Source organism: Manis pentadactyla, chromosome 7 (assembly GCF_030020395.1).
Source record: "Manis pentadactyla isolate mManPen7 chromosome 7, mManPen7.hap1, whole genome shotgun sequence".
NCBI lineage: Eukaryota > Metazoa > Chordata > Mammalia > Pholidota > Manidae > Manis > Manis pentadactyla.
Window position 1 is genome coordinate 105,250,505 of NC_080025.1, and position 266,847 is coordinate 105,517,351.

The following is a 266,847-nucleotide window of genomic DNA, read 5'->3' on the forward strand; positions in this document are numbered from 1 at the left end:
TCTCACTCTTCTTCTCAGTAACGTGTCTCAATTCCATCTCTTTCTAGCCTCACTTAAATCATTTCCAGTATACTGTGTCTGGCCTAAACTGGTTTCCTTATTTCCGGTCCACCCTACCCACCACACCTAGACTAACTCCCTAAAACACGAGGGTATTCTCCGTTGTCACTTCACTGCATGGTAACCCCCTGTGTCTGCTTATTGCCTATGGAATGAAGTTGATTCCTAAGTCAGAACTCAGGGCCCACCACCCAGCAATTCATGCCCCTTTAGCTTCTCCACTGATGCCCTGACCTCCACAAGACCCTGGCCAGCTTAAACCTTTGCTATGGCTGTCACTTTCCCACATCTCTAGTTGGAGAAGCTTTATTAAGACAAACTGCAATCAAACGAAGACCCAGCTCCAGCCTATCTTCTGCCTTAAAGTCTCCTCTGGGGCCACTCTTGAGTCCTTCTGAAAATAACTCAGTGAATACTGTATATAGGTGCTTCCCTGTCTTGGAGATTTGCAGTTATTTTAAGAAAGGGACAGACAACTTAAGTGTGAAATACACATACAAAAAAGAGCAGGAAATACATATATTACATTAAGGAGAAAGCAACCATTCATGCAACCACGACTCAGGTAAGAAATAGGATGTTGCCAGCACAGAGCAAGTCCCACCTCTGTTGTTCCCAGATCACAACTTTTCCTATGGTACTCTGATTTTCATCAGTCCTTTATAATTTTACCTCCTTCCTCCTATATATGTGTCCCAAACAGCAAAGTTTATTTTTTGTCTGGTTTTGAATTTCTGTAAATGGAATCACACCATTTGTATTTTGTCTTTTTCTGCCTAATTTTGGTTTTTAGGAGATGATTCTCTTTGCTTTATAATACTATTCCATTTTATGGCTCTTTTATCCAGTCCACTGTAAATGGACATTGGCTGTTTCTGGTTGGGAGCAAATGTGAACAGCAGGGCTGCTGACCATCCTAGTATGCATACCCCAGTACCCCTATGCACGTTTCTCTACGGTGTAAATGTGGGGATGAAAGGGGGTGTCCTGGGAATATGTACATCTTCAACCTTTTTACTTAATGCCCCCCTTGTTTTTCCAAGTGGTGCTGCCATTTTACCCTCACACTAGGAGGGCATGAGAATGTCAATGTCATTATTCAACATTGTCTCCAGTGCTTTGTTATCACCAGGAATTTTATTTTAATATTTGGTCATCTGGTAGGTGTGAAATGGGATCTCATTGTGAGTTTTAACTTAAATTTTCTTAACTACTAATAGGTTGAGTACTTTTTCTTTTATTTATTGACCATTTGGATTTCCAGTTTCAGGAATGCCTGTTCAATTCTTTTCCCCATACTTCTTTTTTTTTTTTTCAGTTTTTTATTAAGTTATGATTGATATACACTCTTATGAAGGTTTCACATGAAAAAACAATGTGGTTACTACATTCACCCATATTATCAAGTCCCCACCCATACCCCAATGCAGTCACTGTCCATCAGTGCAGCAAGATGCCACAGATCCACTATGTGCCTTCTCTGTGCTATACTGTTCTCCCCGTGATCCCCCACTCCATGTGTACTAAACATAATACCCCTCAGTCCCCTTGTCCCTCCCTCCCCACCCGCCCTCCCACACCCCTCCCCTTTGGTAATCACTAGTTCATTCTTGGAGTCTCTGAGTCTGCTGCCATTTTGTTCCTTCAGTTTTGCTTCATTGTTATACTCCACAAATGAGGGAAATCACTTGGCACTTGTCTTTCTCCACCTGGCTTATTTCACTGAGCATAATGTCCTCCAGCTCCATTCATGTTGTTGCAAATGTTTCTTATGGCTGAATAGTATTCCATTGTGTACTTCTTCTTTATCCATTCATCTATTGATGGACACTTAAGTTGCTTCCATATCTTGGCTATTATAAAAAGTGCTACGATAAACATAGGGGTGCACATGTCTTTTTGGATCTGAGAAGTTGTATTCTTTGGGTAAATTCCAAGGAGTGGGATTCCGGGGTCAAATGGTATTTCTATTTTTAGTGTTTTGAGGAACCTCCATACTGCTTTCCACAATGGTCGAACTAGTTTACATTCCCACCAGCAGTGTAGGAGGGTTCCCCTTTCTCCGCATCCTCGCCAGCATTTGTTGTTCTTAAGTCTTTTTGATGCTGGCCATCCCCATACTTCTATTAGATTGTCTGTTTCTTACTTGCTTGGGTTTTTATTTTAATTTGGTATATGTGTGTGTATGTATTCTGGATACTATTTCTTTGTTAGTTTTGTGTATTGCAGATGTCTCATCCTGTGACTTACCTTCATTCTTTGTGGTATCTTTTGATGAATGGAGTTCTTAATGTCGTGGAATTTATCTTTCCTCTTAGAGTAGAGGAAATCCTATCTTTTTGTATCTTTAAATTAAACCTTTCTACCTCCAGGTCATTGAAATATTCTCTGTAATCTTCTAGATGTTTTTCAGTTTTGCCTTTAACACTTAAGATCTTATCCACCTGGAATTTCCTCTTTAGAATGGTTTAGAGTGGGAGTCGAATTGCCTGCCTCACGGGGCCCCCGCTGCCATGGCTAGGAAGTTTCAGCACTTCTGATTTTGCCAAGTAAGGACTCTAAGTTCTTAAACTACCTTCTGTTTCACTGTCACTTCATACAAAGATGTTTTAATACCAAAATAATGGGAGGAGGATAGGGTAAAGGAAAATCCTTTAAATCAAATGATTAACTGTCGGAGTTATACTAGTTTAATTTGTTCTTATTTTTCTCATTTTATTACAGGTCCTGCCAAAGCTTTGCCCCAGCACCAGCTCATGGAGATGGATGAAGGAGCCTCATGTTTTACTCTGAAGGGTTGACCTTCCCCAAGTACTTACCATCACATAAGACATCGGGTATTTAACAGAACTATCCTGAGCAGCCACAAACCCAAGACATTTAACACGGTACCAGAGACTCACACGGCACCAGGGACCCAGGATTTGCATCTTTGGCTACTTGCACTGGGAAGTCACTCCAGACTAACCAAAATCCCTCGTGTTCTATTTTTAAGCACTGCATTCTATTTGTCAAGTATTTGAGTGCCCACTATGTACACCATAGTACATGCCACACACACACACTTCCTGGCCCCCTTAGAGTTCTTGCCGTTCGGCAGGGGAGGTGGGTAGTTACCACAGAGGGTAGACGATGGAGTTGAGGGTAAGCCAGGCTGTGCTCAGGTGCATCACTGTGACCACCTGCTTTCCGACAGGGACGAGTTCAAGGCGCTTCCCCTGAGAGCCTCAGCCAAGACCTGAAGGCTAAATGACCACTTTGGGGGTGAGGTGGGGAGTGGGGAAAGAGGTGGTAGAATATGAAGGCTCTAAGGCCTAGCGGTATGGCACAGGCACAGGCACGGGAGCAGCAGACATTCTGTGATGCAGCTGGAGCCTAAATGGCAAAGGGGGACAGGCAAGAGATGAGGCTGGAAACCCAGCGAGGACAGGGTGGGGAGAGCGCCGTCAGCCGGGCAGGAGAGTGGGGACTTGATCTAAAAGGCCATAGGAGAGCTGAGAAGGGCTTCCCTGGGGGCAAGTAGCGGGTTGGGTGTTGCATTTTGGAAACAGTTCATTCAGAAGGAAGTTCCCATCCCCCCACATTCATGCTGCCCCTGCTATAAATTTCCTGATGTTTCTCTGAACACCAAGACCACCCTTTTCCCTTCCTCAGTGGCCCAGTCTCACAACTTTCCTCTGATTTTAAGTCACATTTGCCCCAAATGATAGGCCCAGGGGCAAAACTCCTATGACAGGGCCCTCAGTCAGAAAGAAGTCACTGTGAGAGCATGTGTTTTCCTCTGATTTCACGAGAGACTAGATTAATGGGGTTTGTCAATAAAAAGCAGCTATAAAGTGACTGGACGGGGCAGGGATAGCATGGAGGACCCTTGAGCATCTGTTTAAGTTACTCTTTTTGGCAAAGTAGAGACCCAGGAGACAGATGCCACCAGTGCTATGCTGTTTAAACTTGGGTGAAACTTACTTTTTCTTAATGTAGGTCACAAGCAGGAAGGAAGTACTCTGTATATTCAGAAAGTCCATCTTCAGTTAACATCTGGATTTTCATTTATACTCAATCCAATCCATGGATTATTATTATTATTATTTTTGCTAAGCCATATGAACCATTTGCTTGCTTGGGGGGATAATGAGGTCAGAGTAGGACAATGGAGAATTTGAGAAGTATCCACCTGTCCCTCCTGGCTTTGCCCTAGGAGCCCTTCCTAGAAACCACTGAGGCAGAAGTTAGCCTACACCGTTCTCAGCTACAGTAATCCTGAATTGGTTCTTTGTACAAGACCATCCATTCGACACCAAAGCTTCCATATCCTCACTAGGTCATTCACTCCCCACTAATGCCTTGAAAATGGAATTCCCAGGTAGTTTTAACAGATGAAGATGAATATTTTTTGAAGATGAATATTTTGGTCATTTAAAAGCATAAGGCAAGGCCAGCAGGACTGGAATTTTTTAATCTTGCCTATTTTACAGTCTTAAAGTGTGTTTTCCTATTAAGTGATAGAGCCCTCATTTTGAGACTTGAAGTTTAAAACATTTTTATTTTGAGTGCCATTAATTCCACTCTTTTGAGCACCTGGGCCTAATAAATTCTTAGAATTTTTCTGTTGGGGCCTTGGAAATGAAGGATACTAGTGATTACTGGCTGGAAAACATGTTTGTTGTTTCCTTTTAAGTTATCAGGTTAAATCCTGTGACTGTTCTCCCTTGAAGACCAGGCTTATGTTCCCAAAGTTTCTAATACAATTCTTAGGCAACAGGGAATGGGTTTCTTACTTGGACAGCATTGTTTAAAGTGCATAGAAGTCTGCACGTCAGCCAGAGTATATGCCGAAGTCTAGTATAAAAGTGTTAAAGAACTGAAATGGTCTGTACATCAGACAGAAAAATGTGTTAACCTACAACTGACAGCTGGAAACATAGCTCCCCTCTGCTGCAGCCCAGCAGGACTAAGTAAAGATTTACTCAGCACAAGACCACTTACGATGGGGTGAGGTGTTGTCTGAGGTCCCGGAGACAAGAGACCTACTCGGAAAATTGATGTAAAGAATGTGATGAGTGTCTTGAGAGGTCAAGTAATGTGCTGTGGCAGTCCTTTCAGCCGGGGCAATCAGAGAAGACTTCCTGGAGGAAGTGGCATTCACACTGCTCCTTGAGTGAGGATGGTAAGATTGTGAAGGAGCAGATTTTCAGCCCACCCTAGGGGCACCCATGGCCTGTGTTGCAGGAGAGGAGCAGGTCAGAGTGTGTAAAGCTGTAGGAGTGGGTAAGGAATGGTGATAAAGGAGAACTAGGGAAGAAAATAGTCTGGGGATGCATAAACCAGAAGGAACCGGAGTATAGAAATCACTCCCAAGATTACTCTTGGTGAGAATACAAGGATTAAACAGAAAAGAATGAGGAGGGGGAAAACTCCTAATAGCAGATACAGGAAGGAAAAGAACTGCTGTTGGGGTCATCTGTATGTTGAGGACTTGTGTTAGATGAGGTGACTGCCTTTCCAGGGTCAGGAGTACAAAATATCTTCCATCAAGAAAGCTGGAAAGTTTTGGAAAATGCAGTTATTTTACATAATCTTCCCAAACAAAAACATTTTGAAAATAAACAGTTTATTTTCTTTAGGGACCAAAAGAAGTTTTATCCACTTTCAAGCTGAGACCGATTTCAAAGCCAAACATAGTGTTGATTAAAATCAACTATTTCACTTGATCTAGGTAGTTACATAGGTATACACGTAGTTAAAGTGAAGTTGTACACATAAGATATATTAAATTTTTTAAAACTATAAGCCCAGCCATTTCAAAATGTAATTTAGGTAGGCATGGTCAATAGAAGGAATATGGTTTGCATTTCTCAGGCACATATTTCAAGAAAACTGCAAACCCAAAAAGGCTGGATCTGTGACAAGCGAAAATTACAAAAATGTACCTGCATTTTCCATTTGGTAGACTTTGGCAACAGTAATTAGCATCACCTTTTGTAGTTGCTCAGGGCTTTATAATTTATAAGTTAGAGCTCCACAAATTGGAGGTGGATGGGCTTGGGTTTGAGGTAGGTTTAGATATGAACATGTTGTAGATGCATTTCTTTGTGTTTATATTTATTGTCCATCTTCCCCTAGAGAATGTGAAGAGGGATGTTTTGATTTATTCTTTGCTGTGTTATCAGAGACTAGACCAGTGCCTGGCAGGTAGTAAGCACTTAGTAAACATTGGATGAATGAATGGACAGACAGTTCTGATTTGTAACTGGGGGACAAGGGAGAAGTTTTATGTAATTGAAAGACCAAGAGTCACAATACACAGACAGAACAGAGGAGAATGAAGAGAATGGTGAGGGTCTGGGGTTTGAGGAGGGGGGGACCAGAAATGAGTAACAAAATGGGTTATAAAAAGGAAGCGTGAACTTAATGCATATTCAAAGTAGTATTGTATCTGATACATGGTTAGCTCAGAACACACATTTGCTATTACCCTTATTTTTTATTATATTAACAATTGAAGAGATTTGAATGAATTTTTAATGAATGTGTAAGGTATAAAGTATAACAATAAAATGAACACTCCACCGTCAAACTTAGGATGATGTTTCTCTTCCCTCTGAGCCAGTAAAGAGATGGGCAGAGGCAAGCTGAAATGCCGAGGAGGCGTGTTGAACTCCTCCCACATGGACCTCCTCCCGTGGGCTTCCAGTCCAATCACTACCTCCCTTTCACTTATTTACTAGGAGAGGATTTCTGTATACAGAGAACCCCAAAAGGTGAAGGGAGAATACAGTCCCTACATCCTTGTGTGACCTTGGGCAAGTTAAAAAAAAAAAACTTCTCTGGGCCTATGTTCTAAAATGAAGGAGTTGGATTAGTGGTTTTCAAATACTCTCTTAGTTGGGAAACTGCTCAAACAAAAATCTTACCCCAGAAGAAAGAGTAAAACTGCTCTGACTGAAGTGGACACATTTCCCGGCACCTGGCCATTTATTCCTTCCTTTCTTAGGTCTCCATGACTCAGTGCTCCCAGTACTATGCCGAGCTCCCACACTCCCACACGGTTCTTCTTTGTATGTGTTTGAATGTTAAGCTAACACTTGTTTCATTGCTTTAAAAGATGCACTTTTAAGAAGTATGGCCCATGAAGCAGGAGGGAATATTTTTTGTTCCTGCACCCTGATTAGAAGAGCATCTAATGCATTTTAAATGGACATGATCCCATCCTAAGTTTGACTAGCATTCCATTCCTAAGAGTTAATACCAAGGAAATAATCCAAAAGGAAGCAAGAGTTATGTGCATAGAATTCTTTGTCATAGCATTTTTCATCAGAACAAGTAAAACCTGGGAACAACTGACACAGAATGACTGAGTTATGATACTTAAAGGTTGATACTACGAAGTACAATGCTCACTGTAATCTTAGCTGTTCAAACTATCACTGTGAAAAGTGGGGTAATATGGAGAAGAAGAAAATGCAGAAACAAAATTGTACAAAAGAAGGCAGTGCACAGGGGGAGCAGTAATCCAACTTTCTTCCCTCTGCATTTCTTCCTCCTTCCTGGGCCTTGTCTTGGTTTCTCACACAGTGCTATGAGAACATGGAAAAACAAGTGCATTTATGAGGTCAGTGACCCTACGGTGATTTTCTTCTGCTTCTGAACTGTTACTCTGTTGGAGGGAGGGGCAGAATCCAAGCACAAATAGAGGCAAAGAAGACACAGCATATGAGTAAAAGCCTCTCAGCCTTTCATATAAGCCAGTGCCTTTTTTCTCCGTTGGGCCCTGAATACATCTCCCTCACCATCCTTGCTGTTCTGGGGTAACTCTGGTTGTGTAATGAACTAAGAGGATAGGAGCCTAGCACAGTAGGAGGCACTTGATGAGTACTGTAACATGAAGAGAACCTTCCCTTACTAAAGCAAGGCTTTGTGGTTATGGCTTACCAAGAAGCACAATGTAACAGATGTACTCAAACAGCAAAAGGAACTAAGAAAGCAGCGCTTCCAACTATTTCTGTTTTAGAAAGTGTTTGGCAAAACTGTAAAAGGATATTTAGTACCAAAAAAAGTAGGCCAAGGGTAAGAACTCTTCATACCCAGGAGAATTCAGCTGACCAAATGAAGTCTGATCCAGAATAAACAGTTCTCATCTGGAAATCTAGCAGTTCCAGAAAGTACTGTCCAAGAGGAAAAAGGCCCACGACGCTGCTTTGCCTAATTATGTAACGCTTTAGGGAAGACGGAGGAGGTGCCGTCGTCTCAGTGTGCATGGGTGAGATCAAGTGTGAGACAAAAGATTTCTCAGGCTTCAGAGAAGACTGTTTGAAGGGAAACTGCACTCACGTGCCCTTTCCCATGAACTCGACCAACCTCAGCCAGTTTCCCCCTGTTCACCCAGCGTCCGAAGCCTAAAACAAGGTTTCTATTATCAAATCCCTCCAATAGAAATAACTATCAAATAGTCACATGAGTGGCACTGCAAATGAAGGAACTCGTTGAAAATGAAACTGAAGTTAGCTACTGCAAACAGGTCAAGACCATTCATGTTTGTGTTTTATCAGGAAAAGCTTTATATTGAAGTCACTTAAAAATACCAGACAAATTAAATTCCAGATGGTAAGAAGAAACTAAAGTATAACTTACTTTCTCCAACAGATTGTAAAAATCCAGGCTTCAAATTGAGAGCAGACACCTTAAAGAGATATATGTACACCATGTTCATAGCAGCACTTTTCACAAAAGGGGTGGGAGCTTAATGCACTGAACTGTACACTTAAAAATGGTTAAGATGGTAAATTTTATGTGTATTTTACCACAGCTTTTTAATATGCATGCAGGCTTGATTCCACAGATCCTTTAATGATGGGAAAGTGCCTCATTTTATGTTTTCTACTTTTACTGGAGTTGCTATGCAAATTATTCTCTATATATGTTATTTTTGCTAAATAGAGGATTCTGTTACATCCTGTAAAAAAGTTAATCTATATTACTTAATACATAGAAGTCAGCCTAATTAATTGTAAGGACATTATTCTTTCTACAACAGTCCCAGTGAACCCTTTCCAAGGCCTCATACCAACAAACTCCGTGGGACAATACTCCATCTTTTAACAATCAAATGGAAATTAATCATTTTTTGTTTCACGTATTCATCCAATAATAACACTTATTACCAAATATTAAATAATTGCTGCATGCCAGAAAATATGCTGACCACTTTAACATGGAATATATATTTAATAATTATATTAGTAGAAATTATCCCCAATTTTGAGAGGAAAAACTTGAACTGAGGTGGAACTCAAATTCAGATAATATATAATCCACTACACCCAAAAAGACCACAGAGCTGTACAACTGGAAGAGACAGTTGGGATCTTCAGGTTCAACCCCTTCATTGTTGTTTACCTTATCATGGAAAATTTCAAGTATGTGCAAAAGTAATCAAAAGAATATATAAAAATCTCTTTATGCAGTATATAGTAAGCCATTCAGCTTCAGTACCACCCAGCTTCAGTAGTGACCAATTTATAGTCATTCTTATTTCATCTTTATCCTCACTTAGTTTCCTGCCTCCCCAAGAATTCGTTTTAAACTTTTTATTTGGAAAGTATTTCGAGTATACATGTATGTTGCAAAAGTGAAAACAGTAAAAACAAAAACACTCATTACCCTTTACTCAGATTCACCTATTATTAAAATTTTATACCACTTGCTTTATTTATATGTCTTTCTCTCTCTTTTGCATGCATGCACACACACACACACACCCTCCCTGACACACACTTTTTTCTGAGCCATTTTAGGGTAGGTTACAGACATCATGGTCCTTTACCCCTACATACTTCATTGTGGGTTTTGTAAGAATAAGGATATTCTCTTACAGACCATAGTACAGTTATAAACTTCAGCAAATTTAACACTGGTTCAATAATTTTATCTACTGTATAAATTTATATTCCGATTTTGTCAATTGCATTCTTTATAGTGTTTCTTTCCCAATTTTGTCTATTTTCCTGCTAGCACAGAATCCAGTTTGGGCTCGCATGTTGCATTTAGTTGTCAGCCTCTATTTCCAGAACCTTTGTCTTTTATGACATTGACAATATGTAAAAAACACAAACCCCTCGTTCTTTTTTTAATAAGATGTTCCTCTTTTGGGGTTTGTCATTTCCTTATGATTAGATTCAAGATATGCATTCTTGACCAGAATACTACCTAGGTGATGTGTCCCTTTCAGGGTATCATCTGGAAGCATATGATGTCCCTCTGCCCTTTATTAGTGATGTTAATCTTGATCACTGGTCAAGGTTGTTGCCTAATTGCATCACTGTACAATATTCTTCCCCTCCCTCACAAATGATAAACAGTTTGTGGGGAGACACATTAAGATCATGCCAAGATTCTGCTTATCATAAAAATTTCCCCTAGATTTAGCATCTGTGTTTAGTTACCTAATGCATAACAGATTGTGCCAAAACTTAGTGGCTTAAAACAATAAATATTTATGATCTCAGGCAGTTTATGTGGGTCAGGAAATTGGCAGTGGCTTGCCTGGATGGTTCTGCGTCAGGGTCTCTTGTGAGATTACATTTCAGCAATTGGCCAGAAACTGCCATCATCTGAAGGCTTGCCTAGGAGAATCCACTTCCAAGATGGTTCATTTACACCCCTGGCAAATTTGTGCTGGACTTGAGGAGGCCTCAGTTCTTTGTCACATGGACCCCTCCCTAGGCTTGTCTGCGCGCCCTCATGACATGACACTGGCTTCCTCTAGAGCAAGTGATTCCTAAGAGAGCACGGTGAGAGCATTGCCTTTTGTGACCTAGTCCTGGAAGTCACATGCTGTCACTTCCACTACAGTCTACTCATTATAAGTGAGTGACTAAGTCCAGCCCACATTCTACAGGAAGGGAATTAAGCTCCAACTTTTTTTTTTTTTTTAAAAGCTCCAGCTCTTGAAGGGAGAGTGTCACAGAATTTGTGGACATATATTAAGACCGTCACAGCAACCACTGATTCTTGCCTGATTCAGTCCTTAGCTGCACAATGGTTTTCCAGCTATCCTGTATTATTTTTGAAGTAAATCCGAGCAGTATAATTCATCTGTAAATATTTAAGAATATGTCTCTAAAAGATAAATTTTTTAATCTTATAAACTAATAACTGAATATTATCAAGTAGCAAGTCGGTACTTCAATTTCCATTTGTCTCAGAAATGCCATATCTTGTGAGATACAATTCACATGCCATAAAATTCACCCTTTTAAAATGTTCAGTTCAGTGGTTTATAGTACTTTCACAAAGCTGTACAATCATCACCATTGTTTAAATCCAGCACCCCAAAAACAAGTCCTGTATCCATTAAAATCACTTCCCATTTCTCACTCAGCCTCTGGCAACCACTAAGATGCTTTCTATGGATTAATCTATTCTAGATAATTTGTATAATGGAATAGTAGAATGTGTGGCGTTTTTTGTCTGGCTTCTTTCACTTAGCATAAAGATTTCAAGGTTTATCCATATTGTAGCATGAATAAGTACCTCAGTCCTTTTAATGGCCGATTAATACTCCATTGTGTGGATATACTCCATTTGTGTACCCACTTTTTGGCTATTACAAGTAATGCTGCTATGAACAGTTGTGTACACATTTTTGTGTGAAGCCACATTTATTTTTAGCTTGTTTGTTTGAATCAGGACCAAAATTAAGTCCACATATGCCATTAGTTGATGAATCTTTTAAGTCTCTGAAGTTCCTTCGCCACAACTATACTTTTTCCCCAGTTTGTTGAAGAAACTGGGTCATTTGTCCTGTACAGTTTTCCAAAATTTGTATTTTGCTAATTGTATCCTCTTGGTGTAATTTAACATGTTCTTATAACTTCATAAATTGGTAGCTGGGTATAGAGGCTTGGTGAGATTCAGACTTGAGGGAGGTGGGGGGCAAGATTGCATTACAGGTTGGCTGCTTTACTGCTACAATAATGTCTAGGTGTCTCTCTCGCTTTGATATTAGCAGTCATTGACAATCAATGCCCAGATCCATTATGGAATGAGAAACAGTGATAGCCATTATGTTTTATTTGTTAGCTGGAATATGGTATATAAAATAAGCTATTTTATTACTGCAGGATTCAGTTTTTATATAAAAGGGCAGTGTTTGAGTTTTTCCCTTTATTTACAATTTTCAAAATGAATTGGTTCATTATCATCTTTTAATAATGATCAACCATGTGGTTTTTAAAAATGAGTTCATATTACAGATTCAATGAAATCCCCATCAAAATACCAATGACATTTTTCAATGAAATAGAGCTAACAATCCTAAAATTTATATGGAACTAAAAAGATGCTGAATACCAAAGCAATCTTGAGAAAGAAAAATGTGGGAGTATCATACTCCCTAGCTTCAAGCTATAATGCAAATCTACAGTAATCAAAAGAGTATGATACTGGCACAGGATCAGACCCATAGATCAATGGAACATAATAGAAAGCCCAGGAATAAGCCCATGCATATATGGTCAATTAATATATGACAAAGGAGGCAAGAATATACAGTGTGGAAAAATGTTTCAATAACTAGTATTGGGAAAACTGGGCACATAAATGCAAAAAAATTAAACTGGACTACTAACACCATACACAAAAGTAAACTTGAAATGTATTAAAGGCCTAAATATAAGACATGAAATGATAGAACTCTTGGAAGAAAACAGGCAAATCTCTTAAACCATAAGCCTGAGTAATTTTTTTCTGAATAAGTCTCCCTGGAAAAGGGAAACAAAAGCAAAATTAAACAAGTGGACTAAATCAAACTAAAAAGCTTCTGTACAGCAAAGGAAACCAACAAAACAAAAAAGCAACCTATGGTATGGGATAATATATTCATAAATGAAGTATCCTATAAGGAGCTAACATTCAAAGTGACTAAAGAACTCATACAACTCAACACCAAAACAACAACCCAATTCAAAAATGGGCAGAGGACCTGCACATTTTCCAAAGACATACAGATGGCCAACAGACACATGAAAAGGTGCTCCACATCACTAATCATCAGGGAAATGCAAGTCAAAACCACAGTGAGTATCATCTCACACTGTCAGAATGGCCACTGTCCAAAAGACAAAAAAATAACAAGTGTAGGTGAGGATGTGGAGGAAAGGAAGCCCCTCCTACACTGTTGGTGGGAATGTAAATTGGTGCAACCTCTATGGAGATTTCTCAGAAAACTATAAATAGATACACCATATGACCTAGTAATTCCACTTCTAGGAATTTACCCAAAGAAAACAAAAATCTCTGATTTGAAAAGATATATGCACCCCTATTTTTTTTCTTTTATTTTTTTCTTAAGGTATCATTGATACACAATCTTATGAAGGTTTCACAAGAAAAACAATGTGATTACTACATTCACCCTTATTATCAAGTCCCCCCCCCATATCCCATTGTAGTCACTGTCCATCAGAGTACTAAGATGCCACAGAGTCACTACTTGTCTTCTCTGTGCTACACTGTCTTCCGGGTGACCCCACACACACCATGTGCACTAATCATGATAACCTTCAATCCCCTTCTCCCTCCCTTTCCATCCTCCCTCCCTCACCCCTCCCCTTTGGTAACCACTAGTTCCTTCTTGGGAGTCTGTGAGTCGGCTTCTATTGTGTTCCTTCAGTTTTCCTTTGTTGTTATACTCCACAAATGAGGGAAATCATTTGGTATTTGTCTTTCTCTGCCTGACTTATTTCACTGAGCATTATATCCTCTAGCTCCATCCATGTTATTGCAAATGATAGGATTTGTTTCTTTTTATGGCTGAATAGTATTCCATTGTGTTTATGTACCACCTCTTCTTTATCCATCTACTGATGGACACTTAGGTTGCTTCCATATCTTGGCTATGGTAAATAGTGCTGCAATAAACATAGGGGTGCATATGTCTTTTTGAATCTGAGAAGTTGTATTCTTTGGGTAAATTCCAAGCAGTGGGATTCCGGGGTCAAATGGTATTTCTATTTTTAGTGTTTTGAGGAACCTCCATATTGCTTTCCACAGTGGTTGAACTAGTTTACATTCCCACCAGCAGTGTAGGAGGGTTCCCCTTTCTCTGCATCCTCACCAGCATTTGTTGTTCCTAGTCTTTCTATGTTGGCCATCCTAACTGGTGTGAGGTGATATCTCATTGTGATTTTAATTTGCATTTCCCTGATAATTAGTGATGGGGAGCATCTTTTCATGATATGCACTCCCATTTACAATAGCCCAGACATGGAGACAATCTAAGTGTTCCTTAATAGATGAATGGATAAAAAAGAAAAGATGGTACATATATACAGTGGAATAATATTCAGCCATAAAGAAAGAAATCCTGCCATTTGCAACAATATAGATGGGCCTGGTAGAGATTAGCCAGGTAGAAAAAGACAGATACCATATGATTTCACTTATTTGTGGAATCTTAAAAAAAAATGAACAAAATAGCAGTAGACTCATAGACACTGAGAAGTAACTGGTGGTTACCATGGGGGAGGGGTTGGGGTGAGTGAAATAGGTGAAGAGGATAAAGAGGCACAAAATTTCAATCATAATATAAATTAGTCACGGATGAAAGTACAGCATCAAAAATAGTCAATAGTTCTGTAACAACTTTCTGTGTGGACCAGTAGTTTGAGTGAATCACTATATTATATACTTGAAACCAATATAATGTTGTATGTCAACTATACCTAAAAGATATATAAAATATCCAAAAAAAATTTTTAATACAATAAAAAACATACACCATGTGTCAAAAACTAGCTAACCTGAGAGAAACATACTATACTCAAATTACTTTCTCCATTTTCTTTTTAAAAAATGAATTCATGGATTGGACATAATATATTCTAATCCATTGAAATTATTTTTTATATATTTCAATTTTTAAAAAAATTCCCATATTGGTAGGAACACGAGTCCAATCTTTGATATTCATTATCTTAATGATTAATGATATTTCTTTTGATATAAAGTCCTCTTATTTAGAGTTTAATATTTAAAATAGTCTAATGGGTTTGCAACAACATGGATGGAGCTAGAGGGTATTATGCACAGTGAAATAAGCCAGGTGGAGAAAGACAAGTGCCAAATGATTTCCCTCATTTGTGGAGTATAACAACAAAGCAAAACAACAAAACAACAGCAGACTCACAGACTACAGGAAGGGACTAGTGGTTACCAAAGGGGAGGGATGTGGGAAGGTGGGTGGGGAGGGAGGGAAAAGGGGATTGAGGGGTATTATGTTTAGTACACATGGTGTGGGGGATCACGGAGAGAACAGTGTAGCACAGAGAAGGCAAAGAGTGAATCTGTGGCATTTTACTACACTGATGGACAGTGACTGCATTGGGGTATGGGTGGGGACCTGATAATATGGGTAAGTGTAGTAACCACATTGTTTTTTCATGTGAAACCTTCATAAGAGTGTATGTCAATAATACCTTAATAAAAAAATTTTTTTAAAAAGAATAAATAAAATAGTCTAATGGGTACACTTTTTCCAAATAAAAAGTGTTTGAAATTTTTCATGCTAATGTTTTAATTTCTGAAGAAGATAAAGAGATTAAATATTAGTAGACCATTTCCAGGAATAAGCATTGACATATTTTATAGTGGTATTCGTAGGAGGTTCAGTGGATTAAAGTGGTTTCCTTTATTAACTATTAAACAGCCAGCACCCTCATACAGACTGGAATATCTTCAACATGAAGATACATGACACAACATGGGGTTGGTATTGCAAAAACAGCTACTTTCAAATACATATATTAATTTTTGCATTTTATGGCTCCCCCTGCAGAAACGTTACTGGTGAACACCAGGAAAAATAAACTGTGATAAGTAAAGCATAAATGTATTCTAATTCAGAAACTTTAATTTTCAACAAACTATTAATATATGTATCTTCCTCTTATTTGAGCTTTTATTCTTAGTGTTGCTGCTATTATCATCTCTTTGGCCAATGGTTCTCTTTTTGTTTTTCTCCCATGGCCGGTATATCCTTACATGGCTGGGATCCAGGGATGGCTGCCAGCATGCACGTGTGCATGCACGTTCCCTCAGGTATCAGGCCTTCCTCGCCTGTTGAATAGGGCCTGTCCTACCCAACCAGGCCATATTCCTGGGGCCTTTGGCTTCCCCACACTAGCCATTGAAGAGGAGGTTTGAATGATAACTATTATAAGACCCCATAAGGCCATGCTATCCTTATGGGCCCTGGAGCCTGCCCAGCAATCGTGAATCCTAAGTATCTCCCATCCCATGGAGCACACTAGTCAGGTTTGACTAATGGTTCTTGTTGGCTAGTTGGTTCTCAAATCTTTGATAAGACTCCTAATAGTCTTTGATAGCTTCCTTGATATCTGGTTTAAGATGTTTTAAGCTCCTCGGTACATTTCTTCCCCTGTATCTGGAATCAGCCTTTTCTCTGGGAATTCTTGTTTTTTTTAGTATGCTAGGAATGGTCACTGCCATAGGACTGGTGATTGCTTCCAGGCCTGTTCAATAGTTTGGAGGAAATTTGTTTTCAGATAAAATGTATAGTGATTTCATATGGATATCTGCACTGCAAACTCGGAACCACAGGATTTTACTTATCTTTTATTTTACATCTCATTCTCCTTTCTATGGATTCTTCTAGAATCCCAGTTTTAAAAAGATTCTAGTAATAGCAGTTACAATTATTCATCTTTTGTAACCTATTCATATGTTGTAATTCACAGTACACACACACACAATAGTCTCAGAATATTAATACCAATACTACCACTAATAACATAACTAAAAACAAAGATTTTTCCTTCCCTTTTTTTTCCTCTTAGGGTTTATTCGATCCACTAGGAATGTACAAATTACTGTGTTAAATTGATTAAAATTTTGTGTGGTTTTACCACCCGTTGGACATGAATTTAGACTCATTAGCTTCTTTGTAAAATGTTTAAATCTAATTTTGTTTTATTTACATAAAATATTATTACATAATTCCAAATCAAATTTACAAAACAAGGTATATTCAAAGAAGATTTTTGTTTTTATCCTTCATCCAGTTCCTTCCCTCTCCCTCTAATTAACCATTTAAAAATATTTATAATTTATCCTTCTACTAAGCAAATTATAGATAATATATATTTTACTGTACACACACACTTTTCTCCACTTTGCTCTTAATATATTCTGGACATCTACTATATGGATTTAACATTATTTAACCAGTCCTTTAATAATGGACATTTGGGTTCTTCTGATCTTTTTGCTATTACAAATATTGTAAGGAATAATAGCCTTGTGCATACTTTTAAAAAAATAATATTTTTTGCTAGTTTATCTTCGGAGGTTATCCCTAGATATGGAATTCCTGATCAAAGGGATTAGTATTTTTACCATTATTACCAAATCTCCCATCATTAAAAATAATTTGCAGGGCCATCAGCAACATATGAGAATACCTACTTCTCCACTAACAGTATGTCAAACTTTTGGAGCTTTGCAAATTTAATATATGAGAAATAGTGTCTCAGTGTTGGTTTTATTTTGTGTGTGTTTTTCTCTAAATATGAGTGAGGTGAACATGTTTTCATATTGTTGAAAGCCATTTATTTTCCCATTCAGTGTTCATCTCACAAGCTCAACTTCCTGTAGAGTTCTTGGTCTTTTTATTTTTAAAAGCTCTTTAAAGATATTACAAAGACTAACCTTTGGAAATATTTTTTCTCACTGTGGTGTTGATTTGCATTTCCTTGATGATTAGTGGTGTCCAGCATCTTCCCATGTTTCTGAGGACCATCTGTATGTCTTTGGGAAAATGTCTATTCAAGTCCTCTGCCCATTTTTTAATTGGACTATTTAGGGGTTTTTAGTGTTGAATTGTGGGCATTCTCTATATATTTTGAATATTAACTATCAGATATGTCATTTGTGAATATATTTTCCCATTGAGAATAGTTTCCTTTTCCATGCAGAAGCTTTTAATTGAATGTAGTTTCACTTTTTTATTTTTCCTTTGGTTACCTTGCTTCGTGAGACATACCCAGAAAAAAAAATGCTAAGGCTGTTGTCCAAGAGTTTATCACCTTTGTTTTCTTTTAGGAGTTTTATGGTTTCAGGTCTTATATTTAAGGCTTTGATCCATTTTGAGTTTTGAGAGTGGTGTAAAAACTGATCAGGTTTCATTCTTTTGCATGTAGCTGTCCAGTTTGTCTAGTACCTTTTACTAAAGAGACTGTCTTTTCCCATTGTGTATTCTTACCTCCTTTGTCACATATTAATTGACCATATATCTGTGGATTTATTTCTGTGTTCTCTATTCTATTCCATTGATGTATGAGTCTTCTTTTGTGTCAGTACTGTACTGTTTTTCCTTTAATCAAATGTACAACACAGTGGTTTAACAGTCTCCCTTCAACTCCCCCCACCTCAGCCCACTACCCTCCGTCTGGGCAACCACTAGTCATTTCTCAGTGTCTATGAGTCTAATGCTGTTTCATTCTTTCTGTTTTCCTTCGTTTTAGATTCCACAAGTAAAATCATATTGTATTTGTCTTTCTCTGCATGGCTTATTTCACTGAGCATAATGCCCTCTAGATCCATCCATGTTGTTGCAAATGGCAGGATTTGTTTTCTTTTTATGGCTGAATAATATTCCCTTGTGTATATGTACCACATCTTCTGTATCTAGTCTCTATTGATGAACACTTAGGTTGCTTCCAGATCTTGGCTATTGCAAACAGTGTAGCAATAAACATAGGGGTGCATATATCTTTTTGATTCATGGATTTTGTTTTCTTTGGGAAAAATACCTAGGAGTGGGATTACTGGGCAAAATGATATTTCTATTTTTAGTTTTTTGAGGAACCTCCATGCTGCTTTCCACAGCAGTTCCACCAATTTGCAGTCCCACCAGCAGTGTAGGAGGGTTCCTATTTCTCTACATCCTCACCAGCATTTGTTGTTTTTTGTCTTTTGGATAGTAGCCATTCTAACTAGTGTGAGGAGATATCTCACTGTGGTTTTAATTTGCATTTCCCTGATGATTAGTGATTAGTGGAGCATCTTTTCATATACCTGTTGGCCATCTGTATTTCTTCTTTAGAGAGGTGTCTATGCAGGTTCTCTGACCATTTTTTAATCGTTGTTTTTGGGGGGCTGAAGCATATGAGTTCTTGATATATTTTGGATATTAACCCCTTATCAGATGAGTCATTTATGAATATATTCCCCAATACTGTAGGATGCCTCTTTGTTCAGCTGATAGTGTGATGGTGTCCTTTGCTGTACAGAAGCTTTTTAGTTTGATATAGTCCCACTTGTTCATTTTTTGTTTCCCTTGCCTGAGGAAATGTTTTCAAGAAAAAGTTGCTCATGTTTATATTCAACAAATTTTTGCCTATGTTTTCTTCTAACAGTTTTATGGTTTCATGACTTACATTCAGGTCTTTGATCCATTTCAAGTTTACTTTTGTATATTGAGTTAGACAATAATCCAGTTTCATTCTCTTACATGTAGCTGTCCAGTTTAGTCAGCACCAATTGTTGAAGAGGTTGTCTTTTCCCCATTGTATATTCATGACACTTTTATCGTATATTAATTGACCATATATATGTGGGTTTAATCTGGGCTCTCTATTCTGTTCCATTGATCTATGGGTCTGTTCTTGTGCCAGTACCAAATTGTTTTGCTTACCATAGCTTTGTAGTAGAGTTTGAAGTCAGGGAGTGTAATCACTCCAGCTTTGTTCTTTCTGAGGATTGCTTTGGCTATTTGGGGTCTTTTGTGGTTCCACATGAATTTTAGAACTATTTGTTCTAGTTCATTAAAGAATGATGCTGGTATTTTGCTAGGGATTGCACTGAATCTATAAATTGCTTTGGACAGGAAGGCCATTTTGACAATATTAATTCTTCCTATCCATGAACATGGAATAGATTTCCATTTTTTGTTGTGTAAATTTTTTAATTTCTCTCATGAGTGTCTTTCAGTTTTCAGAGTAAAAGTCTTTTACCTCCTTGGTTAGGTTTATTCCTAGGTATTTTATTCTTTTTCATGCAATTGTAAATGGAGTTATTTTTCTAATTTCTCTTTCTGGTAGTTCATTGTTGGTATATAGCAACACAACAGATTTCTTGTGTATTAATTTTGTATCCTGTAACTTTACTGAATTCAGTAATTAATTCTAATAGTGTTTTGGAGTCTTTAGGGTTTTCTGTGTATAATATGTCATTTAAGTGGCAGTTTTACTTCTTCCTTACCAATTTGGATATTTTTTATCTCTTTGTGTTGTCTGATCGCTGTGGCTAGGACCTCCAGTACTATGTTGAATAAAAGTAGTGAGAGTGGGCATCCTTGTCTTGTTCCCAATCTTAGAGGAAAAGCTTTCAGCTTTTAGCTTTTAAGTATGATGTTGGCTGTGGGTTTATGGGTTTGTCATATATGGCCTTTATTATGTTGAGGTACATACCCTCATTATACCCATTTTCTTGAGTTTTTATCAGGAATGGATGTTGAATTTTGCCAAATGTTTTCTCAGTATCTATTGAAATGATAATGTAGTTTTTATCCTTTTTTTTTGTTAATGTGGTTTATGATACTGATAGATTTATGAATATTGTACCATGCTTGCATCCCTGGAATAAATCTGCTTGGTCATGATGGATGATCTTTTTGATGTATTTTTGGATTTGGTTTGCTAAAGTTTTGAGGATTTTTGCACTTGTATTCATCAGGGGTATTGGTCTGTAATTTCATTTTTTTGTGGTGTCTTTCTCTGGTTTTGGTATTAGAGTGATGCTGGCCTCATAGAGTGAGTTTGGAAGTATTCCCTCCTCTTGTACTTTTTGGAATGCTTTAAGAAGGATATGTATTAGCTCTTCTTTAAGTGTTTGGTAGCATTTGGCTGTGAAGTTATCTGGACCTGGAATTTTGTTTTGGGGATTTGATTACCAATATAATTTCACTGGTAACTGGTCTGTTCAGATTTTGTTTCTTCCTGGGTCAGTCTTTACTAAATTCATGTATTAGTTCTAATAGCCTTTTTGGTGGAGTCTTTAGGGTTTTCTATATAGTATCATGTCATCTACAAATGGTAATAGTTTTACTTCTTTATACCAATTTGGATACATTTTCTTTCTTTTGTAGGATTTCCCATACTATGTTGAGTAAAAGTGGTGGGAGTGGGATTCCTTGCTTTGTTCCTAATCTTGGAGGAAAACCTTTCAGCTTTTTGACATTTGAGTATGTTAGCTGTGGATTTGTCATATATGGCCTTTATTATGTTGATGTTTCCTCTATAACCACTTGAGAGTGTTTTTTTCATGAAAGGATGCTGAATGTTGTCAAATGTTTCTACTGCTTCTGTCGAGATGTTTATATGGTTTTTACCCTTCCTTTTGTTAATGTGGTTTATCACATTGATAGATTTACAGATACCAAATTATCCTTGCAGTATATTGCAGTTGGTCATGATGAATGATCCTTTCCTTTTGATGTATTTTTTAATTTGGTTTGCAGTATATTCGTGCAGTAATCGCACTTGGTCATGATGAATGATCCTTTTGATGTATTTTTTAATTTGGTTTGCTATTATTTTTTTTTTAGTGCAGCAGAGTGGAAGTTTTATTTGAACACACTACAAATGAGGAGTGGGCCAGAGTCCAGGTAAACAAAGGTGGTTTACTAATATTTTGTTGAGGATTTTTGCATCTATCAGGGACATTGGTTTAAATTTTCTTTTTTGTAGTGTCTTTGCCTGGTTTTAGTATCAGGGTTATGCTGGCCTCCTAAATGTATTTGGAAGCATTCCTTCCTCTTCAGTTTTTTGGAATAGTTTGAGGATAGGTATTAACTCCTCCTTAAATGTATGATAGACTTTACCTGTGAAGTTATCTGGTCCTAGACTTTTGTTTGTTGCAAGTCTTTTTATTACTGATTCAATTTCATTACTACTAATCAGTCTGTTTGGATTTCCCTTGCTGCTTCTTTAGTCTTAGAAAATTGCATGTTTCTAGGAATTTATTCATTTCTTCTAGGTTGTCCAATTTGTTGGCATGTAATTTTTCATAGTAATGTTATAATCCTTTGAGGTTCTGTGACATTGGTTTTAACTTCTCTTATATTTCTGGTTTTATTTGAGTCTTCTTTTTTTCTTGATGAGCTAAAAGTTAATCAATTTTATTTCCTCTCAAAGAATGGGCTCTTAGTTTCTTGATCTTTTTATTGTTTTTCTAATTCTGTTTCCACTCTGGTCTTTACTACTTCCTTCCTTTCACTAATTTGGGGGTTTGTTTGTTCTTTTTCTAGTTCCTTTAGGTGTAAGATGGATTGTTTAGGATTTTTCTTGTTTCCTGGAGGTAGGCCTGTATTGCTATAAACTTCCCTCTTAGAACTGCTTTTTGCTGCATCCCAAAGATTTTGAATTGTTGTGTTCCTATTTTGATTGCTCTCCAGGTATTTTTTCATTTATTTGATTTCATTATTGATCCATGGTTATTTTGTAGCATGTAATTTAACCTCTACATTTGTTTTTTCTGTTTTTTTCCTTGTAATTGATTTAGTTTCATACTATTGTGGTCAGAAAAGTTGCTTGATAGTTCAATCTCCTTAGATTTATTCAGACTTGCTTTGTGGCCTAACATGTGATCTATCCTGAAGAATGTTCTGTGTGCACTTGAAAAAAATGTGGATTCTGTTTTTGGATAGACTGTTCTGTGTGTATCTGCTAAGTCCATCTAATCTAATGTGTCATTCAAAACCAGTTTTCTTATTTTCTGTCTGGATGACCTATCTATTGATATAAATGGAATGTTAATGTCCCCTGCTGTTATTTTTTTACTGCCAATTCTTCCCTTTATATCTTTTAATCTTTTCTTTATATATTTAAGTGTTCCTCTCTGTTGGGTGCATAGATATTCACAATTATACCTTCTCGCTGGATCGAATCTTTTATCATTATGTAGTATCTTTTTTGTCTCATTACAGTATTTTTTTAAATCTAGTTAGTCTTATACAAGTACTGCTATCCTAGCTTTTTTTTCATTTCTATTTGCATGGAGTCTATCTTTTTCCGTCCCTTCACTTTCAGCCTATGTGCCTTTAGGAATAAAGTGGGTCTCTTGTAGGCAGTATATAGATATGGGTCTTGGTTTTTTATCCATTGAGTCACCCAACATCTTTTGATTGGAGCATTTAGTCTGTTTACATTTATAGGAACTATTGATATGTATGTACTTATTGCCATTTTGTTAAATGTTTTCTGGTGTTTCTCTAATTCTTCTCTGATCCTTTCTTCTCTTGCTCTCTTCCATGCATTCACATGACTTTAGTGTAATGGTTAGATCCTTTATTTTTTTATTATTTCTTACAGGCTTTTGGTCTGTGGTTACCATGAAGTTCATATGTAACATCCTACATATATAGTAGACTGTTAAATTGTTGACTGCTTAAGTTCAAATGCACTGTTACAGCACATTTTTATTCCCTCTCCTCCATGTTATATGCATATGTCTTTATTTTACACCTTTTTACCTAGTGATTCTGTCAGTGATTTTCTAAACATAACTTTTCACTACTTTGGTCTTTCAACCTTCATATTAGCATTTAATTAAATGATCTATTACCTTCACTATATGTTTGTTTTAACCAGAGAAATTTTTCCCCTTCTTTTCTTGCTTGTAGTTTGCCTTTCCTTTTTCTCTTAAAGAAGTCCCTTTAACATTTCTTATAAGGGCAGTTTAGTCATGGTGAACTCTTTTATGCACGTAACTTGTTACTTTTTTTTTGATGCTTTAATGATTATCTTTAATCTTTTACAATTTAGTTGTGTGTGGACCTCCTTGGGTTCATCTTGTTTGGGGCTTTCGGTGCTTCCTGGACCTGGATATCTGTTTCCCTCCCTAGGTTAGCTAAGTTTTCAGCTATTACTTCTTCAAGTCTTCCACTCACTTCTTTCTTCTGGGAGTCCTATAATGTGACAGTACACTTGATGTTGTCCCAGAGGTCCCTTAACCATTCTTTGTTTTTTCTAGTTTTGTGTATTTTCAGCTTGCTTTTCAGTACCCTTACAGATCAGCAATCTTTTCTGCATCCTCTATAATCATCTGTTGATTCCCTCTAGTGTATTTTTCCTTTACTGTATTCTTCAATCTGATTGGTCCTTTTTATATTTTGTATCTTTGTTCAAGCCTTCCCAGAGTTCATCCATTCTTCTCAAGTCCGATATCCTTATAACCATTACTTTGAACTCTTTGTCAGGTAGATTAACTGTTTCACTCTTCTTTTTGTTTTGTCTTGTTTGGAGCATATCCCTCTCTCTTCATTTTGTTAAGATTTTTGTTTCTGTAAATTAGGTGGAACAGCTACCTTTCCCAGTCTGGCCTTCTGTAGGAACATTTCCTGGGTAGACTGTGTGACTGGCTGCTTTGGCTGGAGGTTGAGTGAGTGCAGTCCAGTGGACCCAGTGTGTGCTCCAGGGATGACTGGAGACTTTAGGGTGCAGACCCAAGGACCTTTGTGCTCTGGGCCAGTGAGTATGAAGCAGCGGACTGGTGTGCTGGGCCACAGGGGTGCCCTAGGCCAAAGGGGTGTGAACCAGGCAAGTGCCGGTGTATGTTAGGCTAAAAGATGCCCTGTCAGGGCGGCAGAGGCCAAAGGGACAAGGGTCAGGGGAGTAGACTTTTGTGCTTGGCTGGTGCTGTCTTGGTAGGGCTGCTACATCTCAGGTGGGTGCACTTGGGCATGGGGGACTGCCTGGAGGTAGTATGGGTGTCAGGGCCCTGCTCCCATCCGTACTATCAATGTGGGCGGGGGGAGAGCGGGGGGAGCAGTTATAAACAATGGCACTTGCCAGCACCTCCAATCTTAGAGAGTTCTAGCAGTTCCCCTGCCATTTGTGGGTGCTCTAGTTTTTTAATTCATCTAAAGAAGCATTCACTTAAAAACTGCCTCAAACAGATCTCAAATAATAGAGACAGCTATAAGGGCAGTTGGAATGAAAAGATCATGCTGAGTAGAGCAAGTAGCATAGGCAAAGGCAGGGAGGTATAGCAAATGCGATTAGATATTAAGGTTTGTGGGAAAACAATGTAAGATAAGGCTATAAAAGAAACTTAAATCCAAATTACAGAGAACCTTAAATGTGCTAAAGGATTTGTGGAATTCATTCAGTAACTTAGAATCAAATCCTTTTAATTAAGCCCTAACCAAAGGCTTTCATTGCAACTGCATGAAATAATCAATCACCTTAGTACTTCAAAAGAAACTGTTCCTAGATCCACCCACCAGAAACTGTGGTTAATTTTGTTTGGGATGAGGTTCAGGCTTTTAAAAGTACCCCCAGATGATTTTATGAGACTAGGATTGAAAGTCATTTTCTTTGAACTATAATTTGTTAATACATAGGCACAAATCAGACAATAAAAAAGTAAAGCCAAATGTATTATACACAAGAATGTAGGTGTATAGATACATAATGTGTGTGTACATGTATCTCAAGCAAAATTCTGTGGAAACCACCCTTAACAAGCTAAACTGACACAGTACAATTAAAGCACAGCATTACACCATCACAAAAGATACCGAATATATACAATTTATTTAATAAATTAATGTCATTCAAAATACAGTGCCAGAACATTATGCAGTTGAACATGCTAGTAATGTTTGTCATGAAGCACCTGTGCTCATGTTAGATTGGCGGCACCCCGCTACTGCTAGTGGTTCCTGGGATTAATGCCAGAGCAGCACTAGTTATCTGCTCTTCTGCACAGCTAGTGCAGAGAATTCCTGAACAGTTCACCTTTCTAATCCTAACCCCCACACACACAACAGGATAAAAAAAACACACCCTGACAGCTAACAGATATCTATACACAATCACTCTACAGTAATGCTTGTTATTAAATTAAGATGTAATGACCTGGTTAACCCACTCTAAATCTTTAAGATGGAGAAATACAACAGCAGCAGGTAGTTATATGCATGAGCCAATGTTAATGTAATACAGAAAGTGGAGGCATTTACTGATTAAAGCCCCACAGACCCGCACAATGAGGGACTAGCAATTTTTATTGCAAGCCCAGCAACTTAAGTCCACACCTGGTAAATGACCAGCTGATTGGAAGACCTGTATTCTAGATAGACAAGTATAAGTTAGTGAAAAACAGAATACATGCACCTAATAGTACAGTTAGACTGATCCAGCAGTCATAGCTTTTCCTGTGCAATACCATAAAATGGAAGATCTTCCTCAACTACAGTATAGGATTTAGACATTTCTATACCAACATGGACACTAGTGTTAAGTGCAGCTGAATTAATTACACTGAAAAAACTGTATTCCAGGACTTCAAAACAGAAGCATAGGAATGAAATACATATACTAAAATAATCTCAGCATAATTTGATATACCACACTAGGAACAGGAAACTAAGTGAACTTTTTGAACTGTACATACACAGGGCTAACAATGTTAGATAATCCATATTCTTATGTCCTCATGATACATGTTTATCAATTATTGGATAATCTATTTGATATTATGGAAGCATATCTTTCTGTAAGACTCACTGATATATATATATTATACATATAATATATATATATTATGCTGATGCAAATAGTAAGTAGGGCATAAAAATAAAATTTATCAAAGATAGATTTTATATACTCATATTTAGTCCTTTCATAGCCTTTCTTATTTAGCAAAGAAAATGAAAAAGCACATAAATCAGGTGTGCACTCCCTGAACTCCCAACTATACAGGTGGTAGTGCAACCATTTCTCCATCTAGTTCAAACTCCTCTGTCCCATCGGGTGAAAAAAGGTAAGTTGGTGGTTTCCATGGAGATTCTTCAAGGCAGGATGGATAAAGTTTCCCCACAGTGCATCGAAAATCTCTCCCTAAGTCCCACAGTACACGTTCAGATATTTGCTGTCGTAGACACCACCGGTCAAGTTCCAGATCATATTGGTACGTGACATACTTAGCTCTCTCACTTAAATGGGTTTCTCGCATAAACACACAGAGAGAATTCGAGATCACAACAGCTCTAACACAGGGGTCTGAGTACCTCTTAGCAGGGATGTTGGCTGCCATTTTCCACTCATTTTTATTCACATCATAAATTTCCACAGTTACTGAAGACCCATCTATAGTGCCAGAGGGGAGTCTTATGCCAGAATTGGTAGCAATGTGCAACCCTCCAATATAGAAAATTTTATCACCAAAAGCTGCAGCTGAAGCAAAAGACCTACTAGTCTGTCTCATGGCCATTTCTACCCACGAATCAGACCTTGGAAAATAACAGTACATGAGGTTCAATGTCATCACATAAATGCAGTCATGAACCACAACTGCTGCACTCCACTGCCAAGCACAAGGCAAAGGGCTTACCATTGTCCATTCATCCTTCTCAGTGTCATATCTTTCTACAGTCCTCCGATTAAGTTCTCCACCTACACTATCTCCTCCAATTGCATAGATATAGCCTTCACAGCAAACCAAAGATGGCTTTATGCGGACAAAAAGCATCGGGGTCTTTGGAAACCAGGTATTTTGCTGTGCATCAAACCAATAAAAGCAATTCACAGTTCTAAAGGCAGTCTGAAGTTTGCTTGTTTTACTGTGATTTGTTTTTGTGTTTTTCAGAGGAACTTGACCACCTGCTATGTAGATGTCATTATCAGGAGTTACAACAGTCCCAACCTTATGCAAATCAGCTGGTGGGCTGCATATCTTGTAAACTTTTTCTGCTTGGGGGCTGTAACAGACAGAAGTGTAAAGACTACAAGGATTTTCTGAAGATGCTTCAATGAAAATCATCATCTCTTCTTTAGTCATTCCAAGTCTTGGTTTGAAAAACTTGGGCATGGATTTATACAAACCTTGAACCACTACAGACTTATCATTGGGTGGCAGACCTTGAAACCAAGCTCTCTGGGTTACTTCTGAAAGTGCATCAATTCTTATTTGGCTAAGAACTGAAGACAAATACTGGGATCGCGATTCTGTGTTGTACTCTAACCACAGCATAGCAGCTTCGCGAACTGTCTCCTCCTTTTCCACATTTAAATTGTCACTACTGAGAATGTCTATCAGTAGGTCATGTGACAGCTGCATGAAAGCTTCCTGGTGATACACAGCAGTAAACTTGTGCTCCACCATTCTTTTAGCACTTTGTTTTAATTCCTCACAACTGAAGAAATCAGCAAAACTCAACAATCGCACACAATTCTCTGCATTTATTTTTTTAATTAAATATTCTTGACAACGTTGTAGCACATCTTCTACCTAAAATGGGGGAAAAAAGGCTGATAAAGGCAGGATAGACAATACTTACATATAAAACACAAGTATATTAAGCAGATCCCTACATTGTGGTTTTTATTTTTAGATACATATGTTTGATCTAAGAGATAATGTCTTCCAGTAGTAATAAAATTAGAAGACTATACATTGTTTTGCATTTCTTCTTCCTGTCCAGTGGCCTACTTAACTGTCCTATTTAGAAGCTGGTAATGTAACATCAAATGGGCTCTCTCTTAAAAAACTGAATAGTCTTAAGGGAAAGGTAAGGAAATTCATACTTACATATACTTTTATAGGCTTTAAAATGATTTATATAGTTGAGAGAGCCATATGAAAACAGTGTAAATCACAGTACAGGAAATTATTGTTAAGTAGCTGGACTCTGGTCATATGAAGACAGTCGTATGAAACCAGAAAACCATACATAATGACACAGTGATTATGATTTGCCTTTCTTATCCACAGAGGTAAGATAGCCAATCAAAGAACAACAAATACAGTAATGTGAAGTTATAAATTACCTAGATTTAAAAGACCTTAGTCATTCTAAGTTTCCTAGATTTCTTAAGAAAGGAAAAATAGACCTCCATTGCATGAGAAGTTCTACCTATGTGCTGAATATAACAATGGTTATTATGATACTGAATATCGTAATGGCTAACTAGAAGCCGTTTAACGTGAGAAGTGAGGTTGTTTGGAATCAAAACCTGGACTGTCCAATCAATAAACAATATTAGACAAGTGGCTTTACCTCTCTAAGTCTTATGTTTTCTCCTATATAAAAGTGGGAAATCCTTACAAATGATAATTGTCAGGATTAGATGAGAACCTACCTAAAGCATTAGTACAGCACCTGGCAAATCATTTCATGTGATTAATAGTGGAAGACATGTTGGTAGTCATAAAATACCTCATCCTTAGCTTGCCAGGGCAACCCAGTTCAAGAAACAGAGTCCAGGAAGCTACCATGGCCTCAGTTTCCCCAGAGTTACATGTCCAGTAAGTAGGATACCACAAGTTTATGGAAAATAAAAAGAGTACAGACCTCAAAAGGAAGAAAGGTATATAGGGCATAACAGAGTTACACCTAGGTATTGGCATTCAACTACTGCCACTCATATTCATTCAGCACACATCTATCAAGTACCTACTAGGTATCATGAACTGTGCTCCCAAATTTAACCTTCACTCTGAAGGTTCTCTCCTTGGAGAAATTTGTTCCTGAAATGCAAAGTGTCATTCCAAAACAAGGAAAGGAATGTGGAAATGTTTTTATATTCCACTTAAGATTTTTAAAGAATTTGAGGCAGAAATAAAGAGTAAAATAGTTTCATATGTAAATTAATCATCACTTTTTATTTTAACTATTTTCCCTTAATAGCTCAATATGGTCACACAGCTATTATAAATATTTAAGTTTGGTAATTTCCCTAAGAAACTTGAAATCTCTGAAAACTAGTACCATCAAAAATTAGTACATCTAAGCTTTCAGCAAAAAAAAATGAAGCAGTGAAATTTAAGTTAAAAATTATTTTTACTCAAAATCTAAATTTGTAGGTATATTAGGCAGACTATGAAACCATGAAATTTTTACTTATCTTTTTAAGTTTCCATCATAAAAAGTATGTTTACAGGCTGATCAAATCCTATGCTGCTTTGCCTTTACAAATATTAGAGAGAAGAACTTTTACCTTCTAAAATCTGCAGTAAGAAAATTACTCAGATTTAAGGTATCACCAATGAAACAATGTTTCTTGAAAAAATAAACTATAATTTATGTATGTAACTAAGAGAAAAAACTGCTTACCTGTAAGAAGCAAGCTGTTTCATAAAGCTGTTCTACAGTGCTGTCATTTATTGCCAAGTTACCCGTGTATGCATAAGTTATTATCATCTGTAAGGTGGCTGCATCCACATTCCTCAGGTGTACGTGTGTCTGTTTGCTTTCACTTAGTCCACTCATGAACATGGCCCTACAGCAGAGAGAGAAAACACAAAGCCTATGGTTTTAGTGTAAAACAAATGCAGAGCTAAAAAAAAAAAACTAGATAACTTGGGACGTTTATTTAGATTATTTGCTGATGGACAACTTATAGTGAAAACTTTTAAGGGAAACAAAGAAAGGTATAATCAGTCCACGTATCAGCCAGAGATATACCAAACTACACCACTCAGGTGAATATACTTGGTCCTTATACTCTTACAATGGAGTACTCTTCATCAATAAAACAGTGTAACACAGATGAACCTCGAAAACATTATGCTCAGTGAAAGAAACCAATACAAAAGATCACGTATCATGTGATTCCATTTGTATGAAATGTCCCCAGAAAGCAAATATATAGAGACAAAACAGAGATTAGTAGTTACGTAGGGCTGTGGGAAAGAATGGTAAGTGACCGTAAACAGACAGAAGGTGATGGAAATGTTTCAAATTAAGACTACAGAGATGGCTGTATATCTATCTCTTTAAATATACTAAAATTCATTTAATTGTACACCTAAAATCAGTGGATTTTAGGGTATGTAAATTACAACTCAATAAAGCTGTCAAATTCATTTATTCAAACAATTTCCTAAAAATCTATTATATACACAAAACTATGCTGGAAAGACAATTAGCATTGTGGAGATTACAAAGGAGAACACCCATATATGGGTGAGAGGTGAAAAGTCAATGTAAAGACTATTACTGCATGCAGAGGAAAAAAGCCTGTAGTAATCAAAAGTGGGTATCCCAACAGTCACTAGCTTGGGCCCCTTGAGGACAAGATGAGAAAGGCATTCAAAATGGGTAAATAGTGAGTCAGGATAAAATGTAACCGTTTTTTTCCAGGGGCATGGCTGAATATGAGGGCTCATGCAAGAGACTGGAAAGTGAACTAGAAAGATGAGTGGCAGACAGATCAAAGTATTTAAAATGAGGCATAGGGGTCTGAGCTTTTTCTTTGGTAGTGAAGAACACTGAAGGGTTTTAAGCATGGATTTACTAACATAATTGAATGTATTTTACGATGAATACTCCGTACACACCTTAAGGGCCAAGGACTAGAGACAGGAAAACTGGTTAGGAGGCTATTACAATAATCTAGATAAGAAGAGGAATATGAGCTAGGGTGGCAGAAATGGATACAAAAGCTATTACAAAGAAACCAGCACAATCTGGTGATTCTCTGCACAGGGAATGGGATAAAGTAGGAAACAGGGAAAGAATCAAAGCTACCTATTTATTTTCAAGTAAGTACCTGAAAAAATACTGGTTTTTTTTAAACTATTAAGAGAAAAATTTTAAGGCCAAGGAAGAAAGTTAATTCTGGGGAAATTTTGGATATATTTAAGATAAGGGCAGTTCAGTCAAATGGAAATAATACAATCATCAGTTAAGAATTTAACATTATTGGAACTCTGGAGGAGGTCAGGCATTAATGCAGTGGATTGTGAATTACTTACAAAGTGACATGTTACAGCCACATAAGCTTTCTGAGGAAGAATAAAAATCTAAAGGAAAACCCCACACAGAATTCTAATGACCAACCTGAAGTAGAGTTCAATTAGGATAAAAAAGAATGATGGAAAGCTGAGAAAGATTCATCTGAGAAATAAGAACAAGCAGGCAGGGTATAATGCTATTCAGGGCAACAGAGGTGGGGTGTCCAACACTGTGGAGTCAAGGGTAATAAACACTGAAAAAGCAATCAGTTAGGATGGCTGATGACCTCCTCCCAAAGAATGTAATACAACCTTAAATAAACCCAACAGAATAATGGAGACAGGAAGAGTTCCTGAAAAACATCCAAGACATGACAAGAAACTCTTTAAAAACATCCACTGCTAATGACTTCACATGTTTGACATGGGACAATGGGAGATTAGCAAAAAAAACCTTAAAAAGAATTACAAGTGCTCTGAGTAAAAAATGGAAGATTTAGGTGTCAAGTGGTTTTTATGTCTATTCTAGTAAAACGTTGTAACTCTGGAAGAAGGTAAGGGAACAGCTAACTATATAGATGACACTGAGACTGTTTAGACTAGGTTTATGATGAACCAGAATCATAAATTTCTATGAAGGAACTTTTTCCTTAAGACCCAAGATGTCTAGCCAACCTAATTACAAAACCTTTAAGCAAGTATTTTTAAGAAAGAGCAAATACTGAATATTATACAATATCAAAACAGGCTTAAGTACTACAGTGGGAGAGGTGCTGAGAAATTAATTCTCAAGTGATTCTCTCACTTGGGTTCTAAAATGAACTGTAAATGTTACTAAGAAATGGAAACCACTATTTCAGAGGTTCTTTTGGTTCTTGGTGGAATGGAATTGGTAATTCAAACTACAAAGGAAGAATGTACCTAGTTAAAAAGGCAGAATTTCTAACAGTAGATTTCTAATTGTAAAGATTGTAGCAATATATGTAAAGATACTCAAATCTACGAACATGAAAGAATTCAGTCAAAGAACACATGGGAAAAGATCAAATTATTATTGTGGGAGCTTATGATAATCCACCCCACTGAGAGAAAAGATATATATGGGAGACAAATATATTAATGCTTTTGTCTTGTGGATTATAAAACTGGCCCAGACACTGGGTCTTAAAGACGGGTATCTTTAATTCCAAACACATAGTGGACTATTCTTTCTATTTATTGTTCTTTCTACTTATTTTCACTTCTTATCTGATTTTTTAGGGAGAATATATTCTCCCAGAAGACCAGGGATGCTAAAGAAGGGAAACAGTGATAAAGAAAAAAGACTTTGTTGTTTTTAAGATTGTAACATTAATGGAAGACTTAAGTTTCTTGGTTTTCAGCAAAAAAGAGAGTAATACATGAGGTTTTTTTTCAGCAAAAAGAAACTGACATCCAAAGAGACTGACATCCAACCCACTTAATAAAAGATTAATAATAACCTCATGGCTAGAGAATTTAAAGAACAGTGTGTTATCAATACAATCACATAAATAATGAGGAAGGAAAAAAAGGGAAGAAATCTAAATAAACCCATGTTACTTCCTATTAAAGATGACAACATAGAAACTACTACAGAACTTCTGCATAGGTTTAAAAGTTAGACTAGACAGTTGCTATGATTATTACCACAAAAGATTCTATTCTATCATTACAAATGCCCATCTGAAAATCCACAACTAAGGCATAAAAAAGCTCTTTTCAATAACAGGCAATCAATTTATAATTAATGGCCTTTAAAAAGGGAGAGCTAATGGGTCCAGGCATTGACTGAACCTGTAACCTCAAATTTCTAACACCGTTTACTAAGCCAATAGATCTGGGGGGAAAAAAGCCATCACACCATATGGGAAGCTTTTAAATATACAAATTTTCAAACTGCCTTACATACACCCAGTGAATAAATTCTAGGTGTGAAATCCAAGAATCTCTGTTTGTATAAGTACCCAAGGGGCTTCTGATGACAACCAGACTCTAGAACCACTGTTCACAAGATGCTAAGCTTTCTAAGATAAGAAAACAAGTATCTGACATTGCACGAATAATCCACAGCTTAACCTGAAACAATTACATACACAGCAAAAAACAAGTAGCATTTGGGCCTTAGCTTCTGTAATGACCATGTGTTACACTGAGAGATGTGAAATTTCTACACTTCATGTTAGCCTTATTAGCCTTGAAAAGAGAAGATTAAACCTGCCCTGTCTAGCAGCCGTCACTAAAGAGCAGCAGAAATGAACTTTCATGGCTGATCTCTACTTATGGCTGTTAGTATTTATTGTAGGAATATACTGGTCCACATTTAATTCATCTTTATTCACCCTGTCCCTTTCAAGTATTAAGTAAAAATTCAACCTAAGGGCAGAGAAGAAATAAAGGAATTTCTATATGCTTTAGCTTCTATTTCCCTCATCAATCACATAATAGAGAGAAACCTACCTCAAAAAGATTCAAAGTTGCAAAACATCATAAAAATGTAAACTTAAGCTTTATTTATAATTAACAAATAACTACTAAATTCTGAGACACAGAACACATTAATATGTTATTAATTATTAAACATTTAAATCTGGCAAGGAGTCTGATAGGCTAAGTGGGTAACACAAATGACAACAGTAACCAAGAATGAAAAAAAAATACATTTTTGCAAAGGAAATAGAAGTGCTTAACATGTCTCAATAGCACCAATTATCCTCTGAAGTTATTGAGTCTACTGTAATTCTTTAATTAATAAATACCATTTTCTAAATTTAATACTTTAAAAATTTCAAGAGTAAAAGAAAATCACCCCACTCGCTTTTCTTTCTTTTAATGGAAAAATAGTACTCTGAACTTATCTTACCATCATTAACTTTTCTTAATTTCAACAAGTTTGTTGTATTTAATATTTAAACCTTTGTAGAAACTTTTCACCTCTCTTCCTTACTTATACATGCCAGGAAGTAATTTGGTAAGCACTATATCATCTGAATAGAAAATGTAAGCAAAATATTAAGACACGTAATTTTTAAAAATTTAAATAATGTTTAAAAAAATTCCTACTAAAAGAAGCTAATAGTCTGCATTTGAAATTACAAACCAATTAGGATTAAAGTACTTACCTAAAATAAGAGCTACATGTTGCAAGAACCATCTTATGACAAGGGAATTCAGTGCCCTCAACAATTAACACTATGTCAGTAAACAACTGCTGCTCATAAAACATTTTTAACTGTTCCAACAAGGACACAGCATACTCAGTATTGATCTGCCTCTCGTCTTGAGTGGACATGACTGTATTCCATTAATATCTCCCAGAACAGATCAGAAAAGTCAGTACTGATGGAAAGTCAAGTGAATGTTTCAGATATAAAGGAGAAACTCTGCTTGCTGTTATCTGCAGTATTCAGACCAAGACTGACATATTCATTAATGAACAGTATATTGTTATAGGTTTGTAACCACTCTTAGGTCATCATGTGTTAATTAGGTTCTTCAGAGTTTTTTCAACAGTCTGGAGACATCTTGCTCAAACTTGCAATTGTGCAGCTCATGAGTGAAAGAGAGTAACACACGAGGTAGATTTTGTGACAACATCGTAGTTCTGTGGATCCCTTTGGAGTAACTAAAAATAAAGAAAAGTCAGTTAGAGTATCTAGGTCACTACATTTTTAGAATACAATGTTTAAAATGCCAGACTTAAATATAAATGATATTTAGTGAAGTTCAACTTTAGACATTACCATAAAAATGAAACATAAGGGACATTTTTAGTCTACTACATTAAAAATAAAACCAGAAAAAATTAACATTTGCAGTTTTAACTTTTTGCGTTCTATATAAAATACAAACATTCTAGAAAATAAGGAGTGTATCAATCAGCATACATAAAGAATTTAAATTACTAGCAAAGCCAGATCTCCTAGTTATTTTTTATTTTTTTTGTATCATTAATATACAATCACATGAGCAACATCGTAGCTACTAGATTCCCATTATCAAGTCCCCACCACAGACCCCATTACAGTCACTGTCCATCAGCCTAAGATGCTATAGAATCACTACTTGTCTTCTCTGTGCTATACTGCCTTCCCCGTGCCCCCACCCACCACATTATGTGTGCTAATCGTAATGCCCCTTATTCCCCTTATCCCTCCCTTCCCACCCATCCTCCCCAGTCCCTTTTCCTTTGGTAACTGTTAGTCTGTTCTTGGGTTCTGTGAGTCTGCTGCTGTTTTGTTACTTCAATTTTTCTTTGTTCTTATACTCCATAGATGAGTGAAATCACTTGGTACTTGTGTTTCTCCACCTGGCTTATTTCACTGAACATAATATCCTCTAGTTCCGTCCATGTTGTTGCAAATGGCAGGATATGTTTTCTTCTTATGGCTGAATAATATTCCATTGTGTATATGTACCACCTCTTCTTTATCCATTCATCTACTGATGGACACTTAGGTTGCTTCCATTTCTTGGCTATTGTAAATAGTGCTGTGATAAACATAGGGGTGCATCTGTCTTTTTGAAACTGGGCTCCTGAATTCTTAGGGTAACTTCCTAGGAGTGGAATTCCTGGGTCATCTCCTAGTTATTTTAGTGGCAATATATTACCATAATTTAAAATAAGAAAAATGTCCCTTTCTGTTGCATGGAGATTCTCATTCGGGGGAATTATTTTAAATGTATTCACAAAGGCTTTAATTTAAATTACTTAAAGTATATGGTAAACAGATTCAATTTGCTCATTTCCAAAGTATAAATTACATATTTTTTAAACTTACAGTTCAATCCTGTAAGTGTATGCAATGTATCTCTTTGTACAGTGGTTCCTTCCTAGAAATCTTTATAAAAGTGTACAACTTCAGTGAATAAAGAAACAAAACACAATAAAAAGACCTATTTTCCTACATGAAGACTCATTATATTTACAAATATGAATGTTCTCCAAAATGTGTAAATTTAATATAAAATCCAACCCAAATTTATAGAAGATTGATATGGAAGAATCACAAGTTACCAAGATATTTGAGGGGAAAAAGGGCAAGTTTTTCCTCATGACTCTCATTAAATATTAAAATTCACTGCAAATCTACAATAAGCCCAAGTAAACTTAAGATATAAGATATGATAAAGATAAGCACGGCATTTCAAACTTGGAACAACTGACTAACCACTCAAGCAAGCAAAAAAAAAAAGAAGACCAAAAAACAGCCAACCAAGGGTTTAGTCATACTGCAAACCATTCCTCAAAAGAAATTCCAGCTATATTAAAGTTTAACTTTAAAATGTTATTTGAGTCAGTATTTACAACTATATGGCGAAGAAATTACAAATCAGGAGAAAAGGGAAAATGGATACAGAATGCTAGTAATAGTAATGCTAGCTAAAAACTATCACCCCTTTCCCAATTACATGATTTAGTTCCCATCATCAGAAAGTCAAATACTATTGACGTGAAACCTATAAATATGACCCTCATTGGAACCACTAACATTTCTTCTCACAAAATATCACCCATGTCAAAGAGAAGATCATACTGTACACTTCCTGCAAAACTATACTATTACTTGAACTGTTTAACTTGATATAGACTGTCAAATTTCCAGCTAGTTAACTATAGAAGTAACTAAAATGGGTGCAAAGGCAGTGAGACTTTGGTCATTTAAGGGAATGACTTTGCTCTTCCAGATCTGAAAGTTACACTATAATTCTAAGTTCTACTACTACATCTTCTAAGGCCAATCATACCTAAAATCACTGGCTATTTTCACATAAGGTCTAGTGTTAGGGTGTGGAAAAACAAGCATTCCTACACAGGGCTGTAAGCTGATATTTATCTACAGGTCCTTTATTCAAAACTCCTGGAGCTACAAGTGTTCTAGAATTTACAATTTTTCGGATTTTACAGAGGTAATGTGGTACATATATCATATCTTGTGAGACTCAAAGAGTCTGGAGCAGCACTCCATAACAGAACATACTATCTTTGCTGTGGAAAATAGGAACAGTGTGAAAAATAATACTATATATAGCCTCATGTTACTTCAGGTCAGGTTTTGCAAAGTTTTTTTAAAAACTTGATTTTAAGGGCTTTTTGAATTTCAGAATTACAAGTGAAATATTATAGAGAGCATAATTATATAAAAAATATAGTATTTGTCACTATAAATGCATAACACCTCAATCAATTCTACCTCTAGAAATTTATCTTACAGAAATGCATGTATTAATAAACTGAATGTCCTAACCCCAGCTACAGGACCCAAAACTGTCCCATCTATATTTAAACCAGGCATCAGGAACTGGAAGCCAAGGCTAAGAGGAATTTGGATCACAACGCAAGACCCCGGAATTCTTTGCAGACTAGCTGCACAGACTCAATTTAGGTCATTTCTTTAATCTATACTATGACCTGAGTTTTTGCAATGACTCTTTTAGGCCCCATTTAATTTGTTTTGTCCTGGTTTTACTAGCTTTGATATTTTAAAATCAGATGCATAAAACTATTAAAACATATGAAATTTACTTTTATAAAGTGAGCCAACTTTACATAATCCTCATTATCACTGTTTTATGCACTCGTATTTTCCACCCTTTCCTTTCTAATCTAGGGTACATTTTCTTCCTGATGAGGTCGTTTTTATTTAGGACATCTTAATATTAAAATAGACAGAAAGAGTAAATCATTCAGATTACAAATTAAGTAAGTAAAGAGATCTGTATGTAGGGCAACTCAAAATAAAATTAAAAGTCACTTTTCTGGGAACGAAAGACCATATTAACTAAAAATGTGGAAAGTTGCAATGTTTAAGATGATTAACCAACCTTCAAACATCCATAACGTGAACATTTTCTATAACTATTCCCTCTCTTCTAAAAACAAAATTTGAAATATCTTAAATACTCTGAAACATTTCAGTCTGCACTATATTCCTTATTACTAAGTGATTTGACACATCTTACAAATTTTCCCTCTTTAATATACTATGTCATATATCATTCTGTATTACCTCTAAAAATAACTTCAAAATAAGTCACACATCCTGTTATCTGCAGAAGTTAGCGTCCTTAGACTGAACAGTTCTGAGGCATCAAGGGAACAGCTTAATTTTATTATATATTAATGGCTACGTTTAACTCAACAAATGTTTATTGAGTATTTACTAAGTGCTGGCCATTGTACTATACTCTAAGTGTTGCCAACCACTAGAACTCCAAAACACCAAATGCACTTACTTTTACTATAGACTACAGCCAAAGCCGTGACTGTCATTTAAAAACAGCATGCTTCAAAAAACCAATTATTCCAGACAAACCAAATAAAAAAAGAGGCAGGCAAATGAGTTGAGTATAAGAACCATTTTTCTTAAGATCTAGCCATCTTGACCTTTCATTTCCAAACTTTGGATAAAGAAGTTAAGTACAAGAAATTTTATTCTTAACCATAAGAAAAACTGCATGTAAAATGAGCAAAGGAGGTAGTAGCTGGCACTTGGCCACACTACTAACGGTGTAGGAGGAAAAACTTATCAAAGATCTATCTGACCCTTCTGATTTTTATTAATATATGTGATGAGTATCTAATTTTTTTAAAAAGTTCAAAAGGTATACTGCTCTCTTTTCTCATCACAAAGACCAAACATTTTAGGCTTTGCAAGCCATAAGGTCTCTACCCCAAATGTTAACTGTAGCCTGAATGCAGCAAAAGATAACATGTAAGCAAATGGATCCAATTGTTTTTCAATAAAACTTTTTTTACAAAAATAGGCTTCAAGCCACATGCATCAATCTCCGCTTCAGACTGGTTCTCGATCAAATAATATCAGTGACTAAAATGCATAACTCAAGTTGTTTTTCCTAGAAGAATGTTTTCCCTTCATATCACAAAACAAGGAAAAAGCACAAACATTAAATACTTGAAAAGTTGAATATAACTCTTACTCTAACCTCTACATATCCCTTTTTTTTTTCCCAACAAGTATTTCAACACCTGTTAACTAATCACACAACTGCTTACCCCCACCTAGTTGGTGCAGGTTCACAGGACTCCTGAAACACTTTTTCATTTATCTAGTGAGTTCCCCCTTTTAAGGTTAAAAAAAAAAAGGTACATTCCAAGATAATCTGTTGAAAAAAATCTCAAAATGAGAAAAAAACTATCAAGTCAAAAACAAATTACTATTTTTACCAACTATAGCAATATCTAAGTAGATCTGAAAAACAGAAGATGTATACAACACAACACTATGTACAGATATTTAGTGGGCACATGGATTCATCTGATGAACCAAAGGTCAGAAATTGGGAAATGACTGTTACACTGTTACATGCCACAATTCCTAATACCAGTCACCTCAAGACTAATGGGAAAGTCCTGTATATTTAAAGCTGGTCATTTGAATGTGTTACACAGTAAAAAATGCCAACTAGAGGAAGATTAAATGGGAGTCACACAAACAAAATATAATGAAATTCACAATCTAATAAAGTGGAATATACTATGACATATCAACTATGGATATTCTTACTCCTTTTTCTAAATTCTGGGCTCAGTTCAACGTTTTTGATGGATCTGCTTGATAGAGAATAACAGCAGTGAGTAAGATTATAATATTATACACAGGATGAGATCCTTTCCTCCACTCTCTACTGACTTTCTGCAGTAGAATCTGCAGACTTTCTGCAAGTACAGGACAAGAGCTTCCTATAAAATCAGGAAATGTACAAATTAACTGAGACTGAGGGGAAAAAAAATAAAAATTTTGGCTCTAATGTATCTTTTCTAGGATACCAAGCCTTCAAGGTGAATTCCAGCACATAAAATAGTTTCAAAACAAACACTGTTATTAAATGATTATCAGGATTAAATGAGTCAACAATCCCATAGTAATATATACAATTCTACTTAAAAATCTGAAACACCTTTTATGGAAAATTATTTCAATAGATTTTCCTCCCTTATATAACCCACATGACTATAAAGTAAATCTTCAGAGCTAACCTGATTTTTCATTTTCTCCATAAAGGCAGAAATGTAGAAAAATCTAACTTTCAAACCACAAGTACTCCAGAAGTTTAAGTTGGTTGTCTGAAATCCTCACTTCACTTTCCTATAAAATAACAGTATAAAAAAGGCATTTAAGTCTTCAGGTTGCAAAAGCAAAAATATGCCCAAAAGTTTACCTGCAAAGAAAATTTACACAAAGTAAAAACTACTGTTAACACTAATTTAAAAAATAATAGTAATGACAGATCTTATATTCATTTTATAGATTCTGAATATTGATACTAAAGAGAAAGGAACCAAGATTAATTGGAGAAAGGTATGAAATGTTGAAATTAAAAAAAAATAATCTCAAATATTCTTAAGAGTTTTCAGAGGTTGATGGCAGGGGTTTTTATTAGGGGGTAGGGAGAGTGTCTAATCTCACTTGGAAACCTAATTTTCATTCCCATAGGTATGTCATTTGTAGTGCCCTTCCACTGGGTATCTCCAAAAACACAAATAGAAGCAAAGCAAGCTACTCCAACGTTAACCAGGCAAAACCTGGAGGATCAAGGCAAGAATAAAGGATTAAGTACTGAATGTGAAAATGAGATGGATCAGCAATTACCTGCACTGTATGTATTAAATGAAGGAGGGATAAAAAGATGGGAGGAGCTGCAAACAAGGACCGCACAGAAACTATACAGTAGGAATGAATCAGTGTTAGAGACAAGGGTGTGGGCTATAGGTCAACATCTGTTTAAAGTACTTTGACAGTTACTAACTTGGTGGTGCTGCATCTTCCAGGGCAACAAATGTTAATACAGAAGATAGAAAACTTTTGTTGGAAAAGATCCACTGTGGAGCCAAATTGCTTGGGTTGAAAACCCAATTCTGCAATTTACGGGTTGTGCGATCTTTCACAGTTATTTACTTTCTGTGCCATAGTATGCTCATCAGTAAAATAGGGGATAAAAACAGAATTCTTCTCAATGAATTAAGGATTAAACAGCCTTCATAAAGAGCTTGGAACAGTGCCTGACACATAACACTACAACATAAATATCTGAAATTATTTATATTAATGCAGTTACTGGTCAAGTAACTTTTGGTAGCACTTTTCCAACTCCTAAATCTCCACACCTACACCAGGTCTACAGGTCCCAATGACAAGGTTTCAGCACCCAAAGTTCTCTTTTCACCCTGGCTGAATGGCATTTTATAGATACAAGAAATTCATTCAAAGATTTTAGATGTATTCTGATGGCACAAATTATGAAACAAAACTAATTTAAACAAATCTTGAGAAGGCTGATGCCAGCATAAAAAAACTAAGTAAGAGTCCAGGAAGTCACCAGCCAAAAACAAGCCTTTTTTCATTCAATGAGGAGATAGGTTTCTCCTCAGGGAGGACAAAATATTGGTGCCAGAAATAGTCTGCTTTCAAGTTAGTCAAAACCACCCTGACAGTTGAGAATGTTTGGAAGACATTACATGGTCTCTCGATTGTCATCCACTACACAAAGAGAATTTTTGGAGTTGTGACAAATATTAATCAAAAAACAAACACCTTGCCTTTTGAAGAATTTATCAAGTTTGATTAATTTCAGTATAGCTTGCCCCTACTACGGTAAAATTCAGAGCACAGGACTATTTCCTTGTGTTGCCCTTCTCCAACCACGCTGAAAAGACTACATAGCTCCATTACATTAATTATGCTCTGTGCCCTAAATAAATTCAGGTCACAAGTGTAAGCTTCTATACTACAGTGTGATTAATATATTACCTCACTTAAAAAAAATTAAACAAGAACATAAAGGAGATGCTGTCTGTGATAGAATAATTATATGAGTGTAGTATGTCCATTTATTTTGGATTATCACTTTTTTTCCTCTCAGTTCTCTACACAGTGACTTAAGAAAACAAAAATAAAACTGACCCTAACTTTTGCTCTGGGATTTCTTTTTCCACCAAGTCAATGATTTTTTTCAATCACAATAGCAGAAGAAAGTATTTCCCAGATATTCAAACATTCTCACAAGGTCTTTAAGGGCATACCCACTTAACACGACTGTTCAAGTTTATCGGTTACATAAAAAAGAAAGTAAACTAAGGAATTCTTAGAAACCTCTTGCCTACCATGGAAGCTACTACATGTCATCACTTGTCAGAGGTATTGGAGTGGAGGAGAGGAGTTTAAAAAACTTCTCTCATTAATTATTTTCTCCAAATGTACAATCCCTTTTTCCCACATTGAGGAATCTAGGTACTGCAAACTCCCGGGAAAGGAACCATGAGTAATCTTCACATACTTAAAAAGTTACTTTAAAGCGATTAATCAAGTTTTTTTCTAAGTCTATGAGTTATTTGAATATTACCTGCTCTATTCAACTCCACAAAACTGAAATAAGACTGAGATAAAAGGAAGGACTTTGACCTTTTCATTCACGTATTTTATGACAGCAAAACCAATCATTCTCCCTGGTCTTAGGAATGTGGGCGAGGAGAAAAACAACTCTTCTAAATAAATGTGTAAAATCTTTGGGAAAACCAAGGTATCTTTCAGCTTTTAAAAGTCGTTCCAGTTTCGAAGAATTTACCATCCACCTTAAACACATTCAGTGTTCAATGTTTGGAGCTTTCACTAAACCAGAAGAAAATCTACAGAAGAGTGTGACTTAAATACTGACACCTTTATTCCCACCCATCTCCTTACAGACCCTAGGAATAACTAAAGTTGACAATTTTATGGTTATGCTTCTTATGAGGGCAAAGAAGGGAGGAGAGTTACGCCTCCTACAAAACTGCGTGTAGAGAAAAATAGTACGCTATAAAGCACGCTGAACAGAAATGCCGCATTTTTGCAGCGTTTACTGACAGCTTCTTGAGGATTTCAGAACCCAATCTATGAAGGGGCTTCAATAAACACTAGACCAACAAAAAATCAAAGTGAAGAAGTAAGTTTAACACTAGTTAGCAGCCGGATGGAAAGAACAGCAAAATTCCACTTCGAGGAGACTGGAAAACAACTAGACCGGTTTGACTTTACAATTTACGTTAGGTCAGATAAAAAGTCCTTCTGAAAACAAAAAAAAATCAGGAAAAAAAGTCCTCACCAAAGGTTAAAATAAGTCACAACTGCAAGAATCTTAAGCCCACACCACTCAAATTCAGGGAAAGAAATCAGTTTTTCAAAAGAAGAGAAAGAAAACTCACTCTATTAGTTAGTTGCCTCAATGGAAGATAATTTAATTTTGGTCAGCACATTGCTGATAGCATTCTGTTTCTGAATGCTGAATGCTCAGTGAGACAAACTTATAGATTCATGTGACCAGTCCTGTACCCTACGTTTTTAAAAGGCTAAATGATATAGAAGACAGATACTTCACACAAACATTCCCTTTTAAATTTAATTTTACATTTTGGATTCTTTTTCTAGTTTCACTTGAAAGGGCCACCGTGGTAGCGGACAACTCTAGAGATCTGAGGCCCATAGTGTGTATTCTTGTCTTTGTGAGGTCGCTACAAAAAGAAAGCTTAAGACTGTTACACCAGAAAAAAAAATGTTAACTCAAAAAAACTGCTCCACATCAAACTAAGGCATACTCTACTCCGTGGTTTCTCAATTCACAGGGAGAGGTGGTCGAGTTCAAGCAAGTTAACGATCTCAGTCTAAAGTAAACACGTACACAGTTCTCCGTTTCAAACGGCAGCTTCTGCTTTCTTTTGAAAATCATTAGTAGATCATAATGGCACCTCTGTTAATCTAGTCATCTCCTGGTTATTCTACATGTACCAGGGAAGAAAAATGAAACGGCTTGCCTTCCTTCGACCCACCATCTCGCGAACCCGTCTCGAGTTGTTAAGGGAAAAAAGCTTTATTTCGGAAAGGGTGGGCACCATCCGGAGTCAGGACGCCGCCCGGGAGACGCGCGGCCGCTCAAAGGCCGGCGGCCCGAAGCGGAAGCCCAACGAGCCGGTGCACCCCGCTGCCACAGCCCCGCGACCCGGCAGGGCTCCTGGCTGCAAAGGGGCCGCCGCGGGGTGCGGAGGGCGGCGCCGGCCGCCAGCGCCCCTCCCCCGCCCGCAGCGGAAGCGTCTCGGGTTTGAAAGATGCCGCCGCCGCCCCCCGCCCGCGTAGCCACAAAGGGCCGAGCCCCCTCCAAGCGCAGCCTTCCTCCTCCAATTCCTCTACGGGTCGTCGCGGGGTCTCTCCTCCTGCCCGCTCCCTCCCGGTGCTGGCTGTGCCTGCTCACCCGAGTCCCTCAGTCGCGACGGTTAGGATCCCGTGCCGCCGGCTGCCCCGAAGACACTAGGGCCCTCGGACGCGGAGGCGGGGGCGTGGCCCTCTCGCTGCGGCCAGGGCGGGGGTCGCGCCTCTGCCTCCGGCCGAGGACTGGAGCCGCCGCTTCCTCGTCCTTCCGGCTTCCCCTCGCGCCCTCCCTCGGTCGGCCGGTCCTGCGCGGAAAGCAGCGTCTTCTGCGGGTGCCGCCGCACGCTCCTCAGGGCCGACCTCCTTGGAGAGCTGGGAGCGCGCGGCCGGCGGACCACTGGCCCGCCTTCGGCGAGTTTCCCTTCCCGCCCCGAGCGCCGAGCGCCACAAACCGCAGTTCTGCAGTTTCCCTGGTTCTTGAGCCGCCCCCCGCCCCTTCACTAGCCCCCTTACCCCGCCTCTTTCCTTTGCTGGAGCCCACCGGAAAGCCCAAACAATTGGATCCACGCAGGCGCGAAGGAGGAAACGGCTAGAACAGGAAGGGCGGGGGCGGCGCGAGCTGACGGGGGAACGCTCTTCGAAGGGCTTTCCCGGGAAAGGTCAGCGGAGGGCGCGTGCGCGCCGAGGGGGGTCGCTTGCCCAGACGCGCGGGTCTTGGTGCCGCCCGCGGATTCTGGCGGCGGAACTTGCGGCTTAACCTGCGAAAGGAGAGGCCGGAGAAATGCCATGCTAGGAAATCCAGACAGCAAAACGCCGAATTTCATGCCGTGGACTCTTCCCCCTTTGAAATACGGAAGATTGCAGACTGCGTCTGGGACTGGGAATAAGGAGGCTAGACAACAGACCAGGGGACGAAGGGGAGACATGGGAGACTGGCTGAGTGGGCTCTGTCTCCTCGTCCCCTTGTCTGCAAAACACGCCCTCCACATTACAGATCAAGTTCGGTTTTGCCGATCTCCTCCAGAAAGTGTTCATGTACTGCTTTCTCAAGGCGAAGGAAAAACTCAAAGCAGCACCCGAAAGAGCCCGCAGCTCCGGGGAGAGAATCGTGGGGGTGCGGAGGAGATTCTCAGCATGTGGAGCTTCAGACAGTTTTGTGCTGCAATGCGGTGGTTGCCTGCTCCCCTTCAGCCGGTTGCAGAGGTTCGCCTTAAGCTTCACAAAGCGAAGCCTTTGTTAGCCTCTGATGGCTGTGGCCCACATTGGTTTGGCTTATTTGGTACAAATTGCTAACAGGCAGAAAGTTGTAGATTTGGTCTATTTGGAAAGTTATTTGTGAATCAAAAATGGTCAGGAATGGCCACACAGACTTCACCTGCCTTTGTAACTTCCACTCTTAGCAGAAACCCAATCTGAAGAATGTACATGACTAAATTACAAACTAAAAGCATATACATTACTGAAGAGCCTCTTCCTGTAGGACAGGTTAGATGTGCTGAATGCACACAGAGATAAGTGTATCTGGGACTATTGAAAAAGGATTTACAGTACAATTTAGAAACAATTCATTCAACAAATCTTAACACTGAGTGTCCACTGTGCTATCACCTTGCTTAGTCTGACTAAATGTTTAAGTGTTTTAATATAAAAAAAGCCACACTGAAGATTCAGTCATTTAACAAATGCTTGAGCACTTACTGTACCAAACGATCCTCGAGATGCAAAGTACAAGAAGGCAGAAAAATAAACAATACCTATGGTAAGAGTGTTTCATCTTGTAGACAACAGCCATTTAAGATTTTTAAGGAGGAGAATATTGTGGTAAGATTTTAGAAAACTAATTCTGAAGCATAGTGGATATCAGACTGGAAGCAGGGGTCCTAGTTAGGAGACTGTTAAAATAGTCCAGACAGGAGCTATGGGTTTAATGTAATTTAGTGGCAGTGAGGATAGTGAAGCAAAGATGGATTTGGAACTAGGTAGATATGATAAAACTTGGTTACTCTTAGGATGAGGGAAATTAAGAAGTGAAGGATGACAGTTTTCTAATCAGAGTGGTTAGATATTAATATCTAACCTTAGAAAGTAGCTAATTGTCAGGATGAAAGGCCTAAAAATATGTCATTTTAATAGCTATCCAGTTAGGAATCCATTTGGCTGCAAGTAAAAAAAGGTTCTATTGCTATGACTTAAATAGGGGTCTATTTGGTCACGTAAGTCTAGGTAGTCAGTTACTCTCGGTTCAACAGCTCAAGTACAGCAGAACCACAATATCTGTAGTTCTCTTGACATTTCTCATGGTTGCAAGATGGCTGCAGCAGTTTTAGCCTTCACATTTTTTTGTTCAAGGCAAGAAGATGGGGAAAGGAGTGGCTTCAGCCAGCTGTTTTTGTTTGTTTTCAGTAAAGTAAAAGCTTTCTCAGGATAATACCTCATACCCCCCAACTCAGCAGACTTCCATATACATCTCATTTTCTGGAACTGTAATTTGGCCTTTCAAGCTCTAGTACAAGGGAGGAAAGCACTGGGAATGGGTGTTGGGTAAGACAAATAGCAATCTGGTAGTTAATACTTAAAGCATCACTCTTTAACATTTAAAACACAGGGCTGGCAGGCTGCATTGATGTTTCTGGAGTTTCAAAGAAGCCGATCTTTCTAGTGTGCTTTTCTTAACTGGCAAAAGGACAGGTTGAACAGTTACCCTCAACTATTTGTACTTGTTTGCCATTCCTTCCCTCAAGGTTGACATCCCCACTTAAAATGTCTCAGAGGGGACTGGAACATCAGGAAGAAGGGGCTGCTGCAGTCAGAGGAGGCTGACTCGTTCGGCTTTTCTTCTGCAGCTGCTATTGTAGAACAATTGTAGGGTGCTTGGCATTATCCACGTCAACACTACCTTGATTTCTGTACAGAGCTTACCTCTCAACTTGCAAGCTGAACAATCACAGCTTGTTTAGGGATATCATAAGTTCTCCTGATATTCAGAGAAAAGAGAAGTAGAGCAATAGGAGTGTTGGAGGAAAAAGACCCAATGAGGTAAATTCTGTGAAAGCAATTATGTGAATCGGTGTTATAGAACAAGCAGGTCAAGAAAGGCTTCTCGGAAAAAACAGGGCAGGATAGGTAGGAAAATAAGGGAACCAACAGAGGAATACAGCAGGGTTTAAGGCACAGAGATTTAAATGAGCTCCGGTAGGCTTCACTATTATGTTCTCATTTCTCACAATACTTTTATCTTGTAGCCCTTATGATGATTATAAGTAAGTTTTTACAATGTTAGCTCCATGAAGGCAGAAACCACTTTTGTATCTTGCTGACTTTCCCATGCCTTACACAATACCTGGCAAGGCACTCATATACATGTTGAGTGAACCAGGTCATTTGCTATGACCGAACTTGGAGTATCGGTTTGAGAATGACAAGATATAGAGAGAGAAGGTTAGAGGTAGATACAGATCATGAAGGGGCTTGTATGTTAAATTTGGAATCTATCTGAAAACAAATGGGGAACTATCTGCTTACATTATCCGTCTGTTCTTGCATGTTGTCTACTTTATCTATTAGAACCTTTAGAATATTAATCATAGTTGTTTTACATTCCCAGTCTGATAATTCCCACATTCCTACCATATCTGAGACAGATTTTGATGCTTGTTCTGTCTCTTAACTGGGGGTTTTTTTTGGCCTTTTAGTGTGTCTGTAATTTTTTCTTGATAGTTGGATATAATGTACTGGGTGAAGTACGTCATGGATACTGGGAAAAGAACTGCTATAAATAGGCCATTAGCAAGGTGGTGATAAAGTGTGGGGGCAGGGCAAGTATTCTATAATCCTATGATTTGGTCTTAAGTCTTTTAGTGAGTCTATACTTCTGGATTATGAACTTCACAAATCTTCTCTGTCCCCTTCCCTGTCAACACTTAGGTGGTAGAGGACAGTTAGACTGTGCTGGACTGTGGAATTTTTCTTCACTGAGGTAGTTTAGGCTCTGATAAAACCCAAGCACCTTATGCTCTAGTTAAATACTTTCTCTTGAGGGCAGAGCTTGATAAAAAGAACAGAATAACCTAGTATATTTTTAAATGGTTCCTCTGCCTCTGCTGAAAACACTTGGGGATTATTCTTCAACACACACCATGAAAAGGTGGTAGAGCTCCAGGGGGTAAAACTCACAAAAGTGTGTGGACCCTACCCATAATGTCTCAGACTTGTCAGTAATTCTCAGATTTATTAACCCTGAGCCTCCAGCAATTTGTCAATTATAGTTCAAGTTGTCCTAATTGGTGCTTGTTCCTTCAGAGAGTCCTACCTTTGGGAATCTGCTGCAGGAAATTTTGATTCTCTGTATTTGCTTAGCCTAGAATCAGCCATTTCCCCAAGCTCTGATTCCTTTTAATGGAGAATTGTATTTAGAAACCAAGATCTAAGGGCTAGGTGTGCTCCTTTTATCTGAAATATTGTTGCTGTAGACCCTCTCAACAAACAGAACCAGAAAACAGATGTAAACCTATACATACACACATATATAGGTATGTACACACTCATTTGCATATATACCTATAGCTATCCATCTATGTTTATATTAAAGTCATGAGTTCACACTAATATCTCTAATTCCAATCAACACCACTGGGTTTATTTCTGCTTTTCATTCTCTCTACTAATGAAAAATCTGTCTCAGTGGTAGATTTCTAACACATTTCATTCAGGAAATTATTGATCAGGGAGACCAAAAATTAATAAGGGTATAGAGAATTCGAACAGAACAAAAATTTGATCTAAAGGACTTTTATAAAGAAAGAACACCTAATAATTCACAAACTTGTGAAATGTAATTAAAGAAGTATTTAGAAGGAAATTTATACTTTAAACATATATATGTATGTGTGTATATATATATAAGTATATATGTATGGAAAATTAAATAAATTAGCTAAATGTCCAACTTAAGAAGCTAGAAAAGCAAACAACAAAGGAAACCGAAAGATATTTAAGGAGAGAATAACAGAATAGTAATTTATCATATAGGAAATACAAGAGATGAACAACAAAAGGAAAGGTTGCTGCTTTGATAAGACTAATGAATATCCTCTTGAGCACACTGATCAAGGAAAAATATAGAAGACAAACAATATTAATCAAAATGAAACCATATTTACAGATATCACAAGCATTTTTAAAAAGCAAAAATTATGAAAAATTTAATACTTATGAATTGGGAAACTCAGATAAAAAGGACAGTTTCTTAGAAAAATTCAAGTTATCAAAACTAAATAAATGGAAAACCCAAACAGACTTTATGATCATTACATAACTGCATCAGTAGCCAAGTCCTACCTACAAAAGAAAATACAGAACACATTATTTCAGAGAAATTCTGTCAAACCTTCAAGAAATAGGTAGATAAGCCTTCTCTTATGCAAACTGCTCTAGAGAACAGAAAAAGATGGCAAGTTATCTAACTTATTGTATGAACTTAGGATATCTTGAAATAAAGACAATAAAATAATTGAAAATTTAAAACCATCCCATTTATAATCTTAGATTCCAAAATCCTAAATAAAATACCAGCAAATGGAATCCTATGCAATATATATTAAGATATTTCAACACCAAGTTGGGTGTATCCCAGGAATACAAGGATTGTTTAATGAGAGAAAAATATATTAAGAAATCTGCCTTATTAGCAAGGTGAAGGAGAAAAAATAAGATTATTTCAATAGATGCAAGAAAACCATTTGTTAAAACTCAACATTCAGGGAGGGTGTGGGGGATAAAGGGGTACAAAAATTCTCAAACATAAGTTGATCATGAGGATAGTAATACAGTATGGAGAATATAGCCAATGATTCTGTGACATCTTTCTATGTTGACTGCACTAGTGGGGGTGTGGGTTTAGTAATATGGGTAACTGTTGAACCACTTGTACATTTGAAACTAATCAAATTGAATATCAATGATACTTCAATAAAAAATAAATTAGAAAACAACCTCAACATTCATTCAAAATGTTAAAACTTCTCAGTCAATCTGGAATAAGAGAGACCTTACTAACTTGATAAAGAGTACCTAGAAAATAACCTACAATAATTCTTTATGGTGAATCATTAGAAATTACATACAAGAGCATGATAACTGCTGTCAGTTTTTTTAATTGAATATTGTGTTGAAGGTCTTAGAAGGTTAAGATAAGAGAAATGAAAATACGTTCATCAAAAAGGAAGAAATAAACTGTTATTATTTGTAGATGATTTGAATGTCCACATAGAAAATCTAGTCAAATCTATCTACCAAAAAATTGAAACTAATGAGAGTTCAGCAAAGTTGCTAGAATATAAAATCAATATATAAATATCAATAGTATTCCTACATTACTACCAAATTAGAAAACATAATTTAAATAAAAGAAATAATTGTCATTAACAAAAACTGTAGCTCAAAGATATCTGTAAAGGAAATTATAAATTAGAACCTTGTATTTAAGATTCATGGAGACAGATGTAATTTTAGTTCATTCACTTAAGTTCTGTGTAATATCCCATAATCCATCTGTACTATAATTAATCCATTCTCATTTCATGGATATTTAGGTATTTTTATTTAATATTATGAGCAATGCTACTGAAACAAACATTTTCAATAAATGACTCCTTGTGTGTATATGCAAGATTTTTTCTAGGCTACTTCTAGAAGTAGAGTTGCTGGTTCAAGGAGTATGACACATTTTCAACTGTTTAAGATATTATCTATTTGCTCTCCAAAGTGATTTTTACCAATTTGCGCTGTCATCAGCAATGTATACACATTTTTTTTTCACTTTACTTCCTCCTTAACCCTTGATATTGTACAAATTTTCCCAGTCTGATAGTTGCAAATAGCATCTCATTTATATCCCACAAGAATGTGGGCTCCCTAGGAATCATAATTTTGTCTTTTCATCCCTGTTGTTTCCTTGGGGCTAGAATTATGCTGATGTCATTGTAAGGACTCAAGTATTTGTGGAGGGAAAGAGTGAGGCTAAGCATCCTTAATGTATCTATTACTGACTGGTATATTAAAGAGGAGGCTCAAGGTGTGGAAAGACTTGTGTTCAAAATTTCAATCTGAATTCAGCAAGTCATCTGGAGAAAGTAGAAATCACTCTGCTTTAATGTGAGACAGAGACTTGTCATACTGTAAAAATGAGGGTGGCATTACCCACCCAAGCATTAGAAAAGGCACTGCGCCTGGAGACCCAAAGACCTCAGCCCAAACCCGTTCCTACGAGTAGGATTGCAATTTCACATATATGGGCAGATTACTTCACCTGTCTGAATCTCAGGTGTCTGTATGTTAAAATAGAGGTGATGATAATACCCATTTGGAATCCTGAACAGAGAACACAGTTCACTAACTGGACCTTAACACAAAAATAGCAACCATTATCTAACTTCAGACACTCTATCTCACACAAAATGCCTCAGTTGGTAGAAAAACCACCTTATATCAGAGGTCTAATTGGAATCCATAGGTGAGGTAGTGCCACTCTGTTTAATCATTGACATCCTCCAGAACAGCCTCAAACACAAAGCTTCCAAGTGGCTGGCATTTCTGGACATCTCATTCCAGTCTTGCTCCTTGCTGACCTACCTACCAACCTTCTCAGCTATGCAGCCTGCAAGCCCTGTTTGACTAAACGCAAGTCACCATATCCCTCCACCTATTTACTGCATAGTCACTAGACTTTGTTCCTTCTCAAGGACACTTCTGTTCTAAGCAGCCCTCATAGGAGGGTCTTCATTCTCCCACTCAACATACACTCCAGGGCTGAGGCATGGCCACTAGCTTGTGCAGATCCGAGTATTCTGGGGACTGAATATTATAAAATTTTGGAAACTGTATTTAAGAAAAAACATTATAAAATTATGAATAAAAACATCTAGTTAAGTTTTTCTCATCCTTTGGTCAATCTGCCACATTCACTTGGGACATGGAACCTCTAAATGACTGTAATATGAAGGGGGTGACTCATCCTAAAACCCAGCTTCCCAGAACAGTTCCTTCCTCAGCACCAACGACTTTTCATCCCCATAGTACTTCAGCAAAACACTACTACGGCCATCCTATGGACCTTGTTACAATTTCCAATTGCTCCAACTCTGAAATCCTAAACTTCAAATTTCCATTTTCTGACTACAACCTCTCCACTAGATCTTTGACTGTCATGTAGAAGACTTCTATTACCTTGCCTCCATTTGATCAGCTCCTCTCTGACATTACTGATTTTCTATTCCTGACTATATGCTAGGCCACTAAGTACGGTGAGGTGAGGGAGGCATCTAGGGAATAAAGTTTAAGGAGGCATTCAAGCTCAGCGTCATACAAGTGCAAGGAATACATTATGTACCATCATGTATTACTCTTCCACCATTATACTGAACATTCTTGAACCTTTAACTTTTCTTTCCACAAACCCTGCAAAACCATAGTTCTTGATCAAGCATTCAGTATCTCTCCCAAGGGACTGAATATGATGAAGCAAGTGACGTACCTCTGCAGATGAGGGTCAATACAAATTGCTGATCCCCACCCCAGGTCACCCCTCAACTCTATCAACAACTCTTTTTTACGTGTCTGTAGATGACTGCTTCTTCCATTCCCTGCATCAGTGTGGCAGACATTGTTACCTGTCTGCTCAATTAAAACCCAGTCTCTTTCTTATCACAGCATCCCAGTTTATTCCAAGTGGCAATATGCCCGCTAAAAGACTTCATTTTCCTATGGTAAGCCAACGTGATAAAATTTGAAGTTGGGTAGTAAGCTCTGCAAGAACAAAACCAATGAAACAGCAGAAGCTGCTATGTGGCCTTTGTGCCCTTCTATACTTTACTTTCATCCCCTTTTCTGCTTAGGTATCTTGGAACATGAGCAATTTTGAGATGGTAGCCAGTGCTAAGGATAGTAGAGTACAGAGAAGATGGGGTTGTGACAGCAAAGAGTTACCACATCAGCCCTGAATGGCATACCTCCAGATTTCTTTATGTAAAACAAGAACACTGATAAGCCAGTTTCAGACACTATTTCTTCTCAGACACAATTTCTATCCAGAAATGCTGTCACTCATCCTAAATTTTCAATTTTATCCGCAAATATTCCTGTTCTTCACTGAACATAAATCAAGGTCAAGAGATGCAAATACACTTAAATTACTGCCTTCAGGACTTCATTTCCCTCTGATCTCAAATTTTCTTTTGTCCAAGGCATTGTACCCAGTCTTAGTTATACCGCCTTCTATCTCCTCACATCCGCTAATTTCCCTTCTATCTCCACTATCTATAACATGTCTCTCCAACAGGAGATAAAGATACCCAAATCGGTCTTTAAAAACAAAAACAAAAACCCTTCTATCCCCACGACTCCCCTTAACTACTATCCTGCCTTCCTTTCACATATAAACAGTCGTGTGTATGTGCCAGCTTCATTTTCAGACTGCATATCCATCATGCCACAGACGACTTCTGTCCCACCACTTTCCCCAACCAGTGGTGTCCTAGGGCCAGAGCTTCTTCTATCCAGGTTTTACTCTCAGTGGCATTAATTCGGCTTGAGCGCCCCTTCCGTGTGTCTTCCTCCTCTCAAGCTGGTACTTTGCCCAGGTTGGCCTCCTCCCTCTCCCCTTTTCATCAGTCCGCTCCTCTTCCTTAAGTGTTGGAAGCCATAGGCCCAAGGAAGGAGGAGCTGCTTAAACACACCCAAATGGACGAGCGGTCCAAGAGAGCAAGGGGAAAAGGGTAGCGCCCCGTCCTCTGGAAGAGCGGACCAGAGTGCTACACGCACTACGAGAGAACAGAAAGGAACACTGAGGTTTCACCCGGAAACAAAGGGCGGAAAGCTTCTAGCGGCTGCTAGGGCACCCCGCATGCAGGCTACTTCCGCCGCCTTGGTGGGGGTGGGGTGGGGAGTGGCTAGCCTCGCAAGAGACGCGTGCGCGGGCAGCCTGCGGGAGATCTGCGCGTGCGCAAGACTCAGCACGTGCCGGTTCCGCAGCGCATATAAAGGTGGGCGCCATTTCCCGAGCCGCCATAGATGCTCCGGGTGGCTGAAGTTCGTTTTCCTCAGTGGTGTGTGACGTCGTAGGCTCTCCTAGTCGTAGACGTCAAACCAGGGGAGATCGCTGTGCCAGACGGTAGCAGGGTGTGTGCGAAGCGGTGGGTGTGGGGGTGAGTAGTAATGGAGTGGCTTGTGGTAGGGTGAGGCCTAGCTGAGGAGACGTTGAACCGATGCTCAACCTGAGGCGGGATCCCGAGAGGCCGCGCAGGAGAGTCTGAGGACATGAGAACACTGTAGGTCAGGCCTAAGGCGCCGACCTTCGCATTTGAGGCCCTGCACTGGTTCGCTGCTGGGCCCCAAGGCCTCAGTCTTCCCAAGGTGCAGCTGCACCGGCAGCCTTGACAGGCTAAGGCGCGACGCGGGCCTGTTTTTGGGTGCTGCTACAGGAGTCCTAAACACACTGCGGCCCTGTGTCCCCAAGGCCAGGCGAGCGGGAAGAGAACGGAGCGAATCTGCCACCAGGCTTGGAGTTCTGAAGGGGAACTAGGAAGACTTTTCTACCTTCACAGCATTTTACAGGGCTGAATGAGACTGCCATTTCCTAAATATGAACGCCTTTTTTTCAGGCTAGAGAATGAAATCTTCAGAAAACAACGGATATTTTGACAGCAGTAACGGCAGACCCTTTTATGTGCAGGCCATGGCCCAGCATCCTTACCTGAGTCCCTGGTACCAGCATCCCATCTATCATCCATTCTCTGCTCCTGGGGCAGGTAAGGGATCTAAGAAGGTTCAGTGAGATTAGGGACCCTCCCTGTAAACCAATGCCCGTAGGTTTTCTAGTGCTTTTCTCTATTACCTCCCTTCCTCACCCTGTCTTGTCCCAGGAGAGATTGTGGCAGCAAACGGGCAGCTTTTGAAGTTTGGATTAACAGGTAACATTTGCATTCTAGCAATATGCCAATTACTCTGCTAGAAATGGGTTCCCTCATTAGACCTCTCAACACCCCATGAGCTAGGTACTGCTGCTGCTGTTCTTTCATAAATGAGGGACCTGAGGCTCAGTCAGTGACTAGGCCAGGGTCAGACAGGAGTCAACCCCAAAATAATCTTGTGTTCTGAGAGCAGTCAGATTGGAAGAGGTTAGACATCCTAGTCCTTTAATGTTTTCATCAAGGCCTAAAGATTTCAAAAGCTTATGCTGAGGTCAGAAAACTATTTTGGGGGAAGAAAAGACAAGTAAGACTTGAAAATGTAAGGTAGACATCCAGGATTTCATTCATTACAGGGCAGTGCAGAGACTTTAGGCAGAGTGGGAGGATCCTCGGGGTGATTCTCCCTTCTCTCACCTCCTGTAGCAAAAGTATTGTTAAACTTGTGTGTACTGTGCTATAAAGACAGCATGTTGTATACATTGCACAACTGTTCCCAGCTGGTTAGTAGAACCTTTTAAGTCCTCCGAGGAGCTGGTAGTGGCAGCCAAAGCAAGAAGGAATTCTGCCGGCATATGGCCTCTGACTTCAGCTCTTTGCTGGGTCTCCAGTGAGCCAGACTACCTGGCTAATTTTGGACTTGACTTGTACCACCACATGAGCCAATTCCTTAAAGAAGTTTTCCTATATAAACATCCCATTGCTTTTATCACTGGAGGTGTCTAATGCAGATACTGAAATGGTGCAAAGGAAGAAAATGAGGGAGGAAAACCCTTGACTATAGAGGTCGGAAATTTCTGAGAGAAAGAAACAGCGTTTTTTATCTGAAAACCTTCTTTGAGTTAAAAGGCTGAGACCCTACAGACCTCTATAGCTTTTACACATCATTCCTCTTGAGGTTTAAAATATTTGTTATTTATAGAGTTGTGGTTTAGGAGAATGAAAGTGGTGATGACTGGGAGTAAGAATGAGATTTTTTTCTTTTAATTGCAGCCTCACTTAGATTTTGGTGAAAAAATAAATTTATAGGATTTGTCTGCGTAATCTGGAATTCCAAGAGGGAAGCCACAGTTTGGCTGGCTCCTGAGGGAATTAAAGGACATAATCCACTGTAGAGCCTTTCTCCCTCCATTCTAGGTTTTGATTTCTTAGTGTTGGCCTCAATTTCAGCCATCATTTCAAAGTGGCAAAGGTGGTCACAGCATTTCCAGGCCTGTGATGATTTTATGACTAGTGATCCCAGGGAAGACTTCTCTCTTCCAAAAGTTTCAACTAGAGTTCCAAAGCTGCCTCTCCTTGGTCAGGCATTGACAGATGCCCTCCCTGTTCTAATTACCAAGCCAGGAAGAGGGACAAGTCGTCTTGACCAGTCCGGTGATAATGCCCATGTTGAGTTGGTGTGTGCCTGTCCTCTACCATGTGGATAGAGAGGGATGGTCTCCAATTTTGTTAGGGCTTGAGGACCTATTAACAAAAGAAGATAGAATGGACACTGGCTGTAGAAAAGATGCTGATTCACAGAGGGTAATTTATACCATTTTTAGATAATTAGCTAGGAAGTCACAATGCATTGAAAGTTAAATGGCTTGATGAAACTGTATATTAAACAGCATGACTGTTGTGCTCAAGGTGTAGAGCTGTTCTTTAGGCAAATTAAACATGAATTGAGCAAATAGACTCAAAGTATTCTGGTTGTGTTAATCTGGAAAGCACCTTCTCATGATTTATTTGATACGTAGTCATTTTGAGTAGGAATTATCCAGCATGAGAGGTGTGACTACTCTCTAAATAACAGAACATCTTTTAGCTGAAAGTGGCTTAAGTTGTTTTTCAATAAAATACCCAAATGAATATGGTTAAAAATTAAAGTCGTATGCAAACATGGAATGAAGTCTTTCCCTCTGGCTTCTTTTCCCAGTCTCCCAAGTGCTCTTCTCTGAGGCAAAAAGTGTTAGGAGTAGCTGGGGTATCTTTCCAGATGTATGCTATGCATATCAAGGATCTCTACCTCTTTTCAGTAGGCTTTATATTTTAGAACACTTTTAGGATCAAAGCAAGATGGAGAAGAAATGAAGATTTCCCAAATAACTTTAACCATGTATGGCCTCTCCCATTGTCAACATTCCCTACCAGGTTGATACATATGTTGTAACCAGTGAACCTACAGTGACATGTTATCACCTAAAGACCATAGTTTCCTCTTGGTGCTACGTGTATGGTTTGGGATAAAGGCATCCTGACAGGAGTCCATCATCATACTATTCTACTAAAGAGTTTCACTACCCTGAAAGGCCCCTTGCTATTCATGCCTCCATCTTCCCTCCCCGTGGCAAAATCACCAATCTTTTTACTGTCTTCATAGCTTTGCCTATTCCGGAGAGTCTTGTCACTGGAATCCTACAGTATGTAGTTTTTCAGTTTGCCTTCAAAAGAAGTAATAGGCATTTCAGGTTCATTCCCTCATGTGTTTTCATAATTTAACAATATGTTTCCATTTACTGCTGAAATAATACTCCCTCGTCTGAATGTATAACATTTCATGTGCTCTCTTGCCTTCTGAAGGATACCTGAGATGTTCCAGGTTTTGGTAACATTCTATGTTTAGCTTTGTAAAAGAGGGCCAGACTGTCTTCCAAAGGAGCTGTACCATTATTTCTTGATGACATGATGTGGAACATCTTTTCACATGTTTATTTTCCATCTGTGCATCTTCTCTTGAGGTATTTATTAAGATCTGCAGTCACATTGTAAAGTCAGGTTATTTTCTTAACATACTAAGGGTTCTTTGTACATAGGCATACTTTATTTTACTGAACTTTGCAAAAACCGTGTTTTCACAAATTGAAGGTTTGTCAACCCTGCGTCCAGCAGGTCTGTCATTTTTCCAACATTATTTGTTCATTTTATGTCCCTCTCACATTTTGATAATTCTTGTAATTTTCATACTTTTGCATTATTATATTTGTTACGGTGATCTGTGATCAGTGATTTCAACTCAGTGAAAGCTCAGATGTTTAGAGTGTTTTAGGAGTAAAACATTTTAATTAGGAAATGTATCTTGTTAGACAATGATATCACACACTTAAAAGACTATAGTGTAAACATAACTTTTATATGTGTTGAAAAACCAAAAAATTCATTGAACTCACTTTCTTGTGATACATGAAGTGTATCCATGGTGGTGGTCTAAAACCTAACCTGCAATCTCTCTGAGATATGCCTGTATTTTGGATAATAGTCCTTTGTCCTTTGTTAGATATGTCTTATACAAATATTTTTCTCTCAGGGGCTTGTCTTTTCATTCACTTGACAGTGTCTTTGGCAGAGTTTATTAATGAAGTGCAGCTTACCAGTTTTTACATAGATTGTGCTACTGGTGTTATATCTAAAAAGTCATCCCTATACCCAAGGTCATCAAGTTTTACCTTGTGTTATCTTCTAGGAATTGTACAGTTTTGCATTTTATGTTTAGATCTCTGGTCCATTTTGAGTTGATTTTTGCAAAGAGTATAAAATCTGCCTAAGTTGATTATTTTGCATGTGGATGTCCAGTTCCAGAACCATTTGTTGATTAGTGTTGGCATGGTACATCTTTCTCTATTTCCTTCTAATCCTGGTGTTTATACTGGAAGTAAGTGTGTTTTGGATGCAATGGTTAGCTTTTTAGTGTACCTTGTAATGTCAGGCATTATGTGATGGATAAAAAGAATGGATCTAAACAGGACTTGAGTAATGTGGTGTGTAGTAATGCAGTGGAGGTGGGAAGGGATCACAGTCCTATGGTTGTCAAAGGAATCTAATTAAGTCAGTCTTTTAGTGAAATTATGCCTTTGAACTGTGAACTGCACATGCTTTACTTCTCCCCTCCCATTGGATTGGAAAGGGTGAATAGTCAGCTGGAGAAAAGTATTTCCCTTTTCCCCAGATCAGTTGGGCTCTGGTTAACTGGTGTCTTAGGTCTGGCCTTGTTAAGAACAGTTCTGGTGTATGTCACACTGGCTCCTTTGCCCCTCTCACTGAGGGAAGCATAGGGGATTTTTCTCCTAGAATTACTGTGAGAAAATGGCTGAGCTAGGTTTTCTTGCCATTGGCCAACATCTCCCATTTTTCCCACCAACTAATCCCTGGCAGCTGCCATTCTACTGTTTTCTGAGTTCATGTTTTCTAGATTTTACATAAAAATGAGATTATATCACATTTGTCTTTCTCTGTCCAAGTGATTTCTTATAGCAAAATGCCCTCAAGGTTCAGCTGTTATCACAAACGGTAGGATTTTCTTTGAAAAAGTGAATTAGATTTGGTACCAGTTGGAAGGGGTTGGGAAGATGACCCAGAAAAGGGAAGAAAAGAAGTTGGGTCCAGTGAAGCACCCATGTCTAGTTTGTGTCTTTGGTATTAGTGGGAGAGTAATTAGATGATTTACAGTGAGAGACCCAATAGAGGGCCTTTGTCCCATCCTAAGGAACATGTCATTATTCCCCATTTCCTGACAGGCCATAATAAGCCATTCAGGTACTGTACATGCAGTGAGCATTCAAAGTCGGGTCAGAGATTCAACCAGTATGGATTACAGACCTGTGATGTCAGAGAAGTCAAGAAACTTAACTAGTAGGGAAATCTTGAGAGAGGACTCAAGTCCTTCGCATTGGTAACCGAAGAGAGAAGACATGAGAAAGAGCAGGCAGATTTTGCTGAGGGGGACTAGAGTAAAACTAACAAACTTAACACCCATGATTTTGCAGTGGGTGAGTGGATAGTGGTCCTGAGGTGATCTAGTGGCAGGCACCTGCTACTAAGTATTCTGTTCTACTCTTACACAATTGACTGTATGGTGTGGCTTTACTGGGGAAGCGGTCTATCTCTGTCCTACCTGAACTTCATTGTGTTGGTTTCTAACCTCTTAAAACAGTGTTTAACTCCAAGCTCAGATATGCCTCCTTTCAGTGAAGGGAAGAACCCTTATGCTTGTACACATGTATTACTACACATGCCAGGTACAGGAGGCACTTTGATACATTCCATAGCAGTGCAGTTGAGTTCCTAAGATCTACCTCACCCTCCTGATTAAATTGCTTCATGAACACTGAGTATAACTAATACTTCTAGTGTATACTCAATAGAAGTTTTATCTGAATTTGATGTGCTAATTGTACAGATCTGTTTTGCAAAATCAAATGCCTTTCCCAAAAAAGTACTTGTGAGAGAGAAATGTGTGGCATGATTGACATCACTGCGGTGTTCATCCCTGAGGAGTAGAAATGGGGGAAGAAACATATGTATGTGACTGAACAGTGCTGAACAAGTAGATTTAGAAAGGCTTTTAAATCTACAGAACATTTTTTCCCCTTGCTCTGTGAAGCCTGACATGCAGTGTTCTTTCTGCAGCCATGACAGTCCATGAGAGTGTGTACTTGGTCTCTTGTAAAGGAGTCACTAAGTATCAATGACTGTTACATGTGGAGTGATTGATGGCCTGGGACCCACCTAGTCAGAGCAGATGCCTATCTAGTACTGAGGACGGGTTTTGGAGGCCCCACTGTTCCCGTCTTTGCCCCTTCACCCTTCATTATTGCATCCTGGGTATACCCAGGGAGGCACCGGGAGCCATTAGTAAACAATCGCAGGGAAAAACTCAATATTTTAAAAATTGGTGTGTCCATATGGGTGTCTTCTGGCTGAATGTTGTAACTGGCTACAGGATACGAAATAGCTAACCACAACATTCTCTTTCTAGGTGTCAGATATGGAAGTGTGTATTTTCCATATGCAGTGATGCTCAGCGAATATCCTGGCTTTCTCATACCTCAGTCCCTGTTGCCTACAGTTAACAGAGGACCTGTGTTTTATAATACACCACATTTCCAGCACTATAATGGCTGTGGAAAAGAAAAGAAAACAAGAGAGTGTCAAACTGAATGTCAGAAGTCTAAAAACATGAATGAAAAACAAGACAACCACTCCGAAGGCGATGGCCATGACATAGGTAGGGTGGCCAGTGTCCCTAGTACTAACACTGACAGAGAAACTGACAACATTCCTGAAGAAACACGGGGGGCCTTGTCTTGTGATGCCCAGAAGAGGGAGCTCCATGGTAAGAGCCCTGGGGATGAAAGTCTGCAGGGAAGTGCACCTCAAAGAAGCTGTGCGTCTGAGGGAGAGAAAATGAGGATGGAAGAGGGCAAAGGATCCCCCGTCGTACAATTCTGGAAGAGTTTGAAAGAAACTGTGCGTTTGTATGACCTGGCTTACGGTAAAAGCATGCCAGAGAACGGGGAGCAGCACAGTGGGATTTCACAGAGTTCTTGTGAAGGTGGTAATGTGCTCGATAACCCTTGTGAGGCTGACAAGGGCATTGCACATAAAGATGACCAAAGAGCTGGTCAGTTGGAGCAGTGCCTTGTAAGATGTGAGATGTTAAGGGCAGGATCACTCATGGACATGAACTTGAATAAAGCAGGACAGGTCCTGTCATCTCCAGGTGAAGTTAAAGACAGAGGTCAGATCCATAAGACCGTGAACTCAGACACGTCCCAGTCTGCTGGAGGTGGCAGCAAGTACCAGCAGGAAAAGCCATTCTGCTCCAGCAACGAAGGAGTGAAGGACTTGAGCCTACACTCCAAATGCCAGACCCCCCATTATGTTGAGGGAAGAATGGGAACATGTAGTGGGGACCTTGGCTCCCTTCGGAAAGTGGTTGATGAAGTGGTAGAGAGTAAAAGCTACCCAGAGGTGTGTGTCTCCCCCGCTGCCTGGTCAGCCCAGTTCAACAAGATTGGTGAAGGAATCCAGTGTGATAGGAGCTGGTGGCATGAAATGGAGCAGAAGTCCTTGGGGTCGTCACCAGAAAGTCGGAAGGGAACCGTGGATTCAGGGGGAAGTAGAGATCTGGATATATATCAAGTGATACTGAGTGACAGCTACCCTGAGTTGTGCACTTACTCGCCTCCCAGGTCACCCCAGACGAACAGGGTTCATGAAGGAATCCAGTGTTGTCGGTGCTGCTGCCATGGAATGGAGCAGAGGTCCCCGGGGTCATCAGCAAGAAGTAGTGGGAAGGGAACAGAGGAGTCAGGTGCCAGTAGGGACCTGGATGAATATGAAGTGCTGGAGAGTGACAGCTGCACTGATGGGTGTGCTCTCTCTCCTGCCTGGTCAGCCCAGGTGAACAGGGCTCATGAAGGAATCCAGTGTGGTAGGTGCTGCTGGCATGGAATGGAGCAGAGGTCCCCGGGGTTGTCAGCAAGAAGTAGTGGGAAGGGAAGAGTGGAGTCAGGCGGGAGTAGGGACCTGGATGAATATGAAGTGGTGGAGGGTGACAGCCACATTGACTGGGGTGCTCTCTCTCCTGCCTGGTCAGCCCGGGTGAACAGGGTTCATGAAGGAATCCAGTGTTGTCGGTGCTACTGCCATGGAATGGAGCAGAGGTCCCCGGGGTCATCACCAGAAAGTAGTGGGAAGGGAACAGAGGAGTCAGGTGCGAGTAGGGACCTGGATGAATATGAAGTGCTGGAGAGTGACAGCTGCACTGACGGGTGTGCGCTCTCTCCTGCCTGGTCAACCCAGGTGAACAGGGCTCATGAAGGAATCCAGTGTGGTAGGTGCTGCTGGCATGGAATGGAGCAGAGGTCCCCGGGGTTGTCAGCAGGAAGTAGTGGGAAGGGAAGAGTGGAGTCAGGCGGGAGTAGGGACCTGGATGAATATGAAGTGGTGGAGGGTGACAGCTACTCTGAGATGTGTGTCCCTTCTCCTACCATGTTGGCCCCACCCGGCTGTGTAGATGTGGGCATCATGTGCAATATAAGCTTGTGCCAGGGCGAGGACGTCTTGGCGAATCTTAAGGAAACTGCCCTGATAGGTGAAGGGCCATTGCCATACTGTAGAAGAAAGGGTTCTGGGAGGTCAGTCAGCAGTAGGGAACTGGTTGGTGAAGTGGTAGAGAGGAAAAGCTACCCCGAGTCGTGTGGACCCTCTCCTACTTGGTCGGCCCAGTTCAACAAGGTTGATGAAGGTATTCAATGTGAATTGAGCTCACAGCATGATGCAGAGCTAGAGAAGTCCTCTGAGCAGATGCTCTCTGCAGATGAAGAGTCCTCAGCAGGCTGCAAGATGAAGGGGTCAAGGAAAAAGTCAGTCAGGAATAGGAAAGTCAACACAGATGGAGAGGTGGTCGTGACTGATGAGACTGCAGAGGTTTATAACGAAAGCTTCAAAAAGAGTGCGAAAGTTAAAAAGGTTCTAAAAGGCAGGGAACTCCAAGCCCTGAGCAGCTTCTCAAATGGTAGGGCAGTTGATGTGTTGAAGAAAAATGCTGCCCTGAACACCGTACTTCCCAAGGATTCAGAGGACGGTGAGTTGGAAGAGGGAGGTGAAGATGAAATGGATGAGGTAGAGTGCCTCCTTGAAGCTAGCCCAGATAGCCCTCTGACATCTTCCAGAGGAAGGTTTTATGGCAAGGCTGGTAGGATAAGCAGAATGCCACCGGAGAGCTCTGTCCCCCAGCTTCCCATCTGGCCCACTGGAAATGAGTACAAAGCAAAGCATGGCGACTATGGGAGCATCCCTGTGGTCTGCAAGGCGACGGGACCGGATGGCTGTGAGATCAACTGTGGCAGGCTGCGAATGGAATGTACCGTGGCCAAACGGGAGGGCTTGGAGTCCAGGAGAGCCTCCTGTGGACCAGTGCAGTGTAAGTGACTAATGGGCTCATTTCCTATCTGGTAGGTCCATTTGGGGTCCTGGGCACAGAGGTAGCTGTGAATCAATAGCATTTCTCCATTTTGGAGATGTGTTCTCATTTCAGCTATGGGTCCCCATATTTGTAGGATTTGCGGAGATAATCTTAAGTTCTTGCACGCTAGGAAGTTACACTCACTGAGAGCTCTAGCAGATGACTGAAAGCAGGGTGATGGTGGTAAAGGAGAACTGGGGTTGAGATAGAAAAGGAGAGATGGACATAGATCTAGCTGGAGTTGCTGAGAATGGGCAGTCCATGTGGAGGCAGTAGATTTTGATACAGATTTAGGAGTTGTGGTTTACAGTGGAAATGGACAGAAGCATGAGCTCAGATGGGCATCCAGGGCAGGTCAGTGTGTTGGCGATTCAGCCTGAGATCATCCTGTGAGCAGGGAGACTCCTGATGAGTGGGATAAAAGAGAGGCTAAGCAGAACGGGGGAAAGTCCTGTAGGCAGTAGAAGCCGATCCACGCTGTGTAGACCAATGGCAGGAAGCAATGGGCTGTGGGAATCTTAACTGGCAGTGCTCTGTAGGGGAAGTGAGAATGCAGGGCACCTGCATGGCCAAAAACCAGTTGACTCAGCAGTGGATAATGGGAGTCCTAACTCAGATGGGAGTAAGAGACACGGACATCTGAGAGGATTGCCAGTTGAGTCTTAGGTAAAAAATAAAATGCTGGGATTTGAACTTGAGTGAGTAGAGGAAATGCTGACATCCATGGAGAAGAGCTAGCTTGGGTAAGGAAGTTGTGTTATTTTACTCTGTAGTTGTGGGTGGGAGGGGTGTGAAATAGTGAGGTGAGGCACTGGGCTAGCAGGTCATGCACACCTGGGTGAAGCTAGAGTTTGGACAGCCTTTGCTTAGGGAGAGGGGGGCTTACAGGAGGGGACAGGCCCAAAGTAGAGCTTGGAGGAAGATTATATGTGGGTGCAAAGTGAAGTAAAGCAGGTAAGTGAGGAATGGGAAGCATGAGGGCCCCAGGGAAGTGTAATCAAGTTCCAGTCTTAGCCCCAGAGTCTTCATATTGAAGAAATACTTAAGTCTGTTCCTTCTACTTAAAAACCAGGGTATTGTCAAGTCTCAACTCTTGGCTGTTAAATGTCATGACTTTGGTTCATACTCTGATTTGGAAAGGGTTTTTTAAAGTAGGCTGATGTTGTGATATGAGCAGTGTTTTTATCTTTGGTTTGTCACTGCTTGTGGAGAAGGTAGGAGTGAATGTTCTGGGGCACTGCTTAGACCTCATGGTTTAAGGGGAGTCTTTGTGGAAACTCCATAACGGATGGGAGCATTCCAGATGTGTAAGCCCTAGTTCACAATGACTAACACTGTGAAGTTACTAGTTAGATTTGAACACTGGCCACCTTTTTAGTGTTCTCAAGTCTTACTGCTTCTGCTGTCATTTCCCGTCATAGTGGATATGAATAATTTTTTCTATCTTGGGAAATAACATTGGTCTTTATTCCCCTCCCTCAACTCTAATACTGTAATTACACAATGAAGATCTTAATTTCCAGACTGAAGGTTCTCTTATGTGCATTGTGTGCATTATTATTTTTGCCAAATGGTATCTTATCTACTGCTAAGAACTGTGGAATGGTATAGAATGGTATCTTAAAGTAGGTAATTTCTGTACGATTTGTTTTTGGTGTGTTTTTCCCTTTGAGTTTTAAGCAACTGGTTATTTAATGTATGAAATGCATCTTCCCTCAGCTAACTGTGAGAGATCAAAAACCAAGGCATCTTACAAAGTAACAAGCAAGCAAAGAGACTGGAAGCAGTAAAGCCTTGGAAATACTCAGCAGGCAAAGAGGTTGGTATTTAACTGTTGTTTTGATGTGATTTGCTCTTAGGATTTACTTTGGGGGTTTCGTACTGGCTGCCTGTTCTGCCCTCAGCTAGCACTGTTGTGGGTGATCAAAAATGGCAGCATTCTAACCAGGTCATAGACATCCATCCATAGATCCTAGCTTACAAATAGATGAGAGCCAAGCCTTTCATTCTTGGGACATTATTTTTATGCTGGTTTTTCACATGGAATTCCCCATGCTGTTAATGACAGTACATTATGGGTTATATGGGATTTTATAAGGTATACAGGAGGCTTCACTCTGACCTCATGTGTCCCAGGTTAGAGCATACTGGAAGTGTAATATATCCCTCACTCCAGGGTGAGAAGCAGGGCAGGCTTCCTTCCACACCTTGTCTAGGCATTGAGTATCTCTGCTGTACATCCAGTATGTCTTGGATGTTAGGCATCTCCAGTTTGATGGCCATTTAAAGGCCTTTCCTGCTCTGGACTGATCATAAAGGAAAGATTGATAACCAAGCCCAGGCTAAATGTCAAGACGTTTAGCTTTATCCTAAAAATAAGATATTGGCAGTGATTCTCCATGTATCTTGAATCTGTTATACAGTCAATTTAAGGAAATGTATTTCATTGTTATTTCATAGGAAACATTGCTGAATTCCAGCTATTAAGAAGAGATGAATATTGCATCATCGTGATGGATTAGAATGTTATGATCTCTTGTTGAACTAATAAAGTTATGATACCAAAAGTTAAGTTTAAAAAATGACATTGTAAATCCTTTGGAATTGTAAGTTCTAAAGTAAAACAATAAAGTTAGTTGCATATGTATGTGACTCTTAACTATTTTCTCCCCCTCCCAAGATGGTCATATCAGTGATAACAACACCAGTAGTTCTGGGTCATTCATGAATGTTTCTGCCATGTATGTCTGTGTCTTCTAAGCTCCAGGGAACATTAGGCAAGAGGGAAAGGTGGTAGAGTGAAGACAGAATTAATTAAGGACTCCCCATAAGCATGGACTCCCCTATACTTTTTTTCTGCTTAATTTTTAATTAAGGTATTATTGATACTCTTATGAAGGTTTCACATGAAAAAACAATGTGGTTACTACATTAACCCATATTTTTTATTAAGTCCCTACCCATACCCCATTGCAGTCACTGTCCATCAGTGTAGTAAGATGCCACAGATCCACTATGTACCTTCTCTGTGCTACACTGTTTCCCTGTGATCCCTCACACCATGTGTACTAAACATAATACCCGTCAATCCCCTTCTCCCTCCCTCCCAACCAGCCTTCCCACACCCCTCCCCTTTGGTAACCACTAGTCTCTTCTTGGAGTCTGTGAGTCTTCTGCTGTTTTGTTCCTTCAGTTTTGCTTCATTGTTATACTCCACAAATGAGGGAAATCATTTGGCACTTTTCTTTCTCTGCCTGCCTTATATCACTGAGCATAATATCCTCCAGATCCATCCATGTTGTTGCAAATGGTAGGATTTGTTTCTTTCTCATGACTGAATAGTATTACAGTGTGTATATGTACCACCTCTTCTTTATCCATTCATCTACTGATGGACACAGGTTGCTTCCATATCTTGGCTATTGTAAATAGTGCTGCGATAAACATAGGGTGTATATGTCTTTTTGAGTCTGAGAACTTGTATTCTTTGGGTAAATTCCAAGGAGTGGGATTCCGGGGTCAAATAGTATTTCTATTTTTAGTTTTTTGAGGAGCCTCCCTATTGCTTTCCACAGTGGTTGAACTAGCTTACATTCCCATCAGCAGTGTAGGAGGGTTCCCCTTTCTCCGCATCCTTGCCAGCATTTGTTGTTCTTAGTCTTTTTGATGCTGGCCATCCTAACTGGTGTGAGGTGATATCTCATTGTGGTTTTAATTTGCATTTCCCTGATGATTAGTGATGTGGAGCATCTTTTCATGTGCCTGTTCGCCATCTGAATTTCTTCTTTGGAGAATTGTCTGTTTATATCCTCTGTCCATTTTTTAATTGGGTTATTTGCTTTTTAGGGTGTTGAGGTGTGTGAGTTCTTTATATATTTTGGATGTTAACCCCTTGTTGGATATGTTTTTTACAAACGTATTCTCCCATACTGTAGGATGCCTTTTTTTTCTGTTTATGGTGTCCTTTGCCATACAGAAGGTTTTTAGTTTGATGTAGTTCCATGTGTTCTTTTTTGCTTTTGTTTCCCTTGCTCGAGGAGATGCATTCAGGAAGAAGTTGCTCATGTTTATATTTAGATTTTTGCCTATGTTGTCTTCTAAGAGTGTCATGGTTTCATGACTTACATTCATGTCTTTGATCCATTTTGAGTTTACTTTTGTGTATGGGGTTAAACAATAATCCAGTTTCATTCTCTTGCATGTAGCTGTCCAGTTTTGCCAACACCAGTTGTTGAAGAGGATGTCATTTCCCCACTGTATGTCCATGGCTCCTTTATCGTATATTAATTGACCATATATGGTTGGGTTTATATCTGGGCTCTCTAGCCTGCTCCATTGGTCTATGCTGTTCTTGTCCCAGTACCAAATTGTCTTGATTACTGTGGCTTTCTAGTACAGCTTGAAGTTGGGGAATGTAATCCCCCCAGATTTTTCTTTCTCAGGATTGCTTTGGCTATTTGGGGTCTTTTGTGGTTCCATATAAATTTTAGAACTATTTGCTCTAGTTAATTGAAGAATGCTGTTGGTATTTTGATAGGAATTGCATTGAATCTGTAGATTGCTTTAGACAGGATAGCCATTTTAACAATATTAATTCTTCCTATCCATGATCACAGGATGTGCTTCCATTTATTGGTATCTTCTTTTATTTCTCTCACGAATGTCTTGTAGTTTTCAGAGTACAGGTCTTTCACTTCCTTTTATTCCTAGGTATTTTATTCTTTTTGATGCAATAGTGAATGGAATTGTTTTCCTGATCTCTCTGCTAGTTCATCATTGGTGTATAGGAATCCAACAGATTTCTGTGTATTAATTTTGTATCCTGCAACTTTGCTGAATTCTGATATTAGATCTAGTAATTTTGGACTGGATTCTTTAGGGATTTTTTTGTACAATATCATGTCATCTGCAAACAGGGACAGTTTGACTTCTTACTTTCCAATCTGTCTGCTTTTTATTTCTTTGTGTGATCTGATTGCCATGGCTAGGACCTCCAGTACTATGTTGAATAGAAGTGGGGAGAGTGGGCATCCTTGTCTTGCTCCCGATCTTAAAGAAAAAGCTTTCAGCTTCTCACTGTGAAGTATAATGTTGGCTGTGGTTTTGGTATATATGACCTTTATTATGTTGAGGTACTTGCCCTCTATACCCATTTTGTTGAGAGTTTTTATCATGAATGGATGTTGAATTTTGTCAAATGCTTTTTCAGTATCTATGGAGATGATCATGTGGTTTTTGTTGTTCTTTTTGTTGATGTGGATGTTGATGGATTTTCGAATGTTGTACCATCCTTGCATCCCTGGAATAAATCCTACTTGATAATGATGGATGATCTTTTTGATGTAAATGATGTATTTTTGAATTCGGTTTGCTAACATTTTGTTGAGTATTTTTGCATCTATGTTCATCAGGGATATTGACCTGTAATTTTCTTTTTTCGTGGTGTCTTTGCCTGGTTTTGGTATTAGAGTGATGCTGGCCTAATAGAATGAATTTGGGAGTATTCCCTCTTCTACTTTTTGGAAAACTTTAAGAAGGATGGGTATCAAACTAAATGTTTGATAAAATTCAGCAGTGAAGCCATCTGGTCCAGGAGTTTTGTTCTTAGGTAGGACCAAATCAACTTCATTGCTGGTAATTGGTCTGTTCAGATTTTGTTTCTGTCTGGGTCAGACTTGGAAGGTTGTATTTTTCTAGAAAGTTGTCTGTTTCTTCTAGGTTATCCCGTTTGTTAATAGATAATTTTTCATAGTATTCTCTAATAATTCTTTGTATTTCTGTGGTGTCTTTTTTCTTTTCTCATTTTTTATTCTGTTTATGTGAGTAGACTTTTTTTGATAAGTCTGGCTAGGGTTTATCTATTGTTTATTTTCTCAAAGAAACAGCTCTTGCTTTCATTGAGTCTATTGTTTTATTCTTCCTGATTTTATTTATTTATGCTCTGATCTTTATTATGTCTCTCCTACTGACTTTGGGCCTCATTTGTTCTTCTTTTTCTAGTTTCGTTAATTCTGAGTTTAGACTGTTCATATGGGATTGTTATTTCCTGAGGTAGGCCTGTATTGCAATATACTTTCCTCTTAGCATGGCCTTCGCTGCATCCCACAGATTTTGTGGTGTTGAATTATTGTTGCCATTGGTCTCCATATATTGCTTGATCTCTGTTTTTGTTTAGTCATTGATCCATTGGTTATTTAGGAACATGTTGTGAAGCCTCCATGTGTTTGTGGGGTTTTTCATTTTCTTTGCATCATTTATTTGTAGTTTCATACCTTTGTGGTCTGAGAAACTGGTTGGTACAATTTCAGTATTTTTGAATTTATCGAGGCTCTTTTTGTGGCTAGTATATGATCTATTCTTGAAAATGTGCCATGTGTACTTGAGAAGAATGTGTATCTTGCTGCTTTTGGGTGTAGAGTTCTGTAGATGTCTGTTAGGTCCATCTGTTCTAATGTGTTGTTCAGTGCCTCTGTCTCCTTATTTTCTGTCTGGTTGATCTGTCCTTTGGAGTGAGTGGAGTATTGAAGTCTCCTAGAATGAATGCATTGTATTCTATTTCCCCTTTTAATTCTGTTAGTATTTGTTTCACATACATAGGTGCTCCTGTGTTGGCTGCACAGATATTTATAATGGTTATATCCTCTTGTTGGACTGAGCCCTTTATCATTATGTAATGTCCTTCTTTATCTCTTGTTACTTTGTTTTTTTTTTTTTTTTTTTTTTTTTAATAATTATTTTTTATTGAAGGGTAGTTGACACACAGTATTACATTACATGAGTTTCAAGTGTACAACACAGTGGTAGAACATTTATATACATAATTCTAGGTTCCAGCTATCACCCTACCAGGCTGTTACAATATCTTGACTATATTCCTTATGCTATACCTTACATCCCGGTTACTAATTTATTTTACCATTGGAAGTCTGTCCTTTTTTTTTTTTTTTTGTGAGGGCATCTCTCATATTTATTGATCAAATGGTTGTTAACGACAATAAAATTCTGTATAGGGGAGTCAATGCTCAATGCACAATCATTATTCCACCCCAAGCCTAATTTTTGTCAGTCTCCAATCTTCTGAGGCATAACAAACAAGTTTTTACATGTAGAACAAATTCTTACATAATGAATAAGTTACATAGTGAACAGTACAAGGGCAGTCATCACAGAAACTTTCGGTTTTGCTCATGCATTATGAACTATAAACAGTCAGTTCAAATATGAATACTCATTTGGTTTTTATACTTGATTTATATGTGGATACCACATTTCTCTCTTTATTATTATTATTTTTAATAAAATGCTGAAGTGGTAGGTAGATACAAGATAAAGGTAGAAAACATAGTTTAGTGTTGTAAGAGAGCACATGTAGATGATCAGGTGTGTGCCTGTAGACTATGTGTTAATCCAAGCTAGACAAGGGCAATAAAACATCCACGTATGCAGAAGATTTCTCTCAGAACGGGGGGGTGAGGTTCTAAGCCTCACCTCTGTTGATCCCCAATTTCTCACCTGATGGCCCCCCTGCGACTGTGCCTGTCTTAGGTTGTTCCTCCCTTGAGGAATCTTACCCGTCTCTGGCTAACCAGTCATCTTCCGGGGCCATACAGGGAAATGTGAAGTTGGTAAGTGAGAGAGAAGCCTTATTGTTTGAAAAAGTTAGCTTTTTACTTCTTTGCATATTTATGCCCTGTGGCTTCTATGCCCAGCATTTGTCTTGAGGTATCTTTACCACTTGGAAGAATTATGATACTCGGTAAATTTGATATGAGGCACGAATTCTATTTAAGGGTTGTAATTAGGAAGGAAGAAGAAAAGCTATAGAAGTAGCAGGCGGAAGAAAACTTGGGAAGATTGATTATTTCTTTGATATATCTTCTTGTAGAGTAACTTCAGCATGTATAGGTTTTAAGCTACTACTTAAATTGCACACACACATTAACATAATAGGAGTATAGTTACATAACCAAAGCATATCTGTAATTACCAGCCATCTGCAGTGAAACCAAGAAAACCAGTTAGGCACCTTAGGCATTTGTGAAAACTTATCTATGATATGGTGGATATTGTCCAAATGAACTTGAACAGTCTGAGAGAAATCAGACAAATTAAAACAACCCATTCCTGGGGACTGTTCACATGCCATATGTTCTTTTAACAATAAATAGTTTGTAGTTGTAAGACTTTGGAGCGCTACAATTTGCACTTCTCCAAATTCTTGGTTGAGTTCCAACAGTATAGATCCAGTCCAATTTTGTTGTTTTACTATATGCACAGGCCAGCTTAGATATCTCCTTCCTCATTCCCATGGCAGGTCCAGGAACTGGTGGGATGAGTGCATCTACAGCTGTAGCAGTGCGTGGATCTTTGTTGGGGTTTTTTGATGATCATCTTCTGGCATGAGTCTTCTAGAGGGTGCGTGTTACTTTGTTTTTAATTCTATTTTGTCTGATATAAGCACTGCAACTTCTCCTCTTTTCTCCCTATTAGTCACATGAAATATCTTTTTCCATTCCATCGCTTTTAGACTGTGTATGTCTTTGGGTTTAAAGTGAGTCTCTTGTAGGCAGCATATAGATGGGTCTTGTTTTTTATCCTTTCAGTGACCCCGTGTCTTTTGATTGGTTTATTCAGACCATTTACATTTAGGGTGATTGTTAATAGGTATATACTTACTTCCTTTGCAGGCTTTAGATTCGTGGTTACTAAATGTTCAAGGCTAACTTCCTTACTGTCTGAGAGTCTAACTCAACTCGCTTAGTATGCTATTACAAATACAATCTAAAGGTTCTCCTCCTTTTTCTTTCTCCTCCATTCTTTATATAGTAGGTATCATATTCTATACTCTGTCTATCCCTTGATTGACTTTGGGGATAGCTGATTTCATTTACATTTGCTTAGTAATTAACTGTTCTACTTTCTTTACTGTGGTTTTATTACCTCTTGTGACAGCTATTAAACCTTAGGAATACTTCAATCTATAGCAGTCCCTCCAAAATACACTGTAAGATGGTTTGTGGGAGGTAAATCTCTCAGCTTTTGCTCATGTGTAAATTGTTTAATCCCTTCTTCAAATTTAAATGATAATCTTGCAGGATAAAGTAATCTTGGTTCAAGGCCCCTCTGCTTCATTGCACTAAATACATCATGCCACTCCCTTCTGGCCTGTAAGATTTCTGCTGAGGTCTGATGATAGTCTTGATGGGTTTTCCTTTGTATGTGATCTTATTTTTCTCTCTGGCTGCTTTTAATCGTGTCTTTATCCTTGATATTTTCCATTTTAATCACTGTGTCTTGGTGTTTCTTCCTTGGGTCCCTTGTGTTGGGAGATCTGTGTACCTCCATGGCCTAAGAGACTATCTGCTTACCCAGATTGGGGAAATTTTTGGCAATTACCTCCTGAAAGGCACTTTCTATCCCATGTGAATATTGTTCTGTTTGGATTGGTCACAGAGTTCTCTCAATATTCTTTCATTCTTAGAGATCCTTTTTTCTCTTTGTGCCTCTGCTCTTTGTAGTCCTCTAATTTCTATTTCATTTATTGTCTCCTCCACTATATCTAATCTTTTAAAAAATCTTCCATTGTATGTTTCATTTGTGATACTGTGTTCCATAATGGTTGGATCTCCGACCAGAATTCATTCCCAAGTTCTTGAATATTTTTCAGGTTCCTTGAACGTTTCATATTTGTATGTGGTGCCTTCTAGTGCCCAGAAGCTCTACTCTCTGGAGCTTCTCAACCCCTTGAGCAATGTTGGGGGTCACAGGGGACTGGTGATGGTGCCCTGTTCCATGAGGTTTATTCTTTTGTCCGGGTGTATGCAGTCTGGCACAGCCCTCTTTCGTGTTGCTCTTTCAGGATTAGTTGTATTAATTATATTTTCATATTATATGCGGTTTTAGGAGGAAGTCTCTGTCTCACCTCTCACACCGCCGTCTTTAATCCTCCCCTATACTTTTTTTTATGGAGACCATGCAGTGCAGCTCCACTGATGGAATGACTGGGGTGAGGTGTAGTATCCTGTTCTAACCATTGTACTCTCTTAGAAACAAAGGTGACCTAGGGAAACAGTCTTTATGCTCAAACCTACAACTGCATTTTCAATTTGTGGAACAGATCTCCCAATAAATGATACAGGTTGAGTATGACTTGGTGTCAGAATGTCTGAGTGAGAGTGAAGGCAGTCCGAAGGCTAACTGAAAGAAGAGGGCAGATGTGGATGAGGATAAAGGTGCCCATGTGAAGAGCTGTCTGGGTGAGAATATGGAGGGTATTTTGATAAAAATGAATGGGTGTACTCAGTGTTGCCTCTAGTTACTGTGTGATGAAAATGTCTTAAATTTTTAATTTTAATTATAGTAATTAAGTAACTGTCAAATGGACTGAGATTACGTAAAAAGTGGTATTGCTTTTTACAGATAAGATGCAGATGCAAAAAGGCAAGCAAAGGATGCTGGTTTCCGAAGCTGGTCTTTATAAGAACGTCTATGACTTTGCCTAACTGCTACTTAAACATATGATTTATGTACTCCAGGAAAACATCTTTAGCCCCTATCCCCACCCAAGGGTGACTTTTATGTGTTGTAGTATCACCTGTGTTTTCACTTGCATAGACCATTTCTTGACATAACATGAGACTTGCAATGTACCCTTCTCAAATAGACCACATATTCCTCGGGGCCGTGGATTGCAGTATCCAGTGCATTATTTCCCTGGGAGACTATAGATTTGGGCACAAAGAATGGCTTAGTGTCCATTAGATTAACAGATTTGGCCTTGTGGTCATCGTTCACTCCTTCATTCCAACGCCAGCAGAACACTAAAGCGGGAAGGCTCAGTTAGGAATGCTTGGCTGGAGTAACTGAAGATTAGTGATGTCTTGATTTCAGATGACCCAACTCACTCGTTTTTTTAATAGAACCAAGGCATGCCACAGCTCTGACTTACTCCCTGCCAGAAGTTCCAACGGTCTGATTTGTCCACCTATACATTCCTAAGAGAGGGTTAGAGAGAGTGACTTATAGTGTGTTAGTATGAGTTGAATCTGATTGCTTTTTTGACACTCGTGAAATGGGAGTTTGAAGTGTTAAGGCACTTAAATCAACTATAAGTGGGGTGCTCTGGCTAGTAGGAACATGTTGGAGCCTAGCAGATGGGGAAGATAGGGGAAACAAAAAGGATAGTACCAGTGAACACATTACTGCTTCGTAGTAATTTCCAAAGTCTCACCTTTATCCTAAAGGCTACATAAAAAGTCAAGCATACGTTTGGAAAATGGAGTCCAAAAGGAAGGGTAATTCTTGACAACACACCCTTTCATTTTCTCAAGTGGCTCATGTACCCATCAACAGTTTTGAGTTTCTTAGGACCAGGCTCTGAGATGACCTGTGTATGAAAGATTTAACAGGGAGTGCTTTGGGAAGTAACATTTCAAGGGGGGCAAACAAAGCATGATTAAACACAGGGAGAAGCTTGGGTGTGATGCAGTCACACAAAAGACCTTAACCAATCCCACTGACAGTTCCTGAGCTGCAATGGCCCTACAAAGCTGTCTCAGTTGGGACAAGAGGCCACACTTTATACCCCTGCACTGACCAGTCACTGTGATGCAGGATGCCCCTAGAAAGGAGGCATGACTTTGGATCGTACAGCTCTCTTCAAGAACAATCTCTGGAAAGGGGAAGATAGTTGCAAGCTGTCAGCTGTTAACCATCCCAGCAGCTGAGGGAATAAATACTTAAGTCTTGAAGTCAGGGTTTGGAGTTAGGAGGCAGATATAAAGTGACACAATATAGCATCCTCTATAACTTTCAAATCATGTTCCAACAGGAGAATGTAACCATACTTTTAATAAATTGCACTGAACACCACTATGTGTGACTCATTGTGTTAGGTGAGAATCCAACAGGAAAGAAGATGGATGGCCTCAGCCCGCAGGAAGCTTCCAGACATGGACAGTGGATAATTACCACAAATGTAGTGACTTAAGACAATACCAACTGACTTCAATTCCTGGTGTGGTATGTAAGGAGGTTAAAAGTTTTCACTCTGCCCTAACAAGCTGAACAAACTAAAAAATGATCAAATCTTTTATCTGTTGGAGAATTGTCCCAGGGCAACCTGCTGACTCAAAAACTGGAGAGATAGGAAGATGTAAAGTCACAACTTACTGGAGTAGAAACCACTGGGAACCAGGGCCAGGTAGGGTATTGGTTTTAACAAGTGTGCCATTGTGTTGATAGGATGGTAAGGAGGAGGGAGAGGATATATAGGAAACTTCTGTTCTTTGTGCTTGATTCTGTGAACCTAAAGCTGCTGTAAAAAAAGATACTTTTTGAGCTGCAGGTACCCAGACCTGCTGAGATGCATCAGCTGCAGCACATTCAAAGCTGGAAGTTCTCAGGTAGGCTGTGCTTAGCCAACAGGATGAGGATGTATTTTGGACATGGGTACCTGACTCCTTAATTTTTCTGAATGCTTCTGGGAACAGTAGTGATCATGGGGCAATAGAAGTAAGATCTAATAAGTTAAGTACATGATTTTTCATTGTAACAGGCTAGCACACGCCCACCCAAAAATCCAACCAAATCATGCCAGGGGTTTTTGAACACAGGCCTTCTGTGTGCAGCAAGGCCCAGCAAGCTTTATACTGTTGAGTTAAAAAATGAAAAAAACTGCAGATACATATGTAAAGTATGCAAGCATTTGTGTTAAGAAGAGAAAAAACATTTGCTTGTGATACGTAAGATATTTCTGGATGAGTTCATGAGTAACTGGTAATGTTACTACTGGGGAAGGGAACAATAGCTGAGGGCAGAGGAGATAGGAGGAATGTTTTTCATGATTAAACCTCATATGCCTTTTAAATTTGGACCATGTAAGTACATTATGATTAAAAAATAAATGGATGTTTTTAAATAAGGAGCTTTTATTACCTTCAACCACAGAGAAAAGGCCAAGCTGAAGTCTGGGAGTGAAGTCAAGCCGCCTGTCAGGAGGGTGATGGCTGTGGCAGCGCCTGGAGCTCCCCAGAGACTCCCTTTGTCCAGCCACCCTTGGCAGAGCCGTTCCAAAGGAATCACAAGCTGCAGATGAGCAGGGAGGAGGACACTGACGAAGGCGCTCCTGCCTGAAATCGGCCCCTGTGCACAGCCGGCACCTGGGAGGATCCCTGCCTCCCCTGTGGGTCACATCTGTGCTGGAGGACGTGAGAGCTCACAGGCCGACACCAAAGGTCCTCTCAGCGTCCCTCCTTTTCTTCTCCGACCCCCATGCCTCTGCTCTTTGGCCACAGTGTTTGATTGCTGAGATGAGAATGCCACACAAGTCAAGTCCTTATCAGTCTGAGTCCGAACTCTCATTTGACTTGCAAGACTTATGCTTCCGTTTTTTCTTCTTTTTCTTTTCTTTCTTCCTTTTCTTTTGCTTTCCTTTCTTCTTCTTTTTCTTAAGTTTCTCTTTGCATTCTGAGGAACTGGAGCTGCTCGCATCTTCATCTGAGGTAGAATCCTCCAGTAACTGTTTTAACTGTTGTATCCTAAACATGTGAGAATGACCAAAGAATCATATTTAAATGAAAAAAATTTCAGATAAAAATATATAAAAGCAGTAGTGAAGGTAAAAAATGCCACGAATAACCACCTTCTTGAAGACAGTACTTGTTTTTACTTGTGCATGTTTCCCCAATTCTTGTCCATATCCACGCCCACTTTACATGACTGTAACCAGGGTACAAGCCATTTTGTGCTCTTTTCATTGTGCTAAATGTTTGTGTATTTCTGCAATCCTTACAGTTTTTTTTTTTTTTACATGAAGAACATTATGTTTACTAGGGTCCCCCCTTCACCAAGTCCCCCCCACAAACCCCATCAGTCACTGTCCATCAGCGTAGTAAGATGTTGTAGAATCACTACTTGTCTTCTCTGTGTTGCACAGCCCTCCCTATGCCCCCCCCGCCCACATTATACATGCTAATCGTAATACCCCCTTTCTTTTTCCCCGCTCTTTTCCCTCCCTTCCCTCCCACTCTCCCCAGTTCCTTTCCCTTTGGTAACTGTTAGTCCATTCTTGGGTTCTGTGATTCTGCTGCTGTTTTGTTCCTTCAGTTTTTCTTTGTTCTTATACTCCACAAATGAGTGAAATCATTTGGTATTTGTCTTTCTCCACCTGGCTTATTTCACTGAGCATAATATCCTCTAGCTCCATCCATGTTGTTGCAAATGGTAATTCCTTACAGTTTTAACTTCTAACAGATGCATGCTTTCCTGAATCATATCCCTCCTCAAGTTCATAGTAGATAATCTACCTCCTCAACAATTACAACTCAATACCACCAGTTTGAGAAAAACCCCATTTTTTCACCCTATCTTTATTCATATTTCAGAGTAATTTTTAATAATAGCTCAGATCCTTAAAGACATTGGAGAAGATAAAGTAACTCATACAAAAGAGAATCAATTGTTTAGTAGTAGAAGACACCAAAATGCAGACTGCCAACAATCATCAGTGGTGTGAGCAGGCTGGGCCAAGCCCACTGCTTTAAGCTACCCCAAGTAGAACAAGGCTGGCCTGCTCATTCCCACCACTGGTCTTTTCAGTGATTACTTCTGCTCTACAAATATTTCATAATTAAAGTACCACATTTAATAACCTGTTCTTCTAATACTGGAATGTTTGTTTTCAACTTAATATAATTTAAAACCTTAAGAGGGTATTGTTATCAGGACAATCTCACCTTACATCCTTTTCATGTCTTTTATTCTCTTGTATGATGTCATACATGGGATCTTCATGTGCCTTGAGGGTGAGAAAATGATAAGGTTGGATTAGGCTTCATGGGCTGTTAGTTAAAAATTAAATTCCTATATTACTAAAACCAGTTTTTTTCCCTCTTTGGTATTTTTTTTGTTCAACATGCACAAATCCTTCCTAAGAGTCACCTAAGGATCATCACTGCAAACTCACTGAGGCTATGAAAAGGATTTTCCAATTAGAAAAATACATGTAATTTAAATATTCTTTGTAACAAAATAAACCATGGCACAATCATTCAATACTATTCAAGGTAGAAAAATAGAGGTAATTCTCTTTGTTCTATGTGGATAAATGACCAAGAGATAGTATAAAATAAAACAAGTGAATTACAAATGATACATAAGAATGAAACATTTACAGATACACAAGAATATATGTTAAGTACCCCAAAGTCTGGAAGTATAATGGAATTGTATATAATTTTAAATGACTTGAATTACTTAAAAATAAGAATATATATAGGGGAAATGTTATGGTATGTGAATTATCTCAATTTATAAAAAGAATAAATCTTTACTGTAGAAATTTTAGATGTTACCAAAAATTAAAAAATATATATATTACTACACTATCTGGGGATAATTACTATTAACATTTGGTTTCTTTCAATCATTATTCATGAATTAGGAAGAGTTATAATCATATAGTATACACAATTCTGCTTTCCACTTACGTTTTCAAAACCATTTTCCCACGGCATTGCATTCTTCTAAAACATTACTATTGACTAATTTCTGATACAGAAAGTTGTTGATATGTTAGACTATTAAGTTGATTTTTCTTTAGTTTCCATTTTTTCAATCATAATTATGAAACCTATCCTTATACATATAAAAACAGTATATGTATATTGATGTTTTCTTATATCCTTAAATTCTTACATTTCTGAGTCAAAAAAATTAGTAGGTTTAAAGTTTTTCAGCTTTTTCACCCTTTCTATAGTATCTAAAAATTGACATTCCATCTAGAAGTGGAATGACTGATCCCACATAAGTTATTTCTGATTATTAAAATGAAAACATAGTATTTTAAATGTCTTAACAACTCTAGAGAATGTCTATTGACCATGGTTTGATGTATGTGGATAAACTCAGTATATGCAGACAGCAGCCTATTTCACTTGGCAGAAGCAGTTACTGAATGGTAAATAAACACTTCTGGGAGTGACTGTTAAAGTGAGAAAATGATCTATTTTACTGTCATCTAAAGAGCACAGATAATTTATATACACATTCCTAGCTTATAATTTAAAGGCATCTAATCTTAGATAAAGACTGGGAAACTAAAAACCTGACTTAAGTTATGAAACATGCTATCTTAAAGTGATTGAATAAACGTCTGCTTCGGAAAAAGAACCACTATTACCAAGATATAAGCAAATAACACTATAATAAGAAGTTAGTTTTTTGTTAAAGAACTAATGTGTCATGCAAAAGTAATTTAACAAAGATGTAGCTAATACCATATATTTTGGCCCAAAGGCTCCTGGGCATGTTTTCATGTGAACTTCCATTTCACTGATTATTACCTGACTCATTGGTATTCACTACCTCTGAGGAATGTAAATTGACATGGCAGGGTTTTACTTACTACTCTGAACTGTTCTAACTTTTGGTTGCCTTTGATAAAAAAAGGGCATTCTTTGTCGCCTGTTCGATGACCATACCGTTTACAACGCCAACCTAAAATAAAACAAAGAAAAAAGGAAATATTTCTATAAGATAATACAGTTTCATTAATGAAGATGAAGAATCAGTAGCTAATATTAAAATTTTTCTTCATTAAAATCCAGTTCTAAAAGCACATAAGCCATGGCAATGTAATGTACAGCATGATGACTATAGTTAATAATAGTGTACTGCTTATTTGAAAGTTGCTAAGAGAGTAGATCTTAAAAAATTGTGTGACCTATATGGTGACAGATGTTAACTACACTTCTTGTAGTGATCATTTCACAATATATATAAATACTGAATCATTACTCTGTACACTTGAAATGAATACAATGTTATTATGTCAATTATGCCTCAAAAAGGACCAAACAATAGTGGAGCCCAAGAGAAGAAAAATTATTTAATTAATTGAAAACAAGCATTAAAGAAAGAAATCAAATACAAGGAACCACAAACTGAATGAATCTATTTACACGATAAGTCCAGAAAAGCCAAATTGATAAAGGTAATAGATTAAGGTGGTCTGTTGTGGAAAATGGGGATCAGAAACAGTCATGAAGATCCTAATGGGCAGATGCAATGTTCTAAAATTTGCTTATGGTAATGGTTTGCACATAGTAGTTAATAAAAATCACTGTATTTTGTATTGTACAATTGAACTGGGTGGATTTCATGATACATAAACTACAGTAAATCTCTTTTCAAAAAGCCACAAACTCAAAAGACAGGTAAAAGTCCTAAGAATAAAAAAAAAACACTGGATGTTGTAATGTAGATTAATTAATACTAAATGAAGAGCAACCCAGAAAACTCAAATTTTATGGTACCAGAGGAGAGAACTGAGAATCAATTCAATTTGTTCTTGCAGAACCTACAAAAAGCTCAGGAAATTGGCAGCACCAGATAGCTCTGGAAATAGTTTGAAGGAGGAGCTAAAATAAGGAGGACTGGTAATAAGTCCAAGGGCAACTCTCCCTGGCAATGTAGAAGGAAGTTTATCGTCTAGAAAAGATGAAGCATAGAGTCTCTGGCCAAAGAAACACGAGATACATTTGAAGGCAAGGAGACACAGTAAATATAGAGGATTACATGAATGAATAAAAAGCAGATGGCAAGATTTCCCTGCCTTTTTCATCAAATCAGCTCCCACAACACTAACAGCACTGCCTTCACTCTCCAAGGAGGAGCCTTCTTCTCTAGGAAAATATAACCCACACAAAGAAAAACCTATGCTTATTGACTTCAGAGGCACCCCAACTGATTGGACTAGAAAGATCACCCAAAGTGAAATCCAAAAAGCCCTACTCACATACTTAGAACTTCCAATCAACTTTTTATCTTCCATTTATGAACAAGAATAGCTGTGGTAGCCGGTCTCCAAGATGGCCCAATAACCCGACTCCTAGAAAGCATGCCCTCATGTAGTTTTTGCTACCCTGAAAAAATAATTGGTGTAACTAGAATACTGGAGAAATGATGAAGTGTGACTTCAAAAGTTAGGTCATAAAAGATGTTCTTCCTTCCCATGTCATGGATCACTGGCTCTGGGGGAAACCAGCTGACAGGCTGGAGAATATGCAAACAGCATTATAGATAGACCTACGTGGCTAGGTAGGGCTCATCACTAAAACCATCATCAACTTACCAGACGTGATGATCCTTGTGAATGATCCTTTTTTGAAGTGGATCCTATACTCCCAGCCAAGCCTGGGCTGACATCTTGACTGCAACCTCATTACAAATCCAAAGACAGAGCCACCCAGCTAAGCTGTCCCGAGAATTCCTGACCCACAGAATTTGTAAGATATTAAATATTTGTTTTAAGTTTCTAAATGTTGGCATAATTTTTTACACAGTAATATATAACTGACATTACAGGGAAATAGATTACCAGACACCTGAAATCCTCTTCAGTGAAAGACAGAGGCCAAATTAAACCGACAGAAAACATAACAGAAAGATCCCAGGGAAAAGAGATTCTGAAAAATATATGTCCTTAGAGAGACGAGAAAATATAATTGTCAACAACACAATAGCATACCATAAAAACTACAAAGAACAAAGAAGAGCTTTTAAAAATATAACAAATGAAAAACAGAATAATTGAAAAATAAAGATGAAAATATATTCTAAAAAGGAAAACAACAGACATGAAATAAAAATAAAGTTAGAAAGTTAGTGCAGGAGGTCAACACTCTGAATAACTGAACTGCAAACATAGAGGAGGGGAAATTAAAAAAAAAAATCTCAGAACTGAGATGCAATTCCAGATTGAAAAGGCTCACCAGTTAACTTGTACAATGGTTGAACATAGACACATACCAAGACACACCACTGTGAAATTTCAGAAGACAGGAAAAGATCCTATAAGCTTCCAGAAAGGAAAGACTAACAATAGGCAAAACAAAAAAACAGGACTTGTCATAAATAGGGAGTTGGCATCACTTTGGACTTCTCGACAGCAATTCTAGAAACAAGGCAATGGAGTAATACTTTCAGAATTCTGAAGAAAACTGATTTAAAAATTTTTTGTTGTTGTAAAATACACATAAAATTTACCAATACAATCATCCATCTCCATAACTCTTTTCACCTGGTAAAACTTGAAAACTCTATACTCACTGAACAAAAATGCCTCATTCCCCACCCCACCCCCAACCCAGCGAATAGGCAGCTACCATTCTACTTTCTTTCCTATGATTTTGAATACCCTAAGTAGTAAATGAAATCATAAAGTTTTTGTCATTTTGTGAGCTGGTTTATTTCACTGAGCACAATGCCCTCAACATTCCATGTTGTAGCATGTGTCAGAACTTCCTTCTTTTATAAGGTTGGATAATATTCCATTTTGTGTATATACATTTTGCTTATCCACTTATTCATCAATGGACACTTGAGTTGCTTGCATGTTTTAGCTATTATGAATAATGCTGTTATGAACATGGGTGTACAAACATCTCTTCAAGATCCTGTTTTCAATTTTTGGGGGTATATACCAAAAATGGAATTTCTGGATTATGTAGTAATTAAAAAAAAATTTTTAGGAAACAAAATACTGCTTTCCATAGCTTTTTAATTTTTTACATCAAATGTACATTACAGTGGTTCAACAGTCCCCTTCCCCTCGCCCCTGCTCCTACCTACTCCCATCCCCCTTGGTAACCACTAGTCACTTCTCAGTGTCTATGAATCTAATGCTGTTTTGTTCCTTCTGTTTTGCTTTGCTTTAATATTCCACGAGTAAGTGAAGTCATATGTTATTTGTCTTTCTCCATCTGGCTTGTTTTACTGTGCATAATATCCTCTAGAGGCATTTTTCTTTTTATGGCTAAATAATATTCCATTGCATATATGTACCACATCTTCTTTATCCAGTCATCTATTGATAGACACTTAGGTTGCTTCCATATCTTGGTTATTGCAAACAGTATAGCAATAAACATAGGTGTGCATACATCTTTATGAATAAGGGATTTTGTTTTCTTTGGGTAAATTCCTAGGAGTGGAATTACTGGATCAAATGGTATTTCTATTTTTACCTTTTTGAGGAACCTCCATACTGCTTTCCACAGCAGTTCCACAAATTTGCAGTCATACCAACAGTATAGAAGGGTTCCCATTTCTCCACAGCCTTGCCAGCATTTGTTGTTTCTTGTTTTTTGGATAGTGGTTATTCTAAATGGTGTGAGTTGCTATCTCATTGTGGTTTTAATTTGCATTTCCCTCATGATTAGTGATGTGGAGCATCTTTTCATGTGCCTGTTGGCCATTCATATTTCTTCTTTGGAGAAGTGTCTGTAAAGGTCCTCTGCCCATTTTTTTATCTCATTATTTGTTTTTTGGGTGTTGAGGCATATGAGTTCTTTATATATTTTGGGTATTAACCCCTTATCAGATGAGTCATTTACAAATACATTGTCCCATACTGTATGATGCCTTTTTGTTCTGATGGTGTCCTTTGCTGTACAGGCTTTTAAGTTTGATGTAGTCCCATTTGTTCATTTTTGACTTTGTTTCCCTTGCCCGAGGAGATGTGTCTAGCAAAAATTAGCCCATCCTTATATTCAAGAGATTTTTAAAATATGTTCTAACAGTTTTATGGTTTCATGACTTACATTCAGGTCTTTGATCCATCTCAAGTTTATGTTTGTGTATGCAGTTAGACAATAATTCAGTTTCATTATCTTCTATGTAGCTGACCAGTTTTGCCAATACCAGTTGTTGAAGAGGCTGACTTGTCCCCATGGTATGTTCATGGCTCTTTTATCACATATTAATTGACCATATATATGTGGGTTTATATATGGGCTCTCTATTCTGTTCCACTTATCTATGGGTCTTTTCTTGTGCCAGTACCAAACTGTTTTGTTTACTATAGCTTTGTAGTAGAGTTTGAAGTCAGGGAGCATAATACCCCCCAAGCTTTGTTGTTCTTTCTGAGGATTGCTTTGGCATTCGGGTTTTTTTTTTTTGTGTGTGTGTGGTTCCATATGAATTTCAGAACTATCTGTTCTACTTCATTGAAGAATGTTGTTGGTATTTTGATAGGGATTGCACTAAATCTGTAGTTTGCTTTAGGCAGGATGGCCATTTTGCCAATATTAATTATTCCTGTCCATGAATATGGGATTTATTTCCATTTTTTGGTGTCTTCTTTAATTTCTCTTATGAACATCTTATAGTTTTCAGAGTATAGGTCTTTCACCTCCTTGGTTAGGTTTATTCCCAGGTATTTTACTCTTTTTGATGCAATTGTATATGGAGTTGTTTTCCTGATTTCTCTTTCTGCTAGCTCATTATTATATAGGAATGCAGTGGATTTATTAATTTTGTATCCTGCAATTTTGCTGAATTCAGTTGTTAATTCTTGTAGTTTTCTGGTGGATTCTTCAGGTTTTCTATGTATAAAATCATGTTATCTACAAATAGTCAGAGTTTAGCTTCTTCCTTTCCAATGTGGATGCCTTTTATCTCTTTGTGTTGTCTGATTGCCGTGGCTAGGACCTCCAGTACTACGCTGAATAAAAGTGGGGAGAGTGGGCATCCTTGTCTTGTTCTGATCTTAGAAGAAAAGCTTTCAGCTTTACACTATTAAGTATGATGTTGGCTATGGGTTTGTCCTATATGGCTGTTATTATGTTGAGGTATGTACCCTTTATACCCCTTTTGTTGAGAGTTTTTATCATGAATGGATGTTAAGTTTTGTCAAATGCTTTTTCAGCATCCTTCATTTCCTGGTTTCATTGACATTTTTCTATTGTCTTCTCTTCTATCTACTTACTTCTGTTCTGATCTTTATAATGTCTCTCCTTCTTCTAACTTCAAGTTTCATTTCTTCTTTTTCTAGTTTCTTAAATTGTGATTTTAGACTGTTTATTTGGGATAGTTCTTCCTTGAGGTAATCATGTTTACTGAGATCATCATGTGGTTTTTATCCTTCTTTTTGTTAATGTGCTATATTATATTGATGGATTTATGAATATAGTACCATCCTTGCATCCCTGGAATAAATCCCACTTAGTCATAATGGATGATCTTGTGGTTTGATATTATTTTTGGATTCAGTTTGCTAGTATTTTGTTAAGGATTTTTGCATCTATGTTCATCAGGGATATAGGTCTGTAATTTTTTTGTATGGTGTCTTTTTCTGGTTTTAGTATTAGAGTGTGCTGGCCGCATAGAATGAGTTTGGAAGTATTTCCTCTTCTACTTCTTGGAATACTTTAAGAAGGATGAGTAATTGCTCTTCTTTAAGTGTTTGGTAGAATTTGTTATAGCTGTCTGGATCTTATTAATTGTCTAGCTGGTTGATCTATTGATGTGAGTGGTATTAAAGTCTCCTAAAATGAATGAGTTGCAATCTATTTTCTCCTTTAATTCTGTTAGTGTTTGTTTTATATATTTACGTGCTCCTATGTTGGATGCGTATATATATATATATATAATGGTTATATCCTCTTGTTGGATTGATCCCTTTATCACTATGTAATGTTCTTCTTTGTCTCCCGTTACTTACTTTGTTTTGAAATCAATTTTGTCTGATAGAAGTACTGCTACTCCTTATTTTTTCTCCCTATCATTTGCATGGAATATCTTTTTTCATCCCTTCACTTTTAGTCTGTGTATGTTTTTGAGTCTGAAGTGAATCTCTTGCAGGCAGCATATAGATGGATCTTATAGATCCATCCACAGCACATACAAGTTTCCTTATCCATTCTACTACTCTATGCCTTTTGATTGGTGCATTCAGTCCATTTACATTTAAGGTGATTATTGGTAGATATGTACTTATTGCCATTTTATTGTTTTCTAGCTGTTTATATCTCCTCTCTCTTCATTTCTTCCTCTCTTATACTCTTGTTATTGATGGTTTTGCTTAGTGTTGTAATTGGATTTCTTTCTTTTTTAAATTTGTGTGTGTGTCTTTATTGCAGGCTTTAGTTTCGTGGTTACCAACAGTTCAAGGATAGCTTCCTTACTATATAATTGTCTATATTAAATTACTGATTACTCTATTTCAAATACAATCTAAAGGTACTTTTTTATCTTTCTTCTTTCTCCTCCACATTTTTCTTATTAAATGTATTAATCTGCACTTTTTATGTATCCCCCTTGACTGATTTTGTGTATAGTTGATTTTTCTTTTGTTTCATTTTAATTTTGTCCTTTCTTGGTAATTAGTTTGTCTACTATCTTTACTGGGTTATTTTCACTGGTGAAAGGTATTTAGCCTTAGGGTCATTTCCATCTATAGCAATTCCTTTAACATATCATGTAAGACTGGTTTAGTGGTGGCAAATCCCTTCAACTTTTGTTTATCTGGGAATTGTTTAGTACCTGCTTCAAATTTAAATAATCTTGCCTGGCAGAGGATTCTTGGTTGGAGGTTCTTCTGTTTCAGGACATTAAATACATCATGCCACTCCCTTCTGGCTTTAAGAGTTTCTCTTGAGAAGTCTGATAGCCTGATGGGATTTCCGTTATAAGTAATCTTTTTTTCTTTCTCTCTCTGGAGGCTTTCAACTCTCTCCTTATCCTTGATCTTTGCCATTTTAGTTATTATATGCCTTGGTGTTGTGTTCCTGGGGTTCCTTTTGTTAAGGGAGCTCTGCACTTCCATGACCTGAGTATCTGTTTCCTTCCCCTGACTGGGGATGTTTTCAACAATTATCTCCTTAAATAGACTTTCTATCCCTTTGTCATTCTCTTCTCCTTCTGGTGACTGTATTATGCAAATATTGTTTCATTTGGATTGGTCACACAGCTCTTATCATTCTTTCATTTCTAGAGATCCTTTTTTCTACTACTCAGCTTCTTTGTTTTCATAGTCTCTAATTTCTATTTCACTTTTATGATCTAATCTAGTTTTAAATTCCTCCATTGTGTGTTTCATTTCAGATACTGTATTCTTCAGCTCTAAGTGGCTCTTTTTCAGGTTTTCTATCTTTGTTGAAGTCCTCCCTGAGGTCTTGATTACTTTTCTATAATCTGTGAGAATGTTTATGGCTTTTATTTTGAATCTTTATCAAGAAGATTGGTGATCTCTTTTCCATGTTGCCCTCTCTCTGGGGTTATTTTTTGTAGTTTTGTTTGGATCAAATTTCTCTGCCTGCTCATTTTCTTAGAACTTCTCCATTTTTCCCTTTGTATTAGACGTCTCTGCTATGCTTTCTGGTCTAAAGAGTAATAGCTTTATGAAGATGTGCTATGATGCCCAGAAGCTCGAGATACTTTGTTCTCTAGTGCCTGGTTCTATTTTGCGGGGGCCCCAGCTGTTGGCATGTCATGGGTGGGGCTGCCTTTGTGTCTGGCTCAGTTGTCTAAGCCTGAATGGGCAGTTTGCTTGAGCTGCTGCCTTTGTGATCAGCTCAGGAATCTCTGTTGAGCTTGCTGTGGGCAGGGCCATCCTCTGACTGGCCTGCAGCAATGGTGGGGCTGCAGGATTAATGGAGTGGGCAGACCAACGTGCCCCAGCCAGAAGCACAGAACCAGGGTCAGACACCTGCATGGAGGAAGGAGCTGTTGGGGCTGGCTCCTCCAGGCTCCTCTCCAGTTGGGCTGAAATGGAGCCAAGCAAGCTGAGAGAGTCTCCCTTTGCCTGCCAGGCAGCAAGTCTGATGCTACCACAGGGCCAAGCAGGTTGTCTATCAGGAGTGTGCACAGAAAGGAGCCTCGGGGCTGTGTTGCCAGCAAGGGGAATGGAGCATCTGGGGTTACCAATCTGTTGGGTCAAGGAAGGGCTGGGGAGATATCCTCCACCTGCCCTTTCTCCTGAGGACAGAATTCCATCCAACCCTCATCCCCTCTGATACCCCTCCAACTACTGACAAGTCTTTCTAAGTGTCACCTCTGCTTTGGGTCTCAGGACTGGCAGAACGTGCCTGCCCTCCACACTGGCTGGAGTCTCAGCCTCCCAGAGTGTCCCACCTGCCCCTGGTGTCCAGCCCTGATAATCACGAGTACCCACTGCAATGTGGGTTCATGCTCCTGCAGATCTCCAGGGCCAGGTGTGCAGTGCTCCTGGGCTCCTACCCCTCCCCAGTCCATTCCTCTTTCTCCTCCCTGTTGACTGGGGCCAGGGGAGTTCTTGGGTCTCTCTTGATCTTGGCTTTGACACCTCACCCTTTTCTGTGTGGTCCTCTCTTCCTCCTCAGGTGTAAGGGGTCTGTTCTGCAGCTTTCAGGTCATTTTCAGTCTAATTGCATTTGGTATATTTTCCTATTTTATGTGTTTTGGGGAGAAGATTTCTGTCTTGCCTTCCTATTCAACATCTTTAATCCTCCTCTTCCACAGCTTTTTGCATCCCGTTTTACATTCCCACCAGCAGTACACAAACATTTCAATTTTCCACAACCTTGCCAACACTTTTTTTTGTTAACAGCCATCCTAATGGGTATGAAGTGGTATGTCATTGCCATTTTGATCTGCATTTTCCTAATGATTAGTAATGTTAAGCATCTTTTCATGGGCTTAATGGCCATCTGTATATCTTCTTTGGAAAAATGTTCAAGTCCTTTGCCAAATTTTAATTAGGTTGTTTCTTTGTTGTTGAATTTCAGGAGTTGTCTATATATTCTGGATATAATTCCTTATCAGATATATAATATGAAAATATTTTCTCCCATTCCATAGGTTGCCTTTTTATGCTGTTGATAATGTCATTTATTCAAAAAATGTTTAATTTTTCATGAAGTCAAATTTGTCTGTTTTTTCTTGTTGCCTGTGCCTTTGATGTTTTATCCAAGAAATCATTGCCATATCTGATTTTGTGCAGCTTTGCCCTATGTTTTCTTCTAAGAGGTTTATAACTTCAGGTGTTAACATTTAAGTCTTTGATCCACGTAATTTTTATGTATGGCATTAGATAAGGGTCCAATTTCATTCTTGTGCATATGTATAATCCAGTTTTACCAGCACAATTTGTTGAAAAGAGTCTTTTCCCCCATTTAATGGCCTTCGTACTCTTGTCAAGGATAATTTGACCATATTAAGTGAGGCTTTATTTCTCAGCCTATACATCAGTCTTTTTGCCAGTACCACATTGTTTTGATTACTGTAGCTGTGTGGTAAGTTTTAAATCAGGAAGTATGAATACTCCAGCTTTGTTCTTCTTTTTTAAGACTCTTTGGGCTACTCAGGGCCCTTGAGATTCCATATGAATTTTAGGATGGGATTTTCTATTCCTGCAAAAAATGTCTTTGGGATTTTCATAGTAATTGTACTGAGTCTGGAGATAACTTTGAGTAGCATTGGCATCTTAACAATTTTTTTTTATTAAGGTATTACTGATATACACTCTTACAAAGGTTTCACATGAATAAACAATGTGGTTACTATATTCACCCGTATTATTGTGTCCCCCCCATACCCCACTGCAGTCACTGTCCATCAGTGTAGTAAGATGCCAGGGAGTCACTATCTGCCTTCTCTGTGCTACACTGTCTTCCCCTATAATCCCCCCACCAAGTGGGCCAATCATAATATTCCTGAATCCCCTTCTCCCTCCCTGCCCATCACCCTCCCCGACTCCTCCCCTTTGGTAACCACTAGTCCCTTCTTGGAGTCTCTGAGTCTGTTGCTGTTTTATTCCCTCAGTTTTGCTTCGTTGTTATACTCCACAAATGAGGGAAATCATTTGGTACTTGTCTTTCTCCACCTTGCTTATTTCACTGAGCATAATATCCTCCAGATCCATCCATGTTGTTGCAAATGGTAGGATTTGTTTCTTTCTTATGGCTAAATAGTATTACAGTGTGTATACGTACTACATCTTCTTTATCCATTCATCTACTGATGGACACTTAAGGTTGCTTCCATATCTTGGCTATTGTAAATAGTGCTGCAATAAACATAGGGGTGCATATGTCTTTTTGAATCTGAGAAATCATATTCTTTGGGTAAATTCCTAGGAGTGGAATTCCCAGGTAAATTGGTATTTCTATTTTTAGTTTTTTGAGGAACCTCCATACTGCTTTCCACAATGGTTGAACTAGCTTACATTCCCACCAGCAGTGTAGGAGGGTTCCCCTTTCTCTGCATTATTGCCAGCGTTTGTTCTTAAGACTTTTCGATACTGGCCATCCTAACTGGTGTGAGGTGGTACCTCATTGTGGTTTTAATTTGCATTTCCCTGATAATTAGTGATGGGAGCATCTTTTCATGCGCCTGATGGCCATCTGAACTTCTTCTTTGGAGAATTGTCTGTTCATATCCTCCACCCATTTTTTTTAATCGGGTTATTTCCTTTTTAGTTGTTGAGGCATGTGAGTTCTTTACACATTTTGGATGTTAATCCCTCGTCAGATATGTCATTTACAAATATATTCTCCCATACTGTAGTGGCATCTTAACAATCTTAAGTCTTCCACACTGAACACGGGATTGTTTCCATTTATTTATTTTGGCTTTAATTTGTTTTGGTAATGTTTTATAGTTTTCACTGTATAAGTCTTCCATTTCCTTGGTTAATTCCTAAGCATTTTATTCTCTTTGAAGCTACTGTAAATGGAATTGTTTTTGTAATTTCCTTTTCAGATGTTCATTTTCAGTGTATAGAAATGCAACTACTTTCTGTGTTGATATTGTATCCTGCCACTTTGCCAAACTCATTTATTACTCCCAATAGTTTTTGTAGTCTTTAGGGTTTTCAATACATAAGATAATCTCAAGGAAAGTGATTTTTAAGCTACCATTCCATACCCTGGCAAATTAAAAAACTGTAAAAAAAAAAGATGTTTCCAGAAAAGTAAGTTCTTGAAAAATTTATCTCCTATAAACCCATTTCAAAGGAAGCTGCAGGAGAAATCACCCCACCATAACAAGAGAATATAGTAACAAAGATGATGACTTAACGCAGAAAAAAACTGGATATCCAACACAGGAAAGAAGCTTAGGGAAAGTGCAGAATGATAATTTCTTAGTCAGCTTGGGATCCCATAACAAAATATAAACTAGGTAGTTGAAACAACAGAAATTCATTTTCTCACAGTGCCAGCACGGTTAATTTTGATTGCTTATCTGGGGGGTCTAATATGTGGGTGCCAGTATGGTTGATTCTGATGTTTCTTCTAAGCTGACACACAACTAGGTACTCACATGGTATGTCCTCACACAGTGAAGTGAGAGAGCAAGCTCTCTGCTATCTCTTCTTAAAAGAAACTAATTACATCATGACAGCAACCCTCATTAATCTAGTCCTAATTACCTCTCAAAGGCCCCATCTCCTAATGCCATTACATTAGGCGTTAAGGCCTTAACATATGAATTTGAGGGGGACACAAATTCAATTGATGACATATACTGAGGGCAGATCCCTGGATGATAAGCATGGAGCAACCATTATTAGAAAGATGAAACTGATAGAATACTTCAAGCATTTGAAGGTCTTAAGATTAAGCTTGGGAACAATCTGGGGCCGAATAAGAGATCAGTACATGGAAACCAAAAACAATAATAATAATAAGAAACATACCCACACACACATAAAAAAAGACAACTGTTAATTCCAGGGGAAAAGAGAGTGTTATTCAGGATGCATGAAAGGAAAAGTAATCAGTTTACTATAAGTCTCAGCTCTGAATATAATCCTAATAAAATAAATACCAAAGATTTATCTAACAAAAAGGATGATCTTCTTGGGAAGATAAGATATAGTAAGGGTACATGTATGTGGTGAGAGAAGGAGAGAGCTAAATTCTCATCTTTCCTTATGCAGTTTCAACAGACAATGCCTACACCTGAAAAATCAATATAATACAAGTGTGATCTTTAAACACATGAAGATAAACATCAAAATGACTAACTGAAAGAGCATCAAATGGGAAGGGAGAAAAAGAGAGTGGCAAGTCCCATTTTGATGAAGGAAGTATCTTCGTACAAACAAATGTCTTTAAAAGGCAGCAGTACCCTTTCTTCAAATGCCATCTTATGTTGGATGAAGGTGTTGCTGCACTGGTGGGGCACACAGTGTACACATAGAACCTTAGCTGCTTCAGACCCACCTCTGAGGCCTGTGGCTCCTTTGCAGTTACGGATACAACCTTAACACCTCTGATGGAGGGTGACTGACTAAGATAAGACCCAAAGGAACTGCCCTCTGATGCATATCTTGTCCTATGGCATTTCAACCATGAAATGTCCTTTTTCTTTTTTTAAGCTGACCATTGCTTTAATTGTTAGTACAGAATATTCTACAGAGTTGAATTTTGCAATAAATTAGAATTCTACATGCCATATACAATTTGTGATTTGAATGGTCATTTCATATAGAAATAACGCTATAGTTTTGGTAATAAAATACAAAGGTTTAAGTTATTTTTTGGAATATCCTTTGTGTTACAGGAATATTACTGGCGAGCCCAAACTGCTGCACTTCTGGTCAGAAGCCCTGGATCAAAGCTCTGCTCTACCTCTTACCTTAGACCACTCACTGATGCATGAAGTTGGTTTCCTTATCTACAAAACAGAGGTCATCATGACTTAGTAGGGCTGTGGTGAACAAATTAATTAAAGAAAGAAGCATGGTGTGTAAATTGTCGTATGTAACTGGGGTGTGCCAGCGAGTGTTACCAGTTACCTGAAACTCTTCCATACTCACACTGCATAACTTTGACTTCCTTCCCCAGTGGCATCCAAAGGCCTTTAGTTGGTGCATGAGCCAGAAACTCCCTGGCATGTTCATTGCCTGGCACATCTGGTATACAGTCTTCTGGCTTAGTCTCATCTTCCTAAAACAGCAAACAACATATAAACCATATGGTTAAAAAAAAGCCCTGGAATTCCTTCCCACCTGCTTGAGGACACAGCATTCCCGGCTTTCTCATGGGCTGGAGATCCCAGTGTCATCCCTGATAACTCTCTGAGGAACTGGAAAGAAAGACAAATCAGACCTGGCCTAGTAAATAAATAAATCCAACTAAACAAATAAATCAGAAGAACCATATCAAAGAAATGATGTAGCTGTTCTTAGAGAAATGTTACTAGTGTTGTTCATGCAGCAGTGATCTCTGAGCTCCAAATTCTGATTCTAGATCATAAATATTAGATTCTAAGGTCACAGAAAGTCTCTGCTAACTTAAAAGCTTTGTGGAATGAGGCAAAGTATAGAATTGAACAAGTCAGGTTACCTAGAATAAAAACAACATTTTAAGTTAAAATGGATTTTTATATCTTGAAAGCCAATGTTATGTTTTATAGTCTCACACATGCGGTATTTATGAAATGTATTTTTACCACCTAATAACTGCATTATACAATTAAGGTGCTATTTTCTTACTTTATGATTTTTTCCAAGTTTCCATGAATATTGAATTTATAATGGAAGAATGTTTTCTAAAAATATTTCTTCATTAAAAGTTACAAACAGAGGCCTGCTCTGGCCTTTAATTCTCTACGTCTGGCTTTGCAGAAGGGCCCTGCGGTGGGGCCGGGCTGCTGGAGGGCCGCCCGCACCAGGGGAGGTGGGACTGGATGCACTTCAAGTCTCCTCAGTCTGCTGTTTTCTGAGCCGATGACATGCAACAAACCAGCAGTGGGTGCGTCAGGGAAGGAACACAGGGCAGTGGAGCTTTGGGAAGATGCAGCCACCAGTGAGAGAGGGAGAAGGGGAGCTGCTGACAATGCCTGTGGGCCTGCTGCCATCTCTGAGGGAACAGACACATGGCTGATAACATTTGCACAAAGGCACAAGCTGTGATAAAGCTCAAAGTGTAGGAACCCACTGGCACCTGCAGGGAAGAAACAGGGTTATGCTAAAGGGAGGTTCAAAACCCAATGCGACTGTTTTTCACAACTTACTGAATCAAACATGTTAAGAGAATAACCGAAACTACAAATTCACACTGACCTTGATAAGCCCAGGAGGAGGTTTTTCATAGCTAGAAAGGAAAAAAAAGCCTGTCACCAATCATGTTCATAGGAACCCAACACATTTATTAACACATGAAATTACACGTAACACATTTTAATGAGCGAAAGCTACTGCAGGCCAAAGAAAAAGGGCTATTTTTAGGAGAAACGTAAAACTACATTGCATCTAAAACAGTCCATCAAATATGCCTGGCAGTCAGAGATCCCATGAAGTGATGCTGAGACCTAGACCTTAAATTCACTGAAATAATAGTTCACTTGGTGTCGTAACACAATTATTTTACTTTTGTAAAGAGGGAAATCAAGAGATTGTAGTGAAAATGTGCGGTAAGACCTGTGAGATAATTTTGGCACCAAACAGTCATTACAGTTGCCAGATTACCTAGCAGACCTACCACTTACTCAGCACTGAAGCCATGGGGGAAGGTTGAGGGGCCTGTTCTAACATGGCTGGGGGCAGCACAGGGAGGGGCAAAGCTGGATGGAAGGGCCAGTTGCAGGGGAAGGCGGTGAAGGTGACCTGTCCTAGAGGCTCCCTGTCCCATTTCCCCGCAGCTCCCAACTGGAGATCCTCGCAGCCAGTCCTACCCGCAGAGTGAGCCGTCTGCTCCTCAGCTCTCCGATCACCCTTTTTCCTGATGGACCTCCCTGCATGCAGGGTGCCGGACCCCTGTGTGGCATCCGGATGATAGGCAGCATTCAATAAAGAATGCTGCTAGACTAAGAACAGAAATGATTGTGTGGGAATGTATTTCCCTTTCACCACAGAGTTCTTGGAGCCCCAGGTCAAGCCGAGGTTCCCAATTCACTTTCTCTTTCCATCACTCTGCCAGAACTGTGGGAAAAGGCCTCTGGATTCCAAATCTGGAAAATCAGCACCAAATGCTCATGTTCATTTTTAAGTACTGACATACTACTAGCTATTAATAAAGCTTGTGTATTTGGCTTTTAATCATGAATGCCTAAGGGGTCATAAACAAAAATAAGAATATAAAAAAGCAACAGAACAACCAAACATCCCAGTTTGTTCATCTACAAGGAACACTTTACTGAGGACACCTGGACACTGCAGTTGATTTAAAATTGTGTCTTGACTCCAGAAACTAGGAAATGTGAGAGCTTCAACATTGTTGTACCTACTCAACAAAATATCAGCAAAGCAAACTGAAAAATACACTGAAAGGATCATTCACTATGATCAAGTGGAATTCATTTCAGGGATGCAAGGATGGTTCAATATTAGCAAACCAATCAACATGATACACCACATTAACAAAAGGAAGGATAAAAACCATGTGAACATCTCAGTACATGCAGAAAAAGCATTTGACAAAATTCAACATCCATTCATGATGAAACTCAACAAACTGGGTATAGAGGAAACATACCTCAACATAAGAAAGGCCTTATATGACGAACCCACAGCTAACATCATACTCAGTGGTGAAAAGCTGAATCTCAATTTCCTCATGGGTACATATTTCACAGCACACATGTGAAAGGCACTCCACAACACTGGCTTCTGCTGCTTCTGTTGAAGACAAGTTGATGCTCTCAGCTGCCTCATGACACAGCCCAAGAAGGCAGCACTAGAATTACAAAGGCCAAGATCTGGACCCAACAGAAGTGGGAGAAAACTTGTTGGGTGGTAAATGACAAATGCTATGAGTTACTAATCCAGAGCTTTTCTAAACAAACAGAGGAGGGAATGCCCCATGAAGATTACGTAGTAAATGACTGGGCATGAATACACTTAGCTTCTTAGGTATGATAGTACTTTTTCCAAGCAAATGCTTAAAATATTTTCTAACAAAATGGTGGCATGAAATAGTCACAACACAGCAAGAACAACAGAAAGCTGCAAAAATTGAAGAAATGATCATGCTTTGCCTTATGCATAGACCAAACTGAGTTTGGTAGTACAGTCTATAAATCCAATAATCCAGTAAGCCATCCTTTTAGCCATAAAAGTTGTACAACCAAGAACAAATGGCCAATCAAGGTGAAATACAAATTCCTGAAAAATATTAACTATTGTTGCCAAGATGTTGAGGAGTGTGATGGAACTATACATTTTGAAATCTATTACTAGCAATGGCACTGCCTAAAAAGTCTATTTTATAATCATTTTCACAAAGTTAAAGGACTGTAACAATGTGGAATAGAGCTAATCAATTAATTTAACATATTAATAAAGATAATTCTCAAAACTTAAATCAACATCGTACTATTAAATATAATAGATTTATTAAATAAATAATCCCTTAGGATAGATCTTGTCTCTACCAAGGGTCGGATTATAGAGTGAATAATCTATAACTATCAACCAAGTAAATCAGTACTTTTTTAGGCACCAGTTATTTTAATGCATGTTGCTTATATTTGTAAAACTGGATACCTGTTGCTGTTTGCTAAATATACATGTGTGACAGAAAGAGCTGTATGTAAAGAGATATATAAAAATAAATATGACTAATACTGTTGTATTCTATTTCACTCATAACTTTTTCTAATCCAAAATAATAAACAGCTGTATTAAGAAACAAAAACAAAATAAATATAACAGATTTTGAAATGGGATTATGTTTATGTGCAGTTTGGCTTCTGTGCTATGACAGTCAAGAAGTCTACATTTGTCTTTGTAGTTAATTCTATTTTTTAAAAGTTGGTGAGGCCCATTATTTTGTACCATCTGAGAAACCAACCACTAAAGCATTCATTTTGTAATGACTTGCTCTGTGTAGTAAGATTAATGTGAAAGGGAAGAAATATTGTGTATGAGGCAAGAAATCGTTATTTTCCCAAGTATTTCAAATGCTGCTTTTTTGTTGTTGTTGTTGTTGAATACTGGTGGGATTTCTTTTAGAAAAGCCCTACATGTGCTAATGGACAGTGACTGTAATGGGATATGTTGTGGGGACTTGGTAATAGGGGGTGAATGTAGTAACCACAATGTTGCTCATGTGAAATCTGAGCACAAGATTGTATATCAATGATACCTTAATAAAAATAAAAAGAAAGAGAAAAGCCCTTCATGTAAACATATTCCATCTCACACAATTGCTCCTAAAGCTAGCTGCTATGGTGCTGGAAGGCAGTAATAAAACTGCCACATATATTTTGAGTGTCCATTCTGTTATGCCTGGCAGCCCAGGAGTGAGAAGAGCTGGAGCACAGATGGAAGACTCAAGATGCCTTCAGGAGTCTGGCAATAGAGAAAGTAAGTAAAGTGTAAGAAAATGCCCAGTGGAGACTGAAGCAGGCACATCAGGGATGAAAGGATTTAAATTCTATTTGTAAAAAAAAACTAGGGTCTCATTTAACATGACAGACTGACCAACATGCTTATCTGTTTTCTAAAACAACAGTAAAATAAAAAAGGTAGAAAGCCACAAAGAAATCTGGAGTGGAGATAACATAAGAAAGATTTCAACAACTTTGGGACAGTGGAAGGAGGTAATGTGACTTGTGTGGGTGCAGAAATTTACAGTCTTCGAAAGGTGGAGGTTGGTGAATATGGACATGGAGTAGCTAAAGCCACCACTATTCTCCTTGCCTACAATCAGGAGACTCTGCCTGCCCACCCCTTGAAGGAGACTTCAGATTTAGTCCCCCCTGAGCAAAACAAAGGATGGGGATTTTGCTGAATGATAGTAAGCATGGGCTGAAAACAGATGTGTGAAAGTTTCTGTCTGAACTCCAGAACACTCAGCTCTCTCTCTCCCAAAGCATCCCAGAACACTGACAGTCAGACATACATATCCCTGGGCTGAAAATTCTTCCCTGCAGAAAATGAAGAGCCCTAAAAAAATTCCACCTACTGACATTTGAGAATTTCTTGATAAAAAGGGCAGCCTACAGTCTGACCTCCCTACAATGGTGCTATCCAGTCAACAAAATGAGCATCTTTTCCCTCTTGCACACACAGACTCTCATGAAAAGAGCTTTATAATGCTTCACTCTTAAATATGAGTAGAGGCCCAGACACCCAGACATTAGGAGAAAAACTCTTAATGGAAGATAGGGATCAAAAGAAAAGGCAAACAAAACACAGAGGCAATGGAGGGAGCAAAAGAAAACAAAAAGAAACATTAATGAATAGCCTCAAAGAATTTTCAGAGTAAGAAAGAGTTCTTGAATTTAGAAATATGATAGCAGAATTTTAATATGTGCAGTACAAGAAGTTAAAGATAAATCTACAAAGTAAAATGAAAAGCCGAAGAGATGGACAGTAGGAAAGAAAAGAAAGGATCAACAGGTATCTAGCAGAAAGAAAAAGCAAAAAGGAGGGGAAGAAGTTAAAATGTAGATCCACATACACATTTAATGTACCCATAACATATCAGAAAAGACTTATATTATCAGGAAACTTCAAGATGACAGCAATAAAGGGAAGTTTCTTAAAATTAACCTCTGGTAGACACTTTCACAGGAAGATACAAAATGTGCTTGAGAAAAACATGGGAGTAAAGACAAAACAAGGAGCACATGGAATTCAGGAATAGGTTTCAAGGCAGAAGAGTGGTAAAGGAAGTCCCAGAGCAATTGTTATACACCAGATCTGGAAAGTAACCAATGACTATTTGAAGACAACAGATGGAATATTCTAAATAACAATAAGCCTATTAATGATATGATTATAGGAACATGTGGAAGAAGTACTTCAGCTTTTGGAGGCTTCAGGGAAAAAACAGAAGTTGATAATAGAAAATGAAGCAAATGCAAAATTGACGCTCTTACTAAATACTTGAAAGTTATACTAGAGAGCAAAAAAAAATCATAAAACACTATTTGGCTCAAAAGTAAACAATATAGCATAGTTATAATATTAATATGAAAATTGATTTAACAAAATTACTATAATAGAGCTATTGAAGGATGGAAATAAGATCAGCCAGGAGAACTAAATCATTATCTACTACTACAAGAAGTTAATAGACAAAGTCTAAAATGGTTACATCAAAGAAAGTAGTATAAGCATAAAATTTACAAATATGCAGTTAAACCCAAGAACTAAAAACTGAAAGAGTTTGCACATGGAAGCCTTGGCCTTGTTGGGGGTGTGGAAAGGTTGTGCATGAGTGGGATGGGGGTGGGGGCTCAACTGGACAGGCCACCAATTTTTGTAGTATTTTTAGTAATATTTGAGTTTTAAAAGTGTATAACAGGATGAATACAAGTTAATTTAAAATAAAAAAATCTGAAACAGAAACTATTTATGGAATAACTCAGTGAACACCAAACAGAAAAGTTTGCCTTCTAAAGCTAATTACAGGATGACAGAATCACAGAAAAGAACAGTTCATTATTCCAAACGCCCACCTGATGTTTAAACCTCCCTTGCAACCTGCCCTTCTCTCAGTGGTTATCGGGACTCTTCTTGAACCCCTGGGGCTGGGGCAGCAGTGCCTCTGGGTCAGGCCGTGCTGACCAGCAAGAGTGAACGACTCTCGCCCTAACTCTTCTTGAGTGATACTGGCCTCCGTGCGGCTCCCACCCGACCATCCCCTCACCCCATTCTCTGGTTCTCCCCTGCTCACCACGCTAACGTTACAGGGCTGGGTTTTTCCTCTTCCCGTAACAGCGGGGGAGGAAGAGAATGGGGAGGTTACCCAGCCCCTAGTGCGTCCTTGGAACTGAAAAACCCGAAAGGACAGCGAGCAGAGCGCTCAGGTCCCGCCTCACGGATCCAGTCCCCGGATCCGGTCCGAGCGCCCGATCCCCGGCGCCCAAGCCGGCACGTACGCCGCGGGGTCAGGGAGACCCCCGCCGCCTCCGCGCTCAGGCCGGGCCCCCCACCCGCGTCCCCCGCCGCGGGCACGAGCGACGGGGGCGGGGCCTGCTCTTCCCGCCGCGAGGCCGCGCCCGGGCGCCCGGGCAACGGACCTTCCTTCTCCGCCGAGGGGCGCCGGGAGCCCGGTGTCTGCGCCGCCCCGCAGACGACCGGCCCGCGTGCCCGCTCGCGAGTCTCCGAGGGCCCGGCCTGGCGCGCCCCCACGGCGCCCGGGCGATGTCCGTTCCCGGCGGAAGGCCGCAGGGCGGGCGGGTACTCACAAGGACTCCAGGTGCTGGAGCTGCTGCAGCTGCTGCGCGTCGTGCCGTCGCCGCTTCTGCTCCCGGCGCTGCTGCAGCTCCTGCTCCGGCGGCTCCCGCTGCCGCCGTGCGCCCGCGGCCCCCGCGTCGTCACGCCGCGGCCGGGACGACATTGCGGCCCCTGGCGCAGCCGAGGCGGCGGCAAGACGGCCCTTCCTCCGCGCCGCGCCCGCTCGGCCCGCAGCGCCCCCTCCCGCCTTCGCTCCGCGGCCGCCCGGGCAGGGGGCCGGTGTCCCCGCCAAGGCTGCTTGTCCCCCGCCTCCCCACACACTGGCTGGGCCGCCTCCCCGCCACGCGGCCCCAAGGCCGAGCTGGGAGCACCCAGGCCCTCGCCGCCAGACCGCCTGGTGCCGGAGGTCGGAGCGCGCCCCCTGGCGACGGCCGGGGACTGAGGATGCGGGGGGGGGAGCCTGGGGCTCCTCTGCGGGCCAGGGCCGCCTACCCTTGCGGCCTCCACCCCTGGAGGCCACGAACCTGTGCAGGTCATCACTGTCTTGCCCAGTGGCCAGGCACACGAGAGCTGCTCGTTACATGTACTGGATTCATTCAATTTGCAAGAAAGCAAGACTCCATAGAGACTCCCCGTTTTCCAGAGCATGCGAAGCATGGTTAAGACAGTTGATGGTTTATTTAGACACATCTTGGGTGCTGGAAATGAAAATTAAAGCTAATATATATTGACCACTTTTTATGTGCTGTCATTGTCTAAGCGCTTAAGAGTTAGTATTAAAACCTAAGACGTGCTGTTACCATGCTTATATATTACCTTTATTTTGAGGAAGTCGAGAGAATTGAGACGTGCCCAAGGATGCAGAAGTGTTAAGTTGTGGAGCCAGATGGAAAAGTCTTAGGTTCTGAGCTGGGTTATATTTTGAAACCGTATTTGATATGTGAAGTTATGATACTTGTTTTAGCTTTAACGTAATGGAAGAAACCACAGAGGAAGCAAAAGTAACAGCATATGGACTATTTCCCTCAAATGTGGCATTCAGTATGGTTAATACCTAACATATATGAAGAGCTCTTTCATATTAGAGAAAATGCAAATACGCATACATACAAAAGGCTATGAACAGACATACAATGTTACACTGACATGTCCCAGAACTTGGAAATTGGGTTTCCCTCTGAAGGAAGAACTGGTGTGTGAATCAATTCAGCTATTAATGTAAATTAACTGGGCCAGTAAATGGCCTGAATACCGTGCAGAACATCCTCATCTGGACAAGACTAAGACTATAGTTACAGGAAGATGTGATGGGAAACAAAATGCAACTTAAATGTTACATAAGGAAGATGGTGGACAGGATTTTTCATCAAACCACGTGGTGACTCCAGGTGTGCTGTCAGTACTGGGGATGGGAGAATTTCTTGGAACTTCTTGGAGACGTAAGGAGAGGGAACACTGCTGGAAACAAATTTCTCCTTCACATTTGCCTGCAGTCCACTTAGGTGGACTTTTCAGGGGATGTTTTTCTTAATGCTGGTCTTTATCCCAGCTCAGTGGGTACCAAGCTAAAGTTAACAGCTTACCTGCCTTAGCCTCTGGGGTTTACTGCTTTTGGAAGATCTGACTCATGAATCCTCTTTTATTTCAGGCTCAATGAAAAGAGGAATTATTTCTTTACAGCCCTGCTTGTTTGATTTTTCCCTCGTAACATTTCAACTTCCTGTATAGAGGGGGATAGGACAGAACCAGGTTTTCTGATTTTCATTCAGACCAATCCTTTTTCAGATCCCCTTTCCCTCCTGCATGCTGCTCCACACCTCTATCCTGTCCTTAGAACTTTCGGGTGTTTTTATGTCCTTCTAATTGTGTCACATTCTTTTTTTTATCTTAGTCCTCTATTCTCACTGATTCACTATTTTTCTCTTCTTACTTTCTCACTCCCCCTGCCCCATTTTTATTCTAGTATCTCATGCCTACTCACCTCTTCTCCCCATCTTTCTGAGCTTTTAGTCTACTCTTGACTCTTCTTGACTAACGAGTCAGTTTTTAGACTTGGGACATCCTCAAAAAGTCACCCACAGAAATTTAATGGAAATACTTTCTAAGTTTCAGCTTGATTTTAATTAGTTCTTAGGATAACGTTGTCACTAAAACCAAGAGGTAAACTTTCTCTTTGGTAGATTGCTACAGGTATCAAATTCATAAAATGTCTTTAAGGATTCAAAGAGATATTGGAGAGCACATGTACTGTTTGATCAGACAATTAACATGTTAAAAGGAATGACAAGAAATCAAACCACTTGGAGCCTTAAAAAGCAAAATGGAAGCAGCAGCCAAGCACTCAGCCTGTCTCTTTTCAGATGTCTACCTCCCTGTCCTGGAGTGTCTTCTCTTTTACAGTATCACAGGATTTTTTAAATTGAAAGAAGTCTTAGAAACTGACGCATAGATTGCTGTCATGTATTGCCTAGTCACAGTGGGACGTTTGCTCTTCAGTCACAATACAGGAGTGGAAGCTAGAGGGTATTATGTTCAGTGAAATAAGCCAGGCAGAGAAAGACAAGTACCAAATGATTTCCCTCATTTGTGGAGTATAATGACAAACCAAAACTGAAGGAACAAAACAGCAGCTGACCCACAGACTCCAAGAAGGGACTAGTGGTTACCAAAGGGAAGGGGGTGGAAGGGAGAAGGGGATTGAGGGGTATTATGATTAATTAGTACACATGGTGTGGGGGGGTCACGGGGAAAACAGTGTAGCACAGAGAAGACACGTAGGGACTCTGCGGCATCTTACTACACTGATGGACAGTGACTGCATGGGGTATGGAGGGGACTAGATAATATGGGTTGATGTAGTAACCACATTGCTTTTCATGTGAAACCTTCATAAGACTGTATATCAATGATACCTTCATTAAAAAAATTAAAAAAAAAAAAGTGAAAGATTCCTAACCGAAACAAGGTTGACTTGTTTGTATTTGTGCAAAACTTGAATTTTATAATAAATACCTGACATAGTTATTAAATCTGTAAGGGAATCCTAGAAAGTATATAGAAAAAGCAAATCACTCAATTCAATCACCTACAACCAGTGTTAATAGAATGACACATATTAAGTTTTCTATTTCAATAGAGTAAGTTCTATTAGGAACAGTGAACATTTCCTTAGCGCTGCATGTAGTTTCTCATTATATTCTGGGACCTAACAAGATCTATAATAATCTTATAGTTAGTTTTATTCCTCTCATAGAGAACACTGACACTGTTAATTAACTTGCAGGTCTTCCTATGTAGTCCACATAAAGGTGTATTATTCCCTTAATAACTTACTGAATTAAATTTGCTCATGTTTTAGGCATTTTTCCCTCTACATTTATAAATTAGATTGGTGCCCAATTTCACTCTTCCTCTCTGTTGCTCTTTACCAGATTTGCTTATCAGGATTGTTTGCGTCTGCAAGAATGAGAATGAGAAACTTTCGGTGATTTGCTTTCATTTGCCCGTTTTAATAAGTAAGAATAACCAATTCTAAACTAAGAATGCACTGAAACTAATGAGTTTCCTGTGGCATCTGGGTCTTTCTGAGCTCAGTCACGCGGCTGAGACCACGTGGCATGCTTGCTACTAATATCAGCTCACAGGGCACCCACAGATGGCTTGGGGATCACTCAGCAACTTAAAAACTTTTCGCTGAACAACAGTCAGGGGAGCCTCGCAATACACGCCTCCCTCGTTCTCTCTTAAATATTAAAAGAAAAATCCTGAAAAAAAAATCAAAGTATAGTTTCAGGCTTTCTCAACGTAGAATCTCTCCTTGTAACTAAGTTAAAAACAATGATAGAAATCTAAGTTTCTCTCGCTCCCCAAAGCAGCAGGGATACTTAGATCAGCGGTCATGTGGAGCTTCTCGTGGCCCTAAGTCTGGAGATTCTGAAGGGAGGGGCGGAGCTCGGCGGACAAACGCTTCTCTTGCCCCCCGCTCTGGGCCGAGCGCCTTCCCGAGCAGCGCGCGTTCCTCCCCCGCCGGCGGACCCCCTCTGGAGTCCCCAGCCTGTGGCCGGGGCCGCCGCGCTCGCAAGGCCGGGCCGCGCAGAGCTTGCGCGGCGCAGGGCGCAGCAGGCCGGGCCTGGCGCGCGGCCGGGGCTCCTCCCCTCGCTCGGATGTGGCCGGGGGGCGGAAGCGAGGGGTGGCTGTGGCGGCCGGGAGTCTCCTCCACGTTTGCAAACGCCGCCGCGCGCCCAGGCCCAAGCCGCGCTGCCCGAGCGCCGTGCACCCCCGCCAACGTCGTGCCGCGCGCCTCACCCGCCCCGGCTCCTCTCCCCGCCGCCGCCAATGGCGTTTAGGGCCCGGGGCTGGCGGTCCCCGCCGCCGCTGCTCCTGCTGCTGCTCTGGGTGACCGGGCAGGCGGCGCCCGTGGCGGGCCTGGGCGCCGACGCTGAGCTGCAGATCCAACGGCGTTTTGTGCCGGATGAGTGCCCGCGCACCGTGCGCAGCGGCGACTTCGTGCGCTACCACTACGTGGGCACGTTCCCCGACGGCCAGAAGTTCGACTCCAGGTACCGCGCCCCGAGCGCCCAGCCGGGCCTCCGAGGCTGGACGCCCCGCTCTCCCGCTCACCTCTCTCCGGACAGGCCTTTCCCTCCAGACGGACCTCCCCCAGCTCCGCCCCGTGGGCCCCGCGCTCCTCCCTCCCCGCCCTCCTACCCCAGAGCTCCCCGACCCTAAATCTCTAAAGCCCGAGAGTGAGCCTCCCGGCCCTTCGGCTCCCGCAGCCCGCCCGCCTGGGTCTGGGATCTTCTATAGGATCTTGCGCAGCAGGGTTGGAACAGATCACGCCCTCCCTTCCCGCCCAGCGCATTTACACAGGCGAAATCCGTGTCAGATGGCCCTTCATGAGGAGACCCCCCCAAGACCGTTGATGCCTGCCTGCCACCTCCCTTTACTGTTCCTTCAGGCAAGGTCCTTTGAGTGTCTAGTCCGATGATGCTTTTCGCAGATGATGATGATAATGAAGCCGGTGATAGCAGCCTTGAACATTTATGGACCTATTACAGTGTGCCAGGGTAGTTCTAAGTGCTTTCCATATAACGGACTCATTTAGTTCTTAAAGTTCTCTGAGGTAGGTACTATCATTACCCTCATTTTGCCAGTTTAGGTAACTTGGGGCCATCGAGGCTAAGAAACTTGTTTAAGTGGAGTCAGGTTGAAACTTAAGTGGAGTCACATGCAATTCCAGAGTCTGTTATTGGAACTACCAACTGCCCCCTCTTTGTGGCCATTGGACAGGGGTTAATCCAGAGCAAGTTACTCTGCTTTGCCATGGGGCCCTGCACTATGCCCACGATTCTTTCCTGCAACGCTGCCCCAAGATCACAATATCTCTTCCCAACTTCTCTCCAGTTTAGCTTTAGGGTTAAGAGGCCTCTTTTCCTCCATTGCCAGGCTGCCCTCCTCCCTAAGGCTTTGTCACAAACCCAGGTCTGTGCCCACACTTCTCTCAGTGAATCACCAGACCAGGCAAAGAAAACTTTTTGTTGAGCATCTGTTATGTGCCCTAGGCTGTGCTAGGCTCATTCCTGACGTTATCTTTTTAAAAATACTCTCAGCCTCTTGCCATTTTTCAAAGTCCAGACAGTGAGTTGAATATACAAACGTTGTTTAGCATACTGTATGGCACAAGCAAGTGCTTAGAAATGATTTTTCTTACTGTTGTTTCAGTTGCTTTTTTTTAACACCTGTATTGAAATATAATTAACATACCACACAGCTCATTCATTTAAAGTATACAATTCAGTAGGGTTTTTAGTATATTCACAGAGTTGCACAACCATCACAACTATCTAATTCCAGAACATTTTCATCACTCCAAAAAAGAAATGCTAGACCCCTCTAGCAGTCCACTCCCCTTCCCTCCAGCCCTAGGCAACCACTAATCTACTTTTTGTCCCTATATGGAATAATATAATTTGTGGTGCTTTGTATCTGGCTTCTTTCACTTAGTATGTTTACAAGGTTCATCCATGTTGTAACATATATCAATAATCCACTCCTTTTTATGGTTACATAATATTCATTGTATGGCTATTCCACATTTTGTTCATCCATCAGTTATGGGCATTTGGGCTGTTTACAATTTTTGGCTAATGAGCATTTATGTACAAGGTTTTGTGTGGATATACATTTTCATTTATTTTGGGTATACACCTAGATTTGGAATTGTTGGGTCCTGCGATAACTGTGTTTAACTTTTTGAGGAACTTCCGAACCGTTTTCCAACATGGCTGCACCATTTTACATTCCCACTAGCAACGTCTGAGGATTCCTAGTTCTCCACATTCTCTGCAACACTTGTAATTGTCTTTTTGATTATAGCCATCCTTGTAAGTATGAAGTGGTATCTCATTATCCCTTTGATTCACATTTCTCTAATGGCTAATGATGCTGAACATCTTTTCTTGTGTTTATTGGCCATTTGTATATCTTCCTTTACTTGATTCTTTAATTAGGAAATAAGGAAGAAATTCCTGCTTGTACTTATAGTATTTATAGTAATTAATCAATCATTTCCATTTATACAAGTTGTCTACCCGCCAGGCAAGGCAGACGCTGAGGCGGTGTGGGTCAGTGGAAGGTGTACAGAGGAGCTACCATTATTCAGCAACCATGCACACAGGGTCTGCCTCTGGAGACAGTGTCCCTCCCTGTCTGCACCGTTCATATACCAGGCAGTTACATGGCATGATATGTACAGAAAAGATAATACCACACACTTCTGCCTCCCACCAGACTTCACACAGAGCTCTTACTGAATGCCTTTACGTGTATTACTTCATTCAATCTCAGATGAATTCATTTAACCTCACAAGGCAGTGAGATGGGTACGAATGAACAAACTGAGGCTCAGAAAGTTCAAGCAATTTGCCCAAGAAGTCCGGCTAAGTGGTGGAGTGCGGTCTTGAATCCAGGCAGTTTAGTGCTGGAGTCCATAGTCTATACATCTACACGACTGAAGAAGGGCAAGGAGCTGTGCAAACATACAGAAGCCTTGACTGTATGTTGTGTGTGGGTGGGGGGTGGGAGGGTGGTCAGGGTGGAGTCCCAGGATGGCAGAGATGAGTCCTGAGGATGATTCAGATTTACCAGGGAGATGCTGAAGGGTGAGGGACTTGGGTTGGGGAGCATTGTTTTGGGGTGTGTGGAAGCTGTTCAGTATGGCCTGAGCTTGGAGGGCAAGTAGGGAAGTGACAGGAGGAAAAGGAAGGTGAGAAGAGGCCAGAGAGGAAGGCGGGGGCCCTTTGAGAGATCTTGTCGGCTTGGCTGTGGAGTTTGTTTGGACTTTGTCTAAGGACAGTGGAAAGCCAATGAAGAGTTTTAATCGGGGGACCCTTGTACTTAGACCCTCAGACTTGCATGTTATAAGGTACCTGTGGCTGCAGTGAGGACAGTGGAGGGAGGGGCAGGGCACACAGCAGGTGGCTCACTGATGTGAGTTCTTCTTTAGGGCCTGCATTCCTTTGGGAATTTATGAAGTATTAGAATATGACTTTGCTGTTCCTGCCCAAAGATTTCAGGAGAGGAGAAATCTAAGGTGTTTTGGACTTTGGCTGCTGATTTGAAGATTTTGCTGAGAAGAAAATGATGACTATCATCCCAATCAGACTCATAAACCACAAAGGGCTTTTCTTCCCTCAGAGCTTTCCTCCTGCATCTTGGTGCAGTTGGTGTCTTGTGAGCTTATGGGCATTTGCAGTTACCAGGAGGTCCAGCTTCTGCCCTTGGCCGCTGGCTTAGACATGGTTTCATTTTATTTCAAAGCCTCCACGGGCCTGTTCCTATGCTTCTGGGGCTGCTGATCCCGATGCAAGAAGACAGCAGCTTCCCACCTGTAGGTTTCTGTGGGGCTTCTGCTCACACTGTCCATCTTGGGAGCTCCTTGTCAGCCATCCCTGATTCAGCTTTTTAGGAATTCCATAGAATTCCTCGAGAAAGGGTTAGAGGAATGATCTCTTTGTTCACTCTGATTCCATCTGGGGCCTGACGCTCAATATGTTCCTGTTAACTTTGGCCGGCAAAACTAGCATCTGGCCGTTTTGTCCATAGCCTCCAGGCCTGTCCTCTGGCTCTTAAGTTCCAAACACTCAATAGCTATTATTGTGCCCCCACTGCGTGCCCTGTTAGGTAGGGTTCTCTAGCACAGGAGTGTTCACACTGTACACGCATTAGAATCACCTGGAGAGCTTGTGCTACACAGAGACTCATTCAGTAGGTCCTGTGTTTCTAACAAGTTCCCAGGTGTTACTGATGCTGACGTTCTGAGGACCGCACTCTGAGAACCATTGCTTAAAAGAATCATAGACTCATTACAGAGGTCAACTTCATTTTATATATCCATTCATTCATTCATTTATTCATTAAACAATACTTATTGAGTACCTACTATTCAAGGTGCTGAGATGTCGCAGAGAATAGAACAGACAAAAATCCCTGCTCTCCAGTGAGACTACTCTGTATGATACCACAGTGGATACATTTCGTTATGCATGCGTCTAAGAATGCACCACGCCGAGAGCAAACCCTAATGTAAACTGTGGACTTTGGGTGATAGTGGTAGGTTCATGGAGTGTAACAAATGTCCCACTGTGATGGGGGGTGTTGATAATAGGGGAGTCTGTGGGGGAGGGGGATATATGGGAATTCTTTGCAACTTCCATTCAGTTTTAATCCTTAGGCAGGGAGCTTTGAAAGTGAGAATCTGCATAGCAGCTCTTCCTATGGAAAAGCCACGTGATAAACGAGAAGTTGCGGCTAGTGCATTAGCCCAGTGAGGTTCTGCTGACTTTAGGAACCCAGCCTAGCTTCCAGGAAGTTCTTTCAACTAGGGTCCCCTGAGGCCATTGGCCAGCCAACCTAACCTTGCAAAGACTAAATGGAATTGCTCTTACTTTTCATTTGCGGGTCATTGCAAGCAGCTGTACATTCATACTGTTTATTTAATTTGGCTATGTTTTACTGGGCTGAGAACTTGTGTAAGACAATAATTATTTATAGAGATCTGACATTTTAACTTGTGTAGGTGCTTAAAAACAAAAATCCATAATAGCCATGTAATGATTTTACTTTGTTTTGCAGTTTTTCTTTAAATGATCTTTAATGTGTCAAAGACCATCCACAACCTCTACTCACATTTCTGGGTTGCATCTTCTGTGGAGTTGTGAATTGATACATTCCCTCTCATTTCCCTTCTCTCCACTCCTTGCTTGTCTCTCCCTACTCCATTGCCTTCTCTCTCTTCCTACCTTGCAACAGTCTGCCATTTTTCCTTCTGGATAGCAGGTAGCCTGCCAGTTCATTAATGGCTTGTCTTTTCCCCCTGCCAGGGCTAACTAGTTGCTGGTAGAGGTGGTTGTTTCAGGGAAATACTCTTGGGCAAAGGGCCTGGGAAGCCCAGAGTCGTCTTTGGGAGTGTGTGCTGCGGGGAGAGAGATGGGAGGCAGAAAAGTCATACTTTGCTTCACCACTGTCCAGTCTGCAATTAAGCCCAGGCTCAATCTAGGGGAGGGTGTTGAATCTCACCTGGGTAAGTTCTAACTGCAGGGCAGTTTTCTCTCCCCTCTGCAATGGCCATTTTTTCCTTTGTTTCTGGATCTGAGATCAAAATTATCTCAGCAACAAGTAGTGTAAATGTATGTCGATTTTTTCAAAAAGCCTTAATTTTAAAAAGTAATACATCTGTGCAGAGTTTATAATTCCATAAAGTTTAAAATTATAATTGCCAAGCTAACAGGAGTGGGGAAGGGGCTCCAAGGTGGGGTGTAGCTGTTCTGAAGGCAGATTTCAAGCTGCAGACTTCCTTCTGCTTGGCCGCCTTCCACTCTGCAGCCTCTGCAGCGTTGGAGGCACATGGGCCACCCTTGGTCAGACTTTTCTTTTGCATACACCCAGATTCTGTTTCTTCCCTTCTAGGTCAGTTCCCACTTCTTCATACCCTTTCTGTCTTCCAAATCTTGTTGTCATCTCTTGACAGCAATGATTTCCTGAGTTCCTAAATCCTTTTTTACAAAGAATTGCTTAGGAGCTTGGGGAAGGAATGGGCTTCAGAGGCTCTAGAGAGGGAGTATATTCAGTTCCATGTTCTTTTAAAAGCTCATTCTCACTGCAATTTGAAACCTACATTTAGAAATAGAGCCACAGTATTTATGCTTTATGGGTAGGGCCACAAGGAGTGGTTACTTATCCTGAGGAATATGCTGCAAGATAATGTGTGCTTGCGTGTGGGCAGTTTAATGAGTTGAATATGATGGGTTTTATGTGATGTCTCCTGTTTTAGTGGTCCTTGGGCCAGTAATCTTGAAGAGCACTGTTGAAGGGTGCTGCAGATGCCTCCCATCACAGGGGCAGGGGAAGGCAGACGTGTAGGGCAGCAATCAAAGGGTCTGCAGCAGTGAGTGAGCAGGGGAGAAAAAGATGCTGCTCGGGAGGATAGGAGAGTTTTGGATGTGCTGAATGACTTCCATTTGCCTTTCTAGGTCCACTGTACCCCTGTTCTACTTTTGTTCTGGAAGGCTGACCTCTATGGACTACATGTGCATAGTATGGATTATATCAATGACCGTCTTGTCATCTGGCTTCTGGTTGTGTTCAGCCAATGGGGCATCTGTTAGAGATCAGAGGGAGGAGAGTGACGTGGTGATATTTATTCCCCTGGCTCCCTGCCTATAGAGTCACCACCTCTTTGTCCCTCAACCAGAGGTCCTAGCTTAGCATCTGTCAGTAGCCCTGAGACACCCTCACTATCCTTAGATCCTTTAAACCCAGGTGTGACAACAGCACCTCCTATTTGACCCCAGAGGTACTACACTGCCCCTTAAGTTTCTCTGCATCCACACACGCTTTAGCACACAGCTCCTTTATTAAACTTTCCTGGAACTGCCTAATTTGGATGTATCATCTGTTTCCTGTAGAACGTCTGCAAAAGGTATAAATCAGCCAGATCCTGGGACAGGCTGTGTAGGTGTAGGTGCTTATTCCAGAGCTTGCAGAAATAATTTTCATGGGCCAGTTCTGGGCTTGACACTATACGTGAATTTGTGCCAGTTGTGCTGATAGGACAAATTTGCTCAGAATGACTTTATTTTTCCAGATGGTCAGACTTTTAAGCAGTAAATAAGACTAATCTTGCATTGATAGTTTCTTGTGTATGTAAATTATACATTTTCTTTCAGAAAAGTGTTTTTTGTTTTTAGCACTTTGCTTAGGCAGTCATCAGATGAAGAAATTAATACTATGAGACAACAACAATTTTTATACACCATGTAAGGAGCCTCTGGAGGGCAAGAGGAGAAAAGTACTGGTTTCTAGTTTTTTTCTTAGGAGCCTAAGTCTCAGCACCACCTTGAAGTGTTATATGACATTAAATGGAGTAGTATCTGGGAAAACTTAGTTTTCCATGGTGCCTGACACATGGAATGCTCTGTAGTAGTAGTTATTTTTAAAAATTATCATTACATTTGGGAACTATATTTAGGTTCTGTGAACAAAAAACATATTTTTAAAGCAGTTTCCAGTCTGTGCATTGTTTTACATATGTTCTGTACCTGGGCTGCCTTTGAAGCCTTGTGTTCTAGTCTATTATGCATATAAGCCCACCAGTTTGATGATGGTTCAGGGCATGGAGTCCCCAGCCAAGTGAAATTCAAGAGCTGGCATTCCCGGGGGCAGTATTGGTCCCTTGGAGATCGAGAGTGGAGGTGTAAAGCTGTCTTGGGCACAAAACTGATCATGTGCTTTGTCCTCAGGCTTAGGCCTGAACGTGGAATCTTGTTCTCTGTTCAGTGACCTCGGAGAAAGTAAAGCTATTGAAATGGGTTGTAAAACTGGAGGAGAGAAGGGATGGGGGGCAGGTCTGAGGAAGCTGCCCCAATGATGGACTGTACTGTTTGCTCGAGCTGTTCATTAGGGAAAATGAGGAAAACATGGAAGTGGGTTGCCACATGAAGGGCAAAACATCCTAGTGAGGTAAATTCCAACAGCTTTTAACATCTTATTATGCAGGTATTACATGATCATTTTGAAAATTAAGAGAGAATTAAAGACAAAACAAATTAAGTCACCTGAAATCCCCTACCAATAGATTACCATTGATAATATTTTCATGTTGATCACCTTGTGGATTTTCTCACATGTATCTCTGTAAGTAAATTCAAAATGGCATTATTTTATACTGTGGCTCTGTAACTTGCACGTTCCTCTTGACGTGTATGTCCTTCCATGCCAGTGCAGAGAGATCTGTTATTTTATATGGGAACAAAGCATTTTATTGTATGTCCTTGCCTTAAATGCAGTCAGTGCCATATCCTTGAATTCTAAGTTATTTCCAGTGTTTCATTATTACAAACCAAGCCCTGTAGTCATTTTCTTAAACACAGCATCTGAAACTCTGTGGGTTTCTCTGCCAGTTTTTTATACTAGGCAAAGTCTGTATCTTGGATGTCTTTATATCCCCAAAGCACCCAGCATAGTCTCCTCATGGGCAAACCCTTGTAGGTTACTGAGTTTCACATTCAGGAGGCTGAGAGCATGGGTCACAGCCATGATTCCGTTGTTCATCTTCCAGCACAAGGCCAACTAATTTTTTAGTGGAAGAATTGGTAGCTATTGTGCAAAGTTGACCTAATTTACTCTTTTTTTTGTACGGAGTTATGTGTTGCTTATCTGACTAGATTTGCTGGCAATATTCAAGGCAGTTTTAAAAAGTCCAGCCCTACAAACACTGTCAAGTGAACACATTTCCTGTAACTCCTCCAGTGGCTTTTTGCTCTGCAGTGACCTTCTCATTTTCACTGGTTAGTTTCACTAAGGGAAGGATTAATTCATACTTTTCTTTCTCTTGCTCTACCTTTCCGGTCTTCAGCTATGACAGAGATTCCACTTTCAACGTGTTTGTGGGAAAAGGACAACTGATCGCAGGGATGGACCAAGCTCTGGTCGGAATGTGTGTAAATGAGAGGCGTTTTGTGACGATTCCCCCAAAACTTGCCTATGGAAGTGAAGGAGTTTGTAAGTTTTTGTTCCATGTTTATAAACATCTGCAGAAACAACCAGAACATTGGCAGAGAATCTTTGGAAGCTTTAGATTAGGGAAAATGAGAAGCAGCAAACACACACATACTCATACACACAGCTAAAGTTTCATCTTAGGCTCATTTCTCCTAGATATGGAAGAAGGTGTTATTAACATAGGTATACTGATGTTACCCTTGTGAGAGGAAAATTTGTTTTTTTCTGTTTCCTTTTAATTTCCTTTGGAGGAAAGAGGGAAGGTGCATGGTCCATCTTGGAGTTGTATAGCAGTGACCCCCCTTGAACCCTTTAGCATCATCCTATGCGTTTGGCTGAAAGGCAGCAGCTTCTCAGTGTGAACTCTCTTTAATTTTTAGCTGGTGTGATCCCCCCAGATTCAGTGCTTCATTTTGATGTACTTCTGATGGATATTTGGAATTCTGAAGATCAGGTTCAGATTCACACTTATTTCAAGCCCTCCAGTTGCCCTCGGACCATCCAGGTGTCTGATTTTGTAAGGTATCACTACAACGGGACATTCTTGGATGGGACACTGTTTGATTCAAGGTAAGTGCCTCCATTTAGGGTAGTGAAATGCCCCTTAGATGCTCCTTCCATCTCACCTGATTTTTATGCCCCTGGAGAAACCAGAAAAGTGGTTTCCAACTTTTACAGCACCAACTTCTTTACTTAAGGTTTTTGGTTAATGTTTCATGTTTCACAGTACCAGAGTCAGCATTTTCATACATCTTAGAAAAATCTAAGAGCAAGGTTTATCTAAATTAACATATTTTGTGATCTCATCATCAAGTAACAGGCCGTATTCCAAGTAGGTTCACGCATTTTTTGGTTCATTTTTATGGTTTTTCCATGGATGGCGGGGAGAAAGCTGAATGTATATGAAACTACAGAGAAGTGCAGAAGTAAAGTGCTCAGCCAGAGAACAACGAACCCTTTGGGCTTTCCTCTCATGATCATGTTTGGTTAGATAGACTAGCAGGCCTGTTTTTGTGGAACACTGTGGCTTAATGCTACACTTTTCATGTCTTCCTTAACTTGAGGATTTCTGAGTTTGGGAGCAAAGATCCCATAAATGCCTGTCTCTGGGGATGGAGATGAGTTCACCATTTAGCTTAGATCTGGATTACCAAAACCTTCCCGTGGGATGAATTAGAAACGCCCTCATGACATGGAACTTTTCCCCTTTCCCATTGGTTTTTCAGTCACAATCGCATGAAGACATATGATACATATGTGGGAATTGGCTGGCTGATTCCCGGAATGGATAAAGGGCTATTGGGGATGTGTGTGGGGGAAAAGCGCATCATCACCATACCTCCTTTTCTGGCCTATGGAGAAGATGGAGATGGTAAGTCTTTTTCATTCCTCGAGCCACCCTCATCTGTCCTTACTTTTATTGTAGTGATTAATGTAACTTACCATGTGAAACCCACGAGACCTTCTGGTCCAGACTTGCACTGTCCACCGTAGTGACCACTAGCTATATAGGACTGTTTATACTTAAATTAAAATTAAATTAAATGTAAAATTCTGTTCCTTAGTCACACTGCCACTTTTCATGTACTTAGTAGCCACATGTTACTAAGGGCTACCACACTGGACAGTTCAGATACAGAGCATTCCATCACTGCAGAAAGTTCTGTCCAGCAGTGCTGGTCTAGATCACCTGCTATCCGAGGACTGAGTTGCATAAACCTCCACCTATTCATGATCCTCGGTATTCCTAAGTTAGCCATCTGCTACTGCCTCCTCAGCTGTAACCTTGGGCACCAACCTCTCCAGCCTACATTTTCCCATCTGTGAAATGGAATTTGAACTAGACAGTCTAAAGGCTGTAAACACCAAGGTAGAATTTAGCATCTGATGCCAGAATCGCCATATTTTCTCTGATTCATATCCCCACAGTGGGTTTTACCTGTGACATTAGTTCCTTGTGGACAAATGCAAAGCATAATGCTAGGAAAAAAACAGTAATTTGAACTAGTGTCCCATTTGTAGTTTTACTGTGAGGAAAAACAGAATATTAGCTGGTAGAGTTTCTCAGTTACTCATATATGAATTTCAGGCACATTTAATCATAGTGGCAGGCTGACACAACGAAAAGACCTCTGGACATTTAAACAAGCAGATATATGTAGTTAAGAATGGACATGAAAACATGATGTTATTAAGAAGTTTACTGACAGTGCTACCTGACTTAACTAACCCCCAATAGAATGTTTTCCAAGCTGTGTTTCCTGGCTTTGTAGGTCTATGGAGCAGGAGGAGAGGGGATCTTGAGAGGATGGGGCTTAGCCTTCTTCCCTGCCCACCTCCACTGCAGACAGTTTCTTTAAAAAGCAGGGTGGGTGGAGATTCCCTGCTAAAAGAAAAATAAAGTTTGAAGATAACAGTTCTAAATATGTCTTAATTCTCCCCTCCCTGAGATATGTGATCATTCTTATTCTTATCGATGTTCAAATTGTCTCAGCCTTGGCCGGTGGAAGTTCATTTCCCTTGGTTCCCAGATCCTTTTGACAGCATCCACATGCATATGATGTATATAATAAAACTAGATACCTACTCTAATATGAGGACTATTATTCATTTATTATAAACAAATAATTAATTTAAATATTTAAATAAATCGCTTATTTAAAATAGTTGTTTTGTAATACTTTTTAATTTAGTATTGTGCTCAGGTGTCCAGGTCTAGCTAAGGTGAATTGTATGGTATGGGAATTATAGCTCAATAAAGTTGTTATAAAGAAACCCAAATATTCATTTAGTACATGATAATGCTAGAAAAACTTAAACCCTGGAGTTAACTTAAGGCTTTCTTTTTTCTATTAAATTAAAAGATAGAGAAAGTATGAAAGATTAAAATTCACACACACACACACACACACACCCTTCAAGAATTGGCCACACCTTGCATTCCAGAGACTGACTCAGCAGACCACCTTCTGCAGATTTCACCACTCCCCTGAGGGCAAGGAGTCAGGGTGGGCTCTGCCAAAGAGCCAATTGAAGGAGCCGAGGCCTGGCTTGCGCTCATCACTTGCCCAGGCCTACTCCTCTGCATGGTATTACCAGTGGTAAGGGTGTTGAGGTAGGTGGTCTGTTAGTTAACTTTGTTTTATCCCAAAGTCCTGAATTTAGAGTTATTTATTGGTTGATGTTGATCTTTGCAGGAAGACCTAGTACCCAATGATCTCTTCATGTGGATTATCATTGTGCATATATTCAATAAATCCTCAATATTAGGAATATCCAAGCCAAGCCTTACCATCCAGACGTGAGATAGAGATGATTTAAGGACTATTTTTATTTTGGATTGTGGGTGCCATTTTTTTCTTTTATCTCAGCTAGCTTAAGTTTAATTTATATCTTGTTTCAGATGCACTGAAAATGTTGAGTTTTGCATTTTGCGTCTTAAAAGAATTGACTGTTTAGTTCCAAAGGAAAAGTCTGTAGTGCTCTCCAGAACCAGATCCAGGCTTTGGAATTTATGCCTTTAAGTGTCTATGATTTGCATTTGTACCCAAACAGAAACCCACAGAGGCATGTATTTGGGTTTGCATGTGGGTGCATATTCAGCCACATAGAGCCTTGATCTGCCAGCACAAGCACAGAAAATATGTTTACTGTAGTCTCATGTCATGAATAACGGTTTGTTCCTTTTTTTGATGAAGTCAGGCTTCAAATTATACCTGCCACTATTTACAATAGCCAAGATATGAAAGCAACCTAAGTGTCCATCAGTAGATGAATGGAAAAAGAAGATGTGGTACATATACACAATGGAATACTACTCAGCCATAAGAAAGAAACAAATGCTACCATTTGCAACAACATGGATGGAGCTAGAGGGTATTATGCTCAGTGAAATAAGCCAGTAAAAGACAAATACCAAATGATTTCTCTCATTTGTAGAGTATAACAATGAAACAAAACTGAAGGAACAAAGTAGCAGCAGACTTACAGACTCCAAGAAGGGACTAGCAGTTACCAAAGGGGAAGGGTTGGGAGGGTGAGTGGGGAGTGAGTGAGAAGGGGATTGTGGGGTAACATGATTGGTACACAAGGTGTGTGTGGGGTCACCGGGAAGACAGTGTAGCTCAGAGAAGACAAGTAGGGACTCTGTGGCATCTTACTACACTGATGGACAGTGACTGCAATGGGGTGTTGGGGGGGACTCGATAATAAGGGTGAATGTAATAACTGCATTGTTTTTCTTGTGAAACCTTCATAAGAATGTATATCAGTGATACCTTAATAAAAAAGAAATTATACCTGCCAGCCCATGGTTGAACAACATGGTGAGAGAGCATATTTAGGCACCATGGGGGACCACCCAAGATGTGGAAGAACATTTATTTCCTTGGCTTGAAAACTTCAAGGACTGAGTAGCACCAGCACCGTGAGTGTCAAGTTGTAAAGTACTTCCTAAATGTTGCGTCCTGATTTCATCCTCCTCCTCCATTCCGCTCTAGGGAAAGACATTCCTGGACAGGCATCTCTGGTGTTTGATGTTGCATTATTGGACCTCCATAACCCCAAGGATGGCATTTCCATTGAGAACAAGGTAGTACCTGAAAACTGTGAGCGACGAAGTCAAAGTGGGGACTTTCTCAGGTATCATTACAATGGCACGCTTCTGGATGGCACCTTCTTTGATTCCAGGTAAGGAGGCAACTGGAGCCTTCACTCACCAGAACATCTTATTAAATATAGTCTGCTTCTGCCTAGACCGTTCTCTGAATGCCCTTTCAGTGTTAATCTGTGGTTGGTATTTTCATCTCCAATACAGATTTCTGTTTTCTGATACCGAGTTCCTTCAGAGGTCGTGAGACCAGGCTCTTCCTTGGGTCCTACCGCAGATGAATCTGCAGGAAAAACAGGGGAGGTTCCCCCTGGGCTCCCACCATGCCATTACGCTGTGCTCAGCTATCTGAATACACACCAACTGTGGGGTCCAAGATGGGAAGTGGGCAGAAGTGAGGTCCAGAGGATCGGATGAGAAGAGAACAGACTTGGTGCTGAGAGACCTGGGTTCTACTTCCTGTGTGTGGTGATCTTGGACAGCCTTTGACCTCCCTGGGCTTTCGTTTTTTCCGCTATTAGCACTTTTCTCAGCGAAATGGTTAGATCCAAGGATAAAGCTTGTGAGAGTACTTTACGATCTTTAAAGCCTGATTTGCTGGAGGGAACTGGTTCAGCTCCCTTCCTGATGCTGCAGAGGCTGACTGCCATGACTCTGTTGTGATTCCATCTTGTTTTGTTTATCAGGCTCAGCCTGCAGTTGTGCAGATGGCTCAAAGCCCAGCCGGCGGCAGGCTGTTCGGTATGTCTTGCTCATTCAAGTGGCATGTGTTTTTGGAAACCACGCCTTTAGTTCCCAGTAGAGCAAACAAGTAGTGACAGCAACCTACCTGTCTCTCTGAGGTAATAGGCTATCAGTTCATTTAGTCATCCAAAACACCATACCGAAGAATTTTTATATGGTGTTACTTTATTTGAATAACACATCCCTCTTTTCCTAGGGTCTCTTAATTTTTCACTTTTTTTTTTTTTTTTTTAGAAAAAGTAATAGTCACATGGTTCAAAATAAAACAAAATATGCATTGAGATATGTTATACTGCTCGTCCCTGCCTACCTCACATCCTTCTCTCCTCTAGCCACTTAGAGTTAACCACTTTTATTAATAATTTTCTTTTTTATTCTTCCAGTATGTGGATTTTTTTTCTAATCCAGATATAAGCAAATACAAATATTATCTTACTTTCTTCCCTTTATAGTATATAACATTATGTACATTATGTTATGTATTATATACACTGTTTGTCTTCTGGCTTTTTTTCACCTTGGGGTTTCTCCATGCTCATGCATAGAGAGAAGTCATTTATTTTTTTATGTCTGCATAGTGTTTCATTGGTGGGTATACCAAATTTAACCATTCCCCTACTGATGAATAGTTGAGTTCTTTTTATTTTTTCTATTATAAGAAAATCTGTGTGTGTGTGTGCGTTATTATGTGTTACATACAAACTTGGTTCTGTCCTTTATTCCCTGAAATTATATTTCTAATAGAAAGGCCATTTTTTTTAGTGTACAGATTTCTTTCCACATTAATGGAACCTCAATTTTCTAGGTTTTAAACAACTTTCCATGTTAATGCACTGGGATCTGGTCCATCTTAACAGCTGCATAATATTTTATTATGTAGATTTGCCTTAATTTAAGTAATCCATCCCTATTGTTTTCTACCTTTTGACATTCTAAGCAGGGCTGTAGTAATTATTTGTGAGGCTAAATCTTAAGATGTAAGATTGTTTCCTTGGGATACATTTCTATAAAAATCTGTGGGTCAAAGGTTATATGTGTTTTTACAGCTTTTGATATACACTATCAAGTTGTCCCCAGGAAGGTTTTACTCCCCATCACTTCTAAGACTGACCCATTCCCTGCAGACTCAGTAGCACTGAGAATCATTTTTAATTCATATTTGCCAATTTATAGGAGAAAAATGGAACCTTATATTTTTAATCTGAATTTCTTTGAATTGCTGCTGAGGTTGAAATTTGTTCAACTGTTTATTGACTGTTCAGATATCTTCAGTTGTGGTTTACCTGTTTATGTCTTTTGGCTTTTTTTATAGTGAGGGCATGCTACTTGTCCTGTTCTTATTGATTAGAGATCTCATACATTAAAGATATTAACACTTTTATGTTTATATACTGTTGAAAGCATATCTCTGATTATTTGCATTTTTATTTTGGTTTTTGTGATTTTGGCCCTATTTAAATGTAAACTTTTTATGTTAAATACATTCAACCTTTCCATTATTGTTCCCTTTATTCTTGTATTAATTCTTATTTTTCTGTCTTTCCTGTCTTTGGGGACTGTCCAATCCCCCTAGAGTATATAAATATTTGCCTGTATTTTCCTGAGGCCCTTTTATTTTTCTTTCAGTTATTTTTTCCTGGGTCCCTTTTAATGGTTTTATTTTTTTATGTTTTAAAATAGTCTCCATTAGAATTTTTATTTTAAAAAGTATTATGTTCTTATTGTATAAGCAAAACACAGAATTGCATAATAAATTGTAATAATTTCCTATCAACCCCTTCCATGCTCAGCACCCTGAGGTAAATATTAATAAGCTTGCAATGCATTTCTCCATGCTCATAAATGCTTTCATGTTTAAATCTTCAATTCATCTGGAATTCATTGCAGTATTCCGTGTGACAGTAAGGATCAAACTTCTGTTTTTCCAGATGCTTGGCTAGTTTTTCCAACCCCCTTTACTGAATAACTCAGTCTTTCCTTCACTCATCTAAAATGTGACTTTTATTATGTACCAGATTCTTATATATACTTTTGGGTCTTTGTCTAGAATTTTTGTCCTTTCCATTGATTTAGCTATTCTGGAGCCAGTATCACCTTTAACTATTATTGCTTTTCGGTTTGTGTGGTAGAGAGTGTTCTTTCTCTTTTTTAAAATATCGTTTTTTTCCTACCAAGTCCAAGTGATGCACTGACATGGTTCAAAGTCCTGAAAGAATAAAAGGGTATAAAATGAAAAATTTCCCTCTTGTCCATGTCCCTCAGACAGCCAGGTCCCCTGTGTTATTAATGCCATAGGTCTTCCTTTACACACAATGAAATACATATACATATTCTCCCATTTAAATTTTTTACAGGAATGAGAATTTGATATGTCCTGCACTTTCAAAATAGTATTCTTAATTGTTTCTTTTTCCAAATGAATTTGAGTCCCTTCCCCCATGCACACCTGTCGAATTTTGATTGAAGCTGTTTCAGAATTTCTAAATTAGTTTGGGGGCCATTGACAACTTTCTAATTCCCAGCTTTCCCATTGGGGACCATGATGATTTTCCATTTATTTAAGTCATCTTTGAAAATAATTCGAAGTTCTCTACACTTAAAGTCCACTCTGCTCCTCCATTCTCTTTGCTGAGGCTCTCCCCTGCCTCTGGCCCCTGCTGTTACCCCAGTGCCCTTTCTCTGTGCTGATCCCCGCATCCCTCAGGCACCCCTCAGGGTCTGCCGACTCCCTCAACCCCCAGAAACTGCTGAGTGCTCCACCTGGCGGCTCTTCCCTCCTCTGAGGCACCTGCCGGCTCTCGCACCACGTGACGGCCCTTTGCAAGGCACCCATCCTGAGGGGGGCCTCCTCTGCCCTGAACGCCCAGTGCTGGGCTGTCCTCCACTGATGATCGCCAAGTGCCTGCCAGAGAGGTAGTAACCTGGGGACGGAGTGAGGCCTGGAGGGCGCTAGAGAGCCGAGCCTGCCTGCCTTTGCTGCTGTGGTCCCATCCTGGCCTTCCTGACCTTCCTGGCCGTGTGAGGGGATAAGGTCTGGAGCTCCTTAATGCAGGGGAAAGGGTACTTCTGCACAGCCGCCTGCAGGGTGTAATGCAGATAATCCGCTTCCCCGGTGAGGAGAATTGTCTGTTCCTATTCCTTCATTCCCCTTGGCTTTGTGGTCTCTGAGGGGTGTTGAGAAGGGAGAGCCCCTCCCAGCTCACTGGCCCCCTCTGCTGGCGGTCCTCTCTGAGGCAGTCACCCTGTGGCTGTGTTGGATAAGTTAGTGGTGGAACTGACTGGCTCTTTCAGGACAGGCTTTTTGCCACATCTGCGGCAGGTAACGTAGGGTAGTGGGTGCAGATCACTGTGGTTCAGATTTTGGTAGCAGACGTGGCATATGCGGTCTTCTTACTTTGTTCTGGAGTCATCCGGCCTTGGGGAATTGGTTTCTGTTTTCAATTTAACAGTAATTGGACTCAATTGGCAATTTATACAGAGGCTGGATCTCTCTACTGAGCAGAATGCCTGGCCTCTTGCCAAGCACTTGGGAAGCCCAAGCGCTCACCGAAAGGTAGCGTAGTGAGCAGGGGCTGCAACAGGGAGAGCTCCTCCCAGCTCTGGTACAGACTGCAGAGTTAAATTGCTCTCAGTATAGATGCTACTTTCCTGGCAATCCAAGTATTCATGTCCACATATCCAGGTATTCTTCTCTTTGTGACACATTCTCAGTTTCTGCTAAGGGCTACCCTTGATGCTTGTTTCATTAAGTTGACATGGTCACCAAGCATACGGTCCGATTTCTATTAGCTCCGTTTCCGTGGGGTTGCTTCTGGGCACCCTCAGCCCATCATAACCTGGCCAAACCAGAGAGCTGGAAGGCTTCTTTCTGGGACTGTTCCTGGCACAGCTGCTCCTGTGCTGGGTGTGGGTTCTTGTTCACCATTTCAGGGGAGCCTGTTTCCTGTGTCCTCATATTCTGTGGGTCACCCTATTCCAGGGCCCGGAGGCCTCTGCATTCCTGTCGCCTCTTGGAACCGACTAATGTATACAGCAGCTGTGGTGTCCCTTGGGAGGAACCTCGTTTCTATCTTCTCTTCCAGCTATTCGCGGAACCGCACCTTTGACACATACATCGGGCAGGGCTACGTGATTGCAGGAATGGATGAAGGTTTGCTAGGTGTTTGCATTGGAGAGAAGCGGAGGATTGTGGTCCCTCCTCACCTCGGCTATGGAGAGGAAGGAAGAGGTGAGCTGGCTGCCTTTCTAAGGTTAAACTAAGCGGCACTAGCTGGCTGCTTCCAAGCAACCAGGACTTCCTCAGAGCCAAAATGTTGAAGTTAAAGTCCAACTTAAAACTTAAATGCCCAAATAGCTTCAGTTTCTAGAAATGTTCTGTTATTTCCCCTTTACCCCACAGGTGGCCCATTTTCCTTTTGAAAACTTTTAGACCTATACCAAAGTTGGAAGAAATGTGCAGTGAATTCTGCTTAGATTCACCAATTGTTAACAACTTGCTTTATTTATTTTTTTCTCTATACCATGACATTTTTTGTTGTTTTGAACCATTTGAAAGTAAATTACAAACCCCCCTTTTTGGTTTTTATTTTTATTTTTATTTATTTATTTATTTATTTATTTATTTTTATTGAAGGGTAGTTGACAACAAACAGTATTACATTACATTAGTTTCAGGTGTACAACACAGTGATTCAACATTTATATACATGATAATTCTAGGTATTTGGTTTTTATTTTTAACAACTTTATTGAGGTGTAATTTATATACTGTAAAAATTACCCATTTTAAGTATACAATTCAGTGACTTTTAGTAACTGTAGTGAGTCATGCAACCATCACCCTAATCTAGTTTTAGGACATTTTTGTCACATTAATAGCAAACTCCCTTTTAAAAATTAAACCAGTAATACATGTTGACTTAAGAAAAAAGAAAATACAGATAAACAAACAAAACTCTCCCATAGTCCCACCACCAGGAATAAACATTGTAATGTGGTAGGCCAACTGGTGGCCCCAAAAGATGTCCATATCTAGCCCCAGAACCTATGAATGTGTACTTTATGTGGTAAAAGGGACTTTGCAGATGTGATTAAGGTAGGGATCTTGAGATGGGGAGATTATCCTGGGTTATCTGGGGGCCTTGATGTACTTAAGAGTCTTTTTAAGATAGAAGCTGGAGGAAAAGGCAAGAAACAGATTCTCTCCTGAAGCCTCCAAAAGGAACACATCCTTGCTAGCCCGCTGAATTTAGACTTTTGACCTCCAGAGTTATGATGATAAATTCACACTGGTTTAAGCCACCAACTTTGTAGTGATTTGTTACAACAGCAGTAGGAAACTAATACAGCCATGGGGTGATTATCCTTTTATGCTTTTGAGTATATGCAAATCTATGGAGGTAAAAGGAAATACACAGCCACCTACACTAATAGATACCAACAAAAATGGGATCATCTATACATATTACTTCGTAAATTTCTCTCTTCACCTAATTTTTTGTGAACATCTTTCTAGGCCAACAGATACTTTTTAATGATTGTATAGTATTCCAAACCATTTTCTTTCTTAATTATGTTTTTTACTCATGTACTATTATTGATAACTTAAGAATAGTTGATACAGTATTTATTTTGCTTTTGTATTCTCTTTTGCTGAGGGATTCTGGTTGGCCTGGCTGGCTGAACACATTCATTTTATTAACCTTCTTCTGACTACTACTGATATATCATGTGGATCTTTGGAATTTTTTTAGTAGGGTTTGTCCAGAGGATCTAGGAAACATGAAATATCAGATTGGTTGGAAACTAGCATGTACTGTGGAGAAAGTTTTTTTCTTCTTGACTTAAATTTCTGATTTATAATGCCACAATGGATCACAGCTTAAGTAAGACTCCTTCAACAGGCCTTGCTTCATGTCCTGTTTGTCTGGTGTTGTTTTATAGCATGTAAACTTATATTTCTAATCAAATATATATAGAAATAGACAAATACTTTCAGAGTATTCATGTTTTTTTATGCCCTCAGGAACAAATTGTTTCTCTAAAAAGAATATATTGATGGAAAACATTTGCTTAAATTACTCTTCTCTTCTTGGCTTTCTATCAAGTATGAGACAACGCTGTTGAGAAGAATTATAAAAGGCTCTGGGAGGCATTTGAAGGCCCATAAATTTTCTGGGCGTGAGGCTGCTTCCTCCTGAATCATATGTTACCAGGGCAGGAGGGGCACCCTGACGTGTAACACCCAGGTCTCCAGGCCTCTGTCCTCTGGATTAGCACCTCTGGCATCTGTGTGTGATTTGCATAGGACCTTGTGCATCTCCCTAAAAAGGGTGTCAGGACACGGAAGACATTTGTGGTTTCCTTACCACATACCACAGGGCCAGACACACAGTAAACCTTCAGTAAATACTTACAGAAAAAAGCAATATGCTGGGCTCATGTGGAGTTCTCAGGGCTCCATTACGGACATTTCATTTTGTGGTAGCCACTTTTCCCTGCAGGGTTGGTGGAGGGGAGGGAGTAGGCCTTCCGGAAAGGTTCTGTCCCTTTCTACTGTCTGCTTTGTTTCATGGGGTCAGCCCTGAATTTAGGGTACTCGAATTTGTTTGCAGGCCTGAAGGGGAGAATGGATTCTGCCTGAGAGTTTGTGGAAGCGTCACTTTCTCAGTGGTTTTCTGTCTCTCAATTTCCAAATTACCTTTTAAGACCTCTTTTAGCAAAGAGAGGGGAACAACTAGTATTTTATCCTCTGTGTGTCAAGGGCTTCTTGCCTATGAACTCTCAAACCTTGAAACAGTTCTTAGTTGAGGTAATAAGGCCCAGAGAGGTTGAGTCATTTGCCCAAGACCACAATAGCTAATTAGTAATGGAGCTGTAGGCCGAGGGGGAAGAACAGGTTTCCAGTAGGCAGTGGCTTGCTGATACCCGTACATGGAGAACTGACAGCTCCAACCAGAAGTCCCAGAGCCCTTGGAGGAAACCCACAGCCACTGAGTGCTGCAGCGTTTCCTTCTGGCAGTGCTAGCCACTGCCTTAGTTTTGTCATTTGTGCCTTTTCTTGAGGAGGCATACTAGGAGCATTCTAGACGTTTGCTCAGTTACGGGTTTACTCTGTGAGGAGGCTGGTGTTGGGGCCATAAAGAAATGTTAGATTTCTTTTCACCTGTTCACTGGCCAGCATGTCATTCCACACTCCTGATGCTCTGTGGAAGGCAGGGCAGGATAGGGGGAATGGGGTCGGGGGCTGCCAGCTTCCTGGGACAGGTGGGATCCTATAGCTTGAGGTCTGGTTTTTATTTTTTGTTTGCCCAGAAACCCCATCTGCCCATTCATCAAAGATTTATTAAGTGCCTTCATGACCAGGCACTGCTCTAAGTGCTGGGGACTCAGCCAAGAAAAAAGACAAGCAAAACTCCCAAGCCCACCCAGACCTTATGTTGTATCAGTAAGTCAATAGATGTGTGAGTTTGGGCCTTAATCAGGCACCTGGTAGGCTGACTCATGTTAACTTCCTAGGAGCTGATGCACAACCCAGATGCTTAAGAGTTACTTAACAGGGTGTCATTAACCTCTTCCCAGATCAGAATCTGTGGGCAAGGAATCCCTGGGACCTGAGTGGCTGCTTATTAGGAAAGTACTGGACAAACTGGTGTCTGTGCCCAGGGAAGTGGGTGGTCTGGGAACGTGTTCCTTTTGGCCTTGAGAAAGGCCTGCATCTATCTGAATGTGCCTTTGAGGGGAGATTAAATTTGCCCTGGCCAAGTGCTGGCAGGTCCTGTCGTAGGTGTCCCACTCTGGGTCCCATCCACACGTGTTTTCTTCCGAGTGGTTCGTGGAGCTGTCAGGCCACAGCTTTTTCTATCAATCCCACCGCACTGCGACCACAGCCTGCACTTGGTCCTCTTCATAGAGACGGGATATCCTAAGTCTCTCAGCTGCTCTCATATAGACCATTTAGGACAGCATTCTTTCAACATGTCTGCCATTTAGAACCCCCTGGAAAACTTAAAAAAAAATGCAATGCCAGGTCCTGCTGTTCTCAAATATTGATGTATATAATATACATAGTTACCATTTTAATTAGTTGCAAGTATACAATTCAGTGTCACTAAATATAACCACAAGGTTGTCTGATCATCACCACTATCTATACCTAAAACTTTATTTTTATTTTTTTAATTGAAATATATTTGACATGTAACATTGTGTAAGTATAAGGTATACCACATACCAATTTGATACACTTATTTACTACAGTGTGATTATCACCCCGGCTTTAGCTAACACTTCTGTCATGTCATATATGATCATTTCTTCTTGGTGATAGGAATGATTAAGATCTAGTCTCCTAACAAAATAGCAGCAGACTCAGAGACTCCAAGAGGGAACTAGTGGTGACCAAAGGGGAGGGGTGGGGAGGGAGGGAGAAGGGGATTGAGGGGTATTATGTTTAGTACACATGGTGTGGGGATCACGGGGAAAACAGTGTAGCACAGAGAAGGCAAATAGTGGATCTGTGGCATTTTACTACACTGATGGGCAGTGACTGCATTAGGATTTGGGTGGGGACTTGATAATATGGATAAATGTAGTAACCACATTGTTTTTTCATGTGAAACCTTCATAAGATTGTATATCAATAATACCTTAATTAAAAAAATTATATCAAATAAAAAAAAAGGCTGAGAATTACTTGAAATCTGAAAGAAAAAAAAAGAGATCTTGTATCCTAGCTAGCTTGGTGTTTGTAATACAGTATTGGTGTCTGTAATCAGTATACTGTGCATTAGATTGCCAGGACTTAATGATCTACTAGTTGCAAGTTTGTACCCTTAAGTAACATCTCTACTGTTCCCCCACCCCACAGCCCCTGGTAACCACTGTTTTACTCTGTTTTTACGATTTCTGACTCTTAATTCTACCTATGAGTGATACCATACTATATTTGTCTTTCTCAAAGTCTGACTTCTCCCACTTAGCACGATGGCCTCGAGGTCCATCCATTTTGTCTTACCAAAACTTTTTCATCATCCCCACCATAAACTCCATATCCATTAAACAATAACTGCCCATTTCCTCCTCCCTACCACCACTGGCAACCACCATTCTGCTTTCTGGCTCTATGAATTTACCTATTCTAGGTGTAAGTGGAATCATATAATATTTTTCCTTCATGTATGGCTTATTTTGCTTAGCATAATGTTTTCAAACTCCATATTCTAGCATATATCAAAATTTCATTCCTTTTTATTGCTGAATAACATTCCATTGTATGGCTATACCACATTTTATGTGTCCATTCGTTGGCCAGTGAGCTGGTCCCACCTTTTGGCTATTGTAAATAATGCTGCTGTGAAAACTGGTGTACAAATACCTGTTCAAATCTCTGCTTTTAATTCTTTTGGATCTGTACATCTAGGAGAGAGATTTTTAATTTTTTATTGAGATATAAATTCACGTAATTTAAAATTCACTATTTTTAAGTGTCCAGTTGGTGGGTTTTAGTATTCACAAGGTTGTACAGCCATTATACTAATTCCATGTCTCATCACTCCAAAAAGAAACTGCATACTCCTTAAGCAGTCACTCCGCATTCATGCATACACACACACACCCACATCTGGTAATCATTAATCTATTTTCTGTCCCTATGGATTTTCTGTCCCTGTTCTGAACATTGCACATCAATGTAATCATGCAGAGTGATTTCGTGTCTGGCTTCTTTCACTTAGCATAATGTTTTCAAGGTTCATTCCTAGTTGATTTTAATGGGCAACCAAGGTTGAGAAACCAGTGTTCTGGTTCGACAGTCACTCACCCTGTTAGTGTGGCTAGCTTCCCACATAGAGCAACCCTAAGCCCTGGTTCTGAGCAACCTTCGTGGCAGTCTGCAATACCTGTTTCTGGTGGGAAAGCTCCTGCACCCTGTTACCACTCATCAGCAACTCCCAATCACTAGTGAATATCGGGCACCTGAGTTCTGCTATAAAGGCAAAGCTTCTCTAACGACTAATTTAGAAATTTTGTGCAACCCCCAAAATCTATGCCTCAGTTTACTCATCTCTAGGTTGGGCATATGGGATTGTAATGAGAATTAAATCAGTTAATACACATAAAGCACTTAGAAAAGTGCCTGGTACTTAATAAGTACCCACTAAGTGTATATGTTAGACAGCAACTGAAAAATAGACACAGAAAAGTACATGGCAGGGGCAGGGGGCGGGGAGGGGCCGCTGGTGTTCACATAGCTTATCTCCATCTGAATTCTGTCTATAGCTGTGTTGTTTTCTTGAACAAGTTATATCATCTCTGTGTTGGTTTCTCTTATCTATAAAATGATAATATAAATAGTATACATCCTTGATTCTAAGTTGTAAGTAACACTATTTACAAAATTTTTATATTAAACTTTTCTGCAATCATCTGGGCGTGTGTTAAATAACTGATGCGTATGTTTAAGGTGTGCTTCGGACCCCCAGCTCCCTGAGAAGCTGTCATTAAATTCATGAAGTGAGTTCTAATCCTGGATTTATGGTAATACCTCACAAGTTTGCTGCAGGGATTTAATTAGAAAATGAAAAGTACTTTTGTAAAGTGTATAAAACATTGTTCAGTTGTGAGGTGCTATATTCAAAAGTGGAGATAATGGGGAAGAAAAGCATATTGATAATTTTGTATAGGACGAGTAAGATATGTTGTAAAAGTACTCTGAATGTTAGGTGTACTGTATCGTGAAGGGTGTACGTGACCAGTTTTGGCTAGGTATTGTTCTCCCATGTAGTTTCTCTTAGTTTTAGTTCTCTTATGCAGTGATAGGGCCCTGCGGTGATTTCCACCCTTCAGCTGATGTTCCCATCTCACCTCTACCTCTGGCAGGAGCAGCACAGCCTTCGATTGTCTGAGCTTTTATTTCCTTACTGTGATGAACCTAGCCATAAATTGCTCAGGCTTGGTGAGTTTGGAGCGCATCACCTTGAACTGTATTCCAAACTGCACTCCTGATAGCGCGTGACCCTGCACAAGTCCGTGCCTTAGTTTCCCCATCTATAAAATGAGGGTTAGGTCGCTTCTGCCTGGCTTCCAGCTTCATTCTCCCAGTGTTCCCTGGGCTCCCAGGTCTGGGTCCCGCGTTCCCCACGGGAGGTCTGTGAGGACGCGCCTGGTGAGGTGGGAGGCGCGGGCGCTGCCCCCAGCAGGGCTCACTCACTCACTCACTCCCACGTCTGTCCTTCAGGGGATATTCCTGGCTCGGCTGTGCTGGTATTTGACATCCACGTGATCGACTTCCACAACCCTTCTGACTCCATCAGCATCACGTCCCACTACAAGCCCCCCGACTGCTCAGTGCTGAGTAAGAAGGGGGATTACCTCAAGTATCACTACAACGCCTCGCTGCTGGATGGGACCCTGCTGGATTCCACGTAAGGGCAGTCGGGTGGTGGGGGAGTGAGCCTGGAGTTGTGTTCCCACCGTTCGCCTTTCATCAGCCACTGGTTGACAGCTCTATCTCCACACCTTCCCCACTGCAGAGAGCCAGCCCCTGCTCAGGGCACTGTTCTGAGTTCCCCATGAATACTCTCCTCCTGCTCCTGTGAAACTGTCTTTGTGAAAATAGACGTCACAACTGCTATCTTTAAAAATTTACCTGCAGATAAAGTCCAGACTCTGGGGTCTGGCCATCAGGTCTTTGTCAGCTCTGTTGTGCTTCACTGCTCTCGCCTTCTGCTGGGGTCTATCTTCCGCCTCCCAGGCTGCCACGTGCAGTGGTGCGAGATGTGCATTGCTTACTCCCTTCCTTCTGGCCAGTTTCTGCCATGGCTTAAATGTATCCCCTTCTCTCAAAATCTTTCCTTAATTCCCAGGAAGAATCAACTGCTTCCACTTCTGTAGTCTCATGATGTTTATTTTATGTTACCTCCTATTAGTTATCTATTTTTCTAATTCTTTTGCTGGTCTGAATACCTTAGGGACATTTAACATGTTTATTCATATTTTTATTCCTTACACTTAGCCCAGAGCATAGCACAAGGGGAACATTTTATAAATGTTAATTGGCTGAGATGAATCTGAACACATATTAATAGGAATCAACAGTATAAGCTAGTATCATGCAGGTAAAAGGAGCTTTGCTTATTTTTCTGAATGTTCAGACATATCTTATGATGTAAATTAATACAATATATTCTCTTACTTGGGAAAAAATTTCAGCCTTTCTTTATATCTCCATTTAAGTACATCCACTTCTACACAGAGCCTGACTTAGATTCCTAAGTTTGGTCTTGGGGAGAAACAAGGGCTTCCTATGAAGAGGTGTGTGCTGCTGTATTTATTTTCCATGAGGAGGGCCTTCTCTCCTTTCCACCAGTCCCTCTACCGTCTGGCTCCAGGTGGCAGTGTGTATGGCTGGGGAGAGCAAGGCCATTGAGACAGAGTCCTAGGGGCACATACTCTTCAGACATTTTTCTGGTGCTATGAGATCCTGTACACCAATGCATTTAGCATATTTCTTCAGATCCAGCTAAAATGTATTGATTATTAGAAGCGTCATTTTATATACCTCTAAGAAAGTAAAAATGCTGCGAAAAATAATGACATGCTGTAAATTGTGAAATGCATCTCAATTACATAGGTGTCAAAAGGTGAAAAAAAAAATATTGTAGAATCAACGATGTATATACTACCTCCTGGGGCTCATATTTACAGGGATATTACTTACAGTAAACCTCACACTAATATCAGGAGCCTTTGTAGCAGCAGGGGGAAACACAGCTTGTAGTTGTTTGGGGGATCAAGTGAATTTATGCAAGTGAAAATGGCCCCCAAGGTTAGTACAGTCTGTGAGGTCAATGGCTTGCTGTCATCTCTTTTACCAACGTTCATATTCTTGTCTGGTGCTCTTAGGTGGTGAAAAGAGGAAGTTAGGGGTGGAAAATGAACAACGGAATTCCTTCTCAGTGGGTTCAGGATGTGCTTCTCTTACAGGGTGCGGAAAGCCCGTCTTCCTGCCTTCTGATGTATCTGACGGATTCACGACACTCTTACAGAGTATCGGGAGCCCTATGATACTCTTTTCTCTTATCAGACTCCATCCTGTGCCAGGAGAGTCATTTGTGTTAGCATGAAAATCTACACGGAGGAGCAACATCCAGGCATCCCTGCTGGTCTCTTTTGGGTCTAAGCTTCAGGATAATGGGAAAATGGGAAGGGCGGCAGATGTTTGCCTGCCTGTGTATGCGATAGGAGTCCCTTCTGCAAGTGGAACCTGGTCCCGCTCTGAACCCCACGTAGCCCCATAAACATCGAGGCAGGTGCCGCTGTGGACACTTGTTCATCAGCTCTGGGAGAGGCTGACTGATGAGAGGACAGGGAACGTGGGGGGAGAGCCAGAGAAGGCCGCCTGCCAGCAGGAAGCAGGAAGCAGGAAGCTTGCGATGGGTGGGAAGCTGGGAACGCACAGAAGGAATGAGGAGAATGTCTGAGAGACAAACTGGCCAAAAACTAAAAATACAAATGAAAGGATGACCTGAGGGAAGGAATCAGTGGCATTTGCAGATGACACATGAAAACAAATTGTTTGCTGGAGGATTTTCTTAACATGTGTCTAAACTGGCCTCAGATGGGAAGACTCGTTATTTGATAACTAAATGGGTTCTTGAATATTCTGTAAGAATCTGAAACCAAGTAGTCCCATGGGAAGGCTCCAGTGGTCCCTGGAGAAAGGCAGTGTGAGGCTCCTCTGTGCTGCTGACAAGGAGGCATTTTGCGGTGGGGGTGGGACAGAGGCCGCCCTGCTCCCTCCCGCCTCCCCCTCCCGCAGGCCTTGGGCCAAGGCACCCTCTGCCAGAGTTGGCTTCGCATTGGTTTCTTCCCGGGTAGGGCAGATACAAACCCTGTTTTGGTTTGCTGGCCCCAGAGAACCAGCCAGGCCCTGGGAGCCAGTTTGAGGGGCGAGAGGCAGCAGGTGAGGCTGGGAACCTGGAAGGGATGCGACCCAAGGGGGGTGTCTGTCCCTCCCATGTTGGGCCTGTCAGCAAGGGGCCCCAAGATAAACGGAGGCTTTGGTCCTTCGGCATTGAGGAACATTCCCACTGTTTGTCTTTAGGAAGTGGTAGGAATGTTGTAGGTTTGGAAGTAGATTTATTTTCAGTAGAGAATCCAAAATCCAGGGTCTTAACTATATTATATATATTTTTAATTTTTATGAAAATTCCTGACTAGAACATTAGCTAAAACTTAGAGATGAATTGCAGGAGCAGCACAAAGAACTTCTTTTCCCCTGAACCACTGGGGAGTAGGTTCCCACCATGATCCCCTCACCCTGAGTACTTTAGTTTGCATTTCCTACAAATGTGGACATACTCCTACATAATCTTTGCAGACATCAAAATCAGTAAGTTAACTTTGATACATTACTACCTTTTAATCCTCAGACCCCACTGAAGTTTTGCCAAATGTTCCTTTTAAGTTCTTTTGTAACAAAAGGATCTCCTTCCAATAGGCTCCAGCAGTCTGGCGCAGTCCTCAGTCTTCCCTTGACTGTAACCTTGACACTTTTGAAGATTACAGGCTGGTTATTTTTTATTTTTTTGTAGATAATTATTTTTTTATTGAAGGGTAGTTGACACACGGTATTACATTACATTAGTTTCAGGTGTACAACATAGTGATTCAACATTTATATACATGACAATTCTGGGTACCAGCTATCACCATACCAAGCTGTTACAATATCTTGACTATATTCATTACATCCTGGTTACTTATTATTTTACCATTGGAAGTGTATACTTTTTTTTTTTTTTTTTTTTTTTTTTTTTTTTTTGAGGGCATCTCTCATATTTATTGATCAAATGGTTGTTAACGACAATAAAATTCTGTATAGGGGAGTCAATGCTCAATGCACAATCATTAATCCACCCCAAGCCTAATTTTCGTCAGTCTCCAGTCTTCTGAGGCATAACAAACAAGTTCTTACATGTAGAACAAATTCTTACATAATGAATAAGTTACATAGTGAACAGTACAAGGGCAGTCATCACAGAAACCTTCGGTTTTGCTCATGCATTATGAACTATAAACAGTCAGTTCAAATATGAATACTCATTTGGTTTTTATACTTGATTTATATGTGGATACCACATTTCTCTCTTTATTATTATTATTTTTAATAAAATGCTGAAGTGGTAGGTAGATACAAGATAAAGGTAGAAAACATAGTTTAGTGTTGTAAGAGAGCAAATGTAGATGATCAGGTGTGTGCCTGTAGACTATGTGTTAATCCAAGCTAGACCAGGGCAATAAAACATCCACGTATGCAGAAGATTTCTCTCAGAACGGGGGGGTGAGGTTCTAAGCCTCACCTCTGTTGATCCCCAATTTCTCACCTGATGGCCCCCCTGCGACTGTGCCTGTCTTAGGTTGTTCCTCCCGTGAGGAATCTTACCCGTCTCTGGCTAACCAGTCATCTTCCGGGGCCATACAGGGAAATGTAAAGTTGGTAAGTGAGAGAGAAGCCTTATTGGTTGAAATGGTTAGCTTTTTACTTCTTTGCAGATTTATGCCCTGTGGCTTCTATGCCCAGCATTTGTCTTGAGGTATCTTTACCACTTGGAAGAATTATGATACTCGGTAAATTCGATATGAGGCACGAATTCTATTTAAGGGTTGTAATTAGGAAGGAAGAAGAAAAGCTATAGAAGTAGCAGGCGGAAGAAAACATGGGAAGATTGATTATTTCTTTGACATATCTTCTTGTAGAGTAACTTCAGCATGTATAGGTTTTAAGCTACTACTTAAATTGCGCACACACATTAACATAATAGGAGTATAGTTACATAACCAAAGCATACCTGTAATTACCAGCCATCTCCAGTGAAACCAAGAAAACCAGTTAGGCATTTTAGGCATTTGTGAAAACTTATCTATGATATGGTGGATATTGTCCGACTGAGCTTGAACAGTCTGAGAGAAATCAGACAAATTAAAACAACCCATTTACAGGCTGGTTATTTTGTAGAAGAGGCCTTCAACTTGGGCATGTCTCTTTCCTCGTGATGAGATAGGTGTTCTGGATCTTGGGCAGAAAGATTACAGAAGTGATGTCCTCTTCTCATGAAAATATTCTCAAGTACCAATGGGTTGATGATCTAACCCAGAACTCTTTTGTTTTTGTTTTTTTTTCAGGTGGAATTTAGGCAAAACGTATAATATTGTTTTGGGGTCAGGCCAAGTTGTACTGGGAATGGATATGGGTCTCCGGGAGATGTGTGTTGGAGAGAAACGGACAGTGATCATCCCGCCCCACCTGGGCTATGGGGAGGCTGGCGTGGGTGAGTGAGCAACATTTTTAAAGGGTGTTTGGGGAATATTCACCATGTGAATTTTGTGTTTTTTGGGGTGCCATGTTTGGAAACAAAATGCACTTCTTTCATTTAAAACCTAAAGAATCTGTGGTTTAAGTATTTCACACTTTTGTTTAAAGACCCCTGTGAATTCGGTGTTAGTGCCATTTTAATACCCCATGTCCTCCTGAGAAAGCAGGGGTTTCTGTGAAATAAGTCATCTTCCAACCCTGTGTGGAAATGTCCCTGAAGGGGCGTCCCAGGCCATCTGCCAAAGGCAAGGATAAGCGCTTCCTTCTGGAACGGTGTCCTTTCCTGCAGCAGTGGAGTGTTGCAGGCCTTTGCTTTGTGCTTCTCAACCTGTAAACTCTCCAAGTAGTTTCCTTTTGGAAGAGATTAGTTTCCAGTTCTGGAAATTCCAGCTTTACCTCGCCCTCAAAGCTATTGTGGCTCACTTCATGATTTCGGCCGGAATGAGTTGCACACATGGGGGACTGGGAGCCCTTTCCTTCCCAGTGTTTGTATGCGCCTACTATCTGGAGGAGAGAGAAGTGCTAACTTGTAAAAGGCATAGGCAGATTGGACAGGTTTTCTTTTTTTTTTCACAATTTTTAAATAATTTAAAAAATACGCTCTGCTACTTCCCCCCACCCCAATCTGAGAAGAAACAGTTTAAAAAAGATGTAGATATCCTATAAGACCATGCTCCTGTGACATATATTCTAAATTATTACAACATATCATAATAACTTTAAATAATACATATTACAGATTTTTTTCATAGACTTATAAAACTTATTTTGGGCCCATACTATATATACTGTTCTCAAATTTGTATATATAGTCCTATCTTGGATCATGATTTTAAGGCATACTGTTATTATTCTTAAGTTATGCTGTTAGATTTATTCAAAAGTTCTACCATTATATCCTCTACTAGTGGCTTTCAAATGTTGTTCACAAAGACACACCATAAGAGACATTTTATTACCCAACCTGTTTTTTTACACATACACATACAATTTATATGTACATGTAGTTTTATATGTAAATTGACACTCAAGTTTCATAGAATAACACCTACTCTTTCTATGTGCAATGTACCCTTAGATATTTTTTTCTATTAATTTTTTTTTTTAATGCTCTAAACTAATTTCATGACCCACTAGTGGTCACAGCCTGCAGTTTGGAAAAACCACTTGCTGATGCTGAGTTTTCTAGCCTTCACAGGAAACGCCCACCATCCTGTGGCAGCTAGACCCCCGGGTGGGGAAGGGCGGAGGGGACACGCACATCTGCTGCCCTGTGGCTTAATGCTGCCTCCCCGCCCGTGAGGCAGATGGAGAAGTGCCCGGCAGTGCCGTACTGGTGTTTGACATCGAGCTGCTGGAGCTTGTGGCTGGCCTGCCCGAGGGATACATGTTTGTATGGAATGATGAAGTGTCACCCAACCTCTTTGAAGAAATTGACAAGGATGGCAATGGAGAAGTCCTTCTCGTAGAGGTAACTGACCTTAAAGGGAAGTGGGACCAGAGCGGTTGGGGAACCTTCGTGGGCCGGGGACCCGCTCTGAATGTGAAGCCTTCTCAGAGGGAACGCTCACCTGTGCTTCTCGTGGTAGCTGACACCCTCATGTACCAAGCCCTTCTACACAAAGTCTAAAGCTCACAATTCCTCCTTGAAGAAACTGAGGCCCTGAGAGGTACCGGGCCCCCACATCTGGATTCAGTTCTTATTTCTGGGGGCTCACCCTGGGCCTGCATTGTGCTAAGTTTTTTTATGTATATTATCTTGGTTGGCTCTCAACACAACCATGTAATCACTGGTTTTCAGAACAGCAGCGGTACACAGAGAATGTAAATGCCTTGTCTGAAGGTCACACAGCTACCCAGTGGTTCGAACCAGGATACACACCCCCAACTTTATCCTGTGCTGTTTCTCCGGTACCAGATACCCCTTCCTGGAGCTGGGCAAGAGTCCTCTGTCCTGTTACAGCCTGGGTGAATCCCAGCTTGCTTCCTCCTCCACATTTGCTTGTTCAAGGACAGTCTCCAGGCTTCTCTCTTTCTTCTATCCCCACTCTCTCTTAATATCAACAGTTTCTTGGTTACTGGATCGTTCACATTCGCATAAAAACATACTATTATTTTCCCTTCTCTTGATGTGTCTTTGTATTTCTTTTATTACTTTGCTCCCTTTATCATAAAACCCTCAAAAGAGTTGTCTGGCCTCCCTGCCTCCCATCAGTTCCTCTCCTCATCTGTCTTAAACTGACTCCTGTCGGGCATTTGTCCCTGCACGCCACTGAATCTGGTCTTGCTAAGGGGGCCAGTGCCTTTCACATTGCTGAATCCAGTGGATACCTCCCACCTTCCTTACCTGATGAAACACAGCTCCCTCCTCTGCAGGATGCCTGCCTTCCTCAGCTGCAATCGTCACCCTTGCTTGGCGCCCCTTCTACCTCACCAGTAGCTCCTTCTCAGGAGTCTCCTGTATCCCCTTATGTCGGAGTGCCCCAGGCGAAGTACCCTCCTCTCCACCTTCACGTCACTCCCTTGGAGGCCTCATCCAGTCCCATGGCTTACCATCCATATCCTGATGACTTCCAAGTTTGTAGCTCTAGTCTGCTCTTCCGTCTTCACTACACACTCATATGTCCAATTTCATTGGATTGACAGTTCACTGAGTGAACCCTGATGTCCATTCCCTACCCCCAACTTGCTTCACCAAAGCCTTCCCCATCTCTTCCATTGGCAATTCTATCCTTCCAGTTGCTCAGGAGAGAGTACCCAGTCTTCTTGGACTCATCTTGTTCTCTTACAGGTATAATAATCCCTGAGGAAATTATTCTAGCTCTATCTTGAAAATACATCCAGAGCCTGATGTCTCTCCACCCCTAGTCCATTGCATCTTAGCCCAGTGCACACATCTCTCTGACAGTCTTCCTGCTTCACCCATACCCCTCACGCCAGCCAGTGATCCTTCTAAAGCACAGGTTGCATCATGGCCCGCTTTATCTCAGAACTCTGTGGAAGCCCCCTCCCCATTTCCAGAGTCCCTGTATGGGCCTGCAAAGGCTCTACCTGACCTGCTCATGGCAACCTCTTGCCCAGCTGCTATCCTCCTGCTGTCCTGTGAACACACCAGGCATGCATCCATTCGGCCTTTGTATCAGCTGCTCCCTCTGCTCAGAGGATGCTCCCCTGGATAACTGTTTGGCTCATTCCCTCATTTCCTTCAAGCCTTTGCACAGTCTCCCTTTTCCACTGTGCTTTTACCCTGACCACCAAATTGATGTTCCCACTTGATGTCCCACTTGTATTCTTCACCTTCCTTCTTTGGCCCTACATTTTCATTTTTGAGGAGCATTCCACAAATTCGAACTTAATGTGTAATTTAATTTCTAACTAAATATGTAATTTACTTATTTTAATGTTCATTTTTAATTGTATCCTTTCCACTAGAATATGCTAGAATTAAAGGCAGGATGTTGTGTTTATGGATGTACCTTTAGGGTCTAAGATGATGTTCAGCATACAGTAGACAGTAAGTTTTCAATATACGTATGAATGAATGAATGCAGGCAGCCATGTTCTCAGAGGCTGGGTCCGGGTGGTTAGGGGATCAGCCTTTGGTGCAGAACGAAGGGTTGATTTGGGAAGGGACAGCACCAGTGGCTGCTGTGTTAAAGGCTGACTGGGACCTGTGGGCTCCTGAGTCCTTTAGTAGGGGTTTTTAACCTGCATCTGGGGAAGGAAACTTAAGTTGTGCAGCTCTTAAGATTTCTTGTCTGTTTGGCTAGCTCACTCACATTCCAGTCACGTTACCCTTCGGTTGCTCTGTTCAGCCCTGGCTCAGCGTTTGGCTGCTGCACCTCACGGTCTGTCCCACTCCCTTTCTCTCCAGTTCTCAGAGTACATTCATGCCCAGGTGGCATCTGGCAAAGGGAAACTCGCTCCTGGGTTTGATGCGGAGATGATTGTGAAGAATATGTTCACCAACCAGGACCGGAATGGAGATGGGAAGGTCACGGCTGAGGAATTCAAACTCAAAGACCAGGAGGCCAAACACGATGAACTCTAAAGCTGACTGGAGCCGCTTGTGTGGCACCAAGCCCACTGTCATGGAAGCATGTGCAGTGAGGGCACAAGGGTCTCTCAGAAGATGAATCGGTCAGCAGGGAGCAGATGGGTCACGTTGTACCTGGGGCATGCGTCAGGGGTGGGTTGATACACTAGGTGAGGATCTTTAAGCCTGATGCCAGCAATACTAAACAGATCGGTGTGACGTCCCTTAGCACAGGCTGTGTAGAATACCAAAAAGGTATTTCGTAGTATGCGATGCATAGAGTATCAACAAGGCACTGCCAACCAGTGTTTTATGAGCCTTCTGGGTAGTTTTATTTTTAAAGAAAAAGTGTCATACAAGATGGTTATAACCATCTTGGAGGGAACAGAAGAAAAAGTGTCCAGGATAGCTACATAAAGAAGATTAAAAAAATTTTTTTAACTTGGTGTTTTAAAAGTGTTCTCCATATGGGCAGAAAAGACAAAGGGAATGCCCCGGCAGGATTCCCAGAGCACCGCAGGAAACTTTTCTCAGCAGCCTGCATAGGCAGCGGTACCGCCCAGCCTCCCCCTTCCTCCTACAGGCACTCAGACCCGTGCTTTCTGTCGGTCACACCTGCCACAGTGGGCTTTCAATTGGCCAGGGAGCTTTGAGGTTGAATCAGTGGGCCAAACACAGAGCATCTTGGCCCATGAGGAGGGAATTTGATTCTGGGTCTGTTGCATAAGGTTATCTGCTCCCCTTTCTTACCCCCATCACTCCTCGCGCAGCGCATGCCCCTCCCTGAAGCCTCCAATCAGATCGTACACATGGGATCCGTGGCTGAGCTGAACTCCTGAGTATCTCACTGTGGCCAAGAAGGAAATGTCATCCAGATGTGAACATAAACAAGGCGACGTATTTCTGCCCCTCAGTCGTCGCCTGAAGAGGGGGTGCCCTAAAGCTGGGGAGCTTCTCTCTGTGCAGGAAGACAAGGACACTGTACCTGCGGCCTGTCCCCGTGTGACACAGAAACCACCTTGCTGCCTTGTCTTTTGCTCCCAGGTAGTGGTGTCACTCACCCTTAAGTGATTTTGAAACTGCTTTGTTTTACTAATTTAAATTGTTTTGTACTGATGTAGCCCTGAGATAGTTCATGAAAATGCCATGCTCTCATTCAATGTAATAAATGTTGGAAAACTGATCTTTTTGCATATAAAATATTGAATGATACCATCAGGTTTTATGGTGTTTTATTGGAAGGCTGAGAGGATCCCCAGAGTATATGCCACGCAGACAGAATGCCTGATAAAAACCTTCGGGACTGCATTGCACTGAATTGGAAAGGGAGCACTGTGCAGATGTGCAGGTCCTAGTAGGAAGCACACCCTCATGTGGGACTTCCGGAGAGAAGCTAATGAAAGGACTGTTTACAGTGTGGGCCAGGCTTGCAGACCCAGTAAGGATGTTGAGGTGCCCCTGACAGCTGCTGGCGACAGGAGGCCATTCCGCCCCCTGGGCCTGAAGGATCATGGGGAACCCAGGCAGGGCCATCTGATGCAGCAGAGAAGTCAGGGAAGAAACATGCCATTCTCTCCGCCCCATCACTGGCTCCCATTAGCTGAATGCAATCTGAAGGCAGAGGGAAAATTGTTCAGGGCCTGGTGTTCTCAGAGGTCAGCCTTTTGAAGTGTAGAAAAAGGTGAAGAATGACTGTAGGGGTTGCAGTGGGAGCAAATAGAGAGTAACTGGCACATGTATAGGGAAAAAAGTTATATATATAGTTGTTTTTGGAAAGCAAATATTGCCTAACCTTTTGCAGAAGCATCTTCAGGGACTTGTGTTTTGGCAGGCAAAGGAGATGCCCGTGGCCTTCCTGGCTGCTGATGTCCCCTAACCCTCTTCTACCTAGCACTCAGTCACTCAAATTTTTCACTTAACAGAATTCCTTAAGTGCACTGATAGGTATAGTCTTGGTAAACTGACTTGCCCTTTGGAATGCATCTGACCTATAAATCTTCATTATTATCTTCATGAAGATAAAAACCTTGTACTTGTTCTCTACCCAATTTTTAGTTGATTCTCTGAATTTCTTCAGTGGTGCTTTTATTTTTATTAAGTATTGCTTTCAACTGTGCATCACAGTGGTTCTATAGTCCCCCTGATCAACTTATACTGTGATTGCGATTATTGGCCCTTTTATCCTCTTCCCCTCCCCCCCTCCCTGCACCTGACCCAGCCCTCCACCCTCGGTAACCACCAGTCACTTCTGTGTCTGTGACTCTACTGCTGTTTTGTTCCTTCTGTTTTGCTTTGTTTTTATATTCCACAAATAAGCGAAATCATATGGTATTTGTCTTTCTCCTCCTGAGTGGTGGATTTCTACAGGGTGGAGGGAGGTTGGCTAATGAAAAATAAGTTTCTCTGGGGGAAATTAAGGACTGTGGGTGGGCTTTAGAGCTTCAAAAAGAGAGAGACCCATAGCTTGTTTTGTTTTTTTTACTACTCTTGCCAGTCTGATGGCTGAACTGGAAGATTCGTCTTTTCCCACCTTCAGATGCAGGCTGAAATACTGGCTCTTCTGTGGTCTCCAGCCTGCAGGATATTTTTTTCAGCTTTATTGAGGTATAATTAACAAATAAAATTCTAAGATAGTTAAAATGTACATTGTGATTTGATATACAATACATTGTGAAAGGATTCCTCCCAACTAGTTAACACATCCATTAACCTCACCTTTTTTTTTTTATGAGAACATTAAAGTTCTACTTTCTTAGCAAATCTTAACTCCACAATATTACCAACTATAATCACCATATTATATATTAGATCCTTGGACCTTATTCATCTTATAGCTGACAGTTGTACCCTTTTACCAACCTGTTCCCCCATCCCCTAACCCCTAGTAACCACTTTTTCACTCTTCAGTTTCTATGACTTCAACTTCTTTATTTCTGATCCCCCATGTAAGAGATACCACACAATATTTATTTTTCTAAACCTTTGGCTTGCTGAGTGTTGCCTGGGCACTTCCATTCTTCCTGGGGATAAAGAGGGCATTAAGTCATCTGTGGCTATGTCAGCGGCTTTAACCTCTCTGGAAGGGCAAGCCTCTTAGCTGGCCTCACTTTGAAGTTACTGCAACACTTGGTTATATCTGCGTTATGATTATGGGTTGTAGCTCTGCCAGCAAGGCTGTGAGTACTAATTAACGATCCAAATGTAGGGTGGAGATGCCACACAGCATTTCTTCTTAATCATAGTTTATATTCAATTTCTGTGTTGCCACTTGAGGCAGCTTGAGTTCTCCTGATAGAACAGCTGTGCACAGGCGCCAGGCTGGGACCCCCTAACTTATGACTTACACAGATCTTGAACTTCCAGCCCTAAGGATGAACTAAGTCATTGCTACGTAGTATAGAATTAAGAGTATCTTAGAGAACAAGACATCTAAGTGGTGATGCATGTGACCAATGTGCTTGAAAAACCACTCGACTACCCTGCAGGCATAAACAGTTTGCAATATTTGGTTAAAAACCCAGTGAGTTTTGATCTCTGATTACCTAATCTCTAATGTCTTTCAAAAGTTACTTAAAAGACAGAAAAAGGCTGTGCAACACAGTGAAGACAAGTAGTGATTCTACAGCATCTTATTACGTTGATGGACAGTGACTGTAATGGGGTGTGTGGGGGAGACTTGGTGAAGGGGGGAGCCTAGTAAACAATGTTCTTCAAAAAAAAAAAAAAGACAGAAAAAACCAATTTAATTTTGGCAGGGAAGTTGGCCTGACTACAAGATTATAATAAGCACCTTAAGAGCTTAGGTTTCTAGGAACAAAGTTGCTTTCTTTGAAGCCTGTTTGCCTTGACTGTCTTGGGGACCTGGGGGTCTTTTTATAGGATAAGAATACTGCTCCCAATTATTTATTGGTACTTGCAGACATAAAACACCTTCAGCACTTTTGTCTATTAAACTTGTACTGAAATATCAGACTAAGTACAAAAGACAGCCTGATGACTGAATCCTGGGGTAACCTTGGAAGTTTCAGGACTAGTCATTCAGGATCACGTGCACCTTTTCCTTCCTGATTCTCCATAGGGTGTACCAAGAAGAAAACCCTGAACCTGAAGTGTGGTTAAAAATAACTTCAGTAAATACCTCATCAACTTCACGAAATCTACCATGGAATGTAGGTTTCTTGTGAAATCACTCTGGAACAAGCTAGTATCTCTGAGGGTTTTTCTTTCTTTCTTAGTTTCATCAACATTATCTTAGCATGTAGAACTATTTATCTTGTAAGTAAAACATGAAATTGTAAAAACCTACAATTTATGCCAGACCCTTTAGAGAATGTGGTAGTTACTATATACTACAAATGTTTCCTAGGACTACAAAAGATCTTGCCATGTCATCAAGATCTTGAAATGGAAATAAGTGTTCTGGGGAATGTAATAATTTATACTTCTGTGGCTGGATAACAGCTAACAATATTTGAATACTTGTGCTGAGCTATTTTAAATGCATACAGAGATGCAGATGAGCATATCACATCCTCAACAATTGTAGAGGATATATTGTTACTTGTACTTTACAGGTGAGCAAACAGATACGGGTTAAATAACTTGTTCTGGTCACATACCTATTAAGTGGTAGAAAGAGGATTCAAATCCAGGTAGTCTTAGAGCACATCACCTAATACCTATATTAAATTGCTCTGAAAACTGAACTTGGAAATCAATTTTTAAATATCAGTAGCATTAGGTAGTGAGATGTGGTGGTGTCACAGGCATACAGTGGAGGAGGCCTGGCTTGATGATCAAGTTCTGGTGGCAGCTGGAGGGGCTGTAGACCGCATGCTCCCAAGACCTTCATTTGATGGGGGTGGGGAGGTGACTGACTGTAGTCTTGGTAAAGGGCTGAGCCATGACGAGAATGCAGGTCAGAACTTACATATTCATTACATTTACACCATGCAGTATTTGTGGAAGCATGTTATTAATTCCTTTGGAAAGCCAATATGGCAAGCTCTAATAGTAATATAAGGGGGAAGAGCTATCATTACATCAGAGAGTCCCAACTTCTTTCTGTGAAAAAGTCCTCTGGGTAATTCTGATATACCTATGTCATGCTGCCTGCTTTGAAGCAGGAAGTTTAGAGTTTGGTTTTGGAAAAATATTGAAGGAGGGAACCATCTACCTGCCACCTGTGGATAAAGTGAAGATTCCTGTGGCCGGGATTCTCACCTGGCTGACTTGTTCACTACACACGTGTGGGCAATACATTGTTACTGACTCTAAACAGTGCCCAGTGCTCTAGGCGACATGGTGGCAGGGCCACGAGGCTGCAGGAGCACAGAGACCAGAGTGGTGGCAGCACTGAGGACAGAGACTCAGACGGCTGCAGGGGCAGAGAGGCCCAGAGGCAGAGAGACTGACTTGCTGCATGCAGACTCGCTCTGAGGTGGATGGGATTCTAGTGACTGACCTGCTACCATGGGAATAAAGCTGGGTATAAACTCTTTCACCCCAAGACTGTCCCATTGTCATTCCTTGGTGTCAATGAATCCACAGCGAACTTGCCTGGGGCGGAAACCCATTGGCAAGACACCACCACCTCATACTCTTTTGGTCGTTGTTCACCATAAAAGGACAGTGGTGGAGGATAGGGATGGGCTGCTCTGTCAGAAAAGCCTGCCCTCTGCCACATCTGATTGGACTCGAGATTGCTGGCCACACTGGACACCCAGAACCAGCGGGTCATGCTTTGTGTGTATCACAGATCAGATACTTTAAGAAAATCGATTAGCTGCTCGTGGAGTCTGGAGCTCAAGGGTTAGAGTCAGGGTCAAATTTATCACAAGGGCAAGTGTAAGCCTTGGGTAACCAGTTAAGGGCAGCAGAAATTTGGAATGGGAAGGCACACTGCAGAGAGGAATGTCAGCTTAGCTTCAGGCACCATGGGACCCAGCTACAGTTTTTTCCTGCTTATGGCTGTTTTGGCAATTCTTAGGCTTACAATTAAGTACCTTCGGACTGAAATTTTGTGGGGAAAATAATTTCCTCAGGCCCCAGTATTTACTGGAGGGCAAATTAAATTTCTCTGCAAATATCTTTTTTATTTTTTAAAGAAAGCTTTGCTTTTAAAAATTTCTCAAAAAACCCCCTTCAACAAAACTTCTTAAGAGAACTGAGCCAAAATCATTGTCTACCAAAGGCAAACTTTGAAAACGCTACAAAGGAAAGTTGACAGAAGAAAGGAAAACTGCTTAAAAGCAGCAAACAAGCCAGTGTGGAAGAGAAGAGACCTTCTGTAATACTCCACAGTAGTGACAGGTGAGAAATAACAGTACTGCCAGAGCCATAAAAGTCAAACAGTAGCTATCAGAAATATAATTCCAGCAGTCTTACAAGCCATATAAGATACAGAAAATAAAATTTTTTTTAAAGAACCACTTGGACTGTGTTCTCTCTCCCTCCCCCTCCAAGGGAGAGAAGGCTCATAAATGGCGGGTCACAGTTGGAGAAGCAACACCAAGAGCCAGCTTCGTGCTCAGGAGAGAACACAGAGCCTCCTCCCCCATGGTTTTGGATGCTGTACATTCAGAGAAACTTCTCTAGTAATGAACTAGAAAAATGATCCCAGAAAGTACAGTCTTGTCTGCAAATATGTTTTTTATATCATTAATGTACAATTATTTGAACATTATGGTTACTAGACTCCCATTATCAAGCCCCCTCCACATACCCCATTACAGTCACTGTCCATCAGCATAGTAAGATACTATAGAATCACTACTTGTCTTCTCTGTGCCATACTGCCTTCCCCGTATCCCCCCCCTACATTATGTGTGCTAATCGTAATGCCCCATTTTCCCCTCCCTTATCCCTCCCTTCCCACCCGTCCTCCCCAGTCCCTTTCACTTTGGTTAGTCCATTTTTGGGTTCTGTGAGTCTGCTGCTGTTTTGTTCCTTCAGTTTTACTTCGTTGTTATACTCCACAAATGATGGAAATCTTTTGGTACTTGTCTTTCCCTGCCTGGCTTATTTCACTGAGCATAATATCCTCTAGCTCCATCCGTGTTGTTGCAAATTGTAGGATTTGTTTTCTTCTTATGGCTGAATAATATTCCATTGTGTATATGTACCACATCTTCTTTATCCATTCATCTACTGATGGACACTTAGGTTGCTTCCATTTCTTGGCTATTGTAAACAGTGCTGCGATAAACATAGGGGTGCATCTGTCTTTTTCAAACTGGGCTCCTGCATTCTTAGGGTAAATTCCTAGGAGTGGAATTCCAGGGTCAAATGGTATTTCTATTTTGAGCATTTTGAGGAACCTCCATACTGCTTTCCACAATGGTTGAACTAGTTTACATTCCCACCAGCAGTGTAGGATTCCCCTTTCTCCACATCCTCACCATCAATTGTTGTTGTCTGTCTTTTGGATGGTGGCCATCCTAACTGGTGTGAGGTGATATCTCATTGTGGTTTTAATTTGCATTTCTCTGATTAGTGATGTGGAGCATCTTTTCATGTGCCTCTTGGCCATCTGAATTTCTTCTTTGGAGAAGTGTCTATTCAGCTCCTCTGCCCATTTTTTAATTGGCTTATTTGCTTTTTGTTTGTTGAGGTGCGTTAGCTCTTTATATAATTTGGATGTCAACCCCTTATCAGATATGTCATTTATGAATATATTCTCCCATACTGTAGTTTGCTGTACAGAAACTTTTTAGTTTGATATAGTCCCAGTTGTTCATTTTTGTTTTTGTTTTCTTGCCTGGGGAGATATGTTCATAAAGAAGTTGCTCATGTTTATGTCCAAGAGATTTTTGCCTATATTTTTTTCTAAGAGTTTTGTGGTTTTATGACTTACATTCAGGTCTTTGATCCATTTTGAGTTTACTTTTGTGTACGGAGTTAGACAATAATACAGTTTCATGCAAATATCTTTTTGCCCTTAAATTTATAATATGTAAATTTGTAAATATTCAATTTAGTCACTATGACAAGCACATTAGTATTCATATACCACAGACACACAAGAAAAACAGGTGCTTAATAAATATTTGTTGAATGAGTCAATAATAGTCTCAACACTAGAATTAAAGTTTTCATTTCCTATTTATTTGCAGTGCTGCACTAGAGAACATTTTATAATGATTAGTGATGTGGATAATACCAGTAGTTGTTTCAAATACTAAGTGCTAGTATTTTCTGGTAAATATTGATACTCACCAAACAAAATAACCAAACATAACATAATTTCAGGAAATGGTGACACCACCTGCATAATTCACCCAAATTACAAAATGGCTACACTTAAAATCATGCATATTTTACCATTTCATTAAACTTCTTTTAAAACTTCTACAAACTTTCCCAGTGTACAAAGATTCCTCCAAAACTTCGTAACATTAAATTACAAAAGTCCTTCTAGAAAAGTAGAAAGTTATTTTTCAAATTTTGGCTTTATGAGTTTTTTTTTAATCTGTTAAAAAATACAGTGAGGAGTGTGTTGAGAGAGGTGGACTAAATGGAGCTTCCAGTTGATGGATTCAATGTGTCTGAAAATACTTCAGTCATGTGGAGGAAAAACTTCAAGAGCAAGAATATATTATAAATAAAAGGCTTTCAGCAAGATGAAAAAATGAGCAGTTCTTGCATCAGTTGCACCCATCGGACAGAAGACTTCTTAAAGAATGTTTATAGAATCTTCTGTAAGATAGAGTTGGCTACATCCAGTGATTCATCTTTTACTAGAACAATATCATAAGAGTCCATGTACTTTGCTAAAAGCTCATCCACCTAATCAACAACAAGAATTAAATTACTATGCAAGGAAGAGAAGCAAATAATTTCAAGATAAATCTCTGTTAAGTCTTTTGGGCAAAATACAGCAAATTAAATTCACTTTCACAAAACCTTTAAATGAAGAAATACTTTCAAACATTTAACACTTGCTGACAGACATTTTCCCACATGGCACTCTTCTTCCAAAACGATTTCTCTCTAGCCCAGTGGTTCTCCACTGGAGAGACTGTGCACAGAACACTTGGCAATGTCTGGAGACATTTTTGATTCTCATGACTGAGGAGTACTACCGGCTTTTAGCAGAGAGAGGCCAGAGAGGCCTCATTTAGTATGTACACCCTCCTCACCCCCAATACCTGTGATGTGCACATGTATGCACACCAACTCCTTTCACCATCACCAAAGTAATGAGGTAAAGGGCAATTAAAATGTCTCTCAGCTACTTTCTCAGCTATCTTTGGTAACAACTACCTATCAAGTTTCATCCTAATTTTTTCTTAAAAAAAAACTAAACAACAGATCTGTATACTTACTCTGTCATTTAGATATCCAATTTTCAGAATATATTCAACATTAGCTACTCCATCTGCCATTCTTATGTCTCCTTGAGAGTCTCCCAGCAGAATTATGTTGCTATTGTCTTTTAGTTGACTGAAATAGTCTGTATTCTTCAAGGCACCATCATGTTTGTTATATACATGAATTAGTTCTCCTTTAAATCCTTTGAGTATACCCTATTAAAAACATAAATCCTTTGAACAGTAAGTTTTGAAAATTCTATTTATTGTATTTTCACATTTGTGATAGGAAAGAAGGGTTCTGAGAAGTTAAGGATGCTCTAGAAACTACTTTAAATTTTAAACACAATGAGTTGAAAACCCCATTTTATTTTTCATTTGTTTCCCAACCAAAAGGTCCCATTTCATATATATCATAATACATTGTCTTGATTAGAAGAACTTGTTCAAATACTGTCAGTTATAATTAATTTCTATTTTTTCACTTATGGACGTCAAGTCTTCAGAGCTGCTGCACTACATTACTTTAAAAAAAGTTTTACTAATTTTAATACTAGTCTCTACCTTGGGAAAAAAAAGTTCAAGGGTACATTATTTTAAAAACATGAATGTCGATATAACACTAGAAAACGTAAGTCCCATACTAGGCCTATCAACATGGTCTAATTTAAATGAATATACATTAAATAATAAATAACAAGTACATTTACAAAATTAAAATCTTTTCAGATTTTAAAAGTAATTATGAAGAATTTCATAATCTTACATTGTCATCAAAATCCATGAAGTTGGACACTACTGTGATATTTGGATGGTAAACACCAGCTTGACGGATAACCTCTTCTAGTATATCACCAATACCAGCCGAAAATATAAACACAGGAATACTGTATTGCTGGAGCTTATCAAAGAAATTCTCATATCCCTCCCTGCAAGATGGAGGTAGAAACTGATCATTAAAGAGCAAGATAAAAAAGGCTTTTTTCACCTAGAAGTTAAAAAAGGTAAACATTTCTACCTATTCTATGGCTCATTTATATTCTCATTTCAAAATACTGCCCAGGAGGGCTGTTATTGATATTTATACCACTAGTGCAAGATTTTCAAACAGTTAACCCTTATCCTCCCTTTAATAAATCCAAATAGTACAAATTTGATGATTTTAGATTTGCACCGAATATGGATACAAACCTACAGTTCAGAATTTACACCATTTTACAACAAACAATTAAATCACACCTTGAAAACCCCATTCAGGGAGAGCTGGAACACTTCCTGCCGCTCATCCTGCTTGGGTGCTTCTTACTGACAGTAGAAGGAACTGAGCTGTATTTGCCTTACATCTGACAGCTGTAGGCAGTGCTTTGATGTTAAAATCTTTTCTTCCATTTTTATTTTTCCTGAGCTATAAGTTAAGTGGCCTACAGAAGAATGAAATACTGTCCTCACACTCTTTCTGTCAATTAATGCTTCCCCCTAAGGAGGAAACTCCTTAGAAGTTATCACCTTAAAATGCAGCACAATCCAAATTATATATATATATCCATATATATAGTATTATCATATTTGCCTAATGCACTGCAAATTTGAAGAAGTAGAAAACAGTATTGAAAATAAGCTTAAAATGGTTATGTCCTATAATTCATGAATTATAAATATTTTTATTATTTGCTAAAACATAGCTGCCTTTCCTAGAGATAGATTTCAAGGGAGTTTTAAGAATTCAGAAAGTAGATTCATGTAACTTTATGAAGAGCTAAAAACCCCTTTCAACTTGATTTATAAATATTCTTTTCATATTTCATGTCTTTCAAACATGTTTTGCTAAAAAATTTCAAAATGGTCTTGGTTTCATAAATTTGTAAATAGTTGGAAATTTTTAATCTGGAGAAAGGAAAGCTCTAATATGTCATTCTAAATTCCTTATGTCTCCACTATTCTATGATAAGTGGCATATTTTATGTGTTTTTATATGGAATACTGTTATAGCTCATTTTAATGAAAATGTACACAAGAACACGTATGTAACAGTAATTCAAGTCCGTAGATAATTTACAACAAAAACCCCCAAGAAACTTACTTGAGCATAACATCAGATTCTGCCACAATTTCTTTCAGTTTAGCTTTTGGTAAAGCCTGTTCAACAAGCAAACCATGTGACTTAGTATACCTGGAGTTCATGACCAAAGAAAAAAGAGAGTACCAATTAAAGCAAATTAAAATGATTAACTTAATTAAAAAGCATTCTTCAGTGTGTGAGAAAAATGCAGTATTTCATTCATCATATTTTGGACTCAAATTTTAAGAGATTTAAATTCATCCCTAATGAATATATACCGCATGTGTCTCAAAACGTGGTATGTATGTTCTTAATGCATTTCCCAGTTCTTCCCAAATTCTGGTTTAGTTTAAATGCATTAATAAGATAATGAAAGAATACTAGGTGCAAACCTTTCCTAAGTCTACAGGTAAGAGCTGAATGCAAACCAGTCACAGTCATTTATTTCTCTGAGCACAGTAACAATTAGAGCAAAGTCATTTTTTTCACCTAGTTGTAGCCTACATTTACACAAAATGTGTAAGTACTGAAGCTGCTGCCTAGTGAGTGAGAGAAATCTTTGTTATGAAAAGTTTTATATAAATAGGTGCCTTGTAATAACATAAAAGCACCTACAATCATAGCATCTCAGTATAATAGGCCTTTAGAGCCTCTTCACTGATACCTAAAAAATCCTCCTATGAAATCCCTAGGTGGCCTTCCTCTCTGTGCCAGCCCCTGTCCTGCTAAGTGAGCTCATCTGTCCAGGAAGCTTGTGCTGTCGCTAGAAATTCTAATTGCTAGGCAGTCCTTTGCATCTCGCTGAACTAAGCCTCCAGAGTCCAGCTGCAGTGCTGCTTCCACAGGCACCTATAGTTAAGTCTAACCTCTTCTCAGCACTTCATACCATCAACACTGTTCAAGTGTGCAAGGGAATGAGGTTAGGTAAAAGCATGATGAAGATACTCATCGTTCCTGGTCTCTTATTTTCTAAAACCACACGCTGTTGCTGCTCAAATCAAAGCTATTCTCTATTCCTTGAAATCTTCCTCAAATGGGATGGCTCCAATTTCTGTGATTATCTTTGTGGACTCCTCTAACCCACTCTGGTTTGTCAACATTTCTCTGAATAGCTTTCAATCCCAGGACTCAACACAGTGCTTTCAGGGTGGTCTGCTTAGAACCCTGCATTTCGATTAATGCCACGAACCACCAAAGGCCCATTTCTCACTATGTCACCACCTGGCTCCAACTGAGGTCACAGTCCATTTAAATCCTAATTCGTTTTCTTTACATAATCAGATATCTTGTTTGTATACTTACAAAAAAAAAAAAATTCTTGTTTTTAATTTAAGGCTTAAATGTAAGATTTTAAATTTATTTCCAATGATCTTCATCTTAAGAAAACAGAACAAAACCAAGTCTAGACTATTAGAGTGATGAGAGAATTAGAGTTCATTTTATTACATTTAACCATTGCTCTAACTCACTGGATATTTTGTGAATCTATATACAGTACAGGGGAAAACAAACCATTAATTGTAAGTGTAGTATCATTTTATCACATTTTTAACTCACCCATTGCCCAAGATGTACTTACCACTCTACCATGTAAGGGTACTTCTCGTCTATGGTAAGAACAGGATCAATTTCAATAGCATAATATTTTTCCTTTAGTTGCCATAACTAGAAATAAATAAAGATAAAGCATTGTCATTAAGAGTTGTCATTAAACTGCTTAGTTTTATAGAAAGCAAAATAACTTATATAAGTGTTTTCCATAAGCTGCTTTAAATGATAAGGATTAGATAATGAGTGCTTAGTTAATGCATATATTGACTAAAGACATCTTTGCTGATTTTAGTTTACATGTAACTAAAGGTAGTTTTCTTTTTTAAATACTTTCATGTCAGCAATTCAAACTAATACTTAAATTATCACTACACAAAAACTTTCATTTTCATATGAAAGCATTAAATTTGATTCCCGTTTCAAGTCTTATTTTGTTAAAAGACAGACGCCTACTCAAGGAAGCAGAAAACTGAGGCAATTTCCTGATCAATTTAAGGGAGGAAAACCTACATAAAACCAAAGTAATTTTAATTGTCCAGTTAATGTAAGGACACCAGAATATTCTGGTAATCAAAAGTTTTTCATTTTTTACTGCTGTCAGAAAGTTACTGTTAATTTTTTTCTTTAAAACATGTTGAGAGCATATAGTCCATACAATAAACCTAAAATTTATTGAGTGTTTACTTTGTGTCAGGTATGGCTATAAGCACTTGGCATCCATTGTTTATTTTATTTCATTTTATTTTTTATTTTGGTATCATTAATCTACAATCACATGAAGCACATTATGTTTACTAGGCTCCCCCCTTCACCAAGTCCCCCCCACACCCTTCCCCACAGTCACTGTCCATCAGCGCAGCAAGATGCCGCAAAATCACCACCTGTCCTCTCTGTGCTGCACAGCCCTCCCTGTGCCCCCACCCACACTATACATGCCAATCACAATACCCCCCTTCTTCTTCCCCGCCCTTATCCCTCCCTTCCCACCCATCCTCCCCAGTCCCCCTCCCTTTGGTAACTGTTAGTCCATTCCTGGGCTCTGTGGGCATCCATTGTTTATGTGAATGCAATCCTCAGAAATCCTCAGGCAAAGAGGGTAATGCGAAGTCTTCTTTGAGTAACTCTGGGTTCCTGTTAGTGTTTACCTTTTTTCGACATTCATCTGTAACCAGTTTACTGTTGTCAATGACATCTGAAGAAAGCAAACAAATTAGGCATTAAAACAAATACTCTGATTGATGCTGCTGAAGTAGGGCAGGGACATGGGACAAGCATCATGATTAGCTTTTCCTGCCTATGATGAAAAATGCCAAGATATAGATAGTACAGTAAGAAAAGGAGGGACTCCATCTTAAGGCTAAGATTCCATTTTAAAACCCAGGGAGTTAGGAGTTAAGATTCCTAACATACTCTTTGGTAATTAGCCGACAAACTATCTCAAAAGCAAGGCAAACAGTCTTAACTGGTATGTTCCCAGTACCTGAGGGAAGCCACTATCTTGGAGAGGAACCGGATCAATAAATTCCTTGTGTTAAGTTTATCTTACAGAATTATCTAGAGCAATGATAATGGAGACTGGACATAGTGTCTCTCACTGGAGATAGACATCCTGAGATGGCATGACAAGCCTACACCCCCCTGGCCTTTTATTCCATTCCTAAAAATCCTTAAAAGACAGAACCCCCAGCCTTAAGTGTGCCTCCTCTCTGTGGTTGCTCACACTCTGCTTTCTCCAAGTGTGTACTCTTTAAATAAAGCCTTCTCACTGTTCAACTTACTGCATTTTGTCTCTATGCTCTTCTAGTGGTAGTGTCTTTGTTACTTTGCCATTTCATTCTATTTTCTAGACTTGAGCACAAGTCTTCACTCTCTCTGTCCTACTTCAGATTAGTAGGGAGAGGCTGCTGAGAACTCTGATTTGTGTCTGCGAGTTCCCATTGCCCAGGTGACCTGGACAGGACTGTGGCTGTACAATCATGCTCTTTGGTAGCCTGCCTGAAATCTCCTTTCTTTGCCTTTGGGAAGTTCTCAGAACATAATCTCACTCTATCCAGTGCTCTGCAGCAACCCTAAATCCTGGGTGGTAGGGACTTAGACCCCACACCATGCAGATTCAAGCGGACACTGGACACCAGGTGACCCTGGCTTTAGGATTGGCAAGGGACCTATCTACCCTATGCCGAGCAGAGTTCAGTGAGCTTCCCTTTCCTCCCTCTGCTTTTTCTTGCTCTCTGCTGTCTGCATGGCAGCTGCAATTCCCTGCTACTCTCACTTTAAAGAATTCCTTCCTTACCTAAACTCCTCTGACCTGTTTGAGAAAGTTCTCGTTCAGAGTCAAGAACCCTCCCCTGTTCACAGGTTGAAGTTTCTCCTAGTGCTTCATCCGGTACACAGGGAGACACCTCCATAGGCACAGCCGCCCGGCAACACTACCACTACTTTAAATAACTTATCACTTTTCTTTTAAGTTTAAATGCCGAGTCAACTAGCACGGTCACTAAAACTTTCAGTTTTAGTATTGTAATTCACATGCATTGCTAGAGAATCCAATGATTTAAAAAATCTAAGCCTTGGATCTAAAGCCTTTTTTCTACATTTGGGATTAATTGATTAGAAAGTCTCCAAAGAGGAATTACTGGACCAAGGAGTATAATATGTAGTGGCTTTAATATAAATCATCAAAATGATTTTTGTAATTATACATATACCAACACCAAATAAGAGGGCTTACTTTGTCAGGTTAAAGAGTATTATTTTAAACACTCACTGCCAAGTTTAGAAACCAAAAGAAAATATATTATCCTAGGAACACATTTCACTTTGATATTTATTTAGTAACATATAAATTGTGTTAAGAACAAAAAAATTTAGTAATATTCCTGGAAAACACAGAATATTTGATAAATGTTGTTTCCTTAGGTTAATCCAAAGTTTAAGACCCATTTAGGTATTTCTTGAATAAATAATGAACAGGCCACACTTGGAAAGAAAAATTTCAGAAGACTTCATTCATCTTGCAACCAAAATCACACAGAAAACAGCCATTTATATAACATGTGGAAAAACAAATTCTCAAAATATAGTTAGAAAAGGCTGGTTCTCTCATTTTCAATGTCCAAAAAAAAAGAAAAGCCCCCACTAGTCACAGAGATACTACAGGTAGAAAAGGATTTTAAAATAATAATTGATGAATTTATGAATGCCACACTTACAATGAGAGGTTGGGCATCTCTTGCCTTCATGGGAAAATCTACTCAGTGTCATATCAAAGTCTGTTATGATCTACAACAAAAAGGAAAAAAAGGCATTATAGAAAACACAGCTACCAAGGCCACATGCTGCCTAGAGGCATGGGACTATGCTCTATCCCTGCCACCCCACTGTAGGTCATTTGCTCTAGACTGAGCTTTCTAATGCACTTCCTGCATAAACTCCTGAGAATTACCTAATTACAAGGTGACACCTTAAGTGCCCTAACACTGTCACCAAATAAAACCCAATGAATATGTATAGGAATTTACAATTGCAGGTGATATGGTCACTACTGTTGGTAGATATAAAACACTGCGCAATTTCAACCCACTTGGTCAATGTACAAAAATGCAGTGAAAACAAAGCTTAGTGATTGGTACTGTTACATTCTTTTTTTTTAACTGAAGTATAGCTGATATACACAGTATTATATTGATTTTAGGTATACAACATAGTGATTCAGATACTGTTATATTCCCGATTTAACTTATCTAATTAGGTAAGCTGTACCAAGCCACAAGGATACATGGCAATAGTTTACCATGCCCTGAAATTTAGGAGCCTGAGATTGGATTAAATATTTTTTTCAAAAATGTTTAAAAAAACAAAAGAAATTTTTTTACTGGATATCTAGACTGTTGATTTAATTTACATTAAAAATATTCCTTAAAAAAAGAATATTATAAAAAGATCAGTTATCCTTTAATAAAGTTACATCTTTGAACTAGAATGGTTTATTTGATTAAAGGAAGAGAAATTTAAAACTGCTCAGATATTCAAGAATAGTACTGTTATTAATAAATATTAACAGTATTCTTAAAGTGGTTTAATACTTATGCCTAGCATTAGTTAGCTTAGAACTTACTCAGATTTTGGCAGAACATGAGATGACTGAGTCTGCTTAAACAGTAAAAGTAAAGACCTAATACTAAAGGCTTGTAAGTAATTATTCACCTGAAGTTTGGCAGCTCCTCCTTTGATAAGACCACAGATAATTTCTTCTACTCTTGCAGGGTTCTTGATGTGAACTGAACTTTTCTGGAATTCTGGCATCTAAAAATAAAAGGAAATTACTTAACTATTTTAAATTCATCATTTCCTGGGTTCTTTGAATGCCAATCAGAAGCGTGTATTATATAAAAATATAAAAATGTTGAGGCATTATTTAAAAAGAAGGAAACCACTGTATCAAATTACCATTTATATACACAAAAATATCAGTAGTTTCCATCTATGAGATTAAGATAAAACTACATCTGTAATACATTATCAGAAAGTAACTTTCCTAATTATAAAAGTCATGCATGCTTACCACAGAATTAACAGAAAAAAAATTAAAAAGAAAATAAAAATTGCCTGGAATTCTGCTACCTGAAGATAAATATTTTGATTTATTTTCCATTATATTCATTTCTATAGTTACAAACATGCATGTATACACACATAGTTTATCTCATTTTCATTATATATTTTTGGTTTTCTTACATTATTTCATATACAATTATATAATTTTTTAAACAGAATTCATTAATCAAAATAAAATCCTAGAATTGACTGCAAAATATTTGAATTTTCACATAAGAACTTTTCTGCTTAAGATTTAGTTCACATTCATAATTACATTAAACAAATTTCTTAGCAGAAATGAAACAAATATTACATGATTCTTCCCCACAAGCTTACCTTTGTACAGATTAAAACATTTAATATATTTAATTTGAAAAGTTGCTTCAACATCTTTGCTCCTTTATTGTACTATATCCCAAGTAATTTCATTGTTCTTGCAAGTTAAGACACCTACTAAAAAATATTAGACCACCTGAACTTAGGCTGCTACCAGGCTGGTTTATATAGATTTTAGTATTGCTCAACAATATACTGTTAAATATTGTTTCTTTTTTCTACCCTGTAACAGACAGAAGGAAACTGATCAGAGTAAAATCAGCACAAGCACAGTGCTCTTACAGCACATGTACAAGATGGGGGGAAGCAAATTATAGATCACTGAAGAGTCAGCTCCACAATATAAAAAAACAGCAATAGACCCTCAAATCAACGTTCTATGCTGGTTTGCACCCAATTGCCTTTATTTTATATGCTATTATTCTGGGTATGTTATCACAAATATTAATGTATTTCATGTGTGTTATGAAACATTCCCCAGACCATACATCTTTGCTACAAGAGAATCTGACCAGATAAGTCTATCAGGTTCCTGGGTGTCTCTACAGAATGGACAAAATTAGAAAATCACAGAAAGGCTAAAATGTTTCCCTAAAACTAGAAGATGAATACAGAAGTGTACAGGAAGAGAAATGACACTGGATGCTGGGATATGATGATTAGCAGTACAGTACTTACACCATTTTCCTGATGAGTTTTAGGAACCATTGCTGTTGGGGAATTATCATTTTTGTAGCTCCCTTACAAATACCTTAGCTAATAAGTTAATCTCCTAACAACTAAATTCTGCTCTTACCTCTGCCTTAACTGGTAGATGCCTAGTAATCCACATACTAATCAATAGCTAACCCATTATTGAAAACAACAGAAGATATAAGTCACTGACTGCATTTTCACCAAGAAAATTAAACATTTTATTTTAATGCATCATGCTGGGAAAGATACCCTGCCTTAAGTAAATCACACCCTACAGTATATTTAGTTTTTAAAAGCTGTATTTAAATAGGATAGGATATGTACACCTGAAACCAATATAATATTGTATGTTAACTATATTTCAATTAAAAAAATTAAAATAAATAGGATAGGATAACCTGTTTCAGATAATGGATAGGAGAATAGCACCAAGACCACATGAAAGTAGGCTCATTTCTACTAGGCCAAGAACTATCTGCTTGGCTTATTCTACATCAGTGGGGCCTGGAAAAGAACCAGAGGCCCCTGCTTCTGCACAATACACAACCATTCCTTTTCAGATATATAAGTAGTGAATACCCAAAGAGCATTAGAGTGAAATAACAGTAATGAACACAGACGAAAGAGCAGCTACTTTCTCCACAGAACACTACAGGATGGAGGACATAGGCGAGAGAAATATAAAAGTGTTAATTATATCTGCCTTGTTATATAGTAATACAGTACACCCCCCTTCTGCAATACACATGCAGTGTCATTAAAGTATATGATAAATATTTCTCAAACATTAGAAGTTGGTAATTTTACTCAAATATTTTAGAATGTAGCTTAAGAAATATAATTTTAAAATACCTTGTGGAACATTGTCAATGAACATCAGAGTATCAGAACCTTAAAAAACACACTGCCAGGAGTATGTATTTCATCATATGTCAACATACTTTTTTTTAACTCTTCAAATCCCTTCATCATACTCCTCCTCTTGGACAAAAATACACCTGTTTGGTGGCACATAAAATAACAATACTTGAAACTGGAAGGGCAAGTTGTTTTTGAACTGGCTGAAAACTTTTCAATTTGATTATGATACAATTGGAAAATAAATAAGGGGATAAAATTTTCCATTCTTTGCAAACAGAAGAAAACAAATTCATTTTTAAGACATAATGTGAGATGCTGGGGAAGGAAGAAAGCATTCCTGTTAGGAATCAGGGCATTTTGGCTGTTGGACCCTAATCTGAATCAACACTAAAGATGACTAGGAAAAATCTAAAATACATTTATTCTGGCTCATCTTTAATAAAACATATTTGCATGGATAAAATGGACTCCTAATCATTAGTCCACTTCCATATTCAAAAAGCAGTGGTTTCTAAAGAAGTTGCTTTCATAGTGATACAGTTTCATTCACAACTCTATAGCAGTATTAGGTTATTTGGTATTACCATGTTGCAGATGCATTCAGACAAGATAAAAATGAGTATATCTGCATGATATAGTCACAAATTTGTCCTAATGATGTTTGTTTTTTTCTAAGAACAGCCCACATAAAGATGAGTACACATTACTTCAGAATCTTTGTCTGCTGCTCTCAGGAGAAACATTTTTTCTGTTTTCCAATATTCATATTTGGTACAAGCAAAAGACTTCTTTTTTCAATGGTACAAAGGAGTGGTCACTACAATTTTTACGTAACTATACAAAATTTTATGTAACTACATAGATTTAAAGCCAGCTAACCAGACCAGTACATTTACCTAGAGATGTAAAACATTCTATGATTTACTTGGAAGATGATGCATTAAATCACAAAATTTTAGTGACAGCCATCTCCCCCTGCCTTCCACATACATACTTGGCCTGTATCCACATTAAGGTAATGTAGGCTAAATTCTTACACATTGACAAGATGTCCAGATAAAATACAAGAGGAACAGAAGAAACTGCAATTACTTCTGCTGGAGCCAAAGGAGGAAGATCCAACTGTGCTACTTTTCCAAGAAAAGCAGGATCTGAATTTGGGGAGAAGTCAGAGTGTAGGACCTAATGTGGGAAAAGAATAGGTAGTGCTGTTTGTCTGGAACTTAAGGGTACATGGAGGGGAGAGAGAGAGGCAGAGAGGGGGGAGACAGAGTGTGTGTATGTGTGTGTGTGTGTAAAGGAGATTTGGAGCCAGATTCTAAGAGTTAAGAATAACATCCTAAGTTGTCAACCTAAAAGAGCCATCAACATTCTCAGAAAAGCAAACCCAAGGTAAAAATCATGTAAATTAATGCAGCAATAGTAAGTATATATATATCATCTTCTGGCTTGTTTTCCTTCAATAGTCTTTTTGTGGATTGATTACATTGCTACCTGACTCTAAAAGAGACACGTTAGAAGAATCTTGGACCCAGGTAACAACAAATTATATAGCAGGACATTACTACATCCCTTAAAATCATTTTAGTTAGAACAAAAACAAAAACAGAACTCAAGAAAGTAAGTTTAGACCAATTTAATTCTACAAAACAGAGATACATGCTCAATACCAAGGAATCAAATGTTAATCATGCAATGGATGCAAAGATCATGCCTATGTATTAGGTTGAAGCATATGAAACTGCCAATATTGGACTCTATTTGACATACAAGAAAACCCAGGAATTTCATATGCTTCATTCTAACAGCAATAGCTACACTGGTGACAACTTACTCAGCACTTTGAGTCAGCTTTCACTTCCCACTGTATGCTGGATGAGGGAAATGAAGCTGAACAAGAGATTTATTAACTGTGACACAAAGCTGTTTGCATGCTAAGTTATCTTCTGGTTTATAGGCTCAAACCAAAAAAAGAAAGCTGGAAAGCAAGAGGATGAAAAAATAGAGGAGAAGAGGAAGAACAAGAACAGAAAGAAAATGAAAGGGGGTCACAGGGCAGTTTCCTCTTTAAAGAAGAGGGAGAAATTGTGATTTTTTAAGAGTTTGTCATTTTGAATATGGAAAATGGATATAATTTTTTTTCCACGGGTACAAATAAATGTTACTTACAGAGTAAAAACACTCATTCATATGATATAAGAGACTGACATTTACTGAGTGCTTATATGTGATATTAGGCACTTTATATATACTTTTACATTAAATATGAATAAGAACATTTGTTATAAGATTAATAAGGTCTGAGAATCTAATGTATAACATGACTACAGTTTATAACACTGTTCAACTGAACTTTGCCAAAAGAGTACAACTCAAATATTCTAAAAAAAAAAACGTAAATATGTGAGGAGATAGATGTGTTAACTGGATGGGGGAATCCGTTCACAATGCGTAAGCGTATCAAATCATCAAGTTGTACACTTAAATATCTTACAATTGTTATTTGTCAACTATACCTCAATAAAGCTAGAAAAAAAATATGAAAAAAGCAACATGAGGTTGGTGGTTTCATACCCATTTCTTAAAAGTAAGATTGTTACCCACTGAAGGGTATCACAGCTATTAAAGACTGAGTTAAGATCTGAAGCCAGTTCTGACTCCAAAGCCTCTATTTCTTACCTCATTCTAATGTCTGTAGTGCAATGGACTCTACTGCTCTACAAGACTTTTTTTTTTAATGCTTGTGATTTTAATTCAGGGGCCTAAGATAAAACATCTCACACTGTATGATTTTAGTGTTATTGATGAGCAAGGAAAACTTAGCACAGAATGAAATGGGGTAACCATTTTATAAAATGAGAAACAATGTAATAAATGCACACTACATTTCAAGCAAAAAACCTTCAAAGATGAAGTTCAAAAACTTCAATTTAACAAATATTTGAGGTTCTATTATGTATCAAACATTGTGAAGATAGATCTTCATAAAGTTACAGTCCCAAAATTAACTACCTGTTTAGAGACAGATGTAAAAGTGAAGATCCACCATTAATAAATGGAACTGGAAATACTAAAATACCCACCATTTTCACATGTACAGCAGAATCTTGATTAGGCATTTCTTGGGTATCCAATCAATCTTCTGGATTTTCACAGGTGATGTTACAGTAAAAGAGAGAGAAAAAGTACACGTGACACATACACATTTCAGGCTCTTCCTGTATGTTGATGACATACTAAGATGGTACTTTTGGTTTGATTTAAATACAGTTTACTGAAGGCATCTTTTTTCTTTCCTAAGAACCTCAGCAAAGACTTTACTTTCATAAAGTTTTGGGTTAAAAATTTTGTATGGAGAACTTGCAGCTCTCCTATACAAACTTACATGGTGTTAAGAATTGAATAAAGAATTAAAGTGAAGTATATTTGCAAGAAATTACTTATTTCAAGAACATTTGGTCAACATTTTCTCTACATGTAAGGATGAAGTTTGTGGGGAAATTGTGCTTTACTACTATTGAACCAATGAAGGAATATATAAATAGAATGTAAGGAGAACCATACACAAAAGCCAAGTTTATTCTTCAATCTTCTCATATTAAAATCTTTAATTTTGTGAAATGATGTGATTAAGATCTGAATTGTGTTTGAATGTAGCAGAGTGTCTGGCACAAAATAGGTACATGATAGTGCTTGTTAAATGAATGATAATTTTAAGGGTTTGGGTAAAATTTATACATATCTGTTTATTAAACCAAAAAAGCAATTTTTAAAATATCTTGTATCATTATTCCAATTCTTTTTCACTTTTGGAGTATAAATCTTAGGGAAAATTACTTCCTTTGGTTCCTCACTGAGTTTACTTTTACTTTATTCTAGGTAAGAAAAATTTTATAATAAAAGCATTATTTAAAGAGGGCACTTAATTTAAAGGGGAAAATCTGACTTTCTGAAACTCTAGCAATAGAAATTGGAAATCAGATGTGTGTACTTTATAATTAAAATGTGTTGTAGCAGATATATAACATTTTCTCAAATTCTAAAATCCATTTTCCCCCTCCCATTTTAAGTGCATTAAATAACTGGGAAATGTCTTATAAAAAAGTATTCTTCTCCCTTTCTCAGAAAGGCTGTTAACAGTAAGTTAATGAATGGTCTTTTAACTGATAGCATAGTAGAGTTGAGTAAACAGTACTTCCAAATAGTAATATACCTCCAATTTTTCACATCTGAAAAATAATGTAGTATCTGTAGAAGTATCTATATGTCCACTCTATAAAATTCATAAAACATTTGACCACCACCCCCAAAATATAATTATAATGGTAGTTTAGTAGGAGTCAGTAGTCTTTGAATGATTACAGTCAAATTTGAGTAACCTTTCCTTGGTCTAACTTCTGTCAGTCATCCATCTTAAACAAGTAAGATGTCACAGACTGCTTGCAAGTCTGCTTCTTCATTTACAGAAACCAAAGCAAGCAAAATAAAAAATACTTATGGTTTTCCTTTGATGTTTAATATCTAAAAGTGGTATAGGTTTCTCAGCAGGCACTATTTAAATAAAATCATTTTATTATAGCTTGAAAAAGAGGAAGGAGAATGTGGAAAAGTACAGTAGAGTTTACAAAAATATCACATCTCTGAAATATTTGAAAGGACCAAAAGAAAACAGAATTAAAGCAGTGAAGAACACATTTAGTATCTGGGAATCAAAGATCTTTTTGTTGCACAAAGCCGGGTAGCCTAATTCCTCCCTACCTTCCCCTCATCCCCCAAGTATGGCTCTTTTGGAGCACTCAGGTTTTTAGTAAAAAAAAAAAAAGCAGAGAAAATAAAAAGCCAGTGTTAGTAGGTAAAAGAGTAATCATCTTTCTCATGGTCTTCATATTTTATTTAAACAAAACAAATGAAAACATGGAATCATCAGAAATCTGATCATGGCTGACTTCAGGACATTATTTTTGACAAGTAAACCAACAGTTCATGGATATTATGCAAATTTCATATGAAGATCTTTCATTCTTCCCTACCTCTCCTGGCAACATGACCAAAATTTATCCTTGTTAAAAGATAGTCGCACATAAAGTGATACCATGGTCTTAATTTTTTAAAAAATCACCCTGCTGTCAATATCATTATAAAAGTACAGAGACGAAGGCACAAATGTCAGCATTCTGGCACCATCCTAATGAAGATACTAAAAAGTAGGGCAGGGTATTTTTAAACCAATAGGCTTGTAAACCTATACCTGGTATATAAAGTTCTGGCTTACTTTGCCAACAGTCGTCTGTTGCAGATGCTTCAAGAGAAGAGTTGTTGGAAAAACACATCAAGGGTAGAAAACACATTCAAAAATAGAAAATGCTACCCTTGAACTATGAGCTCTCTTCAAAGGATGTCTTGAAGTTTTAGGTCTTTGGAATCTTTACATGTGGACTGGAAAATTTGGAAACTGGAAAATAATTATGCTGTATGCTTTCACTATGAGATCTCTACTCTAACAGTGTTCATTACAAGGAATATGTAGGACAAGGCTAAAGACAAGCCAAGAGGTAAGAACTTCACTTGAATAGCACAAATATGGCAAACCGAAATCTCAGCTACAGTGGCAGTTCATTATGAGATGATTAACTTTATCTTGAAAAGATATTTATATAAATAAATCACTGACTGAAAATTTCTATGTGAAAAAAATGTATTTGCCTGTAATACAAGTGTTAAAGTATCTGAATGCAAATTGAGTATCTTTAAAGGTCCATTTGATTCCATCTTATAAAAAGCAAAAAAAAAAGATTAAATACATCAAAACTATTAGCTAAAAAAGTTACAATTCTGCTTTAATTTTGGTATCTGCAGAAACATTTACACTACACTAAAATGAAATTTTGAATGGTAAAAACTGTATATTCCTTCCATAAGAAAAGGCATTGTATTACCGTAATATGGACAGGTTGACAACAACAGTACTAAACTAATCCAGAATGAATTAAATTAGTAAAGTAAATTAGTAAAATTAATTTATTTAATAAATTAATAAATAAACTAAATTAGTAAACAGTACTAATCCAGAATGAATCCATGTTTACTGCACTTTTCCAGCAACCTATATTACTTGTCTTGAGCTTGGGTTTTTAATGACAGTTTCTTAGGGTGATTAGTACATGGAAAATCAAACTGTAAGTTTGTTATTTCTGTAGCATTATAAATAGGTTTCTTGAATCATTTAAATAATTTTCCCTAATTAGACTTTCAAGACAGCAGTGAAAAAAACACAGACTGGAAAGTGAAACTTTCTCAGTATAGACATAAAACAAAAATGAAACTGAACAACAAAACTTGGGAGAGGAAGAGGAGCCAGAAGAGAGGGAGAAATTTCAAAGGCTAGTTATTTAAAAATTGGCAATTTATACCAACTTTCTTAAGTAGTAAAACTTGGTTTCTTGTCAGAATGTTGTGGACACTTATGAAAATACATTAATTTCAGAGCTCAAAATTTATTCACCTATCCACCCCACTCCCAATGACCTAATATCTAATAGCATTTTTTCAGATGAATTAACAAAGGCACAGGGAAATTAAGTATTATACTGATTACCCTTAAGCCACTTTGAGTTCTTCTGTCCTTGAATTTGTCCTAGAACAACAGCATATGTGGTAAGCAAAATATCCAGAGATTCAGGGCTTGGATACAGGCTGCCAATAAAAACCAAGTAAACTGCTTTAAGAAATAGTTTGCCGCATGACTTTAATTATCCTCATAAAAAAAAAAACAAACCCTATAAAAATATGGTAAATTCAATTATTTAAATCTAAGCCACAACTAGCCACAATCTAAGCCAATTCTAGGCTTTTATGGTAATACATATAATTTTCAATATACAATTTGTTACAAGCTTTAGAGACAATAACACAGCTTTTATCAATTCTTAAAACAGACTACTATAATCCCACTCCATGATATCCTAGATAAAGCTCACAGGTTCAAAATAAAAATTATTTTTATTACTAGGCATAATAAATAGTTCCTAATCCTAGGGACACAAAACATGTAGCTCTCAGCATAGTCACACAGCAACTCAATGAGCAACAAGACTGGAACTTACAGTGTTTTTTTTCCCTAGAAGAGAGATTTTTGACGGCACTTTGCTTTTTCTTAACACCTACATGTGAAACAAGGTCGTACAGTTAGATCTTAGAAATTGTAATTTCTGAGACCCCAGACACTGAAATTTTACATATTCATATATTTGCAAACTAAGAAGAAACTTTGCATTATATGGATTCATTATATTTTTACTTCCTTAATTTGTATTTTTAAGTGCCTAAAATTTCAACCAGGATACTGAACCAAGTAAGATTGAGATAAAGTTAAAAAGAGAAACTCATTTGTTTTCATGAACTGTACCCACTTACCCCGAAGGTAACCGGACGAGCTACGCCAGTGAAAGAAAATTCTTCCTGTCTGAGAAGTGTTAATATAGCACAAGGTGCAGCAGAGGGCGGTTCCAAAAGCCTCGGCTAAGCTCTCGGCAAAAACAGACCTGTGACGCACAAGTCCGCAGAACTGTATTATGCTCTGTGTGATGGGCTTGTAGCTCCGGGCTGGTCACCAGTCTACAGAACAGGATCAATTGAAATGTGATAGTGAAGAGGTGCTAAATCAGTAGTTAGGGCACTTGCAACTTGCTCTGAAAAGAAAAAAAGGAGCCTCAATATTAACACTTAAAACACCTCACGGTGTTTCCCAGATGTCAGTGTGCTTGTGTTATGGGCACCTTCCTGCATGAACACTGTATTTCAGTAGAGTCCAAATGCTGAGGTCGTGGCGCCAGGGTCTGGGGGAAGGGAGAATGGGGAACTATTGCTCAATGGGTAGGTTTGGAAAACATAAGAGTTATGGAGATGGACGGTGGTGATAGCACAAAAAAAATGAATGTACTTAAGGCCGTTGATCTGTACACTTAAAAGTTAAAGTGGTAAATTTTATGTTATGTATATTTAGCACAATTTAAACAAGATTTAAAAAGACATGAAGAATGTAAATGTGGTCAACAGAATGTTAACAGTCTGTTGCAGGGCAATGGGATTTAAAGTGATTTTTATGCTTTTCTTCATATTTTCCTACAATGTAAATTGTTTACAAAATCATGAAGGTATTTGCTAAAAATTCTGAACACAATGAAACTAGTTTTTAGGGTTAACAAATTGAAAAAAAGTTCCTCTCCTGCTGTAAATAAAAGCAGTCAGACTGCTATGAAGAAAAATGTTTTTAAAGAGAATCGGTCTTACTTTAAACCAGAGTAGTAGGACTGCAATGTGCTAATACGATGTGTCAGGGCCTGATAGATAACTTAAGCTCCGGGCACCCTGGGAAGCTTTATCATTAGGAACATGGCTAAGCTACACTGGTGTAAACAAAATTTTTTTTGTTAGCCTTCTCTCTTCTATGCTCAAGAGAAATCAAACCCATACATTTCACTAATAAAACTTTGTGAAGTAGTATCCTCTATTAAAAACAACACAAAGATTTTTTTAATTGCTTCTTTCAATGGCCACTAATAAATTATCCAAACTTGATATCTACCAAATGTTAAAAATTTGGCACAGCTACCTTATTGTAATAAGAGAGAAAGCTCACATTAAACCCTAAGACCTTTATTATCTTGGAAAGTTGATCTTGTACCTGGGGTCTACTGAAGCATACTACCTCCAAATTACAATGAGGCTGTGGTGAACAGCCTAAATGGGAAGTTACCTTAAATGAAGGTAAGTTTGCTCCTTCAAAATGCTGCTAATAAGAATAAATAAATGTTGCCAAGAAAACCTAACTAAACCTAATATTATCAATGTACAGGTATTTGTATTATGGCTCTGTGTGTACATTAAAAACAATTCTTAAACAAGAACAAAAAAAAAGAGGGAGAAGACTCACAACAAAACATTCCTGGAAAATCTTTCATGAAATGGAGGCTTAAGAGCAACCAGGTGATGTTTTGAAAATATTTCTGTATTACATGTGAATATGATGATGACTTTAGTGTCCTGTAATATATTAACAAAGTTAGCAAGGATGAGAATCTTAAAGGTATCACTTCAAAAGATGACTCAAGTCATCTTCACAACAAAGAATGCTGGAGTTAAGAGTTCCACAACCTTCTTGGAGGCCTATTTAGAAATACTATTAAAAGCTTTAGAAATATACATTCCCTATGACACACCAATTTTATGTCCTAAGGAATTTATCCTAAGGAAGTAAGGCAGTACACAAAGTTAAAAGGATGTATATTGAGGAGTTGTTTTGTGGTAGAAACCAAGGACACAAAGTTGAGGTTTTAGGAATGCAGAGGAATCACAAGGTGCTTGTGTGCTTGAGATTGAAACAATGTAACAATGTATTCCCCTCTCCACGTTGACTCAGTGGTATGGAACAGCTTGTTGATCATAGTCATGGAAGCCCCACTAGTTTATAATAAGGTATTCGGGTAACCTTTAGAGATAGATTAAAATACAACTAGCATCGTGAATGCATCTATAGTGACCTAATAGCTCCCACTGCAGCTGTTCCTCGGTGATGACTCCCCTGTAATTTGTGGTGAATGTATAATCCCCCATAACCTTGTAGTGAATGTATAAAAGACATGGCCCTGCTGTCCTGGGGGCTCAGCCTTTGGATAGGAATCCGCTGAGCCAGTGCCGGCACTAATAAAGGCTGCTTCTCGCCAAACGTCTCAGTGTCCCGACTCCTTGTTTGTAGTTCCCGCGGTTCCTGCAACAGTTTTATAATATTGGGAAACTACAAACAATCTAAATGTTCATTAATATAGGAGAGGTGAATAAATTATGGTACACACATAAAATATGAAATTAAACAGTTCTCAAAAATATTATAAACAGCTAAAATGGTATTTACTATGTCAGATACTTCTAAGCACTTGACAAACTTCATCTATATAATACTCATAACCCAAGAAGGTATGTGCTATTATTATCCTCATTTTACAGGTGAATAAATGAAAGCTTTTAGCTGGCAAGAGGCAGAAATGGTTGCAAAATCAGGTTTCTGTGCCTTTGGAATCCATGCCTGTAAATCACTGGCCAGTACTGCTCTGTGAGATCAATAGTTACACACACACTGAGGTGTACATGATCTACTGCTGAGTGAAAAACCGGCTGAGAGGACAGCAGGAGTCCAATTTTGGGGGATAAATATATAAGCAGAGGAAAGTCTCAAATGGAATACATAAGACAGTACCAGTAATGGGATAAGGGGCCATTTTTAATTTCTGAGCTTTATAAAATAAATGTGTGCCTTGGAGAATAAAAAATGGCTTATCAAAGACTTTATTGTAGTAGCACCAATCATGTCCAAAATCAGAAAAGAAAGTTAAAAAATAAAACAACTGGAGCCGGTCAACATCATATGGATGGATTATTTGAAATAATATTTCTTAAGTAGAGACAAAAGCAAGGAATCCGGTCAGATTACTCTAAAACAAAACAAAACAAAATATTTGTATCATCAAAACAAAGAGGGATAATATCAAGAGGGGTGTTGGTCTCTTCAGGGTAGATGGCTTTGACTCTGTTGGTGTCTGTCCTGGAAAAACGGGTGTTGCTTCTTGCCTATGGGGGACTTCCTCCACCTTTTAATTCCATCCAGTGTATCTATACAGTGCGGGCAAGATGCTGTGTCTGGTGGGCTGTTACTCCAGGGGGGACAAATATTTTTTGAGCCCTTTCTTAGCCAGTATGTTTGAGTCCCAGAATCATGCAATGGCCCTCTATATACTCTAATTTAACTTAATCGGTAAGACCTTAAGAGAAAGATAGTACTTCCCCAGTTATTACCTGGAATAGATAAGGAATCTAAGGTCTGGAGAAGTCACTTATTATGTGACTCACATACAAGAACTGGAACACTCTTTTTTTCCTACTACATATCAGTTTCTGTGGCAGGAACCGCAGGGAACTACAAACAAGGAGTTGGGACATGGAGATACTTGGAGGGAAGCAGGGCCGTGTCTTTCATGCATTCACTACAAGGTTAGGGGGGAGTCAGCACCCAGGAACAGTTGTAATGGGAGCTATTAGGTCACTATAGGTATATTCAGGATTCTAGTTGTATTTTAATCTATCTCTATAAAAGTTACCCGGATACCATATTTATAAACTAGTGGGCTTCCATGGCTATGATCAACAAGCTGTTCCATACCACTGAGTCCCCGTGAGGGGGGAACACAATGTTATGCTGTTTCAATCTCAAGCACCCAAGCACCTTGTGATTCCTCTACATTCCTGGAGCCTCAACAGAAAGTCTCCTTGGCTTCCTACCACATTTCTAAGCAGTAATACACATGTAACACATGAGCAGGCTAGAGATATCCTTGAATAGAATAATGTTTTGAAACTGCCACAGAAAAGTAACAAGGACACAGGCAAAGCATTGAATAAAAGAAAATGAATTTTGTTTCAAATAGCTCTACCATACCTTTTTTTGGGAGAGGAGATATAAAAGGAGCTAGAAGTGTAAAGGAAGACTTTTTAGCAGGACAAAGGACTTTCATCTCTGGACACAATGGCTGGCCCTGTTGCCTTGGAGTCTCTTTACTCATTGTTGTATAAACAGAAATCATTCTTATCACTGAAAGCAAACAGTAGGCCTGAAATTGATAGGCCAAAGAGCACAGCATTTCTCATGCAAGACTCAAACCTTTGGAAGATTTTTCTCCCCTTATAACACTAAGACTGGCTGTCTTTATCAATGGAGAACAGGATATCCATTTTACTTCTGAGTAACTACTTACAACTTTTTAGATATAGTCAATCAACTTGAAAAGCTAAAAATGATCACTTCACATTTTGTCATCAAAAAGTTTCTCAAATTTTTGAAGTAATTTAAGAAAAACCCATGAAGATAAAATCTCTCAATCTGAATCTTAATAATTTGATTCATTCACTCATTTTACCTTTAACCTTGGGGCAGAGAAGTAAAGGAATTAAAGGTATACATTAATTAACAAGTGTATGAGAAAGAAATCACTTCATAATCCCACATAAACCTGAAGTATAGTTACTTCTCAATAATCCAATCTAAGACTTAACTACTAACTCAGTTTACAATAATCCAATTATCATGCAATGTGTTTTTAAACTTCAGTTTGAACTTGACTGACATCCTAGGAAGTTATTCCAAACAAAACAAAAAACCATATAAGGAAGACAATTCAGTAGGAGGTGAGATGCAATACTCTCTGTAAGCATTCTTGTAAAACTTGTTCTTGTTAATTGCTGCATGAGGCAAATAGAAAGGTGATTTTTTTAAATAACAATACAAAAGATCCATCTAGGCATCTGACTTCTCTTAAGAAAACAGTCAACTAACTTCAAAACTGTGACTGTTCAAAACAATTGAAACAAGGTGATATAAATATTTACACGAATATGGTTTAAAATGTTTAAGGAGCAAAAACAGAGGTAAGACAATGAATTACTATATTTTGGAAAAAGGAATGGCAAGTAGAGATTTTCTCATAAATTTTTTTCTCATTTAAAATAATTCCAAAAACTTAGCCTATTAGTGAAGCTGATTGCTGCATTTATGAATTTACACATGCATATGCAAACTGAGGAAAACCTATGGTTTTATTAATCTTAGTTCATTTCTTGATGCAAAAATCTAGCATGAAAAACTTAATTTTCAGAAACTCAAATGCAGTTCTTGAACATACTATTTTTGTAACTTTCTTAAAAAGTAATAACTTATGTAGCTTAAACACCTTTATAGGAAATGAATAACACTTATGTTGCACTAGGTAGATCAAGTTCAAGAAAATCAGATGTTAAGACAGCATCACAAAGGGAGTCAGTCTTTCCTAGCTCTTCTCTCAAATGCACTGTTTTAATATTTCAAGATGCTTAGCACAGAAATTGTTTCCATTTTATTGTATCTGGACCTCTGTGCCTGAAATGGAACAAGAAGAAAAACTGCTTTAATTTTGAACTCTTTCCACACCACAAGGTTGGTATTCTATCTGTTGAAAAGAAACAGTACTGTTAAGGATTGCTATTTTGGGAAGGGTTATACTGAAAATGGCAAAATGGTTACACTATTTAATATTTTATTATTGGTGCATTATATCCAGTACATCTAAATAGAGAGTACAAAGACTTAACTTACTATCCCCTCTTTTTGCTATACCAGATAAACTCATTTAAAAGGTAGTAAGGAAAGAAAACTATTTTGAAACAGATTCAAGTTGATAAACTAATGACTTACAGCAAATAATTATCTGAAATTGTATGTTGGGCCACTGTGCAATAATTTGAATTTTAAAAGCATGTAAGTAGAAGAAATCACAAAACAGCCCTTTCAAAACTACCTTGAATATTTAAAACTTAATATAGTAAAGCAAAGTACTTAACTTAATCTTAGAAAAGTTTGATAACATTATATATTACATTCAATAGTAGAATGTGTGCTCATCAGAATAGAATATATAAAAATAAGTTTACCAGAGAATAGCCTTCTAAAACTTAATGGTCAGGTTTTATACTGTTGAGTGCTTTTGAACTTTTAAAGAACAGATGGCTCCCATGCTAAACTGTTAATGACACAAAAAAATTAAGCTATCCAATTCCATTTATGAAACCAACTAGTATAAAACCCTGAAACAAAAGCCTATCAAAAATAGCACAAAAAGAGGACAAATACCTAATTTCACTCATGAATATAGATGCAAAAGTCTTAAATAATAAGACAGTAACAAACTAAATTCAACAGTACAATAACCACCTAATATAACTCAATCAAATACATTCCAAAAATCAATTAATATTCATCACAGAGGAATGAGAGGATCACAGGCTGATTCTATTTTCTTCTTCATACTCTTTGGTATGTTCTAAATTTTTCTAATGAATGTATCTTATACCCAGAAGAAAATAAAGATTATTTTCAAAAAGTTTTATTTTCCACAAAACAGCAGCAGACTCACAGACTCCAAGAAGGGATAGCAGTTACTAAAGGGGAGGGGTGGGGGAGGACAGGCAGGAAGTGACAGAGAAAGGGATTGAGAGGTATTATGATTAGTACACATGGTGTGTGGGGGGTAATGCGGAAGACAGTGTAGCACAGAGAAGACAAGTAGTGACTCTGTGGCATCTTACTGCACTGATGGACAGTGACTGCAACAGGGTATGGGGGGGACTTGATAATATGGGTGAATGTAGTGATCACATTGTTTTTCATGTGTAACCTTCATAAGAGTGTACATCAATGACACCTTAATAAAAATAAAAATAAAAGGCATGAAAAAAAAAGTTTTATGTTCCAAAACAGAAGAAAGTCCAAGTGTACATAATGCTACTATATCTTCAGAAGAACAGGACATGGCATATGTTAAGTCACATTTACTAAAATGAAAATTATCTGTTGGGGCAAAATCATACCACACTATTTTTTCTGTAGTAGCATTCCTCATTATATGGCTGGGAAAGTAAACTAATGAGTAGGTTACACAAATATTTAAGCAATATTCTATATTCTCCTCCTACTATGGTTATAGAATGAAGTCATAATTTGTAAATGAGAAGTCGTGGAAATTAAGAATTAGTATATAGGTTTAAAGAAGTTACTTAAAGGGTTGAAAAGGAGGGTCACATTTTGACTATTCATAAGTAGAAGTTAAACAAAAAACTCAGAAAAATATATTTCTAACATCCTCTTAGTTAAAATAATTTTATAAAAGTCCTTGCAAATCAAGAAAAAAAACTTAGACAATTCAGAAAAGAAGAAAATAAATGGCCAACTATTTTAAAAGGTCAACCTCCAAAGTAATAAATACTTTAAAAAAATTATCATTTGGCACATGAGAAAAAAATGGTACTTACTCCCAAGAAAACAGGGAGTTAGGTATTTGAATATACTGCTGGTGGAAATGTAAATTGGTACAACCTTTCCAGAGTTTAACCTGACAGCACATCCAGAAGCCTTAGATTTGTACAAGCCCTTTGACCCAGGAATTCCATTTAAACAATCATGGATATGCACAATGCTATAATAATGTATACAGATCCATTATTTATCATAATGAAATGTACACTGAAGAACTTGCTAAATAGATTATGATATATGTATATGATAATATAAATATAATAGTCCTTAAAATAAAGGGGAAAAATGTAGCTTAAAATAGGTAAATAATTTAAAATGGAGAAATTCCTTATAAAAAGCTGGATCTTAATTCAGGTACTCACAAGTCCTTAATTATTAAAACTCACCTAAAACTAAGTCATATGATTGGAAATCCATGCATGTGGACCCCATGGGTTAATTTAAAAAAATATATAGTGAATTTTATGATCTGTGTTTGTTGTAAATATATTAGAGAGGATTCAGAAGTGAGTCAAATGCATATAGAAGCTTTATCCACATTTCTTACTATATATGACAACCCATGTTCCTTGTACAATTTTAGTGAAATTAAGGTTAGTAACTGAAAATGACAGTTATATATGCCAATTCTCCAAGTGTGCTACCCAGGTCAGTTCAGTTTAACTAGCTCCAATTCTGACGGCAGCCATGCAGGGATTAAGCCCTATTTTCTGGAGTGCCAGGTGCTCAGGTTGAAAACTACTGCTCAACATCCAGATTGATTAGGAAGAAGTTACACTCTTACTGTTTGCAGATGACATATTATCCATAGAAAACCCTAAAGAATCCACCCCAAAAATAACAGAACTAATAATGGAATTCAGCAAAGTTGCGGGATACAAAATTAAAACACAGAAACCTATTGCATTCCTATATATTAATGATGAAATACCAGAAATAGAAATCAGGAAAGCAATTCCATTTACAATTGCATCAAAAAGAATAAAATACCTAGGAATAAATCTAACCAAGGAGGTAAAAGACCTATACTCTGAAAACTACACGACACTCATGAGAGAAATTAAAGAAGATGCCAATAAATGGAAAAACATCCCAGGCTCATGGATAGGAAAAATTAATATTGTCAAAATGGCCATCCTGCCTAAAGTAATCTACAGATTCAATATAATCCCTATCAAAATACTAACAGCATTCTTCAATGAACTAGAACAAATAGTTCTAAAATTCATATGGAACCACAAAAGACCCTGAATAGCCAAAGCAATCCTAAGAAGGAAGAATAAAGCTGGGGGAATTATACTCCCCAACTTCAAGCTCTACTACAAAGCCACAGTAATCAAGACAATTTGGTACTGGCACAAGAACAGACCCATAGATCAATGGAACAGAATAGAGAGCCCAGAAATAAACGCACACATATATGGCCAATTAATATACAATAAAGGAGCCATGGATATACAATGGGGAAATGACAGTCTCTTCAACAGCTGGTGTTGGCAAAACTGGGCAGCTACATTTAAGAGAATGAAACTGGATTACTGTCTAAATCCATATACAAAAGTAAACTCGAAATGGATCAAAGACCTGAATGTAAGTCATGAAACCATAAAACTCTTAGAAGAAAACATAGGCAAAACTCTCTTGAATATAAGGATGAGCAACTTTTTCCTGAACACATCTCCTTGGGCAAGGGAAACAAAAGCAAAAATGAACAAATGGGACTACATCAAACTAAAAAGCTTCTGTACAGCAGAGGACACCACCAGGAGAATAAAAAGGCATTCTACAGTATGGGAGAATATATTCATAAATGACATATCTGATTAGGGGTTAACATTCAAAATATATAAATAACTCACAAGCCTCAACATCCAAAAAACAAATAAACTGATTAAAAAATGGGCATAGGATCTGGACACTTCTCCAAAGAAGAAATTCAGATGGCTAACAGACAAATGAAAATGTGCTCCACGTTGCTAATTATCAGGGACACGCAAGTTAAAACTACAGTGTGATATTACTTCACACAGTTTGATAGCCAACATCTAAAAGGCAAGAAACAACAAATGCTGGTGATGATACAGACAAAGAGGAAACATCCTACACTGCTAATGGGAATGTAAATTAGTTCAACTATTGTGGAAAGCAATAGGCAGGTTCCTCAAAAAGCTAAAAATAGAAATATCATTTAAGCCGGGAACTCCACTCCTAGGAAATTTCCCAAAGAAAACAAGATCCTAGACTCAAAAAGACATATGCATCCCTTGGTTTACCGCTGTACTGTTTACAATAGCCAAGATATGGAAGCAACCTAAGTGTCCATTAGTAGATGAATGGATAAAGAAGATGTGGTACATATACACAATGGAATATTATTCAGCCATAAGAAGAAAACAAATCCTACCATTTGCAACAACATGGATGGAGCTAGAGGGTATTATGCTCAGTGAAATAAGCCAGGCGGAGAAAGACAAATACCAAATGATTTCCCTCATTTGTGGAGTGTAACAACAAAGCAAAACTGAAGGAATAAAACAGCAGCAAAATCACAGATTCCAAGAAGGGACTAGCAGTTACCAAAGGGAAGGGGGTGAGGATGGAGGAAGAAGGGGATTGAGGGGTATTATAATTGGTGCACATGGTGTGGAGGGATCTAGGGGAAGACAGTATAGCACAGAGAAGACAAGTAGTGACTCTATAGCATCTTACTATGCTGATGGGCAGTGACTGCAATGGGGTGTGGAGGGAGACTTGATAATACGCATGAATGTAGTAACCACAATGTTGCTCATGTGAAAAACTTCTTAAGATTGTATATCAAAGACACCTTAATAATAATTTTAAAAAACTCAAAATTGACATCATGCTGGACATCTCCCCATTCCCAATCCTTTTAGCTTTATGAAAGATGCATGATATAACTGGACATACTATGTTTATCTTCAAATGTGAGGGCTCAAATAAATTACTCTTTAGAGATAATTTTTAAATGCATTGCTAAATATGAACCTACTGTAAGAGAATGTCGTGTCTAAAAGTATAATTATTTAAAACAACAAGTGAAACCAACCATACAGACACAAAGAGAACATATTCTTAATACAATATACTGAAGGAAACGGGGGGCAGGAGAGTTTTTAGGTGTATCTTCTTCATTCTAGAGAACAGGAAACTGAGACTTAGACAAGTGAAGGAATTTGTTCAAGGCCAAACCACTACAACGGCAGTGCTGACTTTAGTTACCACATACTAAATTCTCAGACTTTGTATATACATGACTTCATTCCCTTACAAAATTGTCTAGTGTTCAGATCATAGATTATGGAAAAGAAAAAAACACTGTGTATCTTTACTAGATAAACCACAGTACTTATAATACATAGTGAATAACAGAATAATAATAATGGATAGACTTCCCTATCTTACTGTTGGAGGATGTGTTTGTTCTCCTCAGTTCTTGTCCCAGCCCCAACAAAGAACTGAAGGGCCGAGACACAGTAGTGAAGCAGAATCAAAGTTTTACTTAAATACACTCCAAGGGAGGAGCAGGCCAGAGTCAAGGTAGAAAAAGGCAGATTTCCTTGAATAAAGCAGAGGAAGGAAAACCAGATGGAGGAAAGGGAAGCTCATTGAACCCTACTTGGCATTGGGCATATCCCTTGCCATCTCCTGAAGCCAGGGTCACCTGGCATCCAGTGTTCACTTGAATTTGCACAGCGTGGGAACTAAGTCCCTACCACACCAGGATTTGGGGCAGCCGCCAAGCACTGGATGGAGTCAGATTATGTTGTGAACTTCCCAAAGGCAAAGAAAGGAGATTTTCAGGTAGGCTACTAAGGAGCATGATCGTGTGGCGGCAGTTCCATCCAGGTCACCCAAATGACCGGAACTTAGAAGCCCAAATCAGAGCTCTCAGCAGTACCTCCCTACTTATCTGGAGCAGAACAGAGTGACACACTCCAAGAAAGGTGAGTGTGGGTAAAACTCAGGGAAGAGACACACTTAAGGGTGTAGGGTCTGGGGTTTTATAGTGCTTTTTGGGTAACAGTCAGCATAAGACATGATGTAGACAGATCATTTATAATTCCTTTGAAGTTTTGTCTAAAGAACAGAGTTATTTAGGTGACTATGTTGGTTTGGACTTTAGCACTCTTTGTCCACACAGATTTATTTACACTTTAGAGGTCTGTCTATTGCCCTAGTTACAAAGTTACTTGATTAAGGGGCTGGAAGAGGATGAAAAAAACAGCCTATAGATTAAGTTAAAGAATAAGCTGGGCCTTTCTGCAAGCTAGGTAGATTTTACAATGGCATGATCTAATTGATATAATGAAGACATGGGTTGGCTCAGATACTTTATCTAGTGAATATTCGGACATTCTATGTTACTCCTGGCCTTCAGAATGTCAACCTAATTAACTCATTAACTCTGTGAATTCTTTCTGGCTCCCTAGTTTTATCTGGTTAACTCTGAGTCCCATTTAGTGGGCTTTACTGGCCTTATTCTCCCTCTACCAGCTCATATCTATTTTTTAGCCTAACACTACCAATACCAGGAACACAGACAAAAATCATATATATTTTGTGGTTGTGCACAGAAGACAAAATAGAATGACTTAAATTGTTTGAAAAGACATAAAACTTTTAAAGATCAGCAACACAGTAACACCTTAAAAGTTAATTAAACACTAAGTGTTAAAGAAGTAATTCTCATTTTCAACTGGGAAGCCTATTTACAAAAAAGCTCTCTGAAGCTAGAATCAGATTGAATGCTGGCTCTGTTACTTCCTACTTAGTTCCTATGTAAATTAATAGAAAATTAAGACAATAATTACCAGCTTGGACTGTGTCTTAAGGATTAAATAAGGTAAAAATGCAGCAGAGTGTACTTGGCCATAAACAGACACCCCAAAATTTTAGTTTCTTTTCCCTGGTTACAGGATAACAAGGCAGTGCCATACTAACCCAACTGGGACTTAGTTTCTAATTGTTTTCTAGTTCTAGTCCCCATATAGCCCTCCTTTCTCTTAAGGTAAACTTTAGTGATTTTTATCTTTTGTAACATTTCATTATGTTCTAATGCGTAGGTTTGTAGTTCTGAGAGTCCCTGCCCAGGGCAAGTTCCCAGTGAAGCCGAAGACAAGAGAAAGGGCAGGTCGAGGGAAAAAGGCATTGCATAGCGTGGGATTGCTCACAGCTTGTTTGCGTGTGCTAGCCAGCCCTTGCTCCGTCCTTCCCCTACTGCCGTGGCACACTCTCTCCCTGCCTGCCCCTTCTGGCAGGAACTCCATGGAGGAGTCCCTAGTGACTGGCAGGTATCAGACTAATTATGTACCAGAATGGAGGAGAAGAGAGAATGGCTGCTTTCCTCCCCCCTTGCCCTGACTGGAGGCTCTGCTGTGGTAAACATCCATTGGTATATAAATGGACTAAGAACAGGCAGGAAATTCTGGGTAAAAATTTCCATTTACCCCACAACCCACCCCTCCAGAATTCTTGCCTCACAATCTATGCGTCCCCAGTCTTCTGCAATGGCCCCTGTGTGAGAAAGCTGAAGCACTGTAACTAAAGTTCAAAGTCTGACTCAGATTAAATCCACAGCTCGCACATTCCACAGGAGGCCAGTGGCTGAACTGGCAGAGGGCTCCAGGCATGCTCAGCAAGCAGCAGCTGTGGCTAGGGGGTGGGCCCAATCCGCAAAGACTAGAAGAAAATAACCTTAAGGGAGATAAAACATATGTTTAATGACACCAACTTTGGCAAACCCATCCATGAGGTAGGATGCATGCAGAGAGCGGTCCTGTGATGGGACAGTGCAGGTAGGATGTGTGCAGAAGGTCCTGTGACAAGACAGTGGCAGGAACAGGGTAGGTACAGTGCTACTGGAAGCACATGCACTGGCCACAATAATGAGATGAAAGCCCCTGCAAATGCTTTCACCTCCCAGCCGTGTGGGGTATATTAATACTACCCTGACCTTTGGGGGCCCCTCTGCAGTTACTCCAGGAACAAACAGGAGGGCAGCTTCCAGGCCTTGTCCCCAAACATGCAAGGAGGGCCAGCCAACACTGGTCCATGTTTTGAGATGTCCAAGGCCATGTAGCCTCCGGGTTGCTGTGGGCCTCAGTCACACGGTATGTTTCTGCCAGGTGGAGGCAAGCCTCACTGGCGACAAGAATCCACATTGTCTTCTACCCTGGACCAAGACTGTTTCATCAACCCCTGGGGATGCCAAAGCAAATGGCGTGCAAGCTGCTGTCAGAGGCCTCAGTCACACATTGTCCAGCTTATCTGTCAATTTTGCAATGGCAGAGGTAACTGCACATATTTTATCCCAGCCCCACCTGACGGTCTTACATGCCAAGGGGCACAAGGGCCTCAGAATTTGTGTCAAGTGAAGAACACTCTCCAGTAGCCTACAAGATCTAAAACCTCTTGCAGTAATGCCATAGTTATCTGTAAGAGAATCCAAGGAGAGTATAACACATACACAACAGTATAGTCCTCTATTCCCAAGGGGATCCAGGTTTATTCCACTCTGACAGCCCTACCCCTGCAACCATTTGTAACAGTGGGGGCCCCAGGACACCATTCAGGGTCACAATAAATCAGGGAGCATTCAGTTCCTGTGTCCACGAGTGCCAGGACACACTACACATTCACTGGGGACTGATCATTTATTCAACATGGGCATCTGTCGCAAGCGGCCCCAGCCAGTCCCCCAAGGCGGGTGCCTTGATCCTCTCCTCAGTCAAACCAGACACCCAATCATCATCCAGGAAGGTCCCAGGCAGGTTCTGCATGTCCTCCCCCAGGAAGTCCTGCAGACACATGGGCCAGACATGGGGCTTTGCCTCCAACTTCCACGTCTTGGACCTTAGCAGCTGGAACTGCTGCTCTGGCTTTAATTGCTGCCACAGCGAGGAAGATTCTACTGGGCTGTCCATCAGGTTTCTCTTTCACTGCCTCTGCCTGTATCAAATCAACCCACATTTGGGTCCTCGAGGTCTTCTGAACCTCTTCTTTCAGCAGCAGATCCTATCTCCTTCCAAGCTCTTACTGTTTCAACCTCCCCTGGATCTGCTATAGTATGAGTAACCTCACTTACAGCTTACTCTATGTCGTGGGGCAAGAATAGTCAGCAGCGACCTAAACAGGGATCGGGGAGCTGTATGGAGCACCAGATTTCTCATCCCCATGGTGAGCAACTCCTCATCGAGGCCCTGAGGGTCCATATTGTAGATGATACTTTTCATGCCAACTCCCATAAAACCTGCTGGAGCTCTGCATACATCTGACAGCTAGTTGGGGTACGGTAAATCACCCTGATTAGGCCATATGGCTCGAAGTGCTGCTGTCAGCTAGTCCAAAAGCACATAATTCCCTGGGGTCTGATGGGCATTTTGTAATCTCTGCAGGAGAGAGGGGTGAGTCATCAGGGAAGCCAGTGTATCCATCTCTGACCCAGACAGAACAATGACCTCTGCTCCTAAATCCCAAAGATGCAAAAGCCACGTGGGCAGAAGCTTGAGGGTTTCTGCTGAAACCAGGTGCTCAAGTCCACCAGCTCCATCTGGGTATAGGGGCGGCGCATGGAGTGCTCCACAACCTGGGGAGAGGGCTGCTCCTCTCCCTGAGGAAACCACATTTGCTGTGTCTTTATTTTCTTAACTACAACTGGTTAGGCTTTCAATATGGGAGGGGCTGGTACCTCAAGTGGTGGCCTTGGCAACTCTATCCTCGGCCCACCCTGTCATCATCCCTGGACTCCTCCTCCCCTAACATCGAGTCTACCATTTCCAAAGCCAAAGGCACCACCCCTTCCTTAACCTCCCCCACGGCCTCTTGCAGCCAGCATTTTTCTGCTGATCCCTCCTGTGCCACTAGCATGTCTCTGAGCAGCATGATCTGTTTTCAATAGCTTTCGCTTTTTCAGAGCATCCGGCAACTCGTTTTCCTGTTCTGCTAATTGCAGCCGAAGTACATCTCTCTCCTTGGTAACTCCTTCCAATACTGCAAGAAACAGCCAATCCACATTTTCTGCTACCTCGAGGCTACTCAGTTCTCCTAAGGAGTTCCCTATTTTGCAGAGGGCCAATTCCACTGCCTCCAACGTCCCAACCCTTTCCCAATTCTAGGGAGAGGCCCACTCCTCTAGGAGGCACTTTACACCAGACCACATCTCCACTGCGGGATCTCTGGGTGAATCTTCGTACCCATAGGGGGCTCCCAGGTGAATTCCCACCACCCACTGGCAGGTACTTGGATGAATCCTCACCACCCATAGTGGGGCCCAAGGGTATTTCTCCATCATCTACAGGGGCAGCTCACTGCAACATCACACCCATAAGGACAGATTTCGGGTTCACTGGATCCTGCCGACTATGCTAAAATGTAGCTCCGGGAGTCCCCACCCAGGGCAAGTTCTTGGTGAAACCAAAGACAAAGGAAGGGGCAGGTTGAGAGACAGTCTTTACTGCTTGTAGCTCGCTTGGGTTCACTAGCCAACCCTCGCTCTGTCCCTCCCCTATGGCCCTGGTATGTGCTCTCTCCCCCTGCCTGTCCCCTCGGGCAGGAACTCCATGGGCATTTCCTTAATGACTGGCAGGTGTCAGACCAATTAGGTACCAGGAGTGGAGGGGAGGGGAGGGGAGAACGCCCGTTTTCTCTCTACCCCTTGCCCCCAGATCCACCAGAAGCTCTACCGAGGTAAACATCCATTGGTATGTAAATAGACTAAGGTCAGGTGGGAAATTCTGGAAATTCTGGGTGAACACTTCCATTTACCCCACAAGTTCTCAAAACTTTTCCTGTCTCCCTCCATCAAAATCAACTGAGTGTTTCATTCCCTCATAACACTAATGATGGTACAGAGAAATCTAGATAAACTGATAAACTGTTCATGGAGTAAGACTGTATATGAATATAATATGTCATAAATATTAAACATATTATGTATTAATATAACATAAAAATATATTATGTATAAAAACATGACTAAAAAAAAGTTGCAAAAATAACATCATTTTTGATAAAAATAACAATAATAGTAATCAATCTCAACCATCAGAGATAACAGCTGGTGAAATTTTGGATTTTGCATCATACACGTTAGATAACCAAAGACTTATGACTAAAACGACTATCGTGACCAAAGACTTTAGTAGGCAAGACACACAGAGGATTTTTAGGGTGGTGCAACTGCTCTGTATAATATTACAGTGCTGGATTCATGTCATCATAAATTTGTCTAAATCCATAGAATTTGCAATTCTAGGAGTAAACCCTAATGTAAACTTCCTACTCAGGGTAATAATGTGTCACTATAAGTTCATCAATTGTAACACATGTACCTCTCTGGTGGGGGATGTTAATAATGGGGAGAAGAGGTCATGCATTTGTGGGGGCAGAGAGCATATAGGAAATCTCCATACGTTCTTCTCAATTTTGTTGTGAACCTAAAACTGTTCTAATAAATGAAATCTATTTAATAAAAAAAAGAAAGCAAAAAAAAAAAATAACATCATTTTTGACGATGTTATTCTGAACCCAGACCCTGAGTAGTATGAGGTGAGGTAAATGAGATGGCTGAGTCATGACAAGTCTTTGAAGAAGATAAAATAGGGACAGGAAGGTCTTGCAAGAAGCCACATCATGTTAAACATGGGATATCTATTTCCACCTACTTACAAGCAGGAACTTGCGAAACAAATTAAGCAATCCTCCAATCAACTGCTTAACATCTTTGTAATCTATTAGTATCTTGAGGCAGATCAACAACATATATGGAAAAAATATGCAAACAGATGTATATCTTAAAATGGCAGATGTTATGCTTGATTTAATTTTTATAGATTAATGGTTTGTGGGGGAGGAAAAGTAATTTTCCCTCTACCTTTCTAAGGTTTTGCATCTTGGCTGAGACCCCCCCATACTAAAAAGAAATATAAATTAAAAAAAAAAGATTTTAATTTCATACCTACAGGGACCCCACAAAAATGTAAAACCCAAAGGCAACCAGACAACTGAAGCTCACATACCATCCTGAGCTAAGGAGAAAGGGGTAGGGGCCGTGGCTTCAAAGGGGAGGAAGGCAACCACAGGAAGACAAGAGCAAATGTGGAGGAAACAAACCTTTGCCCTGCCACCCAGATACATTTCTCACACGAAAAAGTGTTCTACAGTAATAGCTCTCTGCCTGGTATAGGTGCCCTTTCTAAATTCTTTTAGGCAGTTAGCTGGGCAGTAAAGAAAGCTTTTCTTGACTGGCTGGGTCTTGATGCCTTCAGCTCAAAATAATCCACATGCCAAAGTGGCACATTTTGGGGTGGCATATTTTGCTCCTCTTCAGGTTTAAGCAACACTGAGAGAATAAACATAAAAGTACATAAACAAGAGAGGTAATTTATATATTCAGGCAAAAAAAAGAATGAAATCTTGTTATCTGAGATAACCTAGACAGTATTATACTAAGTGAAGTAATTCAGACAGAAAATGACACAGTATGTTTCCACTTATAAAAAAAAAAAGCCAGAAACAAACTTATAAATATTGAGAACAAACTGGCAGTTGCTAGAGGCCTGGAGGGCAAGGGGATAGGAGAGTTAAGAAGGAGATTAAGAAGTACAAACTTTCAGTTATAAATAAGTAATGGGAGTGAAAAGCACAGGATAGGGAATGTAGTCAATATTGTAATTGTGCATTGACAGATGGTAACTATACTTATCATAGTGAGCATTTCATAATGTACATATAAATGTTGACTCACTATGTTGTACACCTGACACTAATATAATATCCCATATGTCAATTACACTTGAATTAAAAAAAAGGTTATAAATGTAGCACAGTGACATAGCAGGGAGATGTCTGCCACCTGCCGACAGAAAAATAGGATTGCACAGATTTCCCAGATGGCAGATCATTAAAGAGAGGAAATCTATTAGGTAGGGTTTATGACATTAGATTTCAAACAAGTCATTATACTTAAGATATAAATTACAACCTCTAATTTGAGAGAGTAAGAATTAAAACAGGATTCAAGTTTCTTTATATGTTTAATTCAGTAACACTAAATAATGTGATACCTAAACTATTTTAAAAGCAAACAAAAGAGGAATATATGGAAATGACAACATAAACGATAGGGAACATTTAAACTGCTATGAAAAATTAAGAATAATCCAAAAGATTTTGTGAAATTATAAAATCTGTGAAGGAAAAAGTTTCCTTCTACCTTTCTAGGTTTTTGATTGAGACTCTCCTGTAATAAAAGACCAATAAACAGTAGAAAAACAAACAGTTTAATAACATGCACACCTCCTGTATACACAGGAGGGGACCCAGGGAAATTCATTAACTTCCGAAAATGGCCCAAGTCATCACCCTAAAACACCATCTCTAGCTAAAGACTAAAGATGTTAGGTGCAGGAGAGACAGGTTTTTCAGGCAAAGCACAGTAAACAAGAGTAAGGTTGTTATGCAGATTTAAGTCTGAGCCTTCTCCATTGATAAGAGTTGCTACAGATTTATTCATCCCCCTCTTCCTGGTACAGAGAGGAAGACTCCCTTACAAATGGAGATTTCCCTGTGCAAAAGGTAACTTCTACTCCGTTTTCAGAGCTTCTCAGTGTCTGCTGTGTCTCTGAAATAATCTGCTCAAATAATCCATATGCCAAAGAGGTATATGTAGGGCTGACATATTCTGCTACCCACAAGAGCAGGAACTGAAATAAGTATGGATTAAAGACAGTTAAGTCTTACACTGCTGGGGGAAGAGCAGAAAGGGGAGGACAGAAAATTGGCTGAGTGCAGGTATGAAATCTGTAGGATTTGAAAGGGAGCAGAATTTGTAACTCTAAAATATACCTCTTTGGCATAAGGATTATTTTAGGCTGATTAATTTTTAAAAAGCAGCAGACACTGCAGAAACTCTGAAGACCAATGTAGAGCAATTTGTTAGTAACAATTTATACTTACAGAGGAAATCTCCATTTGTAAGTGTGTCTCCCTCTCCGGACTTGAAAGAAGGATTGACTGAAGTATGAGAAACTCCTATCTGCAACCCTATGTTTACTGCTGCATTATTTACTGTGGGTAAAATTGTAATATTTCCAGAATATCTCACATGGCTTTAGTTCATTTGCATATCAACAGGCATTCAGGGGTGGAGAAAAGTATGGCTTTAGTACATTTGCATATCGACAGGCAGTCCTCAGGGGTGGAAGAGCAGTCATCTCCATATCAGTGGGTTATTATCTGGGCAAAGGAGGGCTTATATGAACCTGAGAGGTTATGGGATGTCGGATTTACTTTGGCCAGAGCAGGAAAGAGAGATGGCCTGGGACTGCGGTTTGTAAGCAATAAACAGGTTTAAAATTTTATTTCTCCCTTTGATTTCGGTTTTAGAGGTATTCTGCCCCAGGGTTTCCTTTCCCAGGATTTACATTCACAATAGCCAAGATATGGAAGCAACCTAAGTGTGATCAATAGATGAGTGGATAAAGAAGATGTGGCACCTATGTTGCTGGGCAGCTGTGTCTGGGGAGGTGTCTCCCTGCGCACTAGGTGAAGCCCTAGGAGAGACTGCAACCTGGATGGGGGAGGGTTCTTGACTCTGGACAAGAAAGAATTCTTTCTCCAACAAATCTGACAGGTGCAGGTGAAATAGGGCAGACAAGAGACAAGCATCACAGTTAACTTTTCCTACCTATCATGAAAAATTCTGAGATACAAACAGTATAGTAAGAACAAGAAGGATTCCATCTTTAAGCTAAGATGCCATTTTAAAAACCAGGAAGTTAGGAAGTAAAATTTCTAACATTCTTTAGCAAACAGCCAATAAATAACTCAAACCACCTTGGGGGCAGTCTTGACTGGTATGTTCCCAGAGGTTAGCTGCTATCCTGGAGAGGAACTGACCAATTTCTTGTGTTAAATTAATTTTGCAGAATTATCTGGAGGACTGATAATAAGAGACTTAATGTCTCTCACTGGAGATAAGCATTTTGAGACCACTTTCCAAGTCTATACCCACTTCCTGGCCCTTTGAAAAATCCTTAAGAGGGAACCTCCAACCTTTCAGTGCTTATCTCTGAGGATGCCCACACTTTTTAAGTGCATAACTTTAAATAAAGCTTTCTTGTGGTAGGAAGCCAAGCCAAGAATAGGAACAAATGTTTCTTAAAGGCTTTAAGAAGGTAGAGGAAAACCAGGGTGCTTGAGTTTGAAGCAATGTAACAATGTGCCCCCCACCAGGACCCAGTGATATGGAACAGCTTGTTGATCATAGTCATGTAGACCCATTAGTTTACAATAGGGTATCTGGGTAAACTTTATATTGAGATGGGTTAAAACATAACTAGCATTCTGGCTGAACCTATAGTACACTAACGGCTCCCACTGCAAAATTCCTGGGGGACTGACTCTCCTTCACCCTTTTAGTGAATGTAGAAAAGGCATGGCCCTGCTGTGCTTGGGGCTCAGCCTTTGGATATGAATCCACCAAGCCAGTGCCGGCACTAGTAAACTGCTTCTCACCAAATGTCAAGGTGTTCCAACTCCTTGCTTATAGTTGCCGCAGTTGCTGCAACATTCTCACTGCTCAACTTAATTGCGTTTTGTCTCTCTGCACTTCTCCAGTGGTAAGTGTCTTTATTTCTTTGCTATTACATTCTATTTCTAAGTCTTCACTTAGTCTCCGCTTTACTCCTGGTTAAGTAGGGAGGGGCTGCTGAGAGCTTAGATTTGGGCCTGCAAGTTCCCATAGCCCAGGGGACCTGAACAGAACTGCAGCTGCAGCAATCTGCCTGAAAACCTCTTTTCTTTGGGAAGTTCTCAGAATATAATTTTACTCCATCTCATGTTCCATGGCACCCCAAATCCTGGAGTGGTAGGGGCTAGCCCCCATGCAGTGCAGATCCAAGTGGACATGGAATGCCAAGTGACCTGGCTTTACAAGATGGCAAGGAAATCTGCCTTATACCAAGAAAATGTTCAGCAAACTTTCTCTCTTTCCCTCTGCACTTTCCTGTTCTTGGACACCTGCAAGCAGCTGCCATTCCCTGCTACTCTCACTTTAATTAATTCCTTCCTTACCTATACTCTTCCAACCTGCTTGAGAATTTTTTCTCCTACAGAGTCAAGAACTCTCCCCCTGCCCAGGTTGTTTCATCTGGTGTGCAGAGAGAGACCTCCCAGATGCAGCTGCCCAGCAACACTGTTAAGGAAGGAATTCATTAAAGCAAGAGTGGCAGTGAATGGCAGCGGCAGTGAATGGTAGCAGCCATGTGGCAGCAGAGAGCAAGGAAGAGCAAGGGGAAGTTTAAGTCTACAAAAGAAATGAAATAGCAAAGTGACAAAGATGCTAACCATTGGAAGAGTGCAGAGACAAAATGCATTAAGTTATGCAGTGAGAAGGCCTTACTTAAAAAGTACACACTTGAAGAAAGAGGATTGAGGGCAACCACAGAGAGGAGGCGCACTTAAGGGTTTAGAGTTCTGTCTTTTAAGGCTTTCAGGAATGGGGCAAAGGGAAGGGAGGCAGGGCAGGGCAGGGAGGGGTGGGTGGGCATGGACTTGATATGTGGTCTCATGACGTCTCTGGTGAGCAACATTATGTCACCATCCAGTCAGTCCTTCAGATGATTCTGTTAAGATAAACTTAACACAAAGAATTTACTGATCCTGTTCTTCTCCAAGATAGTGTTTTCCCTCTGGGAAACACCAGTTAAGCACTGGAACGTAACAGTTAAAACTGCTTGCCCTGCCTTAAGATAGGGTGGGTTACTGTCTTATTACCAAAGAATATATTAGGAATCTTACCTCCTAACTCCCTGGTTTTTAAAATGGAATCTTAACCTTAAGAGAGAGTCCCTCCTGTTTTTACTATACTGTTTATATCTTGGCATTTTTCATCACAGGTAGGAAGGATTAATCATGATGCCTGTCCCATGTCCCTACTCTACTTCACATATACACAATGGAATATTATCCAGCCATTAAAAAAAGAAAGAAATCTTGTCATTTGCAACAACTTGGATGGATCTAGAGGGTATTCTGCAGAGTAAAATAAGCCAGGCAGAGAAAGATAAATACCATATGATTTTTCTTATTTGTGGAATATAAATACAAAACAAAACAGAATGAACAAAACAGAGGAGTAGACTCAAAGACACTGAGAAGTAAGTGACTTGTGGCTACAATAGGGGAGGAGCTGGCAGGGTGGTAAGGATGAGGGGTATGAAGGGGCACAAAAACTCTCAATCATAATGTAGACTGGTCATGGAGATAGTAGTACAGCATGGAGAATACAGTCAATGATCTGTAACATCTTCCTATGTTGACAGATAGTAGCTGTACTAGTGGGAATGAGGATTTAATAATATGCGTAACTGATAAACCAGTATGTTGTATATTTGAAACTAATATAAGATTGTATATTAACTATACTTCAATTAAAAATATGAATATAACATTAATAATTTTTAAAAAGAAACTCCTATCAAGAGACAATGCTCTTAAATCTGCATATCAACCTTTACTCACTTTAGCCATACTTTTCCTCCCCTCCACCCTGTATCAGGTTTTCCCACACCTTACCCTCTTCTTGTCTTTAGCTTTAGATCGTACAATTCTAAACCACCTCAGTGAGTTACTCATTTCTCCCATGTTATTATATACATGTTATTCACTTGTTTGTTTTTCTCTTGTTAGTCTGTCTTTTGTTACAGGGTCAAAACTGGAGAATTCAGAAAGGTAGAGGGAAAATAATTTCCCCTCCTCCACACTCCTCAACTCCTAATTCAGCTACCAAATTAATCATACTAAAATGCATTCCAGATCTTATCATTTATTTTAAAAAAAACACTCAAAGACTCTTTCACCAAGTAATTACAAATTTCTTACTACTGATAATGAAGATGTTTCTACAGGTCCAGACACTTTTAAAATGTTTTTAATCAGTCAGTTTAAAATATATATATAAAACACATGCTCATGTTCTTTCAAACAGTATGAAACGTTAAAGGATGAGAAAGCTGAAGTCACCCTCCACGGTCTCATCCTCCCAAGTTCTATCATTAACAGTAACAAACACAGACACCTTCTAGTACAGTTTTTCAAGAATCTCCACTGATATACAAACATATACATGTATATTTCTTTTGGAACCACAACTTATACAGCTTTTTTCTCTAGTTACTATCTTTTGAGCGTTTTTTAAAAAATGTTAACTCATGATACCAAAAAAAAAAAAAGTTAACTCATATAAATCTACTTTTGCTTTTAGAGATGCACAGTATTTTATTATACAAATGGACCATAATTTAACCATGTACTATAATTTATTTAAACAATGTATATTACCTCCAACAAAGTAAATTAAAGTGACCATTTTTCTGTATCCTCATCACTTTGCTTTCTCTCTTCACGCAGTAATGCTTTAGCAGCCCTCACTCTGATAACGTGAGCAATTAACCTGGAAGTTTTGTGACTTATAAAATCTGTAATTTTGCTGGAGGCAAGAATTTGAACTGTTTATATCAATGGTTCTCAAACTTTAGCATTCGTCAGAATCATGCAGGGTTTGTTAAATGAAAAAAAGTAGAAGGATCTAACAATATGATGGCTTTTAGACAGCAAAGAGAATTCTTGGATAAAGTTAAAATATTAGTATCTGGTTCAAAGGTGACTCAATCCATTAGGTAAATGAATTCACAACAAAAGGAGTAAGAAAAAAATCTGCAAAGCTATAACTGTTTCAGGAATTATTCTAACATAAAAATAGCTCACTAGACATGTGAAGAAATGGGAACCCCCCTACACTATTGGTGGGAATGTAAATTGGTTCAACCATTGTGGAGAGCAGTAAGGAGTTTCCTCAAAAAACTAAAAATAGAAATACTATTTGACCCAGGAATTCCTAATTCCTAGGAATTTTCCCAAAGAAAACAAAATCCCTGATTCGAAAAGACATATGCATCCATTTATCACTGCTCTATTTGCAATAGCCAAGATATGGAAGCGGTATATAAATACAATGGAAATTATTCAGCCATCAAAAGAAAAAAAAAGTCCTCCCATTTGCAACAACATGGATGGATCTAGAGGGTATTATGCTCAGTGAAATGAGCCAGGTGGAGAAAGACAAATACCATGATTTGATTTATTTGTAGAGTATAAAAACAAAGCAAAACAGAAGGAACAAACAGCAGTAGACTCATAGACAGGGAGAAGGGACCAGCGGTTACCAAGGGGGAGGGGCTGGGATAGGAGGGGAGGCGTTAGGGTGGGAAGGGAGGGTTAAGGGGATAAAGGGACACAATAATTCTCAATCACAATATAAGATGGTCACAGGGACAGTAGTACAGCATGGAGAATACAGTTGATGATTCTGTAATATCTTTCTAAGTTGACAGATAGTAACCACACTAGAGGGGTGAGGATTTAATAATATGGGTAACTGTTGAACCACGTGTTGTATATTTGAAACCAACATAAGATTGTATTGTCAGCAATACTTTAAAAAAAAAAGGCTACCTCATAAAGTACCTTTCAGTCAAGAATCCCAGATAAGGTTTACTAACTTCGAAAATTTATTTAACATACTACAATGCTTGAAGTTTTTTGTGTCACTTGGAGAATTGATTTTTTATTAGTATAGCTGCTGAAAAATAAATCAAAGAAAACGTTTTCCCCTAAATCTTGTATCATTACATTTTCAGAGTTAGCCTTAACCAGAATGTAATCAATCTCATTAAATGGAAAAAAAAAAAGCTCATTACATAAGAGATCAAATTTTCATTCAAGTTGAAAATGTGGTTAAACTTGTTTCAAGAGGATAATACACAGGAAACATGACAAATGTGGTTTGAAAAGATAAATTTATACACCCGGTATAAACATTGTTTTTTTTACAGACATTTCCATACTTGCAAATTGGGGGTTCATTATCTTGGATAGACTTTTCACCAGTGTTCAAGAGTTTAATATATTTCCTTCATTTTACAGTATTTTTTATTCAAACTGGACCAACCATAATTGTTACCCGTCAAATAATTCCGCACCCATCAAACATTACCCAATATAATCTACTCCTTTGGTCTCCAAATAGCCTTTTATTGCTATCTTTCTCACAAAATTTATATTTAATCTAGAAGAACTGTTAGGACACTAGTTTTTAAGCTAGCTGTGACATATAACTGGGAAAGCAGCTTCTAAATCTCACGAACATGTATAAAGGCAGTGGCCATGTCTTGAGAACTATTTAAGTTCTAGATATTTCAGGTGTGAATAAATAAATCTTTACATTTGGGGTGGACAAATGATCAAAGCTATTCTGAGTTTGTATTCTCTATTGCTATAGTACTAACTACTTGTAATAGTTGGAATGCTCTATTTTTCTATCAGCTGACTGATCACCAGTAATATTTTAAATATATGCATGCATTTTATTTGATCTTATATTAAATCCCTATTTACTGAATGGCAAATGATACAGAAAAAGAATAGGCACTATGGTGTAGCATGGTAGACTGCCAATTACCTAATTCATACACATCCTCCCCTTCTTTCTAATTTAGAGTCTCAGTTTTGTCCAAGGGTGGCAATTTGCTCAACCAAAAAAATCTCCTCCACTTCACTTACAGTTAGGATGGCCATATGACATTGTTCTCTCCCATGACATGTAAGGAAAACGTTCTGCTTTACTGAAATAAGTATCCCCTCCATTTCCTCCTTTCTGCTGCCTGCAACTGGCTATGTTGGCCAGGACTGTAACAGCCATCTCATGACCCTGAGAAAAACTAAGGAAATTTAAAGACCTCTGCCTTAATATCACATTACATTAGAAAAATAAAATCTGCATTGTTTATTAAAGCCACTGATTTGGGATCTCTGTTTCTCTTAATCAAGTGCAATTAAGACAAATATGTACCAATGCAGACCCTTAAAGAACACACACAATGGTAAACAATACAAGACAGTAGAAATTGCTGCATCATGAGAAACCATCAGGAAATGTCACAGGAGTTGAGGAAATACACATCACAAACAAATCAAGAATTCTAAACAGGTCTTAAACGGTCGTAACTCCAAGTATTGACATAAACTAGATAAAAGTTGAGATATATTTTTAAAACCTATGTGATATTGTGATCCACTAAAGCAGTCATTTAAATCTTGGTGCACCCTTCAACCCTTTCTAAATACAGACTCATCAAAGGACTTTCTACTTACTCAGTATAATACCAAACGAGCATCCAGTATTATCTTAAGATAGAAGAAAGGAAGTTTTTCTTAGAAGTTTATCTCCAGTGAAGGAAACACACTATAGTAAGGTTTCCGAAACAGTACCAGCTATTTAAGGAGTGATTGTTGATCTTCACAAGGAAGCCATAAATAACTAGTTGAGATGTGTTCAAATTAGCAATGACAGTTTTAACTGGTTGGGGAGCTAGAAGTGACATCCCATTTCCCCTACAGTCCAAAGAATTCCTACCCTCCTTGTTGCTCTTTAGGGGATAGTATGAAGACTATACATTTGTTGTGTTTTTGTGCTTGTTTTATTTCATTTGTTAGATATTGCTACTTTGGGAGAACTAGTTTCCCCTAGTTTGGAGATACAATTAACATAAATCACTATAAATTTGAGGTACATAACATTTGACTTACATATATTGTTCTATGATTACCATAATTAAGTTTAGTTAGCATCTATTATTTCATATACATGCAATGAAAACACAAAAAAATAGAAAAAAAATTTTTCCTTGTGATTAGAATGTAGGATTTTCTCTGAACTTTTCTATATATCATACAGGAGTGTTAACTATAGTCATGTTATATGTATGTTACATCCCTAGTACTTATTTATGTTATAACAGGAATTACTTATTTATCTTACAACTGGAGGTAGGACCACCTTCCTCTAATTACTTTGGGAGAACTTAATAAGTCATATGAGAAGAATAAGACTAAGCTATCTTATATTTTCTAAAAATTGGTTTTTCATTAGAGAAAAATAGTAATTTGCTGGTAAAAAATAAAACTAGGATATATTTTCATAATGCAGGAGCAATTAGGAAAGCAGTTAGTATATATAAAATTTGGAAAATGGTACCACTTAATAGGAGAAATTATATCAACTGGATAGAAGTGCAGGCTGAAGTAGGTAGAGGGAGTTAATATAAGGTTGAAAATAGTAAGACATAATATAAATAAGAATATGCAGAAATAAGCAAATATAAGTCAATCTGAGTACTATACTCCAAAAGAGTGGGATGTCCCTATGCCTTTCAAAGGCATCTGTCTATCTGTGTTCTCCATCCTTTGCCTTTCTATCTCTTCTGGAACTCAGAGTGATGGATTCTTCATTCATTCACTTTACTCTCTTCTCTCACTTATTTTTTTTTTGCCCCTGCACAATCCCTGCTGTCTTCTTGGCCTCAGAGCACTGCCCAACCCAGATAGGCACTCAGTAAGCCTTGTAAGTTTGTTTTCTTCCACAGTAAGTAAATGAAGGGGCAGCATTTCCCACAAGGGAGGGAAGGGAACGGGACTTTGTAGTTCCAAGACAGCATGGGGGCTGGGCCTTTCCACCTCACTCAGTCCTGGGAAGCAGAAGTAGGGATGAGGCAGCTGATTTAAGAGCCCAGGAGTACAATCCTGGAGGGAAGGATGACATGCCCACCTCACAGGGCAGTGCAAAGAGCTGGCCCTCCTGCACCCTGCTCCCAGGCAGTGGTTCCCTGGGACTGGCTGTCCTCTCCTACTTCTTTAATTCCTCCCTTTTCACTGCTCCCCTATCTACCAACATGCTCATGTGCCAACCATCAAAAACAAACCAAAATAAGACACACACCTGCAGCAGAAGTATATCTGGTCCTCCGTCACTTTCTGGTTTTCTTCATTGTTTTTCTGTTGGTCACTCAACCAACTGTGACAACAGCCTTTCAGTCCAACTTGTGACCTCTGCAGACTGACACTGCAAATTCTGCCCCTTCTTTTGTTAAGGCTTCCTGTTATTCCACCTCTGACAGCTCTGTTTTTCATACTGAACACCCATTAAACATCAGCATTCTTGAGTTTTCTCTTTTCTTCTTGCTGTACAATTATTGATGAGAAATCTTATCCCCACTATTACTGCTGAGAGGCTGGACATTTGAACAAATAATGTTTTTAGTTCTAATTTATTTTCAGAACTCCAGCCCTACATTTTCAGTTGCTGCTGCTAATAACAAAAAATAATATATATATATATATATATATATATATATATATATGTATGTATATATATTGTTGTAACTCCAGGGGGAAAATCCCAGGGCAAAATACCTTTGAAACCAAAATCAGTCAAAGGGAGAAATAAAGTGGGAGAAACCCATTTATTTCTTACAAGCAGTTGTCTACTTGCACTCTCCCGAGTTTCTCTCAACCTGGCTGAAGAAGGGACCCCAACCAACCTCTCAGGTCCAGATATGCCTTTGCTCACCCTAGGAATTACCTACTGATATGGAGATGGACTTCCCCCTACCCCTTGGAAACACCTATTGATATGGAGATGCACTAAGGCCAGACAAGAGAGTCTAGAAATACTGCGATTTTACCCACAGCCCACACGTCCAGAAATCTCACCTTACAATTTACTCGTTCTCCATCATCCTTAATGGCCTGTGTTCAAGAAAACTGGAGCATTGTAGCCAGCCTAATAATATACGATAGCAACAGCAATAAAATTATGATAATTCTCAAGCCGGAAGGTTCAACTACGTTCAAAGTCCTATGCAGATTAAGCCCACGGCTCGCCCATTCCACAGGCAGGCAGTAGCTGAACCGGTAGGGAGTTCAGAGCAATCATCATGCTCCAGCTGCAGCCAGGGGGCGGATCCAGGCCAGAGAAACTGCAGAAGAAAATAACCTGAAGAGCAATAGGATACATGTTTTAATGACACCAGCACAGGCAAATCTTATACATCAGGTAGGATGCACGCAAGAGAGTGATTCTGTTATACAACAGTGGCAGGAATTGGACCTCATCCTTGTCTAGTATACCAGACTTTCACCCCCTTCCCTGTGGGAGTTATAGGTGGGTCAACATATAGGGAGGTACATGTACTGGCCATAAAGATAAAACAAAACTTCCCTGTAAGATGCTCTTACCTTCCAGACGTTTTTGGTACACTACTGTGATCTTTGGGGACCACCTGCTGTTACTCAGGACTACACAGGAGGCCAGCTTCCAGGCCTTTTCCCCAGGGTGCCAGAAGGGCCAGTGTGGGTAAAATTATAACATTTCCATAATATCTCGCCTGGCTTTGGTATATTTGCATATCCTTAGGGGTGGAGAGCTCATCTTCCGTATCAATGGGTAATTACCTAGGCAACCAAGGGAGTGTCTGAACCTGAGAGTTTAAAGGGAGGGGCTGGCTTGCTTGCTTGCTTGCTTCCAGAAGCAGAGAGAGACGGCCCTGGACTGCAGTTTGTAAGCAATAAACAGGTTCTAAACTTTATTTCTCCCTTTAACTGATTTCAGTTTTTAGAGGTATTTTGCCCTGGGATTTCCTTTCCCCGGACTTACAGCTAGCCATCGCTGATCCATGTGTCAAAATATCCAGGGCCATGTCCAATCAACAGAGTCTCCAGGGTTTAATACAGTTGGGGCTGGCAGCAGGAAGTTGCTCTGCTGGCCATATTCTGGTTTCAATAACTCTTCAGTTTGCACGTACAGTTGTATAGGAGAGGCAGCAATGTGTATTAGCATATCCACAGGGCTCAAGGCTCCTCTTTGGGGCTTCTCATTCAAATGTTGTAGCACTATCCATAAATGAAATGAAGAGCCTTGTAGACTACTGTTGTCTGACTTCAGGCCAGAATTCAACAAACCACTGTAGCTCTCTATCATGCCCACCCTGGTAGGGTAAAATGGTACATGAAACTTCCACTTTATTCCTAATTGGCGCACCCATCCTTGCAACACATGTCCAGTAAAGTGGGTGCCTTGATCGCTCTCAATCACCTGCGGCTGGCCATAAGCTACAAAGAAATGCTCTAGGCCCCTTTTGGTGCTTTGCTGATCTACAGGATGTGCAGGAAAAGCAACCAATAGGCCAGTAGCTGTGTCCACACAAGTCATGGTATAACGATATCCTTCTGATATGGGCAAAGGCCCAATGTAGTCTATCTGCCACCTGACAAGGGGTTATCAGTCCCTTTATTATTGTCCCATGTTGCTGTGGGACTCGGTATAAGTCCTTCTTAGAGCACACAAGGCACTCCTTCTGGGCTATGCTGAATTCTTCAAAGGTCAAAGGCAAGCCCCACCCATGGGCTACAGCCCACATTGTCTTTTGCCCCATGTACAACAAACGCTGATGCAACCATTGGGCTACATCAGAGGCAGGCTGTCCTTTTAGCCAGTGCAGCTGGGCCAATGTGTCTGCTTCATCATTCTCTGGGGATGCCAAAGGTAAATGACCAGTCACATGACATACAGTAACTGTCTTAGTCAAGGCCCATAGGTCTTGCCACAACTCTTGCCCCCAAAGGGGCCGATGATCAACTATCCAGTTGGCATTGTACCATGTTGGTAGCCACAGGGTCAAGCCCTGGTAGACGGCCCAGCTGTCAGTACAAACAACTATGGGGGAGGGCTCCTGGGTGATCACAAGCCATACCACCTGTAACTCAGCCCATTGACTGCTCTTTCCCCCTCCATCCTCCATCCATATTGTCTCAGTCTTAGGATGGAAAGCCACAACCCTCTACTTTGGGGGCTGCCCACGACTGGAGCCATCTGTATACCAAGCATCTTCAGGTACAGGGGCTTTTCCCTCCTGATAAGGACTCACAAATATCAATGGCTCAAAAGCAAGTTCTTCCTGCTTTCCACTGGTATACGTCACTGGCTCCAATAAGTGCTTCTCCACTTAAGGGGATAGTACAGAGGGTGCTGTACTGCTGTAAATATGTGCCCCATTTTGGTTACTGTAGGTGTCTGTGCCACGTCACTCCATGGCCTTTGGGTCCAGTCTTGCACCCACCCTGCAATGGGACAGGTGGTTATTACTTTGGTCAGAGCTGTTCTGGTGATGGGCTCCGTAGCCAGCAAGGAGTGGTAAATAGCAGGCACTTGTTCCTCTATCAAGGTGTACCAGACCTCTCCTTCTTCCCATAGGTGTGACCAGAATCCAATAGGTTGGCGACTCCGTTCAAGTCGCTGCCAAAGACCCCATCCATTACCATCTTTGGTTACATGAACATCTAGCTCACAGGGCTTTGATGAGTCCATAACACTCAAGGCCTGTACGGCCTTCACTGCTGGCTTAGCAGCAGTAAAAGCAGCTGCACATGTCTCATCCCAGTCCCACCCGAAGCCCTTTCATACCAACCAGTATGAGGGCTTCAGAACTTGTGCCAAATGCAGGATAAACATTCTCCAGTAGCCCAAAGACACAAAAACTTTGGTAATACTGCCACAGTGGTAGGGGTGGGGAAAGCCTGGACCTTATCTATGACTGTTTCTGGGGTAATTTTAGTTTTACCCAACCAGACAACCCCCAAGAATTTCACAGACAAACCAGGTCCCTGAACCTTGGTGCTGTTCACAGCCCATCCTTTCTCCTGTAGATGTTGCAGCAGTCTAGGAACTGCCCCTTCTAAATCTGCAAGAGAATCAGACGTGAGCATGATATTATCAATATAGTGATACAGCCACATTGTTTGTGGTTTTTTCCATGTGGCCAAGTTCTGGGCTACAAGTCTGTGACAAATGGTGGGACTGTGGAGGTATCCTTGTAGGACAGTGACTGTCCACTGCCGGCCTTCCCATGGGAAGGCAAACTGTCATGACTTTCCTGTGCTATGTCAAAAGAGAAGAAAGCATTAGCAAAGTCCACAATATATGTCCCTAGTTCATGACCAAGGGTGTCTGTAAGGGCTACTATAGAGAGAACTGCAGCATGCAAATGGGGTGTGACTTTATTCAATTCCCTGTAATCCATAGTCATACGCCAGGAGCCATCTGGCTTTTCCACTGGCCACACTGGGGAATTAAAAGGACTATGAGTGGGCTTTATGAGGCCCACCTTCTCCAACTCCTGTAGAGTTTCTCCAATTTCCTCATGCCCTCCAGGCAATTTATACTGCTTTGTATTTGTCACTCACCAAGGTATAGGCAGAGCTACAGGTGGGTGGTTACCATGTCCCCTCAGAACTGCCTTTACCACACGTACCCTCAGTCTGAACTTACCTGCAGTGGTCTGTAACCACAGGCACTGCAGGATATCTACCCTCAAAATATATACAGGGATGGGAGAAATGTACACAGTATACTTCTTTGGGGGTAAACGCCCTATCCCCAGTGGGATTTGGGCTTTCTTCACTCTAACTGCCTCACCCCCATAGCTATCACAGCAGGGGTTCCGGGAAACTGCTCAGGGTTGCCATAAATCAGAGAACACTCAGCTCCTGTGTCCACCAGTGCCAGGACACACTGTACATTCACAGGGGACCAATGAATTGGTAATTCTACATGTGGCCTCTGGTCCCCACCACGTCCCCCAAGATGGGGGCCTTAACACCCTTCAGTCAAACTGCAATGTCCAATCGTCATCTTGTGGGGGTGAGGGCCCAGACGGATCCTGAGTACTGTACCACAGGAAGTCCTGCAGGGACACAGGCCAGACATGGCCTTTCCCTCTGGTTTCTGCATCCTGGACCTCAGTGGCTGGAACTGCTGCTCTGGCTTTAATTGGTGCCACAGTTCTAACAATATCCTATTGGATTGCAAATCAAGTTTTTTTTCACTATACCAGCCTTTATCAAATCAACCCATATCTGGGTCCTCGATACCTTCATGAGGCCCTTTGTACCTCTCCATTCAGTCATAGCCCATACTCCCTTCTGTGCTCTTATTGTTTCAACCTTCCTAAGATCTGCTAAAGTAACAAGTAGCCTCAGTTATGGCTTGCCCTATGTGGGGGCAAGAATAGTCACTAGGGACCCAAAGAGAGATGGGGCAGCTGTATGGAGGCACCAGATTTCTCATTCCTACGGTGAACAACTCCTCATCAGGGCCCTGGGAGTCCAAAGTATAGATGATATTTTCCATGCCCAGCTCCCATACACCTGCTGGAGCTCTGCATACTTTTGCCTGCTAGACGGTAAGTACGGTAAATTACCCTGATTAGGCCAAACTGCCCTGATGGCTGCTGTCAGCCAATGAATGCAGAAGCACCCAATTCCCTGAGGTGTGACAGGCCCTTTGCAACCGCTGCCAAAGGGAAGGGTGAATCATCAGGGAAACCAGTCTACTCATTCAGAACCCAACATTACAAGGTTTTCCACCCCCATATCCCAGACACATAAAAGCCATGTAGGCAGAGGTTCCGACGGCTTCTGCCAATACTGGATACTCATGTCCACCAGTTCATCCTGGGTATAGAGGCGGAGCATGGAGTGCTCCACAACCTGGGGAAGGCTGGGGAAGGGGAGGCTCTTCCTTGAGGAGCCTGCAGTTGTTGCGTTTTTATTTTCTTAATTATGACTGGGCAAGCCTTTAACACAGGAGAGGTTAGTGCCTCAGGTGGTGGCCTCGGTAACAGACAAGCCCTCGGCCCCACCCTCTCAGCCTCTCCCAACATTTCCTCTTCCACCTCCAGGGCTGAAGGTACTGTTCTTTCCTCCCTCTCCCCCATGGCCTCCTGCAGCGTGGATTCTCCTAATGTCTCCTCCCTCCTTCCTGCTAACTTATCTTCCAGGAGCATGACCTGTCCTCTCAATAACTGTCTCTCTTCCTTAAGGGCATCCCATAGGTCATCGCCCAGCTCCTCCAAGTGTTGCCGAAGTGTGTCTCTCTCCTGCCAAAGTCTCCCTCTCTCCTCGATAACACTTTCTACTATCTTGAGGAAGACAACCACTCAAGGCCTCTATGCAGTCTTCTATCTCACAGAGGGCTAATTCCACACTTCTGGTGTCTCCACCCTTCCCCAATTACGGGGAAAGCCCCACCCCTCTAGGAGGTACTTTACCTTGAACCAATTCCCCACTAGGGGCTCCCCAGTTGGAAGCCCCACAGATGGAGGTCCCCCAGGTAAAGCTGTACCCTCTACTGCTGCAGCTACTGGAGCCTCCCCACCATCCACAGGGGGAGTTCCGGGCATCTCTCCACCATCTCTAGGGGTAGCTCACCCAAGGGTCGCATCCGTGTAGACAGATTTTGAGTCCTGCTGACTACTGCCAGATATAACTCTCAGGGGAAAATCCTGAGGCAAAATACCTTTGAAACCAAAATCAGTCAAAGGGAGAAATAAAGTGGGAGAAACCCATTTATTTCTTAAAAAGGGACCCCACCCAACCTCTCTGGTCCAGATATGCCTTCGCTCACCCTTGTAATTACCTACTGATATGGATATGGACTACTGCCCACCCCTTGGAAACAGCTATTGATATGGAGATGCACTAAGGCCAAGCAGGAGATTCTGGAAATATTGCAATTTTACCCACAATTGATTACTATGAGCCAATATACTGACCAACAATAACCAAATGCTTTTCTAAGCACTTATATTAACTAATTTATGGACATTTCTACTTTACTATTCCCTGACCTCCTCACATATAGCATGACAAAGTGAACTTACTTTTCCATGTTTTCCCTGGCTGCTCTTCAAACTTCCCCTTTCCCCTTTTCTATCCTGGCTAATAACCTAGCCTGTCTCACCATTTTACCTTGTAACTTTGAGGTCTACCCTCCCAGTGATTACTCGATTTAATGGTCATAAATAATGCTAAGCTCTCAGACGATAGCAGTTGTATTCACTGTTATCTCATTTAATCTCCACAACCCTATGAAGTAGGTACCATTATTTCCTAATTAACAGATGAAGAAACAGAGACTCAGTAAAGTTCAATAACTTGCCCAAGATAATACAGCTTGATAAACAAGTATGATTATATCTGTATGACCGTAGTTTGTGCTGCCAGAGTCCTGTTGATTTTCTCTCTGAAATGTTTATATTTTGATCTCTCATTTCCTAGTCTACACCCTGATTATTTTCACAAGAAATACTGACAATATCCTCTTAAATTATTTCCTTCTTTCTAGGGCCTCCCCTTCCACTCCATCCTGCCTAAGTCATCTTTATAAAATAGTTTTGAGCATGCAACTATTCTGTTTAAAAACCTCTAGAGGCCCCTCATTGCCTACAAAATAAAGGGGAAACTCTTTAGAATGGCATTACAAGATCCCAATTACAATTTGGGCCTCCTAATCCACTTTCCCTATTTCATCCCTCCAAATATATATCTTCTCAGCAGTGGCCAAAACACTGCTTGCCATATGCCTTTTCTCATGCTATTCCTTCTGCCTCAAATGCCTGTCTTCCTGTTAAATGTATGTTTGAAGGCTCTTCTTCACTATTATCAGTTGTGTAGCAAATCATATATTCTAAGTAGGGTTAAGTGTTTCCTTTTTTGTGTTTCAAGCATTTTCTGCATATTTCTATTGAATGTAATGGATAAGAGTACACATAGACTCCAGAGCTAAGGAGACCTGATTTGAATCTGGGCTTTCCTTCTCACTAGCTGCGTGACAATGACCAAGTTCCCATTGCAAAAACTCTGGGGACATCGTTCTATATTTGTAAAGTGGAGGTGGGGGTAGGAGACTTAGAATGGGTATGGTAATTATTGAACCTATCTCATAGAACTGCTGTGAAGAGTAAATTAAATCAGCATATAAAACATTAGGTGTAGGTCTGGGCAACATATTAAACATGTATAACCATTATTATTATAGTTATTTTATTTATATACTTATCTGTGTAAGTATACCTCTGAGTTTTGGGTCTGTGTTTTATTCACATTTATATCTCAAAAGTGCAGTTACTACTCAACAAATGTTTGTTAATTGAATAATATATTTTTAATTAAAAATGCATTGCCCATCTGAATATCTAAAATAAGTAGTCACACATATCCATTAGCTTTCAGAGTATATGAAAATTCAAGTTTTAACCTAACATTTCTTGCTACTCAAAAATCATAACAAATAAAGAAAACAGGTCTGCAGAAAAAGCAATTACTTATATCCCCCCCAACAAAAAATAAAACAAAAGAAGTCTATTGTGAGAATTAAAAAGTCCCAAAACATCTGTTACATGTATCAAATAATCCAAGGTTTTTAAAAATGCATTTTAAAGCTAAATACTAAAATTTGGCCAAATAATTTCTGAAATACAAAGTAAGAATGAAAAACTAGATTAAGTCTCATTATTATTCAGTGGGTAGAAAAGTATAAATAACTTGCTAAAAAGAATCTGACTAAAATGTGTAAGTTTTCCAAATACAGTAAATCATTTGTGTCTAGGATTGACCTTGCTCTAGAAATTGACATTGAATGAAATAAACATGTTGAAATAAAGTCATTAAAAAAAAAAACAAGCAAATAATTCAAATACTTCCTAAAACTAATTTTGAAACAAACTTTATAATTCAGTAGATCAGTCATAGTTTATACTCTTTTGACCTTTTTACATCTTCATATGAAGAACTGAGCACAAAGTTTCTCTGTACAGAATGTTTACCTATAGTACAAAGTTATGGCTAATGCAGTGGAATCTGAGATGTCACATTTGTGAAACTTATGTACATTATTACATCACTGAATGCCCTTCTATCCCAAACTGATTTGCCAGTGTTAGCAGCTGTAACAATAAAGCAAGATTTTTAACCAATAAAATTTAGACTATGATTATGCCTTATTACTATCTTATTACCCTATTTCTTGATGTCTTAAAATGGTTCATCTATTTCTGTAATTCAAAGCAAAAACTCAAATATGCCGAATCTCCCTGTTTTTTTTAAACACTTCTAAAACTACAGGAGAGGAAAAATTTAAGATTAATTGGAAGTAAATATCTGGTTCACTTATAGCAGAACGAATTAAGGGAAAAAAAGTTAAATGGCACTAGAATTATCCTAAAAGCACTATATATATGATTTTGTGTGCTTTGTTCTTAAAATTAGTGCAAATCTTTTGAATGAATGGTAATTTAAGATAAAATTACAATTGAGAGTATACATCATCCAAGCTATATTTTTCATGAATCATGAACATCAAACCCTTCCTAACATTTTCAACCCTTTCTTTGGGGAAAAAAGGAAACCCCTTTGCTTGGTGCTGTTTTCCCTGATTACTGCCCTCTTTTCCTTTCACAAAAAAGTTCTCCAACCGCACCACCCTATTAAAACTGGCTCACTAAATCCCATGTCTCTCCTACCATAGTTTATTTTCTTTTTTTTATTAAGTTATCAATGATATACAATCTTATGAAGGTTTCACCTGAGCAACATTGTGGTTACTACATTCACCCCTATTATCAAGTCCTCACTCCCACCCCATTGCAGTCACTGTCCATCAATGAAGTAAGATGCTATAGAGTTACTACTTACCTCTTCTCTGCTATATTGCCTTCCCTGTGACACCCCCTACATTATGTTTGTTAATCATAATGCCCTTTAATCCCCTTCTCCCTCCTTCCCCACCCACCCTCCACAACCCCTTCCCTTTGGTAACCACTAGTCTCTTCTTGGAGTCTGTGTGAGTACTCTTTTTCTTAAACTCTTTTCTTCCCTTTTGGCTTTGGTAAGGCTAACCAATATCCTGAAACTCCTAAAACCATGCTTCTTCCTTAATTTTCTTCACCAGCTCCTTACCTGAGAATTTTCTGCAAAATTTAGTCCTCAGCCTTTAGCTCTTCTCTCCTTCTCAGAACATATACTGGACTCTTTTTCAATTTTAACTTCTATATAAATGGCTCACAAAATATTCTCCACTTCTCCCTAGTATGGTCTCATCTCTAAATGTGTGATGGGCACTTCCACTCAAGTGTCATGTTATCACCTTAAAATCAAAATGTCTGAAAACAGACTCTTCTTCTACACAAACCCAGTTAGTTATCCCTCTCATTTGTTTTTGCCAACTGTATCTGTCACTCAGAGAGGAAAAGAAATTTTGGAATAATTTTTAACCCCATTCTGTCTGTCATCTAGTCAAGTAGAATTTATAAAAATCTACTTTTAATGTGCATACCCTATTTCTGCAAGAAAATTTTAAAGCATGGTATCTAAAGCTTTCTGAAATTTGGACTCTGACTTGCTTTCAAACTTTGTAACTCACCATCCCCATCCCTTAATTTCTAAGAAGCATTTTTGTTTCCAACCAGATTTGTCAACTCATTGTCTCTTTCATTTTCTACCTCTGACTATGCTCACTTCACCAGGTATCAAAAAGCTCTCTCATGTCCTTTAATTCTCTGAGTTTCACTGAATTTTATGGCCATTTCAAGTCCTACTTTTTCCAACCTCCCTAACTATTAACTCTCCTTGCTCTGACCACCCACAACCCTAGCACCCCCAAGGACAGGGATGTTTATGTTTTCTGAACTACTGTATCCCAATAGCTAAAACAATGGTTGCATACAGAGGTTACCAACTAAACAGTCAATGAATCACCACCAGGCTTACTGGCTTATACAGTCTCAAGTACCATCTTATTCTATTTAACTTCTCACATTTTAAGATAATGCCTTGTCTCCTTCAAAGGCAAGGACTTACAATTTCTCCTTAATGTTGATTTTTCTCTGGTTGGTACTATGAATGGTGCTCTTTTCATATTGCATTTTCCAATTTGTTTTTGCTGGTAGTACCAGAATGTTATACATTTTCATACTTCAATCTTCTTTCTGGTCACTTTAACAAAGTCACAAATTCTAATAGATTTTCAGTTGGTTCATTAGGATTTTCAAGACAGTTACATTGCTTATAATGGAGAATTAGTCTCTTCCTTTCAAATATGTATACTTATTATTGCTTTTTGGTTAATGTACTGGCTAGATTAGGTTTATCATTTTTTACATCTCATAAGGCATGAGCAAGGTGTCAATCATATATTAGGCACTGAATAAACTGTACTATATAACAGTCCTCACACTACACTGCACATGAGAATCTGACATGTATTTAAAAATAAGCTTCTCAAATGATTTCACATTTAACTTGAGATTTGCTAATACAGAGGGTATGTAGAAAAAGAGACTATGGATTTCGAGGTGGGATTCAGTTTCCTCCTATTATAGTAAGATAAAACATATCTAACTTTCTAAATGATAAAGACTGTAATTTCTTTTTTACTAGGGTGCTAAATGTTGACCCTGGGCAAGAGTAAGTTGAGAAAGAAAAAAAGAGATGACATACATTCACCAAAAAAAAGAAAATTAAGAAAACAAAAAACCAAACACATTTATGAATCTCTTTATAAACAAAACAAAACAAACAAACAAAAAGGGCTAGTTGGCAGAGCTGCCATAACAAAATCCCCGGCTGAGTGGCTTAACAGAAATTCATTTTGTCATAGCTCTGGAGGCTAGAAGTCCAAGATCAAGTTGTTGGCGGGTTTGCTTTCTTCTGAGGCCTCTCTCCTTGGCTTGGAGATGGCTGCCCTCTTGCTGTGTCTTACAAGTACACCCCTCTGTGCAGGCAAGCCCCTGCGTTTTCTTTCTTTTATTGAAAGGACACCAGTAATACTGGATTAGGGCCCCTCCCTAAGGTCTCATTTCACCTTAAATACTTCTTTAAAGAATTAATCTCCACCCATGGTTACATTCTGAGGTGCTGGGGATTAAGGCTTCAGCACATGAAATTTTTTAAAAGTATAGTTGATATTGTACTGGTTTCAAGTATATCACATAGCGATTCAACACTTATCTATATTGTTAAGTGCTCACCCCAATTAAATGTAGTTACTATCTGCCAACATAGAAAGGTATTACATTATTATTGTCTAGGCTGTACTTTCATCCCTGTGACTGTATTATAATTGAGATTCTGTGCCTCTTTATCCCCTTCACTGATTTCAACAATGAATTTTAGAGGACACAATTACCCATTACAAAGAGTAAAATCTAAAGTCTTTTCACAGAATGCTAAATTTATGTAAAAGGATATTAAATTGGGAATCTCATTGTTTTGATTCAATTCAGGAACCAAAATAATATACATGGGATGAGGAAACTCCCATGTATATTATTTAGTAAGGAAATGGAGAAAATTGGTTTCATGACTTTTGGGCCCTCATCCACTTAAAGAGTGAAAAACAGTAAAGAGAAGGAAGAGGGTATCTGGATAAGTTGCTGTGCTACATTTGCCCTCTGCCTTCAAGGGGGTGGCTATGCTAGAGTGCTACCACCTTACCAAGCTAGCAAGAGGAGCCTTTTATGGGGTCACTCCAAGAACCTGAAGTGAGTTTGTTATGGCACCCTGACACCTGATCCATGCTCATAAAGATAGGCAGTGTGGCAGAGGTGGCTCTGTTGTACTCCACTACAAAGCACATATACTAAAACCGGAACAGTATTAGCATGGCCCCTGTCAAAGCACAGCATGCAAATTCATGAAGCACTCAATATTTTTTTATAGTTGGTAATGCTATTGCATACTTGAAATTTGCTGAGTAGAACATATATGTTCTCAAACACATACACAAAAAGATAAATATGTGGGGAGGAAGGAGTGACATTCTTGTAATGGCCTGTACTTTTAAGAGTTTGTCAGAGTTATGGTAGGTGAATATTTCCCACACACTGGACAGGGAGCAAGGAAGGGAACGAGCCAGGAACTGATGTCCGGCCCAAAAGTGCCGCCTGAGAGGGAGGGATTTCAAAAGCAAAAGCCCATATGAAGTGGGTCATTTAATATGAAAATCTAGCTGAGGGGAGTGGGGTACCAAAGGAAATTAAATGCCCACATTAAGGGGCAAGAGTGAAAGAACAAAAGAAAGTCAACTTGAAATATCTTGCAGGCACAGAGAGCACAAACCTAGCCAGTCAAATAAGAACTCTCACTTTTTATTTCCTCAATGCTGCCCACCCCCACACACACCACTTTCTCCTATCACACTGACCCAAAAGTCTGAAGCAATGGCCAGTAGGGTAAGGAAGAGAGGCAGGCAGACAGGTTGGTAATGACGTTCTCTCCCATCCCAGACCACTGGCCACCACTAACTAGGATGGGGAGAAGCCACCTGCAGTCACAGCCTGGGGGTGGTGAAGAAGTTTGTGTTGGGATAGGTTATGGTGCAGTTACAACACAAAAATCTCAGTTCCTTAACACACAGAAAAGTTTATTTTTCACTCACAAAATATGGTTCTAGATGACTCTCCAGGGCAGATGTCCTCCATGTGTTGGCTCAGTATATTCCAGGCATCTCTGATAGTGTGTCTTCTCCTTCTCATCATGATGCTTCATGGTTTACTCCAGTAGGAGGCAAGAATATGGACAACTGTGCACCTGATCATAACTATATTGGCTCAGAAGTGACCATATCATTTCCGGACACAGTCTACTAGCCAGAATAGTGAAAGCTTGTCCAACTGCAGGAAGGGGAGAACTAAAAATATTGGTGAGCACTAGCTAATGTCTACTTATAAATCCCAGCTCAGAATTAATATTGAAACTGTAAATAATATGTAACAGTGGACACTTCTATTTACAGAAACATAGTCGAGACTATTTGTAATTTTAAAAGATTTTTTACCTACAAGTAAATAAAAAAGTCATGGGCCTATCACTTTTCACCAGAGGCAAAAAAGATTACCATTGCTGAATCAATTTTAAAGGGCTACAAGGGAAAAAATAAAGCTGTGTTCTATTTATATCCTTTGCATCATGGCTATTCCACATACCAATCACTTTTAGAACATCATCTTCTAAATCTTAGAAATCATCTAATTTAACTTTTTTATACTAAAATTTTTAATTTTTAATCTCTCTCTAGTTTAAGAACTGTAATTCTCTTTCCCTCAGTAAATATGTGAGGCTAGAAATGTCTGTTGTCATCAGGTATCTCTTCCTGTTTACTGAGTAGCCTATCAAATGTCATTCTTTTCTATGAACATAATTTATTTTAGCTTTTAAACCCCTTCAAGGAAAGACCCGTATTTAACTTAGTTTAACAGCAAACTGAAGAGTGTATATATGGGCTTTAAATTTAAGTCATTTTTAGAGCCTTCTTTTAAAATCTTGGAATTTTAGAAAAATATTCTCAGCTTTCTCAAACAGCTTCAAAAGCACAAATTAAACATATATGATTTTAAATCATTCGTCAATTTGTTATCAATATATTAAAGGCATTACATTTTCCAAACTACTTGATACTAAGTTTTCTGGATTAGTCTCTGGAATGATTACAATGGAAAACCAAATTCTAAGTTAGTTTACTGAAAGATCAAAGTAGATTTGGGTGACCAAATGCAAAATTTAATAAAAATAAATAAAACGCACAGTTCTGGATAACCTATCTAATAAGAATGATGTCTGAAGAGGATCAATAAGGAAAACTGAGATTTGTGAAGCTGGAGAAAAGCTCAGTTCTGCTGAGGGTAACTGTAGGACAGGAAAGATACCTTTCATTCACAAATAACTGGTAAAAATCCTTGCAAGATTTCTATCTTGCAAGTAATCTAGAAAGTATAAGACAAATTCTTATAAATAGCATATGTGTGAGTAAACAGTTGATCTGTGAACAGCTCTGGGTTTCAGATGCCAACCCCCACCAATGCATAGTTGAAAATCTGCACATAACATCTGACTCCCCAAAAACTTAACTACTAAAAGTCTATTATCGACCAGAAGCCTTACTGGTAACATAAGCAGTCAATTAACACATATTTTGTATATTATATGTTTGATATACTGTATTCCTACAATAAAAAGATTCCAGAGAAAAGAAAACATTTTTTTCTAATTGTCACAAATCTCCAAAAAAATGTTCTGTTTATGAAAAAAATCACCCCATTAGAGGATCCAGTTATATGTATAGTGCAAGGGTCAACTGTATAAACATATATATGCACACATTTAAAATAAATGTTTTTACTTTAAAATTAAAGTTCCTCTTGAAAGTGATTCCATCTTATATCCAGAAAATAAAAAGGAGTTTGTTTCATTGGTGCTGTCCCAATTCCCTGACAACTAACCATGCACATTTTTAGATGGTGTAAAGATAACTATCTTCATTAGAAACCAAATTTATTTATTTATTTTCCAGACAGGTTTTTTTTTCATTTTGGTATCATTAATATACACTTACATGAACAACATTGTGGTTACTAGATTCCACCCATTATCAAGTCCCCACCACATACCTCATTACAGTCACTCTCCATCAGTGTAATAAGATGCTGTAGAATCACTACTTGTCTTCTCTGTGCTATACTGTCTTTCCAGTGCCCTACCTCCTACATTATGTGTTCTAATCATAATGCCCATTTCCCTTTATCCCTCTCCCCACCCATCCTCCCCAGTCCCTCTCCCTTTTGTTAGTCCATTCTTGGGTTCTGTGAGTCTGCTGCTGTTTTGTTCCTTCAGTTTTTTCTTTGTTCTTATACTCCCCAGATGAGTGAAATAATAATTTGATACTTGTCTTTCTTCACCTGGCTTATTTGGCACTTAGGTTGCTTCCATTTCTTGGCTATTGTAAATAATGCTGTGATAAATATAGGGGTACATATGCCTTTTTGAAACTGGGCTCCTGCATTCTTAGGGTAAATTCCTAGAAATGGAATGCCTGGGTCAAATGGTATTTCTATTTTGAGATTTTGAGGAACCTCCATACTGCTTTCCACAATGGTTGACCTAATTTACATTCCCACCAGCAGTGTAGGAGGGTTCCCCTTTCTCCACATACTTCCCAACATTTGCTGTTGTTTGTCGTTTGGATGTTGGCCATCCTAACTGGTGTGAGGTGATATCTCCTTGTGGTTTTAGTTTGCATTTCTCTGATGATTAGTGATGTGGAGCATCTTTTCAGTACCATCTGAATCTCTTTGGAGAAGTGTCTGTTCAGCTCCTCTGCCCATTTTTTAATTGGATTATTTGCTTTTTGTTTGTTGAGGTGCATGAGCTCCTTGTATATTTTGGATGTCAACCCCTTATTGTATATGTCTTTTATGAATATATTCTCCCATTCTGTAGGATGCCTTAGTGTTCTACTGATAGTGTCCTTTGCTGTACAGAAGCTTTTTAGTTTGATATAGTCCCACTTGTTCATTTTTGCTTTTGTTTCCCTTGCCCATGGAGATACGTTCATGAAGAAGTTGTTCATGTTTACATTCAAGAAAATTTTGCCTATGTTTTCTTCTAAGAGTTGTATGGTTTCATGACTTACATTCAGGTCTTTGATCCATTTCGAGTTTACTTTTGTGCATGGAGTTAGATAGTAACCCAGTTTCATTCTCTTACATGTAGCTGTCCAGTATTGCCAACACCAGCTGTTGAAGAGGCTGTCATTTCCCCACTGTATATCCATGGCTCCTTTATTGTATATTAATTGACCATATATGCTTGGGTTAATATCTGGATTCTCTATTCTCTTCCACTGGTCTATGGCTCTGTTCTTGTTACAGTACCAAATTGTCTTAATTACTGTGGCTTTGTAGTAGAGCTTGAAGTAGGGAAGTGAGATCCCCCTACTTTATTCTTCCTTCTCAGGATTGCTTTGACTATTCGGGGTCTTTTGCGGTTCCATATGAATTTTAAAACTATTTGTTCCAGTTTGTTGAAGAATGCTGTTGGTATTTTGATAGGGATTGCACTGAATCTGTAGATTGCTTTAGGTAGGATGGCCACTGTGACAATATTAATTCTTCCTATCCAAGAGCATGGGATGAATTTCCATTTATTAGTGTCTTCTTTAATTTCTCTTAGGTGTGTCTTGTAGTTTCCAGGGTATAGGTCTTTGACTTCCTTGGTCAGGTTTATTCCTAGGTATTTTATTCTTTTTGATTCAATTGTGAATGGAATTGTTTTCCTGACTTCTCTTTCTGCTAGTTCATGGTTAGTGTATAGGAATGCAACAGATTTCTGTGTATAAATTTTGTATCCTGCAACTTTGCTGAATTCAGATCTTAGTTCTGGTAGTTTTGGAGTGCATTCTTTAGAGTTTTTTATGTACAATATCATATCATCTGCAAACAGTGACTGTTTAACTTCTTCCTTGCCAATCTGGATGCCCTTTATTTCTTTGTGTTGTCTACTTGCCGTGATGAGGACCTCCAGTACCATGTTGAATAAAAGCGGGGAGAGTGGGCATCCTTGTCTTGTTCCCGATCTTAAAAGGAAAAGCTTTCAGCTTCTCACTGTTAAGTATGATGCTGGCTCTGGGACTGTCATATATGGCCTTTATTATGCTGAGGTACTTGCCCTCTATACCCATTTTATTCAAAGTTTTTATGATGAATGGATGTTGAATTTTTTGAATGCTTTTTCAGCATCTGTGGAAATGATCATGTGGTTTTAATCTGTCTTTTTGTTATGTGGTGGATAATGTTGATGGATTTTTGAATGTTGTACCATCCTTGTATCCCTGGAATGAATCCCACTTGATCATGGTGTATGATCCTCTTGATGTATTTTTGAATTTGGTAGAAACCAAATTTAATACTTAAATCTGTACATTGCAATTTTTTAAATCACTAACACCTAGTTTCAAGTACTGGGTTTTTCTTTTATGAGGAAAAATCAGTTGCTACTATTTCCCTAAAACTTTTTACAGATGGTCCCCAACTTATAATGGTTCAACTTTTAATTTTTTGACATTACAATGGTGCAAAAGTCACACGCATTCAGGGGAAACCATATTTTGAATTCTGACCTTTGATCTTTTGCTGGGCTAGAGATATGATATTCTGTCCTCATGATTCCAGGCAGCAGCAGCTAGCCACAGCTCCCAGTCAGCTACACTGTCACGAGGGTAAACGGGCACAAACCAAACCATTGCTTTTCACTTTCATTACAATATTCAATAAACTACATGAGATATTCAACACTTCATTTTAAAACACACTTGGTGTTAGAAGATTTTGCCCAATTTTAGGCTGATGTAAGTGTTCTGAGCACATTTAAGGTAGGGGAGGCTAAGCTATGTTCAGTTAGTATGTTAAATGCATTTTCAACGTAATGATGGGTTTATAGAGATGAAACCAAACTGTAAATTGAGGAAGATCTTCATTGTTAATGTTTTCATATTTAGGGTAATTTGAAAGTAAATAAATACTATTTGGAGAGAAGCAATGACTGTATAAAAGTCAACCAAGTAAAAAACACTAAAGTTGTCATGCATCATTCTGGTTACATTTCTCCCTCAGAGCCTCATCCTTCAAAGCCTAACTTCTGTATTGGAGTGAGACTTTCTGCCTGGCAGGAAACTTCCAATCAGTTCAAGCTTTGGTACAGAATCTTTGTTTTTAAAGAAAGTAGACATTACTGGCCAAAAAGGCCACAGAGAGAACAGATCGTACCTGCTGAGTAGGTGTGTTTGATTGGAATAGTGAGTTAATATTCAGCAGAAGTGAGAAGTGATGGTCAACTTATATGAGGAAGGAACTGAAACTTTCAAGAATTCATGATAGGTCAGGGGAAAGGAGGAATTCAGGCTTACAATTATATATTGTAATTCATTCCCAGATATAATTCATCCCCAAATACTAGTTGCATTTGTGCAAAGTTCTACTGCATGTGTATCAACTTCTATATACATGTTTGGCAACCTTTATCTTTTTGGTCCAGTTTACAATAACTGCAAGTCATCCTTATTGAGCATAATTAGAGAAGTTTTTATAATGAAGGATTAGGAGAGAGAAAGATGAGAGAAAATAACACCAGCGGCTAAAAATTATGCCCTATACTAGTGTCCATAAGGAAAAATGACTGTAGAATGTGAGAAGCTGATCATCTGTGTCCTACTATTTATTAAGCAGTTACTATGGGCCAAATATTACTAAATGTCCACACAACTGTGTTTATATGCAGCACTTCTGACACCAAAGGTGAAAGGAAAGGAGCGACACACAGCAGCAATTCACCGGAGAATTCCGCTTTATTGGGGAAAGGTGCTGGGTTTTATAGGAAGGGGCATGGGGTGATTGTGGTGTTACTTCTATGGGGCTGGTGGCTATTGGCTAGGTGCTGGGAGTGGGAGTGGGGAGAGAGGTGATAGGTCTTTAGGTGGTGCCGTCGGGAACTGAGGACCTGGAAGAGAAGCCAGAAGTTTGCCATCTTACTGGTGGGGGCCCTTCAAAAGGTGTGAGTTTTATCCTCATACCAAGCAATCTTCCAACTGTCTAGACAATTCAATTATGATGCTATCTACAGTTAATGTCTGATCCCATGAATTAAGGACTCAGTCTGCAAATCTGCCTCCACTTCAGATACCAGTCTCAAGTCCCAGGTTGCCACTCTGTCAGGAAAATGGAACTTTCTGACCGGGAGTCCTGCCAGGCCTTAATAGCGCGCATGGCATATATAATCAGGGCACATGTGCACATTTATGGGATGTTTATCTTCAACAGAGCCACTGCTCAGGTACCAGACTGCCTGCCAGTCCAAGGTAGGGGTGGAGAGGGAACACCCAGTCTCTCCTCCCCTCCATTCCTGGTACGTAATTGGTCAGGCCCCCGCCAGTCACCAGGGTCCCGCTCACAGAGCTCCTCCCAGTGGGAGGGGGATGGACTAACTTGGATGGATGAAGAGAGCTCAGGAGCCATGTGAGACAGGGTTCCCAGCAGTGCCAGGGAGAGAGAGGGACAGCCGGGGTTCAGAGCCCTAAGATTGGGGAGGGAACCAAGAGAGCTGCTGGTGAGACCCAGGAGAGACTGAGCCATGAGAACAAAGCCCTTTCATTCCCAACTTCTTGCCCTTACCTTTCTTTGGTCCCACCAGATTCATAAGGAACTTGCCCCAGGTGGGAAACCCCTCCTCCCAGAGCTATACATACTTCTTACTAACAAGCTGTAAGTTTGAGAGTTTCCAGAAACCCCTCCTCAGGTTCCAGAATTTGCTATAATGACTCTAGAACAGCCATATGGAAGGCAAGCACAGGGCAGGTATGGGAGATGGGGTGGAGAGCCTCCATGCCCTTTCCAGGCACACCATCCTATCAGCACCTCAAGGTATTCACCAATCTAGAAATCTCCTTTACAAGTTTTTATTGAGGTTCTGTTATATAGGTAAGATTGATTAAATCACTTACCAAAAGTGATTAGCTCAAACTCTAGTCCCTTCCCCCTACAGAGAAACTGGGGGTGAGGTGGAGGGGTGAGACTGAATGTTCCAATCCTCTTACCATGCCTTGATAATTATGGCAACCTAGCCCCATCCCAAGCCAGTTCATCTTATCAACATACAAAAAAACACTCTTAACACTTCCCAGAGTTCAAGTATTTTAGGAGCTGTGTGCCAGAAACTTGGGACAAACACCAAATTCATTAATTTCAATAAATGTACCACACTAATGTTAAGATGTTAGTAATAGGAAAAACTGGTTGGGAATACAAGAGGACTCTACTTATCTGCTTGACTATTCTGTAAACTTAAAAATTGTTCTAAAATAACAAGTTTATTTAAAAATAAAGTGCACTGACTATGATAAATTAATTAATAATCTGGAAGAGATTTTTGGTGCAAGGAAGAGAAATCTACACAAACTAGCTCCAGTAATAGGCAGGGCTGGTTGTTACAGGATCCCAGTAACACACAAAAGAATGAACAATTAGGGCTGGAAGGAAAGAAACATCAACTTTGGGAAACCACTCATCTCTTAGGTCTGAGCATCTCAAGCTTATCTTCTGACTGGCTTCCCCTGTATCTTTATCTTGCTGCCCCCTATGGACATTTCAGCTGTAGCATGTAAAGCCTACTAGCAACTCTTCCAGTCTCTTAATCACAAACTCTTAAAGCGCTTTATTATCTTAAACTCAGTACCAGAAGTCATTTGTTTACCTAGCCAGCTTTGGAATGCCCACCTTAGTTAGGTGGTTGCCACTGGTTCCATTACCTGTGACCAGTCTGAGCTATGGCCACTGGACATCCATGGCTATACAGATTCTCTAAGGTAGAGGTTTTTGGGGATGGGGTAGGCAGTGGAATAAGCATGCCCCCTAAAACACAACTATTAAAAAGAGATAAAACCAGGATTTGAAGCCAGGTCTTCAGACTTCCAATCAAGCATTTATCCCATTTGAAGAAGTAACCTATTAAAATTAGAAGTTAAAAACAGAGCTCTCTTGACTTTTTCCTTTTAAAAGCTACTAGCAGTACACATATATTACAATCTGAAATAATGTAACATTAATGTATACAAGTATATGTAAAGATGACTTGTCTCCATACAAATAAGTAAGTTGGTCTGCCTGATGGGCCTTTATTATTTTTCACACAGATGGAAAACTGTTATGATGGTATCATTGTGGGATTTTATGAAAGCACTGATTGTTCTCTACTTGGTTTAGAAAAGAAGTGATGTAACCAACCAATCTAGTACATAAAGGAAGATACTGCAATTAGTCTTTTTTTTCCAAATATGTATGCTACATTTTTGGTTTGGTGCAAGAGAAAGTCACCAAAGTTCTCTAAGCAGGACAGCAACATAAGTAAAATGAAATTTCTGAGATAAAAACATTTGCTGCTGTGGGTATAGAAGTGGATTAATAGTAATAACCAAAGAATAATTTGGTTCACGGAATATTTTTGGCATATGAGACACGTGGGAGTTAATTTTTTAAGTTTTAGTGGGAAAATCTTTCTGTATTCAACCTGTGCCAATAGCAACTAATGGGGCAAATAGTTTCTTGGATTAGAATATATGCCTGAGACTTAAGTATATGGACTTTAAATGATATTATTTAGTATAGTAATAGATTGTTAACTTACTTGACATAAATATTTCGCCCCAGATGTTCAAGTGTATAGCACTTTATTGGAAGTATAAACGGGATTATACACTCCCCTAAATACACTGGAATGCAACCCAGTAATCTGTGATCAGTGAGCTTTAATTAAAAAAAAAAAAACTAAACTAAAAACACCTTCAACTTTGAAGCAAATATTGCTTAAAATGTACTTCAAATAGAATTCTTTAAACACTCTCTTACAATAAAATTGGACGTAAATTTTAAAAATAATGTTATGCAAGAGTTTTGGGAGGAAAATGAATACAAAAATACTTCCTGGCAGTTTCAGACAGGAATTTGTATACAAAACACACTATACCTGAATTTCAAATGGATTAACTGGCATTCTTTTAACCACTGAAAAAGTTACACGTTTTCATAATCTAATCCATTTTAGCAACGGTGCAAAAATTACAACTATTGTAATTGGATTAGTTGCAAGACTTTGACCGGGATGCTGGAAGGAAGGGGCATCCTGTCCAGAACGTTCCGTTTACTTCTTGAGAAACGGGTTTTGCAACACGAGATTGCTTGTTTCCAAATCACCTATTTACTGCGGCCGTTTTGTTTCAAGTGGAGACATAACAAAGGCCACGGGAACCCGAGTGATGCCGGTCACATCAGGTCACTGAGCCCGCAGGGTCGCCGCACACGGGGTAAAAGGGCCCCCATGCGCGCTTCGCATTCCGGCAGCGGCCGGTGAGGGCAGGCGAGGCCGGACGCAACGCCCCGCAGCCCATCAGGCGCTCAGCGCGCCAAGAGTCCGCACTCACCATCTCGATGATCTTGGTCTTCCGGCCCGTCTTCCTCTTCAAGGTGAACAAGTACTGGGCCAGCGCCACCCCCGCCACCAGGGCGCACACGCTGGCGCTCGCCACAGCGCCCACCCTCGCGACGGCCGCCCGGTCCATGGACGGTGCCTCCGCGCCTCCCGCGCCTCCCGGCCTTGAAAGAAGAGGTCGCTACACCGTCAGAGGCTGCGGAGAAACGCGGACGCCCCGCCCCAGCCGCTTGGCACGAGCCCCGCCCCCGCGGGAAGCCCCGTCCACGAAGGCGCAGGACTGGGCTCTGGAGAGGCGCGGCCTGTTCCGCGGCGAGGGTGGAGCGGGGTGGTGGGTGTTTCTCCGAGCCTGGGCGGTAGGAACTATCCAAACAGAAAAGGGAATTGTACCAATTACCGTTCTCTGCTAAGGAGGACAGGGTAGTGTTCATTCTAGCCCTGCCCAGTAGAAATCTGTTTCTAGCCACGGTCCACTCAGAAAACTCTGCCTTCCCCCCAACCCCATCCCCACTCGGTCACTCGGGACTACAACGCCCAGAAGGCATCGCGGCCCAGCCTCGGACTTGCGCAGTATCGTTCGTTGTGAAGTGCCTTGTGCTCTGACTGTCGCGCGGCAAAGGAAGTAATCGCGAGTAGGAAGGCAATCTGCAAAATGTGAGAAAATATTTGCAAACCACGTATTTGGTAAAGGGTTAACATCCAGAGTATGTAAAGAACTCATAACAGCATAAAACAACCCAATTAAAAAGTGAACAAAAAAAATCAGATAATTACAAGTTTTGGGGAGGATGTGCAGGAATTGAAACTCTTGTGCATTGTTGGTAGAAATATAAATTGGCTTAGCCACTATGGAAAACAGTATGGAAGCTCGTCAAAAATTTAAAAAGTTACCATGTGCTCCAGCAATCCCAGCTCTCGGTATATATCCAAAAGATTTGAAAGCCGGTACTCTGATATCTGTACTCCTGTGTTCATTGCAGTGCTATTATAGCTAAGATGTGCAAACAACCTGTGTCCATCAACAGATGAATGGATAAGGAAATGTGTATACACCAAGTGGAATACAATTTAGCCTTTAAAAAGAAGGAAATTCTAGTGTTCAACAACACAGATGAAACTTGAGGACAATTTTTTAAGATAAATGACATAAGCCAGTCACAAAAAGACAAATAATACTGAATTTTTCCACTTCCATGAGATAAAAAGCAGAAACAGAAAGTTCAGCAAGAAACAGAAAGTAGAATGGTGGTTACTGGGGATGGTGGAAATAGAAAATGAGGAGTTGTTCAGCTGAGTATTGTCAGTTTTGCAATATGAAAAAGTTCTAGAGATCTGTTGCACAACCATGTGCAAATAGTCAATACTGTACTGTACATTTTTAAATGGTTAATTGTAAGTTCTGTGTTACATGTTTTATAACACAACAAAAGAAAATCCTATGGCAACAAGGGCAAAGATGGCTTAAAGTTAGGATGGAGTGAGGAGGTGTCCTTTCCACCACTGGTGCCCTTTTTCTCCTACATCCAATCACCACTTCTTCCATCATTTCCCCTTTGTGAGCAGCAAGGCTTGTTCCTACCTGCCTGATCTCTTCCAAGGGACTGGCAATTTCTACCATTAGTCTCTGCGGATGACAGAGGAGGGATGCAGGGGAAGTCCTTTCAGGGATCACTCTGACTCAGTGGAGCTGGTGGTGCTGTATCTCTGTCTAGGACACGGACCAAGTTGGAGCAAGAGAACAAGCTGGAGTAGTGAAGCTAAGGGTTGCTTTTCTTGGCACCCTCTGTTCTTGCTCTCATCCGTCCAGTTCTGAGAACCTGGCAGATGTTCTTAAAGGGACATTTGTGGAAAGAGTGTTCTTAGAAACGTGGGGCAGGATCCCTGACCAAGCAGTTGGTAAGAAAACATACGGAATTAACAGCTAGGAGCATGAATGCCCTTTTTATGTTTTGTTTTGTGGACAAGATTGATCCTCCGATGCCATATAATGATGTTGGGGATACAGAATGGTTCTTTTCTTATGAAGGATGTTAGCTTTTTAATACAAGCGCAATATATGTGAGATCCTGTGAACATATTTGAGAAAAAGGTGACAAAAATTTTAAAGGATTGCATTGAGGACTGTCACATGCTTCTTGAGCATCTTCCACTTGACCTATTCTTCAACGAGTCCCCAGCAAATGGTAAAGCAAATTTCAGCCTGAGATTCAAGTAGAATGCATGTACTAATACCTATTAATTCCTTGTTACAATAGGATTATTCCTTTCACTCAGGCTTGAGGTACTGGCAGAATGGGCAAGTGTTTTGGTCTTCATACTGCCATGCTACTCCCTATCCGCCAGTGAAGTGGCTTGATAAACAGTACAAAGAAACACATGTGGGCACAGCCCTAAAGGGCAAGCCTTTTGAAGGTGCTTCTCATGCAGAGGGAATTGTGCTAGAAAAAGTAAGAGTTAAAGCCAAATAGCCAAATCCTGCCATCAGGAAGTGTGTACAGTCCAGCTGACCAAATGGTAAAAAAAAAAAAAAAAAAAAAAAAAAATCACATCCTTTGTATCCAATAATGGTTGCTTGAATTTTATTGAAGAAAATGAAGAAGTTCTGGTTGCTGGATTTGACTGAAAAGGTCATGCTGTGGGTGACCTTCCTGGAGTCTGCTTTAAGGTTGCCAAAATAGCCAGTGTCTCTCTTTTGGCTTTATCAAAGGCAAGAAGGAGAGAACAAGATCATAAGTTTTGATGGTGAAAACACAGTAGTAATACATTTTCATATGCTAAAAAAAAAGGATTATTGCTTCCACTTATGTCTACTTTGTAGACCATTGCAGTTTAGATTAATTTAGCTGAATTTAAAACCAAGATTAAGAAAAAATTAATTATATATAGAGTTATTATTAAGACAGCTGCTGTATACAAAGAAAATGTTTTGTAGGTGTGTTTGCTTTTTTGAACCAAATGATCTTTATTAATACTGTTGAAGACAAAAAAGGATATTCAGAAACCTTAACTGGAGTTGTTTGGATATGCTATCAGATCCATCTGGAAACCCAAAGGGAAATCTAAGCTGTGATTTTAAAACCTACCAATTTTTTAGAAAAGAAAATTAATAGTATGCAGTCTTTCCACAAATGAAATTTTGTGATTTTTGCCTTTGAAGCCCTAAGAGGTACCAGGAAACACATGGAAGCTGCTGCTGATTGCCCATATGGGTTTTTTGTTCTGGTTTCTTTTGTTTTTTTTTTAACTCTTTAAGTATGTAAACCTTTATTTTTCAGCAAATTATTGTCCATAATGATACATGATGCCACTTGGGACAGAAGGAACTATGGGAAGCAATGTGCAGGAATTTGATGTAGTGGAGTTTATAAAATTTTGCTGTGCATTACTTTCCACTTTGCTGCGGTATAATAATTGGTACAGCCTTGGTTTGAAGTAGTTTAAATAGTGTTCTTGTGAGGAAGAGCCATTTCTTGGATGTAGGTTTAAAAATCACACCCACTAATATTCCTATTAAAAATTAAAACAATGCAAAGCATAACTAAAAACGCACCACTGACACCCACTTTCTCATTTTTGAGGATATTAAGCTGTGGGATGGTGGCAGCCTAAAAGAATTTCGAGACCAGGAAAAGGGTATATACAGAAGCGGGGTTCTGCTATTATCTGTGTGATTTAGATGAGTCGTGGGACATCTCTGGACCTTACTTTCTTATCCTTCAAAAGTTGAGGACAAATGATTTTGGACACCTTTTAGCTGTTAAAGCTCTTTGATTAAAAAGTAACGGTCTTTTTCATGCCCTGGGAGGGAACTTGGCATTGGTCTGAAGAAAAAGAGGAGGGAAGCCCTGCTGTAACAAACATACACTTGGGCAATCAAGTATCAGTTAATCCAGTGTTTCTCAAACTTGCAGGTGTTCGTGCACCACCTGCGGATGTTTGGGGAGGGGCCAGGAGTCTGCGTTTCTAGCAGCTCTTGAGGGCGCAGATACTGTTCACCCAGGGACCACACACTGATAGGCAAAGAGCTCAGTTGTGACTGAGGGCCTTTCAGGAACCTAGAGGACTTAACAGAGTGGGACAAGGGTGGTGGAACCGGAGAAACAGGAAGGAATTAAAGTTTGATAATGCTATCAATAGATCTGCAATGTATTTTTGAAATCCAGGAGAAATGAGTGTTTGACATAGAGCATTTATAGACAATGTTGGAAAGTTAGTTTTGTTTATTAAAGACATTTTCTTGTTTATTCTATCAATTTAGAATTTTTTCACTCATGAAGATGTTCAAGGCCATTGTCACATTACAGCTATTTTTCGCTGATACAATCTGTTTAAATTCAAACTGAAGCTAAGTCTCTTACCTAAGAATTTTGACTGTTTATATATCATTCAATAGCATTGATGGAAAAAAAAACTTTCACCGCAACTTGGGTATTTAGGATAATCTCTAGGCAGGCCCCATAGGTTTTCTCTTCTGCTTGAATGAGGCAAAGAGAGACCTTTTCAGATGCTGAACACATCTCCACTTCCTAATTTCTCTCCTTGAGATGACTTTTGAACTGGCTGATGCAGAATGTGTGCAAGCGATCACTTACTTATTGTTTAGCCTATTTATTTCTGTCCTTGGCTATATCTCTAAATGGAACTTGTGCTCCCAAGTTTTTGTTCGTTACAATGTATTAGCAGCATTTGAGATAGCTGGTTACTCCCTCCCTCTAAATAGACTTTTTGTTTTTTCACTTCTTTCCTGATAATACTCCTGGTTTTCCTTTGATCTCTTTAGATGCCCCTGTTCAGATTTCTGGCAGACTCCTCTTCTTCTCTCTGGCCTCTGTGGCACCTTAAAGCCCTGTCCTTCTGCCTCTTCATTTCTCTATCCCTCACTTCCTGAGAGACCTTCTGTCTTGTGACTTTAAGTACCATGTATATGCTAATAGCTCTCCCAAATCTGAATCCTGCACTATGGAAAGGTGGATCTAACTTTTTATTTGACACTTCCTCTGAGATATCCAAAAAACATTCCAGACTTAATGTGTGCAAGGCTAAACACCTCATTATACCTTCCTTCCAACTTCTGCCACTCACTGTACTCTCCATCTCATTAATGGAATTTCATCTGTCCAGTTACTCAAACCAAACTCTTGGGAATCATCTTTGACCTGTCTCTGATACACACCACCTGGATCCAAAATACATCCAGAATCTGACCACTTCTCACCTTCAGTGCTACATTTTGGTCTCTCCCACCATCATCTCTTGCCTGGCTTATTGTAGTAGCCTTCTAAATTGTCTCCCCCAAGTCTATCCATGCTCCTTTACAGTCTGTTCGCCCATATATGGTAGCCATCGTGATCTTTTGTATCACTCCTTTCCGCAAAACCCTCCAATGGCTGGTCCCCCAGCACACTCAGAGTAAAAGCAAAGTCCCACACTGGACTCTATGAGTACTCAGTTTATCCAGGTTAACCTCTCGGGCATCATCTCCTACTACCTTGCCCTTCATTCCATTTGTTCCAGTCATCATAGGCTCCTTGCTGTTCTTTGAATGTGTCATGCATGTTCCTATCTCAGATTTCTTTGTAGTACCTGTTTCCTTGCTTGGAAAGTTCTTTCCCTGGATATTCCCATGTTCTCCTTTATCTTCAAATATTTGCTCAGAAGTTGCTTTCTCAGTGGTCCTTACCCTGACCATTCCATATATAATTTCAGTCCTTTCAATAATGCAAGATGATTAAGCTCTGGCAATTCCGATCCCCTTCACTCTTACCTTAGCACTTTTTGCCTCTAACAGACTATATAATTTACTAATTTGCTATGTTTATTGTATCTCTTTTCCTGCTGGAATAATCTCCTGAATGGCAGAGATTTTTGTTTTCTGATGTATTTTTGGATTTTAGAACTGCACCTAGAAAATGGAAATTATGCCATATGTAACACTGTGGATAAAGCTGGAGGACATTACACTAAATAATATTAAGTTAAGCCAGTCACAGAAGGATAAATACTGCATGATTCCACTTATAAAAGGTATCTAGAATAGTCAAACTCATTGAAACAGAGAGTAGAATGGTGATTGCCAGGAACTAGAGGAGGGAGCAATGAGTATAAAATTTCAATAATGCAAGAAGAGTAAGTTCTAGAGATCTGCTGTACAACATTGTGACTATAGTTAATAGTACTGTACTGTATATTTAAAAATTTGTTAATCGGGTAGCTCTCATGTTAAGTATCCATGCCAAACACATTAAAAAAAAGTGATGAGTGTGTGTAGTTACAGCAGTCAGTAAACTTCCAAATGGGTATGCATCAATTGCTTTCTATCCTGAATATTAAATGTAACTATACATACACACACAAAGAATTGTGCCTGGCACATAATAGGCACTCAATAAATAGTTTTTGAATCAATGAAGAGGGCATTTTGGTACATTTTAGCATAATGTCAGAGTGTGGTATATGAGTGAAAAGTACAGATTACACTCTTTCTCTTCTTTCTTTTGAATAAACGTTACCATTGTAAGGTAAAATTGAGCCGAAATGACCAGGCGAGGAGGCTACAAAGAAGCCAAAAGTTAATAGGGCGCAATCACAGGCGATGTTCACCAGTCTGATTAGTCACAGGCCCGAGAAGTCATGCCCAGCAGGGCAAGTAGCGAGTTTTTAAAGAAGGTAGGGGGAGGCAGAGCATAGATTTACAGCATTGCGAGGATTGGCTAGCCTAAGGCACCTTTTTCAGGTTGGGAGGGGGCAGCAGCTGGGGACTTTGGCATATCATCAGTGTTCCACCTGCTCACCCCTCCCTCCGGTGCCTCCAGCCTTACATTCCAGCCTTTTGGTTATAATGGGCGCCGACTTGATCTGGCTTCTTCCGGCTGAGGAGGGGTGGCGCCGGTAGGGTTGAGGCTGGTGGGAGGCCAGAGGAGGCTTGGAGGGGAGGGGCGAGTACTGATGTACTTACATGGTCTTGTGCACTTCTGTCCGACCTCTCTATTGGTGGCTGGAGGTTCTAGCAGATATGTTGTCTTAGTCTCTCTGGACAGATAGATATATCTAGTATGATAACTTAGGCTTTGCCCCATCTAGTACTGTTGTCTGGATGATGAGAGACAGACTGAGGCTTGTTCGTAGCAGGTAGCCTGGATGAAAGAATGGAAAGATGAGCATTGGGCAGGATAAGGGGCTATCTTTCTTAGGAGTGAGAAGGTAGGTAGGTAGGAGAGGTGTCTGGGGGAACTTGAGATAAGAAATTATAAGGGTTAGGGACGACTGGGTGAAGAGGGACTACAGCTTCGTTGATTATCCGCAGGTCTTGAACAAACTGGTAGGCCCCTGATGGCTTCTTGACTGGAAGGATTGGAGTGTTACAGGGAGAATTAGTTGGTACCAGAAGCTTTTGGGAAAGAAGATGGTTAATGATAGGTTGGATGCTCTTGTGATGGGCATGGGAAATAGGAAATTGGGTTCTAGAAGTAGAGGAGGATAGGTCCTTGGGGTGGATAAGGACTGGAGCATGATGGCTCGACACTACAGGAGTAGAGGTGTCTCAGGCTATCGGGTTAACGCAGGTTGATGGTACAGGAGGGTCTGTGGAGGCCTCAGGGCTACAACTTACATTGGCTAAGACGATGAGTGAGCTTGGTTGGGGATGACTGAGAGGCAGGGAGATAGAACCACTAAGCTTGGAAAGGAGATCTCTCCCTAACAAAGGGATGGGACAGGATGGGATGACTAGAAATGGGTGGGTAAGAGGATGGCTCTCAAAAGTGTAGGCTACCAGGCCTGTCTCTAGAGGCTTAGAGGGGGTTCCTGTGACACCCACGACTGAGACCTGGGAAGGATGTAAATGCCCATGAAAGGAAGGTAAAAAACAGAGTAGGCAGCCTCTGTGTCCACCAAAAAGGAGATGGACTTACCTGCTACCCACAACGTGGCCCTGGGCTCGGCAAGGGTGATAGGGGTGTTCGAGTCTAGGCATCTTCAGTCTTCGAGTAGGCCCAGCAGGTCCGGAGGGGAGTCCCTCAGGGGGGCCTGCCTCCCACGAGACTCTGTAGTGGGGGGATGACCTTCCCAAACTGGGCACTCTACTTTCCAATGACCTCTCTTACCACAAACTTGGCAGGGTTTAGTCTGCTTGTTGGTCGGGTAGGGGCATCTCTTTGCCCAGTGGTCTTCTTGGCCACACCAGAAGCAGGGTTCCAGAGGCTTACGAGCTCCGGACTGGTCTTTGGTGTGATGAAACCCCTGTCCTGCCAGCCACAGGGCCACCGTGAAGGCTCGGGTTCGGGACACTGTCCTTCTCTCATGTTCTTTATCACGGGTATTAAAGACTTTAAAGGCCATGGTTACCAGGTCACAAAGTGGAGTCTGGGGTCCCTCTTCTGCCTTTTTAACTTATGTCTTATGTAACTAATACTTGTTCTGGTGAAATCTAGTTCTTTACTAGTTTAGGAGTAATAAAACAGTGACTATAAATGACAAAAGACTTACAAATGACAATGGTTAAAGATCTGATGAGAGCTTACTGTAAGACAGTTGACATAAGGAAATTCAGATATTTCTGTAACACAAAACATTTAGTAACAAAGCTTAGCATCATTCTCTTTGACAGTACTTTCTAGATAATTAAGCAGGTAATCTTTTTTTTAGATAAATAAGCCAAATTGGCTAAATACTTTCTCTAATGAGAAAAAAAGCCAAATTGGCCAAATACTTTCTCTAATGAGAAAAAATTCCTCTGACATGTTCCAGGGGCTCTCTGGAAAATATCAGAGTTAACTAGAGGGAAAAGCACATTTTTGAATTTGATTTTGGGAAGCTGTTTAAGTTTGTTAAGGCATTTGTCTAAATAGAATCATAAGTCACTATGAAACAATACTTATCTATTTAACTAGAATGACAATATGAGAGATTTTAAAGGCAAAGACAGAAGGTTACACAGTTATTAGCAAAACTTAGCTTTTAGTTTTTTCATATTAAGATCTCATCTTAAATATTCAGACAACTCATTGAGACTTTAAGCGTGAGAAACTGTTTTGATAAAACAATTAGAGAACTCTTTGCAATCTTTCAACAGTAAGAGCAGACTAGCAGTTAAGAAAGCTTTGTTTTTTTAACTGAAACCAAATTCTAATTTTGCTGTGTACTTGATACTGAGATTTAATTGCTTTGATTTTATATAGCATGACCATATTAAATTCTTCCACAACCTTTCTACAACTTTCTTTTTACATTCAGTGTTCTCCCTCTTAAATAAATAGCTGTACTTTAGAACAATTACCCTCTTTTACCCTCAACTCCCGGAGTCCAGCTCCAGCGGGGGGTTATGAAGCCCAAAAGGATGAGACGGAGTCGGCGCACTGAGAGACAAGACACAGAGTCAGATGGAGGTGATCTCTCGACAAAGTGCCGATGACAGCTTTATTTATACCATTTTGCACAAGGATATGATTATTTTTTATTGTTCTGTTGATTGATTGGTATAGACAATTGATTAATAGGTATAAGCAAGCTTTTTTCTTTCTTCTTTCTAATCTATTCATGGTTGGTCAAATGTTAGGTGATCATTCTCTGTTCTTTGACTGAATCTTTTCCTAGCAACATGTACTCTTTTATGTTTTACGTTTCTATGCAACGCAGTTTCTAAGTAGTGCATGTGACCGCAGGAGCATGCAGTATGTAGCAGTGACTATGGAGTCTATCAGCTCAGGGTGAAATACAGGTCACCTACTCACAGTTAGATAGGATTCTTTCCCACAAAAATATTCTTAGAGGCTTTAATAAATTTATAATCAATCTAGAATCATAAACTCATATCTTCACTTTATACCCCTTTATAGGGCACAGTAGGCAGCAAACTAAATTTCCCATTCTTATCTACATTTCTCTTTCTTCTGTTTGGATACCAAAATCTCTCTGACATATGCTACACAGGTCTCCATGACTCCACTACTGCAGGGACTAAACAAGTTCTTACATGGTTAACAATGGAAGGGCATTCATATCATAGAAACTATTTCTGTTTTAACAACAAACCTTAAACTATGAACAATCAAGTCAAATATGATGTATGATTATTCATTTGATTTTTATACTTTATATATGAATCTCGCATTTTCTCCTTTATGTTTCTAATAAAATGCTGAAGTAGTAGGTAGATGCAAGATATAGATAGAAAGCATGATTTAGTGCTGTAAGAAGGCAAGTGTAGATGATCAGGTCTGTGCCTATAGACTAGGTATTAATCCAAACCAAACAAGGGCAACAAAACATCCACGGGTGTAGACAATTTCTCTCAAAACTGGGAGGATGAGGTTCTAAGCCTCACCTCTTTTGACCCCCATTTTCTCACCTGATGGCCCCCCTGCAACTGTGCCTGTCTTAGGTTGTTCCTCCCTTGAGGAATCTTACCCGTCTCTAGCTAACCAGCCATCTTACAGGGCCATACAGGAAGATGTAAAGCTGGTAAGTGAGAGAGAAGTAATGTTCTTTGAAAATGTTAGTTTTTCACTTCTTTGCAGATTTATGCTCCATGGCTTCTATGCCCAGCACTTGTTTTGAGGTATCTTTACTTCCTGGAAAATTATGGTATTTGGTAATCTCACATATAAGGCACAAATTCTAGTAAAGGGCTGTAATTAGGAAGAAAGAAGAAAAGCTATAGAAGTAGCAGAGGGAAGAAAACATGAGAAGATTAATTAAGTGTCAGATAGGGTTATTCCATTCAACATTCTCTCATAACTCTATTTCTAGAAAACTTTCCATCACTAGTTTCACTAGCATTGTAATAATAAAAAAAGGGGGGTAATCTCAGTGGAAATGGGGTGGTCAATGTTTGACTAACTAACAGTAGGTTTCGGTACTTTATGCCAAGATTGCCATTTGGCCCCTGCGTGTTCCATTCTTCAGGAGCACTGTCCTGAAAAGCTCCTGGGAAACTTATGTTTTCATCCTTTCCACACTGCTCAGCAAAGGTTAGTTAACCTTTAGCAAAAAATACAGGTAAAAGCAAAGCTAATAGTATAATAGAAAAAGCAAAATCAAGGTGGGTAATAGGGGGATCAAGTTGCGAAAGCCCCTGCTTTGTGGGGGTCTTCTTCCAGCTTGAGCTTCACTACACAGCTTGAGTAGCATGGCTCCCGGCACTCAACAAAACGAATTTCCATTATTTATACTTTCTCTTATTAAAACACACATCTTTTTAGCAAGTAGAGATGTTTTCTTCTTTAAGTAGCTCTAATTAGACCTCAAAACTATTAGTAACTTTAATTTTCAGGGAACACTGAGAAATGGGCTATTGTAAACTATTGCACTAGCATTCTGTAGATTAACAAAGTCATGAATACACTTTATAACTCCTGACACCATGTGCTTTACAGCATAATCTCTAAGCACAAAATACGTCTACTTAATTTAGCAAAACTTCAAGATTCTAGGTCACCACAAAAATCTTAAGGCTGCAGACAGGCACACACGCTGTGTCAGGTAGCAAAAAAACAAAGTTTGAGGTGATGTGGGGAAGAAAGAAAAAAATATAATCATATCAGAGTTCTCTTACTTCGGAAAGAATTGGATAGTCATACCAGCATTCTCCTGTAGCTGCTCATACCCAGATCTACCATAAAAACAAAGGAAACTAGTAGGAACATGTAAGATAAATTCTAGCTGAAATACGCAGGTGACGAGAGGCAACAAAGGGCTAGGCAGTTTATTTGTGCACAATTCCCAGGTGAAGTTCACTAGTCTGAAACACAGGCTGGGGAAGTCGCGCCCAGGAGGGGAGGTGGGGAGTTTTTAAGAGAATAGGGAAGGGAGGGGGAAGTGGGCCATGCTAGGGGTATGTGGGGAATTTTTTATTGGCTCAGGGTCGGGTGATGGACAGCCAGAGGTCTCCTCCTTCTGGATGGAGGGGGTCTGCATCCGGGGTTTGTCAGCAAGTCATGGGACTGAAATCCAGGAAGAGCTGTTTGTTCCTTCCCCATACAGCACAGAGCTACTTGGTGCTGTCTCTGCTCCACCTGCACTGTCCTCGCCCTTCCCTCCAGTGCCTCCAGCCTTACATTCCAGCCTTTTGGTCATAATGGGCGATGACTCGGTTTGGCTACTTCCGGCTGACAAGGGGTGTCGTGGAGGGGGGTTTTCTTAGCATGTAGTTACATTGCTCTGACTATAAATATCTTGCCTTGCTTTCTCTAGAGGCTCTCACCGTATTCTGTCTAAGCCTATGGTCTCTGTCTCATTCTCTCCTTTACAGATAGAGACTCTAGCTGCTGCTAGGGAAAAGGGGTGACAACCGCTCTGGCTGCTTCATTCTGAGAGGGGGCACAGTAAAGGGTGCAGCTAGGTTTCTATCACTGGTCAGTTGAGAGGGCCTCAGAAGGTTGGCGCTTCTATTCTGGGTTTCATTTCTATTACTATTTGCAGTTTTGTGGCTTTTAGGCAAGATAGAAAAAATTGTGTTATTAGGTTAAGTAGCAACATCTGGAGTTGGATTTTCTATTCTGGATGGAAAACTTGATGAGATTAAGAATGCATGGCTGAATATGAGAACTAGAAATATTAAGAGTCTAATTGAGAATCATAGCCAGGTATCATGGGGAAACTAGAATTCTGGATCCAGTTTACATCTCAATGACTAGTATTAGAATTTAGTATAGATAAGACTGCATTATTGAAACAATGCTTTTCTCTAAAATCACCTTCATTTTTATTAGAAGTAACCAGATTAAGAAAATAATTAACAGTTGGCTTTCTTATTTGCAAAAGTGCAGCAAGAAGAGTAATTGATTACAATGTGCTTTGCTGGAACTTTTTATAAGGAATTTCAGATTGGACTTTTAAAGGCTTCTTGAGGCCAGAGAGCCAAGCCAGACTTGCCATCAGGTTGTGCCTGCAGTACCTGTAGATCTGGGTGAATTCCTCTCTTCTTGAGGTCTCTGAGACATCTTGAGGTTCCTGCACCTGCCAGGAAGTGACCTTCCTTACTCACCTGGTAAGGCTGTTGGGAACCCTGTAAGCAAGGTACCAGGCCAATTCTTCTAAGGGGCTTTGTTGGCTCTATAAAGTCACTCTTAGTTCCTTAAAGCTGTCTGTTCATATCTGAGTTTATGACCGTGTCTCTCAGGTATGACGTTCCAGTCAAAGCCTTGGTAGTATAACCTGTGTTTTTAATTGGTCCTCTTACAATGAAAGCAGATTCTTATTGAACTTGTGCAAATAAACATACTGCCATGAAATATAAAAATAGTCACTGAGAGTTTTTAAATTCTGGAGGGATCAGGTAGAGAGAAAGATAAAGTTTCAATTCTGCTTACAAAGACAGTCATTTACTAAACTGTTGTCAGCTTAAGAGAAAAAGCTTAAAATACTTTATCAACAACATTTTAAAAAGCCACTAAATCATCTTCCTTAGTTTACTTAATCTTATGTAACTATACCTGTTCTGCTGAAATCTAGTTTTTTACTAGTTTAGGAGTAATAAAACAGTGAGTATAGATTACAAAAGACTTACAAATGACAATGGTTAAAGATCTGATGAGAGCTTACTGTAAGACAGTTGTCATAAGGAAATTTGGATATTTCTGTAACAAAACATTCAGTAACAAAGCTTAGCAGCATTCTCTTTGACAGTGCTTTTTAGGTAAATATATATCAGATAAATATGCCAAATTAGCCAAATACTTTCTCCAATGAGAAAAAAATTTATCTGACATGTTCCAGGGGCCCTCTGGAAAATAGAGTTAACTAGAGGTAAAAGCACCTTTTTTGAATTTGATTTTGGAAAGTTGTCAAAAGAAAGTTTCTTTGGCATTTGCTTAAATAGGATTATAGGTTGCCATGAAAAAATACTTATCCATTTAACCAGAATGACAACAAAATACCTCAAAGGCAAATAAAGAAGGTTACACAGTTGTTAGCAAAGTTTAGCTTTTAGTCCTTTTAATACTAAGATCTCATTTTCTTAAATACTCCCACAACTCACTGAGACTTTAAGCATGAGAAACTGCTTTGATGAAACAGAGAACCCTTTGCAATCTTTCAATATTAAGAGCAGACTAACAGTTAAGAAAACTTTGTCTTTTTAACTGAAAAAAAATTCTAATTTTCCTATATACTTGATATCAAGACTCACTTGCTTTAATTTCACATAGCATGACTATATCAATTCTTCCACAAACTTTCTACAACCTTTTTACATTTAGATTTCTCCCTCTAAATAAACAGCTGTACTTTAGAACAAAGTTACTTTCTTTTATCAAAAGACACATTCTTTAGGATGCAGAAATGTTTTCCTTATTACTTTAAGTAGTTTTAATTAGAACTTAAAACTATTAGGTACCTTAATTATTAGTAAACACTGAGAAGCAGGCTATTGTAAACTGTTACACTAGCATTCTTTAGATTGACAAATTTATAAACATTTTATAATTTCTGTAACTATGAGCTTTACAGCACAATCTCTCAATTAACTTAGCAAAACTTTAAGGTTTTAGGTTACCACAAAGATTCTCAGGCTGTAGGTAGGTATACACACTGTAACACACAATTATTAAGGTGTTCACTTGCCACACTTATTTAGTTCACTCATTCCTAACAACTATGCTAGATTACTTACAAGACCTTTACTGAATATTAAACGAAGTCAAGCCTTTAAGCATTTTATTCTTAAAAGATTTAGCAGGTAACATCAACTTAAATAACTTCAGGTAAACTTAGGCAGCTGATAACCATAAGGATATGTCCGTTTCAGTTCAACTTGAATTAGCATTAATGTTTAATATTTTCTATTAGAATCTTCCGGAAATTTTAGAATGCCCAGTTTTCATAAGTGCTTGTCTTTAAATCAATTTTTATTGATACCATCCGGAGGTAGGAAAATATTTTTCATTTACACACTTAGACACACAAACATACAAATTGAGACATAACGACTACAGTTAGCAACACTTTTCATATAAAAACATATACACAGACAGACAAACTGATATAAAGATTTGAGTTACTGATGTTTGCTTTCTTTCTTTTTAGCTTCTTGTCCGTGGCTTCTGGAACTGGAGGGTGGGAGGAGCGTGTTCCGGTGGGGGAAGAGGGCAGTGAAGGCAGGAGAGGGGGAGAGGGTGGTGCAGCCACTGGAAGAGGAGAGCAGGACGACGGCATGGTTGAGAATGTAGGACTTTAAGATGGCAGCAACATGGGGGAGGACAACGAACTTAAAGATGGTGGTGGAGAGGGATGGGGGTAGCGAGCTGAGAGAGGTGGGAGACCAGGGTCCTCTGGCGGATCTGAAAAGGAAGAAGGACTGGGCAGAGTAAGAGGCTGACAATCTTTAACAGGAGATTGGGCCAGGAGAACCTGGGTTGAACACTTACAGTAAAGGTTTGGGAGGGATCGCAAAGTCCAAAAAGCCTGCACATATGGGATTTCACCCTACTCTCTGCTCCTGTGGCAATAATTAGTCAAGTCGGTGAGGAGGCCAAAATTGAAAGTTCCCTCAGGGGGCCAGCGAGATTGATTGTCCAAGGGATACTGAGGCCCAGCCTCAGAGCAAAGAAAGACTAGCTTCTGTTTGCAAACTTCCCGGGACAAATATAGAGTAGCCAAATTAGAAATGAGACACTGAGGCGGGGTCTGAGCCTCTACTTTCGAGGGCTGATCCCCCATGTCTGTGCCACTTCCCAACTAATCCCGCTGAGAGGAGCGCCCAGTGTCCCAAGCGCGCCAAGTCAGGGGAGACGTCCTGGCAGCCTGGGTGAGGGACATCTCCCCCACTGCATGGCCAGGGGTGGGCCGGATGCCCACAGATGTCCTGGGGCCTGGGTTAGTGATGTCTCCCACACCGCAGGGCCAGGGGTGGGCTGGATGCCCACAGAGGGTGGGCCGGATGCCCAAGGGGCTGGATGCCCTGACCTGGACGTAGCTACAATTTCTAATGGACCAGGTGGAACGGAGTTAGGAAGGGAAACAGACCAGGGGAAACTGAGGGACTCACCAGAAAATAGTCCACGCAGCAGAGGGCAGGCTGAGGTCCTGGGTCAGGGAAGGAGGGGCCAGGGCCACCGGTGGCCAGATGGGGCCCCACGCTCACACTTCTTCCTGGGATTTCGGCACCAAATGTAAGATAAATTCTAGCAGAAATAAGCAGGCGACGAGAGGCAACAAAGGGCCAGGCAGTTTGTTTGTGCACAATTCCCGGGTGAAGTTCACTAGTCTGAAACACAGGCTGGGGAAGTCGTGCCCAGGAAGTGAGGTGGGGAGTTTTTAAGAGAACAGGGAAGGGAGGGGGAAGTGGGCCATGCTAGGGGTATGTGGGGAATTTTTTATTGGCTCAGGGTCGGGTGATGGACAGCCAGAGGTCTCCTTCTGGATGGAGGGGGTCTGCATCCGGAGTTTGTCAGCATGTCATGGGACTGGAATCCAGGAAGAGCTGTTTGTTCCTTCCCCATACAGCACAGAGCTACTTGGCGATGTCTCTGCTCTGCCTGCACTGTCCTCGCCCTTCCCTCTAGTGCCTCCAGCCTTACAAACATTACCTCTTCATGTTGGGTGTGAGCACATTCTCATTAAGGTGCATAAGCCATTCCTTCATGCTCATCTTCCCACCACCCCCAATGCTGCAATTGCTTATTCCAATGCTCTATCAAGCTATTATTTTGAGGAAGATATCTCTTTGCCTATTGTTAGACATTAGGGGCTATAAAGTATGTCCCTTGGTCTGAACAAATGTGATTGAATGGTCCAAATATGCTATAACAGCTTCTGTTCAGGTTCTTTTTTGTTAGTCTGGTGCATTTGCCTCTACCACTGGGTAAGCAAAGCTCAGCCCCAAAACAGTGTCTACTCCTGAGACCTATTTGTAGCCCCCTGGGGCTACTGGCATCAATCTGACTTGCCAGTCCTGTAACAAGCCTTCCCCCTGGGAATCTGCCATATAGCTCTCTCTAGTATCTGTCCCTTGGTTGGCAAACAGGACAGTTCTTAATTGACTTTTTTGTTTGCTTTTTAGTGGCTGGTGGTGTTTTTTATTTTTTATTATTTTTAATTGAAGCATAGTTGACATGCAATATTACATTGGTTTCAGGTGTATGACAGTGATTTGACAATTATACAAGTGCTCACCATGAGTTCTACTGACATTTTGTACCTCGCAGGATGCAAAGGAATATGTCTGCCTTCAGTCGGTCTTTGCATTGCTGCAGTCACCTCAATGCCCACTCATTTCATGGACCCAGGTGGCTACCACAAGCACGCACACAGGCTGTCCACTTGCCAATTCCATTTCTTTGCAGAACCTGGAAACTTCTGATTTCAGCGATTACCTGGCTTTGCTCTCCCTCAGTGTGCACTGCTTTCTTACTTTCTTGGTGACCAGAGGTTTTAGAGGTACTCTCTGTTGTCCCAGTGTAATTATTTCCTTTGGCTATAGCTTTGAAGTTGGGAACAACCAAAATTTGAGCTTGATATAATATCAAAGCCCAACCCAGCATTCTCTTTTATTTTCATTTTAGTTATTACAGATAACACTAACCAAGGGATTACATATTTCAATTTATTCTTATTGTTTGCATTTCCTTGTGCATCAAGTAAACTGACTTCCTGGGAATGGAGTTCATTCTACTGGTAACTTTTAGTTAGCAGGATAGCTGCTGCTCCATACCATGGGTGACCTCATAGTCAATCAGGAATCAAAGGTTCTTCATCACTCCTGCCCCCCTTTCATCTGTTCTCTTCCCAAACCATAGGTCTACCTGAAGTAGGGAAGTTCTCATGAATCCTACATTTCCTAACACCAAAATATGTCTTTTCCAAATAACAACCAATATTCTGACACCAACCAGATATCCAAATATTCAGTTCTGACACTACCCAGAGTTAGTGCAGACCCACAAGACTGCCCCCACTTCAAACACCAGCTCCAAGTGGGATGCCCAGCCCACCAAACTTCTGCCCAGCCCACTACTAGTTCTGTGATTCCAATTACCTCTTCATCAGGTTTGCAAATTCACTAGAACATCTCACAGAACTCAGGAAAGTACTCTGCTCATAGTTTCCAGTTTATTACAAGGGGCCTAGCCAAATGGAAGACATGTCTAAGGAGAGATTTAGGAAACTGGAGATGGCAAAGAGCTTCCATGTACTGTCTTGGTGCATCACTTTCCCATCACATCAGGGTATATACAAATAGCACTTTTTTCTTAATCCCATTTCTTTTGCCTATTATGAAAACAGTTGAATCTGGGGGAAAGAGCATTCACCAACCTGTGAACTCTCTTAATCTCTTTGTTCAAGTTTTTATTGAACTTATCTCCAGCACCCTTCTACTCTGGGGAAGTGGAGGTTAGATTTGAAGTCAAACCCTCTAATATATTTTTTTAGTTTTTTAACATTTTTAAATGATCAAATGTATATCACAGTGGTTCAACAGTGCTCCTCCCCCTTACTTCTTTCTTGGTAACCATGAGTTACTTTTCAGTGTCTGTGAGTCTAATGCTGTCAAACCCTCTAATCTTGTTTGGCCTTTGTGGTGACCAACCTCCACCCTGTAGAGACCAGACCCTGAACCTCTTATTAGCATAAACTAAGGTGTAGTCAAAAAGGGCTTGTTATGAGTACAAAAGATTCCTCTCTATCACTCAGAAAATCCCAAGGGTTTTAGGAGCGCTCAGTGCCAGAAACAACAGAGAAAACCAAATATATTTTTATTATGTGCAATATAGATAAGCCCTTCTAGAATCCAGGGTCCTTTTGCATTGTAATTCAAAAGGACCAAAGGGCTTTCACATTGACAGCATACATAAACCCAGTGATATGTAGAAATAGATCATCCTTAATTCTAGATGAGGAATCACTGCAGGGAGGTTATATGGGTTGCCTGAGGACACAAAGGCAGTTTTAGGCAAAAAATGGAGTTGTGACCCAGTTCTCTGGTTCTATTTTGCTTTGCCTTTCCCCCTCTATTTTGCCTTTTTCCATATTGAAATGGGAGAGAGAATGGACATGTTTTGAATACTGTGGTCTTCCATCTTAACATGAGCTATTTGGTTCATTTGATCTCAGCAGTTCATTTAGATGGACAAACTGCATTCTTTCCAAAAACAAAACTGAAGGGAAATTAGTTTGCAAAGGACATTGTGCTAAATAGTGCTGGTAGAAGAATCTTGATGGACTTCACAGATTATAGGGTTTTTTTTTGGTTATATAATTCTTACCCAAATATTCCAGAAGAGAGAATTTGTCCAATCCAAAAATGTAGACTTACTCAGTAACTTGACTTATTAATGTTATTAAAAAATATGTTGCCATTTGGATTTATAGTTTACCAATGATCATAAAACACAATTAAAATCAGTAATGAATGTTTCTTCTCAAAGGTGTCTATATTTAATTTGCTATGCCTTCGGAGATAATTCATGGTGTAGATTTTTATGATTAATAAATGTTTTCTTTTAAAGTGAAAGATCATGTCTTCATTTAAAGCCTGTGAGCAGTAGTCTACTATTCTATAAGAAAAAAGAATTTAATGAAGGCTGTTTGGCTGAGGCTGACAATAGTGGAAATGGACAAAGCAAGCAAACTATAACCAGGCATCTTGGAGGAAAGCATTCCAGAGGTGAAATATAAATTACTTCCCTTTTAAAAATTATGTACTATAATGAATTGTCATAAATATACCCTAACTTTTAAAGTAGTTTTTGCCAAGAAATATTTAGGAAAAAGGTTATGTAGTTCTTACTTCTCTGGAGAGAGGTATAGGTTTGTGTTATTCCTAACATATTAATCTGTTGGAATTTATGAAAAAATTTATGGTTTTGCTTAATTTGTTGAAAACCTAGGTTTGGTGGGAGTAGAACTAGTACAAACATTTTGAATTATTAAGAAACTTTGTTTCGAAGTAATGTTCAAAAAATGTACAAGAACAATCATATTCCTTTTATTGGAAATGAAAGCCATTCACATCAGAATAAAGAAATATGCTGGTTTTGTTAGAAAAGTTGTTGCCTTTTTCATTTGTGGTACTAAAAACATCTGTGGGAAAAATTGTAGTATTTCCAGAATATTTCGCCTGGCTTAGGTACATCTGCATATCAAAAAGCATTCAGAGGTGGAAAGAAGTCTATTCTTATCTGTACCTGAGAGGTGATGGGGAGGGCCAGTTTTGCTTCTGCTGGAGCAGGAAAAAGAGATGGCCCAGGACTGCAGTTTGTGAGCAATAAACAGATTTTAAACTTTTTTTCTCCCTTTGACTGATTTTGGTTTTCAGAGATATTTTGCTCTGGGATTTCCTCTCCCCAGACTTACAACATCACACTACCCTTTTCTTAATTGCCTGTGTGTTAGTTTCCTGAGTTTCCATAGCTAGTGTTACAGACTGGATGGTTTGAACAACAGTAATTTATTTTCTCATAGGTATGGTGTTTACCTCCAGAGTTCTTTATGTGAAAGAAAACCATTATCTGTTACATTACTGCAAATTCTGGTAAAACACAGAATTCTTACCCAGGAATGCACTTAGCGCAAGTGTTCAATGCTCCATGGAAGTATCCTGCCGCTCTTAAAAAAAAAAAAATCAAGGTCAGGGGGTGCTAATGCACAAAAGTTTCTACCTTCAGGATTTCATTTCTCTCCTATCTCAGGCAAAGTCTGTTTGGGAGGTAAAAATACCTAAATCTCTAAAACACAAAACAAAAATTTCACAATCTTTATTACAACCCCACTACTCGCCTTAACTACTACTATCCTTTGTTCTTTCATTCACATACAAAGAGTTGTCTGCATGTGTTAGCTTCACATTCAAACTACGCATCTCATGCCACGACTTCCAGGGGCTTTCTGTCCCACCCTTTCCCCCAGCCAATGGCGTCCTAGGGCCAGAGCCCCTTCTCACCGGATTTTACTCTCAGTGGCATTAAGCCGGCTTGAGCGCTCCTCCTGTGTGGCTCTGTCCTGTCAAGCATGTACTCTGCCCATGTTGGCCTCCTCCTTTTCCTCTTTCTCATCAATTGGCTCCTCTTCCTTAAGTGGCAGCAGCCATAGGCCAAAGGATGGAGTCCAGGAGCTGGCTAAATATACTCAAGTGGAGGAGCAGTCCAGGAGAGCAAGGTGGACAGGGAAGAGCCCCATACTCTGAAAGAGTCGGTGCCAAGGCGCTACATGCATGAGGGATGAGTAGAAGAGAAGACCAAACAGTCACCATAAAGGACAGCGCAGAGAGCAATTTCCCGCCTCCACGCTGGAGCCCACACGGGCTTCTTCCGGCACTGTGGGGCTGAGCCACTGGGCCTCCCACAGGGCGCATGCGCAGGCGGCCTGCGGGAGCAACGCGCCTGCGCAAGAGGCAGCACGTGCCTACTCCGCCGTGCATATAAAGGCGGGCGCCCCCGCCCATGATGCCATAACTCTCCGGGTGGCTAAGGCTCTGATTTTGTGTTATGTGTGATGTAGACACTGCTAGTCACATAGGTCGACCCAGAACAGGTTGGTGTGCCAGATGAGAACAGGGTTTGTGAGAATTGGTGGTTGTGGGTGTCAGCGGTAATTGGTTGGCTTTCAGGAGAGGTGAGGGTTGAGGGTGCCTGGGTGAGGCCTAGGTGAGGCCTGGGTGAGGAGATGCTGAGCCCAGGGTACGGACTCCAGCATGAGCAAGGTCCCAGGTGGCCTCTGGCTGAAGACGAGAACACTTAAGCCCTGGCCTCAGTCGCCGCCCTTGAGTGCCCCTGATGGGCACCGCCCCTTGCGTTTGAGGCCTTCACTAGTTCTCTGCTGGCCTCCAAGGCCTCAGTCTTACCACGGTGCAGCTGCACCGGGAGACTTGATAGGCTAAGGCTCGAGGCGGGCCTGTTTTTGGATGCTGCTACAGGAGTCCTAAACGCACCACGGCCCTGTGTCCCCAAGGCCAGGCGAGCGGGAAGAGAACGGAGCGAATCTGCCACCAGGCTTGGAGTTCTGAAGGGGAACTAGGAAGACTTTTCTACCTTCACAGCATTTTACAGGGCTGAATGAGACTGCCATTTCCTAAATATGAACGCCTTTTTTTCAGGCTAGAGAATGAAATCTTCAGAAAACAACGGATATTTTGACAGCAGTAACGCCAGACCCTTTTTTGTGCAGGCCATGGCCCAGCATCCTTACCTGAGTCCCTGGTACCAGCATCCCATCTATCATCCATTCTCTGCTCCTGGGGCAGGTAAGGGATCTAAGAAGGTTCAGTGAGATTAGGGACCCTCCCTGTAAACCAATGCCCGTAGGTTTTCTAGTGCTTTTCTGTATTACCTCCCTTCTCAGCCTGTCCTATCCCAGGAGAGATTGTGGCAGCCAATGGGCAGCTTTTGAAATTCGGATTAACAGGTAACATTTGCATTCTAGCAATATGCCAATTACTCTGCTAGAAATGGGTTCCCTCATCAGACCTCTCAACAACCCCATGAGTTAGGTACTGCTGTGGCTATTCTTTCATAAATTAGGGACCTGAGGCTCAGTCAGTGACTTGCCCAGGGCCACACAGGAGTCAACCCAAAAAATAATCTTGTGTTCTGAGAGCAGTCAGATTGGAAGAGGTAAGACATCCTAGTCCTTTAATGTTTTCATCAAGGCCTAAAGATTTCAAAAGCTTACGCTGAGGTCAGAAAACTATTTTGGGGGAAGAAAGACAAGTAAGACTTGAAAATGTAAGGTAGACATCCAGGATTTCATTCATTACAAGGTAGTGCAGGGACTTAGGCAGAGTGGGAGGATCCTGGGGATAATTCTTCCTTCTTACACCTCCCATAGCAGGAATAATGTTAAGCTTCTGTGTACTGTGCTATAGAGACAGCATGTTGTGTACATTGTGCAGCAGTTTTCCAACTAGAAAACTAGGTGTGATAAAGGACTGCTTTTGAGTTCATCAACTGTTTCCAGCTGGGTAGTAGAACCTTTAAGTCCTCCAAGGAGCTGGTAGTGGCACCATTTCAGAACTGGAATCAGAGCAAGAAGGTGTTCTGTGGGCATGTGGCCTCTGACTTCACTGTGTCTCCAGTGAGACAGACTACCTGGCCGATTTTAGACTTGACTTGCACTACCACATGAGCCAATTCCTTAAAGAAATTTTCCTGTACAAACATCTCGTGCCTCTTTCGCTGGGGATGTCTAATACAGATACTGAAATGGTGCAAAAGAAGAAGTTGTAGGAGGAAAACTCTTGACTATAGAGGTGGAAAATTCCTGAGAGAAACAAACAACATATTGTATGTTAAACCTTCTTTGAGTTAAAAGGCTGAGACCCTACAGACCTCTGGTTTTTCCACGTCATTCCTCTTGAGGTTTAAAATATTGGTTTTTGAGAGTTGTGGTTTAGGAGAATGAAATTGTGATGACTGGGAGTAAGAATAAGATATTTTTAAATCGCAGCCTCACTTAGATTTTGGTGAAAAATAAATTTATAGGATTTATTGTCTGCATAACCTGGAATTTCAAGAGGGAAGCCATGGTCTGGCTCCAGAGGGAATCAAAGGACATGATCCATCATTGAGTCTTTCTCCCTCCATTCTAGGATTTGATTTCTCTGTGTTGGCCTCAATCTCAACCATCACTTCAAAGTGACAATGATGGTCAGAGCATTTCCAGACCTGTAATGATTTTATGGCTACTGATCCCAGAGAGGAGTCCTCTCTTCGAAAAGTTTCAACTAAAGTTCCAAAACTGCCTCTTTGGTTTGGCTTTGTCACATGCCCTCTCTGTTTTAACTAGCAAACAGTGTAGACAGAGAGGGATGGTTTCCAGTTTCAGTAGGGCTCGAGGGCCTATTAACAATAGAAGACAGAGTGGATGGATGCTGACTCTAGAAAAGGTATTAATAGAGTGACAGAGGATAATTTATACCATTTTTGGATAATAAGCTAGAAAGAGAAGAATTTATTGGAAGTTAAATGGCTTGATTAATTGTATATTAAACACCACAGCTGTCATGGTCAAAGTGTAGAGCTGTTAGTCAGGTGAATTAAACATGAGCTGAGCAAGTGGACTCAAAGTGTACTAGTTGTGTTAACCTGGAAGGCAGATTCTCATGACTTATTGGTACCTAGTCATTTTGAGTAGGAATTATTCAGAATGAGAGGCATGACTACTCTCTAAATAACAGAACATCTTTTAGCTGAAAGTGGCTAAGTTGTTTATTGAAAAAGTAACCAAATGAATATGGTTAAAAATTAAAGTCATATGCAAACATGAAATGAAGTCTTCCCCTCTGGCTTCTTTTTCCCAGTCTCCCAGTACTCTTCTCAAAGGCAAAGAGTGTTAACGAGTGATTGGGTATCTTTCGAGATGTATTCTGTACGTATCAAGGATCTCTACCTCTACTTTTTTTCAAGGCTTTATTTTTTAGAGCACTTTTAGAATCAAAACCAGACAGAGTATAAGTGAAGATTCCCCAGATACTTTAACCATGTGTGGCCTCTCCCATTATCAACATTCCCTACCAGGTGAATACGTACATTGTAATCATTGAACCTACTGTGACATGTTGTCATGCAAAGAGCATAGTTTCCTCTTGGTGCTGCATGTATGGTTTGGGATAAAGGCATCCTGACAGGAGTCCATCATCATACTATTCTACGAAAGAGTTTTACTGCCCTGAAAGGCCCCTCGCTATTCGTGCCTCCATCTTTCCTCCCCCTGGCAATCACCAGTCTTTTTACTGTCTCCATAGCTTGGCCTATTCCAGAATCCTATCATTGGAATCCTACAGGATGTAGCTTTTCAGTTTGTCTTCAAAAGAAGTAATAGGCATTTCAGGTTCATTCCCTCATGTGTTTTCATAACTGGACAATTCGTTCCTATTTACTGCTGAAATAATTCTCCCTCGTGTGAATGTACAACACTTTATATGCTCTCTCGCCTCCTGAAGGATATGAGATGACCCAGGTTTTGGTAATAGACTTTTTTTTTTGGTTGTCCTTTGTTATTTTTTATTAAGGTGCCATCGATATACACTCTTATGAAAGTTTCACAAGAAAAGCGGAGTGGTTATTACATTAACTCTTGTTACCAAGCACCCCCCCATACCCCTTGCAGTCACTGTCCATCAGTGTAGTAAGATGTCACAGAGTCAATATTTGTCTTCTCTCAGCTACTGTCTTCCCTATGACTGCCCCCCCACACTATGTGCACCAATCATGATAGCCCACAATCCCCTTCTCCCTCCCTCCCCACCCACCCTTCCCCACCCCTACCCTTTGGTAACCACTAGTCCTTTCTTGGAGTCTGTAAGTTTGCTGCTATTTTGTTCCTTCAGTTTTACTTTGTTGTTATACTCCACCAGTGATGGAAATCATTTGGTACTTGTCTTTCTCTGCCTGACTTATTTCACTGAACATAATACCCTCCCTCATCCATGTTGTTGCAAATGGTAGGATTTCTTTCTTTCTTATGGCTGAATAGTATTCCATTGTATATATGTACCACATCTTCTTTATCCATTCATCTACTGATGGACACTTAGGCTGCTTCCATGTCTTGGCTATTGTAAATAGTGCTGCAATAAACATAGGGATGAATGTGTCTTTTTGAATCTGAGTTAATGTTTTCTTTAGGTAAATTCCTAGGAGTGGAATTCCCGGGTCAAATGGTATTTCTCTTTTTAGTTTTTTGAGGAACCTCCCTCCATATTGCTTTCCACAGTGGTTGAACTAATTTACATTTCCACCAGCAGTGTAGGAGGGTTCCCCTTTCTCTGCATCCTTGCCAGCATTTATTGTTCCTACTCTTTTCTTTGTTGGCCATCCTAATTGGTGTGAGGTGATATCTCATTGTGGTTTTAATTTACATTTCCCTGATAATTAGTGATGTGGAGCGTCTTTTCATGTACCTGTTGGCCACCTGAATTTCTTCTTTGGAGAAGTGACTGTTCATATCTTCCACACATTTTTCAATAGGGTTATTTGCTTTTTGGGTGAGTTCTTTATATATTTTGGACCTTAACCCCTTTTTGGATGTGTCATTTACAAATATATTCTCCCATACTTTTTGTTCTGCTGATGGTGTCCTTTGCTGTAAAGAAGTTTTTAGCATGATGTAGTTATGTTAATTTTTTAATTTTGTTTCCCTTGCCCGAGGAGATGCATTCAGGAAAAAGTTGCTCATGTTTATTTTCAAGAGATTTTTGCCTTTGTTTACTTCTAAGAGTTTTATGGACTCATGACTGACATTCAGGTCTTTGATCCATTTTGAGTTTACTTTTGTATATGGGTTTAGACAATAATCCAGTTTCATTGTCTTACATGTAGCTGTCCAGTTTTGCCCACACCTGTTGTTGAAGAGGCTGTCATTTCCCCATTGTATGTCCATGGCTCCTTTATCGTATATTAATTGACCATATATGGTTGGGTTTATAACTGGGCTCTCTAGTCTGTTCCATTGATCTATGGTTCTGTTCTTGTGCCAGTACCAAATTGTCTTGATTACTGTGGCTTTGTAGTAGAACTTGAAGTTGGGGAGTGTAATCCCTCTAGCTTTATTCTTCCTTCTCAGGATTTCTTTGGTTATTCGGGGTCTTTTGTGGTTCCATATGAATTTTAGAATTATTTTCTCTAGTTCATTGAAGAATGCTTTTGGTATTTTGATAGGGATTCCATTGAATCTGTAGATTCTTTTAGGCAGGATGGCCATTTTGACAATATTAATTCTTCCTATCCATGAGCACGGGATTTGTTTCCATTTATTGGTATCTTCTTTAATTTCTCTCACGAGTGTCTTGTAGTTTTCAGAGTACAGATAGGTCTTTCACTTCCTTGGTTAGGTTTATTCCTAGGTATTTTATACTTTTTGATGCAATTGTGAATGGGATTGTATTCCTGATTTCTCTTTCTGCTAGTTCATCATTAGTGTATAGGAATGCAACAGATTTCTGGGTATTAATTTTGTATCCTCCAACTTTGCTGAATTCAGATATTAGATCTAGTAGCTTTGGAGTGGAGTCTTTAGGGTTTTTTATGTAAATATCATGTCATCTGCAAACAGTGACAGTTTAACTTCTTCTTGCCAGTCTGTATGCCTTTTATTTTGCTGTGTTGTCTGATTGCCGTGGCTAGGACCTCCAGAACTCTGTTTAATAAAAGTGGAGAGAGTGGGCATCCTTGTCTTATTCCTGATCTTAAAGGAAAAGCTTTCAGCCTCTCGCTGTAAAGTACAATGTTGGTTGTGGGTTTGTCATATATGACCTTTATTATATTGAGGTACTTGCCTTCTATACCCATTTTGTTGAGAGTTTTTATCATGAATGGATGTTGAATTTTGTTGAATGCTTTTTGCATCTATGGAGATGGTCATGTGGTTTTTGTCTTCCTTTTGTTGATGTGGTGGATGATATTGATGAATTTTTGAATGTTGTACCATCCTTGCATCCCTGGAATAAATGCTACTTGATTATGATGGATGATCTTTTTGATGTATTTTTGAATTCGGTTTGCTAATATTTTGTTGAGTATTTTTGCATCTATGTTCATCAGGGATATTGGTCTGTAATTTTCTTGTTTTGTGTTGTCTTTGCCTGGTTTTGGTATTAGGGTGATGCTGGCTTCGTAGAAAGAGTTTGGGAGTATTCCTTCCTCTTCTACTTTTTGGAAAACTTTAAGGAGAGTGGGTATTAGGTCTTCACTAAATGTTTGATAAAATTCAGCAGTGAAGCCATCTGGTCCAGACGTTTTGTTCTTAGGTAGTTTTTTGATTTCCAATTCAATTTCCTTGCTGGTAGTTCATCTATTCTGATTTTCTGTTTCTTCCTCCATCAGCCTTGGAAGGTTGTATTTTTCTAGATAGTTGTCCATTTCTTGTAGATTATCCAGTTTGTTAGTATATAATTTTTCATAGTATTTTCTAATAATTCTTTGTATTTCTATGGTGTCCATAGTGATTTTTCTTTCTCATTTCTGATTCTTTTTGTGTAGACTCTCTTTTTTTATTGATAAGTCTGGCTAGGGGTTTATCTATTTTGCATATTTTCTTGAAGAAAAGCTCCTGTTTTCATTGATTCTTTGTATTGTTTTAATCTTCTCAATTTTATTTAATTCTGCTCTAATCTTTCTTATGTCCCTCCTTCTACTGACTTTGGGCCTCATTTGTTCTTTCTCTAGTTTTGTTAATTGTGAGTTTAGACTGTTCATATGGGATTGTTCTTCTTTCTTGAGGTAGGACTGAATTGCAATATATTTTCCTCTTAGCACGGCCTTCACTGCATCCCACAGATTTTGCAGTTTTGAATTATTGTTTTCATTTGTCTCCATATATTGCTTGATCTTTGTTTTTATTTGGTCATTGATCCATTGGTTATTTAGGAGCATGTTGTTAAACCTCCATGTGTTTGTGGGATTTTTTTGTTTTCCTTATGTAATTTATTTCTAGTCTCACACCTTTGTGGTTTGAGAAGCTGGTTGGTACAATTTCAATCTTTTTGAATTTACTGAGGCTCTTTTTGTGGCCTAGTATATGATCTATTCTTGAAAATGTTCCATGTGCACTTGAGAAGAATGTGTATCCTGTTGCTTTTGGATGGAGTGTTCTATAGATGTCTATTAGGTCCATCTGTTCTAATATATTGTTCAGTGCCTCTGTCTCCTTACTTATTTTCTGTCAGGTTGATCTGTCCTTTGGAGTGTGTAGTGTGTTGAAGTCTCCTAGAATGAATGCATTACATTCTATTTCCCCCTTTAATTCTGTTCGTATTTGTTTCACATATGTAGGTGATCCTGTGTTGGGTGCATAGATATTTATAGTAGTCATATCCTCTTGTTGGACTGACACCTTTATCATTATGTAATGTCCTTCCTTGACTGTTGTTACTTTCTTTGTTTTGAAATCTATTTTGTTTGATACAGTTACTGCAACTCCTGCATTTTTCTCCCTGTTAGTTGCATGAAATATCTTTCCATCCCTTTACTTTCAGTCTGTGTATGTCTTTCGGTTTGAAGTGAGTCTCTTGTAGGCAGCATATAGACAGGTCTTGTTTTTTTTTGTTTTTTGTTTCTATGTTGGTAATAATATACAATCAGATGAGCAACATTGTGGTTACTAGATTCCCCCCATTATCAATTCCCCACCACATACCCCATTACAGTCGATGTCCATCAGCATAGTAAGATGCTATAGAGTCACTACTTGTCTTCTCTGTACTATACTGTCTTCCCCATCTCCCCCTCATGTTAGGTGTGCTAATTATAATGCCCCTTATTCCCCTTCTCCCTCTATTCCCACCAACCCTCCCCAGTCCCTTTCCCTTTGGTAAATGTTAGTCCATTCCTGGGTTCTGTGAGTCTTCTGCTGTTTTGTTCCTTCAGTTTTTTCTTTGTTCTTATGCTCCAGAAATGAGTGAAATCATTTGGTACTTTTCTTTCTCCGCCTGGCTTATTTCACTGAGCATAATACCCTCTCCTCCATCCATGTTGTTGCAAATGGTAGGATTTGTTTTCTTTGGGTCTTGTTTTGTTATCCATTCAGTGACTCTGTGTCTTTTGATTGGTGCATTCAGACCATTTACATTTAGGGTGATTATAGATAGGTACATATTTATTGCCACTGCAGGCTTTAGATCCTTGGTTACAAAAGGTTCAAGGGTAATCCTCTTACTATCTAACAGTCTAATTTAACTCACTTAACTCACTTAGTATGCTGTTACAAACACAACCTAAAGGTTCTTTTCTTTCCCTCCTCTTTCTTCCACCTCCGTTGTTTATATATTAAGTATCATATTCTGTACTCTTTGTCTATTCCTTGATTAACTTTGGGTGTAGTTGATTTGATTTTGCATCTGCTTAGCAATTATTGTTCTGCTTTCTTTCCTGTGGTTTTATTTCCCCTGGTGACAACTATTTAGCCTTAGGAACACTGCCATCTACAGCAGTCCCTCCAAAATGCACTGTAGAGTTGTTTTTTTGGGAGGTAAATTCTCTCAGCTTTTGCTTATCTGGAAATTGTTTAATCCCTCCTTAAAATTTAAATGTTAATCCTGTCAGGTAAAGTATTCTTGGTTCAAGGCCCTTTTGTTTCATTGCATTAAATATATCATGCCACTCTCTTCTTGCCTGTAACGTTCCTGTTGAGAAGTCTGATGATAGCCTGATGGGATGTCCTTCATATGTGATCTGTTTTCTCTCTCTAGCTGCTTTTGTAAGTCTGTCCTTATCCTTGATCTGTGCCACTTTAATTATTATATGTCTTGGTGTTATCTTCCTTGGTTCCTTTGTATTGGGAAATCTGTGCACCTCCATGGCCAGAGAGACTATTTCCTTCCCAGATTGGGGAAGTTTTCAACAATTACCTCCTCATAGACACTTTCTATCCTTTTTTTTCTCTCTTCCTCTTCTGGTATCCCTACAATATGAATATTGTTTGGTTTGGATTTATCACACAGTTCTCTCAATATTCTTTTATTCTTAGAGATCTTTTTTTCTTTCTGCTTACTGTCTCTTCTACTACATCTGATCTGTTTTTAAATCCCTCCATTGTATGTTTCATTTTAGATATAGAATTTCTTAATGATTGAATCTCCTTCCTAAATTTGTCCCTGAGTTCTTGAATATATTTTTTTACCTCCATGAGCATTATTTTTATTTTGAATTCTGTTTCAGGAAGATTGGTGAGTTCAGTTTCACTTCAGCCTTTTTCTTGTGTTTGTGAGATTTTGATCTGAACCAGGTTCCTTTGATGTTTCATATTTGTATGTGGTGACCTCTAGTTCCCAGAAGCTCTAGTCTCTGGAGCCCCTCAGCCTCTGGAGAGATGTTGGGGTTCACAAGGGAGGGGCACTGGTGCCTAGAGGGAGGAAAGAGCTGTTTCCTGCTTCCCGGCTGCAGTGCCTCTCTCCATTGTCAGAACTGGGCTGAACACACAGGTGTAAGCCTCTGTGCTTTGCATCCATAGCTGGCATCATCACAGCCTCCCTCTAGCTGGTCTGATGCCAGGGCAAGGACTGCCAGTTTGTGAGCTGGTACCGGCAGGCCTGGAGGAAGGTGCAGCCGGCTACGTATCACAGTGGGGGGTCCCAGAGCTGATTAGCCAGCCAGGAGGATGGAGTGCCTGAACCTCCTGAAAGTTCCCAACCTGCTGGGCTAGAGCACCCAGACAGCCTTGTCCACCTATCCCTTCTGCACAGCAAGCTCCATGGAAACCCTGACCCTTCAGCAGCCCTCTCACTGCTTGGAAGCCTCTCAGGCCACTCGCTTTTCCTTTGTCCCAGAGCAGCCGGATGTTGATCCCTGTCCTCCACGAATGGCTGAAATCTCAGTCTCTCCAAGTATTCTGCCTGTCTTAGCTTTCCAACCCCACTAATCTCCAGAGCACCATGCAATGTAGGTTTGTGCTCCCAAAGCAGATCTCCATGGCTGCTATTCAGCAGTCCTAGGCTTCCACACCCTCCCAGCTCCATTTCTCTTCCTCCTGGCAGTGAGTTGGGGAAGCGCTTGGGTCTTGCCAAATCAAGGCTTTGGTATGTTACCCTGTTTCATGAGGTCTGCTCTGTTCTCCAGGTGTATGCAGACTGACATAGCCTTCTTTCCTGTTGCTTTTTTAGGATTAGTTGTATTAACCATATTTTCATGTTATATATGATTTTGGGAGGAGTTCTCTGTCTCACTTCTCATGCCATCTTGAATACTCCTCTTGGTTTGGTAATATTCTATGTTTAACTTTGTAAAAGAAGGCCAGACTATCTTCCAGAGGGGCCGTGTCATTATTTCTTGATGACATGATGTGGAGTATCTTTCACATGTTTATTTTTCATCTGTGCATCTTCTCTGGTGAGGTGTTTGTTAAGGTCTACAATCACATTGTAAGGTCAGATTATTTTCTTAACATATTAAGGGTTCTTTGTATATAGGTGTACCTTGTTTTACTGCATTTTGCAGAAGTCATGTTTTTACAAATTTAAGATTTGGCAACCCTGCGTCCAGCAGGTCTGTTGGTGTCATTTTTCCAACAGCATTTGCTCACTTCATGTCCTTCCTATATTTTAATAATTCTCATAATATTTCATAATTTTACATGACATTTGTGATATCTGATCGGTGATTTCACTCATGAAAGCTCAGATAATATTTAGAGTGTTTTAGTAATACAGCATATTAATTAAGATATGCATGTTGTTAGACATAATGGTATCACACACTTAAAAGACTAGAGCAGAGTTAAACATAACTTTTATATGTGTTGGGACCAAAAAATTCGCTGGAATTTCTTATAATATCTGCTCCATGGCGGTGGTCTGGAACCAAACCTGAAATTTTTCTGAGGTAACACCTGTATTTTGGATAATAGTTCTTTGTCAGATATGTGTTGTTCAAATAGTTAGTTCAAGTCTTCTCTCTCAGTGGCTTGTCTTTTCATTTGATTGTCTTTGGCAGAGTTTATTTTCATAATGAGATCCATCTTAGCAGTTCGTACATGAATTGAGCCATTGTTGTTTCTAAAAGTCATCACCATACTTAAGGTCATTGTGTTTTACCTGTGTTATCTTCTAGGAATTTTATAGTTTAAAATTTATAGTTTCGCATTTTATGTTTAGATTTGTGGTCCATTATGAATGAATTTTTGCAAAGGGTGTAAAATCTGCCTAGATGGATTATTTTGCATGTGGATGTCCATTCCAGAACCATTTGTTGATTAGTGTTGGCATGGTACATCTTTCTCCATTTACTTCTAATCCTGGTGTTTATATTTAAAGTGAGTATTTTTGGAGGCAGTAGGTAGCTTTTAGTGTGCCTTGTAATGTTTTCAGGCATTATGTGATGGATAAAAGAAAGAGCTCTAAACAAGACGAGTAATTTGGTGTGCAGTAATGTGGTGGTGGAGGTGGGGAAGGATCATAGTTCTGTGGTTATTAAAGGAACATAATTAGGTCTGAGTCTTTTAGTGAGATTATGCCTTTGGACTGTGAACTACACATGCTTTATTTCCCCCCTCTGATTGGATTGGAAAAGGTGAGTGTCGGCTGGAGAAAATTATTTCCCTTTTCCCCACATCAGTTGGGCTCTCCTTAACTGGTGTCTTACGTCTGGCCTTGTTAAGAACAGTTCTGGTATATGTCACACTGGCTCCTTTGCCCCTCTTGCTGAGGGAAGCACAGAGGATTTTTCTCCTATATTTACTGTGAGAAAATGGCTGAGCTAGGTTTTCTTCTTGTTGGCCAACATCTCCCATTTCCCCCACCAACTAGCCCCTGACAATTGCCATTCTACTGTTACTGAGTTCATGTTTTCTAGATTTTACATACAAGTGAGATAGTGTTTGTCTTTCTCTGTCCAAGTGATTTCTTTTAGAAAATGCTGTCAGGGTTCAGCTGTTGTCACAAGTGGCAGGATTTTCTTTGAAAAAGTGAATTAGATTTGGTACCAGTTGAAAGGGGTTGGGAAGGATGACTCAGAAAAGGGAAGGGAAGAATGGTGTCAGTGGGGAACCCATGTATAGCTTGCATCGTGGTGTTAGTGGGAGAGTAATGAGATGATTTACAATGAGAGACTCGATAGAGGGCCTTTGTCTCATCCCAAGGAACACGGTCATTATTTCCCATTTCCTGACAGGCCATAATAAGCCATTCAGATACTGTACATGCAATGAGCATTCAAAGTTGGGTCAGAGATCCAAGCAGTATGGATTACAGACCTGTGATGTCAGGGAAGTCAAGAAACTTAACTAGTAATCAGGGAAAAACTTGGGAGAGGACTTAAGTCCTTCTCATTGGTAACCTAAGAGGGAAGACATGAGAAAGAGCAGCCATTTTGCTGAGGAGGGAGGGTGAAAAACTAACAACTTTAACACCCATGATTTTGCAGTGGGTGAGTGGATAGTGGTCCTGAGATGGAGTCTAATGGCAGGCACCTGCTACTAAGTATTCTGTTCTACTGTCTTACACAGTGAACTGTGTATGGTGGGACTTTACTGGGGAAGTGATCTGTCTCTGTCCTTACATGAACTTCATTGTGTTGGTTTCTAATCTTTTAAGACAGTGTTTAACTACAAGCTAAGACCTGCCTCCTTTCAATGAAGGGAAGAACCCTTATGCTTGTACACATGCCAGGTACAAGAGGCATTTTGAAACATTCTGTAGCAGTGCAGTTGAGTTCCTAAGATCTACTTCACCCTCCTGATTAAATTGCCTCATGAACATTGAATATAACTAATGCTTCTCGTGTATACTCAATAGAAACTTTATCTTGATTTGCCAATTGTATGGATTTGTCTTGCACAATCAAATGCCTTTTCCAAAAAATGTACTTATGAGAGAGAAATGTCTGGCATGTGGTGTTTACCACTGAGGAGTGGAAATGGGGGAAGATAAATGTGAATGAATAGTGTTGAACAAGTAGATTTAGAAAGGCTTCTACTCCCCTTGCTCTGTAAGGCCTGACATGTAGTATTGTTTCTGCAGCCACGACAGTCCATGAGAGGGTGTATTTGGTCTTTTGTAAAGAGTCACTAAGTACCAGTGACTGCTACGTGCTGACTTAGTGATGGCCTGGCACCCAACTAGTCAGAGCAGAAGATGCCTATCTAGTGCTGAAGAAGGGTTCTGGAGGCCCCACTGTTCCAGTCATTGCCCCTTCCCTTCCTTGTTGCATCCTGGGTACACCCAGGGAGGAACTGGGGGCCATTAGTTACCAACTGGCAGGGAGGAGACTCAGTTGGCGTCGACACATAGGTGTGTGCTGGCTGAATGTTGTGACTAGCCGCAGGAGACCAAACAGCTAACCACTACATTCTCTTTCTAGGTGTCAGATATGGAAGTGTGTATTTTCCATATGCAGTGATGCTCAGCGAATATCCTGGCTTTCTCATACCTCAGTGCCTGTTGCCTACAGTTAACAGAGGACCTGTGTTTTATAACACACCACGATTCCAGCACTATAATGGCTGTGGAAAAGAAAAGAAAACAAGAGAGTGTCAAACTGAATGTCAGAAGTCTAAAAACATGAATGAAAAACAAGACAACCACTCCGAAGGCGATGGCCATGACATAGGTAGGGTGGCCAGTGTCCCTAGTACTAACACTGACAGACAAACTGACAACATTCCTGAAGAAACACGGGGGGCCTTGTCTTGTGATGCCCAGAAGAGGGAGCTCCATGGTAAGAGCCCTGGGGATGAAAGTCTGCAGGGAAGTGCACCTCAAAGAAGCTGTGCGTCTGAGGGAGAGAAAATGAGGATGGAAGAGGGCAAAGGATCCCCCGTCGTACAATTCTGGAAGAGTTTGAAAGAAACTGTGCGTTTGTATGACCTGGCTTACGGTAAAAGCATGCCAGAGAACGGGGAGCAGCACAGTGGGATTTCACAGAGTTCTTGTGAAGGTGGTGATGTGCTCGATAACCCTTGTGAGGCTGACAAGGGCATTGCACATAAAGATGACCAAAGAGCTGGTCAGTTGGAGCAGTGCCTTGTAAGATGTGAGATGTTAAGGGCAGGATCACTCATGGACATGAACTTGAATAAAGCAGGACAGGTCCTGTCATCTCCAGGTGAAGTTAAAGACAGAGGTCAGATCCATAAGACCGTGAACTCAGACACGTCCCAGTCTGCTGGAGGTGGCAGCAAGTACCAGCAGGAAAAGCCATTCTGCTCCAGCAACGAAGGAGTGAAGGACTTGAGCCTACACTCCAAATGCCAGACCCCCCATTATGTTGAGGGAAGAATGGGAACATGTAGTGGGGACCTTGGCTCCCTTCAGAAAGTGGTTGATGAAGTGGTAGAGAGTAAAAGCTACCCAGAGGTGTGTGTCTCCCCCGCTGCCTGGTCAGCCCAGTTCAACAAGATTGGTGAAGGAATCCAGTGTGATAGGAGCTGGTGGCATGAAATGGAGCAGAAGTCCTTGGGGTCATCACCAGGAAGTCGGAAGGGAACAGTGGATTCAGGGGGAAGTAGAGATCTGGATATATATCAAGTGATACTGAGTGACAGCTACCCTGAGTTGTGCACTTACTCGCCTCCCAGGTCACCCCAGACGAACAGGGTTCATGAAGGAATCCAGTGTTGTCGGTGCTGCTGCCATGGAATGGAGCAGAGGTCCCCGGGGTCATCAGCAAGAAGTAGTGGGAAGGGAACAGAGGAGTCAGGTGCCAGTAGGGACCTGGATGAATATGAAGTGCTGGAGAGTGACAGCTGCACTGACGGGTGTGCTCTCTCTCCTGCCTGGTCAGCCCAGGTGAACAGGGCTCATGAAGGAATCCAGTGTGGTAGGTGCTGCTGGCATGGAATGGAGCAGAGGTCCCCGGGGCTGTCAGCAAGAAGTAGTGGGAAGGGAAGAGTGGAGTCAGGCGGGAGTAGGGACCTGGATGAATATGAAGTGGTGGAGGGTGACAGCCACATTGACTGGGGTGCTCTCTCTCCTGCCTGGTCAGCCCGGGTGAACAGGGTTCATGAAGGAATCCAGTGTTGTCGGTGCTACTGCCATGGAATGGAGCAGAGGTCCCCGGGGTCATCACCAGAAAGTAGTGGGAAGGGAACAGAGGAGTCAGGTGCGATTAGGGACCTGGATGAATATGAAGTGCTGGAGAGTGACAGCTGCACTGACGGGTGTGCGCTCTCTCCTGCCTGGTCAACCCAGGTGAACAGGGCTCATGAAGGAATCCAGTGTGGTAGGTGCTGCTGGCATGGAATGGAGCAGAGGTCCCCGGGGTTGTCAGCAGGAAGTAGTGGGAAGGGAAGAGTGGAGTCAGGCGGGAGTAGGGACCTGGATGAATATGAAGTGGTGGAGGGTGACAGCTACTCCGAGATGTGTGTCCCTTCTCCTACCATGTTGGCCCCACCCGGCTGTGTAGATGTGGGCATCATGTGCAATATAAGCTTGTGCCAGGGCGAGGACGTCTTGGCGAATCTTAAGGAAACTGCCCTGATAGGTGAAGGGCCATTGCCATACTGTAGAAGAAAGGGTTCTGGGAGGTCAGTCAGCAGTAGGGAACTGGTTGGTGATGAAGTGGTAGAGAGGAAAAGCTACCCCGAGTCGTGTGGACCCTCTCCTACTTGGTCGGCCCAGTTCAACAAGGTTGATGAAGGTATTCAATGTGAATTGAGCTCACAGCATGATGCAGAGCTAGAGAAGTCCTCTGAGCAGATGCTCTCTGCAGATGAAGAGTCCTCAGCAGGCTGCAAGATGAAGGGGTCAAGGAAAAAGTCAGTCAGGAATAGGAAAGTCAACACAGATGGAGAGGTGATCGTGACTGATGAGACTGCAGAGGTTTATAACGAAAGCTTCAAAAAGAGTGCAAAAGTTAAAAAGGTTCTGAAAGGCAGGGAACTCCAAGCCCTGAGCAGCTTCTCAAATGGTAGGGCAGTTGATGTGTTGAAGAAAAATGCTGCCCTGAACACCGTACTTCCCAAGGATTCAGAGGACGGTGAGTTGGAAGAGGGAGGTGAAGATGAAATGGATGAGGTAGAGTGCCTCCTTGAAGCTAGCCCAGATAGCCCTCTGACATCTTCCAGAGGAAGGTTTTATGGCAAGGCTGGTAGGATAAGCAGAATGCCACCGGAGAGCTCTGTCCCCCAGCTTCCCATCTGGCCCACTGGAAATGAGTACAAAGCAAAGCATGGCGACTATGGGAGCATCCCTGTGGTCTGCAAGGCGACGGGACCGGATGGCTGTGAGATCAACTGTGGCAGGCTGCGAATGGAATGTACCGTGGCCAAACGGGAGGGCTTGGAGTCCAGGAGAGCCTCCTGTGGACCAGTGCAGTGTAAGTGACTAATGGGCTCATTTCCTATCTGGTAGGTCCATTTGGGGTCCTGGGCACAGAGGTAGCTGTGAATCAATAGCATTTCTCCATTTTGGAGATGTGTTCTCATTTCAGCTATGGGTCCCCATATTTGTAGGATTTGCGGAGATAATCTTAAGTTCTTGCACGCTAGGAAGTTACACTCACTGAGAGCTCTAGCAGATGACTGAAAGCAGGGTGATGGTGGTAAAGGAGAACTGGGGTTGAGATAGAAAAGGAGAGATGGACATAGATCTAGCTGGAGTTGCTGAGAATGGGCAGTCCATGTGGAGGCAGTAGATTTTGATACAGATTTAGGAGTTGTGGTTTACAGTGGAAATGGACAGAAGCATGAGCTCAGATGGGCATCCAGGGCAGGTCAGTGTGTTGGCGATTCAGCCTGAGATCATCCTGTGAGCAGGGAGACTCCTGATGAGTGGGATAAAAGAGAGGCTAAGCAGAACGGGGGAAAGTCCTGTAGGCAGTAGAAGCTGATCCTCACTGAGTAGACCAATGGCAGGAAGCAATGGGCTGTGGGAGTCTTAACTGGCAGTGCTCTGTAGGGGAAGTGAGAATGCAGGGCACCTGCATGGCCAAAAACCAGTTGACTCAGCAGTGGATAATGGGAGTCCTAACTCAGATGGGAGTAAGAGACACGGACATCTGAGAGGATTGCCAGTTGAGTCTTAGGTAAAAAATAAAATGCTGGGATTTGAACTTGAGTGAGTAGAGGAAATGCTGACATCCATGGAGAAGAGCTAGCTTGGGTAAGGAAGTTGTTTTGTTTTACTCTGTTGTATTTGTGGTGGGAGGGGTGTGAAATAGTGAGGTGAGGCACTGGGCTAGCAGGTCATGCACACCTGGGTGAAGCTGGAGTTTGGACCAGCCTTTGCTTAGGGAGAGGGGGGCTTACAGGAGGGGACAGGCCCAAAGTAGGGCTTGGAGGAAGATTATATGTGGGTGCAAAGTGAAGTAAAGCAGGTAATTGAGGAATGGGAAGCACGATGGCCCCAGGGAAGTGTAATCAAGTTCCAGTCTTAGCCCCAGACCGTTCAGATTGAAGAAATACTTGAGTCTGTCCCTTCTACTTAAAAACCGGGGTATTGTCAAGTCTCAACTCTTGGCTGTTAGATGTCATGACTTTGGTTCATACTCTGATTTGGTAAGGGTTTTTTTAAAGCAGGCTGCTGTTGTGATATGAGGAGTGTTTTGTCTTTCGTTTGGTTTGTCACTGCTTGTGGAGAAGGCAGGAGTGAATGTTCTGGGGCACTGCTTAGACCTCGTGGTGTAAGGGGAGGTTTTGTGGAAACTCCATAACGGGAGCATTCCAGATGTGTAAGCCCTAGTTCACAATGACTAACACTGTGAAGTTACTAGTTAAATTTGAACACTGGCCACCTTTTTAGTGTTCTCAAAGTCTTACTGCTTCTGCTGTCATTTCCCATCATAGTGGATATGAATAAATTTTTCTATCTTGGGAAGTAACATTGTTCTTTATTCCCCTCCCCCAACTCTAATACTGTAATTACACAATGAAGATTTTAATTTCCAGACTGAAGTTTCTCTTATCTGCATTGTGTACATTATTATTTTTGCCAAATGATATCTTTTCTACTGCTAAGAACTGTGGAATGGTATAGAATGGTATCTTAAAGTAGGTAATTTCTGTACGATTTGTTTTTGGTGTGTTTTTCCCTTTGAGTTTTAAGCAACTGGTTATTTAATGTATGAAATGCATCTTCCCTCAGGTAACTGTGAGAGATCGAAAAGCAAGACACCTTACAAAGGAATGAGTAAGCAAAGAGACTGGAAGCAGTAAAGTTTTGGAAATACCCAGCAGGCACAATGGTTGGTATTTAACTGTATTGTTTGGATGTCCTATGATTTGCTTTTAGGACTTGGAGGGTTTCGTACTGGCTGCCTGTTCTGCCCTCAGCTAGCACTGCTGTGGGTGATCAAAAATGGCAGCATTCTAACAAGGTCATAGACATCCATCCATAGATCCTAGCTTACAAATAGATCGGAGCCAAGCCTTTCATTCTTTTGGCACTATTTTCATGCTGGTTTTTCACATGAAATTCACCATGCTATTGGTGACAGTGTGGGTATCCAGGAAGCTTCACTCTTCCCTCATGTGTCTCAGGTTAGAGCTGGGTACTGGTAGTGTAGTATATCCCTTAGGGGGTGAATTGCAGGGCTGACTTCCTTCCACACTGTATCTAAGCATTGAGCATCCCTGCTGTACATGCAGCCCCACGTCTTGGGTGTTGGTGGATCTGTAGTTTGACAGCCATTTAAAGGCCATTCCTGCTCTGAACTGATCATAAAAGAAAGACTGATAAGACTAAGCTCAGGCAAAATGTCAAGACCTTTACCTTTATCCTAAAGAGAACTGAAGATATTGGCAATGATTCTGTGTATAACAGATCTTGAGTGTGTTGTACAAACAATTTAAGGAAATGTATTCTATTGTTATTCCATAGGATACACTGCTGAGTTCCAGCTGCCAAGGAGAGCTAAATGTTCCATCATCATAATGGTTTAGAATGTATGATTTCTTGTTGAACTAGTAAAGTTGTTATATCAAAAGTAAGTTAAGAAGAGTACATTGTAAAGCCTTTGGAATTATAAGTTGTAAAAGAAAATAAAATTGAGTCGCGTGTGTGTATGATAAGCTCTTTTCTTCCCTTCCCCAAATGGCCACATCACTGATAACATCACCAATAGAGTTGGGTCATTCATGTACACCTGCCATTTATACTTCTATTTTATAATTTCCAGGGTACCTTTAGGTAACAGCAAAAGCATGGTGGAGTTTAGAATAAACAGATGAATGATTCTCCATAAACAGTACCTTTCCTGAGGGTAGAGACTATCTTGCTAAATTTTATAGATGGAGAGCAGGCACACAGTGGGCCATTTGATGGGTGTGACCTGTACTGGGTTATATGATATATATTTACTTCCATGCAGTGTATACTCCTAGTAACAGGAAGCTTTAGGGAAGCGAAACTTCCTCATAGTCAGATCCTAGGGCCTAGATGTGGAGCCATTCTTCTCCCAGTAACTGGTACAAATTATGTCTGATTAGGTGCCAGAGAGGTTTATGTGGCATTGAATACTTCCTATGTTATTTGAAAGAGCTACACATGGTAGCATTCATGGTGCTGCAGATGTGGGAGTGCTACCAAGAGTGGACAGAATGAGGATACATAGATGGGACCATGTCTCTCAGCTCAGCTATGAGAAGCTATACTTACTGTGTTTGTAACTCCTTACAGTAACCGAGTACCTCTCGAGATAGTGTAATGAGATTGTAAAAAGTGATAACATTGCTGTCAGGTCAACAAGTCTTATTTCCAAGGCTGGGTTTATGAACTCTTTGTGACTGGTTCTGGTGACTCCAGGAGAACAGCTCTGGCCTATATCCCACCCCTGGCTGGATAAGGTGATCTTCCTGTATCCCCAGTACACACTGTGTTACCAGTTTCACCATATGATGCATGAAATACAGTAGGAGGTGTACTTGTCACTCTTCCTGATCCACAGGGTGTTAACATTTCCAGGTGTTACTGATAAATTCTATCTCCCCTATGGTATATCCCTACTGAGTAGTTAGTGTGGAGTCTGGTGTTTACCATACAGTGTTTAATGGATTAGTTTTAACAGATTTTGCCCTGTGGTCACTTTTTACCAGCATTCTGAGCCCATCAGAACACAAGTGAAATACAGAGGTTGCGAGCAACATAATGGATGGGGTGGGGTAGGAAGGGTACAGTGAGGTGCTTTCAAAGATCCTCCAGTTGACCCAGTGTTCATGCTTGCATTAGAGGAGGTGGAAGGCATTTCATTTTATTCAAACTCTTTTGTACTCCTTTATCTTTCCTGGATGATGAAGTGGGTTTTCATCAGTGTGTTAGTTGAATCTGTTTGTGTTTTTGATACTTGAAGTGTTAGGAAAGAACTGTCAGCACTTAATACTAACTTGTGATCTCTATGGTAGGGAGATGTTGGGATCCTAGAACGTGGGGAGGGAGATAGCAGTAGATAGAAGCACAAAAAGAGGATAGCAGTCAATGTATCTTCTCCGTTTTGTAATCTTGCTGAGAGTCTGATCTTTATCCTAGAGGTTAATGAAAAGACAAGCATATGTTTGGAAGAGGTCAACTGAAGGACCTACGCTATCATTCTCTCAAGCCGCTATTAGCTGGCTGCGGCAAGCTCAGTACGTGGGAGCTGTACTCTGAGGTGGAGATTTGTGTGCAGGAAATTAATGGGGAGTTTAGGAGTGACATTTCTTGGGAAGGGAGGTGTAAAGGAAGCAGCAGAGCAGATAGAGAAATTGGGATATGGTAAGGGTCACAAATGAGTCCTTGGCCAATCTCCTTCAGAGCATCTTAGTTATTGTGACCATGCTGAACTGTCCCCCTTGGGGTAAGGGGTCAGATCTAATAATCCCTGCATTTATTTGTCACTATGATGTAGGACTGTCCTGGAAAAGGGTGTACTGTGTGTGGGGCAGCCTTCTTTAGGAAACTTCAGTTTCTGGAAAGGGGAAGTCCATTGAAAGCTGTTGGGAGAGAAAATACTTAAATGCTAATGTCCAGGTTGGGGTTGGGATGGGTTAGTGGGCAGATAACAGGTGCTATAATAGAGCATCCACTGAAACTTCCCGGTCATGTTCCAGCTGGAGAATCTATACATTCAGCAAATTTGTGTTGAACACAATGTGTCATTCAGTGTGTTGAAAGCGGAGAAGATAATGGAACGTGATGTGTGCCCTCAAGCTTTCAGGTGAGAGGGCAGTCAAGACAAGGAAACAGTCACCATGGAGTGAGTGGTTTCCTGGGTATTACAGCACAGCAGGAGCAGCTGGGAACCTCTGGGAAGGGTCCAGGCTAGACTTCTGACTTAATACTGTGGTGGCTGGTGACACCATTTGTAGAGTAAAAGAATGCTGAGTGTCACACTTGAGAGCAGGATATGATGGTGTGGCCACCCACGGGGCTTCTAAGTCTAGGGCTCAGGAAAGCACTGAGGTTTGTCATCATCAGTCTTGATGCTTTTTAAGCTGTTAAGACTCAATGAGAACACAGTAAAGGGAAAGTCTAGGTCAGACTGACAAATGGATACTTAAAGGGCCAAGGCCAAGAGTTACAAGGGAAGGCAAGCAGAAGCAACCAGTGACCTATTAAGTGGAGAATCCCGAGTGGTGTCATGAAATGCATTAAGGATCTTTCACAAAAAAGTGGCACCCTCTTTCCGCCATCTTTCCATGCCGCCACAGTGGTGTGCATGAGTGTCCTGGCTGATGCTCTAAAGAGCATCAACAGTGCTGAAAAGAGAGGCAACCGTTAGGTTCTTACTAGGCTGTGTTCCAAAGTTGTCATTTGTTTTCTAATGGTGATGATGAAGCATGGTTACATCGGTGAATTTGAATTTGATCACAGCTGGAAAAATTGTGAACCTCACCATCAGGTTAAACAAGTGTGGAGTGGTCAGCTCCAGATTTGATGTGCAACTCAAAAGATCTAGGAAAATGGCAGAATAATCTGCTCCCGTCCCATCAAATTGGTTTCATTGTACTGACAACCTCACCTGGCATCATGGAACACGAGAAAGTAAGACGAAAACACACAGGAGGGGAGATCTTGTTTTTTTTTGCCTGGGGATGTCATATATATGTGCAAATAAAATGCCTCAATGGAAAAAAAAGTGGTCAATGTCAAATGCTAAAAAAGCCAAGAAAAGGACTAGAAAGGATTTGTGAAATAAGGGCATCATGTGGTCCTAGCAAGATCACTTTCAGGGATGCTATAAAGGTGTTAGGGACTTAACTGCATCCCAAGTTCATATGTTGAAGTCCTAATACCCAGTGTATTTTTGCAAAGGACGTTTAAGAGAGCAATTAAGGTTAAATGAGGCCCCAAGGCTGGGTCCCTGATGCAGCAGAACTGTTGCAAAACTGTCAGAGATCCCAGAGCCTGTTCTCTGCATGCTTGTGTTGAGGAAAGGCCACATGAGGCGCAGTGAGAAGGCTGCTGTCTGCCCTCACCAGAAATCTGTTGGCACTTTGGTTTGGAAATTTTATTCTCCAGAACTGTTAAGAAAATTTATTTGTTGTTAATGCCACCCAGTCTGTGGTGTTTTGTTATGGAAATCTGAGTGGACTAATCTAAGCTAACCCAGAGCCCAATGCAATGGGTAAGGCAGGAAATGGTCAAGTACAGAGAACAAATATAGGCAGTTTTTAAAGAAACTGCTCAAAAGCAGTGGCTCCCAGCTGAGCCTGTTTCTATGCATTTTGTTATTTATATATACCATTGCATTGAGGTATGACTGACATATGAAAAGCACGTATGTAATGTATACAACTTGAGTTTGGAGATAAGAATACACCTGTTAAAACATTCACCACAATCTGTGCCACAAACCTATTCACCTCTAAAAGGTTTCCTCTAACCTCTTATTTTTTTGTGATAAGACAACTTTCTTTGAAAATTGTTAAGTATATGATACAGTATTATTAACTATGGGCACTATGCTCTCAATTTCTAGGACTTACTCATCTTGTAGAACTGAAGTTTTTACCCATTGACTAATACATTCCTGTTTCCCACTCCTCCCAGCCCCTGGCAACCACCACTCTACTTTCTTGTCCATAGTTGACTATTTTGGACTCATCATGGATGTAGTATTTGTCTTTCTGTGTCCGCGTATTTCACTTAGCATAAAGTCCTCCCGTTTCATCCCTAATTTCACAAATGGTAGGATTTCCTTCCTTTTTATGGCTGAATAACAGTATGTTATGCCATTCTTAATCCCTTTACCTGTTGGACATTTATATTGCCTACATGTCTTGGCTATGGTGAATAATGCTTCAATGAACACTGGAGTGCAGACATGTATCTTCAAATCCTGATTCCAGTTCTTTTGGATATATACCCAGAAGTGGGATTGCTGCATCATATGGGAGTTCCATTTTTAGTATTTTAAGGAATGGCCATAATGTTTTTGGTAGTGGCTGCACCCATTTACATTGCCACTTAAAATTTACAAGGGTTCCCTTTCTCCACATACTCACCAGAATTTATTATCTTTTGTCTTTGATAAAAGTCATTCTAACATGTATGAGGTAATATCTTACTGTGATTTTGGTTTGCATTTCATTTACTTCATCAGAGATGTTGAGTACCTTTTAATACACCTGTTGGTCAATCTTTGGAGGAATATATTCAGTTCTTTTGTTTATTTTTTAAATTAGCTTCTTTTTTGCTATTGAGACGTAGTTCTTTATATATTTTGTACATTAACCCTTAATCAGATGTATGGTTTGCAAATATTTTCTCCCATTCCATAGGTTTCCTTTTCATCTTGATTGTTTCTTTGCTGTGTAAAAGCTCATTATTTTCATATACTTGGTGCCATATCCAAAAAAATCACTGTCACAGGTAATGTCAAGAAGCTTTTTTCCTGTGTTTTCTTATGGGAATTTTAGTTTCTGGTCTTAATGTTTTGAGCATTTATTCCATTTTGAATTGATGTTTGTGTATGGTGTAAGATAAGGGTCCAGTTTTATTCTGGAGATATTTTCAGTTGTCGTAGTTGAGGGGGTGGTGGTGTGCGCTATTGGCATCTAGGGGGTAGAAGCCAGGGATGCTGTTGAATATACTGTGATGCACAGAATAGGGCCCCCACAACTAAGATTTATTCAGTCCCTGAAATAAATAGGGCTAAGTTTCAGAAACCCTGATGTAAAGGACAGGAAAATTCTAGATATAGAGGATTAAGATAATTTTTTTTTTTAAGATGAAAGAGGCTTGAGCATATTAATGGCTGTTGGGCAGGGAAATGGGCCCCTTCAGACAAGGTAAGAGGATGTGTAAATTGATAGACTTTTTTGGAGGGCAATTTGGTAGTATCTGTAAAAATTAAAATATGTAATTCCACTGTTAATGAGCTATTATATTGAAATGATTGCACATGGACACTACTCATGGATTTTCATTATGGTTGTTGATAAAGAAAAATTCTGAGATGTCCTAAAATTGAGTGACATAAGGGCTGGAGAATAGGGGAGAGAGATAAGGAAAGGTAATCAGTCAACAGCTGTGGGCACAGCTAACCAGACGCTCCACTTTCCTAGATGAAGTCACTTCAACAGTTACCTAGAAGGCCCCCAGAACTCCTGGATCCCTCTTGTGTATGAATGGTGCCAGACCATCAACAGTCAATCCATGAGCCTTCTCTATGGACTAACCACCCATCCCTGAACTTTCTCCGATTCATGTTAGTCTACCTTCTTTATAGCCAATTAAAGAATCTTCTTTAAGACCTCTTATAAATGTCCTGTTCCTTGGGTTTGGTAGACAAGTTGTTTTTGCTAAGTGGCGTTGCTGCTGGTGAAGCAGAAATTTTCTGTCCTAGGACTCAGTCTTTGGCTTGCTAGTCAGCTTTATGGCCTGAGTTCATTTGGAGATGATGAATTTGTGTGGATACCAGTGTACAAGGCTGTGTGATTTTTCTCTAGCATCATGGGTGTAAATGCAGAATAGGTTTGAGGTTCTTCTGAGAAAGCTGGGCAAAAGGACAGGTCATGACAGATGACAGGCTTAGGTGATAGACTTTGGAATCTAGAAACAGAAGACAGAGAAAACCTGAGTGAGGAAGTAGGGATAGTAGTTAACTTACAAGGGCTGCAGGGAACGGACAGATTCCAGTTAAAGCAGGAAGTGGAGGAATGCTCCAGGAAGAGGTTAAGCTATACAGCAGTGGTTCTCCAAGTGTGGTCCTCAGACCAACAGCATTAACATCATTTGGAGATTTGTTAGAAAGTAAAATTCCCAGGTCTACCTCAGACCTACTGAATCAGAAATTCTGGAAGTCTGGAAGCACAGGTATCTGTTTAACAATCACTCTACTTGATTTTGACGCCCAAAGGCTTGAAAATCATTGATGGGCAGATTCTTTCATATTGTTTTAAGAATACTTTTATCATGAGTGGGATTCCAGAGTTAGAAATTCCTGGAATGAGAAAAGTAGAGGCTGGGACTGGGTAGGAAATTCAGAAACATACAGGAGAGGACAAATGGCCCATATTCTGATGCTGAGCAGGATGCCAAAGATAAGTGTAAAGTATGCCTGAATTAACTGGCCTTAAGGTTTTTATAAACGACAAACCCCAGTGATTCCAGTCTGGACCAATTATATTACTGAGGTACTCCAAGGCCAAGACCAAGAGTGTTTATTGATGAGAATCAGAGATAGGTTCTTTCTGGGCCTTGCTTGGTGTTCTTTAAGGAGGGGGTAATCCAACCCAGGGAAAGAGGCTGCATATGAGAGCAGAATTCCTGGGACTCTGAAAATAGCAACAGATATGCTGGATAGGAGGGACACCTACCTGTGAGCAAGATCTAGCTCCAGTATGGCTCAGCAAAGAATAAGACTTATCCCCCAGGCTGTAGGCACCACCCAGAAGGGCTGAGCTGCTTCTGTGGCCACACAGTCAAAGATAGAAAAGCACAGATGGGTTCTGCTTAGGTAGACAACAGGAAGATGAAAGAAGTGAGGGATGATTTTGGGATATGGGTAACTGACTCAGTATAGTAATTCTCCTATATTCTTAAAATTTTTCCAATTACTCTTAGAAAATTGGGACTCAGGCAGTAAGATGCAATCAAATTAAATACAATGTAGCCACACAAGGTTTTACATTATTGTAGGAACTCCTCCCCACCATCAGCAAATCATCTCAGGTGATTATAAACACCTTTTAAGGCAGGAACACACGATGAGAAGAAGACAGTCTCTTCAATGAATGGTATTGAGAAATCTGTACAGCTAAATGCCGAAGAAGGAAACTGGACCACTGTCTTACACCATACCCAGAAATAAACTCAAAATGCATTAAAAGCCTAAATATAAGACCTGAAACTGTAAAACTGCTAGCAGGAAACATGCAGTAAACTCTTGAAAATTAGCATTAGTACTTTTTTTTCTGGATATGTCTCTTCAAGCAAGGGAAATAAAAGCAAAAATAAACTGAATGACTACATCAAACTAAAAAACTTCTGCACAGTGAAGGAAACCATTGAAATGAAAAGGCAACCACTACTGAATGGGAGAATATATTCCCTAGTGATACGCCCAATAAGAGGTTAAAACTCAAAATATATAAAGAACTCATCCAACACCAAAACAAAAAAAAATTCGATTAAAAAGTGGGCAGAGGATCTGAATAGACATTTTTTCAAAGAAGTCATGCAGATGGCCAACAGACACATGAAAAGATGCTCAACATCACTAATCAGGGAAATACAAATCAAAACCACAATATCACCTCATACCAGTCAGAATAGCTAGTACAAAGAAGACAAGAGATAATAAGTGTTGGTGAGGTTATGGAGAAAAGGAAACTGTTGTGCACTATTGGTGGGAATGTAAATTGGTGCAGCTACTATGGAAAGCAGTATGGGGGTTTCTCGAAAAATTAAAATAGAAATACCGTATGACCCAGTGATTCCATTTCTGGGAATTTACCCAAAGAAAACAAAATCACTAATTCAAAAAGATATATGCACCTCTATGTTTATGGCAGCATTATTTACAATAGCCAAGATATGGAAGAAACCAAAGTGTCCATCAATAGATGATGGATAAAGATGATGTGGTACCTACATGCAACAGAATATTAGCCATAAAGAATTAAATCTTGCTCTTTGTGACATTGTGGATGGACTTAGAGGGTATTATGCTAATGAAATAAGTCAGACAAGACAAATACCATATGATTTCATTTATATGTGGAATCTAAAAAAATAAATGAGTAAGCAAACAAAACAAACAGATTATCATAAACACAGAAGAAACTAGTGGTTGTCATACGGGAGGGGTTGGAAG

At 39.9% G+C, this 266,847-nt stretch overlaps 5 protein-coding genes, 1 non-coding gene and 1 pseudogene across 16 annotated transcripts; 3 read left to right on the forward strand and 4 right to left on the reverse strand.

The window, feature by feature from the left end:
- Positions 1 to 25,653: 25,653 nt before the first annotated feature.
- Positions 25,654 to 45,618, reverse strand: KBTBD2 (kelch repeat and BTB domain containing 2). 5 transcript variants are annotated; one of them, XM_036897435.2, is made up of 5 exons: positions 45,492 to 45,583; positions 45,082 to 45,283; positions 34,962 to 35,464; positions 30,200 to 30,365; positions 25,654 to 28,374 (listed from the first exon to the last, which is right to left on the reverse strand). In XM_036897435.2, exons 3-5 carry the CDS (start codon positions 35,129 to 35,131, stop codon positions 26,839 to 26,841), a joined length of 1,872 nt encoding a protein of 623 aa, XP_036753330.1. In that variant the 5' UTR covers positions 35,132 to 35,464; positions 45,082 to 45,283; positions 45,492 to 45,583; the 3' UTR covers positions 25,654 to 26,838. The 5 variants fall into 5 exon arrangements, with proteins under 5 accessions (XP_036753330.1, XP_036753332.1, XP_036753329.1 ...); XM_036897437.2 differs by lacking the exon at positions 45,082 to 45,283 and having other exon boundaries at positions 45,492 to 45,618; XM_036897434.2 differs by lacking the exon at positions 45,492 to 45,583 and having other exon boundaries at positions 45,082 to 45,474.
- A 111-nt stretch (positions 45,619 to 45,729) lies between these two features.
- Positions 45,730 to 66,739, forward strand: LOC130684301 (uncharacterized). The gene is made up of 4 exons (XM_057504643.1): positions 45,730 to 46,181; positions 55,634 to 55,780; positions 61,674 to 64,625; positions 66,387 to 66,739. The coding sequence occupies exons 2-4, from the start codon at positions 55,642 to 55,644 to the stop codon at positions 66,455 to 66,457; spliced, it is 3,162 nt and encodes a 1,053-aa protein (XP_057360626.1). The 5' UTR covers positions 45,730 to 46,181; positions 55,634 to 55,641; the 3' UTR covers positions 66,458 to 66,739.
- A 10,837-nt stretch (positions 66,740 to 77,576) lies between these two features.
- LOC118918526 (retinitis pigmentosa 9 protein) lies at positions 77,577 to 101,877 on the reverse strand. Of its 2 annotated transcripts, XM_057504648.1 has the most exons (7): positions 101,577 to 101,715; positions 96,911 to 97,053; positions 95,500 to 95,530; positions 94,252 to 94,381; positions 81,073 to 81,164; positions 79,403 to 79,464; positions 77,577 to 78,205 (listed from the first exon to the last, which is right to left on the reverse strand). In XM_057504648.1, the coding sequence occupies exons 2-7, from the start codon at positions 97,015 to 97,017 to the stop codon at positions 78,007 to 78,009; spliced, it is 621 nt and encodes a 206-aa protein (XP_057360631.1). In that variant the 5' UTR covers positions 97,018 to 97,053; positions 101,577 to 101,715; the 3' UTR covers positions 77,577 to 78,006. The 2 variants fall into 2 exon arrangements, with proteins under 2 accessions (XP_057360631.1, XP_036753356.2); XM_036897461.2 differs by lacking the exon at positions 96,911 to 97,053 and having other exon boundaries at positions 101,577 to 101,877.
- A 3,651-nt stretch (positions 101,878 to 105,528) lies between these two features.
- Positions 105,529 to 141,600, forward strand: FKBP9 (FKBP prolyl isomerase 9). 2 transcript variants are annotated; one of them, XM_036897348.2, is made up of 10 exons: positions 105,529 to 106,124; positions 114,479 to 114,624; positions 115,005 to 115,194; positions 115,851 to 115,996; positions 119,124 to 119,313; positions 124,060 to 124,205; positions 131,214 to 131,400; positions 136,163 to 136,308; positions 137,660 to 137,823; positions 140,227 to 141,600. In XM_036897348.2, exons 1-10 carry the CDS (start codon positions 105,901 to 105,903, stop codon positions 140,401 to 140,403), a joined length of 1,716 nt encoding a protein of 571 aa, XP_036753243.1. In that variant the 5' UTR covers positions 105,529 to 105,900; the 3' UTR covers positions 140,404 to 141,600. The 2 variants fall into 2 exon arrangements, with proteins under 2 accessions (XP_036753243.1, XP_036753244.1); XM_036897349.2 differs by lacking the exon at positions 114,479 to 114,624 and having other exon boundaries at positions 105,530 to 106,124.
- A 5,215-nt stretch (positions 141,601 to 146,815) lies between these two features.
- Positions 146,816 to 147,023, reverse strand: LOC118918585 (small nucleolar RNA U3). The gene has a single exon (XR_005027197.2). It is a non-coding gene; the product is annotated as a small nucleolar RNA U3 (small nucleolar RNA).
- Positions 147,024 to 148,472: 1,449 nt separating this feature from the next.
- NT5C3A (5'-nucleotidase, cytosolic IIIA) lies at positions 148,473 to 218,472 on the reverse strand. Of its 5 annotated transcripts, XM_057504647.1 has the most exons (12): positions 167,215 to 167,291; positions 166,905 to 166,961; positions 166,397 to 166,494; positions 162,885 to 162,943; positions 157,516 to 157,614; positions 156,522 to 156,591; positions 154,455 to 154,501; positions 153,338 to 153,423; positions 151,780 to 151,869; positions 150,466 to 150,628; positions 149,715 to 149,915; positions 148,473 to 149,175 (listed from the first exon to the last, which is right to left on the reverse strand). In XM_057504647.1, exons 4-12 carry the CDS (start codon positions 162,918 to 162,920, stop codon positions 149,074 to 149,076), a joined length of 894 nt encoding a protein of 297 aa, XP_057360630.1. In that variant the 5' UTR covers positions 162,921 to 162,943; positions 166,397 to 166,494; positions 166,905 to 166,961; positions 167,215 to 167,291; the 3' UTR covers positions 148,473 to 149,073. The 5 variants fall into 5 exon arrangements, with proteins under 5 accessions (XP_057360630.1, XP_036753344.1, XP_036753341.1 ...); XM_036897449.2 differs by lacking the exons at positions 166,905 to 166,961; positions 167,215 to 167,291 and adding an exon at positions 218,250 to 218,433; XM_036897446.2 differs by lacking the exon at positions 166,905 to 166,961 and having other exon boundaries at positions 167,215 to 167,353.
- A 42,693-nt stretch (positions 218,473 to 261,165) lies between these two features.
- LOC118918533 (40S ribosomal protein S15a-like) lies at positions 261,166 to 261,785 on the forward strand (annotated as a pseudogene).
- Positions 261,786 to 266,847: the final 5,062 nt, after the last annotated feature.

Bases quoted from the DNA above. Each gene is read 5' to 3' on its own strand.
- KBTBD2 (XM_036897437.2), bottom strand. From the start codon at position 35,131: ATGTCCACTCAAGACGAGAGGCAGATCAATACTGAGTATGCTGTGTCC. The intron at 30,366-34,961 runs GTAAGTACTTTA...TCTCTGCTGTAG, and splicing joins ACATGTAGCTCTTATTTTAG to GGCCATGTTCATGAGTGGAC. The intron at 28,375-30,199 runs GTAAGCAGTTTT...CCCCCATTTTAG, and splicing joins AAACAGCTTGCTTCTTACAG to GTAGAAGATGTGCTACAACG.
- LOC130684301 (XM_057504643.1), top strand. From the start codon at position 55,642: ATGAAATCTTCAGAAAACAACGGATATTTTGACAGCAGTAACGGCAGA. The intron at 55,781-61,673 runs GTAAGGGATCTA...TTCTCTTTCTAG, and splicing joins ATTCTCTGCTCCTGGGGCAG to GTGTCAGATATGGAAGTGTG. The intron at 64,626-66,386 runs GTAAGTGACTAA...ATCTTCCCTCAG, and splicing joins CTCCTGTGGACCAGTGCAGT to CTAACTGTGAGAGATCAAAA.
- LOC118918526 (XM_036897461.2), bottom strand. From the start codon at position 101,728: ATGTCGTCCCGGCCGCGGCGTGACGACGCGGGGGCCGCGGGCGCACGG. The intron at 81,165-94,251 runs GTGAGTATGGAA...GTTTTATTTTAG, and splicing joins GGAAGTCAAAGTTATGCAGT to GTTGGCGTTGTAAACGGTAT. The intron at 78,206-79,402 runs GTGAGATTGTCC...TCACATGTTTAG, and splicing joins AGACATGAAAAGGATGTAAG to GATACAACAGTTAAAACAGT.
- FKBP9 (XM_036897348.2), top strand. From the start codon at position 105,901: ATGGCGTTTAGGGCCCGGGGCTGGCGGTCCCCGCCGCCGCTGCTCCTG. The intron at 114,625-115,004 runs GTAAGTTTTTGT...TTTAATTTTTAG, and splicing joins CTATGGAAGTGAAGGAGTTT to CTGGTGTGATCCCCCCAGAT. The intron at 119,314-124,059 runs GTAAGGAGGCAA...CTTCTCTTCCAG, and splicing joins GGCACCTTCTTTGATTCCAG to CTATTCGCGGAACCGCACCT.
- NT5C3A (XM_036897445.2), bottom strand. From the start codon at position 218,387: ATGGACCGGGCGGCCGTCGCGAGGGTGGGCGCTGTGGCGAGCGCCAGC. The intron at 154,502-156,521 runs GTAAGTGTGGCA...TGCTTTCTTCAG, and splicing joins GAGATGCCCAACCTCTCATT to ATGTCATTGACAACAGTAAA. The intron at 149,916-150,465 runs GTAAGATTATGA...TGTTTTTAATAG, and splicing joins TCATGGATTTTGATGACAAT to GGTATACTCAAAGGATTTAA.